At 38.0% G+C, this 261,048-nt stretch overlaps 5 protein-coding genes across 9 annotated transcripts in view; 2 read left to right on the plus strand and 3 right to left on the minus strand.

Moving 5' to 3' along the window:
• LOC127653945 (electrogenic aspartate/glutamate antiporter SLC25A12, mitochondrial-like) overlaps nt 1-35,271 on the minus strand; it is a 46,609-nt gene extending 11,338 nt beyond the window's left edge. Inside the window, exons 1-17 of the mRNA XM_052140819.1 lie at nt 35,252-35,271; nt 34,391-34,444; nt 27,081-27,226; nt 25,706-25,821; nt 25,198-25,337; nt 23,277-23,423; nt 17,599-17,737; nt 9,800-9,893; nt 9,624-9,708; nt 8,153-8,237; nt 6,959-7,117; nt 6,813-6,865; nt 2,967-3,047; nt 2,733-2,873; nt 2,349-2,487; nt 726-884; nt 528-618 (exon numbers count right to left, since the gene is read on the minus strand). Coding sequence (XP_051996779.1) covers nt 528-618; nt 726-884; nt 2,349-2,487; nt 2,733-2,873; nt 2,967-3,047; nt 6,813-6,865; nt 6,959-7,117; nt 8,153-8,237; nt 9,624-9,708; nt 9,800-9,893; nt 17,599-17,737; nt 23,277-23,423; nt 25,198-25,337; nt 25,706-25,821; nt 27,081-27,226; nt 34,391-34,444; nt 35,252-35,263 — 1,841 coding nt within the window. The 5' untranslated portion in view covers nt 35,264-35,271. The remainder of the gene's footprint in view (nt 1-527; nt 619-725; nt 885-2,348; nt 2,488-2,732; nt 2,874-2,966; nt 3,048-6,812; nt 6,866-6,958; nt 7,118-8,152; nt 8,238-9,623; nt 9,709-9,799; nt 9,894-17,598; nt 17,738-23,276; nt 23,424-25,197; nt 25,338-25,705; nt 25,822-27,080; nt 27,227-34,390; nt 34,445-35,251) is intronic.
• An 8,652-nt stretch (nt 35,272-43,923) lies between these two features.
• LOC127653563 (protein unc-50 homolog) lies at nt 43,924-54,227 on the minus strand. Its single transcript, XM_052140266.1, has 6 exons — nt 54,090-54,227; nt 51,874-52,148; nt 50,879-50,999; nt 47,305-47,444; nt 47,109-47,216; nt 43,924-44,367 (listed from the first exon to the last, which is right to left on the minus strand). The coding sequence occupies exons 2-6, from the start codon at nt 52,145-52,147 to the stop codon at nt 44,231-44,233; spliced, it is 780 nt and encodes a 259-aa protein (XP_051996226.1). The 5' UTR covers nt 52,148; nt 54,090-54,227; the 3' UTR covers nt 43,924-44,230.
• A 25,264-nt stretch (nt 54,228-79,491) lies between these two features.
• LOC127654477 (semaphorin-5B-like) lies at nt 79,492-170,835 on the plus strand. Its single transcript, XM_052141698.1, is given in 23 exon segments — nt 79,492-79,606; nt 106,514-106,592; nt 123,619-123,842; nt 124,386-124,485; nt 130,469-130,514; nt 140,623-140,685; nt 141,862-142,174; nt 143,559-143,844; nt 144,217-144,352; nt 145,756-145,963; nt 146,987-147,194; nt 155,616-155,733; nt 159,101-159,145; nt 159,147-159,286; nt 161,190-161,333; nt 161,414-161,561; nt 161,678-161,906; nt 164,087-164,305; nt 164,484-164,654; nt 164,847-164,978; nt 165,742-165,780; nt 165,984-166,192; nt 168,672-170,835. Coding segments are annotated over 22 exon segments (3,384 nt in total). The 5' UTR covers nt 79,492-79,606; nt 106,514-106,548; the 3' UTR covers nt 168,834-170,835.
• A 12,765-nt stretch (nt 170,836-183,600) lies between these two features.
• On the plus strand, nt 183,601-197,288 carry trim25l (tripartite motif containing 25, like). Its single transcript, XM_052140748.1, has 21 exons — nt 183,601-184,392; nt 185,987-186,082; nt 186,730-186,963; nt 187,261-187,420; nt 187,933-187,998; nt 189,159-189,197; nt 189,294-189,332; nt 189,420-189,464; nt 189,544-189,606; nt 189,691-189,744; nt 189,818-189,880; nt 189,978-190,040; nt 190,131-190,199; nt 190,933-190,986; nt 191,076-191,147; nt 193,000-193,059; nt 193,389-193,460; nt 193,631-193,648; nt 193,898-193,963; nt 194,699-194,764; nt 194,854-197,288. Exons 1-21 carry the CDS (start codon nt 183,739-183,741, stop codon nt 195,426-195,428), a joined length of 2,628 nt encoding a protein of 875 aa, XP_051996708.1. The 5' UTR covers nt 183,601-183,738; the 3' UTR covers nt 195,429-197,288.
• Nucleotides 197,289-197,460: 172 nt separating this feature from the next.
• Nucleotides 197,461-238,231, minus strand: LOC127653900 (trafficking kinesin-binding protein 2-like). 5 transcript variants are annotated; one of them, XM_052140744.1, is made up of 17 exons: nt 238,163-238,228; nt 225,957-226,147; nt 225,516-225,674; nt 215,418-215,456; nt 214,359-214,435; nt 214,149-214,265; nt 212,901-213,110; nt 212,610-212,688; nt 209,696-209,826; nt 208,875-208,949; nt 208,221-208,358; nt 204,714-204,793; nt 204,429-204,608; nt 202,642-202,946; nt 201,492-201,968; nt 201,308-201,407; nt 197,462-200,745 (listed from the first exon to the last, which is right to left on the minus strand). In XM_052140744.1, the coding sequence occupies exons 2-17, from the start codon at nt 226,006-226,008 to the stop codon at nt 199,971-199,973; spliced, it is 2,994 nt and encodes a 997-aa protein (XP_051996704.1). In that variant the 5' UTR covers nt 226,009-226,147; nt 238,163-238,228; the 3' UTR covers nt 197,462-199,970. The 5 variants fall into 5 exon arrangements, with proteins under 5 accessions (XP_051996703.1, XP_051996704.1, XP_051996706.1 ...); XM_052140743.1 differs by having other exon boundaries at nt 197,461-200,745; nt 201,308-201,968; XM_052140746.1 differs by lacking the exon at nt 225,957-226,147 and having other exon boundaries at nt 197,463-200,745; nt 238,163-238,231.
• Nucleotides 238,232-261,048: the final 22,817 nt, after the last annotated feature.

Here is a 261,048-nt window from a genome sequence, read left to right on the forward strand (position 1 = left end):
AGAAAGAATAATCTGCTGATCAATTTCCATCAACTAGCACCAAAAATCATTTTGTTAAGTTTTTATTATTGTAACTTTCAGGAGGGTGTAACCATTTTTGCAACATGGCCGTTTATCACTTTGATAAAGTAATTTTTCTTGTTTAATATTGACATGTTTCATTAGTATCTGATAAACCAGAGTTGCTTAAACATTACATTATACATGAACTCCAAATATGTCTTATATGTAAAGAGAGTGTAACTGAGGAGGTTTCAGAGGGGGTGTAGTCATTTATGCTGTGTGCTGTAGCTAGGCGTTGCTAGCCAACATAATTAAATTTAACGTGCATTAATATAGAATTGAATTGATGTGGGATCAGAGTATATTGACTTTATAACAACTACATTATAATGTTGCTAATCCAATCAGATTTTACAACAGGATGTATTGGATTTATAAAGTATGTTCTTTGAGTATGACATCTTCATGCTGACGGAATCCTCTAAGGGGGTCATAACAGTGTCTTTAACATGATCAACACTTACTGTCCTCCAAAGTCGACGTAGAACCATCGCTGAAGGAGCTCATAGGTCACCAAGGTCACACCAAACTGAGGAGATGACCTGAATACACGAGCTACAGAGAATACAGAGAGAGGACTGTGAGCAAATATGAACGAGACTGAAATAAAGTACGTGTGTGAGAATTAATTTGTGATTGAATGCCTGTGTGTTTGCGTGTACCTCCAGCTCCCTTCCATAACGCTTTAAAGCCCTCCTCCTTCATGATCTTCCTGAAACAGTCGATCACTCCAGAGTAAGTTGTCTGACCAGCACGGGCGGCCACCTGCAATCGTGTTTTGATGACATCAGCAGGAGTAACAAGGGAGGCAGCTGGGACACCTGTGGATCAAAGAAAATCCAGATGTCATTGTGTTAGCAGACATATTATCACATTAAATATCTGTAAATAAAATAAAAAACTTTCACTTTTATGCAGTGTCCTAACTTAGCTCAACAGGACAAAACTATTTAAAAGCATGAAATAGAATTAGTGCATCAGTTTCTCTGCATGAACATTGTGTGTGAAATTACGGAAAAGTAACTAATGATGCATAAAACAATATAATTGATCAAATATGATTATTTGTAGTATAACCTCTGATTGGAATGCACATTCTGAACCATGCAACAGCGGCAAAACTTGACACGTCAATACTTAAGTGACCTTCTGACATGCTATATTCCATCACGTTCATACATTTCTGGCTTGTTAATAGTTCCTAGAATATCAAAATCCACAAAAGGAGGAAGATCCTTTTCCTATTTGGCTCCTAAACTATGGAAAATTCTCCCTAACACTTTTCGGGACACACACAACACACAGTTTCAGTTTAAGTCTAGACTAAAGACAAAATCTATTTAGACAGAAATACACATAATTTATACATCAACTTACAATTAGGCTGCTTTAGTTAGGTCTGCCAGAACCAGAAACATCCATCATGATCTATAACTGCATAAAATGTAATGACATCTACGCTAATATTATTCTATTTGTTTCCATGTCGGGATTCATATCACAAGGTTACCAGAGCCGCCCAGATCCAGCTCCATTCCTGCTTGGTCTCGGACTCCACTGCTATGTGTCTGAGTAATGATGACTAAATGCAGCCGGTGCATGCAAGACATCACTTCAGTCTTTTACAATGGACTTCAGAGGATGAACTGTTGCAAACTCCAACTGTCAGACATCGGATATTTCATGAGCCACTGCCTGAACCTTGGTCTTAGGATGGGCCCCACTGAACCTCACCGAAATGACCTGCCGATTGAACTGTGATGCACCTCATTGATCTCTGCCTGCATCACCTTTGTCTTTTGATGGACTACAGCAGCCAACTAACAAAGAACATCGCATCTCTGTGAACGTCTGCAGTTAATCCAGGATGGACTTCAATGACATTAATCATTAATTTTACAGTTTAATCTTACATAAGGTTTTTTTCTCCATTAACCAACATCTTATGGAGTTTTGTGTTCCTTGTCACAGTCGCCTTCAGCTGGCTCACAGGGGTTCTAAATACAATTATTAATTATAAAAACGTTTATACACAATTTACAATCATAATTAATCAAACTACACAATGATCACTCTAAGACTTAATAGATATTTCAGTTTGATTTTCTGTTAATGCTTGATTTTCTGTAAAGCTGCGTGTTGTGAAAAGCGCTATACAAATAAAAATGACGACATAAAATGAACCAGTGTGTTCCCCACCCCATATCAAACCTTTTTCGATTGGCTGTTATTTTGTCGCTATGTGACACATTTTCGATTTCAGTGTGGATAGAAAAATGTCTGACCTGCAATGGCACCAGCTGTGAGGAGCTGAAGAGGCCCCAGTCGCCCATCTTCATCTGCTAGCTGTGCCTTCGTATGAGCATATACTGGGAAATAGATGGCAGAGAAGGGGATATCGCGCAGGAAACAAGCCTTGGCACCCTTTGGTGGGAAAATAACATTACAATTCATATTAAACGCTACGGCTGAGAATCAGCACAGACTTCCAACTTAAATTCTGATTATAAAGAATATATATTTTTGATCTAGTAAATTCAGATTTGGTAAACTGAGTATACCAAGTTAGCTCAGCTGAAACTTGGTGCAAGGTGGCATCAGCAGGATATGAGGTGAGCTGTACATAAATGGCTTTTTGGAGAAAAATGGAAGACAAAAGGTTTCCAAACCTTGTAGAGGCCAAAGAAGCCGAGGTCTCTAACCACACTGAGCGCGCTCACTCTGGGACCTGTAGTGATCTCCCCGGCAACCTGCAGACGAATCTTAACAATTTCCAAAGGGTTGGTGAAAATAACCTGCGAGCCACCAGCCTGGAAAGAGACAAATAGACAGACAGAGAGAGACTTTACTAATGAAGTACAAAAAAAAACGTTTAAAAGCTCTGCTTAGATAATGACACTCACACAACCGCCAGCGAGAATCTCAGCAGCCAATGGTATCGTGTCGTTTTTAGTAGTAAATTTGTCTCTCACAAAGTCATTCACCTGCAAATGAGAGACAGAGTTTCAAGTAATCAGTTTTACCTACATTAAAACTTCTGCAATCAGTTTATAGGGATAGTTCACCAAAACATAAAAATTCTGTCATCATTTACTCACCCTCCTATTGTTCCAAACACTTTCAGGTGAAGTCAGAAGTTTACATACACCTTAGCCAAATACATTGAAACTAAATTTTTCACAATTCCTGATATTTAATTGTGGAAAACATTCCCTGTCTTAGGACAGTTAGGATCACGATTTTAAGAATGTGAAAATGTCAGAATTATAGTAGAAAGAATTATTTATTTCAGCTTTTATTTCTTTCATCACATTTCCAGTGGGTCAGAAGTTTACATACACTTTGTAAGTATTTGGTAGCATTGCCTTTAAATGGTTTACCTTGGGTCAAACATTTTGGGTAGCCTTCCACAAGCTTCTCGCAATAAGTTGCTGGAAATTTGGCCCATTCCTCCAGACAGAACTGCAGTAACTGAGTCAGGTTTGCAGACCTCCTTTGTCGCACATGCTTTTTCAGTTCTGCTCACAAAGTTTCTGTCGGATTGAGGTCAGAACTTTGTGATGGCCATTCCAATACCAGACTTTGATGACCTTAAGCCATTTAGCCACAACTTTGGAGGTATGCTTGGGGTCATTGACCATTTGGTAGACCAATTTTTGTCTGAGCTTTAAATTCCTGGCTGATGTCTTGAGATGTTGCTTCGGTATATCCACATAATTTTCCTTCCTCATGATGCCAGCTATTTTGTGCACCAGTCGCTCCTGCAGCAAAGCACCCCCACAACATGATGCTGCCACTCCCATGCTTCACTGTTGGGATGGTGTTCTTCGGCTTGCAATCCTCATCCTTTTTCCTAAAACAAAATGGTCATTATGGCCAAACTGTTACATTTCTGTTTTATCAGACCAAGATATTTGTCCCCATGTGCACTTGTAAACTGTAGTCTGGCTTTTTTATGGTGGTTTTGGAGCAGTGGCTTCTTTCGTGCTGAGCAACATTTCAGTTTATGTTGATATAGGACTTGTTTTACTCTGGATATAGATACTCCTCTACCTGTTTTCTCCAGCATCTTCACGAGGTCCTTTGCTGTTGTTCTGGGATTGATTTGCACTTTTCGCACTAAACTACGTTCATCTCTAGCAGACAGAATGAGTCTCCTTCCTGAGCGGTATGATGGCTGCGTGGTCCCATGGTGTTTATACTTGCATACTATTGTTTGTTCAGATGAACGTCGTACCTTCAGGCATGTGGCAGCGGGGGCGTGGTCAAGCGCCCGTCCGGGAGAGGAAAGCGGTAAGGGCGCTTACACCTGAGCTAAATTATGCCTAACACCTGTCTCTAATTCCAGTGAGCACGAGGAGAGCGGCATAAAAGCAGACACCGAGCCTCCAGTCGGGGAGAGATGACAAGCCAACTCAGTGTGCTTGGTTACTATTGTGTAGTATAAAAAGAGAATTAAAAGCTTACCTGTTGCTGAACACCTGTTCCCTGTCCTCCTTCTTGTGGGAAGTGTTACAAGGCGTTTGAAAAATGCTTCTTGCATGGAGGTCCACAATTGTTTTCTGAGGTCTTGGCTGATTTCTTTTGATTTTCCCATGATGTCAATTAAAGATACACTGAGTTTGAAGGGAGAGCTTAAAATATATACACAGGTACACCTCCAATTCAGTACAACTCCTATCAGAAGCTAATTGGCTAAAGGATTGAAATAATTTTCTGGAATTTTACAAGCTGCTTAAAGGCACAGTTAACATGGTTTATGTAAACTTCTGCCCCACTGGAATTGTGATATAGTCAATTACAAGTGAAACAATCTGTCTGTAAACAATTGTTGGAAAAATTACTTGTGTCATGCACAAAGTAGATGTCCTAAACAACATGCCAAAACTTTACTTATAAATCTGTGGAGTGGTTAAAAAATAAGGTTTAATGACTTCAACCTACAGTGGGGCAAAAAAGTATTTAGTCAGCCACCAATTGTGCAAGTTCTCCCACTTAAAAAGAGGAGAGAGGCCTGTAATTTTCACCATAAGGAACACTTCAACTATGAGAGACAAAATGAGAAGAAAAAAAATCCAGAAAATCACATTGTAAGATTTTTAATGAATTTATTGGCAAATTATGGGGGAAAATAAGTATTTGGTCCCCTACAAACAAGCAAGATTTCTGGCTCTCACAGACCTGTAACTTCTTTAAGAGGCTCCTCTGTCCTCCACTCGTTACCTGTATTAATGGCACCTGTTTGAATTAGTTATCAGTATAAAAGACACCTGTCCACAACCTCAAACAGTCACACACCAAACTCAACTATGGCCAAGACCAAAGAGCTGTCAAAGGACACCAGAAACAAAATTGTAGACCTGCACCAGGCTGGGAAGACTGAATCTGCAATAGGTAAGCAGCTTGGTGTGAAGAAATCAACTGTGGGAGCAATTATTAGGAAATGGAAGACATACAAGACCACTGATAATCTCCCTCGATCTGGGGTTCCATGCAAGATCTCACCCCGTGGGGTCAAAATGATCACAAGAAAATCCCAGAACCACACGGGGATACCTAGTGAATGACCTGCAGAGAACTGGGACCAAAGTAACAAAGGCTACCATCAGTAACACACTACGCCGCCAGGGACGCAAATCCTGCAGTGCCAGACGTGTCCCCCTGCTTAAACCAGTATATGTCCAGGCCCGTCTGAAGCTTGCTAGAGAGCATTTGGATGATCCAGAAGAGGATTGGGAGAATGTCATATGGTCAGATGAAACCAAAATAGAACTTTTTGGTAAAAACTCAACTCGTCGTGTTTGGAGGAGAAAGAATGCTGAGTTGCATCCAAAGAACACCATACCTACTGTGAAGCATGGGGGTGGAAACATCATGCTTTGGGGCTGTTTTTCTGCAAAGGGACCAGGACGACTGATCCGTGTAAAGGAAAGAATGAATGGGGCCATGTATCGTGAGATTTTGAGTGAAAACCTCCTTCCATCAGCAAGGGCATTGAAGATGAAACGTGGCTGGGTCTTTCAGCATGACAATGATCCCAAACACACCGCACGGGCAACGAAGGAGTGGCTTCGTAAGAAGCATTTCAAGATCCTGGAGTGGCCTAGCCAGTCTCCAGATCTCAACCCCATAGAAAATCTTTGGAGGGAGCTGAAAGGTCATGTTGCCCAGCGACAGCCCCGAAATATCACTGCTCGAGAGGAGATCTGCATGGAGGAATGGGCCAAAATACCAGCAACAGTGTGAAAACCTTGTGAAGACTTAAAGAAAACGTTTGACCTCTGTGATTGCCAACAAAGGGTATATAACAAAGTATTGAGATAAACTTTTGTTATCGACCAAATACTTATTTTCCCCCATAATTTGACAATAAATTCATTAAAAATCCTACAATGTGATTTTTTGGATTTTATTTCTCATTTTGTCTCTCATAGTTGAAGTGTACCTATGATGAAAATTACAGGCCTCTCTCATCTTTTTAAGTGGGAGAACTTGCACAATTGGTGGCTGACTAAATACTTTTTTGCCCCACTGTAAGTGTATGTAAACTTATGACTTCAACTGTATGACTTTTTCTTCCATGGAACGCAAAAGGAAATGTCAGGCAGAATATTATCCTCAGTAACCCTTCACATACATAGCATCTTTCCATAGATCTCCTTTTGTGTTCCACGATAGAAGGAATTACAACATGAGTGTGTGTAAATAATTTTTATTTTTCAACGAACTATTCCTTTAACGATACTCACAGTGAGTTTGATGGCTTTCTCTGGAGCCACTCCGATGAGCTGGGGCAACAAGCCTAAAGGGAAAACACAGAAAATGAGATCAAGGGAACACAAGTATGAAATGATTTTGTAGCAAACGCTTAATTTGACACAAATACATTCTCTACCTCTATAAAAGCCGAAGAATCCCTCGTATCGCAGGACTTTCTTGGCACAGTCAAAGCTGTTTTTGTACATGAGCTCCCCCACAAAGGAGCCGGTGGATCGCTGGTTCTGCATACGTGTCTTTACCAGATCTATGGGGTACACAGCTGTTGCACCCGTAGCTGTAAACACACAAACACCACACACAGGGTAAAATGTATACACTCGTGCAAAAACTACACATTGTCTACAATCAGAACTTAAGTGCGACACTGTGGATATTGTTGGCTTTGTGTGACAAATTGCTTAAGATGATTATGATAAAATCCTCTGCTTAATGAATGTACAGTTTGGAAAAAACATATAAACATTATTTCTTGCATTTTTGAAATGAAACAGTTCGATGTACTATGTACAGATGGTCTAACAATCAGAACGTAAATCATCCTAATTAGTACTCAATCATAACAGAGTTAATTTACATACAGAAGTCTTAAAACTACAGTAGCAAAAACAGTCTAAATTCTAATATCAGAGAGAAGTTGGAGAACTGTCATGTGAATTAAATTACAACTTTATCTTTATTTGCAAGAAATAGGGCTTGGTATTGATACAGATTTCCAAATTCGATTCAACCTGATTCTGTTTTCAATTATAAAGTTTATAGTTTAACCTATTTATTTTGTTGAATATTCATTAGTTAACCTGTTAAAGGGCTGAGTTTAGCATCCATAAATCCCAATAAAACTCGTCTGATTGGGGTAACATAGACATAATGAAGCCTAATTATGCATGGGTTCCTTACATTGACTATTCGACCAATTGATCAGACAGCGCACCAACAAGTCAATTATGAAAATTGGTGGTTTGCACATTCCTAAATTTTACCTGCAAATTCTGAACTACAAAGTGAATCAAATGAGTTAACAGATAAATATATCAAAACTCAATAATTAAAAAAAACAATAGCTATAGATAATGAATCAACATCTAAATACGGTTTTAATATTGAATCTGGAGGTCTGTGGCTATTCCCACACCTAATATGCAAGTGATTCAATTAGATTCAATATTGTGATTAAATGTAAAATCCATATTTTAAACCAGCCTTAGCAGGAAACCTTGACGAACATTATAAGGAAAAACACAAAGCTTCAAAAATTATAATATAGCCACTATAAAATAATGAAACGTGAGAAGTGAGTGTAAAGTCGAACCTCCAGCGATGGCGCCCAGGGCAAACCTGTACCCTGACTCAGCTGCCTGCAGCCACACAGGCCGAGAAACATCCCCATGTGAATGCTAAAAAGAGAGAGAAAATGAAATAAGCATATGATGTATTAAAAAAAAAGTATTATGTATTAAATGCACATAATTTTTAGGGGGCAGTCAATATTAGACATTTATGACAACATTGTGAATATTATGGGTGGTTGCCAGAGTGTTGACCCTGGTCTGGTCTCTAGATATGGCATGGGTCCCTCATTCAATGTAAGTAGGGATATGGCGATGAGTCTGCTGGCAGTATTTATCAGCCAATTATTGACCAAATTAAAACCATCGGCAAATCGATTTAAAATATTTAAATGCTGATATGAAAAACCAATAGTTTACTTATAATTAATTGGATCACACTTTGAAAAAACTATAGAGAAATAATAATAGCCACAGAATGTAGAACAGTTGGCACTCCAAAAACATGACATTTAATTTTAAATAATTCTTGTTCTCACGTTAATGACAAAAAGCCGGTGATAGAGACGTGAGTTGTTAAAGTGGCCCTTAACTATACATGAGGTAAGACAATACAAAACGCTTTGAAACCAGCAAACTTTGACTTGAGACATTGGTATGATATCCATTAAGACTGCACAAAATCACAACATGATCTTACGTGATCACAAAACCTCGAAATCTAAAGCTAATAAATAGACTGCATTCAGCGATTCAGTCAACATTGTGCAAGCAAGTGGCGGTGTGTATGGCATAATCCAATATAATACAATAGAATTAAAAAGGGTGTTTAGTTTTTGAATAGTCTAACATTTTCTATTATATTTTCTGTTGTTTTGAACTGCAAAAAAGAACTAAATAATTAAATTCAAATAATTTTGTTTTTTTTACATCAATCATCATGCTTGGATATTTATTTTTCTATACTTTTTATCTTCCATTTATCTTACATTATGGCTCTTTAACATTTTGGCCTGTCAAGTTCAATGGTAATTTTTCATTTTTAGAACTATAAAAAGCTTTTGTACCTCTTTGAACATTTAAAAAAACTTAATTTGAGCAAAACAATGATCTGATGTCAAAATCGGCCAATAGGTTTTTTTGTGTGTTAAAATCTGTATTTTGCCCGTTTTATCATTCCCCAAATAAAAATTGTAAGTCTGTTGAATAATAAAAATAAAAACACACCTCTACTCAATAAGTTTCACAATTTGAGGTATCAATGTCCATAGCACAAACGTGCAGGACAAACTACACGCTGACGTTTAATACTTAGGATAGATGGGTTTGTTTAAATCCCTAACCCTAAGTATTAGCATAATAGTGATGTCTGTCTTATTACTGCACACAAGTCAGTAATAACACTGATAACACTATATGGTTATCTGACAGTAATATGTATTCAAATGACCCATAAAAGGACTCTTATCTCACAGTATGGATTGATAAACTCACCTGTCTCTGCACCTCAGCCAGATTATATGGCAGAGCTCCTTCCTCCAGCGGTGCTATCCTCTCGATATCAGCCAGGTTTAACCGTCTACGCATAATAATACACAGAAACACCTAATCAAGCTGATAACGCTGCTTATTGTATAAGGTGAAGTTCAGATTTTAATCAAGGAAATTACCCCGTTTGGGAGTGCAGCCCTGACAGCTGAAACAGGATGTCAATTTCCATAGGAGTGATCTGACCAAACTTATTTGCAGCATGAACAAACTCCTCTACAGATGGGGAGAAAAAGGGAAAATATATTAGAAAATACTGCAAAATTAAAACAGTTCTCCTTTAATTAAGAGTTGTACTTATTCCAGTTCCATTAATGGTTCTTGAATATCTGCATGCAAAATACTCTGTGTACTCAAAAATGACTGTTCCACGATCCACAACTGAGCTGTAATGCTACTTCATCTACAAGAACACAGCAAAATATATAGTTGAGTTGTGAGCTTAGTCAGAGTTCAATCTGATGAAAGACTGGTGACAGTTAATACATTAAAACACAATACATATTCCACACATCTTTCTGTTGTGTCATCCTTTTTGGTTGCACACACCACCAAATAATGTGGGACAAATGAGTTTGATTCTAGAAAGAATGAACCGGTTCATGTCTCAAATGAACAGAGAACAGTGTTGTGTGGGTTTAAAACATTTAGTTCATTGCAATTACACTTGTTTCATAACTGTTTTAGGAGGACAATATGTCAAAGAATTAAAACATTTTGGGATCTGGAGACATAAAAAGACACTTACATGGTCAAGCTGACACCCCCGAGCAGGGCCCAAGCCTGCGAGTCGATTTAGTCGGAGAGGTACGGCAAGAGATGTTGAACATGTCGGCAATGCTGACAAAGGTCGTTGCTGACTTGAAGAAGCTTTCTTTGATACGTCGATCGATCACTGCCATGGAGGCGAAGTTCAACGATGTGGTTACAAGAGTGGGGGATGTGGAGAAATGGATTGATTACCTGGAGTCATCGGAGAGGGAATTATCTGCTAATCCGCTAGCGACCAAGGTGGATTTGGAGCGTGTCTGGGAGAGGTTGGAGGACATGGGAGGACCGTAGCCAGCGGAATAACCTTTGTATCATTGGAATCCCTTAGGAAGCATAGGGACAGGATACGGTAAAATTCCTGGATGGGCTCTTTTCGAATCTGCTCCACATAGCAGGCCATACATTGGAAATCAAGAGAGCTCACAGGGTCCCTGCTCATCAATGAGCAGAGGGAGACAGGCCCCGATCAATTCTGGCCAAATTTCATCCGACAAAGATCTTGTGTTACGCGAGGAGTAAAGGAAGGCTTTCTTGGAAGAACCACAGCATTTTCTTGTTCCCAGACTTTGCGAATTTGACAACAGAGAAAAATTATCGATTCAAAGAATGCAAGAAACTTTTACACCAACGGAAGGTCGATTTTGCAATGATATTCCCGATGAAATTGAGAATAGATGCTAAGGATGGCCGGAAAACATTCACATGCCCACAGCAAGCGATGTCCATCATAAAGTCAATGGAGTGAGCAAGTCATCTCGTTGTTCTCACGTTGCAGCAGAGTGGGCCGGCTAACTGAACCTTTGCTTGACTGCATAAAGTTTCTGCATACTTTTTCTTGTGCTGGTTCCGCCTAACTGCTTGAGTTTATTTTGTAGATGGCACACCTTTGGGAGGGTTTTGAGAATTAATCTACATGCTCTTTGTGCTTAATTCTCCAATTGGCTTAGGTTTGTTTTGTGAGTATTTCTTGCTAAGACATTGGAGTGATCAAGTAATTTGCCTGCACTCATGTTGCAGCCGAGTGGAACGGCTAACTGAACATTTGCTTGACAGTTTGAAGAATCTGTGCGCTTTCATGTGCTAGTTCCACCTAGTGGCTGGAGTTTATTTTGTAGAGTAATACAACTTCAGGACAATTTTATGGATGAACTTACATGCTCTTTGTGTTTACTCCGCCTATTGGCTGGAGTTTGTTTTATAGATTATCTTTTTCTGTGTAATTCTGTCTCACAAAATCTGTATAGAAACACCAGACTTAAGTAATCCGACGGCAAAGTTGTCACGGGGGCTCTCGTAGTCGTGCATGGACTGTTTGAGTTTGGAGGTATGGACGCCAGTTGCTGCCGTGTACGGGGTTAATGTTCACTCTTATTTTTCTGTTTGTTTTGTTCTGGGGGAAGTTCGGGTTTTGATGGTCGGACCAATGTTGGAAATTGGTCTTTATAATCTTGTTTTTAACACAATAAATTTTTTTCTATATGTAAAAATGTTAATATGAGTGGATTGTAAATGGGTTGGGGCACCCATAAAAAGAAGGTTATTTCTCTTCTTAAGCAAAAGAAATATGATAGTGTTTCTTCAAGAAAAAAAAGAGGCATTTTTTTTATAGTGCTGGCTCGAGTAAGAGCAGGGGAGTCATTACGCTGATAAGTAAACATCTACAATTCAAATGTCTCAAATGGATTAAAGATAAATTAGGAAGAGTCATTATTGGTTTAGCAGAAATTCAGGGAAAAAGTCTTAGTTTGGCTAATTTTCATGCACTTAACTTTGAAGATCAGGGCTTTTTTATAGATCTTGAAGGGATGTTGCATGCAGCTGCCACCCTTCATAATATAACATAATATTGGGAGGAGACTTTAATCTATTGATGGAACCAGTCCTTGATCCTAGTGAAGCAAAAGGTGTGCAAGACCCCTAGAGATATCTTACAGACATCTGAAGACTTTTGAACCCATCTGGTAGGGACTATACATTCTTTTCATCAGTCCATAAGATTTAATATAGAATATTATTTTTTTTATATACAAGTCCCTCATTTTATCTGTTGTTGATTGCTCAGTTGGAAACATTATAGTCTCAGATCAAACACTAGTGTGTTTAGAGGTGTTGCCACATACGAAGAAAGAGAAATCATATAGTTGGCGCTTTAATGTATCCCTTTTGCAAAATCCTGAATTCCAACAAACGCAAAAGACTGAAATCAATGTCTATATGGAGACCAACTGGTCCTTAATATCCTCTGTGGGCGTGGCTTGGGAAGCACTTAAGATAGTTCTTAGGTGTCATATCATACAGTATGCCTCTAAATAATCCAAAGCACAATCCAATTTTAAAAGTGCCTAGGCAGAGCTGAAGTGCCGAATGTCGTCTAATGGCCTCAGGGAATTAGAAATACAGATATAATACTATTTTGTCGTGGAAGGTGGATTTTTGGCTATTCAGGGCAAGAGAGTCATACTTTGAGTCTGGGGACAAAGCAGGTAAGCTTCTGGCTAGATATATAAAACAGAGTGTTTTTTCTACCATTCCCTCAGTGAAATCTGTTGGTGGTGAAATATTTACCTCAGCCATTGATATTAATAATGCTTTTACAGAATTCTATCTTGGTCTTTATAGTACCACATCTTTGTCTACTGAAAAGAATATTAGAAACTGTGTAACCATTAGAACTTCCTAAACTGTCGGGCTTGGCGAGGTAATTAAGGCCTTGCTCCGGGAGCAGACGGCTTTGCCGCTGAATTTTATGGTACCAGTATATGGTAACATTTGATATTGTAGAATGGGATAATCTTTTTAAGATTTTGGAAATGTATGGGTTCGGGAATACTTTTGTTGGATGGATTAGGTTACTTTATAGACACTCTGTAGCGGTGGTAAAAACAAATTTATTAATTTCAGAATAATTTTTCTCTGGATAGGTGCACCGGCAGGGTTGCCCTCATTGATGAAACAGCCTACAGAGAGCAGGTGCGCATTCTGACACGCTGGTATCAGGAGCACAATCTCTCCCTCAATGCCAGTAAGACCCAAGGAGCTTGTAGTGGTCTTCAGGAAGACAGAGAACACAGCCCCATCACCATTAATGGAGCACCAGTGGAGAGAGTCAGCAGTTTCAAGTTCCTCGGTGTCCACATGGTCCGTCCACACTGAGGCCGTTATGAAGAAGGCTCACCAGCGCCTCTTCTTCCTGAGACAGCTGAGGAAGTTTGGAATGAACCACCACATCCTCACACGGTTTTACACCAGTACTGTAGAGAGCATCCTGACTGGCTGCATCACCGCCTGGTACGGCAATAGCACCGCCCACAACCGCAAAGACCTGTAAAGAGTGGTGCGAACTGCCAGACACATCATCGGAGGTGAGCTTCCCTCCCTCCAGGACATATATATAACAGGCGGTGTGTGAAAAAAGCTTGGAGGATCATCAGAGACTCCAGCCACCCGAGTCATGGGCTGCTCTCACTGCAACCATCAGGCAGGCAGGTGGTATCGCAGCATCAGGACCCGCACCAGCCGACTACATGACAGCTTCTTCCCCCAAGCAATCCTACTTTTGAACACTTGATCTCTCACGATCAATAATCAGCACTGCACTTTTTTAATCTATTATCTCACACTGGACTGTCATAATTATATTCTCCTCAATACAACTACTGCATATATATTTTTTATATACTCTATTTTTTATTTTTACTGTATGTGTATTCTATATTGTGTGTATTGTTTACTGTACATTTACATTTACATTTATGCATTTGGCAGACGCTTTTATCCAAAGCGACTTACAGTGCACTTATTTCAGGGACAATCCCCCCCAGAGCAACCTGGAGTTAAGGGCCTTGCTCAAGGGCCCAACAGTGGCATCTTGGTGGTGCTGGGGCTTGAACCCCTGACCTTCTGGTCAGTAACCCTGAGCCTCAACCACTGAGCCACCATACATTGTATATTATATTGTGCTGTGTATGTGTACATTTGATATGTAAATTGTGTTGTGTAAATATGTTGTTTATTGTAATTGGTATATGTCTCGTCTATGTTGCTCGGAACTGCACACAAGACTTTCACTCTCTGACAGCGTAATGCTTTTCAGCAGGGTGCCTTCCAGTGGCCCAAACAGGGCATTAAGTATTTGGGTATTTTATTCCCAGCAAATTTGGGTGATTTAGTTAGTTAATTTTTACCCTTTAATTAAAAGGATTTCAAGCGATGTGGGCAGGTGGGTTTCATTACATTTATCTATGATTGGGAAGGTTAATGTTATTAAAATGTAATTGTATTCCAAAATTCAACTACCTGCTACAATCTCTCCCTATAGCTGTCCCCCTCTCTTATTTCAAGCAATTTGATAGCATAGCGGAATCCTGCATTTGGAATGGTTAACGTCCCAGATTATATTTCAGTAATTTGCATAGGCCGCTTGACAAAGGTGGGCTAGGCCTACCCAAGATCTTGTTTTATTATTATGCATTTGGCTCATTGGTCGCTTCCACCTGAGAGAGCCCCTCCATGGTTTTGTATTGAACAGGAAGTTCTTTCCCCTATTTTGCCATTGTAAAGCCTTTCTATCAAACTAACCGGAGAAGATAAATTACACCCTGTTATCTCGCATTTGCACTCGGTATGGACAAAGTGTCCAGAGTGTTTATTTCGGACATTTATTTAAATGTTGCCTCGAGCAAATGGCTGAACACAAAATTATGTATTAATAAAGTCACCTTTCTGCTGGACAGAGTGGATTGTGAGGGAGGTTATTATGCTCAGTGACCTATATGAGAGTGGAGTGATGAGATCCTTTGAAAATATGGTTCAAAACTTTGGGATTTCCAGGTCTCAATTCTTCAGCTGCACCACCTGCTCTGTACTATATTTGGGAGTAGCATACACCCCCATCAAGCGGCAGATACTTGCGAGTGGTGATTATTGCTTTTGGAAAATGTCATGAGGCATCAGTGTATTGAGCTACAACTTCTCTAAAGAGATTATGGAAGAAAGATTTAAATTTGGTATTGGAGGGGGGAGTGTGGGCTAGGATTCTAAAAAATTTAAAGTCTGTATCTAGAGATGCAAGGGTTTGCCTTATGCAGTCCAAGATTTTGCATAGATTCTATTGGACCCAATGTCAATTGTATAGGCTTGGTCTTAAAGACACACCCACCTGCTGGTGATGCCAATTGGAGGATGGAGACACAACCCATGTTTTTTGGTGGTTAAGATCAAAGAATTTTGGTTGAGGGTTCAGAGTTTTATGTGTGATGTTTTGGGCACTCAAATTTCATTTTTCAAACTCTGTATTTTAGGCGATAGGGTGGTCATTAATATATATAAGGGGATAAATGCATAAAATATTGGGTCCTAGCCAGTTTTATGATCGGCAGACAGATTATTCTTAGGGGACAGAAGTCGGCTGGAGCCGCCTCATTTCAAGAGTGGTGCACAGAGATGGGGAGGGTAGCGGCAAGGTTAGGCAAAAAAATGGGGCAGCTATTTGGCCTTTTTGGAGGGCTCTTGGGGAGAGGCAGTGGAGAGAGAAGTGTAGTTTTATATGTGTGAGAATATTTTATTTATATATATATATATATATATATATATATATTTTTTTTTTTGTGTACAGCTATGGTCAAAAGTATTGGCAGTGACATCAATTTTGTGTTTTGCAAAGTTTTCTGTTTCTGTAGTTGTGGTGTTGATTCACATTGTTTCTAGATTATAGTGCAGAGTGATCAGATGCATTTTAAATAATTGCAAAAAGCTTCATTGGCAAAAAAAATGAACTATCACAAAAACCCAAATTTCACTGTTTTTTGGCCTTGGCACAAAATGACCAGCTAACATCATTTCACTAATCATATCAGCATCACATGGGAAAGTGTGTACGAGTCAGGTGAAATCACTCCATTCTGATTGGATTATAAGAACAGACTGATTGCTATAAAAGGGGGGAAGAACTGCTTCCAATCATTGTGTTCTTGTTAGCAATGGTTAAAGAAAGACGTGTAGCCATCATTGCGTTGCATCAAAATGGCCTGACATGCAAGGAATCTGCTGCAAAGAATATTGCACCTGAAAGAACCATTTACCGAATCATCAAGAATTTCAAGGAGAGAGGTTTCTGAGACCATCCGTGTGGGGTTGATTTCATCCGAGGGAGTGGGTTCTCTCACAATTCTGCCCAAAAACACTGCAAGAATAAAGCATGGTATCAAAATGTCCTGCAAGAGCAACTTCTCCCAACGATCCAGGAGCAATTTGGTGATGATTTGTGCATTTTCCAGCATGATGAGCACTATGTCACAAAGCAAGAGTGATAATGAAGTGGCTCTGGGATCATTACATTGAAAGTTTTGATCCATGGCCAGGCAACTCCCCGGATATTAATCCCATTGAGTGTGATTCAATCCTCAAAAGGCGAGGGGACAAGCAGAAGCCCACAAATTGTGATCATCTCCGATCACTAATAAGACAAGAATGGATTGCCATCAGTCAGGATTTGGCCCAGAAGCTGATATCCAGCATGCCAGAGCGAATTGCAGAGGTTATGAAGAACAAGGGTCAAAACTGTAAATATTGCATATATTGAATGTTTTTGTCAATAAAAGCCTTTCAAACTTGTGAAATGCTTATCATTGTTTTCCAGTATACCATAGAAACAGGCTAAAAATTATCTACAAATACTGAAGCAGCAAACTTTACAAAACACAAAATTTATGTCACTGCCAATACTTTTGGCCACGGCTGTATACTCAAGTGTGACCAGAGGGATTTTTGTTAAGGGTCAGAGTAGGGTTGGGGATTGGGAGGAGGAAAGGGAATAATGGGGGTTTAAATGTTAATTCTGTGAATATATATTTAGCTTTTCTGTGTCAATCGTGTGAATCAATAAAAAGTGAAAATTGGAAAAATAAATGGTAAATAAAAACAAATATATTGTATTACATACAAATTGTATTGCGTAAAATAAAATAAATTACATTGTTTAACCTTGACCATTTACTGGTGGTACGTGTCCTAAAAGATAGTACAAAAAACAAGGAATCGTTGAGTGGATTCAGAACCAGAATTGTTAAAAATTCCATTAGATTCCCATCCCTAGTTTTATTCTGACGTGCACACAAATGGAAACTCCGAGATTATTGTGTACAGTACACACCTTTAGTAACGAGTGTATCCTTGCGAGTTCCAGCAAGTGTGCTGTAGATTTTTCGGATCAGCTCCATGTTGTTCAGGAGAGAGTTGAAGGCATTGAAGTAGGAGAAGCTCACCACGTGAGAGGTACCACCCCCTGCTGCCTAGGAAGTTATAACACACAAACACCATTAACACTAATAGTAGGACTGAACGCTTTGGACAAACACAAAATGTAATTGCAATTATTTTGCAAAATAATAGCGATTGCAATTTGAACTGGTGTATGATAAACAAAAATAAAGCCTGCAAAAATGCAATATAGGACACAGTTCTGCATCCACTGGACCCGACGCAAAAGAGGGCGGCGTGGGACAAATTTGATTGCTGAATGCGGGAGCAGGCAGGAAGATACCGATGTGTGCGTGGTGAGCAGGAGAAAGAAATTACTCGCAGAACTCCCACAAAATATAAATATCTAAAATAAAATAAAAGAATACTGCGGGATAGGGACAAAACAAATTCCATTTCATGCGGAAGCGGGACAGAATCTCACGGGAGCATGTATGGAAAATCCATACCACAAACACCTCTAGAATTGATCGAATGACAACAAATATGTCACAGATTTCCAATGTCTCCATTTGTCCAATCCACACTACAATGGGTAGACAGTATTTTCAAATTCATCCACTTGAGAGTGCACTTACGAAAAGCTCAGTTTTCACCAGACAAAATTCAGTCTCAGTACAGATGTTACGTTAGGCAAGGGGAGACCAACTCTGCTCCTGGAGAGCTACCTTCCTGCAGAGTTTAGATCCAACCCTAATCAAACACACCTAAACCAGCTTATCAAGGTCTTTAGGATTATTTGAAAATGACAGGCATGTGTGTTGGAGCTAAACTCTGTAGGAAGGTAGCTCTCCAGGAGCAGGGTTGGTCACCCCTGCGTTAGGCCAAAATGTAAAGAAAAGAATGCATTTTTAAATGAAAATGTTTTTAAAGCCTTAAAAGGAAACACATTTTCCCTATTTTATTATTTGATTTGTACATTTGAAGTTAAATACGTAAAAAATGACTTCTTAAGGTGTATGAAGCACAATTTATGTGAAAATTAATAATGAAAGCCCTAAGAGACAATTAATCGTCATAGCCCTAAAAGAGACAATTAATAGTCATAGTCCCAAAAGAGACGATTAATCGCCATAGCCCCAAAAGAGACAATTAACTGTCATAGCCATAAAACAGACAATTAATCGCTATAATCACATTTATCTGTTTGACAATTAATCATCAGCCAAATTCCATAATCGTGAAAGCCCTAACTGTGCACACAAGTGCTGCACAGCAGGCAGAATATTTATTCGTGGTTTGATAGTTGCACTGGTCAAATAAATGTTTTTATTTTATTTCAATTAATCGCTCATCACAACAAGACTTGTGTTGTCACAGTACCAAAATTTCAGTAGTTGGTACTGATACCAGTGGAATTTAACGGTTCTCGATACCAATTTCGATACCACAGCAAAACTATGCTAAAATGATAATGTGCTATTCACACCAGTTCACATCATTTTAATTATTTCATCATCAAAATGGTGTCCGATACATTCTAAAAACTTTTAACAAGTGAAAATAGAACTTTATAAGATGTCATTGCATTTTTTTGCCAAACTTTTATTCAACAGCTGTCTTGCTTGTGATATTTTGATGAGTTATTATTACAGTGAATATTACGTTTTAATATATTTGTACTCAATTCTTTATTAAATTTTTTCAATTTAAAGCATCTAGTTTTTACAGTGCATCCGTAAAGAATTCACAGCGCTTCACTTTTTCCACATTTTGTTATGTTACAGCCTTATTCCAAAATGGATTAAATTCATTACTTTCCTCAAAATTCTACAAACAATACCACATAATGACAACATGAAAGAAGTTTGTTTGAAATCTTTGAACATTTATTACAAATAAAAAAACTAAGAAAAAAATAAATCAAAAACAATTTCAAAAAAAACAAAAAAACAAAATCACATGTACATAAGTATTCACAGCCTTTGCTCAATACTTTATTGAAGCACCTTTGGCACCAATTACACCCTCAAGTCTTTTTGTGTATGATGCTACATGCATGGCACACCTATTTTTGGGCATTCTTCTTTGCGGGAAATCTCAAGCTCCATGAGGTTGGATGGGGAGTATCAGTGCAAAGCCATTTTCAGATCTCTCCAGAGATGTTTAATCGGGTTCAAGTCTGGGCTCTGGCTGGGCCACAAAAGGACATTCACAGAGTTGTCCCATAGCCACTCCTTTGTTATCTTGGCTCTTTGCTTGGGGTCGTTGTTCTGTTGGAAGATGATCCTTCACCCCAGTCTGAGGTCCAGAGTGCTCTGAAGCAGGTTTTCATCAAGGATGTCTCTGTATATTGCTGCATTCATCTTTCCCTCGATCCTGACTAGTCTCCCAGTTCCTGCCGCTGAAAAACATCCCCACAGCATGATGCTGCCACCACCATGCTTCACTGTAGTGATGGTATTGGCCAGGTGATGAGCGGTGCCTGGTTTCCTCCAGACATGACGCTTGCCATTCAGGACAAAGAGTTCAATCTTTTGTTTCTCGTGGTCTGAAAGTCCTTCAGGTGCCTTTTGGCAAACTCCAGGCAGGCTGTCATGTGTCTTTTACTGAGGAGTGGCTTCTGTCTGGCCGCTCTACCATACAGGCCTTGGTTGGTGGAGTGCTGCAGAGATGGTTGTTCTTCTGGAAGGTTCTCCTCTCTCCAAAGAGAAACGCTGGAGCTCTGTCAGAGTGACCATCGGATTCTTGTTCACCTCCGTGACTAAGGCCCGTCTTCCCGGATCGCTCAGTTTGGTCGGGCGGCCAGCTCTAGAAAGAGTCCTGATGGTTCCAATCTTCTTTCATTTACTGATGATGGAGGCCACTGTGCTCATTGGGACCTTCAATGCTGCAGAAATTTATCTGTACCCTTCCCCAGATCTGTGCCGCAATATAATCCCGTCTCGGAGGTCTACAGACAATTCCTTGGACTTGATGGTTTGTGCTCTGATATGCACTGACAACTGTGGGACCTTATATAGACAGGTGTGTACCTTTCCAAATCATGTCCAATCAACTGAATTTACCACAGATGGACTCCAATCAAGTTGTAGAAACATCTCAAGGATGATCAGTGGACACAGGATGCACCTGAGCTCAATTTTGAGCGTCATTGCAAAGGCTGTGAATACTTATGTACATGTGATTTTTTTTATTTATAAATTTGCAAAAATTTCAAACAAACTTCTTTCAAGTTGTCATTAAGGGGTTTTGTTTGTAGAATTTTGAGGAAAATAATTAATTTAATAAATTTTGGTAATTTAATCAAAAAAGGCTGTAACATAACAAAATGTGGAAAAAGTGAAGGGCTATGAATACTTTCCGGATGCACTGTGTTTTGAATCGTGCTGTTATTATGACGTGTTTTTTGCCAGAAGCTTCACTTTACCGGATAAACAGTTTGATACATGGTCCAGTGTGATCATTGAAGACTTTTAAGTCACGTCTGAAATCTCATCCATTTACACTGTCCTTTGAGTCTAACAAATGAAATGTAGGAGACCGTTTTGAATTGTTTGTATTTTAGATTACTGGTGTTTGTAAATGTGGTAATTTTAAAATGTAATGTTTTAAACTGTACTGTGAAGCACTTTGGTCAACTCTGTTGTTTTAAATGCAATGTAAATAAAGCTGAGCTGAAATTAATGCTGTGATTTTAATTATAGAAATATATATTTTACATGTGCTGCGTGGTTCAGAATGGATAAGTGTTCTGTATTGTAAGGCTGAAAGATTAATTGCATTTGCGATATCGCGATATGATAAAACTAGATTTTTGAACCGCAAATGCTCAAACTTTCAAAAGCTTACATACTGGTCACGTGACAAGCGAGAGTAAACCAGTCTGCAGAGGAAGCATCATCTTGGCAAGCTAAGCTGTACCTTGACCTGTTGTATAATGGCTTCAGGCTTGATAGAACCTGACACTGTTGAAACTTTAGTGTCAAAGAGAAACAGTATGTCAGTTGTGTGGGACTAATTTGGCTTTAAAAAGAAGATGCTGCGCCGCGTCAGGTATTGTGCAAAACCTGCCTTGCTAACGTTGCTACCTCACGAAGCAACACTACTAACCTGTATCAGCATTAAAAAACACCACAAACTATGTACGATAGTTGCATGGCTAAAAAGCATACCCCAGTTTGTCAAGTAAGCCAAATACCACCCGACAGAGATCACTGACCCCTGTCCACTGATTACTGCTTTTAAGCGTAACTCCACATGAAAGTACTTCAAAACAGCATGTGGAAATGACTCAAGCAGTAACAAAGTTCATCGCGAAAGATATGATGCCCCTCAGTACGGTGACCAAGCCTGGGTTCACGGCTTTGATAAATACACTGGATACACAGTACAAAATCCCATCCCGCACAAATTTTAGCCAGGTCGCCATACACAAAAAATGCAAACAGAGAGTCGCAGGGGAGCTGAAAACAAATTAGTTTTTTGCTGCTACAACTGACATGTGGTCAAGCCGTACAGCGGAGCCCTATCAGAGTCTTACGGTGCATTTCAGTACTGAGGACTACAACCTCAAAGATCACTGCCTTAAAACTACCTACTTCCCAGATGACCAGACAAGGGAAAATATTGCATCCGGCCTGAGAGAGGGGCTTGTCAGCTGGGATCTCCGTTTATTAGTGACTTTGAATTATCTGAATAATACAGAGTGTGGTAAAGATTTGTTTTTATATTTCTACAATCTGCACTTTAGTTTGTGTAATTTGTCACTGACTTTCATATTAATGTTTACAACAGGCTTATTTGTCAGTGCTTTATGTTGTCATGATAATTAATACATGTTTACAAGGCTGGAAGTTCAACAAATCAGTCAATTGACATTGACAATTGATACGGTGATTGACATTTTTATTTAACTACTTCATATCAATTCATGCATCACCTAATTTCATAATAAAATATAGGCCTGGCCTACAGGAAAGAACAGTTTATGTTTAATCTAATCTTAATCTAATATTGTTTTGTTCATAATATACAATGATTTATTGCTTGTCTTTGTTGAATAATACAGATGGTAGCGCTTCAAAAATAATCGAATATTAAATCGCATTCGCAATATTGGTAAAAAAAATATATATATATATAAATAAAAAAAATCGCTATTACATTATTTTCCAAAATCGTTCAGCCCTACAGTTTTGCCATCTGATACAATGCAAATGATTTTCAATGACTGTGGAAGTTTGTAGTGGATGAGCGGTCAGATTTATTTAAAGTATGCAGCTCATCCACCGTAAGATTGCAGCCGTTAGAAGTTTAATAAATCACAATAAAACATGTCATGATTTTAATTTTATTAATTGTCCATTTCAGTGTACAAGTAACAGCACACTTTCAAAATGCACTGTGAGCATTTTAAAGCAGTCGTGTGTCAGTCATACTGCGCACTGGTACCGGATTGAGACGGTGCTCGGTACTACTGGTACTGCAGAAACATTGGTATAATTACATCTTTTTTTATTTTAGTACCGACTTGGTACCGAAGTACTGGTACTCTTGACAACACTACAACAGACTATATCCAAATAACTATAAAAATTAAAAAAAAGGAAAAAAGTGTTGCACACTTACAGAGACCAGGTTTTCCTCCACAAAAGGTGTGAGCATGTGGTGTCTGATGGTGGACATGATGTCACTAAAGTCCAGGCCTGAAATGGCACCAATCTTGACCTTGTCTTTCTGTGCGAAGGCCTGTCGAGCATGTTCCAACTGCAGCTCCTGTGACAACAAAGCAAGAGAAAAAAACATAGAAATCAGAGTTTTTTTTTATAAGAGACAAGAGAGCACAGATATATACATGTTGCCTGAAACAGATAATTATTTTTGCGTTGCGGCTAATAACCAACACCAGAAATGGTTAGCAATCACATTAACTGCCTGAGCTAGAATATTACACACTGAAATGCTGCATCAAAATGTCAAGTAGAATAAATGTATAACTGTTTAATATTTTTTAAACATGGAAAAGACAAAAATAATTGGCTGTTTGAATTGGACCAAATACACTGTATGTGAAGATTTTTTTTTAAATTTTCTGCAATACTATGTTTCCAATATAGGCCAATGCTGAATGCAAAAAGCTCCACTAATATTTGCAAATACTGACATTGTCAGTGATATATTGTGCATTTAAAATGTTGTTTTTTCCTCATTCAGAAGTTTTACAAATAAAGAAATAAATTGTACTTTAAATTTTTAAGGATGTTTAAAATGATGTACCATTTGAGATAAAGAAACATATCAGTGGTCCAGTAAAAGTCGTTAATAAAATAAATCCCAGTAATGACACTACCATCACATTTTTGCTAGTGGAATACATTTACTGTCAGTATACTGTAGGTTAGGGATGGGCAATAAAACAATATAAATATTTATCGCGATAAAAAAACTCTATGATATCATGGAGACATGCGTGTTGCTAAAAACGCCAGCAGTTTGGCTTTCTTGTCATATGTTTCCACTGGAAGCACGCAGGTCACCGCTTTCCAGATCCGGACCCCAGATTGATTTGACGACGGTTACGCCCGCTCATCGTCTCTAGTGAGCAGCGCGAAAAAACAACAGTGCCGGTTATATCGTATCTGATCTTTCTGCGCTGTATTCTTGAATATTTTTCTCTAGCACTGAAACACACTTCACTGATGCCCTGTCCCGGTCCGCACTCGCTTCCTCTTTTCCCACATGCGAGTAAACATGAGGTGCATGTTTCCAGAGCACCTTTAGACCATAAAGTTTTTACTTTCAAAATGTAGTTGTATTAATCAGCATGTTCCAAGCCTTTAATAATAAACAAATAGATTTCTGTTCTAATTTTGTGAAATTATTCAGATTTCATCATCTCTGACAAGGATGAAAGACAAAGCAATATCTAGTTTGTAGCCTAGTCTTTCCACTTTAATGAAAATAGAAAAATGGTCCATTCAGACTTTTACATTTTCAAAGGTTTCTCTTTGGAGATACCCCTGAACCGCCATACAGTATCATTCCTCAGTCACAAGGGCTTATATGCCCCCATACTTGGATATCTGTATGTAAAGAAATATTAAGGATAAAAATAGATTTTAATGTAAAAAAATTCAAAATAAACTTATATATATATATATACCTTCATTATGATTCAAAATGAACAGATCATCTTATACATTCATATCCATCTGCACTCAATTGATAAACTCTATAAAATATTGTAATATTTTCACAGAAGATCCCTCAGACACCACTACATTGGCTGTGTCTGGTCCCCAAAGCAGTTTTGTAAAGACTATTTAGGATTTAGCTTTCTCTTCTTTTTCTGGAAATGAAAAAACAAGGTGCAATGTGCAAATGTGATTGAATATCGTGATAAATATCGATTTAGAATGATATGAAAAAGAATATTGTGATAATATTTTTTGCCATATCACCCAGCCCTACTGTACGTCCTAGACCACTCTGGTATTGGCCAGTATAACATAACAAATTGAGTGCCCCCTTAAAAGTGTGTGTGTGTTACCTGCAGGAACTGACTGAACTCTAGGTAGCTGAGGCGTTTGTTTCTGCCATTGCCGAAATGCAAGCGGATGAACTCACAGTCCCAGTTAAAAGGGATGTGATGGTGCACAGTCGTCTGACTGAAAATATCACGCACGTTCTCTGTAAATACACACAAACATACAGATTTACACTCCAGCATCGCATAACAGGCACCGCAGCAATGATGAGTGTTTTAAAGCTCTACTGAATACATGAACGTGTGTGTGTGAATGAATGACATTGTGTGCTTGTTTGTTTCACATAACTACATTATGATCAGCTAACTCTGTACAGGAAAATAAGTCGAGTGTAGCATGTATTTGTGTATCATTTGTCCATATATGTAAATGTGCAGTAGAAGTGCTGAAAGAATGTGAGTGTAGCTCATTATATAAGTAAAAATCTTTTAAACTCTATAACAATGAAGGCATTCTATTCTGTCCAGAAAGCACAGCAGCACAAGCAACACAAACACACATCTCTCTTACCAAAGGACACGTCACCAGTGCCAGTCTTGTCAAACAGCTGGAAGGCCACAATGAAGAGAGCATCTGGCACACATAGAATGGACTCAAAGGCCAGAAACTCCTGGAACGAGATCAGTCTGAATGCAAAGAGAGAAAGAAGAAATTAAAAACATCACTATGGCTGAACAGGCATTTCTATTTCTCCTTCTCTCATTGACACACAGTCAGACAAGTACAACCTTAACTTCTAACAATATTTTCTTATTTACAGTTACCTTTAATACATTATTAAAGGGTTAGTTCCACCAAAATAAAAATTGGGCCAGATAAAAATATTGATTTTCAGATTAAATCATCATTTGAACAATTTCTATATCAATTCGTAAAATCCTACGATCGATCTTTTACTTTAAAGTTTATTTGTGTTATATACGTGCTAATTATCATATTGGTTTAATAAATATAAATTGAATTTCATAGTTTGGGCACGCTTGTCAATTTTGAAAATTAGAAGGTTCCCGGTTTAATCAACGGCATTGGCTGAGAGATAATTTCTTTGAAATGGAAGCAAAATGGACATTATAACTAATCGAAAGCTTGTAATCGAATCAAATCAGGAAATCTGTATTGATACCCTACCCTAAATGTTACTGACATTAACTAGACTAGTAACTTCAGAGCTTTAGCAAAGGTGACCAATGATATAATTTTGGTCTGTTTCCTTGGCTTCAGAAGACATCGAATATAGCACACGTAGGGTTGGGTGATATGATGATACATATTATACTTATCAATCGATCGAGAGTTTGCTATATTGTGTATATTGTGATATGTAAATGTCCATGTGCACAACGTGGGCTTCTCTATCTGTGGGCAGGGCTTCACGCATTACTGAGAGAATTTAAGAAATATGGACAGGGTTTTTCCCACATAGATAATTTTTCTGCAGCCGCCCAATCAAATGTAGTACCCTTCATAGTGCTTTTTCTGTTGGAATTTTTTTAACTAATGTTTTATTTTCATTGTCACATTGTTTTGAGAAGATCATAAGTTTCTTGAGGAAAGTTTATAATAATAATAGTCAACAATATTTCAAACTGATATGTGGCATACTAATTTGGATTTGTTTTATTTATTATTTATTTAATAACATTGACATTGTTTGTCTTGTTCCAAATAAAGAGGAAGTAGTTTTCATTTATAAAATAGGCATTATAATAAGGTTACTATATTGTTATATATATTGTTATCGTGATATAAAAATCACTCATATCTTGATGTAAGATTTTCGTCATATTGCCCACCCCTAAGCACATGAGTCACATTTACATGGTACCTGCAGTCTCGTAAGGAGCTTTCAATGACACAGTGACAGGGAAAGAATACACCATCTCACCCATCTTTTGTGGTGTCAGCGACACCAGCGAGCAGTTGGACAGTTTTAGGGTTGAAATGGAGCTGCGTGTGGAGACCCAAATACCTCTGCACGAAATCATTGGGTGTCATGTACCGCTCTCCATCCTTATCCGCAACACTGGCATACTGAGGGAAAACAATAAACACAACTGCAAAGTTTACTAGGGTTGGGTAAAAAACAAAAAGACTTTAAGATTAATCACCATCTTCATTTAAATGTTGATCTAATCGTTGCAGGAATGCTGGGGAAAGCTAAAAAGAGAACAGCAGAGGTGGGGAGAGGGAGACTGGCAAGCATTTCCTGTGTGTTTCGGCATGTTAATGTGTTTGGGAAGACTATGTTGAAAAGAAGTATTTATCTATTGAGTGTGAAAATACAACCCAAAGTTTCCTTTTTTCCGCTTCCTTCTTGGCAATATATAAAGAACCTTGTTACACTGGTGTCGAAACCCGGGATTTTTGGAGGAAGTGTACGCCAATATGGAGTCCTCACCTTTGGTCAGAGTCACCAATCCCTCACCAACATGCAGCACACCCAAAATCAAGCCCTGCTTGAGCTTTGTAAGCTTCATCTCCTGGGGTCTGCCCAACTACCACTAACCCCTCTCTCTCTATGCTCTTTGGAAACTTTAGTCCAGGTTCCTGACTTGTGTGGATAGGTCCTGTAACAAAGTGTCTCAGTGTGTGGTTTGCGATTCAATGGCTGGGGAGGCGTAGCCAGGGCAACCTACGTCAGCTCCACGTCAGGATGACGTAAGGGAGGGGGAAGTGCCGGCTTTCCCAGTCCTTAGAGGATTCCCTGCAGGGGATTTCACTCTGGAGCAGATGCAAGACGTGACCCGTAGGCAAGAATTTGATCAGGTTAAAGTGATTGATGGTCAATACCTTCAGCCAGACATTGCACTCGCATATCTGTATTTTGCAATAATTAAGGATCGGTTGTAGAGTGACAGAGGACACTCAGACAAAACAAAATGCAACCCAGTTGTTAGAACCAAAGAGCAGTTGGGGAATGTTATTCCAGGCAGCTCTATCTAATGGCAGGACACTTGGGACAGGGAAAAATATTGAACCATATAATGGCCCGTTTATATTGGCTGGGCATTCACGGGGATGTACGCAAGGTGTGTGCGGCATGCCGTGAATGTCAGCTGAAGAATCTATCGGCCACCCTCAAAAGCACCATTGCGCCCTCTACTGCTAATCAAAGTCCCTTTTGAAACATTTGGCATAGACCTCGTCAGGCCATTAGAACAGACAGCATGTGGGCATCACTATGTATTAGTTCTGGTGGACTATGCAACGCGATATCTGGAAGCAGTTCCTCTGAGCAACATCTCAGCACATAGTGTTGAGGAGGCACTCTTCAGAATAATCTCACGAGTGGGGATTCTGAAAGAAATCCTCACTGATTATGGCACTACATTTGTCACATACACTAAGTAAACTGTATGAATTATTGGGTATTAAATCAATTCGTACCAGTGTTTATCATCCTCAAACAGATGGGTTGGTGGAACGATTTAATAAAACCTTGAAAAATGATTTGTAAGTTCATGCACAAGGATGCTAGGAATTGGAATAAGTGGCTCGAACCCCTGTTATTCGCAGTTCGAGAGGTTCCCCAAGCCTCCACAGGGTTTTCCCCATTCGAGCTGCTGTATAGGCATCAGTCGTGCAGTGTGCTTGACATCATGAGGGAAGCTTGGGAGGAGGGACCTTAACCCTCTGGGGTCGACGGACGCGCCGACACGTCCTGCAGGATATTTTCGTCATTACAGCAGAAACAATTTAAAATACTCCATTTTTGGGTATACAGATAAGTGTAAGACATCATTAGAGACTATAAAGGGTCTACTTTTATTTGTGTACACTCACAATAACAACAAAATCTTGTGCTTTTTTAAAATAAAGAAAATAAAAAGGGTGAGCTTTCAGCAGTCTCTGTGTTCACGAGCATATTTCAGAAACCCGTCACGAAACTGAAACAACACGAATACTTATCACACAAACATGAAACGTATGTCTAAAGAAAGCTTAAAATGTCTACTTTTAAATAAAACAATTTAAATTTAAAACAAATATTCTCCTGCAATGCAATCTGTTTGAAACAAAGCGATGTGCTGAGACGATCAATGCAAATGTACAGGCCCCCGACTGTGAATGAACACATTTCATTCATTTTTCTGCGCGTTTGCAACGATACACAGACGAGAAAGCTCCAGGATATTATGGAAGATTTAACATTTTCCTCAGAAGAAGAGTGGGACACCGATGAACGTTTGTATTTTGAAGAGAGATTTGATCCAGCTAAAAATACAATTTCAGACGAGTAAGTCAATTAGTTTTCATTAGTTAACATGCTATTTTATGTATACATCTACATGTAAATTGTATGCTGTATGATATAAATATGATATGTAATATGATATAAAAATAATATGAATGTTTAGATTATATTTTATCTAGTGTTTAAAATGCCTCATTATCATCAACAAAGCTTGTGCTTGCAAATATGTGTTCAGGTTAAATGAGCAAAATGCACTTTAAATATGCCCATATTAGAAAATCACCATCTTATGATTTCTGAAGGATCATGTGACATTGAAGACTGCAGTAATGATACTGAAAATTCAGCTTTGATCACAAATTGCATTTTACAATATATTCAAATAGAAAACCGTTCTTTTAAATTGTAAAAAGAGTTCAGAATAGCAATGTTGTTTCTGTATTTTGGATCAAATAAATCCAGTCTTGGTGAGCAGAAGAGAGTTCTTTTAAATGGTAGTGTAGGTCTAAAATTAAGTCAAGTCTTTATGTAAAGAAAATATATAGTCAGATTACTTCTTTTAACTTAAAACTTGATTTTGATCATTAAGTCTCCTCACATTCATTCTCTATCCCTGATTGATAGGCCCAGGGGAGGGTCTTTGTATACTCAGGTGTGAAATACATCCATATTCATGATAGTTCACGCCTCCTCACATATTACCTATCAGCACTAAAATTGTCTTACAAAAGTTAAATTACTATATTGTTTTGCATGAATGAGTGATCAGGATGGTTTTCACATAATTTTGTAGCAAAAACTCTATATATGACCTTATTTCAGTGACTTAAAATTTTAGTTTTTTCAAAAACCATGCATAAACATTATTTTCTCAAAACTACAAACCTGTACATGCATGTTGCTCACATATTATTGTTGCCCAGTTTGTGCTAAATACAGAGTAATTAGACTTTAGCCATTAATATGTTTTTAAGCAACTGAAAAAAGCACAAATGTCAAGGCATGTCAAAACTTCTCCAGGTCCCAAAATACCCACAGACCCCAGAGGGTTAAAACAGTCAAAACAAAATTCAGAACATTCTTGATCTTAGAACAAAACTCCACACTTTGGGTCAACTAACTCGGGAGAATTTACTCCAAGCTCAAGAACGTCAAAGCCGACTCTATGACGGGGCACTCGGCTAAGGGAATTTTCACCAGTAGACAAAAAGCTTGTATTACTCCCAACATCGAGCTCCAAATTACACAACAAGTGGCAAGGACTCTGCCTGGTCATACAAACGTCATAGAGCACCACATTGAGACTAAGCCCAGGGTAGAGGTACGTAGCATCCCTGCCGACTTCCCAAGCACAAGAAAAAAGTAATTCGGGAAGAATTAGCTGCATTGCTCGGTATGGGAGTAATAGAAGAATCCCACAGTGATTTGTCCAGCCCAGTCGTTCTGGTCCCTAAGAGTGACGGGTCAGTGCAGTTGTGTGTGGATTTTAGGAAAGTAATGCGGTGTCTAAATATGATGCATTCCCAATGCCTGGTGAGACAAAACCGTGACTCGTCAGTGAAGAGATCTTTTTACCAGTCTTGTCTGGTCCAGCGAAGGTGGGTTTGTGCCCATAGGCAACGTTGTTGCCGGTGATGTCTGGTAAGGACCTGCCTTACAACAGGCCTACAAGTCCTCAGTCCAGCCTCTCTCAGCCTATTGCGGACAGTCTGAGCACTGATGGAGGGATTGTGCGTTCCTGGTGTAACTCAGGCAGTTGTTGTTGTCATCCTGTACCTGTCCCGCAGGTGTGATAATCAGGTATTGTTACACGTGGCCTGCCACTGCGAGGACAATCAGCCGTCTTTCCTGTCTCCCTGCAGAGCTGTCTCACCACGCCTCCATGCAACATGCTAGGGCTGCAACTAACGATTATTTTGGCTGATTATTGCAACGACTAACCATTAGCTATTAACCGACAATTCAGCTTGTGCCTAGACTTACCATTAGCTATTAACCGATAAAGGTTGTATTAAACGTGCTTACTAACACTAAAGAGGACAAAATCATCTTTTAAAAATATCTCTAAATGAAGTTCACTGAATTCCAAGGAAATGTTTTTTTACGTTTAATTCAGTAAAAATTCACTGCAAAAAAACCTATTGAAAGAGTTTTTGTTTTGTTTTCCACATATTGTCTAAATATCTTATATGTTGCTTCTCAGGTAAATGTATCTTTTTAAATGTTAAAATATTAAATATTGTATTCAACATACTCCAATAAAATATTTTTCTTCTGCAGTATAGCTACAAATGTAAATGTACGTTGTTTTAAAGGAGTTTTAGATATTATTTTTGGAAAACAAGCCTAGGGCTAAGACTACACTCACTGACATTTATTTTCACTTCGATCCACAAAAACAAACTAGCTGCGTATCGCTGATTTACTTCACAATAAGACACACACGTGACACATAGGCTACAGTATATTATGATTCAATACGTCGCAATCTATCACATTATTAACCTAGCTACAAAAACATGCACGAGGGACAGGTGTCCCTGCGCCAGAGGGTGCAGTTTCAATATCTCCCCTACACGCGACTAATAACCGTGGCGCTGACCACAGAGAGAAATGCCATTTTTGTATTTTGTTTATGATACACTTCCTTATTATTTGAACTATAATAAAGGATGAATTAAAGATATAATGCCAGGTTGTTTGCTTTTTAGATGCTCTGACATGAAGGTTTTGCTTAAGTGGAATGCCAGATCCGGCTCTGCTTTATTTCACGATTACAGTGCATCTGTATTTCCTTATTTTGCATTTTTCCATTATAATTCTGTTATATTTTGAGATCTACATCACCTGAAGCTGTTTGGAACGTTTAGAGTAAAGTTTAGACTCCTTAGTTAGGCGCGAGCTGCTGTGCTCCTCTCGCGTCATCATTAGAGTTTCATATGATCTCATGTTACGTTAAATGAGATCAAACGACTATTCGACAATTACATATTTTTTTGTTTGTTGACGTTGTCGATAACGTAGACTAATCCTTTCAGCCCTACAGCATGCCATCTGCATGAAATACTGTTCATGCAGATGAGCAGGGACCCTGGGCATCTTTCTTTTGTCAGAGTCAGTAGAAAGGTCTCTTTAGTGTCCTAAGTTTTTATAACTGTGACCTTAAATGCTTACAATCTGTAAGCTGTTAGTCTTAATGACTGTTCCACAGGTGCATGTTCATTAATTGTTTATGGTTCATTGAACAAGCATGGAAAACATTGTTTAAACCCTTTACAATAAAGATCTGTAAAGTTATTTGGATTTTTACAAAATTATCTTTAATATACAGTGTCAAGAATAAGGGATATTCTTTTTTTTCAGTCTTGTAAACAATAATTTAAAGGGATAGTTCACCCAAAAGTTCTCATTATTTACTCACTCTCATGCCATCCCAGATGTGTACAAATTACTTTCTTCTGCAGAACACGAATAAAGGTTTTTAGAACAATATCTCAGCTCTCAATGCAAATGAATTTTGACCGAAGCGTCAAAGCTCCAAAAAGCACATAAATGCAGCATAAAAGTAATCCATACGACTCCAGTGGTTTAATCTGTGTTCTGAAGTGATCCAATCGGTTTTGGGAGAAAACAGTCCAAAGCGTAACACCTTTTTGCACTATCCACAGTTTTCCTGAGCAACCACTGGGTGGCGGCCTGATGATTCTGATTGCCTGTTTTTTGTTTCTTGTCTCAAGATACAATATAAAAATTACCAAATCGTGTGATCCAGATGGAGAACAACAACCATTTATGTTTTCTTAAGTAATACTTTATTTCAGGGTTAACTTGTGTTATTGTTGGATGTCATAACTTAAAGTAGTTAATGATATCAACGTAACTAGGCACAACCGACCGCATATCCGCTAATCTTCAACATGTTTTACACTAAACAATCCTTTTGGAATGAATTATGTGTGGAGTTTACTACAATAAAATTGCTGTGTTATCAGAGATAACAGACAATTTTGCGACAGGTAGGTGTCAGTTTATGGCTTTCCCAATTCATTTTGTATGGTATCTACAAACGGTGACTTACTGTTGAAACACTCTAGTTGACGTTATTCAGTAATTAAAAGAATCTCTGATCTAGCACCCTACGCAAGCACTACAAAGTGTAATCTAGCTTGATATCATGATTGTGCCTAAAAATCGTGCCTCTGTTCTCACCCAAAATCAATTAGATCACTTCAGCAGACATGGATTAAACCACTGGAGTCATATTGATTAATTTTATGCTGCCTTTATTTGCTTTTTTGATCTTAAAATTTCTGGTCACCATTCACTTGCACTGAATGGACCTACAGAGCTGAAAAATTCAAAAAATCTTCATTTATGTTCTGTAGACATTTATTTACATTTACATTTATGCATTTGGCAGACGTTTTTATCCAAAGCGACTTACAGTGCAATTATTACAGGGACAATCCCCCCGGAACAACCTGGAGTTAAGTGCCTTGCTCAAGGGCACAATGGTGGTGGCCGTGGGGTTCGAACCAACAACCTTCTGATTAACAGCCCTGTGCTTTAGCCACTACGCCACCACCACTCATCTATGATATCACTTCTGATATGGTATGATACCACTCATCTATGATATCACTTCTGTAGAAGATAGTTATTCACATCTGAGTTGGCCTGAGGGAGAGTAAATGATGAGAATTGTCATTTTTGGGAGTACTATACCTTTAAGTGTGCTTGGCGTTCTTTAGTAAATGTCCTAACTTCACAGACAACAGCAACAAAGAAACCAGTGTGACTAAGGAACTAAAGATTTAATGACAGACCAAACAATGTCATGCTGATCCACTTTTACTTCTAAGGTTACACGAGGAACTCCTTGTTCAAGATCAGAGCTGCTTAATGACATTCACTTTAGTTATAAAAACATAAACCACTGTAAACTTATATTATGCCAAAATGAAGCTATACAATTATATATTTTTGACAATTGGTCTTACCTTTTGAAAGATGACCTTTAGTTCAATGGGGTCAGCCCTTTTGGTTGACTGCACCTGTAAAACGACAACAGCACTGAATAAAAATACGGAGAGCTTGATTATGAATACAAACATTCAAATCACCAATAATTAGGTTAAATAAAATCAGCACAATAATATCTACTGCAATGTCTTGTGTGGGTCAACCTCACTTATTAACCTGCATCTATGACATCACTTGTCCTTAAGAGCAACAATGACAACAAGAGAACCTCAATATCAATTAGTCAGGAACAAGACCTTTTCTAGCAGTCTAAACTATATTAATTCTCAAACCTTCGCTTAAATATTTAGGGCACATTCAACATTAAGAGCATTTCTGGAAACAAATATCAAAGTGAATATTTGCCAAACAAACAGAACCACAGTTTACAGAATGCAGCTTGCACTAAAAAGCCAAAATAAGCCCTAAAATTGAATCATCACAAACATGAATACATAGGGTCGCATCATAACGTAAAATAAAATGAACTAGCTCACTACACTTTTCGCTGACTACACTTTCTAAACAAAGGCATATCTCTAACAACAGAAGAGACGGTTAAAGAGCTAATATGCACTCATTAGCACATTTTAATGGCATTTGTGGTCTTCACACACACTGAATTCAGTCACAGTCTCGGCGCGAGATCTGCACGAGCGTGCCAAGCTCAGTGATGCTCGCGCCGGTTCGTTAAAACATACCTCACGTTCTTTATACATCTAAATAAATCGTCTTTCCACCTCTACGCCACAAATAATCACCCACTGCAATTGAAAGCCGACAGCTAAAAACATAACAGAAAACATGTTTTAAGTGAAATTGAGTGTAGCGGGAGTCACCTTGGCCGCCATGCTGCTGTCTGACGTCACGTGTGGCGGTGGGGAGCGCGCAGGCGCGTGACCGTGGAGATGGGGCGTTCCGTGCAGGGGCCAGTCAGTCACGGTCAGTGATGGTGGTCCTGACGAAAATGAGAGTAGATCATGCCATTACACTTTAACGAGGAACAGTAAGCCTATTTTCTCTGTATTCTAAAAAGAGATGAAACATTGTTTAAATATTGCATCACTCACTGTTAAAGGGACAGTTCACCCTAAAATGGAAATTTTGGTCCATTTTGGTTCAATAGTTGGTCCATTCCAAGCAAGTCAATGGTGACCAGATCATTGAAGCTTCAAAATCACATAAAGCCATCATACAGATAATCCATAACTCTCCAGTTGTTAAATCCATATCTTCTGAAGTGATTTGATAGGTGGGGGTGAGAAACAGATAAAGTTCTGTTTTACTATAAATCTCCACCTTTGACCAGTAGGTGGCAATATGCACGAAGAGTGTGTCGCCAACAAACAAAAGAAGAAGAATGTGGAAGTCAAAGTAAAAGTGGAGATTTATAGTAAAAAAGGAATTAAATATGTATCTCTTTCTCACCAAACCTATCATATCTCTCCTGAAGACATGGATTCCCCTAACCACTAGAGTGATTTTATGCTGCCTTTAAGTGCTTTTGGAGCTTCAATGTTTTGTTCACCATTCAATTGCATTGTATGGACCAACAGAGCTAAGGTATTCTTCTAAAAATTTTAATTTGTGTTCTGCAGAAGAAACAAAGTTGTACACATCTGGGATGACATGAGGGTGAGTAAATTATTTTTGGGTGAAATATATATTTTAACAAAAAAAAAAAGAAGCATTTAGAACAATTAAAATTTGGACTGGTTTTAAACTTAACTTTTTACCTTAAATGATGTGTAAATTATTATTTTCTTTCAATCACCTCTTTATTTTTTTATTTCATATATTTGTTTTCTTTTCTTTTTGTCTTTAATTTATTTAGTCTTTTCTGGCTTACTTTGTTCTTCCTTGTTCTTTGTTCAATTTGATATGTTATTCCTTCACTCACCCATCAACTAATTGTATGGTAATCTTTTCTCTGTACTGTGTTGAAGGAACAATAAAAAATAATAGAACATGAGAATCTAAATAAACCACTTTCTATACTAATTCCTGAAACAATACTACCAAAAATATGGTACTGTTAAAATGCACTACAGTCAGGTCCATAAATATTGGGACATCAACACAATTCTAATCTTTTTGGCTCTATACACCACCACAATGGATTTGAAATGAAACTAACAGGATGTGCTTTAACTGCAGACTTTCAGCTTTAATTTGAGGGTATTTACATCCAAATCAGGTGAACGGTGTAGGAATTACAACAGTTTGTATATGTGCCTCCCACTTTTTAAGGGACCAAAAGTAATGGGACAATTGGCTGCTCAGCTTTTCCATGGCCAGTTGTGTGTTATTCCCTCATTTTCCCATTTACAAGGAGCAGATAAAAGGTCCAGAGTTAATTTCAAGTGTGCTATTTGCATTTGGAATCTGTTGCTGTCAACTCTCAATATGAGATCCAAAGACCTGTCACTATCAGTGAAGCAAGCCATCATTAGGCTGAAAAATCAAAACAAACCCATCAGAGAGATAGCAAAAATATTAGGTGTGGCCAAATCAACTGTTTGGAACATTCTTAAAAAGAAAGAACGCTTCTTTCTGTTGCTGAGCTCAGCAACACCAAAAGACCATGGAAAACAACTGTGGTGAATGACCGAAGTATTCTTTCCCTGGTGAAGAAAACACCCTTCACAACAGTTGGCCAGATCAAGAACACTCTCCAGGAGGTAGGTGTATGTGTGTCAAAGTCAACAATCAAGAGAAGACTTCACCAGAGTGAATACAGAGGGTTCACCACAAGATGTAAACCATTGGTGAGCCTCAAAAACAGGAAGGCCAGATTAGAGTTTGCCAAACAACATCTAAAAAAGCCTTCACAGTTCTGGAACAACATCCTATGGACAGATGAGACAAAGATCAACTTGTACCAGAGTGATGGGAAGAGAAGAGTATGGAGAAGGAAAGGAACTGCTCATGATCCAAAGCATACCACCTCATCAGTGAAGCATGGTGGTGGTAGTGTCATGGCGTGGGCATGTATGGCTGCCAATGGAACTGGTTCTCTTGTATTTATTGATGATGAGACTGCTGACAAAAGCAGCAGGATGAATTCTGAAGTGTTTCGGGCAATATTATCTGCTCATACTCAGCCAAATGCTTCAGAACTCATTGGACGGCGCTTCACAGTACAGATGCACAATGACCCGAAGCATACTGCGAAAGCAACCAAACAGTTTTTCAAGGGAAAGAAGTGGAATGTTATGCAATGGCCAAGTCAATCACCTGACCTGAATCCGATTGAGCATGCATTTCACTTGCTGAAGACAAAACTGAAGGGAAAATGCCCCAAGAACAAGCAGGAACTGAAGACAGTTGCAGTAGAAGCCTGGCAGAGCATCTCCAGGGATGAAACCCAGCGTCTGGTGATGTCTATGCGTTCCAGACTTCAGGCTGTAATTGACTGCAAAGGATTTGCAACCAAGTATTAAAAAGTGAAAGTTTGATTTATGATTGTTAATCTGTCCCATTACTTTTGGTCCCTTAAAAAGTGGGAGGCACATATACAAACTGTTGTAATTCCTACACCGGTCACCTGATTTGGATGTAAATAACTGTTAAAGCACATCTTGTTTGTTTCATTTCAAATCAATTGTGGTTGTGTATAGAGCCAAAAAGATTACAATTGTGTCGATGTCCCAATATTTATGGACCTGACTGTATATGGAAGTACCATATTTTGTGTCTTGCAGTACCATCTAAATGCCATTAATGAATATGTTAGTGTAATATAAGAAAATACAATGGTATTATTACAATATTACACATGCTCTGCTAAAATAAAATAAATAATAATAAAAAAAACTATTTAAAGGTGCACTCACTTTTTCCTCATTAAAAAAAGTCTAATTCCTAAAGAAATTAATAGTAAATTTGAAACATGTATAAATCATGACAACTTACATGAGATGAAGACTCCAGTTATATCAGTTACCATATACATATGTTTTTATTCTACATGGAGAGGGTCCCCTCATGGGGGCCACCATGTTTGGATCACATGACTAGCTGAATACCACTTAATCTCAGTAACCGCCCTGTTATTGGAGACTGTGACGAGGAGAAGGGCATGGCCGGGCAGTGAGGATACACGTCCGGTGCGGAGTTGCCTAATCCATTGGAGGGAGATAAGGGAAGAGCCAGGGATGCCAGAGAGAGGGAGAATATATATATAAAAATTTACATTTATTCATTTGGCAGACGCTTTTATCCAAAGCAACTTACAAAAGAGAAAAACATAAGTGAATCATCTTAAGGAGACAGTGGTATGAAAAGTGCCATACTACAAAGTTTTACTATCATCAGAATAGTACACAAAACAGATTTAAATGCAACAAGAATTGTAAATAATTCTTTTTTTTTTTTTTTTCTTTTTTTTTAGTGACTGGTTAAGTGCTTTTGGAAAAGATGTGTTTTTAGCAGTTTTTTTTAAGATAGAGAGAGTGAGTCAGCTTCACGGATTGAGTTGGGAAGGTCATTCCATCAACGTGGTATGATGAAACTGTAAGTCCAGGAAAGTGTTTTGGTGCCTCTTTGTTTTGGTACGACAAGGCAACGTTCCTTAGCCGACCGCAGGCTTCTGGTGGGAACGTAGCTCTGCATAAATGTTTTTAGGTATGCTGGAGCAGACCCAGTGACTGTTTTATATGCCAGCATCAGGGCCTTGAATTTAGTACGTGCATGAATCGGCAGCCAGTGGAGAGAGACAAAGAGTGGTGTAATATGTGCTCTCTTAGGTTCATTAAAGACCAGACGTGCTGCTGCATTCTGGATCATTTGAAGAGGTCTAATAGCACATGCAGGAAGGCCTGCAATGAGAGCGTTACAGTAGTCCAGTCTAGTTATGACAAGTGACTGAACGAGCAGTTGTGTGGCATGTACAGAGAGGAAAGGTCTTATCTTCCTGATATTGTAGAGTGTAAATCTACATGATCTTGCAGTCTTTGAGATGTAGTCTGTGAAATTTAGCTCATCATCAATGGTTACCCCTAGATTTATGACCATTTTGGAAGGCGAAACTGTAGTTGGACCCAGCTGCACGGTGATGTTGTGTTCAACAGCCGGGTTGGCTGGAAAGACAAGGAGTTCGGTCTTGGCAGGGTTGAGTTGAAGGTGGTGTTCCTTCATCCAGGCTGAGATGTCTGCCAGACAGGCAGCGATTTGAGCGGTCACTGTGGTGTCATTGGACTGGAAAGACAAGTAGAGTTGCGTGTCATCAGCGTAGCAGTGGTAAGAGAAACCATGTGACTGGATGATGGGTCCTAATGACGTTGTGTATATGGAGAAGAGAAGTGGCCCAAGCACTGATCCCTGAGGTACCCCAGTAAGTAACTGATGTGGCTTGGATACCTCCCCTCTCCAGGCTACCTCAAAGGACCTTTCTGAGATATAGGAGTTGAACCAGCCAAGCACAGTATGTTGATGCCCAGTTTAGAGAGGGTGGAGAGTAGGATCTGATGGTTGACTGTGTCAAATGCAGCAGAAAGGTCCAGCAGAATCAGAACGGATGATCTGGATTCAGCCTTTGCCTGTCTCAGCGGCTCCATGACAGAGAGCAGGGCAGTCTCAGTGGAGTGTCCACTTTTGAAGCCTCACTGATTGTCATCCAGCAGCTTGTTCTGTGAGAGATAGGCAGAGATCTGATTGAAAACTGCCCTTTCAAGTGTTTTTGCCATGAATGGGATGAGAGAGACTGGTCTGTAGTGTTCTATCTGTGTGGGGTTAAGTGCAGGTTTTTTCAGCAGTGGGGTTACTCAAGGTCACTCAGAGACATGTAAAGGTGTAACAAGAATATTTGAGGTGGTACAGTTACATGTAAAAATGAGGTCCAGCTGTTTGCCCGATCTGTGAGTTGCTGTGGTGTGTAGTCTTTCCAAGTCAAATGAGACCAAAATAGTATTCAGTTCAATGGCCTGGGGCTTGTCTTGGTGTATGTTGAAATCGCCAAGAACCACAAGTGGCCTGCCATCCTCTGGCAAGGAGGACAGCAGGACATCCAACTCCTCACAACAGATAACAGGGATGTGCTTGATATATATATATATATATATATATATATATATATATATATATATATATATATATATATATATATGTATATATACCTGTATATATATATATTAGTTAATAATAACAATATATATATATATATTGTTAAAACTGTTCAATCTGGTTCTGCAAACTGACTATTTTCCTGATACCTGGAGTATGAGCTTAATATGGAGTGGCCGTGGCATAGTGGGCTAAAGCACACAACTGGTAATCAGAAGGTTGCTGGTTTGATCCCCACAGCCAACAAAATTGTGTCCTCGAGCAAGGCACTTAACTCCAGGTTGCTCCGGGGGGATTGTCCCTGTAATAAATGCACTGTAAGTCGGTTTGGATAAAAGGTTCTGCCAAATGCATAAATGTAAATGTAAATACACCCATTATATAAGAGTGGAGACAAATTCGACCCCAATAACTACTGAGGCATTTGTGTGAACAGTGGGGAAGGCTTTCTGTTGTATCCTGAATGCCTGGACAGGGGCCTTCCTTTCTAAGCACAACGTCTTAAGTAAAAGTCAGATTGGATTCCTATCAAACCACTGCACCACCGACCACATTCACATGCTACACACGATAGTCAACCAAAAAAAAAGTTAATCAAAAAAGCAAAGCCAAAATGTATGCATGATTTGTTGATTTAAAAAAAGCACTTGATTCCATTTGGTATGATGGGCTATATTATAAAATTCTACATTCTGGCATAGGGGGTAAAATGTACAACACTATGAAATCTATGTATTCAGACAACATGTGCAGATTTAAAATTGGCAATAAAAGAACAGAATTCTTCACTCAAGGGCGTGGAGTGAGTCAGGGCTGCAGTTTGAGTCCAAATTTGTTCAACTTTTACATTAATGAGTTAGCAGTGCTAGTGGAACTATCTGCAACACCCGTCAAACTCTAAATAATTCTGATGTTAAATTTCTTCTCTATGCAGATGATCTGGTGCTGCTGTCAGCTACTGCACAATGGCTACATCAGCAACTGGACCTGCTGGAGAACTGCTGTCAGAACTGGGCCCTGACAGTCAATTTGAAAAAATACTAAAATGATGATCTTCCAGAAAAAACCTATTACAGGAAACCAGATACACATTCACTCTGGGAAACGCTGCAATAGAACACACCCTACACTACGAATACCTCAGTCTAAAAGTCAGTGCTTCGGGGGGTTTTGGTCTGGCAGTGAATGCACTAAAAGAGAAAAATAGAAGAGCATTCTATGCTATTAAGGGCAAATTTGTCCAAACAGACATTCCTGTAACAATTTGGTGTAAAATCTTTGATAGTATTATTATGCCTATTGCTCGGTATGGATGTTAGGTTTGGGGTCCACTATGTCTGCAGATTACTCTAGATGGGACAAACACCCCATAGAATCCCTGCACGCAGAATTCTGTAGAAACATTCTAAGAGTTCAGAGAAGAACACCTACTAATTCATGCCGGGCCGAACTAGGCAGATACCCCCTAATTATACATGTTTAAAAAAAACGATCCCTCAAATTTTGGACACACCTACATTTAAGTTCCCCTAACACACTGCAACATGAAGCCCTTCAAACCCAAGAGTTGAAGTCTAAAACCAGTCCCTTTTGTCAGCTGGCTCTGAAACTCACAAACCCACTAACAACTAACAAACACTAGCACTGCTGAACAAAACCAAATCCGAATAAACCAAATCATAAAAGAAAGCAAAAATTCATATTTGGACCATTGAGAAAATAAAAGTAAAAACCAAAACTATTTGGAATTTTATCAGGCCCTAAATAGAAAGTATAATCTAGCAGAATATCTCCACACTGTAAAAGATCCAAAACTGAGACAGATCCTCAACAAATACAGGCTCAGTGATGGCCACAGTCTGGCCATAGAAAAAGGGAGACAGACAAACATGGCTTCCAAAGGAAGAACGAGTCTGTGCTTACTGTGACAGGTGAGGTCGAGACAGAGAGACAATTTCTCCTTCAATCTGAGGTGAGCGAGAAATACTTTTACTAACTCTCAAACCTCATGCCACAGTTTTCCAGTTTCATTTTTGAAGTGCACACCTACTGAAACCAATTACTGCCTTAATGTAATTCAATCATAGTATTTTTATTTAATGTCATAATTTCTTGTTAAATGCATATTTATTTTATATTGTATAGTGTATATTGTTATTTTTTTGTATTGTATTTATTAATTACCTTGCACCATATTTTAATAATATTTTTATTGTTATTTGTTACTGTTTATTATTGTTTGCCTTGTCATTATCTGTTTTGTGTATTAATGCTTTGGTAATATTGAATGTAAACACAATCATGCTAATAAAGTACTTTCAAATTGAGAGAGAGAGAGAGAGAGAGAGAGAGAGAGACTGCCGCTCTGTGTTTGTTTATGTTGCTGTGTTTTCAGTTTGATGTTATGTTTGATAATATTTTTGTAGTTTGTTACTCCGGTTCCCGCATCCTCCTTTCATAAACTGTTATAGACAATTTCACTCATGCATATTATTAATCATGACTGACTGTGAACTTCTACAATGGCATTACAACTGAAAACTATTGTGTTTAAAGGATGCTGTCTTTATTCCCTCTAGGTGTCCGTGTAAGTGCAAGATGACATAATAATATGTTGCTGTCTGCACCTTCAAAAGTGTGGTATTGGATTGCTGGTGTTACATTGCCATCAAACTGGTTTGGCTGGTCTGGTCTGATGATCAGGGTGACTGACTGGCAGACCAGCTAAACCAGCTAAACACCAGCTTGGCCAGGCTAGATCAACTAAATGCAGTTATAGTACCACTACATTTATTTTTGTAGTCATAGTAACTACTTGAATAAATTATGACTTTATATTTGCTATACTGTTTCCACTTGCATCTCTGTGTGTGTGTACATGCTATACCATACAGGCCAATTTTTTTTTTTTTTTTTTTTTTAATTTCAGTACTTCTAATGTTTTTGATCTTTTTCAATTAAATCTAATACTACTACTCACTTGTTAGTTGCTGTGGATAAACTAATGTGCTAAATGAAACACAATCACATATATGTTCCTCTTGCCCAAGTCTCCTTTTATGCATGAAGTTTGCCAATATTGTTACAATTTTGAGCATCCGATTTTTAACTAAGTTCACAAGTAAAGTATTTTCTCACATGCTTAGTATAATGTTTATTTCTGTTTTTATTTATATGAGAGTAAACAGTTAATCTGACACCTAATTTATGTTTGAAATGCACCTACTAGTGCTGAAAAATGATTAAATATTCACATTTATACTATCCTCAAACATCCCACAGGAATGTTTGAGTTTAGTGAAGTATCGTTCCATTATTTGCTTGCAATATGCAGTATGTTAAGATAATATTTTAGTCAAATGTAAACATCAGTCTTTTATTAGATGTCCACAACACATCACTTCATACTCTAAATGACAAGATCTGATACTGAATGAAATACAAATTATTTTCTTTAAAAATACTTTTATTGTACATGTTCTGACAAATAAAATGAGCAATTCTCATAGCAGATATTATGCACTTCAACCCATGTTTGATTTTTCAAGAAAAACTTCACAATTTTAAATTAGGTTTGAATATCAAACTATGAAAAAGAACATCTGTTTGACACCATAAACAATTCAAAGTCCTTTCCTCTTGTTTTTATCTACAACTAAAATGTTATTTATAGATGATACAAAAAGTCAGATAGTCCAAAAAGTGACTTAACAATGTTTTGCCAATGTCCCTTCAGCAATGTGCTTAAGCGCCCTCTATTGGACTCTGTGCTTATAGAACCAGCAGAGGCCTTTAGTGAAGTTCCAGCCAAGCGTGATAGACAGAACATACAGGAGTCCAAGCAAAGCGAAGGGGTACAGAAGCACCACTGTGTTCTTTAAGAAGGGAAGCGCTAAAAAGAGAAATAGAGAAAATGAGGTTTAGATAAAAGAAGTGATATGGGAGACCAAGGGGATGTGTAACCTTTTCATATTTTCCTTGAACTCACAGAAAAATGCAAAACTACATGTGATCATAACAGTATTAGTACTGTTAATAAATTTACATGGCAAAAGACTAGATAATTCATTATGGTCAATAGGGGCAATTGTAACACATGAAAAACTGTATCAATATTAACCCAGGGTTTTTAAATCCTTTTGATTCCAAGGACCCAAAAACATGACAATGCCCTAGCGAGGGACCCTTATTTCGTCATTTTACTAAAGCCAAAACATATTTTTTCACAAAATTTAAAGGGTTAGTTCACCCAAAAATGAAAATTCTCATGATTTGTTTTTACATTTAATCCATTGCAGATGTGTATGGTTTTATTTGACAGTCCAAAAGGCATATTTAAGCAGCATAAAAGTAATCCACATGACTCAATGTCTTCAGAAGCAAATCGATAGGTTTGTGTAAGAAGCCAATTGATGATTAAAACATTTTAAATTTTTAAACATTTCGTTGCTTATGCCTAAAGCTGTACTGCTGTTTGAAATTACCTAACTCGCATGTGATGTTCGTTCCTCTGTTGTAAACAAAGCACGTGCTTCCGAATTCTCACATGCACACGTCACATCAAATTTTAACGGCGGTTACCGTCGTATGTACAGAGATCCTCAAATTAAAAGTACTGACCTCAAAACCCGCTTCGCTGTCTCCTGACTCCTCCATCCCGGGTTTCGACACCACTGTAAACTGGTTGGTTTGAGCAATGGAGGAGTCAGGAGACAGCGAAGCAGGTTTTGAGGTCAGTACTTTTAATTTGAGGGTCTCTGTACATACGACGGTAACCACCGTTAAAATGAAACATTCACACCAAAAGTAGTACATTCGGGCTGTCGTGCTTTCTGGACACTCTCTCTCTCGACACTTGGCATTCCTTAAATGTCTCTCTCCATATCACTATAACAAGACGCATGTGTTAGAGATAATTACAAACCAGGTGACAAGCCCTACCGCGCTCTCTCTCTCCCGCAGACCGACACAAGACCACGCCCCCCATGCCACAGTCCCCCTCCTTTATTTCAAGCAATTTGATAGCATAGTGAAGTCCTTTATTTGGAATGGTACGCATCATAGATTACATTTTATTAAGTTGCATAGGCCAAGTGACAAAGATGGGCTTGGCCTACCCACATTTTTTTGTTTATTATCATGCATTCGCTCTCAGACATTTGGCACATTGGTCGCTTCCACCTGATAGAGCCCCTCCCTGGTTTTGTATTGAACGGGAAGTTCTTGCCCCAATTTCACCATTGCAAAGCCTTTCTATCAAACTAATTGGAGAAGTTACACCGTTATCTCGCATTTGCACCTAGTAAGGACAAAAGTGTCCAGTGTGTATAATTCAGGCATTTATTTAAATGTTGCCTTGAGTATATAGCTGAGCACAAAATTATGTATTGATAAGTCCCTTTTCTGCTGGTCAGAGTGGATTGTGAGGGGGGTTACTACACTCTGTGACCTATTTGAGAGAGGAGAGTTGAAAATTTTGAAGATTTGGTTCAACATTTTGAGATTCCTAGATCACTGTTTTTTTTTTTAGGTATTTACAGCTGCGCAACCTGCTCTGTACTGTTTTTGGGAGTAGCATACACCCCCAAAGTGGCAGATACTCTGGGAGTGGTGATTACTGCTTTTGGAAAAGATCATGAGGCATCTGTGTATTACTCCCTGCTAATTAAGAGTCTGGGGGACGGAGCTTTAAATTCTCTCAAGAGATTATGGGACAACGATTTCAACTTGGTAATGGAGGAAGGAGTGTGGGTAGGATTTAAAAAACATCAAGTCTGCATCTAGAGATGCAAGGGTGCACCTTAAGCAATTCAAGATTATACATCGATTCTATTGGACCACCTCTAGATTGTATAGGTTCGGTCTTGCAGACACACCCACCAGCTGGTGATGCCAATTGGAGGATGGAGATAAGGCCCATGTTTTTTTGGTGGTGCGTTGAGATCCAGGGGTTTTGGATGAAGGTTCAGAGTGTTGTGTGTAACGTGTTGGACACTTGGATTTGGTTTTGCGAGAATGAAAGTCAGCTGGAATGCCCCATTTCAGGAGTAGAGTGCAGAGATTGGAAGGGTGGCTGCATATGAGGAGATTATATTTAGTAGACTGGGTAATTTTGATTTGTTTGCTGGGAAGTGGGGCAAGTGGTTGGCGTTCTTGGAGGGTTCTCGGGGAGAGGATTAGCTGTGGATGTGTGTGATTATTATATTTTTTTGCAATTTTGTATTTATTTATATATGAATATGTTCATGTAACCACAGAAGTGTTTGTTGGGGGTCGGGGTGTGGTTGGAGATTGGGTGGGGATTGTTGATTCCATAAATATATATAGGTTTTGTTTTTTGTGTCTTCTGTGGAATCAGTAAAAATGTTAATCACAAAAAAAAGAAAATGTTGCACAATTCTAGTCGTAATCTAATAAGTAATCTGTTACAATTGCCCACCTAAAATCTTGTATGGTAGCTACATTAACTTTAGACAGAAGAAAAATCGTGAAGTTCCAGAATAGGCATTTTTATACCTCAAAAACTGTTTTAATACATTTTTAATAAATGTTTTATTTAATACATTTTAAGTGTTACAAGATGGGCCCTACTAGTTACAACAAATTGTCATAACTACTGATCATATCACTTACCACTGTAGCCCAGGAATGTGATGTAGATATAGTAACCGATGGCAATAAGCCACAATGTGTTCCCCACGAAATAACCCAGGAACCAGTCTGCACTTATAACCACAACATCTGTTGAGAAAGCAAGACGTGTTAAACTAAATAATTAAAATGAATTCAGATCACAGTACATTATATGTTAAGCCTGTACTTTACTCACGGTTGATGAAAAAGAGCTGTAAAAAGTGCAGAATGACCAGAAGGGGGTAGAAAGCATTTAGATGAACATCAAAAGCATAGCCCCACTCCACATCATGGTCTCTGCTGGGTTGTTTCATAAGGTATTTATTTGTGACAAACCTGGAGGAAAACAATGAACCTGATTTCAACAATTAACTATTCATAGAAAAAACACATCAACACATTATGAGTTTGAATAAAAAGAAACTGTATTTTATTTTCATATATATATATATATATATATATATATACATATATATACACATATATATACATATATATATATATATATATATATATATATATACACACACTCACCTAAAGGATTATTAGGAACACCATACTAATACTGTGTTTGACCCCTTTCAGCCTTCAGAACTGCCTTAATTCTACGTGGCATTGATTCAACAAGGTGCTGAAAGCATTCTTTAGAAATGTTGGCCCATATTGATAGGATAGCATCTTGCAGTTGATGGAGATTTGTGGGATGCACATCCAGGGCAGAAGCTCCTGTTCCACCACATCCCAAAGATGCTCTATTGGGTTGAGATCTGGTGACTGTGGGGGCCATTTTAGTACAGTGAACTCATTGTCATGTTCAAGAAACCAGTTTGAAATGATTCGAGCTTTGTGACATGGTGCATTATCCTGCTGGAAGTAGCCATCAGAGGATGGGTACATGGTGGCCATAAAGGGATGGACATGGTCAGAAACAATGCTCAGGTAGGCCGTGGCATTTAAACGATGCCCAATTGGCACTAAGGGGCCTAAAGTGTGCCAAGAAAACATCCCCCACACCATTACACCACCACCACCAGCCTGCACAGTGGTAACAAGGCATGATGGATCCATGTTCTCATTCTGTTTACGCCAAATTCTGACTCTACCATCTGAATGTCTCAACAGAAATCGAGACTCATCAGACCAGGCAACATTTTTCCAGTCTTCAACTGTCCAATTTTGGTGAGCTCTTGCAAATTGTAGCCTCTTTTTCCTATTTGTAGTGGAGATGAGTGGTACCCGGTGGGGTCTTCTGCTGTTGTAGCCCATCCGCCTCAAGGTTGTGGCTTCACAAATGCTTTGCTGCATACCTTGGTTGTAACGAGTGGTTATTTCAGGCAAAGTTGCTCTTCTATCAGCTTGAATCAGTCAACCCATTCTCCTCTGACCTCTAGCATAAACAAGGCATTTTCGCCCACAGGACTGCCGCATACTGGATGTTTTTCCCTTTTCACACCATTCTTTGTAAACCCTAGAAATGGTTGTGCGTGAAGATTGTGAAATACTCAGACCGGCCTGTCTGGCACCAACAACCATGCCACGCTCAAAATTGCTTAAATCACCTTTCTTTCCCATTCTGACATGCAGTTTGGAGTTCAGGAGATTGTCTTGACCAGGACCACACCCCTAAATGCATTGAAGCAACTGCCATGTGATTGGTTGATTAGACAATTGCATTAATGAGAAATTGAACAGGTGTTCCTAATAATCCTTTAGGTGAGCGTATATGTATCATCTAGGGCTGGGCGTTAGGACCATGTTATCGGACATCGACAATATCTAACAAAGATCCCGATTACGACACTCAATTGATATTGAATATTGGGAAATGTCAAAACCATGGATCTGGGAAGTAGCCAAATATATTAAACGGTGGCCAGGGTGTGAAACTAGCACCTGCTATCCACCAAATGCGATGAGGCTGAATAAAGTTTGCAAGCTCCTCGTCCAAATGCAGGAATTGAATGCGCAAGTAATTTTGCTCATCTACCTGCAACAGGCAGGTGACCTGTAAGACGTCTCGGAGTGACACATGACAAGAAATGCAGTTAGTCACAAAGACACGTGCTTGAAGAAACACACTTTATTATATTTTTAAGAACAGACAAAAAAAAAAGGTTGGTTCACCAGCGTGAAACACGAGCCGGTCTTGTTGAACAAGCACATGTAAAGAGTTTTCACTCTTTTTTTCTGTTTCATTTGTCTGAAAACTGTTTGAAAGAAAAATGCCATCCAGGAGATGCTGCAAATGATCTCTGAAGCTCTCAGGAGGTGCTGTGAGTTTAGTTCACGTTAACATGCATTGTGAATGAAACTCTGCTGGTTCAGTAAAATACAGTTGGAGTCAGAAGTTTACATACACTTAGGTTGAAGGCATTAAACCAAATTTTTTAACCACTCCACAGATTTCATATTAGCAAACTATAGTTTTGGTAAATCGTTTAGTACATCTGCTTTGGGCATAACACAAGTAATTTTTAAAACAGTTGTTTACAGACAGTTTGCTTCACTTTTAATTTACTATAATAATAAATAAATTGATCAATTGTCACACATTATACATACATTTCTGCATATACATGGTGAAATTATTTATTTTTCACATATCCCAGCTAAGCAGAGTCAGCCATGATACGGCGCCCCTGGAGCAGATAGGTTCAAGGCCCTTGCTCAAGGGCCCAACAGTGGTGTCTTGGTGGTGTTGGGGCTTGAACCCCTGACCTTCTGGTCAGTAACCCAGAGCCTTAACCGCTGAGCCACCACTGCCCTAAATGGTCTGCACTTGTATAGTGCTTTTTTTTAACCTTAGAGGTTACCAAAGCGCTTTACACTGTGTCCCAATCACCCATTCACACTCACACACCAATGACGGCAGAGCTGCCATGCAAGGCGCTAGCCTGCCATTGGGAGCAACTTGGGGTTCAGTGTCTTGCCCAAGGACACTTCGGCATGTGGAGTCATGTGGGCCGGGAATCGACCCGCAAACGATTAATCGAACCTGCGATTAGCGGCTGATCAGCTCTACCACCTGAGCCACAGCCGCCCCATAAATTCCATACCACAATTCCAGTGGGTCAGAAGTTTACATACAAGTTAACTGTGCCTTTAAGCAGCTTGGAAAATTCCAGTAAATGTATTATTAATAAATTAGTAATTTTCCACCTGTTGTCGTTGACAAATGTGTGCATGATGGCAAATGGAGCCATTGGAGACGGTAAATGTTTGGATTTGGGGAGGTGGTTAAATAAGATTTTTTATCACTGCGTTACTCTAATTGCTTTTTTCCAGTTTAGTTTGAAGTGCAATTTAAATTTAGAAAATGTCTTTTGTTTTTTGTGTTTAAATAAATAAATAGAATTTTTAAAGCATAATCAATCAATCAAAAATATTCAATGACCCTCGGCAGGGGGGTTGATTATATAATCGTATATCACGATGTTTAAGGTGATTATCGATAAAGAAAATTTTAAATAATCCCCCAGCCCTAATAACACTCATGCCCAAAAATCCTATAAATACACTACATAAAATCTAAACATAATCTGAGACACTTGACACCTCTGCATCTATTTTCTTCAAAGTTAAAAACAAATCTTTTTTCAATTGACTTCACAGACCTAGTCCTCCAACTAACAAAAAAGACATCTCCAAAACCAAGATATAGAAACTGTATTAAAACAGAATCAAGGTCAACATTTAGGGCATTCACAAACTTTTCGCAACCTTCAAACCCGTGTATGTGTAAGTGTATGTGTATGTGTGTGGCATCTTACCAAATGAGTGTGGATATAAGCAGCCCGACTCCGATGCAGTCGATGAAAATGACCCAGAGCAAAAGCTTCAAAGTCTCCACAAAACCCATTTCTAGAACCAGACCAAAGCCCACCGTCGACACTGCAGAGGTAACAAGAAATTTGCCCGAATCACATCCAATAGAAAGACATGTGATATGCAAGCATAGCGGTTTATTTTTTCTCATGCCTTTTCAGCAAAAAGTTTGGTTCCTTAGTGATGTTCAATATATCAACCAGGCTGATAAATTTACAGAAATTTTGCCAATGTAAATGTATTGCCATCAGCTATTCCCACTTCTCTGATTACCGGAAGTGTCTGCCAAAATATACCAACTGCCTTATCTTTTGAATAATGCAACATTTCTTTGTTTCAGATTTGAAGTAAATTTTAAGTTCATATTGTGTAAAAATAAATAATGAAATATTGTGTAATGAAAATAATATTATGGGTTCAATACAAGTTAAGCTCAATCAACAACATAAGTGGCATAAAGTTGATTTACCACAAATTAATTTCGACTCATCCCTCCTTTTCTTTAAAAAAAAGCAAAAATTGAGGTAACAGTAAGGCACTTAAAATGGAAGTGAATAGAGCCGATTTTTTAAGGGGTTAAAGGCCGAATTTTGAAGCTTATAATTTTATAAAAGCACTTACATTCATTATCTTGTTAAAAACTGTGTTTTATTTGAGCAGTAAAGTTGTTTGTGTTTACGTTTTTTTATTGTAAAATTGGACATCATTTTTCACAGAAATGTTGAAGTGATTTTAATACACTTAAATCCTGTTAACACGAATATTGTTAACATCTTGTGGCTATACTTTTGAAACAGTGAGTATTTTAACGTTTTCAAATAGCCCCATTCACTTCCATTGTAAGTGTCTTTCTGTAACAAGTCTAAATTAATTTTTGTGGTAAACAACATTATGCCACAAATGCTGTCGAATGCTTGATTTTCCTTAGCAAAGTACTGACCACACAGCCAAATGCTGAGCAGCACCAGGAAAGCAGGATCATCTCGGGCCCACTGGTCTTTAGTCTGTTTGCGGTAGTGGAAGTTGCGGTACACTTTTTGTGGTGATGTGAACAGATACAGCATCTGCCATAAAGCAAACTCAAAATCCATCTGTCTGAAATGCAAGAGTCGCCGCAAGTACTTGTAGCGTTTGGCACCAGCGGTGTGACGTGCTGCATCCCTCTCACTCAAGCTGCCATTGTGATGGAACGCCGGGGAGATCGTCGGTAACATACTGTAGTTGGACCAGAGAGAAATTCTGATATTAGAGCAACAGGCTACTAATAAACATACGAACATAGAAACATCTGCTTCACAGTATTTTTTTATTGGTGATTCACTCACTTATTTTTGTATTCTTAGTAAAAACAGAAACTCAAATATACATTGATCAGCCACAACATTAAAAACACCTGCCTAATATCATGTAGGTCCCCCTCGTGCCAACAAAGCAGCTCTGACCCCTCGAGGCATGGACTCCACAAGACCTCTGAAGGTGTCCTGTGGTATCTGGCACCAAGACATTAGCATCCTTTAAGTCCTGTAAGTTGTGAGTTGGGGCCTCCATGGATAGGACTTGTTGGTCCAGCACATCCCATAGATGCTCAATCGGATAGAGATCTGGAGAATTTGGAGGCCAAGTCAACACCTTGAACTCTTTGTCATGCTCCTCAAACCATTCCTGAACACTTTTTGCAGTGTGGCAGGGCACATCAACCTGCTAAAAGAGGCCACTGCCATCAGGGAATACCGCTGCCATGAAGGGGTGTACGTGGTGGTCTGCAACAATCTTTAGGTAGGTGGTACGTGTCACAGTTACAATCACATGAATGCCAGGACCCAAGTTTTCCCAGCAGAACATTGCCCAGGGCATCACACTGCCTCCGCAGGCCTGCCTTCTTCCCATGATGCATCCTACTCCCATCTCATCAGGTAAACAATGCCCACACACCCGGCCGTCCACATGATCTAAAAGAAAATGTGTTTCATCAGACTAGGCCACCTTCTTCCATTGCTCCATGGTCCAGGTCTAACATGCATGTGCCCATTGTAGGCACTTTCGGCAGTGGACAGGGTTCAGCTGTGATGCACTTTGTGTTCTGACACCTTTGTATTTTTCAGCAATTTTTGTGGAACTGCACCAGACGGGCTAGCCTTCACTCCCCATGTGCATTAATGAGCCTTGGTCGCACATGACCCTGTCGCCGATTCACTGGTTGTCTTTCCTTGGACCACATTTGGTAGGTACTTATCACTGCAGACTGGGAACACGGGAACATCCCACAAAACCTGCCGTTTTGGAGATGCTCTGTCCAAGTCGTCCAGCCATCCCAATTTGGCCCTTGTCAAAGTCGCTCAGATCCTTATGCTTGCTCAATTTTCCTGCTTCCAACACATGCAATTCAAGAACTGACTGTTCACTTGCTGCCTAATATATAGGTGCCACTGTAATGAGATAATCAATGTTATTCATTTCACCTGTCAGTGGCTTTAATGTTGTGGCTGATCAGTGTACTGTAAACGTTTATCCTACATCTTGTACTAAATTAGATTATCTTTTATATATATATTTTTGGACTCAAATGTTATTATTCATTGTTGATATTGTTATTTACATAATAATTACAAAAAATGCTGTGACAAAAATCAACGTTTTGGTTGGCTGAGTCATTATTGACAATGATAAACCCAATTTCAATATGTTTTGGAATTTGACAAAAAGCACAACAGGCCCTTAAACTTTCATTATATTACTTTCTTACATCGTTATTCATTACAGGATGTATATTAAGAGACATGAGCTAAAATATAAGAACACAAATGAACAGCCCTGACATGTTCTTGCCTGTTATGATCTATATAAATAACAGGCTGGGCTGATTCTAGACCAGTTCTTTCATTGTAATTTGCTTTATACAGTCAAACAGGCCTTGCAGAAGAAGCAGCTCTATTTATACATCTAACTAAAATCACAGTTTAAATACAGAACTTTTAGCTAGTCTTCAAATAACTGTGAGTAGTCATGCTTTATTGAGAATAAACAATATCATGCAAAATGCAAAACATTTCAGTGCGAATGTGTTATATTATGTGGGCCTTGGTTCAAGATTAAGCTGGTGAAACAGTTATATACACGGTGTTTTCTGCTTTAAATATGTATATATAAAACACTCACCTGCTCTCCCAGCAGTATTCGTGAATTCACGACGCCAATATGTGTTTATTCAGTGTGTTAAAAAACAATGCTGCAGCCGTGACATGTCAACTTCCTGTTTCATCTGAACACGTAGTAGAATATCCGTGTCCGACGCGGTGATGACCCTCTCTGACCCAAAGCTTTCTGGGAACTGTAGTTTGATCGCCATGCGCTGTTGTGGCGAGTTTGTAGTTTACGTCTCTTGCATGAAAACAACCTTGTTATGTTTCTAAAGTTGCAGTAATACATTTTCAAATAAATAGTTTTTATTTTGAATTATAACATTATTTAATCAATTATACATTATTAAAACGTTTATTGTTTGACATTCCTGGTACAATAATGTTCAGAAACAGCAGGTCCCTTACAACTCAGTACACTTGATATTGCGTTCTAATGCATATGGGGAGTTGTCCTTCCACACAACCTAGTTGAAACTTCTCTACAATAATATCGATATTCTAATATTGGCTATGGTTGTTGAGCCCCACCCTTTTAGGCACGAAGCTGTCTGCTATAAAAGCAGGTGCACAACCACTATTCCTCAAAATTTTGTTCCTTCAAGACTGTGAATCATCTCTTGTCTAGAAGCCCTCTACTGCTTCGCTATACGAGTCAGCAGGCAGAAGCTTCACGGCAACGAGAGGATCCTCCGCTCCCCTGCAGTGCTCCGCTTTTCCTGCTTCCAACACATGCAATTCAAGAACTGACTGTTCACTTGCTGCCTAATATATAGGTGCCACTGTAATGAGATAATCAATGTTATTCACTTCACCTGTCAGTGGTTTTAATGTTGTGGCTGATCAGTGTACTGTAAAGTTGTAAACGTTTATCCTACATCTTGTACTAAATTAGATTATCTTTTATATATATATATTTTTGGTGCTGTGCAAGGTCAGGGAGGACGAGGAGCAAGTCACACTAGTGGCTCCATATTGGCCCACCCGGGCCTGGTTCTCGGACCTCGTACTCCTCGCGACAGCCCCTCCCTGGCGAATTCCCCTGAGGAAGGACCTTCTTTCTCAGCACACTCTGGCATCCGCATCCAGACCTCTAGAAACTCCACGTCTGGTCCCGGGATGGGACGCGGAAGATCTAGCTGGCCTACCACCTACTGTCGTAGACATGATCAACCAAGCCAGAGCCACTTCCACCAGTCAGCTCTACGCCCTGAAGTGGCGCTTGTTTGCAGATTGGTGTTCTTCCCGGGCTGAAGACCCACAGAGGTGCGCAGTTAGGTCAGTGCTCCTATTCCTGCAGGAGAGGTTGGAGGGGAGGCTGTCCCCATCCACCTTGAAGGTGTATGTTGCTGCTATCGGGGCCCACCACGACGCAGTAGACGGCAAGTCCCTTGGTAAGCACGACTTAATCAGAGGGCGCCCGGAGGTTAAATCCCTCCCTGCCAAGCCTGTTCCCCTCCTGGGACCTCTCGGTAGTCCTCGCGGGCCTCCAGAGACCTCCCTTCAAGCCGCTAGAATCAGTTGGACTCAGGGCCCTCTCTCTTAAGACTGCCATGCTAATCGCGCTCGCTTCCATCAAGATAGTCGGGGACCTGCAAGCGTTCTCTGTCAGCGACACTTGCCTGGAGTTCGGTCCGGCAGACACTCATGTGATCCTAAGACCGCGACCGGGCTACGTGCCCAAGGTTCCTACCACTCCCTTTAGAGACCAGGTAGTGAACCTGCAAGCGCTGCCCCGGGAGTAGGTAGACCCAGCCCCATCGTTGCTGTGTCTGGTACGTGCTTTGCGTACCTATCTGGACTGCACGCAGAGCTTTAGACATTCTGAGCAGCTCTTTGTATGCTTTGGGGGACAGCGGAAAGGAAAGCTGTCTCCAAACAGAGGCTTTCCCACTGGGTAGTAGATGCCGCACACTCAGGCCGTGCCCCCCTTGCGGGGCGAGCTCACTCGACAAGGAGTGTTGCGTCCTCGTGGGCACTGGCCAGGGGTACCTCCCTGGCAGACATTTGTAGAGCAGTGGGTTGGGCAACACCCAACACCTTTACGAGATATTACAATCTCAGGATTGAGTCAGTTTCATCCCGTGTTTTCTCAGGTCCGAGCCAGTAGAACTCGGTATCACGCTGATGGCCTGGCCGGGTGAATCGCTTGCATATAGCACCCTTTCCCTCGCTTGAGGTAAAACTGTGCGTCTTTTTTCCCAGGAGATTCCACTCAACTCGAATCCCTGGTCGATTCCTCCCTAGCCCTCATGGGTCCGCAGTTCGGCGGAGGAACTTGCCGACCCAATCCACTGTGGGCACTCAAATCTACCCTGTACTGGAATAGGTGCTCCACAGGGTGAGGACTCCTACACGGACTCCCCCTGTGTGTATTCTCCGCGATACGGTCCCCTTAGGAGCGGACACGCGTTTTCCTTAGGCAGTTCTGGCTCTCCTCCGGTCGCCGTGTTGTAGCAACTCCCCCTCACTGAGGCTGGATCTACCACTGTGCCACTCCCACGTGTCGCCTAAAAACACATGTGATGTATTCACCACCGTACCTTCCCAGCTGGGTAGGGGAGGTCTCCGCAGGGTCTTTTCCCCCTGAAAGAATAGGAAATTGGGTAAGACCCCCTTCCCTCAGTGCGTGTAAGGGCCCCAGCTGTCTATTGCTCTATGCGAGAAACATAGAGAGAAAAGAGGCCCAGCCAGGCTTGGCCCGTTCCCAGGTTGGCAAGCATCGCCTTGTTTCCCTGTCAGGGTAACCAAAAGGATTCCGACGACTTTGGTGGGGCATTGGGGAAAGGTTCATGTAGTCTGATACAGCCGGTCGTCTGGCATGTAAAACACCTGTATGCTCCTGTGTCAGACCATGTACACGGTTCAGCGCATGGCGTGATTTAAATTGGACCCATAGTGACGCTTCTCCGACACAACGTGGATAGAGCGACAGAAGGGGAACGTCTGGGTTACGAATGTAACCTTCGTTCCCCGATGAAGGGAACGAGACGTTGTGTCCTTCCCGGCCACATCGCTGAGCCGAGCGGAAAAAACCTCAGAAAAATCCTGAATGAACTCTAGTATTTGCCTTGCCTTTGTACCCGCATGTCCGGGGGCGGGGCATGCAAATACTAGCTGCCAACTTCTCATTGGCCTTTTTTCATAGATCAGAGGTATATTCGGTGCTCAAGAGAGACCCCTCGTGTCGCTTCTCCGACACAACGTCTCGTTCCCTCCATCGGGGAACGGAGGTTACATTCGTAACCTAGAAGTTACTTGACGCCATGAAACGAATTCAAAGAATTCAAAATCCTCTGGCTCTGGAGACATTAAAAGACACCTATGTGCTCACGCTGATTCCCCACAGTGGCAGGTCAAAATGCCAGACTTAATTCGGAAGGTGAATTGAAAGAAATCCGGCATGAATTGATGAATGTGTCGATGCTGACGATTAGAGGCTTTGAGGATCTTGCTGTAATACGTTGATTGATCACTTCCATGGAGACGAAATTCTCTGAGTTGGTTACAAGATTGTCGGACCTTGACAAACGGATAGATTATCTTGAGTCATCGGATAGGGAATTAGCTGCTAATCCGGTAGTGACCAAGGGAGTTTTGAGAATCATGGCCAGCGAAACAACATCAGAAATGTTGGAATTCCTGAGCATGAAGAAGGCCGAAATATGGTGAAATTCATAGAAGGGCTCTTCCCGAGTCTGCTCGACATAACAGGCAATAAGCTTCAGCTGAGCTCATCATCTCATGTTACACGAGGCAAGGAGTAAAGAAAAGCTCTCTTGGAAGAACCACAGCATTTTCTTTTTCCCAAACTTTACGAATTCTACAAGAGAGAAATGTGAACAATTTAGGGAATGCAAGAATCTCTTGCATCAACAGAAGATCAATTTTGCTCTGATGTTTCCGGCCAAACTGAGAATAGATACTCATATATAGCCATAAAATATTTACATGCCCACAGCAAGAATTGTCCTACATAAAGATATTAGTGTGAGTAAGCCATTTGGTGATTTTCATGTTGCTGCAAAGTGGACCGACTCACTGAGCATACACTCAACTGTCCGAGGAAACTGAGCGCCTTTTTTGTTTCATTTTGTGCTGGTTCCGCCTAGCGACTGGAGTTTGTTTTGTCTAGTATCATTTGGTGATTTTCATGTTGCTGCCAAGTGGACCGACTCACTGAGCACACACTCGACTGTCCAAGGAAACTTAGCGCCTTTTTCGTTTCGTTTTATGCTGGTTCCACTTAGTGGCTGGAGTTTGTTTTGTATACTATAATTTCTTTGTGACAGCTTGTGGATGAATTTACTCGTTTTGGATGCTTATGCTTCCTCTTGGCTGGAGTTGGTTTTGTGCTAAATTTCTTGCAGGACATTGGGGTGAGTTTGACTGCTCGAAGAACTGAATGGCCCTTTTTTTGTGCTGGTTCCATTAGCGGCTGGAGATTGTTTTATAGATTATCTTCTGTTGTGTAATTCTGAATTACAAATTTTTGTATAGAAGCAATCCGGTGACAAAGTTGAGCAATGCGGTGGCAAAGTTGTTGGGGTGCTCTCGTAGGTTTATATGGACTGTCTGAATTTAGAGGGATGGACGTCAGTTGGCACTGTCATGCGCGGGGTTGATGCGCACATTTTTATTTTTTCTGTTCTGGGGAAAGTTTGGGGGTTGATTGTTGCACCAATGTGGAATGTGGTCTTTATAATTTTATTTTTGTCACACAATCTAACTTCTCTAATATTGTATGTCAAAATGTCAAATGTTAATATGAGAGGATTGTCTCTCTCCATATGGAATGTGAATGGGTTGTGGCACACCACAAAGGTTATTTATTTTCTTAACCATAAGAAATATGATATAGTGTTTCTTCAAGAAACGCATCTTTCCCCGCAGGAAGCTGAAAAATTTGGGAAGAAATTGGGTGGACATGTTTTCTTTAATGCTGCCTCAAGTAAGAGGAGGGGAGTCATCACACTGATAAGTAAACATCTACAATTCAAATGTCTCAAACAGATTAAAGATAAATTAGGAAGAGTCGTTATTGTTTTAGCAGTCGTTACAGTTCCGACTTGGGACCTAACTTTGGTCCTAAAAGCCATCGCAGGGTCGCTCTTCGAGTCTTTGGACTCTGTTGATTTGCGCATGCTCTCGATTAAGTCTGCATTACTGCTGGCTCTGGCCTCAGTAATATGGGTCGTGACTTACATGCACTATCAATTGACAATGTCTGGAGTTTGGCCCTGATCTTTCAAAAGCCACTGTCAAACCCAAAAATGTCTATGTGCCTTTGATTCTAACCACGCCCTTCAGAACACAGGTGGTTCACCTTCAAGCTTTCTTCCCTCCTCCATTTAATTAGGATGAGGAACAATGCTTGCATTTGTTATGCCCTGTGAAGGTGCTACATGCATACGTTGAGCGCACCTGCCACTTCAGACTGTCTGATCAGCTCTTTGTATGCTATGGAGGATGCACAAAATTAATGTCCATCTCCAAGCAAAGACTATCTCACTGGATGGTTAATGCGATTTCCCTGGTTTATGAGTTGCAGTGTAAGATTTGACCAATTGGTGTTAAAGCAAACTCAAGTTGAGGCATGGCCTACTCGTGGGCATGGACGAAGTATGTGTCTTGCAGCAGGATGGAAGTCTTCTCAGAACACATTCACAAGGTTTTACAACCTAGACATAACGTCTCTCTCTTTACAAGTCCTCTCTGTTTAAAGCAATTGCTATTTTGTTTGGCAAACATATACTTATGCTCCTCCCCTTAAGTACGGGCTTCCCTTCATTTTACACATCCACCTGCATTCAGGCCCTTGTAATTCACCATAAAGTCACAAGCACTTTCATTATGAATAAACTCCCCTCCTGACTGGGTTCGTGAAGGGGTTGATTCATACTATATGACTATAGTTCATATATTCATACTGAGTGCTCCCCTCCTGGCCCAACATAAGGGTCACTCACTTGAGGCATACTCATGTCGATTACTGTCCCGCGGGACTGCTGCGTCATGTTTCCTATCGCTCGCCCATCTCGGATGGGATTTCGGAGTAAGGACCACGTGAGGCTGATTACTGATGCTGTTCCCTCGGTGCACTCGATGGAATCAAGTCCACCGTCAAAGTGTACACCGGATTTTGGCGCGGGCTGGACTGGAGGACAAAGTGCTAACGTTAGCAGACATTCTGTGCAACGAAAACGAGGACTTAGCAGAGTAAGTCTTACTTTTAATTATTTTAACTCTTAATTTGCTCATAATTATAGGCCTGTGGGCCATCATAGGCATGTTCGTCCACACCGGAGAACTCTGTTTCTTCATTCGCATCCATTGTAACCGGAGCTTGAACTTGACCAGACTCCCTTGCCCATCGTCACTTCCGGTTAGTGCTTTATAGACGCGGAAGTTATTTTATCACAATTTATCTCAAAATATCGTTAATGGCTAAATATATATTACTCCAGTTCAGAAAATCTAGTTGTTTTATCATCAACATACACTATGCTATATAGGGGTGTCCAACCTGCATGTTGCTCCCCCAAAAAAAAACATGGGTTGTGTCTCCTTCCTCCATGGCATCGCTACCAGGTGGGTGTGTCTTTAAGATCAAGCCTATATAATCTAGATGGGGTCCAATGGAATCTATGTAAAAACTTGAATTGCATATGGCGAACCCTTGCATCTCTAGATACAGAAGTTGGAGCTCCATTTCCCAGACTCTGAATTAACAGGGAGTAAGACACCGAATCCTCATGACCTTTTACAAAAGCAGTAATCACCTCTCCCAGAGTATCTGCTGCTTTAGGGGGGTGTATGCTACTCCCAAAAACAATACAGAGCTGGTGACACAGCTGCAAATACCTATAGAACTGAGATCTGGGAATCCCAAAATTTTGAACCAAATTTTCACAAGACATCAACACTCCACTCTCATATAGCTCACAGAGTGTAGTAACCCCCTCACAATCCACTCTTACCAGCAGAAAGGGGACTTATCAGTACATCATTTTGGGTTCAGCCATATGCTTGAGGCAACATTAAAATAAATGTCCAAATTAAACACTGGACACTTTTGTCCATACCGAGTGTAAATGCGAGGTTACGGGGTGTAACTTAACTTCTTGATAGAAAGGCTTGGTGGAAGCGACCAATGAGCCAAATGTTTAAGACCAAATGCATAATAATAAAAAAAATCTTGGGAAGGCCTAGCCCACATTTGTCAATCGGCCTGTGTAACTTATTTAAATGTAATCTAGGATGCTTACCATCTCAAATGAATGTCTTTGCTATGCGGACATCTACAGGGAGAGATTGCAGCAGGTAGTTAAATTTTGGAATACAATTAATTTTAATAACTTTAACCTTCCTAATTATAGATAAATATAATGAAGCCCACCTTCCCACATTACTCAAAAACCTTTTTATTAAGGAATCCAAATTAATTATCTAAATCAGACAAATTTGCTGGGAATAAAATGCCCAAATATTAATGCCCTTTTTGGGCCAATGCAAGGTGCTCGGCTAGAGTACGCTGTCAGAGCCAAGACCAATTATGTCTGTATCCTGAGAATTTAGAAAAGGATTTATTAATTCCATGAAGGCAAGGCATAGATCTAGTGGGGCCGGAGACGAATTATAAAATATAATCTGTGTAAAGCAAAAGCTTATGAGCCACAGCTCCTGCCACCACCAAAACGCCTATCAAACACCTTTTCGTCATCAAGTGAGATGGCCGCGACCGGAGTCTAATCATTCGCAACTGACCACAATATTGATGAGACACCTAATGTTATCAGAAGAGCTGCAGACCGAATAAATCCCACCTGATTTATATGTATAAGAGATGTCTTAACTTAGGTTAGCCAAATTTTTTGACAATATTTTAATATCTAGCTGGATCAGGGAAATTGGACGATAACTCTTACACTTGCTTGGATCTTTGTCTTTTATAAGAATCAGACTGATCCGGGCTTGTGTCATGCTTGGCAGAAGCTTTCCATTCTTTAATGATTCTGTATAAACTTCTAACAAAATTGGAGCCAGTTCTGTAGCATAAGATCTAAAACAAACTCAGCGGCAAAGATGCTGCAGAAACGTCACATATGAAATTTTAAAACCCTTTCGCTTTCAGAACTGCCTCATGAACTCATTGTCATGTTCAAGAAACCAATTTGAAATGATTTGAGCTTTGTGACATGGTGCATTATCCTGCTGGAAGTAGCCATCAGAGGATGGGTACATGGTGGCCATAAAGGGATGGACATGGTCAGAAACAATGCTCAGGTAGGCCGTGGCATTTAAACGATGCCCAATAGGCACTAAGGGGCCTAAAGTGTGCCAAGAAAACATCCCCCACACCATTACACCACCACCACCAGCCTGCACAGTGGTAACAAGGCATGATGGATCCATGTTCTCATTCTGTTTACGCCAAATTCTGACTCTACCATCTGAATGTCTCAACAGAAATCAAGACTCATCAGACCAGGCAACATTTTTCCAGTCTTCAACTGTCCAATTTTGGTGAGCTCTTGCAAATTGTAGCCTCTTTTTCCTATTTGTAGTGGAGATGAGTGGTACCCGGTGGGGTCTTCTGCTGTTGTAGCCCATCCGCCTCAAGGTTGTGCGTGTTGTGGCTTCACAAATGCTTTGCTGCATACCTCGGTTGTAACGAGTGGTTATTTCAGGCAAAGTTGCTCTTCTATCAGCTTGAATCAGTCGGCCCATTCTCCTCTGACCTCTAGCATCAACAAGGCATTTTCGTCCACAGGACTGCCGCATACTGGATGTTTTTCCCTTTTCACACCATTCTTTGTAAACCCTAGAAATGGTTGTGCGTGAAAATCCTAGTAACTGAGCAGATTGTGAAATACTCAGACCGGAACCACACCCCTAAATGCATTGAAGCAACTGCCATGTGATTGGTTGATTAGATAATTGCATTAATGAGAAATTGAACAGGTGTTCCTAATAATCCTTTAGGTGAGTGTATACTTTGTGTTAATATTAAGAGTAAACACATTTGATCAAATAAAGAGTACATTTTCAAATGTATCTGTATGTTTTGTCTCTCTATATGTTATTATGTTATTTTAATCAAGTAATGATTTATCAAAAAGTAATTTACTACATTCAGAATAAACTAAAACATTGCAGGAGTGAAGGAAGCAGTAAACTGCTAGCTTGTACATCTTCCCCGTGGTGGATTGTGGAAAATTAACTGTATTGTTAACTCATTTCACACATGGATTAAACCACTGAGTCTTATAGATTATAGATATGCTTTTTGGAGCATCAAAATTTTGGCCTACAGAGCTAAAATATTCTTTTAAAAATCTGAATTTGTGTTCTGCAGAAGAAAGGAAGTCATACACATCTGGGGTGCATGAGGGTGAGAGAATTTTCATTTTTGGGTAAACGATCTCTTTTAAGTGATAGCTCAGCCAGAATTGAATATTCTGTCATCATTTCTCTACCCTCATGTTGTTCCAAACCAGTGTGAGGCTTTGTATTATGTGGAACACAAAATATGTTAGACAGAATGTTAGGGACTGACAGTCTCGCTCACCATTCACTTTCAATATATATATGGATTTGGAACAACATGATGGTGAATGATGACAGAATTTCCATTAATGATAATAATAATTCTGTAATACATGTTCAGTGTGTATTATGTAATGGAATATAGGGGAGTAAATGTCTATTATGTCATTTGTAAAAGTAATGAGTTACTCACTACTTGAGTACTCTTTTAAATGGATACTTTCTTACTCTTACTCAAGTAATTATTTATGTTAGTACTTTTACTTCTACTTGAGTAATTATGTTTTTGAAGTAATTGTACTTTTACTTGAGTACAGTTTTTGACTACTCTACCCACCTCTGCATATTTCTTACATTTAGGTAAATAAATACATTTACATTTACATTTATTCATTTGGCAGACGCTTTTATCCAAAGCGACTTTCAAAAGAGGAAAACATAAGCGAATCATCTTAAGGAGACAGTGGTACGAAAAGTGCCATACTACAAAGTTTCACTATCATCAGAATAGTATACAAAACAGAATTAAGTGCAACAAGAATTGTAAATAATTTTTTAGTAACTGGTTAAGTGCTTTTGGAAAAGATGTGTTTTTAGCCGTTTTTTGAAGATAGAGAGTGAGTCAGCTTCACAGATTGAGTTGGGAAGGTCATTCCACCAACGTGGTATGATGAAACTGAAAGTCCGGGAAAGTGTTTTGGTGCCTCTTTGTTTTGGTACGACAAACTGAAAGTCCGGGAAAGTGTTTTGGTGCCTCTTTGTTTTGGTACGACAAACTGAAAGTCCGGGAAAGTGTTTTGGTGCCTCTTTGTTTTGGTGCCTCTTTGTTTTTGGTATGCTGGAGCATACCCAATGACTGTTTCGTATGCCAGCATCAGGGCCTTGTATTTAGTATGTGCATGAACCGGCAGCCAGTGGAGAGAGACAAAGAGTCTTCTTCCTTCTTTTTATGGGGTGGACCAACCCATTCACATTCCACATGGAGAGAGAGACAATCCACTCATATTAACATTTTACTTTTTGATTTATGAGAAAAAATAGATTGTGTGTCAAAAATACAATTATAAAGACCACATTCCAACATTAGTGCAACAGTTAAACCCCTAATTTCCCCTCGAACCAAACAAACAAACAAACAAACAGAAAAAGAAAACGTGCGCATTAACCCCCCACACAACTGCACCAACTGGCATCCATCCATCCCAACTCAAACAGTCCATGAAAGCCTACGAGAGCTCCCACGACAACTTTGCCGTCCAGTGTGTCTATACAAATTCCAGCCAAAACAAACTCCAGCCAATAGGCAGAATAAACACAATGAACATGTAGATTAATTCACAAAACTAACCCGAAGTTGTGTTCCTCCACAAAATAAGCTTAAACCGCTAGCGGAACCAGCACTAAATAAGAAAATTATCCGTTCAGTTTCCTCGGACAGTCAAATGAATGGTCAGTGAGCTGGCTTTTGAGTACAGCAGATGACCTAATCCTTCCAATGTCCTGCAAAAAATACTACACAAAACCAACTCAAGCCAATAGGAAACATAAACACAAGGAACATGCAGATTCATACGTAACTGTCCCGAAGGAGTGTTATTCCACAAAACAAACTTCAGCCACTAGGTGGAACCAGCACAAAAATAAACAAAACAGGTGCCCAGTTTCCTCGGACGGTCAAGTGAATGTTCAGTAAGTCAGGACCACTAGGCTGTAAAGCGAGCACCACACAATGACTCACTCATTCCATAGACTCTATGAAGGATATTGCATGTTGGGGACAAGTTAACACTCTATAGCCAACTTCAGTGCAAAGCAACCCTCCATCTATGCAAAAGTTTCTTGAAGGAGTGTTATTTCACAAAACAGACTCCAGCCGCTAGGCAGAACCAGCACAAAAAGAAATAAGAAAGGAGCCTAGCTTCCTCGGACGGACAAGTAAATGTTCAGTGAGTCAAGCTCACTTGGCTGTATCGTGAGAAATACACCATGACTTCTTCAGTCCATTGATTTTATGAAAGACATCGCTTGTTGTGGGCATGTAAATATTTTGTTGCCATCCTTAGTATCTATTCTCAATTTGGCCAGAAACAACAGTGCAAATGCGACCTTCCGTTGATGTAACAGTTTCTAGCATTCCTTGAATCGATTGCGTTTCTCTCTTGTCGAATTCGCAAAGTCTGAGAACAAGAAAATGCTGTGGTTTTTCCAAGAAAGCCTTCCTTTACTCCTCGCCTCACGTAACATGAGATCTTTATCAATATATAATTTACAATATTGACGATGAATTTCATCTTCATCGCATTGATGGATCGAAGTATTACCGCAATGATCCTCCAAATCCGCCATGACCTCCGTCAGCATTACTGACATGCTGGACAGTTGACTTTGAATCTCTCCTGCTGCACCATCCAAACTGTGTCCCTGGTCTGCAGCTCTGTCTGGGGTATCAGCTTGAGCACGGAAGTCTCGTTTAATATCTCCAGAGCCCAAGGATTTTGAATTTTTTGACATGTTGAGTTCATAGAACAGTTATGTAGCAGGGTATATCCAATCTCACCAGTTTAAGACACAAAAAGTATGAAAAACTAGCAAGTTTATTCATCTTTTTTTTATGTATTCATTCCAAATATTGTGAATACGTATTGTGAGATAAATTAAAAATCGTTCACCACCACTGACTTACATGAAAGCTTCTACATTTTTTAGTGAGCAATGTGTTTACTTTTCAAATGGAATGGTTCCTTCCACAAAAGCTCAGAGTAAATTGTCCAGGCTCTCTATTTTAAGTCTAAGTTACACTAAAAAAAAAAATTTAAACTAGCAAGCCTTGTTTTTATTTTTACCTCAACATTCATTCCGTGTCAGTGGAGCAGAGCTCACCTGAGAGATGTTCACATCACAGGTGCTTCTGTGCCATTTGCTTCTGTTCCTGTTTTATAACCGTTTAAAAGCACAGTTGGAGGTTTTGGCTCATCTTTATTTAATACTCACCTTCCACATCATCTTTCTTTAATATCTACATTCTGTTATGCCTTCTGTTGACCCTCAGACTATGCTTGTTGTGCATTGTAAACCACTTTGCAACTTGCACACCACCTCATTGAAGAATTGTGGTGCACAGACATAGTGTTTCTGGAGGTCATCATGGTATATAAAAGATTAGATAAATAGATTCATTCATTCATTGCAGAGGGAACACCTTTAAGTCATTTAAAGCCAGAATATTGATGGCTGATGTAAAGACATTTTATTATACAGTGAGGAAAATAAGTATTTGAACACCCTGCTATTTTGCAAGTTCTCCCACTTAGAAATTATGGAGGGGTCTGAAATTGTCATCGTAGGTGCATGTCCACTGTGAGAGACATAATCTAAAAAAGAAAATCCAGAAATCACAATGTATGATTTTTTTAAATATTTATTTGTATGATACAGCTGCAAATAAGTATTTGAACACCTGAGAAAATCAATGTTAATATTGCAATTACAGAGGTCAAACGTTTCCTGTAGTTTTTCACCAGGTTTGCACACACTGCAGGAGGGATTTTGGCCCACTCCTCCACACAGATCTTCTCTAGATCAGTCAGGTTTCTGGGCTGTCGCTGAGAAACACGGAGTTTGAGCTCCCTCCAAAGATTCTCTATTGGGTTTAGGTCTGGAGACTGGCTAGGCCACGCCAGAACCTTGATATGCCTCTTACAGAGCCACTCCTTGGTTATCCTGGCTGTGTGCTTCGGGTCATTGTCATGTTGGAAGACCCAGCCTCGACCCATCTTTAATGCTCTAACTGAGGGAAGGAGGTTGTTCCCCAAAATCTCGCAATACATGGCCCCGGTCATCCTCTCCTTAATACAGTGCAGTCAGCCCTGTCCCATGTGCAGAAAAACACCCCCAAAGCATGATGCTACCACCCCCATGCTTCACAGTAGGGATGGTGTTCTTGGGATGGTACTCATCATTCTTGTTCCTCCAAACACGGTTAGTGGAATTATGACCAAAAAGTTATATTTTGGTCTCATCTGACCACATGACTTTCTCCCATGACTCCTCTGGATCATCCAAATGGTCATTGGCAAACTTAAGACGGGCCTTGACATGTGCTGGTTTACGCAGGGGAACCTTCCGTGCCATGCATGATTTCAAACCATGACGTCTTAGTGTATTACCAACAGTAACCTTGGAAACGGTGGTCCCAGCTCTTTTCAGGTCATTGACCAGCTCCTCCCGTGTAGTTCTGGGCTGATTTCTCACCTTTCTTAGGATCATTGAGACCCCACGAGGTGAGATCTTGCATGGAGCCCCAGTCCGAGGGAGATTGACAGTCATGTTTAGCTCCTTCCATTTTCTAATGATTGCTCCAACAGTGGAACTTTTTTCACCAAGCTGCTTGGCAATTTCCCCGTAGCCCTTTCCAGCCTTGTGGAGGTGTACAATTTTGTCTCTAGTGTCTTTGGACAGCTCTTTGGTCTTGGCCATGTTAGTAGTTGGATTCTTACTGATTGTATGGGGTGGACAGGTGTCTTTATGCAGCTAACGACCTCAAACAGGTGCATCTAATTTAGGATAATATATGGAGTGGAGGTGGACATTTTAAAGGCAGACTAACAGGTCTTTGAGGGTCAGAATTCTAGCTGATAGACAGGTGTTCAAATACTTATTTGCAGCTGTATCATACAAATAAATAGTTAAAAAATCATACATTGTGATTTCTGGATTTTTTTTTTTTAGATTATGTCTCTCACAGTGGACATGCACCTATGATGACAATTTCAGACCCCTCCATGATTTCCAAGTGGGAGAACTTGCAAAATAGCAGGGTGTTCAAATACTTATTTTCCTCACTGTATGCCTTCTATGGGAATTATACTATTACATTAAATACAAAATGCATTAAATTGACTATGATTATGTTCATGAGCTCAGTCATTAGGAGATTAAGTCATTTGCTTTATTAGGCATATATGCTTTAAAAATAATAAAGAGAGAAGCAGCTCTGTGAAATGAAAAATTATGAATGGCAAATAAAAAGGATTTTCTCAGAGGGCAATGAAAGTAAGAGAGGCTAAAATGCAGAATGTTGTAGTGAATGGGTTCTTCCAATGATGTTGTCCTTGCTAAGAGCAAATGTCTTAAATTAATTGAGGTGTTTTAACATATTCAAATTCAGTTTTTAAATGTCTGACTATGGCATTCACTTTTATCAGAAAACAAGTTGCTGCTCACTTGTGTAACCCGCACACACAAACACAAGACGAGACAGTCACAATGTCGGAGAAAACTGCTTTTTTCCAACAAAGCAGGCAACAGTACAAAAACAGGGCAAATCCAGTGAAGAATGGTCAGGGTGAGCGTTAAGTCGAAGCCGGGGAATCAAGATAGGGTAAAGGGGCAAATCCGGGAGAGAGTGGTCAACGAGAGCGTAGGGGGTCAAAGCCGGGGTAATCAGAATAAGAATAACAAGACGGGACTAGTGGGGAGCAGAAGACAGGGGAACAAGGGGAGCTGGCAAGCTAAGAGGAGGACAAGAGGAGTTCAAAACTAGACGAGACTAGCGGGGGGCAAAGACACGGGAAACTAAATACAATAACCAACGGGCGTGAAACGAATGTGCTGTGATATAAATAGGGGAACTAACGAGTGGTGCAGGTGTAACGAATAAAGGGGTGATAAGACGAGTACAGGTGAAACTAATGATCTAGTGATTGGGACAAGTGCGGGTGAAACTAATACTGGTGATAGGAGAGCGGGCATGCGAGCCCGAGGAGGGAGACCTGCTAATGAGCATGAGAGCTCGTAGGAGCAAAACGAGCGTGGAAGCTCGAGGGAGCAAAACGAGCGTGCGAGCTCGAGGGAGCAAAACGAGCGTGCGAGCTCGAGGGAGCAAAACGAGCGTGCGAGCTTGAGGGGGCGGAACGAGCGTGGAAGCTCGAGGGGGCGGAGCGAGGGAGCGGGGTTCGTGACAACTTGTATGAGAGCTGGCCTTTGATGGGTTAGATTAAACAACTTCTGTGCATTTTTTCATTGTCACCTGCAGTTTTCCCACACCCAAAGTCTCATTTTACAGAAACCAACTGCAAATTACAAAAAATACTGTATATGTTTACAATCTTATAATGAACAATTTTTTTTAATTCTCTCTTTTTTTCTCTCTCTCTTGCAACTTTCTTGCAGCCCTAATAATTCTGGTTCTGTTCATTCTATCTTCTTGCAAAAATTCTTAATTAATTCCAACAGATGGCAGCAACTACTAGTAAAAATAAGTAATCTTTCATCGCATCATATGGATCACATGCATGTTCCCCACTGTTTCATCAAAATATCTCGCCTCTGAATGGACTAGAAGTGAAAAGCTGAAATGAAAATGTCATCATCAATAGGTGATCAATTATTTTGCAGATGATTTGTTTATCATGCTTTTTCAGATTAGTAAAAAAAAAGGGCTCGTTTTTAAGAAAACTGATATAGAGTTTGTTACTACTTAAGGCTTATAGAAGCCGTGATCTGAGCAGACATGAGTCATTTATCTTTGTTGTCTTATAGAGGACAACAAAATAAACTGCACATTCACATTTCTGAGAACGAGAGTTTTCATTTGATTTATGACATGTCTATTTAAGTGCTGTGAAAGAATTTTATCTTCATTAGCATATTCGTACATCATCACCTCTAGGTGGTTCTCATTTGAGATGCGTTTTCTGGCTTATTTATATCTAAATTAATAAGTGATGGTATATTCTATGAAAAGTTGATACAAAGTGAAGCGAAGTGGAGAAATATCATTTAATTTAACTTAAGTCATATATTAGACGTGGCCCCTTTAAGTTAAGTTTTGTGACACCAGAGTTTTGTGTCACCCGCTTTGAGGCACACGCATTTGTTGGAGAAGTGAGAACATGCATTGTGCAAGAGAGCCCCCGGTTTTGTTCATCAGTTAATAATTCTTTGGGTAAATCTAGAATTCTACACAAAATGTTGTTAAATTGCATTAATATGCGTTCACAAGAGTCATAAATTAAATTGAGTGTTTGTTATGGGTTATTTTTGAAAGATGCATATGGATTGCATGTGTTGAGTTTGACTGTGTTTTTTGCACACATGTAGGAATGGGTATGTAAATTTAGAATTAATCATATCTCTTTTAATGATTTATATCCTAGAGTGTTTTTTTTTTTTTTTTTTTAATTAAGTGAACATGTGTATTGAGAATTCTATTGTTTTTAACTGCAATACATGTCCTTAAAGGCTGGTCAAAAATGCATATGATGCTTTTGATGATTTAAGCATGTTAAATTCATACATTTCTTTGAGTAAATATACAGTTTTATATTTTATTTATTTTTTATTCTCTTTTTCTATACAGCCCCATCGACAGCTGCTTTTTTTTTATTTATGTTTTTTATTTTTTTTCATCAGAATAAAACCCCAAAATATATTTTTGTATCCTGTGGTGATTATTTTCAACTCATTGGCTACATAAGCTTTCAAATGGTACCATATATGACTTATGTATCAGGGTACTTACAATTTAAGCATAAACTTATCGCACACTTCTAGCCCTGCCTGGAGCTATCTTGAGTTTGGATAATATAATTTCCTTGGTGACTACACTAGAAGAACTGTGAAGATTCATTCTCAGGAAAAGGTCATTTGTGTTCCGATGACTTACTACCAAAACAATAAATAGGATACTTGACTTAGTCACATTATTTAGAATATTTGACAGTATTTAGTGAGTATTGAAAAAACTAATTTGCTGCCATCTATTTAATTACTGATATTTGTAAATGTTTGTTCACATTTTAATGGGCAATGTAAGATAACAAAAAATAAATTCTACCTAAATGTAGTTTTATTTAAATTTAAATGCCATACAATATTGGTTTGATCTTTCTGATGTCATAATTAAGTGAGTTACACTACATATACATTTTTGACCACATGATTTCAACAGATTAAAGTTTCTCTTACAGTTTTTTTAATTAGTTTTTCAGTATATGTTCACTTCTATTGGCCTTGTCAAGCTCAGTAATTCAACTCTGTTATGTGAAAATCACGAAATAATACAGTATATATACATATATATATACTGTATATTTGTTTATTATTTTTATTTTTTATTTTTTTTCTTGACACAATCTTGTCAGTAAAAATTGCAAGTTAGGTCCATTATAGGCCATTTCTACACATTTGAATGTAACAGGATTGCCACAAAACATGTATTGAAAGAGAAATGTCATGGGTTATTAATATTTATGTATATACTAAATATCTATATTTTAAAATATAATTTATGGTTTCTTACAAGGCACATAACTAAGTGATACTGAGTGAGAATTTCCTCATTTATCTATTTGATAACAAAAAGTGCAAAGCATATTAACCTACTACCAAACTTATTGTACCAAGTTTGAAATCATCAGTGCTGTAGGTTTAGGCTCAGAATTAGTCATGTTAAATAATTATTGGTACTTTGCAATGCTCTGACCACATCTTTAAGATTGGGAGTAATATTAAAAAAATTACCATTGAAAAGCCTTATCTCTTTGCTAAACTTTTTAATATTTGGAGGAATGCTACAGTCATCCCCAATACCAGTGGTGGTTATGCCTGAGAATTATTGGCCTGAGGAGGGAAAATATGTTTATTTGTTTTGTGATAGTTTGCCTTTTCAAATGAAATGATGAAAAAAAAATCCTAAATTGTTCCTCAGATTGACCCAGAAACCTTTTTAGAATTGCAGTTCATCTGCTAAACAGCTGGTAAAGTTTTACAAAACATGTCTTATAAATGTAATCCTTTTTAATAAAGTATCTTGAAATGAAAGTTGTGGAAGTGCCCTTAATTTGACACAGGTTTGTAAAACAGTTAAGAATGACTTCATTGTCACAGAGATGCAAGTACATATAACAGTCAACAAGACGGTAGAGCAAAATTTTGCTGTGGAAATCCAGCTTTTTGAAGTCATTTGTAGACTGCAATCACAATTTACAGTTTAGCAAAATGCAACACAATGAAGGCATTAGGAATGCAATAATTACCACAAAAAAAGATAATTCTGAAGAAACAGAATCTCACTGCAAGTGGTTTAATGAGTCTGTCTGATCATGATATTTGAAGTTGAAATGGTTCTTGACCTTCTAATGTTTTACATGTTAAGGGGCAGTTTGATCACACAAATCCATTTTGAATGGGCGCCTTACATATTATTAGTGACTAAAGAAAGATGCTGTGTCCCTTTATAACTGAGACTAACCAGATTTGCATTATATAAATTCAGCTCTCTTTTGATTAAACAGCTTTATGTATCAAAAGACACCAAGGCCATACAGACCTATAAGACTTTTACTTGAGTAAATACAAATGTTACTTGCTCCTCGCATGAGACAGACTATACTTTCATTCTCTTCCCCTGAACTGTCTTCGTTCCATCCAACAACACAAAGACCAGGTGACAGAGACTCAGAACATTGACATTAGTCATGAATATTCAGTAAAATGGCTAACTAATAATTTCTTCACCCACATCACCACAGAGAAATTTTGATGAATAGTTAGCGAATACTGTTTGACTGACAAAAATAAAATCTTAAGAAGGATCAATATGTAAACAATGAGAGAAGGCTCAGCATTGCCAAAATTGTTAAATGGAGTAGTGCTGTACCGTCAACCTGGCCCGAAATCACAGTGAAGACAACATACATTGTAAAATAGAACACAAAAAGGTCTTTACTGAACAACAGCTTTCATGGAGACCATAGGCTATCAAGCTCCAAAATACAAAACAAAACACCATAACAATTATCTACTGTATATGACTTGTGTCACGATATTCCAAACCAAACCAAAATTACTTAAATATTGAACCCACACATATTAAATCACTTCAGAAGACATGGATTAAACCACTGGAGTCATATGTATTACTTTTATGCTGCCTTGATGTGTTTTCTGGAGCTTCAAAGTTCTTGGGCACAATTCACTTACAGAGCTGAAATATTCTTCTATAAATCTTAATTTCTGTTCTGCAGAAGAAAGAAAGTCATACACATCTGATGGCATGAGGGTGATTAATTAATGAGATTGAAAATTTTTTGGGTGAAGTATCCCTTTAACATTGAAAACAAATAGGAAAATGCATAGGAACACATGCGTGATCTTTCACACTCATCTAATATATATGACTCTAAGTGCAGAAGAGGAGAGAATGTTGAAAGTGTCTTGACTTTTGGCGACCCATTGGACCCTCCCTGCCCTACTTCTGCATGCTGTCAGAGCTAACAACACACACACATTTAAGCTCAGCACATTCAGTCTTGTAGATGGATCGAAAGCCAATTACAATCACATCTGAGTGAGCTGGAATCCAAAAAATAAAGAAAGGGGGAGGAAAAAGGAATGACATCATTTGTCTTGAGCTACAAAGAGTTAGGTCATGATTTTCACACTGCCTGATGTAATTGATTGTTTTTCTTTTCTTTTCGAGAGACTGTAAGTGACACACCCAGATACTCACACGCACTCCTACGTGCCTCTGTCACTCATAAACATACACGATTCAATCTATCCATGCAGTATTCCAATGCGCCTGCAATTTGGACATTTCACATTGGCTCATACAGTCAGATTTGATTAAAGAGGCTAATTACTGAGACTCTGAAAATAGAATTACATCAGTGCTGTGCGTGAGTACAAAGATGGACATCCTATAATAATCATACATCATAATTTCTTAGCCATTGCAAGTTCAGTTATTATAAGTCAAAATATGTGTGTGTGTGTGTGTGTGGGTTAATGAATGAGAGATCAATCTCCATCTTCATTTCCTGGTTAAATGAACACTAGAGGGGCTATCACAACAATGACTTTGTTGGCGCAATATATATAAAAAGGATATCAGCACTTATGCAAACTTATGACATCAAAACACTTTTATTATACAGGCGACACATATGTACTAGGGCTGTCAAACAATTAACATTTTTAATTGATTGAATTACATGACATGCTGATTAATTAATCAAATAAATTAATCACATACATCATTATTTGCTAAAAGGCCCCCAAATAAAGATAATTCTTACAAATAATCCATATAATTCCAATATTTATAAATATAATATTTAGGGCCTAAAATGAATGTATAAAACGGATTGAAATTCAGTTTGAAATAAATTGTATTAATATGGCTAAAAATACAACAAAACAATCCTACGGCACACCTCTATCCATCATAAGCTAACCATCATCAATATTTTTCCTTTTCAAGAACTTGTCCATGTTTTCTGTCCATCTTAGTAGCATGTTTACTTGTAATGTTTGAACTTCGGCTATGCAAAAAACAAACAAAAAAAAAAACATGTCACATGCTTTGGACTTTCTCATCATCCGTCATTTTGACTGACAGGGTCATAAAAATTCCGTCATAATCTATTATTAATCGTCATTTTAATTTTCATATTTTAATGAAAATAAGACATTTAATAGCTTTTATTTTCATTCACATTTTCATTTTTAATCATGGACTTACAGGACGAGCTATAGCAGATTATGCATTTATTTATTTATGAAGAGAACAGATGAACAATAGAGACACCAAAGCAGGTGAATGTTTTTTCTCCCAAGTGACAATGGAGGCCACTAAAACACGACATATGAACAACGCAATATTACAAAATACAAATACGATTAAAATATGAACAAAACACAAAAAAAAAACCTTCAATGACAACTCAAACCTTCCTCCTGGTCCGCATCGACTTAAACTGGGTGCTTGCCTGTGCGTAATCAAACACATCAAGGAAGACTGATGCTGAGACAATTGTCATTAGATTTCGCGTCTTTGAAATTGGTTTTGGAGGCTGAACCCAGCATCAAACGCTGCATTGCCCTCCACATGACAAGAGTTGCAGAAAGCGTCACAGAAGGGCGATTTTAGGAGTTTTTTTTTGCAAATTTCTCAAAACAAAGTTTGGATCCCTGAAATGTATGAACATTATTTTGTGGAAATTTGATAAATTTCCATGGCACACCTGAGAATCTTGGGAAGCACTAACTCAGATGGATGCATTCTGATCATCTCAATGGTATTCAGCGTCATAAGTTAAAAGTAATGGAAACTTTGAAAATCGCATCTCAAGATTACTGTATTCTGTTGTGCTTCGCCCCTCTGTTGTGCTTCCTCTTCAGTGAGTGTTCAGTGGCTGCACTGCTTGTGAATTTTGTTGAGGCGTGCTGCCACCTATTGACGTGACTTGTAAAAACAGATGTGCTTCAAGCTTGAATTGGTAGCAAAATGCACACTTTTATTACAGAATTTGTGTATGCGTCAGGGGCATGATTACTTGTTATTTTTTACTTATTTTTGAAAATATTATTAATAGCACTAAATTAACATTTTAAATCAACAGTCCTAATTTTGACATTTTACATTTTTGCATCAATGACATTTACAAGCTCCATTGTCAGGCGAAAAATCAACCTAGTCTCTTAGAATGACTGTTACTACAGTATAACTATATTTTTGCAAAATTACTTTAACTTGGTGAATTCTATGTTTCGTTGCAGTTTCCTGGTGAAATGAACACTAGAGGCACAACAACAACTGTGCGTTTTATTCATTTTCGCACAAATCAGGACTACTGTGGCTTTTTTGCACTATTACTCACAAACTGCTATGTTATGATATCGAAACACTTTTACTTTAAAGCATCATTTGAAAAATTATACATTTTAATGCTTGTATGTATTTCAGACCCACCTACATTTACACACTTATTTTAACATGTTTGGCTTGTCTGGTAACTCACCTGATCAAGTGTTGAACTTTGAACTCAAGAGACTGCGGTTTGAGCCCAGCCAAACATGCAAGCTGACAAGTGTGACGAGAGTGTCATTAACTGTGTTCTAGTTTGTCTGTTTATGAATGAATTATTCAGTCACATGATGTTTTTTGATGCACATCTTGTACAGTATTTCTAATAGATTAAATAGGGGTTTATTCAGTAAATGTGTTTCCATCATAATTTATGTTAATTTCTTCTTATTGAATAAAAAGCTGGTACACCTCAAGCATGTGATGTGCTTACAGTGCATTTTGGAGATATTATTCATACGGTGTTTTGATGCAATATCTCAAAATGCTCATGAAATTACATGGTTGCTTAAGAATATGTGCTTTTCATTTTGCATTTTGTTTTTGGACACTAACAGTTAGGTTTATGTATTGGTTTAAGGTAAGGATGACTGTTTTGTGTCTACCTCTCATTTGATTTGGTCAATATTGGTTAGGTTTAGGTAAACTTTTTAGGTTCGATGTTTATGTTTTACTCATTTAAACCTGCATCTAATATTCACCTTAAAAACCTTGTCTAATTACTACACCATGTCATTCACTGTTGGTGCCCCCTAGTGGACATTTCTTAGGGAAACAGCAGCGAAATGTGTACTGAGGCATGTCATTTTGCAAAAATGTTGCCACAGTCATAGTTAAGATGACTATTAAGATAGTGATAGTTCTGAAAGGCTGCACTATTTCAGGTATCATTCATGCCAGCACAAATGATGCAGGGGGAGTTACACAAGTTACACGCCTTTGAAAGCACCATTCATTCTGAAAACATATTTTCTTTCTACGGCTGGTTTACGTGTGAGAATACTGTAGTGAATGTCTTTGCTGATCTCTTTTTATACATTCTCTTTCTTTTAAATGCAAATACATCCTGAGTTTTATACAAGCTCACAAAACCAAAAGAGATTATTAAGACATTAAAAATGAGCTTCCAGAATGTTCAGATCTGTTATGAATTGTAGCTAAAACCGTGTAAAAATAAGCTCTGGTTGACAATGTTGTTTTGATCAACTGTCTTCTGGAGATCTGCTTTTAATTTGGAGAGCTTATAGAGGGTGTTTTTGTACCAGCATGTGCTGGCCAGGCATTGAAGTAAACTTAACAATTCAAGGATTTACTGCAGAAATGAAAAAGGGGAACTTTGATACTTATCTGCGGGCTGTGATATATGATTGACAGCTCATTCAGCAACATCATGTTAGCTCTCTTCGGATCTAATAGTTCATCCAAAAGTTGAATAAATTAGCTTTTAGAGGCTTTATATGGAGTTAGGATGATAATTAGGTGAATTTCAAACTGTTCTGAGACCAGTACAGACTGACAGCACAGCGGAGGTTAAGTCATCCACTAAATAGCGAGCAAAGGAGCATCCTATAGCTTTCTATGCAGCCAAGTGCATTCACACCTACGTCCAACCAAAAGTTACGTTTTTGGTTGCAGATGATGTTTGCACCATTCAACGTGGTTGGCAGACATGGGACATTGGTTATCAGTACTTGGATTCTGAATATTTTAACATTGTCGGCAGTGATTGTATGATGCTGGCCATTACTTTGAATTAGAATTAATAATGCTCATTTTTGTTTGGTAAAATGCTTCAGCACTGGCTATCATTTGTTTGACAGTGCAAAGAGAGAACATTTTGTTGCCAAAGTATAAAAAACATTGTAATGTAAAAGTCAAATCAAGTCAAATCATTTTTATTTGTAGTTTTTTATTTGTGTTTTTCCCAATACACATTGTTCCAAAGCAGCTTTACTGAAAATCAGCTGTATTGTACGGTGGCCTCTCAAAAATATGAATAACCAACACTCCTGGAAACATAATAAAGATTTTGATTAAAAAAAAATCTCACTTCCTATAGCTTGGTATTTCTGTACATTTCACAACTTAATTCCACTGTCCCCATATGAGGACATTTTTTTATTTTTTATTTTTTATTGCACGTTAATATGGGTCTTCTAGATACAAATCAAAAAAGGGAAATGGGAAATGCACACAGCAGTTGTGCTCGGGTTTAAGGAGCGCATACAAGAAGATTTTATACGTCGTAATGGTAATAATCATCATTTCTTTTAAGGTCTATTAGTCACTTAATAGATCCTGGAGTGTGACGAATAAATGTTTAAAGGTACAAATTTTCCATGTATTCAATTTATATCATAGGTTATAAAAAACTGCATGATAATTATAAAATAATTATAAAAGTGCTGTTTAAAACAGGTAGCATGTCACACTGTTGTCATTGCTTGACATGTCATGCCAGCTACCCCAATACAATCATAATAATATGAAAATATGGTATGTAGACTCACATAAATATAATTACAATCAGTTACAATGTGAATTCCCATAGTATTCTTATTTAATGAAATGTATTACTAAACATTTCCTACAGGTGACTTTTAGGTACTCTACCAGGTACCCTACCAGATGAAAAAAAAAGGGGTGAATTATTGAATTACTTGTCACTTGAAACAAAAGTCATTTTCGGATTTCAGACAGTCACGTGGAAGTCTTTGTCAGTTATTTAGGTGTATTTGGTATAAAATCTGTGTCGCATAAGTGTTGTCCTATCAAAGAAGCGAATATATGAGGATTAATAAATGAACTAAAAATAGTAATTAATATAAATATAAATTAGAAATATAAAAATATACATCAATAAACATAATTAATAAGTCAGATTTTTAGCTGTCAGTTCTTGAGATGTATGATAAAGATCTGTTTAATAAATGTTTTCCTTTCACAGAAGCCAATATATGTGTGGTACTAAATTAACTGAAAATATACATTATTAATATAGATATAAAAATATTAATTAATTAAATATAAACTTGTTACTAATTTATTCATGAACTAAACCATAGCCATTGGAAGGTTTTAAATCGACGTCAGAACAATCTACTTCATATTTACAAGAAAACCTTCCTTATAGGCTTGTCACGGAGCAATAGCTGCACGACCTGTTTAATATTCATGAACTAAACAGTGGCTGTAGTAGAATTGGTAAACTGGCGTCCCGGTGTGAGGCAGATTGCAGAACTGTCGGCGAAAGCGCAGATGCCTTCACAGAGCTGGACGGACTGTTCTAAACATCTGTTATACCATATAAAAACGGGAACGACTGGATTGGAGAGGTATGATAATTCTTGGCAGTTTGCTTTCAGTCAGTGAGCAAAATGTGATTATCTCTGCTCTCGAAACTGTGCGCGTACACCTCTGTGCTCGTGATCTGTTTTTGGTTGAAAGAAAAAGTTGTTGTAGGAGAATCTCGATGTTTTCAGACTTTAACAGAATTAATTTATCCTTATCATCGTGACAATAAAAATTATTAACGCTAAAAGCATTATTAATGCTGCCCTGTGCCCCGGAGAATCATCTGAAATGTATTTATTTATTTTAGTTGGGTTTAGTTGAATTGTAGTGTAACTTTACAATGTTCCAAACTAATATATTTGATTTGTTTTACAAGCATGTCTTTCTGTCAGTATGGCCATGTCTATTTAATATCTGTTTACTCACTTGAAAATGAATAAAATGAAATAATCGTTCACTAAATCTAACTGTTGCGGCAGATAACAGTATTGTTTTGTTTATTATGGAGCTAGAACAATGACTAAATCTGAAAATGAAATTTGTAATTTATCCTTGGTAAAAAAAAAGAAAACCCGATCTTAATAAATTTTTGTTTGTTTCAGGTATTTCAATCAAAATCTTAACAAATGAGTGAATTGTTGAAATACTGTCTGTTACTGAGCTGTAATATTAAAGTGGACTGCAAACTCAGATAATGTGTAAATATTTGTGTTTACATTGAAATCTCATACTTTATGTCAGGCTTTTGTATCTTGGCAAATCTAAGCACAGTTTGAGACATTGTTAAGATCTCTTTTGCAACTCTAGAGAAGACACACAAGAGATTTTTCTCAGTGAAACATAATGAGAAGCAGGAGACTTCAGCAAAAGTGTCAGTTTGCTTTCTATTAATTGCTTTACTGTCTTGGAGATACAATTGAGATATTAAAGGAATCTCACTTGTGATTTATCTTTCCTTTGGAATGCACCATTATAATTATAGCTTAATATTCAAAAGGACAAAACGCATTATCTCTTCAAGAGTATAGTGTTGCAGACTATACTATTCATATGCTAATTCGCAGTCATAGCTCTTGTTTAAAATGAATGATCAGTATGTCTGGACCCATTAACACCAATTGGCTGTAATCTTAGGTACAGGGGTTACTGGATAAAGAAGCATCCCAGTTATTTTTTTCCCCAGTGGCCACCAGCACCGTTTCGTGCGTTATTAAACATTTAAAGGTGCGTTTTAAAAGACTGTTACATTAATTATTGCTGTGGCCAGAACCAAACAATTTAATGTACGGTTGACTGAACGGAACTGACCCAATAGTCACGATATCATGTGAGTACAACAAACCTCAATTCACCCCCTTTAAATATCAGCTGACAGTTTTTGACATGAGAGTTGCATCTACTAAATGTAGCATGTATGAAGTGCAAGATTAGTCATTAATTTTGTCTGGTTTTTGCCAGACTTTAATTGTTTTAATTTTTGTTTCAGTACGATTCTATGGGATTTGTTCGCCGGTTTTACAGTCTGATCATTTAAAAATCGACAGGTAGCTTCCCAAAGTTCATGTTTCCTGAACTCCTTACTGCTTAATTACTAACCAGCGACATCCTCCAACAGACTTTTCTTTGTAAATTTTCATCTTGCGCTACTGATAGCTGTGCGAGTAACTCTCCGACACTTGGTATCTGATCCCATGGGAACCAGGAAGTAATCGGGTTAAAAAAAACAATGGTGTGTGTGATTCGGATTGCATTTTCCCTCTAAAATGTACTTTTTACTGTACTGACAGTTAGGTTTGGTGTTTGGGCTAGGGGGTAGAGTTAAAGAAATATTCCAGGTTCAATACAAGCTAAGCTCAATCAACAGCATTTGTGCATGCATAATGTTGATTACCACAAAAATTTATTTTGACATTTCAAAATCTGGATGACAGTGAGGCTCTTATAATGGATGTGAATGGGGCCAATCCCTAAACATTAAAATAATTTCTGTTTAAAAAGTATAGCCAAAAGGCGTAATCAATATGCACGTTAACATGATATTAGTGTGATAAAATCGCTTACTGACCTATCTGTGTAAAGTTATATCCAATTTTACAACTTCGTTGCCTCGATGTAACACTGTAAGCCCTAAAACGACTGCAAAACAACAATTTAAACAACTCTACAGCTTAAATAATACACAAGTTTTAATAGAAGAATTAATGTAAATTAAATGCTTCACATTTCTGCCTTTAAACCCTCCAAAAATGTGCCCAATTCACTTCCACTGCAGCACCTTAATGTAACCTAATGTTTTACTTTTTTTTTTTAAACAAGGACGAGTCAAAATTATTTTTGTAGTAATCAACATTATGCCACAAATGCTGTCGATTGTGCTTAACTTTTATTTAGCCCGGAATATTACTTAAATAAAATATGGAGTTCAAATGTATGGGCATTTCTCCAGTAAACTGGAGCTTTCAACAGCACTTCCAGTTTCAGCCACCTGGGGGCAGTGATAAGAATTTTTTCAATTTCAGCAGCAGATCTTTCATCCTACTGTCGCCAAATTCATAGTGAGATCAGTCATGACACTAAAAGTTTTGGCCCACTTATCGCTTAACTGTTTCTTCTGTAATTTTCCTGAAATACTCAAAAATATTTAGTACTGTCAGTAAGTGACACTGTGGCCCTTGTAAAGTCTCGACAATTCTGATGGATTGCCATTTGAAATGTGATACCAAAGTAGCGACTTCAGTCTGTCAGCGCAATTAGTCTCCTGGACATGACCCTTCAACCCCATTCTGTCAGCTCTCTGTCTCTCTCTCTCTCTCTCTCTCTCTCTCTCTCTCTCTCTGTTTCTCTCAACTCTAACATCAGTCTGTCACTAGAGAGACATTATGCAATTTGAGAAACACAAACTTAGCAGAGTTGGACAAGGACATTTGTAGAAAACTTGACATGCTCTCTAAAAGTGTGTGTAACCTCAAGGTTATTTCTGGTAGTTATTTCAAATTTGATTTAACAATCTTGATTCAAATCAACATTCAACAGCGAGTGGTCCATTAGCTATCATAGATGTCCTTATATTATTTAGTATCAGCCATATCCTGAGTTGGGTTCTGAAGACACAAGACTTTTTTGGAGGAAGTGGATGTTGCTGTGATGCTAAATAGTAAAGCAAGAAACACCGTCAGTATTTTAGCACTGTATTCTGTCCACATTGGCGGAAAAGTGCAAGTTTGAGAACTGTTAACAGAACAAAAGTCATGAAAGGCGTATATTTCCAGTATTTTTTAAAAATTCCAATCCTTTACAAGTGCGTAGAGTATTAATATGATTACAAACAAAAGTTGATTAAAATTAGTAGGCCAAAATCATTTTATTTTAAATGGACAGGACAGGAGAGAGTCTAATATGATACTGTTTACTAAATGTATTGAAAGAGCAACAGAGCAGATATTTTTTTTAATTCTGGAAATACATATCCTTATAGTGCTATAGTTCACTTTTAGTATACATTTATTTTTATTTTCTTTTTTTTTTTTTATCCTACAGCCATACATTTCCAGGTGTGAATGAAAAATGTCTTAAATACTGAAGTGTTGAAAGGCTCTCCTGAGGGTATGTCAAGGGAAGCAATTTTATTAGAATCAGAGGACAAAAGGTACATGTACAGTATATCCCCCCCAACTTGCTTGTTTTGTAAATGAACAAATGATCAGTAGTCAAAGCTTGGGCCACCCAACACATTTCTTTGGTCATTGTTTTGCAATACACTGAAAACTTCTAAAGATAATGAATATGCCTCCTACAGTATATGCAAAATTATGCACGAGTGTCCTGGTGAAGATTAATTTGGAACAATGTAGGGGGGATTATGCATGGATTTAATATAAGATAAAAGATGTAATCAGGACAATCAGCTATTATTAAGCTGTTCAGCTAGATGTACAATTATCAAGAAACTTGAATATACGAAAATAGATACGTTTTAGAGTGATTGATTACTGGAGGATGTATAATTTCCCCTTTTTCACTAAAGTTGCATCCTTGCCTGCCCATCCTCATTCGAAAGCATATAGCAAACAAACCTTCTTCCATAATTTAAGGCACATAGATTTTGTTATCAGCCCGCCTGGAGACAAAGTCATGTTTGGAAGGTACAGGGTTGATACAATGAGCAATTTTGAGGACTAAATAATCACTGGCATTTGCCACAGTTTCCTAGGTTAGTAACATAAAATCTTTGAAAGATATGCAGAGTATGTCTTGAGGCACTTAGAAGCTTTGTAATTTCTGTGCCACTAGCGCTTCAGAATGGAATTGCAAAAATAAATGTTAGTTTCCAAAGTATGCAGTTATAGAGAGGGTTTTGAAAGTTTTTGGAGGAAAATGCTCTTCCAGTATGGATGACAGGAGTACATTTAGAAAAATGTATGCATTTTCGAACAGTTAACCAGCTTTCAAAGAAATCAAAGACTGATTTTTTTTCTCTGCATCGAAAGACATTGCATTCTCACTTGTTGGGAAAGTTTGCAAACTGACCAACAAACTGTTGTAGAGTATTTGGGCTCTATTTTGGACTTGGATAAGTGTGCACATACTTTACTGAAGAGCATAGCTGGTGAGGTTAACCGACTTGTAACCTCAGTGTTAACCTCGGTGTCCTTTTACCGTAAAACCACTGGCTGAGCTCTAAACCTCAGCTTATACTGAAAAGATATAACTCTATTCTACCGCCAATGCTCTTCACTTCAGCTTACATCACTTGTTGTCAGGAAGAAGGCAAAGGGGTTAAGAGCTGGAAAATGATGGATGAGGAAAAACTGTAATGAGGAATTGCAGGTTTTCCATATCGGTTGCCATATCGTTGTGATAGTAAATGCATGAATGGATGGAATGAAGTGGGGGTGTTGTGTTAGGGGTCGTAGAGAACGACTTTGTGGAAGCTGATTGTGATTAAGTATTCGCCCCAGTAAACCACAGGAGCTCTGCAGCGAGATCCGAAGGGCTGGTGACAACACTACCGTGCTTGTGTGAAATGGGTCAAGCTAAATGTTTTAAATATTAAAGCAAATATTGCTGTTCCCAAGGCCCAGGGTAACACAGTGATGCACTCTGTCAAGCACAAGAGGGTCATTGATGTCTTTCGTTGAGTTGGGGTATGTTGTGTTTTAAGGGGGTCTCACCCTTTGTGGGTTTGTGCACCGTGAAATTGGGTTAGTTAAACAAGCAGGTCTTTTTTAAGGGCAAAGTACTTTCATAAGACATGATAATAGTGTAAACCCTAATTTTCTCTATTTTCTCTTGCTATGTCTCTCCACCTGTCTGGTTGGCGAAATTTACACTTCAGTTTGGAAAAGCTATTCTAATGGAAACTTAAACAAGCTTTTATTGAATTTGGGGGTACAAGCAGGGCCGGTACTAGGATGTGATCTTTGGGGGGCATTTTGACCTCTAGGGTGGGCACGGTTCTCTCTTTGTCTAAACAGGGGGGTTAGGGGGCGGTTCTTTTCAGCCACCCTTAGACCAGCCACAGGAACCAGCCTGCTGTTTAAGGGAAGTTTGAGGTTTTTAAGTCATTTTCCGCCTTGGAGTGACTAATGAGTATCAAAACTTTGAGATTGGGATTTGAACAAACCCCTAAACATAGGTTTTACGCTTCAGACTGATTTCACAGTTTTTTTAGTTTTTTTTTTTTTGCTGAAATTGGTATGTGCTTACCGAAATGCAAAACACTGCCCCCAGAGGCCGAAACGTAAACTGTTGTTGAGGTGAGGTCCATTTTCCAAGAGAAATGTCCATGGAGGAGCACCAAAAACAAGTTGTTTTCAGCTGTTCTGGCTATACAGTGACGAGTATTGCATATTTTTAAACTGTACCGCCCTAACCCAAAAACCTAAACCTAACAATCAGTGGAGTAAAAATGTAATGTTAGAGGGAAAATGCATTCGTTACTGATTATGCGAAGCGTGATAACTTCCTGGTTTCAAATTGGTATCTGAACCCAGGACTCCCATGTTGCTGAGGGAACATGATACGCTCCATGGTGGAAGGATTATACTCCGATGCAAAAATGTGTGATAGGAGATGGTGTTTGGCAGTGAGTTGGTATAATGTGGCTGATCTTAGGTTACTTAGGTACTCTCGGAAAGAACTCTGCCGACTTCCCGTGTGATCATGTTGCACGATTTGAAGTTTAAAGGAATAGTGCACTCAAAATATTTTATTCTGTAAAAATGTACTCTCCCTCATGTATTTCAGACCTGTATGACTTCTTATGCAGAACACAAAAAAGGATATTTTATTGAATAACATAGTCTGTTTTTTCAATAAAATGGCAGTTTATAGAGAACCACTTTAAAGGAAAAGTTCACCCAAAAATGAACTTTCTCTCATCATTTACTCACCCTCATGCCATCCATAATGTGCATGACTTTATTTCTTCAGCAGATTTTTAGAAGAATATCTCTGCTATGTAGGTCCATATAATGCAAATGAATGTTGACCAGAACTTTGAGGGCCCAAAAGGGATGTAAGGGCAGTATAAAAGGAATCCATAAAACTGTTAAGATGGTTAAATTAATCTCTTCGGAAACAATATGATGTGTGGGAAAGAAACAGATCAATATTTAAGTACTTTTTACTGAAAATCTACACTTTCACTTCCACATTCTGGTGTGGAAGGGACTTTCACTTTCACATTTAGCCATCTACTGGTTGGGGCTGGTCAAATGTGGACATTGATAGTAAAAAATAATTTAAATATTGATCTGTTTCTCACCCACACCTATCATATCACTTCAAAAGACATGGATTTAACAACTGGAGTCATATGGATTACTTTTATGCTGCCTTTATGTACCTTTTCGGACCTTCTGAGTTCTGGTCATCATTCACTTGCATTTTGAGGGCCAACAGAGCTGAGATATTCTTCTAAAAATCTTAATTTGTGTTCTGCAGAAGAAAGTCATCAACATCTGGGATGGCATGAGAGTGTGTAAATGATGAGAGAATTTTCCATTTTGGGTGATCTAACCCTTTAAAGCTTAAAGAACTCAAATGCACATTAAAAGTAGTCAATGAGACTTGTGTGTCATATGTCAAGTCTTGTGAAATCATGCGAAATGACACAAAATCACATTTTTCAGCAAAAATATGAGAGCTTGTTCAAAGTGGATGGCATGTTCACTCAAGAACTTGCACTGTTTAGCGCTAAAAACAACTTGCGTTGTTCTCACGTGAGCATACATTTGCAAGTTGCAAGACATTGTGGTGTGAAAGTTAAAATTGATTAAAATAATGTTCTGGGTTCAGTACAAGTTAAGCTTTTGTGGCATAAATTTGATTAACAATGAATATTTTATATACTTTAAAAAATTATAACAATTGCAAATCCCTAAAAATGAAAAAATCTCACTGTTTCTAAAGTATAGCTACAAGATGTAAACATTATACATGTTAATACTATTTAAGTGTGATAAAATTGCTTATAGAATTTACCGCCGTTGCATGGTCATGGCAACTACTGTATGTCATAATATTTGATATTTTTACACAGATAAGGTATGTAAGTGATTTTATCTCTCTAAAATCATGTTAACATGTATGTTGTTTACGTCTTGTGGCTATACTTTTAAAAAAAATTATTTGATCCCCTTTTCTCCCCAATTTGGAATGCCCAATTCCCACTACTTTGTAGGTCCTCGTCATTACTCACCTCAATCCATGTGGCGGAGGACAAGTCTCAGTTGCCTCCGCTGCTGAGACAGTCAATCCCCACATCTTAACACGTGGCTCGTTGTGCAAGACACCAAGGAGACTCCCTGCATGTAGAGGCTCATGCTACTCTCCGCGATCTATGGACAACTTACCACACACACCATTGAGAGCAAGAACCACTAATCGCGACCACATGGTGGTTACCCCAGTTATTTGGTTGCTTAGGAGACCTGTCTGGAGTTACTCAGCACACCCTGGATTCGAACTCACGACTCCAGGTGTGGTAGTCAGTGTTAATACTCGTTGAGCTACCCAGGCCCCCTCTTGTGGCTATACTTAAAAACATAAAAGTGGGATTTTTAATGTTTGTGGACTGGCCCTTATTCACTTCCATTGAAATAGCCTTTTATCTACTTTTTATTTATTTTTTATAAATAAATGAAGGATGATTTGAAATTATTTTGTTGTGATAATCAACATTATGCCACTAATGCTGGTGACTTGTATTGAACTTCGAACATTCCTTTAAGGTATTTTACTGGCTATTTTATATTGGTTTACAACAGCTTTCAAGGCAATTCATCCAATCGGAGTTTATAAATGGAACTATTTGTTTTATAATGTGACTTGAATCACACTTCCAGTGACTTGTCAAAAGTTTTGGAAGATGTAATTGTTTTTCTTCACAAATGTGCAGCTGGAACAGTACATTAAGTGTTAGTGAATGATCTCATGAGTTTGGGCATAAAAACTCTCCATCTGTTTTCACAGGGGAGGAAAATCAGTGCTGAATTCATTACTTTAAAATAGCCAGTCCCAAAAGTCATAAGTCCACAGCTCACCCCAGGAGGACTGACCCTTCTGTTAGTATACTACAATTCACTTTGTTTGGATAAAAAGTATAGACCATCTTTACTCATTTTGGTTTCTTTACAGTGTTGTACATGTCACCGCACATTTACCTACCCTATTTCAACCCTTGTTACTAAAATTACATAACTCTTTCGGGTGGGTATCCTACTGTTTTGTCTGTTTGAGGAGCGGTGTTAAGGAAGATGAATGGCGCTCCAGCCGATGGCTTTAAAGGTTAAGAAAATGTCAGAATAGCAGAGCCATTTTTCTCCTGTGCTTTGACGGGCCCGTGAAGGAGCCATTGACTTCTGAAATCAGGATATATGATGTACAGTGCATCCGGAATGTATTCACAGCGCTTCAATTTTTCCACATTTTGTTATGTTACAGCCTTATTCCAAAATTGATTAAATTCATTATTTTCCTCAAAATTCTACAAACAATACCCCTTAATGAAAACGTGACAGAAGTTTGTTTGAAATCTTTGCACATTTATAATTTATTTTTATTTTATTATTTCTTTTAATATCACTTGTACATAAGTATTCACAGCCTTTGCCATGACACTCAAAATTGAGCTCAGGTGCATCCTGTTTCCACTGATCATCCTTGAGATGTTTCTACAACTTGATTGGAGTCCACCTGTGGTAAATTCTGTTGATTGGACATAATTTGGAAAGGTACACACCTGTCTATATAAGGTCCCACAGTTGTCAGTGCATATCAGAGCACAAACCAAGCCATGAAGTCCAAGGAATTGTCTGTAGACCTCTGAGACAGGATTATATCGAGGCACAGATCTGGGGAAGGGTACAGAAACATTTCTGCAGCACAGTGGCCTCCATCATTAGTAAATGAAAGAAGTTTGGAACCATCATGACTCTTCCTAGAGCTGGCCGCCTGGCCAAACTGAGCAAGGGCCTTAGTCAGGGATGTGACCAAGAACCCGATGGTCACTCTGAAAGAGCTCCAGCATTTCTCTTTGTAGAGAGGAGAACCTTCCAGAAGACCAACCATCTCTGCAGCACTCCACCAATCAGGCCCGTATGGTAGAGCGGGCAGAGAGAAGCCACTCCTCAGTAAAAGGCACATGACAGCCTGCCTGGAGTTTACCAAAAGGCACCTAAAGGACTTTCAGACCATGAGAAACAAAAGATTGAACTCTTTGTCTTGAATGGCAAGCGTCATGTCTGGAGGAAACAAGGCACCACTCATCACCTGGCCAATACCATCCCTACAGTGAATCATGGTGGTGGCAGCATCATGCTGTGGGGATGTTTTTCAGCGGCAGGAACTGGGAGACTAGTCCGGATCGAGGGAAAGCTGAATGCAGCAATATACAGAGACATCTTTGATGAAAACCTGCTTCAGAGCACTCTGGACCTCAGACTGGGTGAAGGTTCATCTTCCAACAGGACAATGACCCTAAGCAGACAGACAAGATAACAAAGGAGTGGCTTCGGGACAACTTTGTGAATGTCCTTGACATGGCCCAGCCAGAGCCCAGACTTGAACCCGATTAAACATCTCTGGAAAGATTTGAAAATGGCTGTGCACCAACGCTCCCCATCCAACCTCATGGAGCTTGAGAGGTCCTGCAAAGAATAATGGGAGAAACTGCCCAAAAATAGGTGTGCCAAGCTTGTAGCATCATACACAAAAAGACTTAATTGGTGCCAAAGGTGCTTCAACAAAATATAGAACAAAGGCTGTGAATACTTATGTACATGTGATTTTTTTTTACATTTTTTTAATAAATGTTCAAAGATTTCAATCAAACTTCTTTCACATTGTCATTATGGGGTATTGTTTGTAAAATTTTAAAGAAAATAATTAATTTAATACATTTTGGAATAAGGCTGTAACATAACAAAATGTGGAAAAAGTGAAGCGCTGTGAATACTTTCCGGATGCACTGTATGTGCATAGGTTTATTGCTGTCATGTTTGTTGTGTCGGACAGGTCAGTCTTGCCTCTGTGCTCTTTTCTCCCATAAGTCATCTGGTTTCAGGACTGACATTTCACTCTTGTCACTTAGTTGGTTTAAGTTATGCAGGAACAAGGTGGCGAGGCAGATTAATGGGCATAAAGATTGTCATCTACAATCTGAAATCGATCTGGTAATTTATGCCATTAGAAAATGTTTGAGAATGCTTGGCTGCCTAACATGAAGGTAATCACTTTGGATCTTATGTGCAGTGGTAGCTATACAAAAGGTGTAATTTTTTTATGTGCTTTATAGGCACTCTTGGGAAGAAATAAACTGCTTTCCACCCACTGTGATGTTTGTCTGATTTTATTATTTTCTCTCCTTCTTTCTCTCTCTCTCTCTCTCTCTCTCTCTCTCTCTCTCTCTCTCTCTCTCCTCTTGCTCTCTCTCTCTGTTTCTGTGGTATCGTAGACGATATTGTTACTGTATGAACATTTCTGTGTGTCTCACGAGAGATCTTTCTTGTAGCACGCCTGAGGATTCTACAATTCTCTCAGTCGCACCATCATTCATTCACTCTCACGTTCTCTTTTCTTTTGGGTTGCTCCCCTGAGGAAGATTTTATAGCTCTGGAGTCTAAATGGGGTTCTCAGATCACTGCAAAAAATGATCTTGATGAGCATTAAAGTGCTATCAAAATTAACGTGTTAATGCATGTCATTATTTAAAAATGTTTAATGCATTAACTTGTGGGTAAAACTAGAATTCTCTGCAGCACCTTTCTTGTGGAGTTCAAAGTGTTTCCTTGAAGAGTTTCTCAATAAGGTGAATATTACTCGTTTTTTTAAATAGGGCCCAATGAAATCAGTTTTATTAGTTTTTTCTAAACCCAAATAAATTAATTAATAAAACATTAATCAAATGAAATTAGAAAAATTACTTTCCAACATACCATTGCATTAAACAAAAATTAAGTGCTTGAGTAAAGATCCTCACAGCATAATCTAAAATACAAAATTGGTCTTTTTTGTCAAATAATGTCCTGCACAACAAAGCATCACATTATAAATGAAAACATTAATGAAAACATATATTCATTACAACGGCACTCTTGCTTGTGAGATATTGTAATAATAATAATGTTATTATTACAGTAAATTCTACATTATACTATGCAGGTAGTTTTATATTTCTGTTGTGATTTCTTCAATTCTTCTGTCAAGCTTTTATTTTGAATCAAACCTTTATTTTGACATGAAGGCTTTTCCATTCTGTGTTTTTGTCGGTAGTTACACACCTCCGGTTAAGACGTTGGTTATATGGCCTAGTGTGATTATTAAAGCACAAAATGCTACAATTTAATTATATAAAATTGAAAAGTCTCTAGGTGCTCTCTTCTGTCATCTACTACAATTAGCACAGCGTGATGATGCTCATAAAATGTGTTTGTTTCAGTCTATGTATTCAGCTTATAAGCGGCATCACACATTCATGTTTCTGAAGCGTGTAACACATGCAGACTATTTACTTAATCAGATCGGCAGTTTACCAGTACTGCAGAAACACTGGTAGTATTACGTTTTTTAGGCAAGCTTCTCACCATCTCTCTCATACACCTTCACTTCAAAATAAGACAAAAGAGAAAAACATGGTGAACGCCATACATATGTTTATAAAGAAAGATTTTTAAGAATGAAGACAAATCTGTGGAAAGAAGTGTGATTGGGCAGCATAAAGAAATCTGTGCTGAATTAAGGTGATTACAGCACAAGTCATGTATTTCATAGTGAGATCATTTTGGTCAAATCTGTTCTGTTTCTTTTCATCCTATTCATTCTGTGCTGTAACATGTCTTATAGTATTGGCATCTGTTCAGTTATGACATGTCATAGTAAACCCCCTGAGAGGGAACACACCCTCGAGGGTCGAAGCCAAGACTAATTAGCACCAGACGACTTCTGCTTTGAGTGCTATCATATTGTGATGGTCGTGGCCAAGGAATAGGGCAATGACACAAATATTTGTATTGCTCCTCAGCAAAAGCAGCATTCAAGTCTTCAGAAAAACTATCAAGAAAAAATTAATAAATCAGGCTTCCAGATTATAACTATATTCCTGTTTAATAAAGTAATAACCAAATAAATACATAAAAAAAACACAAAATCAAACAATATCAACCAATAAGTCAGTAGCCCATAATGGTAAAGGACTAACAGACGATTGAGCTGACAGACAAAATGACTCTCTCACCATGCTTTCACCACACTTATATACAGTATACACATTGTGGACTTTACCAAACACAAATTAAAGGCAAGTATCAAATGGTACACATGGTATTCATGTTTTAAAATATACTTTGATTACAAAAAGACAACCACATTAAACTCCAAAATAAACAAACAATTAACTTAGAGACCAGGGCTCTACCAATGTTTAGATTAATTGTTTGTTTATTTTGGGGTTTATTTTGGTGCTGTTTCAAGTTGGTTTGGGGCTAGTTAGTAATGGTTTTTGTTGGTTTGATTTTCGTTTTTTGGGGATACTGCTGTTCTGTTGCTGGTTCAAACTTGTTTGGGGCTTGTTAGTGATGGTTTTATGCTAGTTTTGGTTGGTTAGGGCTGACCTGGTGCTGGAACATTTTTTTAACTTAGGCTCCGTTAGAGTCGATACGGCATCCGTTGTCACACCGAGGAGGCCAAGGGCAGGGTATCTCGGATTATTACACACCATTGATCGCGATTTAGGGCGGCGTTCTGTGCATCGGCTATTGAAAAATGAAGGGCTGTAGATCTTGGGCAACCTGGTTCATCCACATGCTGAAACAGGCTTGTTCAGGGCTTGTTGATACTGTTTGGTGCTAGCTTTGGCTGGTTGGTGTTTGTTCAAACTGGTTTGGTGGTGGGTAGTGGTGATGATTCTGGCTGGTATGGGGATTATTAGTGATGTTTTAGCTGGTTATATTTCTTTGGCGCTAGTTTCTTATTTGGTGATGGTTTTGACTGTTTAGTGTTGTTCTGGAGCTTTATCGAGATTTACATTGGTATTTGCATATCACAAATTTTTGGAATTTCCAAGTTGGTTAAAAATGTAATTCTAAACAGTCAAAATAGTCTCTACAAAACTACACTGAGGTCCAGAGACAGATCTTAGGTCCTGATGGATCTTCTACCAAAATATAAAAATATGTTTTAAATAGTTTATCAATCGAGTGCAGTTGGATATAAATGGATAAATGATCATCTGTTCATTTTGAAGCATGATGACAGCAGTCCAGTATTTGTTTGAATATTTTTTGCTTTCAAATGATATGTTTTTATATATAATTTTATAAGTAAAGGGGCACAGAAGCCCTTGTTACTGAGGAATGATACTGGATGGGGGCTCAGAGGTATCACCTGAGAGAAATTTAAATAAATGTAAAAGGCAGTTGCTGATATCCAGAGAGCAGGGTGGCCGACAGGCTGATACAATGCTGATATATCACACAATTTAATATAGTAAATAACATAAACATAAAATAGCTAAAAAAATTTATTTATCTTATTTAGCTCTATATTTACTCAATTTCAAACAAAACATACATTAAGTTGTATTAATTAACTTTTATTATATTTAATTCTTTAAAAAATGTGATTGCATTTCAAATGGTAGATAGTAGTTTCTTCTGATTTCTGTTTAGTCATACAATTTTAGCAATTTATTTCTGCATGTAGAAATTGTTAAAGGGGTCATGACATGGTTTTTTTTATTGTATTATTAAGTTCCCTTAGGTGCAATTATAGTATTAATATATTTTTTTTTAAGAAAAACTTTTAAAATCTAGTGATTTATGACCTTTTCCCACCCTGTTTCTCATCCTCTGATTCAAACAGTCTGTTTTGGGGCGTTTTCCATTTAAGACTTCAGTGTTAACGCCCACTGTTATGATTGGCTAACGTCAGTGCCTATGTATCAATTATTGACGCCCCCAGCCAGAACAATATGCAAGTAAACTAAATAAAAACACTGTGATTATTCATAATGAATGAAATTGCGCTTTAAAAAGTAGTTTAAAGTTTAAAATAGATTACTTACAGTTTGCGTCGTCGTTGCTCCCAGAATAGTCGAGCACGGACTTATCTTTGAGCAACAGTTTTCTGGCAAAGCCAGCATCATATTGAGATTTGTTCTCAAAACAGTCATCCTTAAAATGTACAGAACAAACGCTTAAGTTAACACTGCCGTGACTGGAACGTCCGCAAAAAATAAACTGCATCCATTTTTCCCTGACGTCTGGATCTTTCGGCAGCTTATTCAGAGGTTTTGTTTGACCACAGCCAGGAACAGCACATCTGTGTGGCATCGTAATTTTCCTGTGCACAAGTAGTCTCTGTCAGAGCTCGCTGTCCATCGACTGAACACTTGTGAGGCGACGGCGATCTGAAATGAGCGTAGTTATCTTGTGCTGGAGGCGGTCATATGCAAACGCTGTTACGTCACTTCTAACCGACACGTCACTTCTAACCATGAATCCAGAACGAGCTGTATTTTGAGCTTGATTAAATAAATGATTCGTTTAGAATGGGGAGGACGTCTTAAAATATTAATCTTGCAGGACGTTTTAATGATACAAAGACCTCTTATATACCAAAAGATCAAGGCAAATTTGGTTTCTCATGTCATGACCCCTTTAAAATATTAGAAGGAATTGACAGTGCACACAGTAGTCCAGCAACAATGGATGGCATTTGCACATTACCAATACCATTTTCTCATAAAATACATACAGTTAGGCCTGGGCGAAAAATCGATTCAATGAATTAATTCGAATTTTTTGTTGCGGGCGATTTAAAAAATAAGTAAATCGAGTTTTTGTGTAATGGCGCATTTTTGGCTCCCCAGAGCATCCGTAGCGTTAGTTTCACATAGCAGTATGGCAGCGTACAACAACAACATCATAGCACACACGCAAACGGCAACAGCATACAGCAAGCGTACAACATGGCTACGGTGAGAGTGGGAAGTTTGTTCCCAAGAAACTTCATCCCAGAAATGGGGGTTACATTTGTCTTGCTTTTGATTAAATAAAAGCAAAATTTGCTTTAAGTTGTCTGCCGTTTGTCGTATTGATTTCCTTAATAAGTAGATGGGAAAATCGGGAAAAAATCGTAAATCGAATTAAAAAAAATAAAATCGGAGATTTTATTTTTAGGCCATATCGCCCAGCCCTACATACAGTACACAGTGAATATGGCATTTACTCATAGTGCATATGAGGTGCTTTTACTTATAAGTTGCAATTACGCACTCGTGCAGTTAAACATTGTGGATCGCCTGCTTGGATTTTCACGGACTGACCATCATGATTTGTGAATTATTAGAGGAACATTTAATCCTTATCCTGAAGTTTTTGATTCTGGCTGATGGAATATGTGGAAGATATTAGATGAGTGCTGGACGGGAAGAAAACGCTGGAGGTTCGTGAATTACATTGATTTAAACTAGATTTCTATATGTAGACAGTATATGATAGAAGTTGTATTTATATTTGCCTTTTTATCATTAGACAAGACAGTTGAGAGGTCCAGGGAACTGTTGAGGAGAGATATGGAGAAGGAAACAGGTGAGCACTTCAACGCACTGTTGCTCTGATATTCAGATCGTTTAAATCAGACAGTGTTAGCACACCGGTCTATTATTGTAATAACACGATGGCACGTAACAAAATTAACAGTGATTGGTCATTTACATGTCTCGGATGCTCCTTCACATGCAAGAAGGAAATTCTCGGCACCCTCGTGGCCTTTAGAAACCAATCGGCCAAACGGGAAAATTGATCGGCCGATGCAATAATTACAAAATTGGAATATCGACTGATTTATTGTCCTCTGCGATAAATTGGTTGACCACTAATTTAGTGGTGGTCTAGTTCAGGATGATTTAAGGGTAGTTATTTATGTTTCAATGCTGTTTTTTGCTGGTTAATATTAGTCTGGTGCTAGTCCAGGTTTGTTTGGTGCTGTTTAGCTCTGGTATGGTTTTAGTTAAGTCTGGATATGGGCTGGTATTTGATGTTTTGGGGTTATTTAGTGCTGGTATGGTTTTGGTTATGACTGATTTAAGGGTGGTTATTGATGTTTTGATGCTTTTTTTGCTGGTGAATATTATTGTGGTGCTAGTCCAGGGTACATGTATGGATCAAGCTAGTTTGGTGCTGTTTAGTGCTGGTCTCAGTTGTCTGCTTTTATTTAAGGATGGATTATGGCTAGTTACTACTTGGTGCTGGTTTGGGGTTGTTAAGTGCTGGTCTGGAAGATGTTTTTTGCTGGTTTATATTAGTCTGGTGCTGATCCAAGCTAGTTAGGTGCTGTTAAGTCTAGTTTGGTATTGGTTCAGGCTGGATTAGTGCTAGTTATCACTATTTTTGGGTTGTTAAATGCTGGTTTGGGGTAGTTAATTGCTGGTCTGGCTTTGTGCTGGTCTGGAAGCTCTTTTTTTTGCTGGTTTACATGAGTCTGGTGCTGGTCCAGGCTAGTTATGTGTTATGTTCATGTCTGGTTTTAGTTCAGACTGGATTAAGGCTAGTTATTGATGGTTTGGGGCTATAAATGCTGGCTGTTGATGTTTTTATGCAGTATTTTTTTGCTGTTGAAAATTAGTCTGGTGCTGGTCTACGCTTGCTTGTGCTACACTGATAAAAATGATCAGTTAGATTAACTTAAAATGATATACAAAGCATTTTTGCATCACACTTTTTAAGCAAATTCAACTTAAGGTTATTTCAACTTCGATGGAAAACATCTCTGTTATGTACTTATCCTCGGTTCCCTGAGACGAAGGGAATGAGACATTGTGTTCTAACGCACATGGGGAGTTGTCCTACCACACCACCTAGTTGAAACCTCTTTACAATGATGGCATTATTCTAATATTAGCTATGGTGTTTGAGCCCCGCCCTTTTAGGTGTGAAGCTGTCCGTTATAAAAGCAGGTGCACAAACACCATTCCTCAGTATTTTCTGTCTGAGGGACAAGGAACCAGAGGTGGGGTACTCGAGTTACGTGACTTGACTCGAGTCTGACTTGAGTCGCAAATTTAACGACTTGTGACTTCCTTGACTAAATGAAGAAAATGACTTGACTTTAACTTGAGAACCAGTGACTCGAGACTTGACTTGAACTGCATGCCTCGACAATGACTTGAATGTTTATTATTATTGTTATTTTCAATAGCTTATTATAAACCGTAATGAAATGTGTTTAAAAATATTGCGACATCAATTAATTAATATGCAATAATGTAGGCCCGCCAGCACCACTGATCTGCATCTGCGCAGTTAACGCTATGCTCACAATGTGCCAAAATGACAGATGATTGTCAAGTTCCCAAAATAATCTCCTTTGGACATAAAGATTTCTATTTGGACCATGTGAATAAAAATAGTATGCAACTTGTGCAAAATATGCAACGCAAAAATATCCAATACAAAAACCACAACCTCGAATTTCAGCAGACATTTAAAAAACTACAAGGAAAGGAAAGTAAATCATTTTGTTATTTCATTATCCAGAAATATTAATATGTAAAATTACTTTTCAAAAGTTTGAGGGTTGTCAGTAAATTAAAATGATTCACGATTAATCTCTTGTTTTGTAGCGCGACAAGTTTGAAATTACCCGACATTGCCTCTAAATGTGTGTGTGGCTTTTCTAAACATTCTCAACAGTCAACAATATACCATAACCATTTGTTGGCAATATAAAAACAAAACAGGCAGATTTGCAGTCGCAACACTATATTTAAAACGTGACAGGTAGTATAAAATATACAGAATGACTCGTGACAAAATCCAAGTGCTCTCGTAGTAATTATGACGTCTAAAGATTTTGACTAAAGCTCTTGAATGCAATACTTTTATGAATATTTTATATAAATGTATCACTGAAGGGAACTGACTGTCTTCAGAAAAGTTTCGATGGCATTTTATTTTCATCTTACCTCTGTATAATGTCTAATAAAGTATTGTTTATAAGCGCAGGACTGCTTTGTGTACAGGTGTTACCAGGGTAACAGCTATATTTCAGCTGCATGAGCACCACTTATAGTCAGAGAGCGAATTTGCATTTCAACACATTACTGATATACAATTCATATAAAAACATTTATGTAAAGATATGTTTATAAGTTCATCTTTTCAGAACAAAAATAAATATTTAATTAAAAAATGAACCTCTATTTATTTTTGTACTGTGGCTTGACTCGGCTTGACTTGAAACTCATCAGAACTTGACCTAACTTGCTTGAGGTGAGTCACTGACTTGTCTTGCTTGATTTGTCTGCATTGCACATGAGACTTGACTCGAGACTTGAAGGTTAAGACTTACTTTGCTTACTTTTTACTTTCACTTTGCTTGTGACTTGAACATGTGTGACTTGCTCCCACCTCTGCAAGGACTCGCTTGAGTCTTGTAGTGCGGCCAGCGTTCGCAATGTCTTGTGCCCTTTGTCTCAGGGAACCAAGGTTACTAACTTAACTAAGACATTCCTTTATGACTCAGTACACTTGACATTGCATGCTAACGTATATGTGGAACAGAATCCCATCATGCCGCACTACACAACATAACCTTCCAGAGAGGAAAAAGGATGCCGCAGTCCAACAGGACAGCAACCGATATGAGTATGCCGCAAGTGAGTGACCCTCATGTTGGGCCAGGAAGGGAGCACTCAGAATGAATATGAACTATAGTCATACGAACCCAGTCAGTAAGGGAGTTTAATTATAATGAAAGTGTTTGTGACTTTAAGGTAAATTACAACACACAGTTATGTGGAGCCCATACTTAAGGGGGGCATAAGTATATAAGTAAACGAAATAGCAAGCACTCTAAACAGAGAGGAGTTGTGAAGACAGAGACATTACGCCTAGGTTGTAAAACGTTGCGAATGTGTTTTGAGAAGACCATTCTTCTGCAAAACATATGTCTTGTAAAGACACACCATTCGTCCATGCTTATGAGGAGGCCATGCTTCTAGTTGAGTGTGCTTTAACACCAATTGGGCAGCTCTTACCCGGCGACTCATAAGCCATGGCAATCGCAGCAATGATCCAGTGAGAAAGTCTTTGCTTGGAGACGGACATTCCTTTCGTGCATCCTCTATAGCACACAAAGAGCTGATCAGACAGTCTGAACTGTCAGGTGCGCTCAACTTATGTGTGTAGCACCCACACAGGGGATAACAAATGCAAGGAAGGTTCCTCATCCAAAATAAATGGACGAAGAACGCTTGAAGGTGAACCACCTGTGCTCTGAAAGGTGTGGTTAGAACCTTAGACACATAGACTTTTCTGCGTTTGACAGTGGCTTTTGAAAGGCCGGGGCCAAACTTCAGACATGAATTGTCAATTGATAGTGCATGTTAGTCACCGACCCTTTTTACTGAGGCCAGAGCCAGCAGTAGTGTGGTCCTAATGGAGTGCATGTGCAAATCAACAGAGTCCAATGGCTCGAAGGGGGGCCCTGCGATTGCTTTTAGGACCAAAGTTAGGTCCCAAGTCGGGACTGTAGCCGGCCGAGTTGGATTTGCACCATACATGGGCCTGCGTGTCATGGCAACATATATACTCCACTACTGTTGTGTTGTCCAAACGAATCAGAATGTGGTGATTCACAATATCGTAATGAATACATCTCAAAGCTAGAAGAGAGCCAGTAGCTCTAGGTGGTTGATATGTCATGGCCGTTTCACACGTGTTTCCAGGTGTCAAAAGTCGGGTGTCCGTTTCACACCTTGCCCCAACCTGTTTTGGATGCATTTGTTGTCAGCACTTTCTTTCTGAAAACTTGACCCAGCATAATACCTTGTTGGTAGGAGGTTGGAGCTGTCCATGGTGCTTGAGCAGCCAGACAGTGGCGAGTTACCACAATGTACAGGAAAATGAAATGACTTCAGTGGTAATGTTTTTTCAGTTTGAACTGAAACACACACCGAAGAATGGTCTGTACATGCTCGTTCATGAGGTGTGCACACATGAACTCCTAAAATTTAGATTTTCTGGCCGGGGAAAAGTGTGATTTTCACCAGTTGACATTATACCATTTTTTCCATATGCAAAGCAGCAAGTCTCTGTGTTTGCTCAGTAGTGCCTCTGATTGGCTAGTAATGACCAATCACTGAGGTAATTCAAAACACACCCACAGTTCGTTTTCAATGGGGCAAGACCCACATCGATACATTTCGTGAATTTGCGGGGAGCCAGAGATGGACTGAAATTAAGGACTTTAAATTGATACGCAGTTCCCTCTAATGCAAATCTAAAAAGCCGCCTGTAATGCAGTGTAATTGGTACATGATGAACGTGTCCTTCAAATCTATTGATGCAAATAAGTTCTGAGGACAGATGTGCAATAAAATCTGTTTGAGTTCTGAATGGGCGCATCGCGAGAGCACGATTCACACGTCTCAGAACTAGAATGGGGCAAAGCCCCACTGTCCTTCTACAGAATTAGGACTTAACGTCTGTAAAACCCACTGTGTGTGTTGCAGTCTGTGCACACAACACAGGCATATTGTGTGGTCAGACCACAGATTGTGCTTAATCATTGTAAACACAAGCTCTGACACTTCCATGATGATTTGCCACGCATTCCCGAAGTGGGACAGCAGTCTTATTAAACCATATAAAACAACCTCTATCGTGTTCTTTGCGAGAAGATTGTGTATTTCGACTCATAACACTGGCACGGCTTCACACGTAATTGTGGAAGACAGAACACTGTTGAAATGGGGTGGCTGATGAGAAAATTGTATCGTATAACAATGTTCGATAGTTATTTTTAGCACCCAGTTGAAATGCCAGTAAGAGCTTGCCACAAGTCCGTGTAATGGGACAGTGGGCAATTTGGCATGTTCATAACATGATATTGGCGCTCACTATTGGGAAGCAGTTGTGCATAATGTGAGGCTTTGAAGTGGGAAAGCCCTTTATTGAAAAGTAGGGCTGCAAATAATTATTATTTTGAAAATCGACTAATCTAACGATTATTAGAACAATTATTCGACTATTTGGGCAATTATTGCATTGATTAATCATTAGCTATTAACCAACTATTTAGCTTGTGCCTAGACTTAAAAAGTTGTATTTAACGTGCTTGCTTACAATAAAGAGGATAAAATCATCTTTTAAAAATACCTCTAAATGGCATTCATTGAATTACAAGGAAAAAAATACTTGGATTTTTTATTGTTTAATATGTTGTTGTTGTTGAGCCAACTAATAATTGTTTTCAGTGTAGTAAGTGCTCTTTGCTGCTGGTCTGGTTTTGTTTCTGGCTGGATTAAGACTAGTTAATGATGTTTTAGTGCTGTTTTCTGTTGGATAATCTTGGTCTGGTACTGCCAGTTGATGCTGGTTAGTGTTGGCCTGGTTCTGTTCTAGTGGGTAAAGCAGTATCATCAGGCTGTTCACCAGCACAGTTACCTTGTTGTTTTTTTAGAGCTCTTTTGGTCAGAATTATATTGTGAATTTTCCCCTGTGTTGGCGGGAGACCTTTGACTCTCAGAAAACCTGATATGCCATGAATCCAACATAAATCTTGCATAAAGTATCATCTGTTCCCTTAGTCACCTCTGTGAAAAAATGAGTGAGTAACTAATTTCAGTTCGCTAAATTAAGTGACCCAACTGAATGTAGACGTAGACACCAATGAATGGATGAATAGCTGGATGAATGAATGAATGAGTGAGTGAATAGATTTATCTCCAGAGAAAGGCGTACAAAAGTTGAACTCGAGATAAGCCACCCCGTTGTGTATTGTGTTTTTTTTGTCTGGTGTGTGTGTGTGTGAGGGTGCCTGGAAATGTAGGGAAACAGGGTAATGACGGTGGAGTGGATTGAAGGTTTCTTGATCTCTTTTCAGTCCAACTGTGAAATGTCAGATTTGAATTTGACTGAAAAGAAAATTGGAGCTTATGGGATGTCGTGGTAGGGGGTGGTGGGGGGGGTTTGTTGCCAAAGAAACAAGACTACTGCTTCCCAAAGGGCTTTTCTTAGATAATGAGCTGACAAAGGTCTCATGGAGATATAGACTGCAAAAAAGTATGAAACAAGTTCCTGTAAAATTATTTAAAATCATTAAAACTACTAGATACATTTACTTTAGGGGCTAATCACATTAGATAATAATTCTAATTTTCATAGAAATCTTATAACATTTTGTGAGGTTTATTCTTAACACATTGGCATTTTTATTTCTTGTTTTTTAAAAATATATATATTTTTTTCTTGTTGTAAACAGCCTAAATCACATAAAATGTTGTTATAATTCTTAGAAAATAAGACTGGAAAGAAATTTCCAGGTTCAATCATTGTTTAATACTAAATTAACAGTATTGGTGGCATAATGTTGGTTACCACAAAAAAATAATTCCCTCCTTTGTTTTTAAAGCAAAATAAAGGTTACAGTTGGGCACTTACAATTGGAAGTGAATGGTGCCAATTTTTGGATGGTTTAATGGCAGAAATGTGAAGCTTATGATTTAAAAAAAATATTTTAAACTGTTAAAACTTGTGTATTATTTGAGCTGTAATGTTGTTAAAACAAGCGTTTTTTTTTAGTAATTGTCATTTTAGGATTTATGGCATTATGTAATCAATGCAATGAAGTTGTAAAATTGGATATAACTTTAGGTTAGCAAGCAGTTTTATCACACTAAAATTATCTTAACATTTAGTGGCTAATCTTTAGAAACGGGGAGAATTTTAACATATATACGGATTGACCCCATTCACTTCCTTTGTAAGCTATTCAGACATTTTATTTTATTATTAAATTTTTTTAAGAAAAGGAGGGACTAGTTGGAATAAATTTTTTTGTGGTAAATCAACAGTCTGCCAGAAATGCTGTCGATTAAGATCAAGTTGTATTGAACCCGAAATATTCCTTTAATACATTTGCTTCTCAAGTAAATAGTATGTCGTCTTGTTTTCCCATAAAAATATCAAAACATCTACAACATATAGGCTGAGTATGCTTGTTGTATCGTGCCAGGTTAGGACAAGGTGTCACCTAGCTAACAAAATGAAGACATACCATAGACTTCATGTATGTTTACTATAGACATATGGATACCAATCAGGTGAGTACCTGAATGTACTGGCGGGGGTCAATAGAGAACAGGGTATGCAATTAGCACCCACCATCCGCTAAATGTGGGTGTTTCATGCAGTGGCAGGTAATTTTGTAATATATATATATATATATATATATACACATACAGTACTGTGCAAAAGTCTTAGGCACATAAGATGTTTCACAAACACATTTTTCTTAAGATGTTTTATATATATATGTTTTATAACTATAAAGTGGATAGGGGGCAGTTTCAGACACAGCGAGTGTTCCACGATCAGGGTTTGTGCCCTACGTAGGCTGCGTACTCTGCATTTAGAGAGCGGCAGTACTGCTGTACAGAACAAACAATCTAAATACTTACGACACTGAAAATTGTAAATACACTGACATAAGAATCCACACAGGACTTTAAAAACTATGATATAGCAAAAGGAGGCATTATATTTCAGCATTACATATAATGTCCTTGTGGGACATTTTCATGTTTTCACTGTAATAATTACTAGAAATGTTTCCAAACCTCTCTTCTTATAGACAAATTCATCCAGATCTGACAAGAGACCTAAAAGGGATAGTTCACCCAAAAATGACACTTCTCATTATTTACTCGCCCTCATGCAACCCCAGATGTGTATGACTTTCTTTCATCTGCTGAACTCAAATGAAGATTTTTAGAAATATTTCTCAGCTCTGTAGGTCCATACAATGCAAGTGAATGGGTGGCAACATTTTAAAGCTAAACAAACAAACATCAGTCAGCATAAAAGTAATCCATAACACACCAGTGGTTAAATCAGTATTGTCAGAAGCGGTGTGATAGGTGTGTATGAGAAACAGATCACTTTCACTTTCTTCTTGTGTTTTTGGTGATTCACATAGATTCACACAGTCTTATGGATTACTTTTATACTGCTTTTATGTGCTTTTTGGAGCATCAACATTTTGGCCTACAAAGCTCAAATATTCATTTTTGGGTAAACTATCTCTTTAAAGTAGGGCTGTCGATTTAACGTGTTAATTCAGTGCGATTAATTTGACTAAAAATAACGTGATAAAAACATGAACGCCATTAATCGCAATGCCCCCGGACCGTAATATGGAAGATTCCTGAGAAATGCAAGCTTGTAGTACTACATGTTTACTCCAGAGGGCAGTAAGTAAAACTTCAGCTGTGTGGCAATGCGCAGTTTATACAGTGAAGAAAACACACACACACACACACACACACACACACACACACACACACACACACACACACACACACACACACACACACACACACACACACATATATGTATATCTTCTGTATTGAATTGTCATACCAAATATTGATTTAGCTTTTTTCTGTTTACTGGACTTTGTATGACATTAATTGATAAATGAAAAATACTAATGGATTAACTTTTTTAAGACATCCTCACTCTGCAACATCAAGTGCATAAAACTTTTTTTCACACTGCACTTTGTGTATGTATATGTGCATTTGTACATACCCTGATAGAGAAGATGTATAAAATTTACTTAATTTTGTTTTACATTATTAATTTCTTATTGCATTTTTAACTGGTGTCAATTGATTCAATGAAATTAATGACATAATATACTGATTAACTTGAATTAATTACAATTTAATCACATATATGTTTTTTGAAAAAAAAAAACCACAAAAAAAAAAACACCCAATAAGTAATTAAGTAAGTAAAATTTATTTATATAGCACTTTTCACAGATAAACATCACAAAGTGCTTCACAGTAAAATGTAATACAAAAACAATTTAAATACATTCCCCAAAATACAAACAACAAACACTACAAACAACCATAAAAAAAACCCTCGACTAACCAAAAGCCTGCTTGAAGAGCAAAGTCTTCAGTTGTTTTTTAAAAGAATCAACTGAGTTCGCGCAACGTAAAACAAGAGGCAAAGCATTCCACAGCCTGGGAGCGACTGCCTGGAATGACTGGTCCTCTCTAGTTTTAAAATGGGTACGGGGAACAACTAATAGCATCTGATCTAAAGACCTGAGACTCCGGGTAAGAGTGTGCGGCTGTATCAGGTCAGTGATGTAGGTAGGGACTTGGCCATGCAAGGCTCTAAAAGTAAGAACTAGAATTTTAAAATGAATTCTATACTGGACTGGTAACCAGTGAAGTGAAGCTAAAACAGGTGTGATGTGTTCTCTTCTCTTAACGCGGGTTAAAAGCCTTGCAGCAGAGTTCTGAACAACCTGGAGGCGATGAAGCTCCTTCTTACTCAAACACGTAAAAAGACTGTTACAATAGTCTAAACGAATGCATGAATAATCATCTCTAACTCGCCTTTAGTCACAGATGATCTTAATTTTGAAATGTTCCTCAATTGAAAGAAGCAGTTTGTAACTAATTGTTTCGAATGAAGCTCCAAGGACATAGCTGACTCAAAGACAACACCTAAGCTCCTGAGGCTCGGATTACAATATACAGGTAATTTAAAGACACTACATGATTGTGACTGACGTGCAAAGCATTGAATGTGCATAATAAAAAGTGGCTTTAGAATTTAATGTATTGATGGTTTTCTTTCCATTTGATTGAATATAAGCCCAATCATTGGCCTAGTCCACAACAATCCATTTGCATTTGAATTTGTCAATCTGTCTGAGGGGCAGTTCACACAGAATGTGTTCTTATATTCTGTCTGCACTATTTTTTGATTGTAGGAATATGTGCATGTGCGTCCTGTGAAAGCATCTAATTTTGTTTGTGGTGCATCTCACTGGTTTCAGCGCCTCGTGCCGAAAAGTCACATTTTTAAGATGCTGTGTCAATTTAAAAGTGTTACCTAGCAAATCGAGCTATTTTATATTGGTGTCCCTGGATCTTTTGAATTCTTGATATAGATTTACCATAAACTAATCCCTAACCCTACATCTAAAAAGTAACTTTTGGCCTGTTTAGAATAATATAAATATACTTCAATTATTTTATATTAGTGGGGTATAGGGAGGTTTTGTCAAATTTAGCTGAGAATGAATCTTCTGGTGAGAATTTTGTCTCCAAATTATATTGGTAAACACACACTGACATTTGAGGTGCACCAGTCGCAGTCTTTGAGGACTTTTAACCCTTGCAGTTTCTGATACTCTAACCAAGTGCCCCTCAATCCACACATACATGCATCCCCCATGCACAGCCGTCGTGCCCCCGGCATCCTCCCTCCATTGAGAAAGTTAACAGTTTGTTTTTCACAGGGCTGAATGGCTCACTGCACACATTACTGAAGCCCCTTCATCCCCCCTTCTTATACTCTGGATACAGTCCGTCCGTGAGAGGCTCACTAAAATGATTTCTCCCTCTCTGTCAGCAAGGACTCTATAATACCAGTCTGAAGTCTGTCAGATGCTGTCCTTTAGAGATGAGTCCCTAGTGACACCTCACTCCTGGTAAGTGCACACTTTTTTTTTTCTTCTCATTTGTCCATACATGGACAAAACTATCCACTTCATGTGAACGATTTTGTCCACTTGCAATGTTATTTCCCTGTTTCTTTTCAGTTTTGTCCACATGCCTTCCCTTTCCTCGTGTCCCACCGTATCTTTTCCAATTTCGTCCTCTCTCCACACTCCATCCTGTCTTCCTTTACTCCCTCCTCTCTCTGTCCGTCTCTTTTGTTGAGGTATTCTGATAAACAGCTTGACTGTCATCTCTAGAACCCCCTCCCCATTGTGTGTCCAATTCTCTTTGTTCTCTCCTCCTGTGGTGCTGCCTTAAAGTGTGTGTGTGTGTGAGACTGACCACCTCAAGAATGTCTGTCTGAGTCTGAATAAAAGGATCTACTAAGCAAGAATTTAGCAATATTGTTTATGGTGTAACATTGTTTGAATTCTCGATGTGTCTGTCTGATTGTTTGTCTGTCTACTCCATCATCTTTTTTCTCATTTAAATTTGGTTCAATTCAGTTCAACTCAAATGAGTTCTGATTTAATTCAGTTCAATTTAGGTTTAATTCAGTTGAATTGAAAACTTCTGTTTGTGCGGTCATGTCAGTTTATTTTGTCTGTTGACACATTCTATTTTTCTTTTTGCCAAGTAAATTCAATTCAGTTGTATTTTTATTTTAGGAATCTAGGCATGCTTTTTCTTACTCTCAATATAATGTCACATTCAATTCATTTCCTCTTGATTTCAATTTCATTTCAATTTGATTTAATTCAGTTCAGTTTCAATTTAATTTAACATAATGCAATGTAATGCAATGTAATGTAATTTAAGTTGATTTATTTTGGTTGTAATCATAATTGTTTTATTTATTTCTATTTACTTGGTACAGAAGCAGAGATAAAGAAAAGAAAAAAAAAAGAAACAAGAATATAACAATATTTGTGCTGGGAAAGTAAAATCAATAGCCCAAAAAGGCTTATACAAAGTACTGAAATAATTAAGTTCTTATTTTATAAAGAAGGCCAAAAATAAATAAATAAAACTCAAGGAAAGAGTTTCTGTGACCCCTTTCTATGTTTCTTGTCTTAATTCAGTTCATTGTACTTCAGTTTAATTTTGTATCCCCTAATCCTACCCTTAAACCTAACCCTCACACAAACCATTTGACATTTTCATCAAGATATTTTGTAATAAGTTTGTAGGTAAGTTTCCTCATTTTTTGAGGGTTGGCTGGTCCCCTTCAAGTTTTTAAATTATCTTGTTTTAAAAAAGTCTGAACTGTATGAAATGCTGTAAATATAACTAAGTGGCCTTTAGGGCTTCACAATTAATCACAATATCACTTTATGAGCATGTGCAGTTTCTACATTGCAGCAGATTTCAATTTTATTTTATTTGCAACTTATAAACAATGTAAGCTTTAGTTTTCAATGTAAGGAAAACATTTGATTAAATCTCGATTAAAATCGCAGTTGCAAAAAAATTGATATTTTTGGTCCGTATTGTGTTCTTTGTGGTCATAGCATTTATTCCATGCAAATATGAATTGCTTTAAGAAAACCGTGATAATCAAGATTCAAGAGTCTGCAAATTTGAATCTAAGTGCATGTTGTCCATTTTTCAGAGTCAACCATTGATGTGCAACAATTCATGTACAAAACTGTATGCAAATATTATACAGCTGTGATTTTTGTTTCACGCTTTCAAAGTTATTTTAAACTTTATGTATTAACTTTATATCTGCTTTAGCTCCACTAAAACACAGAATTCTTAAAATGATCATCACACTGTTAAAGCAGATGTTCCTGTAAGAAACCTGATTTTGTCAATGGCACAGAGAGAACGAGAGATGGACAGATACAAAAGAATGAGTGAAACGTGGATGGCTTGAGGATGGGTGTAATAAAGGACCGGTCTTGTTGCCATGCTGTTTAAGATTCTGTCCGGTGTCCGGGTCCGTGGTCAGACCTGAGCGAGAGCGCTCGGGTATTGCGAATGAACACGTGCTCCCTCAGAGCGTCTGTAAAGCTCAATGGACTTCATTCACGTGCAAAAGAGTCCGCCAGTCACACAGAGAATGCTTTCACTCAGAGACAGTGAAGGAGGGAGTTTAAGGAAAAAAGAACACATCCAAACATCTGAAAAAGAAAACACTAGCAGAGAAATAACAAAAAGCAATGGTACTAGTGGTTAAATTTAACAGTTAATTTATAGCTTGGATCTCTCTCTGTCTGTCACTCTCTCTCTGGGCAACATGGTCACACAGGAAGTTGGCATGTTGTTTCCAAGAGTTCCAGTACCCTAGGATCGGCCACATAATTCCTGTTTACCTTGCCGTGTGACTGGAAGCACATTGTTTAAAATTAAAATTCTAAATTCGTTTATTTGTCAAATTTAAAATAGAAATGCGCATTTTAATTTTAGATATGTGCCAAGCACTGAAGAGGACTTAGTGTAGGTCTTTTGTTGTTGCCTCTTGCTCTCTTATACAGTACGTCTTGTAGCACAAGGGGCTGTTCACGTACAGTTGAAGTCAGAAGTTTACATTCACCGAAGCCAAATACATTTAAACTCAGTTTTTCACAACTCCTGACATTTAATTGTAGAAAACATTTTTTGTCTTAGGTCCATTAGGATCACTACTTTATTTTAAGAATGTGAAATGTCAGAATAATAGTTGAGAGAATGATTTATTTTAACTTTTATTTCTTTCATCACGTTCCCAGTGGGTCAGAAATTTACATACTATTTGTTAATATTTGGTAGCATTGCCTTAACATTTTTTAACTTGGGTCAAACATTTTGGGTAGCCTTCCACAAGCTTCTCACAATAAGTTGCTGGAATTTTTTCCCATTTCTCCAGACAGAACTGCTATAACCGAGTCAGCTTTGTAGGCCTCCTTGGTCACATGCTTTTTTAGATTTCGGATTGAGGTCAGGGCTTTGTGATGGCCAAACCAGTACCATGACTTTGCTGTCCTTAAGCCATTTTGCCACAACTTTGGAGGTATGCTTGGGGTCAAAAATGGAAGACCTACTTGTGACCAAGCTTTAACTTCATGGTTGATGTCTTGAGATGTTGCTTCAATATATCAACATAATTTCCCCTATAACAATACCATTTATTTTGTGAAGTGCACCAGTCCCTCCTGCAGCAAAACACCCCCACAACATGATGCTGCCACCGCCACGCTTCACGGTTGGGATGGTGTTCTTCCGTTTGCAAGCCTCACCCTTTCTCCTCCAAACATAACGATGGTCATTATGGCCAAACAGTTAAATTTTTGTTTCATTAGACCAGAGGACATTTCTCCAGAAAGTAAGATCTTTGTCCCCACGTGCACTTGCAAACTGCAGTCTGGCTTTTTTATGGCAGTTTGGAGCAGTGGCTTCTTCCTTGCTGAGCAGAATTTAATGCTAAGCTGATATAGGAGTCATTTTACTGTGGATATAGATACTTGTCTACCTGTTTTCTCCAGCATTTTCACAAGGTCCTTTGCTGTTGTTCTGGGATTGATTTGCACTTTTCACACCAAACTACGTTCATCTCTAGGAGACAGAATGAGTCTCATTCCTGAGCGGTATGTTGGCTGCGTGGTCCCAGGGTGTTTATACTTCTGTACTATTGTTTGTACAGATGAACGTGGTACCTTCAGGCATTTGGAAATTGCTCCCAAGGATGAACAAGACATGTGGAGGTCCACAATTGTTTTTCTGAGGGCTGATTTCTTTTGATTTTCCATGATGTCAAGTAAAGAGGTACTGAGTTTGAAGGTAGGACTTATCCACAGGTTATCCACAGGTACTCCTCCAATTCAGTACACCACCTATCAGAAGCTAATTGGCTAATTGGCTAAAGGCTTGACTTAATTTACCAAGCTGCTTAAAGGCACAGTTAAAGGGGACCTATTATGCAAAATGTTTGTACATAAATGTGAATCGGCAGTGTGTGTACACAACCACCCTACAATGTTAAAAGTCAATCCACTCCTCTTTCTTATATTTCTATTAATCACAAACAGTGTGTTAAAATGAATGGTTTTCGTTTCTGCTCTAACGTGAAGTCACATAGGCGCAGGCCTCGCCCACGACTGGTGACGGACTCCACCTTATTAACATAGATCCTCCCCTGAGTCCGCCATTTTTTTCAGAGCTGGAGCAGCTATAGTGAGAAGAATAATGTCTCAGCTTCGTAAGCGTCAATAAGTGTTCTGTTGTTGGCTGTAAAAGTGAACATAAGAGTCTTCGTGTACTCCTGGCATCAGAGCCACTGAAGTTTTGAAGACAAGTTTTGTTTTTGAAGGAAATGTGCCCAAAAACATACAAAAATGTGCGTATGTTTGTGCAAATTATTTTATACCGGACTGCTTTGTGAATGAGTGTCAATATAAAGTAGGATTTTCAAAAAAAATGATTCTCAAGCATGGGTCAGTACCAACTGTTTGTGTCCCAGCTTTATATCCTGAAGATGTAAGTATCGCACTTATCGAATGTGCTTGTTAGCTGATTCCATGGCTAATGCAGCTACAGTTACTATTGTTCCTGATTGTTTTCACAGAGACCAGAGCTATGTCGGGGGTGGGGAGCAGCAGCTCATTTGCATTTAAAGAGACACATGAAAACAGCGTTGTAAAGCAGTCAATGGAAAGGAGGAGGCGAGAACCGACTTGACGATACAAATAATAGTTTAATTTCAAACTCAAACAAAAGACAAACACACACGACGGACATGTCTCATCATGGACACATCTCTCTCTCCCGCACAATCCTCCGCAGTCTGCCTTTATCCCTCTCGGAGGCTTGATTAGCCTGATAAGGGACCGGGGTGTGTATGATCACGACCCGGCCCCGCCCTCTGCCCTGCCACAAGCGTGTTTTAGATTCCACCCTACAATTTACAAGACTCGATTAGAAGTGAAACAATCTGTCTGTAAACAATTGTTGGAAAAACTACTCAAAACTACTTTCAGCTCTTTTTTCAACGTCTCGCACAGAAGTGCAGCGCTTTAGGATGCTGTATAAGGTAAAAAAGTATGTCAACTTTTAAAAGTGTGTCACAAGACCCCTGCTTTCTGGTATATGCATTGCGTTGCATCTAGGTTTTTTAGCGCAAGAATATGGTTAGCATTTTCAAGCGCTTTGTCAAGTCCATAAAATTGCAATATTGAAAAGCACGTCTCAAGATTCACTAATTCTGTTTCTGTTGCACTCCATCTAGCATCCTGTCTTTATTGCAGAACTAGGCTATACGGCAGTGAACAGATGTGGGTAGAGTAGCCAAAAACTGTACTCAAGTAAAAGTACAATTACTTCAAAACATAACTACTCAAGTAGAAGTAAAAGTACTAACATAAATAATTACTTGAGTAAGAGTAAGAAAGTATCCAATTAAAAGAGTACTCAAGTAGTGAGTAACTCGTTACTTTCACAAATGACATAATAGACGTTTACTCCCCTATATTCCATTACATAATACACATTGAACATGCATTAAAGAATTATTTTTATTATTAATGTAATTCTGTAATCATTCACCATCATGTTGTTCCAAACCCGTATGACTTTCTTTCTTCCATGCAACACAATAAGGAGATATTAGACAGCATGTTTGCCTGATTCACTATTTACTTTCAATGAATGTTATTTATATATACAGTATATATATATATATATATATATATATATATATATATATATATATATATATATATATATATACTGTATATATATATATACTGTATATATAAATAACATTCATTGAAAGTAAATAGTGAATCAGGCAAACATATGTATATATATTGAAAGTGAATGGTGAGAAAGACTGTCATTCCCTAATATTCTGTCTAACATATTTTGTGTTCAACATAAACAAAGCCTCACAATGGTTTGGAACAACATGAGGTTAGAGAAATGATGACAGAATATTAAATTCTGGCTGAGCTATCACTTTAATTTAGGGCTGTCAATCAATAAAAAACTTTAATCGAATTAATTGCATGGTGTCCCGATTAATTAATTTTAATCGCATATACAAATTTTTGCTGATATAAAATGCTCATTCTAGATATCAAGAATTGTATTTCAACTAGTAAAAACTATAATTCTTGATATCTGTAATTGTATTTTCACTAGTGAAATGTCACCATAGGCTGCCATTCAAAATCAATTGTTGATATCAAGAATTGATTTCTTACTTGTTGAAATTCCAATTTCACATATCAGAAATGGAATTCGTACTAGTAAAAACCTTTATTTTTGATATCAAGAATTCAATTGTCACTAGTTGAAATGTCTATTCTTGATATCAACAATTGAATTGCTACTAGTAACAATGTTCATTTTTTATATCAATAATTCCATTTTCACTAGTGACAATGTTCATTTCTGCTATCATGAATGTGATCGTTACTAGTAAGAAAGCCATTTTAGATATCTGAAATTATGTTGATATCATAAATACATTTTCAGATATCAAAAAATTTTTTTTACTAGTAGCAATTCAATTGTTGATATCTAGAATAGACATTTTTACTAGTAACCATGTAATTTTTTATATCAAGAATAGACATCTTAACCTGTGAAAATTTAATTGTTGATATCAAGAATTCATATCCTGGAAATGAATAAAAGTTAAAACGGCTTGCCATAGAGTCTCTCTCTCAGCCGGGTGCAGTTTCAATCTCTCCCCATTAGATTGGGACATTCGTGCAACTCATTGAAGAGGCACCGACCACACAGAGAAATGCCAGTTTCTGAGTTTATAGTTATGAACATTACCTGCTTCTGTATTATTTGAACTTTAATAAAGCAATTTTACTGCATTTAAGATGTTACGCCGGGATGTGTCCTTTAAAGAGCTCCGCCTCCGCTTATTCCACAATGGTACATGCTTCTGAATGTACTTTTTTTTTTTTTAATCATTCCCTAATACTTTGGGATCTACTTAAAATAAACTGTGAAAGTTTCGAGTGCATCTGGACTGATCTGTGTAATTCTTCCTCCAGCAGGTGTGAACTGCTGCTCTCACGCGTCATTGTTACAGTGATTTCATGTTACGTTAAATGAGTTCAAACGGCTATTCGACAGTGAAGTTTTCTCATCAATTTTGTATTTTCGACGATGTCGATAATGTCGACTAAACGTTTCAGCCCTAATGTAAATGATAATATGCTTTTAAACTCACCTGCTTTATTTGCTTGAATAAATCCGTGTGTCTGTCTTTATTAAGTTTGTGTTTCCTCCTTTCGTCAGAAAATTGTGAAAGCAGCGTTTACAAATAGGTTTTTGCTGATCTATGATGTTTCCCTTTTCATCAGCCTCAAATGCAAAGAATTTCCAAACCTGCTTTTTCCACTTTTCATTTCGACATGATTCAGTTGAGACTCCGCAGCAGCAGCTACTTTGCTTGCCGCATTCTTTTGCTTGTTGTGAGCATTCCCGCCTCTGCGTGAACTCGGTACCTTCAGAAATTCTGGTATCGTAAAAAAAATTTTGTTTGAGTACCGACTTGGTACCGGGGTACCAGTATTTTTGACAACACTAATGGGTCTATGTTTTGGGCGTAAAAGTTTTGGTAGTGTGACCCCTTTTAGGGCTTAGAAGAATTGTGGGGATCCCATGGACAACAACTGGATGTTCTCAGTGGGCACTGTCAAAGGGCATGTGTAACATTCACCCCTGATTTAGTTTGATTGTTTGAGAGTTGTTTTATTTTTTCAGTGAGTCAAGCTGTGTATATTAAATCTGCATGCTCTCAACGTGTAATTCTGTTTACCATTGTACTTCTTGTACGTCAGCTTCATTAACTTCACTAGGAAGGTCGTGTTACCAAGCAATTCTGTAAGATCTGGACTAAATTGAAGGCTCCAGCTGCCTGGATTTTTTTATCATTAATCTTGAAATGCTTCCTGCATGTTCATCTGCTTGTTTTCACTTTCCTTGTCATATTTTTACAATTCCATCCCTCCTTCTCTCCATCCTTCCCTGTCATGGAATGTTCCCTGTTCCTGTGTCTGTATTTTGACACTCCAGAGCTTTTAAAACATTAAGTGTTTATCTGTGACCAGACATTTATTATGGATTAACATTCACTTTGTGTTTTGTGCTCGGGCAAACGCCTCAGAGATCAAGAATTGACTTCTGGTGGAATTGTATTGCTACACCCATCATATGTTTTCTCTCATTCATTATCCCCGCTATGTGCGTACAACATGAGATCTAAGGAATTTGGTTGTTTATGCATTGCATAATCTAAGAGCGTTAAAGGAATATTCCAGATAAAATACAACTTCAGATCTATCAACAGCATCTGTGGTCTGCTGTCGATTATCACAAACCATAATTTCAACTCATCCCTTATATTGTAAAAAATAAATAATTGTGACTACAACAATGCACTTGTAAAATGTAAAATGCAAAGCTTATATTGTTTTGTAAGTTGTCTAAACCACCCATTTGTTAGTGAAACTACTGTTTAAACTAACAGTGTGTAACGTTATATCACATCCCTTTATAGTTGCATGTATCCTGTGAAAATTATAATTTTTACTGGCTTTACAGTCATCGCACGAGTTAAAAGATTGGAAATAACTTTGCACAGACAAGATTAGTAAGCAATTTTATAACCCTAGTTTCATAGTAACATGTACTGTATACTTAATGCAAGTATGCATACGCAGATGCAAGCGTGGCCTGATAGAACATGCTTAACGTGCGTTCTTGCGTTACTGTGGTGATAACAAACCTTAGTTCTCAAAGGGGCAACAGAGGTTCCTTGAAAAGCATGCGCCATTAAACTGGTTGTGCTATTATTCAAATAATTTGCTATAATTATATTGACTTTACCTTACTTACTTGGCAATATACTCTTTAAACTGTTGCTCAGCCAAGACAGTAGTTGAAAGAGAAAACTCATTGTAGAAGCGTACAGTTCATGCCAGTTTTGTCTATAGCTCCCCTTGCTGCAACATTGAGAATGCAATGCGGACTTGCATTGTATCATGAATCAGTCTGGCACATTTTGGAACACAACAATGCACAAATTCAAACTTACATGTCTAGAAGTGTCTGTGTTTGCTTACTTGTGTAGAGTATGCTAAAACTTCAGTGTGTAATTTCTGCACTACTACCAAACAGTTTTAACAATCTGAGCAACGAGTTTTTAATCATACTAAGCCACGCGGGCTGTCAATCGTTCTTATTGTAATTTGTATTGAATTTAGCGAAACATTCTTTTTAAAATAATTTTGGTTTTCTAACATACAAATCCTATTTAGGCCACATGTGCATAAGCATGTAACATTCCAAAATACCACAACAGACATGTTAAGCTCACATTGTGATCTTTGAATGCAGCAGTGCTTTCGGGGAAGTGTGGGAACGGCAAACATCACCTGCCCTTAGGGTCACAGTGCATCTACAGGCATGGTGTAGGGGTTAACGTTGTACTTAATTTGGAGAAAAAGGGAAAGTAGTTAAGTCATTTTGGGTTTTGGATTGTGTTACCGTGCGTTCAGACCAGAGGCGGCGAGAGCGTCAAAATTCGCTCTGGCTGCCCTGCCAAAAACGCTATTGAAGATTCGTGTTGTAGTTGAAATAGGTGGCAACGTTCGTTCAGAATGCTTGGTTTTGTGAACTATATTTAAAGGGGGCCACAAAACATCCAGACATGTCGACCGATTTTTGCCGACATACCACAAGTAGCGTGTATCCTCATGAAATCTTTTAATATGTTATTATATAAACCATAATATCCACTTCATCAACTCACCTGGCACACCAACACCTTTGTCCACGCATAATTTTTTTAAATAATTGATATCTTTGTCCATGCATAATTTTTTATTTTGTTTATATTTAAGCAAACAGGGACAGATCATATATTACGGGAAAACATGCTACAGCAATAATCAGTTTCTCCTCCATTTTGTCTTCGGAACTAATGTTTGGTGGGAACCAAAGTTTACACTGTTGTGTTCTCTAGACTTCGCTTGAGCAGAGCACTTCTATACTCCAATAGGTTGCCGCCGAACCACGTCAAAGCTCATTACCATAATGTTGCCCGCACTTGAACATTCCTCTTACACCCACACCTCGCAAGACGCGTCACCCACGGCCGCGCCACTTCCCGTCGCCGAGAGATGCTGGCTGCCATAGAACACCTCTGGTCTGAACGCACCATAACAGTATGAGGATGGGCAAGGAGGAGGTGGAAACCGGCTGAACAGTAAACAAACTTTAATGGTAAACATAAAACCAACATAAACTAATGTGCAGCGTGGCCGCGTGCGTCTCTCTCTCTTGAACCAGCGTCTCCAGCTGCCCCTTATCTCGCTATCCTGCTGATCAGCTGATTCAGCACCGGCCGTGCTCTATCACGGCCCGGCCACACCCTCCTCCTCGTCACATATTGGTTATTAAGGAGATTCTTTGAAAGTGCTCAACCTACATTTAATTTGGGAGAACAGAATTGAAAGGAGAGCAGTAATGAAGGTATTAAGCATCTGCAAGGACAGTAACTAAAAAGTATAGCTTATAAGACAGAAGGTGATGTAAAGCAATATGAAGGACAACATTAAAGTGGATTTTGGTACACTCACAGAGCCAGAATTTTTATTATCAGCATAAAGTCTCGTCCACTTTGTAGCTTTTTCTGGCCAGTAGACCTCCTACTTAGACAGGAATTGATTGACCGGCATGTAAAATATAGAGATGAGAAAAACCCCCAGTTGCATAAAGCCATCCAGTTTGATTAACATTTTTGTTTTGTCATATTTAAAAGGGGCTTTTTTTATTTTTTTATTACATTGTGCACATTTCATAATTTGTTTTTATTAAAATTTTTGGTGAAGCAATACGATTCAGAGTCATATTAACATTGAATATTTAATCTGAACTTGTAGCTATTGTTACTAGGGATGTGCACAGTAACTTTTTTTATTATTGGTTAACCACGAGGGTTCATGAATGGTTATTTATTTGTTTTTTCCCGGAATTAAAGAACGTTTATTTCAATGGATATGCGTCAAACACTAATCAAAAGAGCAGGGAATAAAGTCCACAGTGAGTTTTGAACATAAATAATGCAATATCTTGATCTTTAAATTACAAAATTACTCACATTAAAGTCAAACAAAACTAGTCAAACTGTCACTGCCTGTTGCATAGTATTCTTAGCCAATGGAAAATATGTACTGTAATTTAAGTGCCAATTCTGTTATATGAACTGAGCCAGGGCAGGTTCACATTTCCATGTGGCAGCAAACGCTATTATTGCCATGTGGATAGAGTTACACTGCTGCTGTTTATGAGCCTCTTCAGGACTCTTTAATTTTTAAATGGTTTAGTATTTAACTTGTGTAATTATTGTCTGCACACCAGTGCAAAAGGGAAAATATTGCCTTAACGTTTATCAAGCTCTGAAATTTTGTCAGGGAAAAACAATCTGGAATCAAGTGTAACAGTGTACTTACTAGTCATGTGAAGTCATGCAATGCAGTGAATGAAAGAGAATTCAGGTGGCTCGAGATGCATTTATAAATATTGAAGTTCTTTAAATTGGACTCTGTGTCTAAAAAATGCAGCGGTACTGCTCGAGATGCTGAAAAAATATGAGAGGCCACACAACAGTCAAAAACATCCATCCATCTCGTGTTTAGATAAAACAGACCAGAAGCATGCAAAAACATGCGTGAACAGCCTCTAACTCTCCCTATACTTGACCCAAACTGACCCAATCTTGGCCCAAAACCTGATTGTTTCTCAGCTCCCATCGGGCTCGGGTAGGGTCGCAGAATAGTGATTTTGGTATTCAAATACAGGTGTGTCAAATGGTTAACTAAATGATGACTATCCCTAAATGTTACATGGAGGTCTAGGAGTGCCATATAATGACTGTTGTAACATACAGTATGTTGTCAATTTGAACAAAACTGATGGTATCTTATTGCATGTATATCTACATTTGCTCAAAACATGTTACTAATTAAACTTGACGGCATTTAAAATGCTCAAAAAAGTCTATATAATGCAAGAAATATTACACAGATCCCACCCAACAAAACCCATCTTCAGTCTGACCCATTATTAGTTTACTTTAATACTTGCCAATGACAGCTGTTAACAACTATTAACAATTGCACAGAAAATAATGATTTTGTGGAGACACCACCACATTTTTGGTTTACAAAGGCATTTTGATTAAATGCAAGTCACAGCAACAGTATTAATATGATTCATAGTTTGCGAAGAAAAACACTCAAGATCCAGAAGGTGATACAAAGGCAAATATGCTGCGATGTATGTTATATTAGAGATATAAAGGAACTCACGTTAGATTAAATGCAAAGGCAAAACATTTAGCAATATTATGGTGTACATTATGAAGACAATCCACATAGGATTAGAGATTTTTTTAAGGGGATGCAAGGCGGTGATGGATAAGAGAATATATGTTAAGAGAACCCATATGATATATATGTTTTTCAGTTTTTAATTGTTGGTTCAGGATTTCGTTTATGTCGGTGGTGAAAACAGCTTTCTTTCTTTATCGCCGCCTGTTGTGCTGGTTTTGGTAACTGCAGCAGCTTCTGACACAAAATCCAAAGCTCAAATTTGATTGGTCAGGGCGTTTTTTTTTTTTAAGAAAGAAAATTGACACACCATTAAAAAAAAGCTTTGCTTTGTGCGCGATTCGGTGCAAATGTTTGTTCTAGGTGTGAAGGGCTCATTGGGAATCCACTGTTCCGATTCAAAATGTTTATTATGGCGAAGATTTGTGTTTGGTGTGAAAAGGCATTTACACTATCTAACTAAAGCAAGAAAGAGATACAATTTTCTAGGTGTTATGAAATATAAAGGTGGAGATGGGAAAGTGGTGTAAGGGATGCAGCCACTTGTATCCTTGGAATATGACTGTCAGGCCTAGATGAGCAAGCTCCTCCCAAACTTATGTTTGGAACTTCATTTAATATGGCCTCTATTTGAATGTTTCAATGGCACCACATTATTAAATTAATTTTGACTTTCACTGCTTGCTTCCATGTGCTTCCATGTGACATCTGCTTACTGTATGTCCATTTTAATTTTCCCTTAAATTAATACTAATTGATAATTAGATCACTTTTAAATATAACATGAAAGAATTATATAAAATTAGCACAAACTTTTTTTGTGTGAACTGACCACAATGTCATAATCTCCCAATACTTTCAAGATCAATATCATTATGTAATCCAGCAGACTACTGTGCATTTATCTGTGCATTTTTTGAACCTTAGAAGAGCCATATACACAGACAGAAGTAGAGTACTGAATGTAGATCACATTTGACACATTTCTATAGTCTAGAATGTTTTCTATAAACCTGAGTAAAAGCTAAACCACATTTACGATTTACTTTTTAATTGGTTTTACTGCAAGAGCACAGACTGTTTAATCCTTCTAATTTCATAATCACATATTGTTTTTATACATTCCTGTGCTGAATGTTATGACGGGGAAAATGTACACATTGAAAAGTCTCTATTATGTAATAACTTTAAATCGAAATCTCACATTCTGAGAAATGAGCGATATGTTTGGGTTGGTTTTGTACTATATTTGCAATGGAGGCAAGCAGCTTTGTAACTCAACCTCTGGTGATGTGGCATCTGGTGATGTGGCAAAATTGTGCACAAACAACACTTGGGCAATTGACAGGAGTAATCCAAAAATCTTCTGTACTTAAATATTTCTGAATAGGTGGTTTGGTGTTAGTGATGTCTGATTCTTTCCAATGAATTAATCAAACCCATGGCAATACAGGTTCATGCCAATAAGGGTTTTGAATGCTTCACGAATCACAAATCAGAATCAAAATCAGGAGTGCCCTGGACAATGCGCAATGTGTTGACAACCATTTTTGACCTCAGATATTCCCACATTTCTTTCATGTCTCTTTTAACCCACAAGGAATCGCTTCAGACAGGCCATCAGTGGCCCACCTAGTCGGTCCATTGTCTGACCCTGGACACCCCCCAGTGCATTTGTCATTGCCATCATTGGCTTTCATGGTTCTTTCTCTCTCTCTCGCACTCTCTCTCTCTGTGTCATCTCTCCATCCCCTTTGCCCCTGATGAGTCTGAGGAGGTGGGCATGAATAGGGTATTAAGAGGGATTTGGGGGATTTGAGGCTATTGGGGTATTGAGCTGCATTAGACATGGTTGGCGCTAAACTATCTGTCGCTCCCGGAGCCAAGAAATAGATTAACAGCAGTGTCCGCCTGCAGAATTCTCTAGATTTTTGATGAATTTAAATGTCCTACATTCACATAATTCTACATATCCCCACCCCATACTTATTTTGAAAGCATTTTGAATAAAAGTATTTTAAATAAACTTTAAAGAAATAACAGTTTAAGAATGATGCTAAATGTAATAATGCTTTAAGAGGAAAGTGTAGTTTTCACAGCTTAGTTTATTGTACATATCAATGCTATATACAACTTTATAGATTTACATTTATAGATTGAAATCAATGCAAAAAGTTCACAGATTCTGTGTTGCCCTGGAGCAACAGTTATAAGACCTCAGGCCACATCTCTACAGAGCGGGTGATGTTTGGTGTGTGAGTGTGTGTGTGTTTGAGTAAAGCCAAGACAGATGCAACAGTGGTTACTCTGAGAGCTGTCAGGAAGTGTACGTTTAAGGATGATTAATTGTGTGTTTGTGTATGCCTGACTGGTTGTGTTTACTAGAGAACTATGAGGGAAGTTTGTGTCAGCGTGAAACACTGTGTGTGCGTGTGTCCGTGTGTGTGTGTGTGTGTGTGTGTGTGTGTGCAATGTGCATGTACTCTAAGCTTATGTAATGTATCTCAGAGGAGTGTTTACACGTCGAGTTTACCTGGGCCTCAAGCGCTGTCAAACATCTAATGGAAAGATTTACTGGGTGAACTGTTTGTAAGCTCCAGGGAGAGCACCACAGAAATGTATTGATTACTGCAACGGGCTGAAAATACATCTCAGCCCTACACCTTCCTCAACTTATAATTAAAGTCGCCATGAAACGGAAGTTGCAACCGCCTTCCGTATTGTGAAGTATTTCTGAGTGAAATAGCTTATTGTACAAGAAAAACGTATAAAAGTCAAGAGGCATCCGAAGCATTGTATTCATTAGTAATCAGCTCAGCAATTCAGGTGTGAATTTGCCGTTATTACATTCAAAATGTAAGCCAGCTGACCCGTAACATGGAAGTTTGGGTTAAGGAATGATAGTTTTGAAGGAAAACAGATGAAAATATGCCATCTTGCCATCTTCACTCTTTTTTAATACCTTTGTAGCACACCTAGTTTTTTCTCTTTTTTTATTTTTACATTTTAAAATTCCTTCTCTCAGATGATGATTACAGCAAAATCAGTGTTATGTTTTAGAATTACATTCATTATGTTAAAACAGCTGCAGGTCTTGGAAGATGTCCAGGTGTTTACTCTGAAGAAATTAAGGTTAATTAGATGTTGTTTTTATTTTATTGCAATATTAACAGCATCTAACCTGTTAGGAAAAAATTAAGCCATCTCTTGGCTTCTGTCCATATGTCCGTCTGCTCTCCTGGCAGCCTGGTTGTCGTGCTTGTTTTTTTCTTGGATGTCCATCTGTACTTGGATATTCTTCAACTTTTTTGTTCATTTTATTGATTAATCATTCTGTTCAGTATGTTGTACTTTAGGAAAAGCTACTTTGAAACTGTAGCTGGTGAAACTATAAGTAAATTATAATTTAGTAAAGTAGTTCAAGTAGCAGAATGCTACTTTTTTGGACTACATAAAAGCTAATTGATAGGGCAATATCTTCTAGGTCTTATACAGTATAACTGTGTGAGTTGTTGACAGAAAAGGCAATGAAATGATTCTTGAAAAATCTAGTTTATAGTTTTTAGTTTATTACAAGAAATGTAATCTTTGTGCCCATGTTGGTTTCATACAGTTGTGATGTATAACAAACAACGCTGCACCAAACACCAGTCCTAACTCCAATTGTTCAGGTGCGGAGACTCAAATTTAGAATAATCCAAAGGTTAAAAAAAATTAGTTCACACTCTCACATCAAAAAACCTCACATCAAATAATTTATACAGAGGCCCCAACAGAGCAAAAGATGTGAAAAAAGTGCTAATTGCTGAAGCCAAACGTTATTGGGATCCCCACTTCATCAGTATTTATTTTTATATTATTAAATTTACTGTCTCTGGACAACCACACCACTTTGACAATTTTTACGTTAAGCCCTAATCATTTTTTAGAAGTATATCTCAGCTCTGTTGGACCATACAATGCAAGTGGATGGTGATTAGCACTTATAAAGCTCCAAAAAGCAAAGACAGTCATTGTAAAAGCAACCCATTTGACTCCAGTGGTTAAATGGTGTTTTCTAAAGTGATACGATTTCTTTGGGTGAGAAACAGATCAATAGTTAAGTCCTTTAGGATTAACGCTGTTCACAAGCTTAATTGGTTTTGCTTTCATTTGAACATACCGGTGCGCTTATGTCACACGAGAGGCAGTGTGAACCAATTCCCCTCATGGACGCACACTGGAGAACGACCAGAAGTGAACAATTATAGTGAAATGGTTTCTCATCCAAAGCAATCGTATCACTTTAGAAAACATTAATTTAACCACGGGAGTCATATGGATTCCTTTTATTATGACTGTCTGTGCTTTTTGGAGCTTTAAAGTGCTGATCACCATCCACAATAAAAATCTTCTTTTGTGTTCTGCTGAAGACAGAAAGTCATAGACATCTGGGATGACATGTAAATGATGAGAGAATTTTCATTTTTGGGATAACTAACACTTTAATAGATACAGACAAAAAAAAAAAAGAGCATCACATAATTTTTATAACTAAGTATACTGTACAGCATATATACAAATCTAACAGTATTTCATATTTTGTTCCGATCAGTTTTTACTTGATATAAAACATGCTGTATTCCTCAATTTTTTTGTGTATGTATTATTATAATTATTTTATTAATCCTATTTACAGGACCCTCTCTATGATCCTAAGTACGGGAGTGGTTGTTGCAGTGACCATGACGGCGTCAACGCTACAGACCAAGTCTTTTGCTGGACTTGTCATCTTCCACCTCCTCTCTCTGCCTCTGGTCACATCAGAGACCTCATCATTCTCAACGAATTTTGACCCCAAGTCTGTGCCCTCTCTGCCTGAAGAGTGTCAGAGAAAAGTGCACCCTGTTACTTCCTACACAGGTGGGTGTAAAATACCTCCCTCACTCCATTTTATGGCAAAGGTGGGCTTGTGGAACATTTTGGGGAAAATACCACTAGACGTTGAAATGTTTTAGAAAGTCCATGTACTGTAGAGAAATATGCAGTTTCGGTGTGGAAGAGAGACGTAAACGTAGCAAAATCAATGCATTTTCAACCGAAAATGTGTTCAGTTGTCACTTATGTATATAACTGAACTGTGTGTGTACAGAACAGGATTAAGAACACAGATGATTAGTGAAAACTCTATTCAGCTGCTGTGTGTAGGTGGATTTTAAGTTTACCTGCGATGGTTTAGAACACATCTGTTTAAATATTAGAAAGCAACAGTGTAACAGATAAAGGATGGGCAAGGAGGAGGAGGGAACCGGCTGAACAGTAAACGTAAGGTTTAATGTCAAACTGAACATAAAACAAACACACTTGTAGCACGTCCTCATCACAAACCGCTAAACAACAGATGAAACATGCTGTCTCACAGCTAACCATTGAAATGCCACATGTGCTATCTCTTTTCTGCTATAGCTTTGAGTCCGTGGCTGTTGTCTTTCTCTTTGCCTGGAGTGAATGATTACTCACCGCTAACTCTCGACCTCACCAGAAACCAGCTGATAGTGGGAGCCAGGTAAACCACACACACACACACACACACACACACACACACACACACACACACACACACACACACACACACACACACACACACACACACACATGTTGTGTTTCCATGTTTTATGGGGACTTTCCATAGACATAATGGTTTTTATACTGTACAAACTTTATATTCTATCCCCTAAACCTAACCCTATCCCTAAACCTAACCCTCACAGAAAACTTTCTGCATTTTTACATTTTCAAAAAACATAATTTAGTATGATTTATAAGCTGTTTTCCTCATGGGGACCGACAAAATGTCCCCACAAGGTCAAACATTTCGGGTTTTACTATCCTTATGGGGACATTTGGTCCCCACAAAGTGATAAATACACGCTCACACACACACACACACACACACACACACACACACATACATTTTCTTAATAGTCTAAATGTGAGTGAACCAATAATTCATGATGTTGTTATATGGGGGAAAAAAACTGTTTAAAAAACAGGATGTCACTGGATGTCCTCGAAAAAGGAAGGTTTTGTCAGACTTAACTTACTGCTGAGGACTAAATTAGTGACACCTACAGCAGTCTAGTGAGGACATACCGTATACTGTACGTAAATACTACAGACTTCCTATAACCCACACACAATAACTTTAACCCTGAAAGAAATCTTTATGCATTTTTAGAATACAAAAATATATATATATGAATGTTTTTAGTCCCACATTACATTAGTTGTCTTTAACTACTATTTACTAACATTGAAATACATACAATACAATGCATTTATTGTAACTACATGTTGTTCTACAAAATTCTCACAAGATTCACATTTGCTGCAACTGAGGTTGAGGTACAGGTAGGTTTGGAGTAAGGTTAACAACCTGCAACAACCTGTTCAGTGTTGGGAGTAACACATTATGTATTCAAATTACTTTTTTCAAGTAACCAGTAAAGTAATGCGATATTTATTATTATTTTGTTTAAATAAGTAATGCATTGCTTTTGTACACCTCTTCTGTCCCTGTATTGCGATAAATCAGGAGTAAAAGTGTGTAAACTTCGGGGAGGGGACGTAGTGCATAATGGGCATTGTAGTTCTAGAGAGTGGGAGGGTTGCTTATCAGCGATGCACAATTAAGTTGTAGTATGTGTGCGCATGATGGACATTGTAGTGTGCGTATGAGCCATGCTTATCAGCGATGGGCAGAGCACAAGTATTCTTTTAGCCCACCCTGAGATTTATGTTTTAAAAACGGCAAAATATTGCTGGTAAAGGACTGTAAATCTGAACGCTTCGGTTCGATCCAGTTGTACTCATCATTTGCAACGGTGGATTTGTTGTGCGCTGGAGCTTACATGAGCAGCCGTCATAAACTTTGCTGTTGTCATGACAATCACAGAAAGAGTTATGAAATATGTCCTCATAAGGCAACATTTTGTAAAGAATTTAACATTCGGGTAAGTGATACTTTGATTCTTGCAATTGATTCATGTAGGTTGCATTTAAAAGTGTGTAAACACACGTTTTCGTGGTATAATATAGCACAGGCATAAGCCGGGAGAAGTCTTCCCGTGGCCACGCCATGATTATACATTGAAATACAATGTGGAATGATCGCTGACTTTTTGTGCATCTGAATTGCTTTGTTTTAAAGCTGCCTGTAACTACTTTTCTAGAATCAGCTTGCATCAACTCCTCTGTGTTAAAGCATACAACTTTCAGTTGAGTGACATGCGATTGAATCAGGTGTATTTACACTGCATTAAAAATCAGTAAACGCGTTTAGGCAGAGGGATTATTAGACTAGCCTTCCACTGGCCACGACATGATATAAAGGGTGAAATACTCGCTCAATTAACTGTCTTATGCAGCCGAACTGCTACATGTTAGAGCTCCCCATAACTGGGCAAATGGGATGAGAAAAGCTGTCTCTGGATCAGCAGTTGCGAGCAATGCACTACATGGTTTGTGTACGCAGAGAAAAGTCTTGGTTTCTAAAAATATTCTAAATTTTTGCTTTATAATAAGCAAGTACATTGATTCCTGAAACTTATCATTTGTATGACATTTTTGTAGCATTAAAAATGATTCCATTCAAGTTGTATCATCATGTGCGTTTGCAGTAGCCTTTCCAGAGTAAGCACCGTGGATAAACTCAAAACAAGCATGCTCTGAGATGACTTAATTTTCAATTAATTTTTTAATTCATCAGACTTATTCCTTGAACATATTAGGCTGGTGTTCCCCACTGAATTTTATCCTGACTTCTGAAAAACATCTTAAGTTGACTCTGACATTGTCGAGGGGCACCGCATATAATGACATACAGTTGAAGTCAGAAGTTTACATACACTTAGGTTGAAATCATAAAAAATAAAAAATAAAAAAAATGTAACCACTCCACAGATTTCTTATTAACAAACTATCATTTTGGAAAGTCGTTTAGGACATCTACTTTGTACATGACACAAGTCATTTTTCCAATAATTGTTTACAGACCGATTGTTTCACTTTTAATTGACTATCACAATTCCACTGGGTCAGAAGTTTACATACACCAAGTTAACTGTCCCTATAATTGGGAGCAATGTCCAGATGCCTGAAGATACCACGTTCATCTGCATAAACAATAGTCCACAAGTATAAACACCATGGGACCACGCATCCATCATACCGCTCAGGAAGGAAATGCATTCTGTCTCCTAGTGATTAACGTAGTTTGGTGTGAAAAGTTCAAATCAATCCAAGAACAACAGAAAATGCCTTGTGAAGATGCTGGAAGAAAACAGGTAGACAAGTATCTATATCTTCAGTTAAACTAATTCTAGATCGAAAAAACCTGAAAGGCTGCTCAGCAAGGAAGAAGCCACTGCTCCAAAACCGCCATAAAAAAGGCAGACTACAGTTTGCAACTTCACATGGGGTCAAAGATATTACATTTTGGAGAAATTTCCTCTGGTCTGTTGAAACTAAAATTTTATTTTTTGCCATAATGACCATCATTATATTTGGAAGAAAATGGGTGAAGCTTGCAAGCCGAAGAACACCATTCCAACCGTGAAGCATGTGGGTGGCATCATCGTGTTGCCCTGAGCTCAGTCTGATATAACATTTGTGGGCAGAACTGAAAAAGCATGTGTGAGCAAGGAGGCCTACAATCCTGACTCAGTTACAGCAGTTCTGTCGGGAGAAATAGGCCAAAATTCCAACAACTTATTGTGAGAAGCTTGTAGAAGGCTACCCAATATGTTTGACTCATGTTAAACAATTTAAAGGCAATGCTACCAAATACTTAAAAATGTTATTTACATTTCTGACCCACTGGGAATGTGATGAAAGAAATAAAAGCTGAAATAAATCATTCTCTCGACTATTATTCTGTAATTTCACATTCTTAAAATAAATTAGTGATCCTAACTGACCTAAGACAGGGAATGATTTCTAAAATTAAATGTCAGGAATTGTGAACAACTGAGTTTAAATGTATTTGCCTAAAGTGTATGTAAACATCTGACTTCAACTGTATATCATACAGGTTCAAGGGTTGGACTTTGCTGCTTTAGGTAAGACAGTGGTTATTCTTCATTATTCATATTGGCTGCATGCCATGTAGATAGAAAAACAAATCATGCATATTCCTGTTATTGAGTCTTTATTATAAATATGAAAAACGTAATGCAAAAGTAACATTACCCAACACTGAACCTGTTTGTACATTAGTACATAGAAGTTACAGTGGGTCCAATTTTCCAAATGATTTGATCAGATTTAGCTCACTTCTGGTGACTCATTTTAAGGCCACTTCCACACTAATCCATTTAAGTTTGAAACCTCCGTTTTCAGTCACCTAATGTTATTGTCAGCCGCTGGCCATGCGTTTTAAGTCTAGGCCTTTGGTGTGATTCATGCCATTAAGAAAACGCAGTTTTAAGACGTAATGCATCAGAGTTTTAATTATACCAACTGACATTTTAAAAACACGTCCACGCACGAAAGCCAGAACTTGAAAATCATAATTTTTCATATGAATCTACCAAGGAGGTCTGTAATACCTGAAAACATCTATCTAATAATATTTGCAATATTTTAAATGTTGCTTGCAATAAATTTCATATCTTCAAGGTACACGGTTATGCTGCGTTCCATTCAAGTTGGATGTGGGATATTCCTACTTGGTATCTATGACCATAAATGCATTCTATTCCCCGATATTCCGAAGATGACGTTTATGTTAACAAAACTGCAACGCTCCCGTTAGCTTAGCAGGGGTTTGTCTCTCATTAGAGATGTCTCCTAGCAACCCAACTGATAAACAATGCTGCAGCGCTAGTATTTGTGCTTCAGGTGAACGATAATCAAAAGAGAGTATAATGTTTTATACACCTGTTTCTGCAGGCGTTTGTTAAACAAGCTTTAATATCATGTAATGTGGAAACAAACTCATTTATTGATGTTACTTAATAAAGTGAATGTTTATCACTTACTTTGTATATCTCCCTGAGTGTCTATATATTTGTGTGGCATCATGCACCTGCATCTCGACGAAATCGGAGTTGGAGAATTTTTGCACGAGTCTACAAGTTGTAATTCTGACTTAAATTATTCCGACTTTCTGAGTTGAATGAAACGCAGCACTTTTCAAAACTTGGTCAGACACTGAATGCTCAAGAAGCTTAATTTACATTTAGAAAACTCCTGATGTTCCTATAACAATGCAAAAAGCACTTACCAATTTATTTGAAGTGAAAATCAGTCCTCCTTTCCCATTTAATAAATCAAGCAATGGCACGGTCCTGCAGAACATCTTGTGTTTTAAAATCCATAAGTATCAATTTCTCAATGGCGGTAGTTATGACGAACTCGTGCTTTTTGCTTTCAAATTATGCACATTACTTAATGCGTGATTGCATCACTCAAGGCCAGCTAGAAGGAGTCGACCTGGACCTATCCTAAAGATCACACCCACCAAGAACAAATAAATCAATCATTTGCACTGTTTTTCTTTCTGTGAGGGATTCTGTGGAAATTCTGAAGGCATGAGGGGGTGGAGCTCAAACTCACACGCTGCTTTGGGCATGTGATGTGTGAAACCGTTGTCACACTTTGCTTGTAAGCATTAAGGAATACATTTTGACTGGATAAACTTTTAGTTTTTCTCTATTTGTTTGTAGATTAATTAAGAGTGGAAAGTGGTTAAAAATACATAGGCAAAAAGGTGATTGAGAATGAAAGGATGAAAAATATAAATGTATTTGGTATGTTAGGCCAGTAGAGAAGGCTTTGCTGGGCCTGAGAATTCACCACTGGTTATTGTATTAAGTATATGGTAATGAAGAGCATTTTTATTTTTGTGGCGGAAAATGGCATTCCAGTGTGGATGGAAGGCGTAAACGTAGCAAAATTAATTAAATTTTCAAAATAAGGGGGGCTCGGTGTAAAAATGCCATCAAAGGTGACAAATGCCCTGAAATTCAAAATGTGACTTTTATTTGTAACATCTGATATACATAGTTCTTAATATTCCATTATAATCCCAGTTATACATATTATGGCATAAAATATGAGTTGTTTATTTCATTTTAAAGGTAATAAATTAAGAGGTAAAAAATTCTCAACCTTGAGAGTGTATTGATTAAATTGAAGTCAACAGATGGGACACAGTTTGTGTTATATGATTAGAAAAGAAAAATCCATGGTATTAGTGCATATGTGGCCTAAATTGTATCACCGGAAAATTGTGACCGATGGCGTAGTGCTAATCATATCAATGCTTTAGCATCGGCTCTAAATGAGAACCATGGATATCATCAGTTTAATAGCTGTTTGGTGCTAACTGTTTTTGATGAAACAGTGTGCATCATTTGCAAGTAAACCTCTGTTGGCAGAAGTGTTTGGTTTTAAGCTCAGTTTTTTTAAGCCAAGTAATCACTCACTCACACACACATACAAAATCTAGAATGTGTGACAAACCTAAAACATCTCTTTGTGTGTAGAAACCATCTCTTCAGGCTGAGTCTGAGCAACATCTCTCTCCTGCAGGTAAGATCTCTCTCTCTTTTCTTTTTCCTTTCCCCATATGTCCATCCAATCACCCTGAAAGCTCTACGAATGCAAAGCTAGTACTGTCCATTTAAGTTATCACACACACACACACACACACACACACACACACACACACACACACACACACACACACACACACACAATCTTATAATTTGATTACCCACATGTTCAAAGTGCTGACTTGCATGCATACACTGTTCAATCTTAAATACACACACGCATACACAAACTGTGATTGTTTAGATGCTTTCTAAGCATTGAGCTTAGCAAGAGCTGTATCCGTGCTTGTCCTGATTCAACCTCTTCCATCTGTTTCTCTTCAAAAGAAAGACCAGCAGCCAAAAAATATTTATTAAAATTGGTTCTACAGGGTTTGTGTCATGAAAAAGAATGCTAATTTGAAATACAATTTGCTTGATGTACTATGAAGACATACAGGTTAAAACTGTCAAAGTAGTATTCTAATATTCATATAATATAATCTGACATATAGTTTTTAATGTTTGTTGTAATATGTCATGAACCATGTTTAATCATGATTAATCACAAAAAACTGTGCAATTTAATTAATTTGTGAAACATTTTTAATCGATTCACAGCCTTAATGTGTATGTGTATGTGTGTATATATGTGTATATATATATATATATATATATATATATATATATATATATATATATATATATATATATACACTCACCTAAAGGATTATTAGGAACACCTGTTCAATTTCTCATTAATGCAATTATCTAATCAACCAATCACATGGCAGTTGCTTCAATGCATTTAGGGGTGTGATCCTGGTCAAGACAATCTCCTGATTCAATATGGGCCAACATTTCTAAAGAATGCTTTCAGCACCTTGTTGAATCAATGCCACGTAAAATTAAGGCAGTTCTGAAGGCGAAAGGGGGTCAAACACAGTATTAGTATGGTGTTCCTAATAATCCTTTAGGTGAGTGTGTGTATATATATATATATATATATATATATATATATATATATATATATATATATACATATACATACACACACACACACACACACTGGCAACAAAAAGTGTGGAATAATGTAAAGATTCTGCTCATATGGAAAGAAATTGGTACTTTTAATCACCAAAGTGGCATTCAACTGATCACAATCAAAAACTACTTTTTTAAACTACTTAAGAGAATTCTTATCCAAAAATACTCCACATGCAGCAATGACAGCTTTGCAGATCCTTGACATTCTAGCTGTCAGTTTGTCCAGATACTCATTTAACATTTCACCCCACGCATCCTGCAGCGCTTGCCATAGATGTGGCTGTCTTCCTGGGTTAGAGCTGTTGATCGAGTAAATGGGACTTCATCTTGTGCAAGACTCAATCTGATTCAAATGAAAGTTCTCTACCGTATTCATTATAGTAAAACAAAATTGGCTAAAATGTACCCAAATATAGGTGAAACGTGTGACCGCTGCAAGGCATCAAAGGGAGATCTAACCCATATGTTTTGGTCATGTCCTAAACTGAGACAATTTTGGATTTCAGTCTTTGAGATTTTAAACTCAGCTTTTAAATTAAAAATTCACCCTAACCCAATAATGGCTTTGTTTGGAGTTAGAGGCGATGACTTCCAAATAGCTAAAAATAAAGAGAATGCCCTGGCTTTTGCCACATTAATAGCTAGAAGAAGAATTCTCCTAGAGTGGAAATCACACAGTCCACCTACTATGTCAGCATGGCTTAGTGATCTAATGATGTTTCTAAAAACTGAAAAAATTAAATATTTTCTCAGGGGATCAACCAGAACATTTTACAAAACATGGGACCCTTTAATAAACTATTTTGAGAAGAATATACTCCTCCCTCTTTAAAATAATTTGATTATTAAACCCCCTTTATTGATATTTTTTTTTTTTTTTTTTTTTTTTTTTGGGGGGGGGGAAAGTTGTGTTGGGATGGGAATTTGTGGGTGAAAAATTTGAAAAAGCAAGGCCTTCAATAGTGTTTATGTCACTGTATACTTTCAGTGTACCTTGTTCTGATAAAAATAATAAAAAAAAATAAATTAAAAAAAACCGATGTGGCTGTCTTGTCGGGCACTTCTCACGCACCTTACAGACTAGCTGTTCCCACAAAGCTCAATAGGGTTCAGATCCACAACACTGTTTTCCAATTATTTGTTTTCCAATGTCTGTGTTTCTTTGCCCACTCTAACCTTTTCTTTTTGTTTTTCTGTTTCAAAAGTATTTTTTTCTTTGCAATTGTTCCCATAAGGCCTGCACCCCTGAGCCTTCTTTACTGTTGTACATGAATCTGGTGTTGAGTGGTTAGAATTCAATGAAGCTGTCAGCAGAGGACATGTGAGGAGTCTATTTCTCAAACTAGAGACTCTGATGTACTCTTATCCTATTGTTTAGTCCTACATCTGTCCTTCCACATCTCTTTATGTCCTTGTTAGAGCCAGTTGTCCTTTTTCTTTGAAGACTCTAGTGTACACCTTTGTATGAAATCCTCAGTTTTTTGGCAATTTCAAACATTGTATAGCCTTCATTCCTCAAAACAATAATTGACTGATGAGTTTCTAGAGAAAGCTTTTTTCTTTTTTGCTATTTTTGACCTAATATTGACATTTTAGGCATGCCAGTCTATTGCGTACTGTGGCAACTCAAAAACAAACACAAAGATTATGTTAAGCTTGATTTAATGAAACAAATAGCTTTCAACTCTGGTGTAATGGCAAGTGATTTTCTAGTAACAAATTAGCAATTTAGCATGATTACTTAAGGATAAGGTGTTGGAGTGATGGATGCTGGAAATGGGGCCTGTCTAGATTTTATCAAAATTTACTTTTTCAAATAGTGATGGTGCTGTTTTTTTTACATCAGTAATGTCCTGACTATACTTTGTGATCAGCTGAATGCCACTGTATTGAATTAAAGTGCCAATTTCTTTCCATAAGCGTAAAATCTGTACATTATTCCAAAAGTGTGGCCACCATTGTATATACAGTATACACTTCCGGTCAAAAGTTTTGAAACACTTGACTGAAATGTTTCTCATGATCTTAAATATATTTTGATCTGAAGGCATATGCTTAAATGTTTGAAATTAGTTTTGTATACAATAATATAATTGTGCCACCATATTAATTTATTTAATTCTGTAACAAAAATTTTATAATAAAAAATGTTTTTAAAAAATTGATGACTTTGACCAAATAATAAAGAAAAGCAGCAAATAAGTGCCCAACATAGATGGGAACTCCTTCAATACTGTTTAAAAAGCATCTCAGGGTGATACCTCAAGAAGTTGGTTGAGAAAATATCAAGAGTACATGTCTGCAAATTCTAGGTAAAGGGTGACGACTTTGAAGATGCTAAAATATAACACAGTTTTGATTTATTTTGGATTTTGTTTAGATGATTTTGCTCCAAAACCACCATAAAAAGCCACACTACAGTTTGCACATGGGGACAAAGATGGAGAAATGTCCTCTGGTCTGATGAAACAAAAATGTAACTGTTTGGCCATAATGACCATCGTTATATTTGGAGGAAAAAGGGTGAGGCTTTCAAGCCGAAGAACACCATCCCCAACTGTAAAGCATGGGGGTGGCAGCATCATGTTGTGGGGGTGCTTTGCTGCAGGAGGGACTGGTGCACAAAATAGATGGCATCATGAGGAAGGAAATGTATATGGATATATTGAAGCAAAATCTCAAAACATCAGCCTGGAAGTTGAAGCTTGTGTCAAAAGGGTCTACCAAATGGACATTTACCCCAAGCATACACCCAAAGTTGAGGCAAAATGCTTAAGGACAAATATGTTAAGGTAATAGAGTGGCCATCACAAAACCCTGACATCAATCTGATAGAAAATTTGTGGGCAGAACTGAAAAAGCATGTGCGTGCAAGGAGACCTACAATCCTGACTCAGTTACACATGTTTTGTCTGTAGGAATGGGCCAAAATTCCAACAACTTAGTGAGAAGATTCTGGGAGGGTACCCAAAACGTTTGACTCAAGTTAAACAATTTAAAGGCAATGCTACTAAGTGTATGCAACCTTCTGACCCACTGGGAATGAGATGAAAGAAATAAAAGCTGAAATAAATCATTCTCTCTACTATTATTCTGACATGTCACATTCTTAAAATATAGAAGTGATCCTAACTGACCAACGACAGGGAATGTTATCTACGATGTTAGGAATGTTGAACTGAGTTTAAATGTATTTGGCTCTGTTGTGTGAACTGACTTCAACTGTGTGTGTGTGTGTGTGTATGTGTGTGTGTGTGTGTGTGTGTGTGTGTGTGTATATTAGGTCTGTAAGATGGAAGTGCTGTAAGATATAGATATACATGTGTGTATATAAATATACAATACATTGCACTAAGGATTCGGACATACTGTCATTTGATGTATTGCTTTTAGCATACTGTCAATAGTAAGGAAGTATGCATATTCGGACATGTAAGCTTTATTTAACCAAGAATATTCCTTTTAACTTATGCATGCAATTTGAAGACATACTATACTTATTTGTGTCTCTACAGATGTGTTTGGCTGTTTAGTGGCCAAAAGAGAGTGATCACATCTGTTAGTGGTTTTAAATAGCATATTTTTCAGTTATATGATCATTTGAGAGCAATAATCAACATTGTTTGTAGTCCTCTGATTGTGTTTTGCTTGTGTGGCATGCCTGTTGAAAGCTTTGCGCTGCTGTGTGATATTTAAGAGTGATATCACTGGGGTTTGTAGAAGACTCCCTGAGAGTGGGCAGATCTCACAAGAATCTGTCAGAATCCAGTGATTTAGGGTGACCTCATGACCCTGTGTCCACAAGAGTGACCCACAGTCACTCCCTTGAGCATACACATACTCAAACACACACATATGACAAGTCCTTTAAACTGAAGTCCTGTACATATCTTCGCTTAAGATTTCATTCAACATTCAAACATTTCCTATGCGTTTGAGCAACATTGAATTCAGAAAAGTAAAATGGTTTCTAATAACTCTGAAACTGTTTGGGCTAGAATTGAGGATGCACACCATTCTCAATGCACTTCTGAAGTCAACATAAAGCTGTATTTGATATCTATTTTTATCTCTGTAATGATACGCTTTTCTGGGTGAAACTGGATATTCAGTTAGATTTAATTTAGCATTTCCTGTGCATTTGAGGAACACTGCATACAAAAATGTACCATGGTTTTTGTTAATCATTCCAAAACCATATGGCCTTAAGTCAATTTTAAAGATTGTGCCTGCTAGAGAAGACAAGGAGGAGAAGATCTTGAGTGTGTTAGAGAGAAAACACAACCCCCTGAACATCCAGAGGTGACTCAACTCTGACCCCTCAAGATCTTTTCAGGGTGAATTCTGCTCTTCAAATGAAAGTGTCTTACACATGTTTTTTTAGTAAATGTCTGCAAAGACATGGTTAGATTGATAATCACTTTCTGAACTCATGCTTTATGTATGTCTCTCTTTGTTTTTTCAAAATAACAAGAAAGCAGTTTAGTTTGGAAAAGAGGAAAGTGAACGGATTTATGTCTGAATCATTTTAATTATTTATGCGTAACACTTTACAATAAGGTTGCATTTGTTAACATTAGTTAACAACATTAGTTAACGTGAAATATCAATGAACAGTACTTTCACAGCATTTATTAATCTTGGTCAATGTTAATTTCAACATATACTAATACATTTTAAAAATGTAAAGTTGTATATGTTAACATTAGTTAATGCAACTAACAATGAACAATTGTATTTTTATAAATTAACATGATCTAAGATTAATAAAAGCAGTAAAACCTATATTGTTCATTGGTTATTCATGGAACCTTATGCATGAACCAATGTTAATGGTTTTCTCTTGTTTGAGAATTTTGAAATGGTGATTCATGCTTTCATTTCCACTAGGCTTGATTACTGCAGCTCTCTATGCCTGGGAATTAGCCATTCTTCTTTAGGTCGCCTTCAGATGGTTCAAAACGCGGCTGCTAGAGTTTCAACAGGGGCTCGAAAGCAGGAACATATTACCCCTATTTTACAGTCTTTGCATTGGTTACCTGTTCACTGTATAATTGATTTTAAAGTGCTCATATTGGTTTTTAAGTCTAGAAATGGTTTAACACCCTCATATCTCTCTGACCTGTTGATAGATCACCACCCAGTGAGAGCTCTCAGGTCCACCGATCAAAGCCTTTTTTGGTGGTTCCAAAATCAAAGTTAAAGTCTAGGGGCGATCGGCATTTGCAGTAGCAGCTCCCAAACTTTGGAACAGCCTACCAAATCAAATTAGAACTGCCCCCACACTGCCTATTTTTAAATCTAAACTAAAAATCTTTAGATTTTGATTTGGCCTATAATTTATGACGTGATGCTTCACTGTATTTGCTCTGATTTTGTATTATGTGTGACATTGTGCTGATTGTATCTGATGGTAATTTTTGTTTTATTGTACAGCACATTGGTCAAAGGTAGTTGTTTTTAATTGTGCTCTATAAATAATAAATTGATAGATTGATTGATTGATTGATTGATTGGAACCTTATTGTAAAGTGTTACCCTTTTGCACATGGTAAGCAGTAGGTAAATGGAATTTTGTTTAAATGAGACATTAAATAATTTTGAGAACTGTTTGCTAATATGCCAGTTCTTTAATTATTATACAACGCCGAGAAACTACATGGAATAATTTAAATTCATGTTTCACTCTCAGAAGACTTCAGCTCTAATATATATATATATAAATTAGTATGATGTAACAGAAATGATTGTCAGTGTACATTAATCAGCTTACAGTTTTTATGTTGTTGAAAAGTAATTATGTATAGGGGTAGGGTTAAGGGATCTAAAATATCAATAAATCAGTAAATATATACATATTGTCCTCCTTTTGAGATACAATGTTCAATATTGATTTAGTTCTTGTATCTTTTAAGCCCAGAAATAGTTGTGTTCTCATTCTAATGCATGATGCACAATTTTCTGAAATTTGTGACTGGTGGAATGTTCTGTCTGAAGTATTGCTCTTCAAATGTTGATCTTTATAAAGCATAATTAAGCATATATATATATATATATATATATATATATATATATATATATATATATATATATATAAGCATAATTATAAATTATTTTATCTTTCCTGGTAATTGATTATACCAATTAACACACACTCTACATCAGGGGTCATTATTATTATAAAATTAACAATATTTAAACACATCAGTGTTTTATTCTATTACATTAATACTATTAAAGCTACTCAAGTTATTCGGCCAAAAGTAATGAGAGGTTTTTAGTTTCCTTGTTAATGTTGTTTGATTAATAGCCTTTTTATGACATAGCCTATTGCTCAAATGCACACTTCAAGTCCAAAATTTTGATGCATATACGCTTGTTGTCCCACTGTTTATATTCACTTTAGACATAAACGACTGCATTTACATTAAATCCTCACCAAGACAGGCATTGCCGGAATAATAAAGTGTATTTGATAATTTAGGTGCGAACCGCAATAGCGCTCAAACATTAGCTGCCTGTCAATCAAACAACAAGCAGCTACAGTAAATCTTATAAATAAAAAGTAAATCTTTTATATTTCATCTAGATCAACCAACCAGTGGTGCTCTTGCTATCGTGATTGATGTAATGAACACCCCTGTTGTAGATGTTTAACATAGGTTAAATATAGAAAATTACATTTACCTCAATATGTTTCTTCAAATTAGAGGCAGGATTAATGCTGATATCTGGCTTGAGCAAGTTAAACTCACATGACACGATCAAACAATTGGCCTTTTTAACTGCGAAAAGCCCTTTCAGGTGCGGGCGGTTCTGTTCAGCTGTAAACTGTGCTTGAGGCATTCTCCACATCCATAAAATTTTGCACCAGATCTGCAGCTGCCATTCAAGTTTTTTATGTATGATTTGATTGGATGGGAGTCACGAGTCCCTAGCCAATCATGTTGATAGATAAAAATAAAATCAGGACAGGGAAGTAGCGAACACAGGCTGTGGGAAAATAGCACAGTAAAAGTACAGTTACAGCATTTAATTAATTAATTAATAAAGTATACAATTTTTAAACTACTTAATTTTATTTTGGAAAAAGTAGTTAATTACAGTTATGTGAGTATTTGTAATTAATTACTTTACACCCATGCAAATATATAATATAAATGTACAAATATGCGTGTTTAAATATTACAAATAAAACGTTCAAATATAATTATGAGATCAGGCTGGAAAATCCATTATAAAAATACAAATTGTTGCATTTTTAAAACTATGATAATCTAAACAATGAGTAAACAAACCATTTCGATATTTATTTTGGGAAAATAATTCTATAAATATTTCAAAAATTGCGACTGCCCCACATTTGTGGCCTCATTTCCACCATTTTTTCAAAATGTTGTGTACTTGTTAAAGAAGTGGACAAAAGTGTTAGGGAAGAGCAAGTGATGTTTAAAGACAACAAAGATGAAATCAAGGTAAATATAACTTGTGAGCAGAATATTTAATTGGCCGTCATTTCCAATCATGCTGTAAATTTGCTAAATTATGCAAAAAGTGTGAAAATATTATTTCATTGTGTGTTGAAGATACATAGCGTTAGCTATAAAATTATTCTCTGCAGGACAAAATATTTGGTCATTCTGTTTTAAAAATATAAAAAATACACAATTTATAATTTGAGATGTGCTGGAAATGACACTATGGTTGGAAAAAAAATATAAAAATCCTGTGATACATGTACATTGTTGGACATTGTTAGTACACAAATACAAAAAAATAACGAGACTTTCTGGAAGTCCACAGTGCAAAAGGAAACCCTATTTTGCCTCAACTACTTGTCTGCGACTTGCGTAGAGTTTGTCTTCGCTCTAAATCACTTCTTGTGTAATAGTGTGAGTCTAGTGAGCTGGTTCTGGCTATGTTTGTTATCTTTGTCATAAAACTTCCCCCATCACAGATGTTAATGTGTGAAGAGTTGTTTTATCTGTGAACTCTTCACTCCTGTCACTCCATTGAGTGTCTGCTGGGATCTGCACATTTCTTCAGATGATGCCTTCAATAAAGGTCACACCCAAAACAAAATCATGCTTTATTCTTAGTTTCGTGTGTGTGTGTGTGTGTGTGTGCTCGCCTGGTCTAGCTCATTATTTTTGAGGCAATAACAACAGATAAACATGACAAAGAAGCCTAAGAAAGGAGAGGGAGGAACAAGGATCAAAAGAGAGGAAGAACTTTTAAATTGATCGGAAAAATATATTTGAGGAGTTTTCGTTTCACATAAGTAAATGAAAGCGATCATGACAAACCATCCAGTGTTTGCTCATTAAAAATCACACAATTGCTTTTTCGCCTGTCTGCCTCACCATAGAGTCATGTTGTGGAATTCAACAAATCTTTCTGCCCTCCATTATTGTATTTATTTATTGTCATTGTTGTATTATCTGCACACTTATTTAAGCTGAGGAGTAAATGAAAGCAATTCCTATAACTATTAATCTTTTGCAGTTTTACTTTAAAACTGATTTTAAGTTGTGCTCTTTAAAAGTTTTGGAAGTCGATTCATTGTAGTGAATTATTTCGTTTTGATGGTTTATATCAAAACTTGTTCACAGATTTGTATGAATAATAAGTCACTAGTGTTCCAAGAAGGATCTGTATGACTTTAGAATGTCTTAACGTAGTGAAATAAATATTGATTTAAATTTCTCATTCTGTTTAGAATTCCTGCATGTCACCCACTTTACAGTTTTTCTTCCTTGTATTTTTCTAACTACGGTTAGTCTTTGACCTGTAGTTTTGCTCCAAAATCATATGTGATCATTGATTTAAGATTGAGCCGTTTTTGCAGCTTGACGCTTTTTTTGTTTTGGGACTTGGGAGGAAGTTTTGAGGCATGAAGTTTAAAGTGAGTTTTGATAATACTCAAAAGATCTCAAAAAATAATTTAAAGTTAATTGGTTATAAAAGATGCATGTGAATTAGAGACCATGCTGAACTTGTTACAGTATCTCTCAGTAGCTTCATTTCCAACCATGATCTCAGTTGTCTGTTCATCGCAGGCATCGGAATGGGGTGTAGACGAGACCACCAGGAGATCCTGCCAGAGCAAAGGAAAAACAAAGGTGAGGAGGGTGATGGAGAGGTGGTATGTTTGGGTGAGGAGTATTTGGTTTTACTTTGAGCTCTTTGAATGAATGGGTGTTATAAAGTGAGTTCCAGAAGTAAAAAATCCCATTCAAAATCTTCATTGAGAAACTGACTTATTTTGATAACATATACACCTTTTAAGACGACCAGCTCTCAAGTGCTCCAAACCTCTCTAAATCCTTCAAACCAGACCAGCCTGGCCAGTGGAAACAAGCCTGGTGGCCAGAAAACCAAATTGGGCTGATTTAAGCTGTTTTTAGCTGAATTCCTGGTGAAGCACTACATAACCCATAATCCTAAAAGTAAATCCACCAATCAGAGAATTTACTATAACAGTGGAAATGGGAATCACATCAATTGCCACTGCAGCGATTTTATTTGGTGGTTAGAAGATGCTATCTAGGTAACATGAAATGACCAAAGTTCAGCCATGCAACTCAATGTGGTGCAAGCTGATAGGTTCTTTGACTTGTTATCTGTTAGCCAATCGGCTCGCATGGTGTAAGCTGATTGGTCCTCTGACTTATCAAGTAGCCAATCAACTTGAGTCTCTCTCTTTGTCTAACATTGAAATGGCTCAGTTTTGCTGATAAGCATAAGCAAATAAGCAAAATAAATTTTTCTCTGAAACCCATCTCCACCCCAGCTTCACATGTCTAGATCTGCTACATGTCTAGATCTGCAAACTCAGTATTTATGAGTATTTTCTAGCAGTAATAGGTCTATGCACTTGCTCTGCAGCAGCATATTTAGCAGATCTAGTCTGCCAAGGCCAGTATCCTATCAAAATATCATACCCACATTAACTTGCTAAATCTTTCCGAGAGTTTTCACGACTGAACTTATTTTAGCTACCTACCGAGCTAGCTGCCAACTTAATGTTTGTTATAACTGGATGTTATTTTGTTAGAGCAGAAAGACAGATTGTGTACTGACAACCTAACATTCATTATAACTGGATGTTATTTTTTTAGAGCAGAAAGACTATAATTTGGTTGAAGTCTTAAAACTCTTAAAAAGCTTTTGAATTCCTATGGAGAAAATGAATGGGAAAGAACTAAGATGATGCAAAAATTGGCAGTCACTGTTGCAGTCTATTGTGCTTGAGTTGAATTATATGCAGTGTCTCTTCGCTTTTCTTGTCTTTTTAGGATGAGTGTCAGAACTACATCCGTGTCCTCCTGTTGAATGGCAGCCGTTTGTTCACCTGCGGCACTAATGCTTTCATGCCCATTTGTACGACGCGCCCCGTCACTGACATCGCAAATATTCTGGATACTGTCAGCGGAGTGGCCCGCTGTCCCTATGACCCATGGCACAACTCTACAGCTATGATAACTGAGAGTGGAGAAGTTTATGCAGCCACAGTGACCGATTTCTCAAGCCGGGACCCCATTGTCTACCGCAGTCTGGGGAACATGCCACCACTGCGCACCGCCCAGTACAACTCCAAATGGCTCAATGGTACAAAGATGACAACATACAACTTATGAGTCAATCTCACAAAATTCGTCAAGAATGTGTTCGGGTCATATTTCACTTCAAAATCAAAAGAAAACAATTTGACATTATTAAATGAAAAATGAATGAAAAAACACGACACGTGACAATTTAAAAAAATGTCTCCCAAATTTTCATTACTGTAATGCTAAATAATAATAATGGTACAATTACAATATTTACATATGAGAAGTATTATTAAATATGTGCGTAGCTAACAGATAACAAGATATTCATGTTTTTCAGACATAATAGACATTACAGCTGATTTTCTATAAAGCTGAATAAATAATTATTATTCAAAATAATGGCCAGCATCATCCAATAACTGCCAACCATGTTAAAATGGCATTTAGCATTATACAATTCTGCATCTACTGTATGTACTGATTTCCATTGTCCCATGTCTGCCAAACATGTTGAGTGGTCCAAATATCATCTGCAGCCTGAAACTGAACTTTTGGTTGATTGTAGGAGTGAATGCACTTAGCTGCATAGAAAGCTATAAGATGTCCCCTTGCTCCCTTTTAACTGAACGACTTAACCTTCACTGGTCTCAGAACAGTTTGAAATGCAGCTAAATTTAATCAAAACCCCATATAAAGCAGCTGAAAGCAAGATTTTTCATCTTTTGGATGAACCCATTGATTCTCAGTGTGAAACTGCACAGTAAATATATTCCTATATTTACTAATGTTAATGAATAGAACCATATTGTACAGTGATAACAAAATAAAACACACTTTTTATTAAAATAAAGCGAAATGACCCACATATGTGTTAATGTTGTAAGTTATTCAAAATACTTAACATGTTTTTTCAACTTTTAAGGGAATAAGGTCCCAATTTCCACATATGGTTAACAGCGTGCTAGTTTCAAGGGAAACTAGAGATGCTACTCTTTACACCCAAACAGGTTGCAATGAAAAAACTTAAGAGGTTTCTTACCAGAAGCACTTTTGTTGGTGCTGCACTCATGCAAGCACTTCACGGAAATCAACACCATGCCGTTGTGTTGATTGTTGTAAACAGTTTTCAGTTGTTTTAAACTCATTTAAATTATGTATTGCATATAGCAAAGCCAAAATACAACGTCCACATGTGGACGCAGGTTTGCACAAGGTTAAATTATTTGTATTTTGTCAATGCATATCCAAACTGCATGATAAGAAGCAGGAATAACTTTAGAGATCGTATTAATAGTAAAAAAAAAGAAAAGTTGTTAAATGCTTGAAAAACGTAAATGTTAGCTGACTGCACTGTCAACAAAGTGTGTAGACAAACATATTGATTTTGTTAGGTCAAACCACACCATTGTGAGATACCAACCTGACCTTTCTCTCTTCAGAGCCTCATTTTGTCTCGGCATATGAGGTGGGTCGCTTCACCTTCTTCTTCCTGAGGGAGAATGCAGTAGAGCAGGATTGTGGGAAGACAGTGTTCTCTCGTGTGGCCCGTGTGTGTCAGAATGATGTCGGAGGTCGTTTCCTGCTGGAAGACACCTGGACCACCTTCATGAAGGCTCGACTGAACTGCTCTCACTCTGGAGATGTTCCATTCTACTACCATGAGCTGCAGAGCACCTTCTACCTGCCTGAACAGGATCTTATCTATGGAGTCTTCACCACCAATGTGTGAGTGGATTTTTTATGTATGCATTTTCTGTCTGCTTTATTTAGCTTGTAATCATTTGTCATCATCGTGGCTTTGGTGTTTGTTTTTTTTAGGAGTAATTTTTTTTTATAATCATATTTCTATTATTCTATATAATATTTAAGAATTCATATATCTTCAGTTGTACATCAACTTTGAGCATGGATAATTCAATCAAATTTTAGAGCATAATCTTCCTGTTTATTAATTTAGAATTTGTCCTTTTAATATATTAATTGTTGTCATATTATATTTAGAAGGTCTGCAATCAATATTTCTTCAATATTTTTAAAATGAAAATGTGGAATTTATGTCAGAGCATCATCCTTCCATTCTCTCATTTCTGTCCACAGGAACAGTATTGCTGCTTCAGCAGTTTGTGCATTTAACCTCAGTGCCATCACGCAGGCCTTTAACGGACCCTTCCGTTATCAGGAAAACCCTCGAACCAGTTGGTTATCAACTCCAAACCCCATCCTAAACTTTCAGGTAAGAAAATAGTGCTGCAGCTTCCCTTATAATGTTAGTCAAGATTTCTTGCACTAACAAAATGTCAGAATTTAGAAGAAAAACTATAATTATCTCTGAACCTCTCAGGGCCCCTTAGACTTCGACTAAACAGTTCTTTATAAATTGACCCGGCATCTAAAAAACATGCCGTCCATATAAGAGACCCTGAGAACACATCAAGGTGCGGCACAACAGTCAAAGATGTCTGTGTAGCACTGTGTACGTTGTGGCGGAATGTCCCACCCATCCCTCTCGTCATTGTCGCCCCACCTCTTAGGGGCGTCATTCAGCCAGGCCCACTAGGAGAGTTGTGCAGGAGAATAGAAGAGGCGCATAATTAATAAGCCTCATTTGGGGCAGTTTTATAAAACTTGATAAAATCACAGAGTGGTCTCTGCGCAAAACTTAGTTTACCAACTGTCAGCAGCGCATGCAACTTCATGCAGTGGTGCTCAGTTAACGCAAAGATCCTGACTGGAGCACGCATGTTAAAGTTTCTGTTATATTCCTCCTGACAGCCAATTGAATGGAGCTTTTTTGGTGCTGCCATTAAATCAGAGAGTGCGCCTCTTCTTTTTTAAGCCGGCTTCAATCTCCTTGTGCACACTGGCATCCTCGCAGATCCAGGAGCAGAGCTGGGAGTGTCCAGCCGATTTCCCACACCCCCGGACCCCTGGCAGGAATTAAATGTGATGCTGGGGGGATTGGAGCATGCATGGTGGCTGACGGGCATGGATGCCGGGCTGCCATTCCCTCACACTCACCGCGGCTCCAGGGAAGACAGGCCGCCAACGGAATCATGGAGGGGAGCGTGTGCGGCCGGCGGACCCCGCCCATGTCCTGGATCCTCCCGGACACTCCCTATTCTAGACGATGCTCCCTTTCATGACAAAGACACCAGATTCCCCATTTTTGATACTTTGTCCTTGGACATTATTTACCCCATTCTTTTTTTTTTTAAATTTACATTATTTTTTAATTTTCTCCCCAATTTGTCATGCCCAATTCCCAATGTGCTCTAATTAGCCAATTAGGTTGCTTAGGAGACCTGGCTGGAGTCACTCAGCACGCCCTGGATTCAAACTCACAACTCCAGGTGTGGTTGTCAGTGTGAATACTCCCCATCCCCCAATAATAATAAAAAAAACTTGATCAAGTTTTCTTGACCTCTTTATGTAAAAGACCTTTATGATTGGCTAACCTCCACATACCTGCGTAGTTCACACCATTTAATTGCTGAAAATTGAATGAATGGTCATGGCATGAAATAATGGTTGTGACGTCACAATTTCTAAATGACATTTTTGCAGCTTAGTTGCAGTTATCTCTGGCTCTAACATAATCTCTCTCTCTCTCTCTCTCTCTCTCTCTCTCTTTGTCAGTGTGGGACGGTGAATGATTCAGGTCCGGTTGGTAATCTAACTGAACGCAGTCTACAGGACGCCCAGCGGCTCTTCCTCATGAGTGACGTGGTCCAGCCCATCTCCACAGATCCTCTGGTCATGCAGGACAACATCCGCTTCTCCAGACTGGCTGTGGACATCGTGCAGGGTAGAGACACGCTCTACCATGTCATGTACATCGGCACAGGTTAGGGAGAGAAACTCCAGAGAGAGATGAACAAAAAGGGCTTAATTCAGCCTAAGGTGGTTTCCTGGTTGTAAAGCAGTTAATGGAAAGGAGGAGGCGAGAACCGGCTTTTCAATATAAATAATAGTTTAATATAAAACTTAAACAGAGGACACAAACACACATGACGGACATGTCCGTAAACTATCTCTCTCTCTCGCACAATCCTCCGCATTCTGCCTTTATCCCTCTCGGAGGCTTGATTAGCCTGATAAGGGGCCGGGTGTGTATAATCACGACCCGGCCCGCCCTACGCCCTGCCACATTACTCCCTCGTTCTCTCAGACAAGGGAGGGGAGCCCCTGCCTTGACGTACACCCCCCTTTCCCTGGGAGGGGACGTCCCTTTTTCCCTGTCTGCCGGCAGGTCATCCCCGTCTACCTGGATGAGGGAGGGGACAAGGGGAGGGAAACAGAAATAATTAAATGGGGAGTACTTCCTGTAACAGTGTAGTACCCCCCAAAAAAAAAACACTGTAAAACTGTACACTGTAAAGTGTGGACGGTAGTGGCAAGAACTCTACTACGTCATATCCCTCCTCCTTCCCAGATTTCAGCACCAGTGTAAAGCAGTTAATGGAAAGGAGGAGGCGAGAACCGGCTTTTCAATATAAATAATAGTTTAATATAAAACTTAAACTGGAGACACAAACACACATGACGGACATGTCTGTAAATTATCTCTCTCTCTCGCACAATACTCCGCAGTCGGCCTTTATCCCTCTCGGAGGCTTTATTAGCCTGATAAGGGACCGGGTGTGTATAATTACATTGGTCTTGGCTGGTTTAAGCTTAAACTGGACTATTACTGGTCTCCCAGTACCCCCCCCCCACAAAAAATAATAATACTAAAACATGTAAAATAGCCAAACCTGCTAAGCCAAACATGCTTAGCCAGGCTTGCGAACCAGGTAACCACCTTAGGCTGTTTTTGCAGGGTTAATGTAGGAGACACATTGGTTCAATCATGTTTTTCACTTACCAGAGTATGGTACCATCATCAAGGCCTTGTCCACGGCCAATAAGAGTCTGCGTGGATGTTACCTAGAGGAGATGAGAATTCTCCCAGACAACGTGCAGGAACCAATCCTGAGCCTGCAGATCCTGCACAGTGATAGGTCACTTTTCGTGGGGCTTCACAGCAGAGTACTGAAAATTCCACTGGAGCGATGCTCCAACCACTACACTGAACAGTGAGTCAATGCATGCTCAGAAATACACACACACACGCAATGTTAAATTGCCTTAAAATTGGCAGATTCACTTTTCAGGTAGAGGGAATACATCTGCTACACGAGCAATGACTTTCCGTGTTTTTTCACATACTGCTATACATGACATCTAAACGAAAAATGCTATTAAATTGATGACAAAGTCTGAATGTGTGACAGCACCTGTGTACTCTTTTGACATGTCCTTATGAGTTGCTCATGCCCTTGGACTCAGACAGGACGTGCAGCTGAAGGAGATAAAGTCAATGGCAGTATTTATGAGCTGTCAGAAATATTTCCTCTCATAAATTTCCTGCAACTGGCCGAGAGACCGACGAATGATGAACTAGGTCATTAAAAAAAGTCACTGCATCGTATTCTCTGCCACAGCTATGAATAGAACACCTATAAATTGTCGAACGTTATTAAAAATATATAATGCATGCTTCACTCTTCCCAGGAAATGACCACATTACATTGCAAATGAAATTAGATAACAGATCCATACAGTAATCGCTTAACAGACCTTCCCTTTAACTCCAAATAGATGAATTTGAACTGGATCTGTCCAGGCATAGTACAATTTCTCACCCTAATAAGTGGTAGACTGAATAAAAAAATCAAGAACAGCATTTTTTTTCAGATCTTCTGAGCACCTCTAAGCTCAGATCTAGTCTGTCACCATATTTTTCGGAATACTACCATAGAGAAAGCCTTTCATGTCATCGGCTGTTCCAAAACCTTGTGAGCTGCCTACATAGGCAGTATTTTAAGGGATCATAGGTAGGGATGCCATGATTATATGGATTCACTATTAACCACGATTAAAAATCTCATGGTTATTTCAACTGCAAGAATTTAGTCTACGGTTAAAAACAATGAAATGTTTTATTTACACGTGGCAAAAGTTTGATGTATGCAATATATAAGAGTTTTTGGTTTAAGCTTCTCTTTTGTGCCTGAGAGATAGAGCAGCTGTTACTAAGGTTACGGACGGGGCCACATAATGCTTGACCAAGTGTAGCGGACTGAGCCTGAACTTCCAGTTCATGTGAAACTGGGGCTTACACACAAACTCCAAAACATGACAGAGGAATTCAATCTACCAGACTCGTGTCCACCGAAAAAGCGCCTTAAAATCGGCTGTGTGGGAGCATTTGAATGACTGTCTAACGACGAAAACATGCTGACTGAAGTCATATAAAGTTACACATCCTACAAATGCAACAGGGTGTTCAACTTAGCCATCCAACAACCAACTAGTGTGTTTAATATTTTTAGGTGTGGTGCTCTTAAAAGGATGAATTGATAGATGTAACTTTTTGTAATGTTTAAGTGTACTGACAGCACACAATACATTAACGTGTACTATTCTTAAAACATCCTCATTATTTAAAGCATTGCTTGAGTACAGATTCACCACATTCAACAATAAATGTAAATTTAAGTGATTATTGGACTTTAAATAGCCTGCTTTAAGCGATGTCCCCATTATTATGCATGGCTGAAAAGTTTATTTGTGAGATTTTGTGGACAGATTCTGTTGCCAATTCTTTATAGTGGGGTGTCTGACAGACAACGGATCACTTTAAAAAGCTGTTGCAGAAGAAAAAAAATTTGTATTCCATAAACTACATGTTTAAACTTACATAAGCCTGTCACTTACTCTCCCATGGGGGCCTGTGGACCACCTCGAACCTAAACAGCTGGAGAGCTAGATATCATCGGGTGATCCACTTGCGACTAATATACAGCAAAAGGGTGCTCCTCCCCTCCAACATCTGGGACACTACTGCTCCCAGCCCCCTGTCCGATACGTCCGTCTGCTAGATGAAAGGGAGAGAGAAGTCAGGAGATTGCAATAACACCACAAAGTGCAGCTTTCACTTGTGTGAACGACTGTTGACCTGGCTCCGTCCACTGGACCAGATCTGGTGCCCCTTTTTAGTAAGATCAGTCAGCAGGCTGGTGATGGTCAAATAATTAGGCAGAAACATATGATAATAGCCAGCCAGCCCCAGTTGCTGTCTCACCTCCTTTTTGTCTTAGGTCAAGCGGTCCCTGCAGTCTTATCAGTTTATCTGCACCTGTCCATGACCCAAGTGGAAGACCAGATACCGTATTCCTCCCGTCCAATTGCACACTTCTTAGGGTTTGCCGTGAGTCCTGCCCATCTCAATAGCTTCAGGTCAGCCCTCAGATGCTGCAGGTGCTGCTGCCAAACGTTACTGTAAATAATTCTGTCATCCAGAAAGGCAGCGGCTTAAGTGGTGTGCGGTCTGAAGATTCTGTCCATGAGCCACTGAAACGTAGCCGGGCCTCGAACAAACCTTAATGAAGGGTGTCAAATTTGTGTAAGCCAAACGGTGTGAAAAATGATTTTTTTTTCAAGGTACATGGGAGTTAAAGGGATCTGCCAAAATCCATTTGTTAAATCCAGTGTCAAATAAATGCAAGCCGCGCCTATCTGATCAAATTTAGACACCACATTGACTTTTCTATAATCCACACAGAACTGGACCGAGCCGTCACACTTCGAAACCAAAACCCAGTCACTGCGGGATTCTACTATTACCCCCGTATCTAGCATGGCCTTTGATTCTTCCAGAACTACTTTTTTTGTGCTCGGGTAACCGGTAGGGAAGACTGCGTACCACTACCTCTGGAGTCGTTTCGATATGGTGCTTTATGAGATTCGTACAACCGGGAAGAGGCGAGAACACGTCAGAGAATTCGCCTTGCAACCTGGCAACCTCCCTGACATGTGTCGGTGAGAGGTGGTCTTCGCAAGTGACCGGGTTGACACAATCAGTGACTTTTAAGTTCACCTCTGGTCCGAGCTCCTCCCTCTCCGGAACCACCATCGCCAAAGTCACATAGACCACCTCTCTCTATGGTTTTAGGAGGTTGAAGTGGTGAATCTGACATGCTCCACCTCTATCTGTTCGCTTAACCTCATTATCGATTTCCCAGATTCACCGTGTGAGCTCAAAGGGCCCTTGCCACTTGGAGATTATATAGCCGGCTTTGACGTTCTTGAGCCTAGAGCAAATTCTCCTTTGTTAATTGCCCCAGTGTGTGGAGTATACAGTACCTGGCCAATATAAATGGGCCATTAGACAGTTCAGTGTATTCTCATGCCCTAATTGACCTTCCATCGGATTATAATGAGCCATCTGGAATAACATTTGCCGACGGCTCTTTGGAACTAACAGTTGGGTTGGATCTTCCTTTGTCTGAGTGTCATGTGTCACTCAATGCAACCGATCCTTGATAATTGTAAAATATGGAAATGAGAGCATGGTGTATGGCTGGAGACGCTGACCATGAATCACTTTCACTTGATCAAAAGCGTGCCTACGGGTCTCGTCTCACGTCTGCTCAAGAGAAAATCCCCAGCAGGGAATCCTCTAAGGGATGGGGAAGCCGGAACTTCCCCCTCCCTTACGTCATTCTGAAACATAGCTGACATAGACAGCCCAGACTCCGCCTCCACCAGCCAGTGAATCACAAACCACACACCTAGACACTTTGTTACAGGACCCATCCATGCAAATTTGAGTTGGGCTTCCCCGGACAGCAGCGGTAGCAGATGGACCACCCACTGTGAGTGCAGCCACTTCAGGGCTCTGGCCATGTGCTCAGAGAGCTCCAGGATGGCCTCCGGGTTGTTTTAGCGAGTATCACATGGGGTCCTGCTGCTTGGCTTATGGCTGAAGCCCCCACCTGGGGCAGCCAGCTCCGTAACACCCACCAGTCCTCCACTTGGGCCTGAAGGAGCACTTCGAAACATTTCTTCTGCTCCATCCACGGCTCCATGAGGGCCTTGTGTTGAGGGACTTGAAGACTTATTCCAGTGGCGAGGACGTCATGGCAGCGTATCCATCCTCTTTCCCAGGTTTCGGCACCACTGTGACAAGGTTCTTTCAACTTTCTCAAGGAGGAAGCGGGAGATGGGTAACAATCGTGTAATTTTATTTCACACACAATTTTCAAAATGCTTCCCAGCGTCAACACACTATCCTTTCATGAACACACTGCTCCGTCTGGCAATCCAGACTGCCGGAGGGGAGAGAGAGTTGCCTCTCCCCTCCGGTAGTCTGGATTGCCATTTTAAATCCCCCTACGCTCTCACTGCAAACACAAAACAGCGGTTAGAGGTGATTTTCATCACTCGGCCTTGCCCCCATCACCACCGAATCTTTTTCCATGTTATTAAGTGTTTTTTTTTTTCAACTAAAAATAATGTGTCAATAATAAATATGATAAGTTTGTCAATCGCTTGATTTCTTTTTTCATTGGCATCACTCTAAGCCAAAATCCTGCTCCTTATAACCATAATAAACTGCAAATATATTCAGATTGGCTTTGATTGTGCTGCACAACTATTTCACATTCAGTGTGGACAGACAAATTACTTGTTGCTGGAATCTGATCTATATAGTGTTAGAAGGCATTTACTTAAAATGCAGTAGACAGCAAGGCAACTCACTCAGTTTTGGAATAGAGAAATTCTGTTTGTATTTAATAATTTTTTCCTTCAGCTAGAATGTCACATGTCAGAAGAGGTTTTCTATGTCAACTGTCACGTTAATAGCGTAAGTGATTTGTATTTGTGTGCTGACGGTACAAGATTGCTTGTAATTACTTAAATGTTAGTAGAGAGACTTTATATGAGGAACTTGCACTACTAGCCACAAATTATGTTGCACAAACACACACAGTACGCAAGATGGACATGTTTGACTATTGTGATGTAAGAGGCTGTAATTGGACGTGACTTTTTGATGGAACTGTGTTTGTGAAAGCAGCTCAGTGTTTGGCATAACAATGTGACGGAAGGAAGCTAATTTTGTTACAACAGTTCGTTCTGAAGCTGAATGACAGCAGTCCAGTTTTTGTGTTGAAATATTTTTACATTCAAAATCTATCCTTAAAAATGTAAAAGTCTGAATGGACAATTTTTATATTTTCTTAAAGTGAGAATCTAATAACTACAAACAAACAATTTACATAACAACATTTAATCATTAAATAGCTGTTTGCTTAATTTAAGTATAAATAGGCTTTCCTAGCCACCATTCCATGATGACATCTCTGATTAATTGAATTAGTTTATTTATTATGAAAGGCTCGTAACATGCTGATTTGTAAAGCTAAATCTAGAAGGAAAAAACATTATAGTCTAAAGGGGCCAAGTTAACTTGTCCTGACACAAACCTGTATTTGTATTTGTTACTATGACAAAATTATTTGTGTCTGTTTCTGTATTCGGATAGAACTGGATGTAGGTGTGGTATAAACCAGGCGTGCCTCAAAACTAATTTTAAAATATAACTCTTACATTTATAGTTTCTGTATAGAAAATATGCCTTATATAGGCCTATTTATACACTACCAGGCAAACGTTTTGAAACACTTGACTGAAATGTTTCTCATGATCTTAAAAATCTTTTTATCTGAAGGCGTATGATTAAATGTTTGAAATTAGTTTTGTAGACAAAAATATAATTGTGACAACATATTAATATATTTCATAAAAAAAAGTTTTTGAAATTCATGACTTGGACCAAATAATAAAGAAAAGCAGCCAATAAGTGCCCAACATAGATGGGAACTCTTTCAATACTGTTTAAAAAGCATCCCAGGGTGATTCCTCAAGAAAATGTCAAGAGTACATGTCTGCAAATTCTAGGCGAAGGGTGACGACTTTGAAGATGCCAAAATATAACACCGTTTTGATTTATTTTGTATTTTGTTTATTCACAACATAATTTCCATTGTTCCATTTATGTTATTCCATAGTTTTGATGACCTTACTATTATTCTAAAATGTGAAAAAAAATTATAATGAAGAATGAGTGAGTGTTTCGAAGCTTTTCACCGGTAGTGTATATTATTATTATTATTATTATTATTATTAATAATAATAATAATAATAATATGAATAAGAATGATGATTATTATTATAGCCTAATAATAATTATTACTATTTAATTATATTATTGATATATTCTATATTTTTCTCACCATATGAAGTTTGATATATAGGCTACATTAACTGTGTAATGTGTTTTTAACTTTGGTTTCTCCTCTTATTTTTGACATTAATATCTGCTGAAACAGATTTATCATTTAGCATATGTCTGTGCAGTATGCAAGCATAACAATGTTATTCTGGAGGCACAAGTTGTCAAGCAATTGTGAAATGTCAAGTACACATTTTGCAGTGAATATGAAATAAAAAAAACATTAAAAGAAATTAGAAAAAATTTATTAAGCCTATAAACAGGTGAAAGCACCGTAAATCTAATTCAGAAAGTTTTATGGTAGGCTACACTCTAGGCTTGTTTTGCGTGCACATATTTTAACATAATGTGGAGGACATAAATATTTAGTTAAATTACATCTGCAGAATTAGCGAAATGCAATGTAATAAATTGCAAGAGCAAGCCTCTAAATTTCTTGAAGAGAAAAAAGGAAAAATGTGCCATGTGCAGGAATATTCTGAATAGATTTACAAGTATTTAAACATCTTTGGGTCATTTAAAATGTTTGGGGAAAAAGGCTAAACCATGCAATTACCTTCATTGGCGATATGGATGTAAATGTTGTCAGCTTAAATAGACGGGCAGATGAGCTCCGGTATAAAATCATCACTTCAGGTCAGGAATTCAACATCGTGCGCAGGTTGGTTATGAATCCTTACGTGTGAATTGTGTGATACATTTGGTGTTTATGTATTAACAGGCATTTTAAAAAGTGGAAAAAGTGTTAACAGAGACTGAAACAGAGTTGAGAGTGTGGCCATCCGATGAACTTGAAATAACACTGTGCGCATAATCATTCATAAGGTTTGCACTGTAGGAATATTGGCTTCACAGACTCATCATTGTTTTGTCATTTTCTATGTTTATTTAAATTATTGCTTAATTCCTATGCTCGCTGGATGACCAGTCTTTCATGATCATCAAATTTATTTTTTATATTATTCAGATTAATTCATTATTTGTTTTGAAGTCATTATTTGTGCTTTTCCGAATACGGTATTTGGCTTTGGGTACATTCCTAGTGTTTAAGCGAAATATGGCAGTATTTGTAGTGGTGTCTATGCTTCTTAAGTTAAAATAACTGCACCTCAGAGAATAAAGTGTTTTGCCTACTTTGTGGGTACCAAATCTCTGGCTCTAATATATCACTGAAGATTGTGTCAGATAGTGTTTTTCTCCAAGAGCTGGATATGATACTTAATGTGCCTTCTTTATAGTTCCTGTAATAATCTTCATCTTTAATCTTTAATCAAATAAATAATCTTTATTTGTCTTTGGGAGACCACCAGCATACACTGCCAGACTAATCAATAGTTCCAGATGAAATGGGTCTTTGATGGTGTGATGTTTAGATTATAGACATAATTTGTAAGGCACCTAAAAACAGATGCCAAACTCACTTTAAATTCAGCGTTCGTCATTGTGGAGTTATCCTACCTTAGTGAGAAGGACAATTTAAATTTTCATGCATCTCCTTAGAGAGTGATGACAAGAGGGAGTGAAAGACATAGAGGAGGGCCACACGAACTGCTCAAATACGTAATAACTCCTTCAGTCGTGTATGTTGAGATTTCACTATAGCAGCAGGACACACTGATGCATTTACTTTACTTTATTGTCCTGTCCTGCATTTTTCCTTTCCTGTCCTGCATTTTTCCTTTCCTTTCTTATCCTGCATTTTTCCTTTCCTTTCCTGTCCTGCATTTTCCTTTCCTTTCTCTGCATTTTTCCTTTCTGTCCTGTATTTTTTCTTTCCTGTCCTGCATTTTTCCTTTCCTTTCTTGTCCTGTATTTTTCCTTTCCTGTCCTGCATTTTCCTTTCCTTTCTTGTCCTGTATTTTTCCTTTCCTCTCCATTCCATTCCTATCATTTCCTTTCCTTTCCTGTCCTGTATTTTTCCCTTTCCTATATTTTTTTCCTTTCATTTCCTCTCCTCTATTTTTCCTTTCATTTATTTTCCGCTCCTCTCCTGTCCATTACTGCATTTTTCCTTTCTTTTCCTTTCCTTTACTGTCCTGTCCTGAATTTTTCTTTTACTTTATACTCTCCTCTGCCAAATGCTTTTTTGATAATTGTTTATGCAGTATCATGGTTGATTTACCCTGACATTTATTCCATAGTTAATAAATTGTGCAGCATCCCATAGAATTGGATATTTCTTGAAGGATAAAAGAACCATAATCTTACCATAATCTTACACTCTCTCTTAATCTTAAATAATTCTTTAATTTATTGACATTTACAAGTTTTCATGAACAGATTTGTATACTCTTCTTAGTTTATAGTGGTGTTTATGAAGACAATGTAATTGATGTATGATCTAGTGTTTGAATTTGTGTGTGTGTTTGTGTAGGGACTGTCTGGGTGCCAGGGACCCGTACTGCGGTTGGGACAGGAAACAGAAACGCTGCACAACCATCGAGGACAGTTCCAACATGAGCCAGTGGAGCCAAGATATCACAAAGTGTCCAGTAAGAGACAGATTAATTAATCTAACAATTTCAGCCAATATTTCATCCCATAGGAAAGAAAAATCACAAATGAAATGCCTCGAATACCTCAATCGTTTCTCCTACACAGCAATGAGATTAAATGGAGAGCAAATAAATGCTTTTAAGTCTGCTGCTGTGAGAATCACATATCTGATGAACAGCCCTTAATGGAGACTGACGGCTGACCCATCTGATCTGGACACTGTATACGACAATGTCAGTTAAACACTGCTGTTCTTCATGATGGCCAATATCACTCCTGTTCTCTTTTAACACTTCATTAACTTCATAATTAGACATCACAAATTTCCCATTATCTCTGATGTTTAATTTCCCCACAGGAGCAATAATATAAACAAACCGAATTTTCAAACTTTGTTGAAACTTTGACTTTTTTCCAATTGTCTATAAGAGGTATTGTTTACTATGGAATGATATTCCGGACATTATTCAAAAGGAATTGCAAATTGTATTTGCAATTGCGTTTTCAATTTGTGGACGCATAAAATGTGACATAATCCAAACGCAATTGCAAATCGCGCATTACGGTTTGCATTTTCGTTTAAGCGAACGCACAGTGACTGCCAAATTTCAAATGGAAAAGCAAAGTCCGTTTGCAACTGTGTTTCCCATATCTTACCAGTTTTGGCCCTGTCATATTTAAATAGCAATTTCAATTACCACGTCTGCTTTTTCACTTTCTCAGCGTCGCGTATGTAGCCAGCCAAAACTCAAATGGAATACTAATTCCCTTAGTATTTCCATTTCCGATGCCTTACAGGGAAACCTGTCAATCAGGGTCAAGGGTGGGATTATGCTGGGCGTGTTTGTCTTGGGAAGTGACATCACTCACAGTCTATCACGATCAATAATTAGCACTGCACTTTATTCATCTATAATCTCACACTGGACTGTCAACATATTCTCCTCAATATACTACTTCATAGATATATATATATATATTTCATATACTCCTACTTATTGTATTCTATATTGTGTGTATTGTTTACTGTACATTGTATATAATTATTGTGTTGTGTAAGTATGTGTACATTTGATTTGTAAATTGTTTTGTAAGTATGTTGTTTACTGTAATTGGTATATGTCTCGTCACTGTCATGACTGCTATGTTGCTCGGAACTGCACACAAGAATTTCACCTACTGTTGCACTTGTGTACATGGTAGTGTGACAATAAAGTGACTTGATTTGATTTGATAAACCGGCGTCTGTTCAGGGCATCACCTCTTGACCGTCGACTGTGAGTGACGTCACTTCCCAAGACAAACACGCCCCATAGCACAATCCCACCCTTGACCCTGATTGACAGGTTTCTGTGTAAGGCATCGGAAATGGAAATACTAAGGGAATTAGTATTCCATTTGAGTATTAGAAAATCAGTTATTTTGAATTCTTATAATAAAGGTGGCTTAAATTTCATTGATTTTGATTCTCTTAACAATACCTTAAAAATTAATTGGCTTAAACGTTTCCTTCACAATCAATCTTCTATTTGGAGTATAATCCCAAGATATATTTTTTCTCAATTAGGAGGTATACATTTTCTTTTAATGTGCAATTATTCAATTAGTAAACTTCCTGTCAAACTTTCCAATTATCATCAGCAGATGCTTATGGCTTGGAAACTTATTTACAAGCATAATTTCTCGCCACACAATTTTTTAATTTGGAACAACTGTAATATTCTTCATAAGAGGAAATCTTTATTTCTTGAAAACTGGTTCAATAATGGGGTGATATTAGTAAACCAGCTATTTGATAGTGAAGGTAATTTATTTAATTATTCCGATTTTGTTTCAGGATACCAATTCCCAGTATCTAGTAAAGAATTTAATATAGTTTTCAAGGCCATCTCTTTGGAAATGTGTATGCTGTTTAGAAACAATAATAGTGCTACAGTGACTTCTGTTTCTCCCCTAGCCCTGAATCTACTGTGGTTGGTTCTATTTGTTTTTCAATACATAAATCCAATTATAAAATTAGGTCATTATTTTTGGACCCTGTTACTTCAGTTCCTTCCTCCATTTCTTATTGGAATAACCTTTTGATGATATTAAATGGTCATATGTTTGGTCACTTCCTCAGAAATTCTTTCTAACTAATAAAGTTAAAGAAATATCCTATCAAATTATTCATAGATTTTATCCAGTTAAATACTTTTTAAAGAAATTTAGAAATGATATTGATACTTCCTGCTCTTTTTGTGAAGCCTCCTCTGAAACTGTTGATCATTTGTTTTGGGAATGTCTTTTTACTCGGTCTTTCTGGAACAATATTGATGCTGTGATTGTCCAAAAGGTTTTATGTAACTTTTCTTTTTACTCGGTCTTTCTGGAACAATATTGATGCTGTGATTGTCCAAAAGGTTTTATGTAACTTTTCTTTATCATATAGACACAGTCTTTTTGGATTTTATGTTAAAGACAAGAATCTAATTAATGCATGTTTTTGTATAAACCTTCTTTTATATATTGGAAAGTTTCATATCCATAAATGTAAATATATGAAAAGTAAACCCCACTTTAGCTTTTTCAAAGAAGAATTGAAGATGTATTTAAATACAATTTCAACTTCTGTTAACAAGAAAGCAATGAAAACATCCAGAATTAGTGCCATGTTTAATATTCTCTCTTAATGTTTTTTTCTTTTGTGCCCTCTTCTTCTTTTTTTTTCTCTTACTCTCTTTTCTTTTTTGACTATTGTTGAATATATTTAAATTTCTTTCACATTTCCTCTCTTAATGTATTCTGAACCATAATTTCTCTTTTGTTTTGAAAGATTGTTTATATTTCTTGTATGTATCGTCTTGTTCTGTTTGTTAATATTGCAATAAAAAAATAAAAAAATAGTATTCCATTTGAGTTTTGGCTGGCTACATACGCGACGCTGAGAAAGTGAAAAAGCAGACGTGGTAATTGAAATTGCTATTTAAATATGACAGGGCCAAAACTGGTAAGATATGGGAAACACAGTTGCAAACGGACTTTGCTTTTCCATTTGAAATTTGGCAGTCACTGTGCGTTCGCTTAAACGAAAATGCAAACCGTAATGCGCGATTTGCAATTGCGTTTGGATTATGTTACATTTTATGCGTCCACAAATTGAAAACGCAATTGCAAATACAATTTGCAATTCCTTTTGAATAATGTCCGGAATATCATTCCATAGTTTACATTTCCTTTTTCTTTAAAGTTTATAACAACCAAATAAAGGTAGCATGTCTAAGACTGAAACAAGAGTGAAAAAAAACCTCCTGACCCTGCAAACACTGTAAAAACAGTACTTAAAATTGTCCCTATTTATAGCATTTGCTTTTAATTTTGTAGGAACGGAACCTCACCCAAGATGGTGGATTTGGCAGTTGGTCACCTATGGCAGCCTTGTAACCATGATGATGGTGGTGAAGGCAACAGTACATGTCAGTGTCGATCGCGACTCTGTGATAACCCACAACCCCAGTGTGGAGGAATGAAATGTGTAGGGGCCAACATAGAGGTGTCTAACTGCTCCAGGTACACTACTGTACTAAGATGAACCTAATTTGCTTTATTATCCACACGTGCACGTCTAATGCAGTTATGGACCTGTCTGCTCTATTTAGGAACCTGAGCAATTTGCAGTTATAATTAATTACATTTTACATTTTGAAGGATGGTTCACCCCCCCAAAAACCCTTCATGTTGTTCCAAACCCATTTTACTTTCCGTTGTATGGATCCAATGAAAGTTCCTAACATTCTGCCCAACATTTACCGGGTACTTTTTTGTTCCACAGAGGGAAGAAAGTCACACTGGTCCATCAATCACAAATGTTTTTACAGATGTTCTGTGTGTAAATCACAGTGTTATTTGTTAAAACAAACCTGCTGATGCAGGACTTCTCGAGAAAACAACTTCTCTTTAGTTTGTCCCATTATCTTGCAGTCACTTTGTGACTCTGAATGAATGTTCTAATTATTTCTTTACCTGAAAAGCTTGTATTAACACCCATCACTGGGTGTCAGTGCAAGAAACTATTGTGATATAATATTTAATCGTAATAGAAACAGCCGTAATGGGGGCTTTCTGCTGTGTTAGATCTATAGCTAATACTAAATGGGTTGAGTGATAAGCTGCTCACCAAAACATGTCCAGGTCATTTTTCACAACAAAAACCAAAATCAATATCAAATTGAAGATTTCTTAAAACAATAATGACATAAATAGTTTTCATTAATCAATTAACGTCATGCAAAGTCCAGTAAACAGAAAAAGAGCTAAATCAATATTTTGTATGAACACTTTTGCCTTCAAAACAGCACCAATCCTCCTAGGGAGACCTGGTCACGGTTTTTCTTGGTTGTTGGCAGATAGGATGTTCCAAGCTTCTTGGAGTATTCTCCACAGTTTTTTCAATTATTTTGGCTGTCTCAAATACTTCTGTCTCTTTGTGTAATCCCAGACTGACCCGATGTTCAGTGGGGGGTTCTGTGATGGCCATGCCATCTGTTGCAGGGCTCTCTGTTCTTCTATTCTATTTATTTTGCAAAAGGGATGTTTGGGAGTATTGAATGTATATTTCCTATTAACAGACTAAAGTAGCAGATATAAATAACCATCTTAAAACAAATGTTTTTTAAACATGTAAAAGACTTTTGCACAGGATTGTATATTTAAAAAAGTATAATTAATTTAGCACAATTTCCTCTTAAATACTGATTGCTGTAATGCAATGGATTGTTTTTTTTTATCATTCTCATTATTGCCATTATAATTTTAATAATGAAAACTACCATACTGTAATAGAATGTTTTTAAATATGTGTTAAATAACCATAATGGCAGTACAACAAAACCACAATTATGCATACATGCATGCTTTTAATTAATTCAAGTTTTTTTTTTCACATTACAATACTGATAATGAGATTTGTTTTGCTTTACATTTAAATATTAAATCATTATAAATAATTAAAAGCATTATATTAAACAAAGTCACAGTGCAAAAAAAAAAAAAAGAATCTTATTTCTTTCTCATGATTTGGTGTGAAATATTGACCTTTTACATCTCTAAAGTTACTTTGATACAGTCTTGCAAAGTCATTATTGGGCCCTTTGAGGCCCAATAATGGCCTTGGCCCTTGACCAAGGTAGCTCTAGTGGGACAAATCCTGCAAATAAAGGGGACATAACAGCATTTTCTTCTACGTCTGAAATAAAAGGGTTTAATCAGTCTTTTTCACAACAAAAATCTCCCAGTCAACCTAGACCATTTATTAGGGGTGTTTTGTGAAGATAGGCATCACTATTGTTATTGTTTAGGTTCAGGTTTGAACAAACCCCTGAACCTAAGTAAAAAATAAATAAATGGCAAGCCTTTAAATTTTATGTGGATTTAGCATCTGTTAATGAAATAACAAAACATTGGATTTGTCCAGGAATGGAGTCTGGACTCCCTGGTCCTCCTGGGCAGATTGTAGCACCAGTTGTGGCATCGGATTCGAGGTCCGTCAGCGTTCCTGTAACAACCCAGCTCCCAGACACGGAGGGCGCGTGTGTGTGGGTCAGGCACGAGAGGAGAGGTGACACAGGATAACATATATCTGTGTGTAAGTGTTTGTTAGAGGAGAGGATAATTGTGCTAATTAATTGTGTGATTCAGATTGTGTAACGAAAACAATCCATGTCCGCTTCCGATATCCTGGGTTTCATGGAGTGCTTGGTCCACGTGTAGTGTTGCGTGTGGTGGTGGAGTGCAGTCTCGTGTTCGCTCCTGCGAGAACGGCAATACGTGTCCTGGTTGCCCGTTGGTAAGGCTTGTAATACCAACATACAGTAAATCCTAATATCACCAAAAAAAATCATATGAGAGAAGGACACTACTCTGCAATGCTCAGACATTTTTGTTGTGTCTGACTGTATCCAGGAGTATAAGGCGTGTAATTTGGATGCGTGTGCAGAGGTGAGGCAGAACACTCCCTGGACGCCTTGGTACCCTGTTAATGTGACCCAAACGGGGGCAAGACAGGAGCAGAGGGTGAGGTACACCTGTCGGGCTCTCCTCGCTGACCCTCATGACCTGCAGCTCGGCAAACGCAAGATAGAGACGCGAATCTGCCCCACCACTGACGGAGCTACTGTCTGTGAGACTGATGGTACATACACACAATCACAAGTAAATTCGGGCACTTTAAGCTTTTTAGAGAGTAAAATCTTGTTAAAATGTTTCATTTTTCTACTAACTATGTCCAACTGTGTATGTACATGCACGACAGGACATTTATATAATTTTGGTCTTGAAAATTCCCACCACTGTGTCATTTCCAGCACATCTCAAATTCTGTACTGTGTTTAATAGGATTCTGCGGTAGATAAGACTGCGATGGAAATAAAATGTGTAATATTTTTTAAATATAAAATGGTCAACTCCTTGCTAAGGAAAATTTAATAGATAACAGTGTGTGTATCCTAAATACAAACAATTCAACTATATTTTTACACTTTTTGCTTTATTTGACAAAATTACATCTTGATTGGAAATGATGGCCAATAAAAATATTCTGCTCACAAGTGATATTTTTAGTACATTTTTTCTCACTTGTCTCATATTTCAACTCTAGCCTGCTTTTCACTGACACTTTTGTTCACTTGGTTAACAAGTACACTAACTTTTGAAAAAAATAAAAAATAAAATTATAGGGGCAAAGTTGTTTGGTGTGGTGGAAATGAACATTGGTAATTGTTGATAAATATTTTGAAATTATTTTCATATTGAAATGGTATACATTTATTTCACTCGTCATTTAGATGATCATTGTTTTAATCGTGTAATAATTTGTGTTTTAATTAAGGATTTCCATACAGTAAAATCAAACGCCTGGGTCTGAGACACAGCTAAAACAGTAAAATCGATCCAAAAATGCCATTTGAAAATTGCCAAAAATAAATGACAAAGCCTGGAAAAAATTATCATTTCATCTTTAATGAGGCCTTCATATAACAAAGAGAAAAAAAGTTGGTCGTAATAGAAATCAACCCCTGGGATATTAAATGCCCTGAGTGCCAAAGTCTTTCTAGCAAGTCAGTCCACTGTTGGCCATCTTTGGAATGCTTTCAGGAGGCTATTTCCAGTAATGCCTATGCAGCTCCTATCTACTTGATATTGATGGACCGAAATCTCAAAAATGGTTGGTCAAGCTTACGATCAATGAACAGATTTCAAATCAGCAATAAAATTTGATAATATTGGAATCATAAACTGTGCTACTTTACCTCATATTATTCTAAAACACACAATTTTCCTGGCTTGTAAAGCTAATGCGCATACACATTAGCGAGTTGATTGACAGGCGATGTCTGTATCTAAAAGGTGATTGGCACTTTTACCTTTCTGCATCCGCTGACCGTTGGGCTCTAGAGCTTCTTGGTTGAGCGTTCCAATACCTCCCATTAATTTTAATAGAAGTGGTCATCTCTGCTATGCCTCTGTAAATGTTCTTTTCCACTGCACGTTACGGTTCGACTCGACTCTACTCGCTTTACTTTTCTGAGCTTGCTTTTCCACTGCTGTTTAGTGCCACCTCAACGTGGGTGGGATTATCGTCATAGTTGCGCCGCCTCTACTGCCGTGACATCATCTTGCTGGCCGGCCTAGATAGTGTCCATTTGGTCGAACCACTTCCACTTTTCCTTGATGGTTCTGTAGTAACTTTTACGTTTGATTTTTTACTTTTCCCTACACTGTTTGTAGGTCCGGTGGTAGCCGTGTGCAGCCAACAGCTGAGACACTTCCTGAAAGACTTTTTCATTTCACGTTGTTTCATTCATCGCTAACAAGAGGAAAGTCTGCACCTTGTTTATTGACCACGGTGTGGTTCGAAAGTCGCGTGAACAAATGATACTGCTATCGATGTAACTAACTTTAAAACTAGTGGGTTGATGTCCTGTGTCACAAATCCAGTGACGCTGGTAGTGACGATTCTCTCTGACCAATCAGTGATATGCAAGATTTTGACATCACATTTATTATCGGCTCGGCTCACTTGGAACCTCGACCAAGGTGGTACTAGTACCAGGTACAATCCACAGTGGAAAACTCCCAAAAAGTCCAGTTGAGTTGTACCGTGCAGTTGAAAAGCCCCATAAGTGCCGAATTTTGTGTTGCATTATTGCGTTAGACCCAATGAAAGTAACGAATTGCATGATAATTGCCACTTTTTATGGAAAGTTACCATGAGTTCTTTTGCTTTAAAATGTGTTTATTAAAAAGTTCCTCTGACAGTTTTCACAACTCTAATGCAAGTAGGCGATGCTATGACAACCTCTCTGTCTTTAGGTCTGGTTGAGGACTTGTTGAGAATGGGTCGACCCATTACACGAGTGCAAGGTGCTGCCTGGTCATCATGGGAAACATGGTCTTCATGTTCTAAGGAGTGTTCTAAGGGCTTCCGAACACGCAAGCGCTACTGTGGCACGCCGGATGGAAAGAGCATTCCGTTTGCTTGCAGCGGGATGCCAGTCGAGTATCAAGACTGCAACATTGAGCCATGCCCAGGTATGAGAATTTGACCATTGCAGATATAGTCTTATAAAACAAATGTCAAGCTCTATAACACTACATTCAGTGCTTTTATAATTACACTGACAGATGTATGTTTGCCTTCGAAAATCTCAACCATGTCTGTAAAAGTCCTGCTTTGGGGAATCATGTAATAACTGGTGCTGTTTCTCAGTGAAGGGAGCATGGTCGTGCTGGTCTACCTGGTCTCAGTGTTCGACTTCCTGTGGGGGCGGGCACTACCAGCGCTCGCGTACCTGCTCTAGCCCCACCCCTGCTCATTCTGGAGATATCTGCATCGGCTTACACACGGAAGAAGCTCTCTGCAATACACACGAGTGTGAAGGTGAGATGGCACTATCTCAGTCATATCCTCAGCAAACAACGGCATAACTCCTGTCCCAGTTTAAAGTCCAAATTAAACCAAACTTGACCGTTTACCTTCTTAATGCATGCTCCTGGTTTTACTGAACGTAATTAATAAGTGCATGTTATCTTTTATGAAAATGTAATACATTTTTCTGCCTCTGTGTATCAGGTGGATGGGGGGCGTGGTCAGAATGTAACGAGGAGGGGCTTCAGATTCGTAGTCGCGCATGTGAAATAAGCCCCGCCACTTGCCAAGGAAATACTACAGACCAGAGAGAGTGTCCGCCCAATGAGAGCGCAGGTCAGTTCCCTTTACTATTCCTACATTTATTTTTATAAGTTATTTTTATGTGAATCTTTGTACACATCGCTGGAGTTTACTGGTGAAATGATCACTAGAGGAACTACAACAACAATGAATTATATTCACTTTCACACAAATCATGAGTAAAATAACAGATTATCAGTTCATAAACCCTTTTTCCCCCCTGTTCCTCACACAATGCTATCTTATGAAATCTAAACACTTTTAGTAAGGTGATACATTTTAACATTTGTCTTATATAACCAACTACATTTACAAGCTTGTGCTTGCATGATCAAAGCATGCAATATCTCAACTGATAAAGTGTGCACTTTCGATGCAAAGGACCGGGGAATGTGTCCTGAAGAGCACATGAGTTGACACGTGGACTGAAAGTGTCACAGAAGCACCTCTGTGAATTATGTTGTTGCTTTGGCAATCGCTTTTTTTCATGTCACATTTGCTTTTCTAACACTATCGGTTAGGTTTAGGTTTAGACCAGGGTAGGGACGACAATTTTGTTGATTTAAAACTCGATGTAGCATGAACAGTTACAGCCTCATCTGTTTGGGGGGAAATTTGACTCGCTTTTAGCACCACACAGTGGACATTTCACCTCAGAACTGCCTCGATACTTGTAAGGAACCACGAATTGTCATTTTGCAAAGATGTCGCCACAGTCACAGAATTTTCACATGAATAGACTGCTGACTACAGTTGTGAACGTTTCACATAAATGTCCTCTTTTCCTCAATTTTAGTGATCTCGACAGGACAGAAGAGGAGCACAAACTGCAAAGGTAAATCTAACCTACCTGTACATAAACCAGCATCCATTTGTTTACACTTTAGCACAAGGGCCTTTGCCATAAATTGAACAGCATTTTTCAGTTTAGTGGTCAGAACCTGTTGTCGAAATGCTAGAAGCTGATTTACAGATATTTTCTCAGAGTGAGATTGCTGTGTTTGAGGAAATGACTGAAATTGCTTTTGTCTCATGAAGGGTTCTCTCTGTTTCACTTGGTGCTGACTGGCGTTTGCTGTTTTCTGGGAGCCATTCTTGTGTCTCTCCTGGTGTACGTGTACTGTCAGAGACTCCGTAAACCCCCCCAAGAGTCTGCAGTGATTCATCCCAGCACCCCCAATCACCTGCAATATAAGGACAACAGCTGCGTGCCCAAGAACGACTTATACACACCCATGGAGTTCAAGGTATCACATCATATCTCAGTGCTCTTTTGAGGTGACTTTTTGTATTTGGGGGGGGTCAATCATTGTTTAGTATCAGATCATAGCCCTTTCATTTGAAATCTAAGTAGGGCCCTCTGTCATAAAATTGGAATTAACTGTAAAATGTGCAATTACACTGAATTTGAAATAGTTGTGATAAAATGAATGTATGGATAAACAATTAATAAAATCGTGATATGTCTTAGTGTGACTTTTGTGGTTTAAAAATCACACTGGCCCATGTAGCAAACTGCTTATGCGGAGGTGAGAAACTACTGTCCAAAACATACAAAAACTGAAAGGGCTTCTCTCAGTTTTCAAGCAAAATACAACTTGATTTAAATTGACATATGAAGTTAAAGAAATTACATTAGAAATATACAGTATTACTACCGTATAGTAAAATGTAATTATCAATGTTAATAATAATAATAATAATAGTACAAATAATAACATATTATATTTCAAGCAATATCTGAAAATAAATAGGTGTTGTTGTTGTTTCTGAATATACATTTTCATCATTGTTTATATTTATACTGTCATGCTCAGTTGTGCAAAACTTCATTTGACCAGCTGAAAGGATGTGTTAGAAGCACTTTATTTGATAAAATGTATGCAATTTAATGTTAAATATCTTCTTTTTTTTTAATAAGTTTTATCAATTTGATTAGACTCCCCTCTGATGATAAAATTGAATTAAAAAACAAAAATAAAAAACATGGAATTCAGTAAAAAATTTAATGGAATTTAGAAAAACAAATTGATTTAATAGGGCCCTAGTTACCTCTTAAACTGGTCTATGAGTGGGTTTAGAAGTGTGCGATAAGTTTACACTTAAATTGTAAAAGTCCCCAGGTACACAAGTCGCTCAAGTGTTGTACCATTTGAAGCTTAGTATCAGAGCTTTTCATAGAATACCATCACTTTAGAATTTATGTTAGGTAAAATAACAAATGAAAACCTCAAACCCTCCTTGCCAAAAAAGAGTGGCACCTAGAGAAGGTGTAGAAATATGCATATGAATATAAACGTTTTTCATATAGAACTTAAATAGACATGTTATACATCAAATGAAAGCTCTCCTACTCACATGACTTAACATTTCATTTTCTTGTCTTAATACCACAGCTCGAATGATCATCAAAAGAGTCATGAACTGAAATATGATCTCTGTTAAATAATAAAGACAAACGTCTCATATCTGCTCCGATCGCTAATCACTGCTTCTGTAAGCCACCAAGTAGCCACAAACTCTATATCAGCTCTTACCTTAGGTTGTTTTCTTCAAAATGAGTCATTGTTTACTTATCTGCGAGCTTGCTTGGATAAATAATCCAATGTTATGTCTCAGATGTCCAAAACAAAAGTTGAAATCATCTGCAGAATATGTTATGAACTATAGATGATAAAATGTTAGCTGAGTGTTTATTCATATTAATACTGTATACTGTCGTATTTTATTTTACATTTTAGGGCAACTGTTTTTCCTCAGGTATAAATGAGGATAACATTTAACTTAAACTTTTAATATTTAACTTTATTTGATGATCAGGGTTTCAGTGTTGACAGCTGTACTCTCTGTAGAACCAAACATTGTATGTTCTCATTCACTAACTGGATATACACACAGGTTTGTGCAGAAAACCAGTGTGCTATCGTTTTCACGCAGAAATCATGCTTCATCAATACGTTTGTGCTTAAATTTATTGTTAAGTTGCAATAAAATTTAGAACCAACTGAAACCACAAACTTGTCTTAGAACAAATTTACAGTATGAGTGTATGCACCTATTGTGAATCCGGCAGAAATCCGCTGTTCGCTGTACTTTTCTGCATATCATGGCACCGTTTTGTGGTCCGTTTTGCATAACACGACCGGCCCGCATGGTTCCGCCCCTGATCGGCCCCAAAGTGCGTCGGCCCACCGAGAAAATACCCGGTATGCAAGATTACCAGTCCAGCCCTGACGCTAGTTATTAGCGAACGAGACCCATGATGTACCGCTATATTGACTGATGTCTAATTTTTGTCTGAGGTTTGTCCGTAGCCAAATAATTTGCATAAATCTAATTGCACAACACACAATCAAATGCGTGTGACTAAGCTGTGCCACTTTGTGTTTTGAAAAGTTTAACAATGGCCAACAAATGCTTAAATGCACGCTCTGGTCCAAAAATGAACGCCAGACTGCTCTCATGTATCAAACTGTGCAGCAAGTTTCAAATGAAAGCCAGCTTAAAAATGATTGATAGTTGGCGAGCCCTACTCTACATAATCAATCCACAAATCCGTCTCATCTAGCAGTCGTCATTTTCTGGTACCCTTTATTTCCTCCAAATGTCGACATCACAGGACCGCCGCAGTATGATGCAAAACACGCTGTGGCCTTTGAAATGTCGAAAAGTGTTTCTGACAATCCATGTGCACTCACTTTTGTGTGCCTTTTTTCTTCCCTGCAGACTCTGAATAAGAATAACCTGCTTCCGCCAGATGAAAGCTGCAACTTCTTTCATTCACCTTTGCCACAGACCAACGTCTACGCCACCACATACTACCCCTCTCCTCTTGGCAAATATGAATTTCCTTCCCTGGATTCACCCTGTAGCTACATGCACGGTTGATTTACACACACTCACACACATTTTATATTTGTTTGTGTGTGTGAGACCATGGTAACACACCCTTATCTGTCCATGCAGATGCAGGTCAAGTGTGTAACCAGAATCTCAAATTAAAAGATGTAGGGAAATGCGTCAGTGACGTGCAGATACGAGGGACCCAATGTAGTTTTCCAGTAGCATTTTCTTTTGAATTGGAAGTCACGGGTTCATTTTATCACATATGTCACAATAATCACATTCCTGACATTCACGGTGCATGCAGCACACTTGTTAAAGTTTTACATTTATGCATTTGCTATACATTTTTATTCATGTAGCGACTTTGTATAAATGTGTGTTTTGTGCACTCTGTGGGATTCGAACCAACGGCTTTGGCATTCCTAGTGTGACCCTCTACCAGTTGAGCTACAGGAACAAGCAAAAGGGAGTTTTGAGGATCTCAGTTTGGATGAATAAAGTTGTTTTTCCTGACTTTAGTTGTGTGAGAGAGAACCCATGAAACGCAGAACTCATTTGAGTTTGTCAAGGATAAAGGATTCCAGACATTTGTGACATCACACAATATGCTTGAACATCTGTTTCTCCTTTTTTTTGTCCTTTTTATTGCACCAGAACTTGAACTTTCAGTGCTTGGATGTGAGAAACCTGGAATCAGGATTACTGATTATAGCAATTAACGTCATGGCAGATGAGACAGGAAAAGTATGAAACTGAACAGGGGGCTATATCATATATGATGGATTTATAAAACAGGTTGTCTAATAAAAGGCTTTCTTCTATGAGCTTTGATCACGTGGATATATATGGCTTTCCACTTTTTTCACTCCATGACAAATCTGTCAGCCACTGGCTTTCAAAATACACACATTTTGAAGGAATCGTTCATCCAAAAATGATGGGTGTGAACATTCTGCTAAACATTTATTTTTGTGTTTCACCGAAGAAAGGAAGGTATACATATTTGGACAGTAGGGCGAATAAAAAACAATTCTTTAAAATTGACTATTTCTTTAAATGAATTATTGGTGGAGCATGTCAGTATGAAAGAGCACTGTGTGAGTGTTATTGAACCTAAAGGGAAGTATGTTTGTATATTTGTAGCCGGCATTATATATTTATAAGGAAATTCTTTTTATTATAATTTTGTTTTATGGAATCTCCAGGTACCCCTTTTTTGGGTAATAACTTCCTAATATTTGTGTATACAATGCAGTAAGTAAATATTTTTCTTGAATATTGATAGAGCAACATAATTTGTGTGAAACAAAATAATAACGGTTTTCAATTAAAATTCAGTTTTTAAATAAAGGTGGTGAGGGAGCATTGACCCCACACTTGGAGTAAACGGCTCCCTGACTTGGGGTAATGCAAATCATTTTTAGAGAGCAAGAAGCTTTTTTGAGTTAAAAATTAAGATGATGCTTACTTAAAATAATTATTCAACCATTTCCTGTTCATTTCAAACATGTTTGGCATTTTATTACATCTCAAGTATTCTATTAACAAACAAATCTCTATTATGATTTGATAAGTCAACGGGAGCCCAATATGAAACATTTTCATATCAAATCTATTCGCCCCACTAAGAAAATCAATGTGATTAAAAATTGTATGTACATGTTTTGTAAAAATTTTACTTTATGAAATATTTTGTCCATTTTCTACCAGGCAAGATTCCATACACGTCTTAAAGTACAAGTCTAAAAATGGAGTCATGATGTCTCCCTTGATGATGTTATTTTGTGTTTTTGATTATGAGATGGGATGGCCCAGACTGGTCAGCAGAATTGGATGATGTCAATTTGTTTATCAGGACTGGATGCTGATTTGGTTTTACGCTGATGTTGCATGGATGCTGCATTATCTGAAATGCAGACGGTTCTCTATGTAATACAAAAAGAAAAATTCACAACACATGATCACTATCTTTATGCACTGTGACATTTTTACTATGTTTTTGTATGTTGTACATTGTAAAAATAAATATCCAGCTAGGTGTCAGAACACCACAATTTACTTTTTGCTCTCTGACATTTCTTTTTACTTTCTCAGTTCATCTTTGAAGACATCATGAAATGCCATATGCAACACATTTAACAATGTGAAGAATTCATTAGGATTTGATTGGATTGTGAAAATGGGCTATCATATTACTGGGTTCTCTATACTGTATCTGTTTAAATCTATTTATTCAAAGCTGGAGTGTTCTCTAGAGCATTTTCTGTCCTACATGGCCAAGCGTGCTGAAGTGTATTTTGTGAGTCTTCATGAGTCAAGAGAACGGTGTGGATGGCGATTTGTGTAATGAATAATGTTTTTGGTTCTAACAGGTGAGTGATGTTGCTTTTTAATGATCTGTTTGGTGGTTTTCCTCACTATAATGGGAGCATACTAACCATTTCCCTGCCACTGGTGAGAGTTATAAGAGCATATGAGTGTTTAACTGAAACTTGTTAAGGCCTGCAGATACACTTCAATATTATAAACTGCTCAGACACCTCCACAACAAACACTGCAGAGAGGGAAGAAAACATCCATTTCACCCTAAAATCAAAAGAATGTATATATACACTCACCTAAAGGATTATTAGGAACACCTGTTCAATTTCTCATTAATGCAATTATCTAATCAACCAATCACATGGCAGTTGCTTCAATGCATTTAGGGGTGTGATCCTGGTCAAGACAATCTCCTGAACTCCAAACTGAATGTCAGAATGGGAAAGAAAGGTGATTTAAGCAATTCTGAGTGTGGCATGGTTGTTGGTGCCAGACGGGCCGGTCTGAGTATTTCACAATCTGCTCAGTTACTGGGATTTTCACGCACAACCATTTCTAGGGTTTACAAAGAATGGTGTGAAAAGGGAAAAACATCCAGTATGCGGCAGTCCTGTGGGCGAAAATGCCTTGTTGATGCTAGAGGTCAGAGGAGAATGGGCCGACTGATTCAAGCTGAAAGAAGAGCAACTTTGCCTGAAATAACCACTCGTTACAACCGAGGTATGCAGCAAAGCATTTGTGAAGCCACAACACGCACAACCTTGAGGCGGATGGGCTACAACAGCAGAAGACCCCACCGGGTACCACTCATCTCCACTACAAATAGGAAAAAGACGCTACAATTTGCAAGAGCTTACCAAAATTGGACAGTTGAAGACTGGAAAAATGTTGCCTGGTCTGATGAGTCTCGATTTCTGTTGAGACATTCAGATGGTAGAGTCAGAATTTGGCGTAAACAGAATGAGAACATGGATCCATCATGCCTTGTTACCACTGTGCAGGCTGGTGGTGGTGGTGTAATGGTGTGGGGGATGTTTTCTTGGCACACTTTAGGCCCCTTAGTGCCAATTGGGCATCGTTTAAATGCCACGGCCTACCTGAGCATTGTTTCTGACCATGTCCATCCCTTTATGGCCACCATGTACCCATCCTCTGATGGCTACTTCCAGCAGGATAATGCACCATGTCACAAAGCTGGAATCATTTCAAATTGGTTTCTTGAACATGACAATGAGTTCACTGTACTAAAATGGCCCCCACAGTCACCAGATCTAAACCCAATAGAGCATCTTTGGGATGTGGTGGAACGGGAGCTTCGTGCCCTGGATGTGCATCCCACAAATCTCCATCAACTGCAAGATGCTATCCTATCAATATGGGCCAACATTTCTAAAGAATGCTTAGAAACCTTGTTGAATCAATGCCACGTAAAATTAAGGCAGTTCTGAAGGCGAAAGGGGGTCAAACACAGTATTTGTATGGTATTCCTAATAATCCTTTAGGTGAGTGTATATATATATATATATATATATATATATATATATATATATATAGACACATATATACATGCATACACGTGTATACTGTATACATATACACACATGCATACACACACACACACACACACACATATATATATATATATATATATATATATATATATATATATATATAGTTACACTTGTGATTTCTGCCCCCAACACTGGACCCATATCACTTCGCCTACAAACCCAACAGGTCAACTGAGGATGCTATCGCCTCAGCTCTTCACCCCGCCCTGACTCACTTGAACAAAAATAGCACGTATGTCAAGATGCTATTCATTGATTTCAGTTCTGCCTTCAATACTGTGATCCCATCCAAGCTGATCTCCAAGCTCACTGATCTTGGCATCAGCCCCTCCCTCTGCAACTGGACATTGGACTTTCTCACTAACAGACCACAGTCTGTTAGGATCAGCAAACACAAATCCTCCACCCTCACTTTGATCACTGGTGCACCACAGGGCTGTGTGCTGAGTCCAATCCTCTACTTCCTCTTCACCCTCGACTGCATACCTGAGCATGTCTCCAACTCCTTAATCAAGTTTTCAGATGACACCACGGTGGTAGGCCTGATCAGCGGCGATGATGAGACGGCCCACAGGGAAGAGGTATAGCACCTGGCAGTGTGGTGTGCCAACAACAATCTCACACTCAACACCCAGAAGACCAAGGAACTGATTGTGGACTACCGGCAGACTAGGAAAGGACACACACACACTCCCATCTACATTGATTGGGACGAAGTGGAGCGTGTGACAAGCTTCAAGTTCCTGGGTGTCCATATCTCTGAGGATCTTTCCTGGACCTACAACACCTCCACTCTGATCAAAAAGGCGCAACAGCGCCTTTACTTCCTTAGGAAGCTAAGGAAAGCTCAACTGTCTCCCCATATCCTGCTGAACTTTTAACGCTGCACTATTGAAAGTGTCTTAACAAACTGCATCACAGTGTGGTATGGTAACTGTACTGTCTCAGACCAGAAGGCACTCCAGCGGGTGGTGAAAACTGCCCGATACATCACTGGTGTCCAGCTACCCTCCATCAAAGACATTCAAAATAAACGCTGCCTAAGGAGGGTGAGAAGCATTATCAAAGACACCTCTCACCCCAACCACCATCTGTTTACTCCTCTCCCATCTGGAAGACACATGCTGTCGCACCAGCAGACTCAGGAACAGTTTCTTTCCCTCAGCTGTCAACCTACTGAACTCTAACTCTGAACACCCAACCAAAATACATATTTGTATTTTTTGTATTAATTTATATATATATATTTTTTTTTTCGCACATTCCCTTGCACATTTCTTGCACATAACTTCTACCTCCTGATGCCGCTTGCACTGTTATGGTCACTGGCCATATAAATATATTTCCACGTTTACATATTTATACCTCATTCTGTACAATTCACCTTCAGTTTTATGCTTCTTCATTTGCACCTTGTACTGTATTCATAGACATTTGCATTGAGCTGGTCTCTGCTTCTGTGCATCATAACGTTGCACTCAAAAAACCCATATTGTATATACTTATATATATATATCCATATTGTCAATATATATATATATATATATTGCTATTTGCACTTCTGGTTAGATGCTAACTGCATTTCATTGGCTTTGTACTTGGATTTTGCACAATGACAATAAAGTTGAATCTAATCTAATAAATACATCTATACATGCATACACAACACACACATATATGTATATATAAATATATATGTATGTGTGTGTAACAAGAGTTAATCATAGAGTACCTCCATTAAAATGGTAAAAGATAATTGGCTGACAATATGGAAATATAACAGCAGAGGGCAGTGTTGATTATTTCTTCAAAGAATACATTTAACAAGTATACTGATTATAGATCATAGTAGTATTTGTTTCTCAACTAACCAAATATATTGCAATACACACACACACACATACATATATATTTATATATATATATGTGTGTGTGTGTATTGCAATATTTATATATATATATATATGTGTGTGTGTGTATTGCAATATTTATATATATATATATATATGTGTGTGTGTGTATTGCAATATATTTGGTTAGTTGAGAAACAAATACTACTATGATCTATAATCAGTATACTTGTTAAATGTATTCTTTGAAGAAATAATCAACACTGCCCTCTGCTGTTATATTTCCATATTGTCAGCCAATTATCTTTTACCATTTTAATGGAGGTACTCTATGATTAACTCTTGTGCGACCTTCAGGACATTTTTGTATTTTTCATTGTTGTTTTTTCGATCACTTTGGTTGTGTTAATGCCAACGGCATACATTTAGTCAAAGGTGTGTATTTTGGGGGAATTTTGATATATCAACCTCAGTTCCTATAATACATCTATAATACACTGGGTACACAAAATCGTTACTTTAAGGACAACAATGACCCCATTTAAACCCATTAAAACTGCAATATTTGATCCCAGATCCATTAAAGCATAAAGTCATGCATTCTATGATATTATGCTTTCATTACGGAGCCCTGGCTTAAAAATTTTAATTTTTAATCTTTGGTGCCATTTTTCATGTTTAGCCTATGGAGCAAATACATGCTTTTTCTGAATAAATGATGCAGCAAGAATTGTTTGGGTGTGTTGTTATGGATGTCAGAGAGTGTTTTGTGTGTGTGTGTGTGTGTATGTGTGAGCGTGTATTTATCACTTTGTGGGGACCAAATGTCCCCATAAGGATAGTAAAACCCGAAATGTTTTACCTTGTGGGGACATTTTGTCGGTCCCCATGAGGAAAACAGCTTATAAATCATACTAAATTATGTTTTTTGAAAATGTAAAAATGCAGAAAGTTTTCTGTGAGGGTTAGGTTTAGGGGTAGGGTTAGGTTTAGGGGATAGAATATAAAGTTTGTACAGTATAATAACCATTATGTCTATGGAAAGTCCCCATAAAACATGGAAACCAAACATGTGTGTGTGTGTGTGTGTGTGTGTGTGTGTTTGTGTGTGTGTGAAAAAACAATGTAAACAAACTGGCATTTAAAGGGTTAAAATCCTGAAAATGAATTAATACCTGGTAGTTGTGATCAGGACTGATGTTGGTTATAAAAATCTAAGTGAAAGTGGGAAATATTAATATACACTGGTGGTCAAAATTTTGGAATAATGTACAGATTTTGCTGTTTTGGAAGGAAATTGGTACTTTATTTCACCAAAGTGTCATTCAACTGATCACAAAGAATAGTCAGGACATTACTGATGTAAAAAACAGCACCATCACTATTTGAAAAAGTCATTTTTGATCAAATCTAGACAGGCCCCATTTCCAGCAGCCATCACTCAAGCAAGCAAGCAAGTTTATTTATATAGCAAAATTCATACATAGAAGCAATTCATTGTGCTTTACAGTGGATACAACTTGGATTAACTTGTCAGTCCTTTTGTGAGAAAATACCCTACATCAATATCTAAACAGCAGCACAAGAACTTGCATTATCTGTCATCTGCAAACTGTTACATTTACAAAGAGGTTATTCCTCTGATAGCACCAGAACTTACATTATGATTAGTAAAAGATAGCAAAATATACATTTAATAACAAATAAACCAAGTAATATAAAATATAGCATAATAATAAAACATAGAATAAGAAAATGGAAATAGAATAAAACAAAATAAAATGTGATAAAAACATAGGAAGCTATAAAAGCTGTAAGACTAAACAGTGCGATTAAGTTTAAGTGAGTTTAAGAGCTCAGTCATAGGCACGTGAAAAGAGAAGTGTTTTTAAACTGGATTTAAAAATGGATACGTTTGGTGCACGTCTAAGATCTTCTGGCAATTTATTCCAGAATGCTGAATGCTGTTTTGGTGACCGATTTGATATGACTGTTAAACGTGAGGTCTGAGTCTATCAGAACACCAAGATTACGTTGATCCCTGGTTTTAAGGGCCCGCAAATCCAGCTATTTACTAATACTTGTTCTTTTATTTTTGTTGCCAAACACAATAATCTCAGTTTTATCTTGGTTTAATTGTAGACAAATATGGTTCATCCAGATATTTATGTGCTCTATACAGTGACACAGAGAGTCTATTGAGCTGTTGTCATACGGGTCGAGAGTCATATATATTTGAGTATCATCGACATAGCTGTGGTAGTTAATGTTGTTGTTCTGTAGAATTTGGCCTAGAGGTAGCATATAGAGATTGAACAGAAGCGGTCCGAGGACTGATCCCTGTGGAACTCCACGTCATAGCCACCCTATCCGATTCATGATTACCAATGGTGACAAAATAACTCTGGCCATCTAGATAAGATCTGAACCAATCAAGGATTGTCCCATTGTGTCCTACCCAATTTTCCAGCCTATCTATAAGTGGTCTATGATCTACAGTGTCAAATGCTGCACTGAGATCTAATAGAACTAGAACTGTTATTTTATCTGAATCAGTATTCAGCCGTATATCATTTAAAACTTTAATCAGGGCCGTTTCAGTACTGTGATGAGGTCGGAAGCCTGACTGAAATTTTTCTAAGAGACCGCTTGATGTCACCAAATTGCTGAGTTGATTGAAGACAACCTTCTCAATGATCTTGGCTATAAAAGGGAGATTTGATACTGGTCTATAGTTGTTCATTATAGATGCATCCAGTGTTCTCTTTTTAATAGGGGCTTAATGGCAGCTGTTTTTAGAGATGTTGGGAAAATGCTTGATTGCAGAGAGCTATTAACTAATTGCTGCAGGTCCATTGTTATAGAGATCAAATTAAAAAAAAAAGTCTGATGGCAGTGTGTCAAGACAACATGTAGAAGCTTTAAGTTTCTTCTAGAGATTTATTATCAATGGTATTAAATTGCAACATAATAACCAAGTTATGTCTTGGTGATCGTAGTGATGGTACACTGTCCTTGTTAGACTGTGTAGTTCTAATGGTCCGTCTAATACTTGTAATATTTTCACTAAAGAAACAAGCAAATTCATTACATTTCACAGTGGACATAAATGCTGATGCTATTGCTTTATTGGGTTTGTAAGCTTGTCGACCATGACAAATAGAGTGCGGGTATTATTGATGTTCTTGTTGATCATTCCCGATAAATGTTGCTGTCTGGCCCTGCGTAATTCATTGTTAAAGCTACCAAGGCTTTGTTTATAGATGTCATAATGAATTTGAAGTTTAGTTTTCCTCCACGTACGTTCCGCTTTCCTATATTCTCTTTTCAGGGCCCTTACCATCCTGGTGGTTCTCCATGGTGTTTTCTGTTTCCTCATAGTTTTCTTTATCTTTACCAGTGCAACACGATCCATGACATTCAATATTTTGGTATTAAAATGATCAAGGAGTACATCAACTGACTCAGCACTTATTGTCAGAGAGATGATCCATAAACTGAGCATTGGTACTCTCATTAAGTTACCTTTTCTTAACAGAAACAGAGTTTACTGCAACATTCAGGGGTGATAAGTGATTAAAAAAAGACACAGAAATGATCAGACAGGGCCATGTCTTTAACCATGACAGAAGAAATATCGAGACCTTTTGAAATAACCAGATCTAGAATGTGGCCTTGAGTGTGTGTACGTTCTTTCACATGTTGAGTGAGATAAAAAGTGTCAAATAGTGCAAAATGTTCTTTGGCATTATTGTCCATACTATTATCTATGTGGATGTTAAAATCCCCTTTAATAATAAACAAGTTATAATCAACTGATATAACAGAGAGTAGTTCAGCAAAATCATCAATAACATTTGCAGAATATCTTGGAGGTCTGTAAATTTTGGGGGTACTCTTCAATGTAAAACAGAGGTATTCAAAAGAAATAAAATGACCTAGTGTATTTTCTTTGCACTGGAATGTATCTTTGAATAGGGCAGCCACTCCTCCTCCTTTCCTACCCTTTCGACACGTATTCAAATAGCTACATATTTCAGGTGCTGTCTCGTTAAGAATAGTAGCACTACAATCTTCAGTTAGCCACGTTTCAGTGAGAAACATCAAATCTAGGTTATAGGATATTATAATGTCATTTACCAAGAATTCTTTTTTGGCGAGAGATCTGATATTAAGTAAAGCCAGCTTAATAGATATAATAGGGGTTCCTGGACTGGTAGGTTGACGTGTTACAGTTAACAGATTAGACAAGTTTACTTTATAAGTATGCTGTCTCCCCATCCAGCTTGAAGCACTGCACTGATCAGCTGTCTCCAGTGTTCACAGACATTTTCAACACCTCACTGGAGACATGTCACGTGCCAGCCTGCTTCAAGTCTTCAACTATCATCCCTGTTCCCAAGAAGTCAAGGACCACAGGACTTAACGACTTCAGACCCATCGCCCTGAACTCTGTGGTGATGAAGTCCTTTGAGCGCCTTGTGCTTTCTCACCTCAAAGTCATCACCGACCCCCTCCTGGACCCCCTGCAGTTTGCATACAGAGCCAACAGGTCTGTAGACGATGCAGTCAACTTGGCCCTCCACTACATCCTCCAGCACCTGGACTCCGCAGGAACCTACGCCAGAATTCTGTTTGTTGATTTCAGCTCTGCCTTTAACACCATCATCCGGCTCTGCTCCACGAGAAGCTCTCCCAGCTAAGTGTGCCTGACTCCACCTGCAGGTGGATCACTGACTTCCTGTCTGACAGGAAGCAGCACGTGAGGCTGGGGAAACACGTCTCCGACTCATAGTCCATTAGCACTGGATCCCCCCAGGGCTGCGTTCTTTCTCCTCTGCTCTTCTCCCTGTACACTAACAGTTGCACCTCCAGTCACCAGTCCGTCAAGCTTCTGAAGTTTGCGGACGACACCTCCCTCATCAGACTCATCTCTGATGGTGACGAGTCCACTTACAGGTGGGAGGTCGACCCCCTGGTGACCTGGTGCAACCAAAACAACCTAGAGCTCAACGCTCTAAAGACAGTGGAGATGGTTGTGGACTTCAGGAAGAACTCAGCCTCACCTGCACCTGCCCCCATCACCCTCTGCGACTCCACAATTGACACTGAGACACAATTGAGTCTTTCCGCTTCCTGGGAACTATCATCTCCCAGGACCTCAAGTGGGAGCTGAACATCAGCGCCCTCATCAAGAAAGCACAACAGAGGATGTACTTCCTGCGGCAGCTGAAGAAATTCAACCTGCCAAAGTCAATGATGGTGTACTTCTACACAGCCATCATCGAGTCCATCCTCACTTCCTCCATCACTATCTGGTATGCTGCTACTACTGCCATGGACAAGGGAAGACTGCAGCGTGTCATCCGGTCTGCAGAGATGGTGATTGGCTGCAATCTGCCGCCGCTCCAGGACCTGTACGACTCCAGGACCCTGAAGCGTGCTGGAAAGATTGTGGCTGATCTCTCCCACCCTGGCCACAATGTCTTTGAATCACTCCCCTCCGGCAGAAGGCTGAGGTCCATCAGGACAAAAACCTCATGCTACAAGAACAGTTTCTTCCCATCCGCCACTTGCCTTATCAACAATGACCGGTACCCACCCTGACCCACCCTGACACTCTCCACACTCCACCTCTGGCTCTACATCTCACTGCACTACTCTGCTCTCTTTTATTTTATACTTACTTTTAATTGCCCCCGTTTGGGACAAAGACAACTCAAAACATTGGGTGATTTTAGTAAGAGTATCAGGAGGGGGACTCTGCCTATGAGTACTGTCCTTCATGCTTATGTTGTTTGGACATGGCATTCCAAGAGTGTGACGTATGTTGGCACCAAGCAGCCGACATCCCATGATGTTTGGATGAACCCCATCAGGTCTAAAGCGGTCTTTACAGTTCCAAATATTACTGAAATTGTCAGTAAACCTTATCCCATAGTTGAGGTATGCCGATTTCAGCCACGTATTCAGCCCAATGAGTTTGCTAAAAGATTCAATTCCTTTCCCCAAGGTTGGAATGGGGCCTGAGATGAAAACATGCTATTGAAAGTTGTTTATTTTATCCAGTAGCGTAGAAAAATCATTTTTTTAGGATCTCAGAGCCAATTTTCCTTTGTAGAATGTCAAAAGACCCAGTGTGGATAATAATCTGCATGTTGCTTGGATGTGAGAGAATAACTGGCAACATTTCTGTTAGCTCTCTGACTGATGTGTCAGCCATGGTTAGGATTTCAGTCTTTACCATTCTGATATGCTTAGTTATGTCGACCCCAATCAAGGACAGGACCCACAGTCCGACCGGAGGAGCACTCGGGTGACTACATTTTCTAAGCGGTGATCCGTTCCTCAGCTGTCTCAGCTCCTCCATCTCTCAGGTAAGAGTAATCATGCTAAATTGCTAATTTGGAACTAGAAAATCACTTGCCATTATATCAGACACAGTTGAAAGCTATTTGTTTCATTAAATGAAACTTAACTTTGTCTTTGTGTTTATTTTTGAGTTGCCACAGTATGCAATAGAATGGCATGTCAGAAGGTCAATATTAGGTCCAAAATGGCAAAAAAGAAACAGCTTTCTCTAGAAACTCATCAGTCAATCATTGTTTTGAGGAATGAAGGCTATACAATGCTTGAAACTGACAAAAAAACTGAAGATTTCATACAAAGGTGTACACTACAGTCCTCAAAGACGAAGGACAACTGGTTCTAACAAGGACATAAAGAGATGTGGAATGCCAGATGTACAACTAAACAAGAGGATAAGAGTACATCAGAGTCTCTAGTTTGAGAAATAGATGCCTCACATGTCCTCTGCTGACAGCTTCATTGAATTCTAACCACTCAACAACAGTTTCATGTACAACAGTAAAGAGAAGGCTCAGGGGTGCAGGCCTTATGGGAAGAATTGCAAAGAAAAAGTCACTTTTGAAGCAGAAAATCTAAAATAAAAGGTTAGAGAGGGCAAAGAAACAGACATTGGACAACAGATAATTGGAAAAGAGTGTTATGGATCTGAACCCCATTGAGCTTTTGTTGGATCAGCTAGACTGTAAGGTGCGTGAGAAGTGCCCGACAAGACAGTGGGGGTGAAATGTTAAATGAGTATCTGGACAAACTGAGAGCTAGAATGGCAAGAATCTGCAAAGCTGTCATTGCTGCACATGGAGGATATTTTGATGAGAACTGAACATGTTTTTTTTCAAATTGTAATAGTAATGGTTCATGTTATTAATGTCCTGACTATATATTGTGATCAGATGAATGCCACTTTGGTGAATAAAAGTACCAATTTCTTTCTATAAGAGCAAAATCTGTACATTATTCCAAATGATGGCTGCCAGTATATAATATTTTTATTAGAATTTTTTGTCCACTAAGGTCCAAATACTAATGCATCAAAATCAATGTTGCTGATATATTTCCCCCCTTTGCATTTAATAGAAGGAAAATGATTCATTTTCCATATAAAACATTATTGGCTTTATGTAAACAAACTGCCATTTAAAGGGCTAAAATCCAGAAAATGAATACTTGTTGAAATTGGAAAATAATATTTAGTATAGTATAATATATAGTAATATAGTTTTTTGACACTGACATTTTTGTCCCCTAAGGACTTCTGAGTAAGTCGTTTTATTGATGCACAAGGGTTAAATGGGTCATTTCTAGAATTTGGTGCCTTTCATGTACCCATTACAAGTGATTGAATTTAAAATATGTAATATAAACCGATTACAATTTTAATAGACTTGTTAAAAAGAATAAAGTATAAAATGATACACACAACTGTGGGGCAAAAAAATAAATAAATCAGATATTGAAATCCTTTTAATTTATTGCAGTAGTGGAATTTTAATGTCCCAAGCACTGCAAGTTAAAGAAATGTGACATAAATAACTGATAAAAAACAGGATTTCTAATTTTGTCCCAGTACAATTAAGTGGTTAGTACTCATTCTCTCACTAACATATATTTATTTGTGGTAAACACAAAAAAATTCTATTTTTTTGTGTGTTACTTGAATTATTATCCACCTATGATACTCTTATGAATTTTAATTGAAGATCCATTTCATGAAATGACATCACACTGTAAATGATTAAATAAAATCAGAACAATAATGCTGGAGTTATTGAACATAACTAAAGTATGTTCACCATTATTTTGCGTTTCCACTTTATTTAGCAGCGTAAATCTCAGTTTTTTTTATATTATAAATTTTTTAAACAATGAGTGTAATTGTATTTGTATAACATTACACTTTGTGCTATATTACCCAGGAATTAGTTTTAAAGAGTGAATTATCACAGCTGAGAGGAGGTTTCAATTAAAGCTGCTGAGAGAGTGACAGTAAATTTGGCATTTTCTCCCGTCTTAATCCACATATTTTTTTTTATTATTTCTGGAAAGTCATTAAAACATAACAGTGGATTTTTTTCTTTTGGTGTTGGTGCAAATGGGTAAATGTGATCTCCCATTCACCGCTGTCGAACTTTACCCTGTAAACCTTTACTTCCACATTCCAAAATCCGGAGTGTGAAAAAGGCCTATGATTCTTTAACATGTCCCTTAAATTATAAACCATAAAGATACTTAAAGCAGGGCCATAGCTAGTGGGGTGAAAAATGGAAACAATAATAGGGGCGGTCCAGGGGGCCCCATAACTACTAAACAAACAATTTTAATAGCAAATGTGCCCAGAGCAATATAGAGTCAAGGGCCCCAAAATACCTTGCTACGGCCCTGACTTAAAGTATGTGTTTCAAATCTAAAAAAAGCACCAAATTGTTGGAATGGCCCATTAGTTAAACCATTAAACAAATATAAGACAGTTATTAATGCGTGTTTACTTGTTAGATATATATATATATATATATATATTTTTTACTACACCTTATTTGACTTTAACTTTCATTTACTTCCTAGACATTTACTGGTAGTGAAGATGTAGAAGGAATTCACACATGGGCCTGATATTCTCCCCAAACCTGCTCAGCGAGTGTGTCTCTCACCCACAACCAGTAAAACCAGAGTGATAGACACACTCACACCTGGACCATTTACACTGTCTCTAGACTCCCAGGTGTCTGGAGTTTGTGTGGAGTAGATTACAGGAGAACAAACTTTGTTTAATTGTAGGTGTGGGACCTCATCAAATACACAAAAGCATCAAAATAATCAATTGGCTGAATTTCTGAGAAAATGAGTGGTCTTTTGTGGACAGAGGAGCAGTTTAACTGCCCTGTGTGTTTGGATTTGCCTACTGACCCGGTGACCATTCCGTGTGGGCACAGTTATTGCATGGCCTGCATCGCAGATTACTGGGATAACGAGGGCAGGAAGAGCGGAACCTATAGTTGCCCGGAATGCAGACAGACATTCAACCCTCGCCCGACGCTTTGCCGGAACACCATGCTGGCCGAAGCAGTTGAGCAGCTCCGCCGGGGGAATCTCAGCACCTCTGGACGGGAATCCATCAAGAGTGCCCGACAGGCGGCGTCCTCTGCCTCTGATCGGGCGCGCACCCGGAGTGGCGGGGCCCCGAAACAGCTGCCGGGATCTGCCGTTCCCTGCGACCGCTGCCCGGAGCCCAAAGCGGCCGTGAAGACGTGCCTGGTATGCATGGCGTCGTTCTGCGAGGCGCATCTGAAGCCCCATAATATGCAACCTAATCTGCAGAGCCACGAGCTGATCCCGCCCACCAGCGACCTCAGTCAGAAGATTTGCCCCGAACACAAGTACCTGCAGGAGTTTTACTGCCAATCGTGTCAGATGTACGTGTGCTGGCTGTGCACAAGTAACCAGCACAAGGGCCACGAGAGTGTTTCCACTCAGGCAGAGCGCAATGAGAAACAGGTGTGAGTTTGTGTGTGCTTGTTTTACTATACTTGTGCGAACCAACAGCTATGACCTCTTCACCTTAGCCTGACCATTAAAAAGTGTAAAGGTTTACACAGACCGCCATAAATTACACAAATTTAGGAGGCGACATTGTAGTACGTGGATTACGGTTAATTGTCAAGGACTTTATCTGCTAGCAGAAGGATGTTATTTAATTACATACCTTCGAAATACAACATTTTAGTTATCATTTGTGTCATTAATATTGAATGTTTTGCAGTGACCGTTTTATAATAGCAATAATGCATTGGATGCTGTGCCAAATTGAGAATTTAGTCAGGCACAACAACATCTTTTAAAGGTACACTCAGTATTTTTCCCCCTTTAAAAAAGTTTTACTACGAAAGAATTATAATTTTGAAACATATGTAAATCATGACCACCTGAGTCCACATGACAGTGGATGTCATATCAGTAACCTTATAAAAGCTGTGTTATTCTACATGGGGTCTGCCATTTTAGAATCACATGACCAGCTGACCAACTCGCTTAATGTCAGTAACCGTCTTGTTATTGGACTCTTTCACTCTTGGATTAAATTAATCATGGCTTCTTGTGAATAGTGAAATTCTGCAATGGCATTTGTAACTGAAAACTATTGCATTTGAATGATGCAGTATCCACACCACTAGGTGTCAATGTAAGTCAAAGATGACACAAGCAAAAAGTTACTAAGTGCACCTTTAACTGTGACTGTTCATAATATCATAAAGCACGTCATCTCGTACCTTATTAAAATCTTTTAGAAATATACTTGTGGTGACAACAGCAAAAATAGGTTTGTGGCCCTTTAAGGAATCCTTCATCCAAAAATGACATTTGTCATAATTTCAACCTCATGACTTTCTTCCTTTTGTGGTGTACATTAGAATAGTATCAGTTTGTTGGGTTTTAGGAAAATTACGCCCATATTAAACAAGTTTCACAATGTAATTTTGGGAGGGCCATGGTAAAAATGTGTGGGGATGCAGCCAATAAGATCACATTGTTATTTGTTTATTTATTTCCTTTAATCAGTTTCACAAATTTGTTGTGATTTTTTTGAGAACAGACTTTCAAAAAATTGTAACTTTCATTTTTATCAGAGAGTAATCTCTAAAATTGCCCACGCGTGGCCATACCCTTTCCACTGACTATGTTTGTGTGTGTGGGGGGGTCGTGTAGTTAGTACCAAGGTTTTGTTTTTATAAAAATGTTAACCATTGAGCACCACAGTTTATATCAAAGTACTATGGTATAGTTTCAGTCCTGGATGCTGATTTGTCAGTAAAACCATCCATTTTCATGACAACTACTATAAGTGCATTTTATGTTTTGTCAGTGAGCACTGACATGTATCTCATCTTATAGCCCATGCAAGGCAGTGGCATAATTCACAATTTAGGTTCATTCACTGCCACTGTATTGAAAACTTATGTATGGCTGTGTATTTGTGTGTGGTATTGATGGATTGGTCTTGTTTCACTCTACACTCATTCCAGACTACATTCCAGTCTATTCTAAACACTTGATTGTGTGTTTTGTGTGTTAATCTTTGTTCTTGAATCAGAAAGAGCTGGGCGCAGTCGTTTCTGAGAATCAACAGAGACTCCAGGAGAGAGAAAGAGAGCTCAAAGACATGAAGAAAGTCTTAGAGACACTCACGGTAATTATTATTTATGACTTTTGGAACAAAAGGCACATTTATATACATTCTACTGGTTTTAAAGCACAAAGGCACAATCTTTAACCTATTTAAAACAAGTGAACATTTTTCCTAGTTCACAACCATTTTTAAAGTCAACACACAAGAAAATCTTTCATTTGTATCTCATAATTATGACATCTCATAATTTAGATTTAATTTTCATAGTTATGACTTTCTATCTCAAAAATGTTTCTTTTTGTCTCAAAATAATAAAGTTTTATCAGAACATTATGAAATTGTATCTAATAATTAAGACTTACCAAATCAGGATTTATTTTTATTTTGTATGTGGTGGAAATTAACTTCTATAAACTAGTGTGTGTGTGTGTGTGTGTGAGCGTGTATTTATCACTTTGTGGGGACATAAGGATAGTAAAACCCGAAATTTTTGAAGTTGTGGGGACAATTTGTCTGTCAACATGAGGAAAACAGCTTATAAATCATACTAAATAATGTTTTTTGAAAATGTTAAAATGCAGACGGTTAGGTTTAGGGTTAGGGTTGGGGGATAGAATATAAGTTTGTACAGTATAAAAAACATTATGTCTATGGAAAGTCCCCATAAAACATGGAAACCCAACGTGTGTGTGTGTGCGTGCGCGCAGCGTTCCTCAGGCATGGTGAGGGATGAGGCAGATGTGGTCCTGTCTGAGCTCCAAGAGTCAATGCAGCGGATGTTGGAGTTACTCCAGGAGGTGATGCTCTCCACCGGACAGGAAAAGGTCAGCGAGGCTCAGGACGTGGTGACCAAACTGGAAGCCGAAGTCAAACAGCTGAAGAGAAAAGATACTGAGATGAAAGATCTCATCAACTGCCAGGACCATATCTACTTCCTAAAGGTCAGATGGGGTTTTACAGAGATCTGTGAGGTCTTTCAAAATTAAAAAGAGCAATAAAACAGAGCCACAGGGAGATGAGCAAGAAAATGATGACCACATTTTTTCTTTTTTTCTATAATTCTTTTAATTTATGAAAGAAATAAGGGGTGTTATGAAGAATAAGAACTTCTTCCTCTGCTTGGACTGCTAAAAATATTTGAATACATTATTGAGGCATCCAAAATGTCATAAAGGAAAAAATAACAGTGAGTGAACTTGCATGAATGGCACGATTCCCTTGTTGTCCCCTTTCAACAGACGTATCAGTCTCTGTGTTCTCCACTGGAGGGGGGCGAGTTGGGGCCTGTGACTGTGAACCCCGAAGCCACATTTGATCCTGTGAGGAATGTCATTCTCCAGCTCAGAGAGAAGGTTGAGGAGATGTGTGACCAGGAGTTGGACAAGATCAACAAGACAGGTACAAACTCACAATCACACACACTCAAATATGAAGTCTTTATATATACTTAATTGAATTCTAGAATGTTTTTTTAAGGTCTTTCATTCAGATTAAGTCTGTTTCATTGAGCTAACATAATTTAGTTGGATTAGTTTAAATGAATGTACTATAGTAGTTCGTAACTTCATTAGGTTCGTCAAGCTTTATTTAATATGTTTTCTTATGTTGGTCCAAAATGTATTTTATTAACCATTAGTATCAGGTGAGTAGGTGTAAGGACAGTGAAACAGTGTTGCTCTGTCAGTTTAAGAGATAAGCTGCTCTCACCTCAAGTACCACTTCATGGTAAAAGACTTTCCTCAACCTGAGCACAATATAACAGACAATTAAACACAAACAAATCTCCTATTTTCATCTTGCTCAAAAAGGTATAATAACAGCACATCACTGTAACACTTTGTTCTCCCAATCCAGTTCCATATATAAATGTAATATTCATTCATTCATTATCTAATTCTTTCTCTTGACAGTGTACAACACCACAGCGTTCACAGTGGCTGACCGCAACAGCCAAAAAATGGGAGGCATTATGAAACGTGAGTGAATTTCAGTGAACATTTGGTAACAGTTAGTTAAATCAAAATTCACTTAAATTATTTGTCTATATCAGTCAGCCATATCAATTTCAAAGCTTCATTGGCATGACTGTTTTAAATGTGCTGTAAGCGATTTTAGTGTTCTGAAGCTTTCACGTGGTTGAGCTGTTGAATTAGCCACACCCCTCATTCCAAAACCCTCAAAACCTTCAAAGAAAATTTTGCGACCAAAACCGAGCAAAAGAGCAGAATTGTTCGTTCCTGTGCCTGTCAAATTCAACAGTGGCACAATAGCGCCCTCAACTGCCAAACAGCAATCATATCCTCAATGATCCGCTTCAAATACAACACTATGAGAAAGAGCAAAATGATTGACAGGTGAAAAGCGTCAAACATTATTGTTTGCTGTTTACAAAGCCTACAGCTGTTAATATCTTTAAGGGAGTAGGAACATTTTTTGCATACTTTTCCCTGAAAAAAATCACTTGCATCACGTTTAAACACAATGGGCCTCATTTATGAAAGAAGCAGAACAAATTTCTTTATGAAATGATTTTAACGTAATTTGTCATATTCAATTAACAATTTGTATAAGAACAGTTTTATGAATTTACACAGAAATTCGTTGCTCTGCTTGATTCTGCCTGATTTGTTGGGCTGATATTGCCAAAGCATCAATACAAAAACATAAAGCAGAGAAATAAAAAATGCATGGGGTGTTAAAAAATATATATACTGTAAATATTGTCTCAATTTGTATATTTAAAAACTATATAGATATATATTTAAGCATTATCACACGAGCCCTACATCATGCACTGTTGTGATTCAGCCACTGGCTGAGTGCCATAGGTAATCATACCAGTGCTGATGTAGGGCCATATAGCACGATTGCGAGTGTGATATTGCTTATATACAACAATTCAATGAACAAGCATTATTTTATATATATATATATATATATATATATATATATATATATATTATAAACATTCAACAAGACATTAATATACATTAAGAAGTTTTTTATTGTATTGAGATACCAGGATATGTGGTGATGGAAGCAGGGTCTTAGTTTGGCTACAGGTTTTGTCATAGTTTCATCTACTAACTATATATAAGCCTGCTCTTCTCAACTCTGTATTTTATTTTTGTAACAGTGTTTTCTGGAAAGGGATCCAAAACTGCTCGTGTACAAGGTATAAAACATATAAATTAAAATGGTACATTTTTGTTTGTTTGTTTGTTTTGTTCTAAAACTGAAATGGTTTCTGATGTATGTGAATATATTTCAGGGCCTCCACAGCTGCCATCAGTGAGCACGCGGGGATCTGGTAAAATATTCAAGTTCATCATGAGTAGATAAGTTTCAACGTGAAATATCAGTTGTGAAGTTTTTACGTTGTATTTCCTTTCTTCAGGTGTAACTACACGTACACAAGCCGTCAGAAACAGTGAATCACGTGGTGAGACGAAATTAGTTTTTCATGAATGTATGCAAATGTGATTTTAAAAAAGTTTTTATTTAAATTCTGTATTTATCAGTTAACAGAGCTGCTACAAGCTCTCCAAGACCCACAAGATCACCAAGAGAAGAAAGAGATGACAGTAAGACATAAGCACTCATACTCATGTACATTTTTAATATATAGTTTGTCAAATAGTTTGATTAATTTTTTTTTCACTTCTCAGCTGACAGGAGTAGAAAGAGACCAATAGAGACACAAAGAAGAGAAGACAATGACGGTGAGAGACAGAGAAAAACATTAACACAGATAATGGCCGATATAATTTGCTTATTGTTTGTTTGTCTCAGCAGACACCAGGAGTTTAAGTTCAGTCAGATCAAGAGGGAGACAGAGACGAAATGAGAGAGAGCAAGGTGAGATTAATTGCTGTTATTTCATTTGTTTGTTCTGTATTTCAGTGTTCTGATGGATGTGCACATTTTCAAACATGATTTGATTATCTATGTACAGAAAAAGAGACCTCGCAAAGGCGTCAGAGTACACAAAGCAGAGACACACGTAATGAAGAACAAGGTGAGGTGACATATGCAAACACACTCTTACCTGCACACTGTTATAAACATAGTATTCTTATTGTTTTTATTTACCTTTGTGTCTCCTCAGCTGACACCTGGAGTGTTACTTCATTCAGACCCAGACAGACACAGCAGAGTGGAGAAGAGAGAGATCAGGGTGAGAAATGTGCCATACATAAACACTTGCATTCTTAAAGGGATAGTTCACCCCAAAATGAACATTCTCTCATCATTTACTCACCCTCATACCATCCCAGATGTGTATGACTTTCTTTCTTCAGCAGAACACAAACAAAGATTTTTAGAAGAATATTTCAGGTCTGAAGGTCCATACAATGCAAGTGAATGGTGACCAGACCTTTGTAGCTCCAAAAATCATATAAAGGAGAAAACAAAAATTATCCATATGGCTCCAGTGTTTAAATCAATATCTTCAGAAGTGATATGATATGTGTGGGTGGGTGGGAAACAGATCAACATTTACTGTAAGTCCTTTTTTACTATAAATCTCCTCTTTAACTTTCAGATGTAAAAATGAAAGTGAACATTTGGAGTAAAACGGATTTAAAATTGTATCTGTTTCTCACCCACACCTATTACATTACTTCTGAAGATATGATTTAAACACTGGAGCCATATGGATTTCCTTTGTGATTTTTGGAGCTAAAAGTTCTGATCACCATTCACTTGCATTGTATGGACCAACAGAGCTGAAATATTCTTCTAAAATCTTTCAGAAGAAAGAAAGTCATACACATCTGGGATGGTATGAGGGTGAGTATATTATAAGATAATTACAATTTTGGGGTGAACTGTCTTTTTAAATATACATAAACACACACAAATACACATACAATTTTTTCAAAGCTGTTGTTTTTCACAAATCTCAGCAGATCGGTGGAGTTTAAGTTCGCTCAGACCGAGACAGAAGGACAGAGAACAAGGTGATGTTTGATTCATGTCTGATTAGTGAAATTTAACAGATTGTTTTAGTTAAGAATGATCATGTTTATGTCTGTTGTCCTTCTAACAGCCAATGGAGAGACACATAGCTCCAATCAGCAAAAACCAAATACCACAGACAGACAGCAACCTGCCAGACAATGTGAGTGATGCACTGTAAATCAAATTATGTCAGTTTAAAACAGCACAAACAGACAAGTGCTCTGCCACGGAACGTGTTGGAAGGTGCTGGATGCCTATTGTATTTGTACTGATGTTCTTATTATTAGGGGCCAACATCCTACGGTGTAAATCCCCTGTTGGATCTTTTAGTGACCATTTTTCTTCTTCCTCCTCCTCTAACTATGGCAGCACATTGATCCTGTAGTAAAAAGTTATGAAATTTGGCACTTCGATCTGAACATTCTTCATGGCAAATTTGGAGTCTCTAACTCAAACACCAGCACCATCAACAGTTCAAAGTTGCACTTATGCTTATGCTAATAATTTTGTCCAGTCGAATGGACACCATTATTATAATTTGAAAAAGTATTTTTTTTCTGAAAACTCAAAATGATGGATGGAAATGAAGATATGCGTTTTAATTTCAGCTAATCCTTTAAGTCTGTGAACCAAATACCTACGAAGTAACAGTTGTACTCAGTAATGAAATTACTTTGCCCCTAACAGTTCTGTTCTTTAAAATTTGGTTATTTCTGTAATTTTCTAAACCCCGATAATTGCCGCTTGCGTCTGTATTTTTTATTTTTATTTTATATATACACTGTCTGGCAAACGTTTGTTATAATGTACAGATTTGGCTGTTTCTGAAGGAAATCGGTACTTTAATTAATCAAAGTTGCATTCAGCTGATCACAAAGTATAGTCAGGACATTACTGATGTAAAAAACAGCACCATCACTATTTGAAAAAAGTCATTTTTGATCAAATCTAGACAGGCCGCATTTCAACAGCCATCACTCCAAAACTTATCCTTGAGTAATCATGCTAAATTGCAAATTTGGTACTAGAAAATCACTTGCCATTACATCAAACACAGTTGAAAGCTATTTGGGTCATTAAATGAAGCTTAACATAATCTTTGTGTTTGTTTTTGAGTTGCCACAGTATGCAATAGTCTTAAGGTCAATATTAGGTCACAAATGGCAAAAAAGAAACAGCTTTCTCTAGAAACTCATCAGTCAATCATTGTTTTGAGGAATGAAGGCTATACAATGCTTGAAGTTTCCAAAACACTAAAGCTTTCATACAAAGGTGTACACTAGAGTCTTCAAAGAGAAAGGACAACTGGTTCTAACAAGGACATAAAGAGATGTGGAAGGCCAGATGTACAACTAAACATGAGGATAAGAGTACATCAGAGTCTATAGTTTGAGAAATAGACTCCTCACATGTCCTCTGCTGACAGCTTCATTGAATTCTAACCACTCAACACCAGATTCATGTACAACAGTAAAGAGAAGGCTCAGGGGTGCAGGCCTTATGGGAAGAATTGCAAAGAAAAAGTCACTTTTGAAGCAGAAAAACAAAAAGAAAAGGTTAGAGAGGGCAAAGAAACAGACATTGGACAACAGATAATTGGAAAAGAGTGTTATGGATCTGAACCCCATTGAGCTTTTGTGAGATCAGCTAGACTGTAAGGTGTGTGAGAAGTGCCCGACAAGACAGCCACATCTATGGCAAGTGCTACAGGAAGTGTGGGGTGAAATGTCACCTGAGTATCTGGACAAACTGACAAGGATCTGCAAAGCTGTCATTGTTGCACGAGGAGGATTTTTTTTATGAGAGCTCTTTGAAGTAGTTCAAGTTTATTTTATTTTTTTAAATTGTAATAGTAATTTTTCATGTTATTAATGTCTTTACTATATATTGTGATCAGCTGAATGCCACTTTGGTGAATAAAAGTATACATTTCTTTCCATAAGAGCAAAATCTGTACATTATTAACAAACTTTTTACCACCAATGTACGTTTTCTCATTCTGTTCTCCTCAGCGGACAGATGGAGTCTGAGCTCTCTCATACCCAGAAACAGGAAGAAAAGACAAGACACAGGTGCGCTCAGAAACACACACACACACACACATACAGAAACTAAGCTTGGGTTTATTAAGAACTCTGCACTGGTCATTCTGGTTTTTTACTATGCAGATAAACTGCTGTATTCCTGTTCATGCCGTTCTGTCTGTCATACAAATGCACACTTTGGTATAATAATATTCAGAGCTCAAGATGGCCCAGATTGACCTCTTATTTTTGTCTGCTATGGTTATTAAATATTTCTGACCACTGAACCTGTCAGCTACACTTTCATTTTACAGACCACATTACTAATGACATGATAAATTTACATGACATCATGTCATATTTTTCACCATTTGCAGTGAAAGATGCCACACCCACTATAACAGAGGCAGAGCCAGTGAGACCTCGTAGCCCCTCCTCTCTCAGTGCCTGTAAGTCACTCACTGTTCACAGACAGTTAAAGAATGTGATTCACTGCTGCTAGATTTCCTTTAAATAAATTGCCATCATCTAGTTATTTAAAAGAGCTAAAACCACGTGTAATGTTAAATTGCCTAATGTAAATTTGTATTGACCTTATCTCTATCTATTTTCTCTATAGGGGGGGAGCCAAAAGAAGGTAACAGATGAAGATTTTTTTTTTTTTTTGCTGTAGATTTAAATTAACAAAAAAATTTGCTATTCCATAATGGTGGGCTCAATTAAATTGAAAGCATGGAGTGGCACTTACATTGAAGAACTTTGGGTTACTCACGTAACCTCGGTTCTCTGATAACAGTAGTGAGGTATCTCAGAACAGCAACAAAGATTGAGATGTAACTTCTTCACCGTCTCCCTATGATTTTGACTTTTTTGTTTCTCTGTGCAGTGAATCCCGGCATGTTCCTGGACTCACCTACTGACAATCCCATGATGAATCCTGCTTTCTCCTCATGTAAACATCTCAAATATAGATTAATATTGACATAGATAGACAGACAGTCAGATAAATAGATAGATAGACAAACAGATATATGCAGTTCTGTGCAAAAGTTTTAGGTACTTGTTGCATAGTGAAGATTTTTTCAAAATAATGCCATAAATAGTTTTCATTTATCAATTAAACTCATGCAAAGTCCAGTAAACATAAAAAAAAGCTAAATCAATATTTGGTGTGACCACCTTTACCTTCAAAACAGCACCAATTCTCCTGGATACAGTTGTTCTTGGTTGTTGGCAGATAGATAGACAGACAGACAGACACCTGACGGAAGAAAGGACAGACAGTTAGATAGATAGACAGACAGACAGATAAATAGATAGACAAACAGACATATAGGCAGCCAGGCAGATAGACATTTAGACAGACAGACAGACAGACCTTTTGACGGACGAAAGGACAGACAGACAGACACAGGCAGATAGATAGATAGATAGATAGATAGACCTTTTGACAGACACCTGGCAGATGAAAGGACAGACAGACAGACACAGGCAGATAGACAGATAGATAGATAGACAGACAGACCTTTTGACAGACACCTGATAGACGGTCGGACAGATAAATAGATAGACAAGCAGACATATAATCAGACACATATAGACAGACAGACTGTCTGTCTGTCTGATAGATATTGCATATGGAAATGTGTCCAGTTCAGATTTCAACACAGTTTCTCTTTCTTTACAGTGAGAGAAATTAACATTGCCAGCATTCAGGCTCCTGAGCCCAGAACTAGAGATGAGTTCCTGCAATGTGAGTCTGTTCCTCATAGATCATGACTACATTTTTCGTTTTATCATGCTCACTTATCTTATCCTTTTCACTCACTCGCGATCCATTAGATGCTTGTGATTTCACCCTGGATCCAAACACAGCTCATCGGCGTCTAGTTCTGTCTGATGGAGACACTGTAGCCACCCTACACCAGACGTCAAAGTCCTACACTGACCACCCTCTACGCTTTGATGTCTGGACACAAGTGCTCTGCCTGCAGCCCCTTTCCTGCGACCGCTGCTACTGGGAGGTGGAGTGGAGGGGGCGTGGCTCCTCTCTGGGTGTGGCCAGTGGCTCCATGCCCCACAAAGGGGCTGATTCAGGGGCGGGGCTTGGTTACAACAACCAGTCATGGAGCTTGGAGTTGTCAGACATGTGCTGTGCGGCCATGCACTCCAACAAGAAGGTGGAGATTCCTGTGATCTACAGCCCTCGTGTGGGGGTGTTTCTGGACAGAACTGCAGGGTCTCTATCTTTCTACAGTGTTGATGATGGATTGGTTCTTTTACACAGGTTTCATGGATCATTTCCATCACAGCTGTATGCTGCATTTGGTGTAGGCTGTGGGGTAGGTGTGGGGCTTGATTTTGCCATGGGCCAGTTTAATTCCACATCAGACAGCATTAAAATCTGTCCATTGTGATTTGTTGGGGAAATTGCACAAAGAACATTTCCAGGTCATACCCCGCCCCCCAGTATACATTAATTATAAAAATAAATTATAATATGATATATTTATAATGTAATTTTGAAGATAATTCAGATTTTTGTGCATCTGGAATTTTGCAATGCAGTTTTCCAGTCATGGAAAAGTCATGGAAAAGTTAGGAAAATACCTAAATGTCCTGGAAAATAATTATTTGTTCTGGAAAATATTTTAGGTTAAAAAAACATTTAACTGTGTTGCAAACAAGGTTTTTGTTACATGTACAAAATGGTATTGATCGGGACTCGGAATAGGAGTCAAATGCACAAATTCGAATTGTTTTGTCACTGACGGGGCCTGCGTATTGTAAAATAACGTCAACGGTTAACTGTCATGAACAAATCCCTGTCACATATATTTTGTGCTCATCTGCTGTCATCTCTGCTTTGCTCCGACAAAAATAGTTTAAGTAATGGTATAGTACAAAATAAGTTTTTTTCATTCCAACATTGCTGTTGTGTTAACCACAAAAACATTGAAATTATATATTTTAGGCAACGATGATGGTCAGACCATGGATTTTTTTTTTTTGACAACTAATTTGACAACTCAGTAGTTGGTAGTGTGGTGATTCGGCCTTCATACCTCGGGATGTGAATTAATTTGTAATAATTTAACAATGGGAGTCTGCTTATACCAGGGTTTCCACATATAGTATGCGGAAAACATGGACAGAATCACGGAATCTAGTAAAAAAACAACAACATTTGTTTAAATGCAAAATGAATCACATAAAAATTGCGATATGTCCCAATGTGATAATTAAGATGCAAATTCTGTGATTTAATTGAATAAATATATAATCTGCAAGTGATACACACTTCAAATTGAATGTGTGAAGCCGGCCGCTGATATCACCATCACGCTCGCTCTTGTGTGTGTGAGATGACAGAGCGCAGAACACTTTGAAGTGTGCAGCACATACAGACTATGTATTTATTTAAATAAATAATATCTTTATGGGGATTAATAATCCCACTGGGCCATGTAGCGAACTACTTATCTGGAAGTGAGAAACTACAGTAAAAAAAAAACTGAAACGGCAAAATAAAAACTCGATTTAAATTGACGCAAGTGTTTTTGCTTGTTGGTCACGTTAAAATGTCCTGGAAAATTGTGCCTTGAAAAGAGCGGGAACCCTGATTATGACATTCTCATGACAATTAATTAAATAACTCATTACTGCAAATTAAAATCATTCTGTCCAGACACAATAACTTTATTAAAATCAATAAAAAATTATTACAGAACAACTACAACCAAGATATATATATATATAGGTAAATAAACACTTGCAGTAATAAGAATGAGATTTTTACACATTACCATAATGATAACAAGGTGTGAAATTGTGTTAATTTTCATGAAAATAATGACACCAATGCAATTATATTTTCTTTATGATTTAAAATATTTATTTGCATAACAGAAAAGGAATGACATTTTTACACATTATGGTAATAACTGGGGGTGAAAATGTGCTTAATTATCCTGAAAAAAACGACACCAATGTAAATGTATATACACTTTACAATTTAACATTTATTTGCATTATAAAGAGAATGAAATTTGTACACATTGTTAGCCTAATGATAATTGGGGATGCGCTTGATTATCCTGAAAATAATGACTGCAATGCACAATGGTATCAAATATAGGGTTTCATATTCATATTTCCTTTTGATTTTTGTGCAGAAATATAACCCAGACATGTTCTTGACAGGTTTCATGAGATTCACACTGTTAGGGTTCAGGGTTAAAATGGATGGTTAATGGTTGAATGGTTATGGCAAATAACGGACACAAATACCTAATTTACATAATTAGGTTTAATTTAATGAGGGGAATGAGTGCAATATACAGTACTGTTAAATTGTTTCATACTTCAATAAAAAGCCTTGGAATTAAAGTTATTGTTTGATTGTCTGTGAAGTTATCAAACTACCAAGTACAGAATGGAAGGGACACAGAGATTGATTTTTGTTTGTTTTATTAAATAAAAAGAACAATGCAAAAGAACAATGCTGACACAGGATTCTAACAGCATCCAAATATATAGGAAAACACATCGGGCATGATTACTGCTGTATTTCATCTGACTAGAACTCTCTTTATTAACAGTATCATTAGCACAAAAGTAAAAACTTGGTGCTTGATGTCATAATGTGTGACATCATCTTCAAGCATTAACCTTTGACCTGAATGGCAGCAGGATGGAAGGACACTTTGATACTTAAACTTAATTTGTGCATTAAGTAGTACCATAAAGCAGTTAATGTATACAGTATATGCAGCAGGCGTGCTGGTATAATTCTAAAAAGTGTGTATGATTTGATCCGAAATGGTTACGGATAGCCCTAAATTATGCAATAAACATGGTTTAAGTCACAATTAGCTTAGTTTGTATTCTTGTTTGTCAGCATCTAACAAAGCCCACACATTTCTCACCTGGAACACAAGTTTCTAAAGCAGACTTATTTATTTTCCCTGTGCTGTCATTAGGTTTACTACAAAACACAAAAAGTTCAGTTTACCACACAGACACACAATTTTAGCTTATAAAATTACAATTCAGACATAATGGACAAATAATTTTGGTTTTAATGCATATACAAGGTCTTTGAGAGTTGAGTCCCTTCTCAAACTCCACCTAAAAAACATGATATATATTAAACTCTCATTCCTAAATTAAATGGGTTAGTAAATAATATAATTAACTCTCAAGTTAAGCGTCTAGTTTTACTGTATTGAGAGATAACATGGGTAATGTCTATTTACAAAAACAACAACAAGAGTTGAAAATTAAAAGTGCATAAAATTAGAAAATAGTGGAAAGTATAAGTGAAAATGACGAGGAAGCACATATGGGGCCAATGAACAATTCACTCAGGGTTCAAAGGTCAAAGTCAAGACCATGTACTGTAATAAAAGGGGTTATCTTGGCCTGTCAGATAAGAGAAAGGTTGTGTGTATTTTATCACTAAAACTTAATTGTATTTTGGATTATTGAGGGATGTAATAGCAATCAAGAATTACCTTAAATTGACACGTATCCTACTCTAGTAAAGATAAAAAAAAAAAAAAACGATTATAGGAATCAAAGAGCAATTGCATTCCGGTTCAGATATGGAATCATGTTAAACCAAAACGTGTTAAATCTGTGTGCATCACTTTGAACCTTTTCACACATCTAGTGTACATATGAACCAATCACTTCATTCCCTTAAATACACAGTCCCTGAATATTATAACAAGGTTACAAGTAGTTTAAATATCTGTACAAACCCAAAGTAAATAAAATCCTGAGCGTTGCAGATCTGTTCTTTTCTTCACCAACTTTACCGAAAACCAATTAATTCTGTGCAAATGAATAAATACATGATTTGGATAACTGATTAATAGCTAGTTCAGATACACTAGCATGCTGGCAGTATGTATGACGTAAACATTTTATAGCACAATTATGGACATAACGGCTCAGTTGGACAGCTACACATTTATCTGCCACCTACAACTGGATATAATGTTGCAAAACAGATAGGGTTTTGTTCTACTAAACATCTGAAAGGTATTATCCATCTGTTGTGTGTGACAGATGGCTTAACTACTTGGAGAACCTCTGAATGAATCAAGACCCCTAAAATGAGGCTGTGGAGATGCAACCTTCTATTTGTACTTCTTAAATTCCATTCAGTTTCATTTCTGTGTTCATTACGCCAATCTTCTTTATACACTTCACCTTTGACGCTCTACATGCAAACCACCAGGAGACTAAATCAAGGTGACACTATATTCAAAATAAACTTACAGAAACCATCATAGTTCCAGTCTTATAACATTCCTTTAGACTTCCTTCCTACCTTCATGATTTTTCTTTTCTTGCCTCCTTCCTTCCTGCTTTTTTAACTTTCTACCTTCTGGCTTCCTATCTTTCCTTCCTGTTTTCTAACTTCTGTCTGTCCTGCTTTCTTTCCTGCTTAACATCCATCATTCTTTGTTTCCTTCCTGCTTTCCTACCTTCTTTCAACCATCTCCACGTACTTGCTCCTTCCTGAAGCATCTAAAACACGCCTCCACAGCCCCATGAGTTAACTGGCAGAAAATAAGGTTTAACAATATGTTAATCAGACAAAATAAAGGACAAAAGGCTTGAAAATAAAGAGAGGAAATACATGTAGCAAAGATGCAAAAATGGTGTTTAAGGGGAAAAATGGGATTAGAGGTCTGTATTTCCTCTCGAGTGCTATGATAAGGCCTTTAAAATCTTCATTTCAACAATAACATGGCAACAAGACACATCTACTTCATTATTGTGCTTTTAAAAACAACCCAGTATCATCTTCAAATTTCTTTCAGCCTCTTTCCCTCTCAATTTATGGAAAGCAGGAGGGGAAATAAAAATGTGTAGGATATGAAGTCAGTCACCAAAACAATGCCACTGATTTATAATTTGTACAGTTTGAGGCCACTCCCGCTGCCTTATGAATTATGCACAAAGGGTGGGGGCTGAGAAAGGGAGGCGTGTCTACGTGAGGGGCGTGGTTCATTCAGGTTCCCCCATGGTGGAGTGGGAAGGGCCAGGGAAGTAGGGTGTGGGGGCAGGACAGGAAAGGATGGACTGGAGACGGATGCACTACGGCAACCAACCATGGCAGGGAGACTTTGATTACGTCGAAGTCCATCCAATAAGCTACCTCCTCCTGTTGCAAGGAATGTGGCAGATTCTAGTGCATGGGCACCGTCAGCATCTGCCCTCTGGCGCACTTTTTTATCCAAGCCTAGCTTACGAAGATGCTCAACAAGGTTGACCCCATGACGGTCAGGTTTGGTTGACTGCTCTTGAGGGGAACGTTCTGGCCTTAAGAGATCCGTTCTTGAGGCACGGCCGAGTTTAAGCCCGTAAACATCTTGCAGGAAGAGCTCGGCAGGACGGGACGCCAGGAAGTTTTCAGACGAGGCGGATCGTGAATCGAAAGGCACGGGAGAGGAGCATGGGGAGTGGGAAGGTGAGTTAGGGGGGGTGCTTGGGAGAAGACGTAGAGAAAGAGGCTTTTTAGGCGGCGCCACAAAAGTGGGACCTTGAGCAGAAATGCCTTTCTCTAGCAGGAGTTTGGCAAGGCCACCAGGGGGAGCTGCAGGGCGGCGAATGGGGAAGGAGTCACCCAAACTCAGTCTACAGGGTGTGACGGGTGTACTAGGACCAGTCCGAAGAGAACTCGGTGTGTTGTCACTCACAGACAGACTGCAGACAGTGCTAAGAGCCAGAGAGAGAAAATGCATGAATTAAATTAAACATGTCTTGTTCCAAGAATTGGATGTACTATAATTAAGCAAAAAGCTACAGGCCATTGAGCACAAGCTTGAGTACCTCATTGCTTTTTATATGATGATTACTATTGTCACATTTCACCACAAAATCAAAAGAAGAAAAAAAAAGATATATATATATATATATATATATATATAAGAAAATAATAATATATATATAAGAAAATAATAATATATACATATATACACACACACACACACAATTGGGGAATTGTCATGAAAATGTTAATTCAAAAAATCTCAAATAAATTTGCTTAATTTTAAAGCAAATACAGTTTAATTTTTAATTTCTTTCTTTTGATTTTGGAGATAAATATGGCCCCAACAAGTCAGGATTGTGAGAATCACCGTACAACGCAATGAAAATCTTAAGGATACACATTTCATTAAACAATTTTCTTTTCTTAATTTATTCAGTGTCTACCAATTAATGTCCTAGACCAGAGCAAAAATGATAAAAATAAATCTTATTTTGATAACAAAATTACCTGGGCGTAACCTGTGTGCTGTCACTAGGATGTAGGATCCGACAGGTAGTAAAAGTGTATGTGGAAAAGGTGGAGCTCTGATATTTTCCAGGATTTACACCTAAACACAAAGAAAAACACATTAATAAACTAGTCACACAATCTCTAAAATAACTCAATGGTGGCTGCAGAGACAGTTGTGTACCTGTAGAGGGCACCTTAGAACCGAGATTTAGATTAAAATGGGGAGCTGCTGCGCCTGATACTGCAGGTGCTGAGCTGACTGTCTGATTAACTGCTGTTGCTAAGGAAACGGCTGTTGCTATGGGCAGTGGGGAGCTCCTGAGGGATACTGGAAGAGGCAGGACATTAGTTGAGGTTAGGACATGCCTCTTCTCCTTCCTCTCATCTGGAGTGGACGATGACTGCACATGAAATGTGATTCCTTCTTCCTCGTCCTCATCTTCCTCTTTCTGCTTTGCGTCCTGTGCCTCCTCTCCCTTTCTCTTCTGTTCCCATGGTGGCCTCTCCTTGTCTTCATCTTCTTCAAGGTCTGTCAGGTGGTAAACATCATCCTGAGGAAGAGGGTGGAAACCTTTGGTAACTATGCCTGGGTGGGGGTCGAGAATAGTGGCCAGGTGGGGTTTAGCAAGTTGCTGCCAGTGATGAAGAGTCAGAGAACCTGCAGGTGAGGGAAAAAGGTGAATAAGATTCACATTAATCATCTGAAAAGGAAAGTTCTAGGATCAGTACAAGTTGAAGGGATGGATTCACCCAAAATTGCATTAAACTTGTGATTATTCACAACTGAAAATAATTAAATAAATAATTTCATTTACTCACCCTCATGCCATCCCAGATGTTTATGACTTTCTTTCTTCTGAAGAACACAAATCAAGACTTTTAGAAGAATATCTCAGCTCTGTAGGTCCATACAATGCAAATCCTTTTTTGTGATAAATCCTCATATGCATGAAGAATGCAAAATGACAAAAACAATAGAAGAAAGTGAAAGTAAAAATAATTAAATATTTAACCGTTTCTCACCCACAACTATCATATCACTTCTGAAGACATTGATTAAACCACTGGAGTCTAATGGATTACTTTTATGCTGTCTTTATCTACTTTTTGGCACTTCATAGTTCTGGTCACCATTCACTTTTGCATTGTATGGATCTAAAGAGCTGAAATATTCTTCTAAAAGTCTTCATTTGTATTCTGCAGAAGGAAGAAAGTCATACACCTCTGGCTCTGGCATGAGTAAATGATGAGAGAATTTTCATTTTTGGGTGAACTATTCCTTTAAACTTAATCAACAGTATTTGTGAATTTTAGTTTTCTTCTCCAATCACCTTCCATTGGTTTAACAATCTGCAGTTTTTCAGGCAGAAAGGTCTTGAAACAGCTCGAGGAGATAGAAAATTCTGATAGGTTGGTGAAAGACGAGACAGTGCTTCCCATTGGTGAACTGCAGCCGCTCGCGCTCCCACCCCCTTCCGACTCTGCTGCAACCAGTTCCTGAAGCTTCCGATCTCTCTCGGCCTGGAAGAACTGTCGTTCGCACAGGAAGTTCTGCCTCCGCAGAGAGAGGCGATGTAGGGCAGACGTAAGGTCATTTCCTCCCGGAGTGCCAGGCTCACCCAGGCGTGAGTTCTCTCTGTAACACACACAGTCTTGTGTTAAAGTGGTATATCAGTCATGTCGTAAATCATGCCTTCAATTACTGACCAAATATGTTAGTATATTACTGTTTTAAGTCTGAATGAACTGGGACAGGTCGTTCAGGGAAGAAAATATATACACACACACACGCCGTCAAAATTTTAATCGAATTAATTACACGGTGTCCCGATTAATTAATCGCGATTAATCGCATATACAAATATTTGCTGAGAAAGCCCTTCATATAACAATAACTCAATATATAATGATTATACATATTTATATCAATATATAATTATACATTATCTTTAAATATTTAAAAACTACACACACACACACACACACACACACACACACACACACATATATAAAAAAGTCAATCATTGGCATACAGTTCACAGCAATCCATTTCACAAGTGAATTTGTCGATCAGTTGGAGATTTATTATGAGGGCATGTTTAAGGGCCCGTTAATTTACACCTGGGTCAAACATCTCCGGTCTGTTGAGTCATAAACTAAATGTTTAGGTCACTGTGTCAAGTTAAATATAGTTTAATACTCAATCTTTAAACATATCTTGAGATCCCTTAGATCGCATTTGCGCTCCGAGTGTTTTGAACGCAAGAACCGTAACGCATGTTTGAGATGTTCTGCCTACCGAAGTGTTTTCTTCACTGTATAAATTGCTCATACAGCTGAAATTTCACTTACTGCCCTCTTGAGTAAACAGGTGGTACTACAAGCTTGCATTTCTCAGGAAACTTCCTTATTATGGTCTGTGGGCATGCGATTAATTGCATTAAGTTCTGTAAAATTAAATCACACTGAATTCACGTGTTAAATCGACAGCCCAATATACACACACATACATACAGATATATACACACACACATACATACAGATATATACACACACACACACATACATACAGATATATACACACACATACAGATATATATATATATATATATATATATATATATATATATATATATATATATATATATATATATATATATATATATATATATATATATATATATATATATATATATATATATACATACAGCATCTGTGCTATGTGTGATTGAAATTAATGTTTCTAATTTTGTCATTTAGGTCAACAACTGACTTTAAAGAACAGAAAGTGTATTGAAATAAATATTATTCAATGACAAATGGATTGCGTGGATCTTGTCTTTAGACACATAACACGAAACGAGTGAAACCAAACTTTTACTCGTAACACGCAGTGAAAGGATCTTGGTGCTGAACTTCTTCACCACTATACTATTCAATTATTGGTGAGTGAAATAAAAAAATGTACCAGCCGGTGGCTTATCTCAGACATTTTTAGTAGCATACCACAAATTTAATTAATATAGATCTTGGGATTTTAAGAATCGCTATCGGGATCGTTCAAATGAAGATGCTGATTTTTTGGGAAAAAATGTAAATGGTCTTCAATCCCACTCACTTGGTGGTGTCCAGATCTGCAGCTCCCTCCTCTGTATTTGGAGTGTGTGATTGAGAGGGCACTGTGGACATGATAACGCCACTGCGGGCTGATCCAGGGATCAGAAGCACTGCGGCTGCTGCTCTCATCACGGATTCATTCACAGACCGGACCGTCTGGAACACACGCTTATGGGATGACCTCCAATCCGACAGCAGACAGAGGTCAAAAGTCAATTAAGGTCAAGGAGTAAGTTGGGTATGGATTCATGACAGTGTGTGCATGTGTGTGAATGGCAAGTCTCACCTCTGATCCTGAAATGCGATTTCCTCCTCGACACTAATATCTCTCCTCATTGTGCCCTCAATCTCAGCTGCCAAAGAATCCTAAAGCACATCAAAACAAAGATTGTGATTTTTGTAGCTTAGTAAACCCAAAACAACATGCATTCATAATGCCTTGTTCTAAACCTTATGATAAGTTGTATGTTCTTTAATTAATAATTGTAACTACAGTTATAATTTTTTATTTTAATATGTTAATATCTATGGTTATAATTAAGTTCAACACAAAATTAAATTTGTTATATCATATTATAATGCATCACACTGTGGTTACAATTATTTATAAAATATATAAATCACAATGTATAAGGTATTGTGAATACCTTTACAAAACATTAAGTGTAAAGGTTTTGAGTAGTGTTACCAAATTTGCATATATTTAGAACAGAACAGCTTAGATGTGACTAGAGGTAGACCGATTTATATGCTTTACCAAATAAAAGGTGCAGATAGTTGCTTTATGAATACCTCTCTAATGCTTTGTGTACAGGTTTCAAGTAATGTGTTACAAAATTCACTAATATTAATAATAGTAGATGTGAATGGAAACTAGAGGTAGACCGATATATCGGTTTTACCGATTAATTTGTGCCGATAGTTGCTTTATGAATGTCTTTCTAATGCTCTGTGTGTACAGGTTTCAAGTGTTAACAAATTCACTTCTATTAAAGGTGCACTGAGCAGATTCTTGTGCCCGTTTTCTTGGTCTTGCGTTGACACCTAGGGGTGTGGATGCGACATCAAACAACAGTTTTCAGATGCTGATGCCACTGTAGAAATTCACTATTCAGAGTCAGCCATGATAAATTGAACACATGAGTGAGAGAGTCTAATAATAGATTAAGCAAGTATATTCGGCTGGCCATGTGATCTTAGCATAGACACCCCCCCATGAGCAGACCCTCTCCATGTAGGTTACCGATATGATCAGGGTCTTCTTCTCATGTGCGTGCTCATGATTTTATATATGCGTTTCAAAATTACAATTAATTTAAGGAACAAAAGTTTAATTAGAAAAAAAATTTGCAACTTTAAAAGCAGTAGATGTTAAATGGGAACTAGCAGAAGACTGACATACTGCTTTTCAAAATGTATCAGTTATTGGCAAAAATCAAGGCAATTTTTTTTTTCTTTATTACTTTGTTCCTATGTGGCTGGCGCTAGAGCAGGGGTGGGGAACCTTTTTTCCGTTAAGGGCCATTTGAGTAATTACGAAATTATTCGCGGGCCATACACTTGCTTGCAATTTCTGATTGTGGGTTGAAATGAATGTACGCATTCCGTTATGAGCTTACACACCAAAAACACTAAAAGGTCTGTCTATTATACAATATTTTGTGTTATCAATAAAAATCTATATATTTATTTTTCAGGTGAATTGAATAACGGCCATTTTTTGTTTTCAAATTATTTCTCAAATTTCTTCGCGGGCCGGGTAAAATGGTCTCACGGGCCTTATAAGGCCCTGAGGCCTGACGTTCCCCACCCCTGCGCTAGAGGATCCATATTTCATCCTCAATTAAATTTGGTTATTTTGATTAGAAAATTAAGTATTCTAAATTGAACCGAGACCATGCAATGTACCTTGCAGCACATACATTGGATCTCCAACATAATATCTTGTAAAAATAATGCACAATATTCCTCATAATACAGACACGCACACATATACAGCCATGGCCAAAATGATTGGCAGTGACAAAGTTTGTGTTTCGCAAAGTTTTCTGCTTCAGTTGTTGTAATGTTGATTCACATTGATGAACTGTCACAAAAACCCTGGCACAAAATGACCAGCTAACATAATTTCACTAATCATATCAGCAGCACCTGGGAAAGTGTGAATATGTACTAGTCAGGTGAAATCACTCTATCATTCTGATTGGATTATAAGAGCAGACCATTTGCTATAAAAGGAGGGAAGAAGTGCTTCCAATCATTGTGTTCTTGTTAGCAATGGTTACCTCTAAAGAAAGACGTGCAGCCATCATCGCTTTGCATCAAAATGGCCTCACATGCAAGGAAATTGCGGCAAAGAATATTGCACCTGAAAGAACCATTTACCGGATCATCAAGAACTTCAAGGAGAGAGGTTCAACTGCAGTGAAGAAGGCTTCAGGACGTCCAGCAAGTGCCAGGACCATCTCCTCCTGAGGAGTCAGCTATGGAATCGTGTCACCACCAGTGCAGAACTTGCACTGGTGGTGTATTGTGGGCTCCCTCACAATTCTGCCCAAAAACACTGCCATGAATAAAGAATGGTATCAAAACTGTCTGCAAGAGCAACTTCTCCCAACAATCCAGGAGCAATTTGGTGATGATTCGTGCATTTTTCAGCATGATGGAGCACGAGGTCTCAAGGCAAGAGTAATAATTAAGTTGCTCGGAGATCATTACTTCTTCAGAGCAAAAAGTTTTTAAGATCATGAGAAACATTTCAGTCAAGTGTTTCAAAACTTTTGAACGGTAGTGTATATAGTAATAAATATTGTGGTAAAAGGACCAGCCTCTCCCTCTCGTTTTCATCGCCCCGCCTCAGAGGGCCATCCTTTAGCCAGGCTCACAATGGGAGTCGGTAGGAGCAAAAAGAGATACAATTGAATAAGCCTCGTTTGGGCAGCGGATAAGGCACACCTGATGTGAATATTGCCTCATCCAGTGTTTCCCCACAGTATTTTGTGAGACTGTGGTGTGTGGACCTCAGACCCTCTAGGAGGGTCAGAGGGCATACTGCCCCAGAAAACAATTTTGTAAATTTTAAAGTTAAATGCATCAATAATACATAAGAAGTGTAAAAATATTTTTGGTTCATTACAAAACTGTGGTGGGACACGATCTACCTAATTAATGGGAAACACTGCCTCATCACCTCCTCTCCTTGGGAGGCCGGCTTCTATCTCCTCGCTTTCACACACTGGTGTAGGTCCAGGAACCGCGAATTACATGCGATGCAGGGATTGGCCAGGATATACTATTTTATATATATATATAACATATATATATGTTGTGAATATATAGGCTATAAAAAGCATAATTTCATAAATAGCCTAATAAACTTTTAAGCTTTATAACAGAGCCACGTTCTTCAAAATAAGAGTCACTGGTGGGTTTCAGGCTCGTTTGTAGTTAAAAGTTCCGCGTTATGCAACAAATCTCCATTTGTTTTGGTTATATTGTGATTTCAGTGGAACAATAAACTGCACCTGGGAATTTATTAACTTATGGACTCTTGGGTGTGTGCCCATCATAGTTAGGAAAGACCAAGAATTGTTTTTTTGATTCTATAAATAGTTAAAAAAAAAAAAAAAAAAAAAACACTATCAGCTGATTAATAGTTAAATGGTTTTGCCACTACTTTAGTTATCAGAATAGGCAAAATCCACTATCGGTCGACCTCTAATGGAAAAGTAAGAAAACAAAAGTGTGTATATGAGGGAGAAAGTAGGTTTGGAGAAAGTAAACTGTTTCTCACCATTGGGTACAGTCCATAAGACATGTGTCTGCGCAGGCCTGCAGATGGTGTGTTCTTACTTTGTAGGTCCTTGATCTCCTCCTGAGACTCATGTAACATTCCCACACACTCAGCATTCCTGTCTGCCAGCTCCTTCAACTAACACAAACATGTATATATTGTACAGGGTGCTGCACTTTGTTATAATAAACCAGAGAGCATAATAATACAGCAGGAGATAAAAGATGTTATCATTTTCCTGTGAAATGTTCACGGCATTGTTCATTAACTAAAATTCTGTCCTGTGACCGTAGCCTCGGTTATATCACTCCAGCCTTTAAGTGCAATGATAATATAGTGTCAACCGCAGATAAGAAAACCACAACAATACCACACATGAATGAAGTTACATGACCTTATGGCTTTTCCTAGTCACAGTGACTAAGTTGCTTTGTCTTAACACTTGCAAACATCACTTTAAAGGGTTAAAACTTTAAATCAAGTGGATAAATACAAACAAAGTCTTTAACACAGTCTTTAAAAACCTGAGTGGGTTTTTAACTCAGCAGTCAGAATTAGCATTCTTAACCCAGATTTTTAGACAGTTTTGTTTAAGCTAACTGTATGTTACTGACGCAGTGCATACTCCAAACATGTGTGTTTGTAGATGTTTACCTCAGCAGTGAGTTGTCGCTGGGCTTCCTTTGAGGCTTGAAGGTGAATTCTCAACTCCTCTTTCTCAAGCGCCAACTGACAAACCAACAACACACAGATGTACTCAAACATGTACATACATGACTGTATATTTATACAAAATATACTTTGTCTTAAGAATATTTTCCTGAAATATACTCAAAAGAACAGGAATCTTATCAAGTCGTATCGAGGTAGACTGATATATTGGTTTTACCCAATTAATCGTCGCAGATAGGCAAAAAGGACATTATAACTGAAACATACCCAAATTAATCCGAATCGAATCAAATGGTATCGAGGTAGACCGATATACCGATTCTACCGATTCATTGTTGCCAATAGACAAAAATGGACTTTCTCAGCAAAAAGTATTGGCAAAATGAAAATTCAAACTGAAATATACTTGTGTTAGACCGATATATCGGTTTTACAGATTAATCGTTGCCGATAGGCAAAATGGACTTATCAAAATATTTGCAAAAAAGGACATTATAACAGAAATATAACCAAATTAATCAAAACCTAAATCAAACTGTATAGGGGTAGACTGATATATTACTTACACCGATAAATTGTTGCCCATAGGCAAAAATTGACTTTATTAGCAAAACAAATTGGCTAAAAAGGACATAACTGAAATATACCCAAATGAATCATAATCTAATCAAATCGTGAACCAGTGAAAGAGCTTGTGAACCAGAATCGAATACATTTGTGTAATCTGTATTGATGCCCAGCCCTAACTGTGTCTACAGTGGCAGTAACTGTTGTATAATGTGTTATGTATTGTGCCTTCTGACCTCTTTGACTCTGTGTTGGAGCTCTACGATCTGTGAGAGGAGTTGCGTGATCTCCTCCTGATGTCTCAGTACATCCTCATTCTTCTTAGACAGTTCATCTGCAAGACTTACTATCTGACTGTTGGACTCACCTGAAACACACACACACACACACACACACACACACACACACACACACACACACACACACACACACACACACACACACACACACACACACACACACACACACACACACACACACACACACACACACACACACACACACACACACACACACACACACACACACACATTTATATTACTAACAGGGGACTATTGCTCTACACTGGCCAAGTGGGGACTACTGATTCTGGTCATTATGAAGAAACAAAAATGACATACAAAATTTTCTTTTAAGGTCTTTTTTCATGATATAACTTTAAATATAAATTTTTTTGTTTTTTAAAAAACATGCCAAGAGGGGACCTGACCGACTTCTACCTTACTAACAGGGGACTCCAATAGCCTGCAATGGATCTCTGTGTGTATGAAGTGAAGTGAACTGGCAGTGAAGGGTGTCTTCATTGTTTAATATATATAGGTCCCACAAGACCTCAAATATGCATTGTCTTTTTTTTTTAAACATGTCAAGATGGGACCTGTGACTCTGAACGATGTTTACCTTACTAACAGGGGACTCCAATAGCCTGCAATGGATCTCTGTGTGTATGAAGTGAAGTGGCAGTGAAGGGTGTCTTCATTGTTTAATGTTTAATATATATATATATATATACACACACACACACACACGCACACAGTATAGATATACAAGTTAGTGACAGTGAAGTGAACTGGCAGTGAAGTATGTCCTCATTGTTTAATATATATATATATATATATATATATATATATATATATATATATATATATATATATATATATATATATATATAGGTCCCACAAGACCTCAAATATTCATTGTCTTTTTTTTTTTAAACATGTCAAGATGGGACCTGTGACTCTGAACGATGTTTACCTTACTAAAAGGGGACTCCTATAGCCTGCAATGGAACTGTGTGTGTGTGAAGTGAAGTGAGTTGGCAGTGAAATCTGTCCTCATTGTTTAATATTTTCACTTTTAAAACGTGTGTACTTACAGAAAATTTTAAGCAAACCACACCGGTTCACGCTCATGTATAAACAAAAATATGCTATGAAGAATTCTTTTGCAAGTTTGTCAAAACTTAAAAGGAATATTCTGGGTTCAATACAAGCTAACCTCAAATCGACAGCATTTGTGGCATAATTTTGTTTACAACAAAAAAAAAAACTTGTCCCTCCTTTTCATAAAAAAGAAATACAAATTAAATATCTGGGTTGCAGTGAGGCATATACTAGTGGATGAGGGTCAATCCGTAAATGTTTAAATACTCACTGTTAAAAGTATACAAGGCGTAAAGACGTAAAATTATACATATTAACATGATTTTACTGTGATAAATCTCTTACTAACCCTTTCTTTGTAAAGTTATATGCAACTTTTACAACTTCATTGCCATGACGATTTGACGCCATAAACCCTAATAAAAAAACCCGACAATTTAAACAACTTTACAGCTCAAATAAGAACACATGAGTTTTAAAATAATTAAAGTGCTTTTATAAAATTATAAGCTTCATATTTCTGCCTTTAAACTCTCCAAAAATTGGCCTCAAGCAATTCCATTGTAAGTGCCTTACTGTAACAAGAAAATTAAGGATGAGTCAAAATAAATTTTTTTGCTTTATTTATTCATTTATTTTTCTTATTTGAATAATTTTTTTTAGTGGTTGTATTGAACCAGTAATATTACTTTAAATCTTTTGTTACGCAAATGACATTGTGCCATTGTAATCAAACAAGAGCATTTTTTGTCAAAGGCCAATCCGTAACTGGCTGGTAAATGCAAAAAACATCCGCAAATGTGAAAAAGACGCAAGCTGGTGGCGGGTAATAATTTCCCACCCTAACTGAAATGAACAGTTAGTCAAGTCTCTCTCATGTGCTTAATGCACTGTTTGTGTGGAATGCATGATCATTAGTTGAGTGGGCATTTTAAATCAGTAACTGTGAGGTTCCATTTTCAGTTATGATGCCGCCTTAGGGGGCGTTCACACGGTATGCATTCTAACATTAAAAAAAACTGACAGTGCAACCAATGGAACAGAATGCAGGTTGCACATGGCACATTTTTTAAAAGCTGAAGCTCTTTCTTTTTTCCCCTTTTCTCCCAATTTGGAATGCCCAATTCCCACTACTTAATAGGTCCTCGTGGTGGCGTTGGTTACTCACCTAAATCAGGGTGGTGGAGGACAAGTCTCAGTTTCCTCCGCTTCGGAGACCACCAATCCACGCATCTTATTAAGTGGCTCCTTTTGCATAACACCGCACAGAGACTCTGCATGTGCAGGCTCATGCTACTCTCCGCGATCCATGCACAACTTACAATGCGCCCCATTGAGAGCGAGAACCACCAATCACGACCACAAGGAGGTTACCCATGTGACTCTACCCACCCTAACAACCGGGCCAATTTGTTTGCTTAGGAGATCTGGCTGGAGTCACTCAGCACATCCTGAATTCGAACTTGTGACTCCAGGGGTTTTAGTCAGCATCAATCCTCACTTAGCTACCCAGGCCCCCCAATCCGGAGTTCTTTTAAATTGACACATTGTCATAAACGTGTGAGATGCTTAAAAAAAACAGCAAGATGTTGTGCAACAGTCAAAGATGTCTGTTCAGTGCATGCTTACACAGAAAAGGGGAAAAAAACTGTGTAGCTGAAAGAAAATATGCTTTATTTTGTGTGAATGGCCCCTTAGAACCAAGACGGTAGACAGCAAGACAGAAATTTGTTACAAAAGCAGAATGTCTAAATATTCAGATACTCACGTATCTCTTTAACACAGTCGTTCACCAATTTTTGTTCCTTCTCTTCGTATGTGACTGTCTCTTTCTTCAGCTGAAAGGCCTGCAGATCATCAGAGCTCACAGTCATGTCCATTCTTTTATAAAAATGATCTAACACTCCTAAAATAACTGTTGAAACATGGCCGAGTCTAAGGCACCCCTCCAGGTCCAATAAAGAGACAACCATTTGCCCACCCAAAAGATCAAAAAGTCCCCTGAAAGATTGCATCTTATTACCAAACCTGATTTGAAAGACATTAAATGCACACATACCTCTGATCTCAGTGAGAAATTTTCTTCCTCCAGCTCTTGTAGTTTGGCGTGTAGCGCCTCCAGCTGGCTGAGTGCGAGAGCGGCTCCTGCAGTTGGCGGGTGGCGTAGTGGCGTGGAGCAACTGGAGTCGGTCTCACTCTCTTCGCTGGCGCTCGCAACCATGCGCAGGAGTCCATTCTTCTTTCCCAATTCATGTTGAAGTTGATGAACCTGAGAGAAAGATTATGGGTATCAGTGTTAATCTAATGTAATGCAAATGTAACTTGCCGAACAGCAAGCTACTCATAATGTTAAGTAGTTAAACTACAGTCATGCTACCCTGTTGAAAATGTAGTTCATACTAAATTGAAGCAATTTAACGGGCATTATATTTGTAATTATGTAACTATGTGTAATAAATATATTACGTGTAAAAAAATATGTATTAATTAGTTTTCTCCCAAATTTTCCTCTCCAATTCCCAACGCGCTCTAGGTCCTCGTGGAGGTGTAATCACTCACCTCAATCTGGGTGGCGGAGGACGAATCTCAGTTGTCTTCAAATCTGAGAGAGTCAATCCACGCATCTTATCACGTGGTTTGTTGAGCGCATTACCGTGGAGACCTAGAGCATGTGAAGGATTCACGCTACTCTCTGTAGCATCCTCGCACAACTCACCACGCGCCCCACCGAGAGTGAGAACCACATTATAACGACCACGAGGAGGTTAACCCGATGTGACTCTACCCACCCTAGCAACCGGGTCAATTGGTTCCTTAGGAAGCCTGACCGGAGGCACTCAGCACGCCCTGGATTCAAACTTGCGACTCCAGGTGTGATTGTCAGCGTCTTTACTTGCTGTGCAACCCAGGCCCCCAAACTTTTTTCTTTTTTAAATTAGCAGCATTTGTGTGGAATAAAAGAAATGAGGATCTCTTTCAGGGGACATTCATTGTCCGAACGAACAGGTTTTTGCTTTCAAAAAAGCCAGACACAGCGTAATGAAATGGAACAAAATTTATGTATCTTGAAACAGCATTTTTAAAAGTTAAATTTCTTTTAAACTGATACGGCATCTTTGACTACTTGTTCCAGAAAATAACTGTAAAAATTACACAATTATTTTAATTAGTTATGCCACTGAAAAATGTATGAAGTTAGTAGCATCGCAGTAACTCACTAACATACACTGGATGTGCAGATTACAAGTTTATTCACAATTTGTTTACATGTACTGCATGTGCCTTTCCACCTTGGTGCATGTTGTACCTGGTCTACGGTCTGCGCTAGCTGCTCTTCCAACGAGTCATTCCTTTCCTGAAGTATGTGATTCCTCTGCAAGAGGGACTGACCAATCCGAGCGGCCAATTCCAGATCCCGATCCCTCTGTGAAATCATAAAACACCAGATAGCCAATCAGGGACCATTTTAATCAAAGCACTTTCTCCTCACAGTTAGCTGACCAAACACATGACTCACTTCGTCCAGTAAGTGAGTGACCACGTCGATGTCATTGTAGGTCTTGGTCATCTGCTCCACCCGATCAGCACTCAGAACTTCAGCAAGAAAGACAGACAACAAGTCAGATAAAATATACAGGAACACAAGCATGCAAGCAAAGAAATTAGAGGTCAACGGATAGTGGATATTGCTGATACCGATAATAAAGGTGGTAGAAAAGGAAGATAACCGATTAATCTGCCGAAAGTTTTGTTCAATCAAAAATCCCAATAATAACCAGAAAACAATTAAGATATGTTTCATAAAGTGGGACTTTTGACAATAAACAAGCCCAAAACACATGCTACTCTCCGTGATCCATGCACAACTTACCACCCGCCCTATTGAAAGCGAGAACCCCTAATCACGACCATGAGGAGGTTACCCCATGTGACTCTACCCTCCCTAGCAACCAGGCAAGTTTGGTTGCTTAGGAGACCTGACTGGAGTCACTCAGCACACCTTGGAATCAAACTCGCGTCTCCAGGGGTGGTAGTCAGTGTCAAAACTCGCTGAGCTACCCAGGCCCCCCCTCTACTCTAGACTATTAGGTCAAGTCATTTTTATTTGTATAGCGCCTTTCACTACACACATCGTATCAAAGCACCTTTACAGAAGATCATGCATTAACAGAAGATAAAACTGTGATATCTATAAAGTCTACCAATGTTTACATTATTGTGATATCTATATATGTTTACATTATTCAGACAATGGAACGGTGTAGGGCCATATTTAACAGTAAATGTTATCATATAATGTCCTGCACCAAAAGTAGTTATTTAAAATCAGTTTATTAATATTAACAGTAATGGATGGTGGAGGACATTTTTGTTGTGTCTACATAGTACTCCTATTTAAAAAGAAATAAAAAGAAAACAATTCCATTATGTGACCACTTTCAAATGAGTTTTATTAAAAACTGCTCTGCTACAACCTAGATAACACGCATAAAACCAGACATGTGGAGGACATGCGGCCAACTACTTGCTTAAAAAAAAATAGAGGCAAGCAGTAGGAAAGACAGTGGCATGTTACCTTTAGAGGAGGTGTAGGAGGGACCCACAGCTAGAAATGCTGCAGAATGAATCAAAGAAAGATAGATGGGAAGAGTTTGGGCAAGGACAGAAAAACAGAGGGAGAAGACGCGTAAAGAAATACAGTATTAGATGCTGAGGAACTGTAGCTACACAACCATTTAGAAGTCATAGAACTCATAAGATATTTTTGTTTTTGAAATAAATTGACTGTTTTATAAGGATGTATTAAATAGATTAAAAATACTTCCAAAAACATTAGTCATGATGCAAATTATTACTATTATAATTTTTTTAAACTAAGGCTGTCAATTGATTATAAATTACATAATATGATGATTAATTAATCGAATTACTCGCAATTAATCGCATACATAAATCTTTCTGAGAAAGACCCTTAAATATAATTCAATATATCATTACATAATTATAAATGGTTATATTTAAATAATTATAATATATATTATAATAATTCAGATCATTAAAATGCATTACATTGTGGCAGATGATTTAAGGATTTATAAGACAAAACAAAAATTGGCTTTAGAAGGCAATATAATGTTATACAGCATTTCCATATTGTTGAACATAAGTCTATCATTAGCCTACACTCTAAAGAAGTGTCAGAATTCAAGGGGTACTCAGAGCAAAAATGCCAACAAAATTCAAAAAAGTTATTTTTTATACAGTTCTTAATTTTCTATTACATTTCTAATTATAGATATTATTGCATAAAATATGATTTGACATTGATGTAATTTGAATGGTAAGAGATAATAATTCTCAATCTTGAGAACAAGTTGATCAAATTGAAGTATTTGACATAAACAGAACAGACGCAATTTAGGACGCAATTTGCCCACAGACGTAAAAAAAATTTTTTTTCCTGGAAATCAAATCCAAGGGGCAAATTTTGCCACTTACTGTACAATTTCTGACACTGGTCCACAGCAATCAATTTTGCAATTGAATTGGTCAAATTATATGAGATAGATTTATTATCAGGGCTTTTCAAAGGACACGTCAACGTACATGTGCGTTAGAAGGACTCTTTTGAAGCATCTCACTTTGGTTGTCGCATCATAAACACAAGTGTTTTTGGGTTGCTGTGTCAAGTTAAACATATTTAAAACACTTCACAAGATCCCTGCATTCACAATTATGCTCCGTCCAGCGGTGTTTAAACGCAAGAGCGCATTCTCATCTTGTGCTGTCGCTAGAGGGTTTGTTCTCTATGCAGCTGTGTGTTGCCCATCCAGCTGGAGCTTGCTTACTGCCCCCTGCTGAAAACAAGTGGTATTTAAAGCTCCGATGGTAGGAAAATTCCTTATTACGGTCCAGGGACATATTGAATTGCACAAATATTTTTAAACACATTCTTTTTTTATATAATTAAATTTCTCGGAATTAAAGCTTTAAATCGACAACCCTAAAAATAAAGAGTTATAGCATGTTAAAGTGTATGCAATGAATCATTTCCTGACCAGTAAGTCAATTCGGTTATAAAAAAATACATATTTTCCTACCATCTGAGCAATTAGAAGCATGAAGTACATGTAACATGTTTTTTGTTTTTAAAAACACGTCAGCAGGTGGCAGTCAGCGCAACAACACAACAAACAACTCGGAAGGACATGTTATATTAAATGTCTAAAGGCTAGGGTGTACTTAGTTTTTTCGCATGCCATTACATCTTGGGCATGGTCGAGTGCTCTAGCCTTACAAAGTTTACTCCTTTAATCACAAACCCGTACAGATGCTTTCACAGCATGTGCACTATGACTGCTGTGATACTCTTCCGAGTATAGTTAATGGCAGGCGCATCTGCAAACGACACACAAAGATGTGTGCCTAGAAAAACTGTCATGCTTACTGTATATCTCAAAATTTGCATCATGCACCGAGTTCGAGACGTAGTGGCACTTGGGAAAATAATTTGTGTTATAGCAGCCTAATATTTTTAGATAAAAAAAATTAAAACCTTAATAAAATGGACACTTGCCTTAGCAAGCCAAATTTCCATACCTGAGGTCATAAGATGGGCTGGGAGATCATCACAAAACTGAAGCATCCTGGCAATCAATCACAACACTACGTCTACGACTTAAAAACATGAATCTTTCCTGACATAAACACACACACAGCAAACACACGGAGAACCACAGATCCGTAAATACTAAAGATACACTGTAGTTCTGCCACAGCTGATCGAATCTGCCCTAGATATGATCTAGATGTTCATATAATATAAACTAACAGTGTCACAGAGAGGTCTGGCAAACCACAGCAATAAGTGACACATTAGTCATCACATACACACTGAGACCTTTGCCCCCTAATAAAACATCAGATGTTGACAGTCCAAAACAGCCCTCTGGCAAAAACTTTTTTTTTGTGTGTCAACGTTACAGTAACTATAGTAACACTAACTGCAGCAGCTATGGCATTACGGTGGAAATGTTGATTGAACAGTCTGGTTCAGGAAGTAAAAAAATCTCAGTAATTTTTTCCATAGGGGAATTGATAATTAACGATAACTAATAAAACTTTCAAGACAGACCTACCGTAAGTTCCAAGACTGATAAGCGTGGTATATGCTTCTGTTTAAGTAACCAGTCTGCGATATTTCAACTCGCATATATTTGTGGAATTTGTGTTGAATAACTACACTACCCATGATCCTTAGAAAGATCAACCAATCAAAAAAAAATCACAGCAAACAAACTGCGGCAAAAGATCTCTCCAGCGACCGCCCAATATCATGACACAGTCAGTCTGCCCACATTCGCAAACTACTTAAAAATTTGAATATTTCAATATTTTGCAATAAACTTAAAATAAAAACTCTATTACTTTCTTTTGTTCTTATATCTTTGTTGACTTCCTTCATTCTGCTGAACACAAACAAAATTGTTTAGAAGAATATTTCAGCTCTGTAGCTCCTCACAATGCAAGTTAATGGGTACCAAAATATTGAAGTACAAAATTAAAGGCAACATAAAAGTAATCCAGACATCTCCAGTTATTTAATCCATCTCTTCAGAAGCAATATGATCAGTGCAGGTGAGAAACAGATAAATATTTAAGTCCTTTGCAATAAATTGTCCTCCCTGCACAGTTGGTGAAGATATGCATGAAACATGCGTACCACCGAAAAACAAAAGAAAAATGTGAAAGTAGAGATTTGTAGTAAAAGAAGGACTTAAATATTGATCCGTTTCTCACTCACACCTATTATATTGCTTCAGAAGACATGGATTAAACCACTGGAGTTGTATGGATTATTTTTATGATGCCTTTGTACTTTTTGGAGCTTCAAAGTTTTGGTCACCATTCACTTGCACTGAATGGACCTACAAAGCTGAAATATTCTTCTAAAAATCTTTGAGTTCAGCATAGGAAAGTTATACACATCAGGGATGGCATAAGGTGTGAGTAAATGATGAGAGAATTTTAGTTTTTGGTCGAACTATTCCTTTAACCCTTGTATTCTGTTCATTAAGTGTTTACATGCTGTGTGTTAGGGGTCAATTTTGGCCACCACACACAGTGTAATTTGAACCAAAATCATATATATGACAAATAAAAAATATAAAATCATGATTTTATCATCTCACCCATCCATTTCCAATAGGGGGTCAAATTTGACCCCAAACAACGTTAGTGTTACTTTTTTCACACCACTACACTATCACAATCCAGTTTTTTTGCTTGTGTATAGATAGTAAATGTAGGAAAAGTCACCAAAGCTCAACCCACTTGAGATGAAGGGAACCATGTTTTTTTTAAAGAAGCAAAGTTGAAGAAAAAAGAAAAAACCCCAACAGAAGATTAGGGTTAAGAGTGTAAGGAATCTGCTGTTTATGTATTGGCCAATGAATTTCCATGATTTACCAAAGTTTTTAACCAGTCACTGAGATTACATGATTAAGATTTACAAATACTGCACATACAAACAGCAATTTCTAGCAAGTGATACATTTTACAGCAGAACATAACACAAACTAAAAACATTTGATTCACTATAGAAATGTCCATGAATTTTTCATACCCAGTTTTAAAATTCCTTTCAATTTCCAGGTTTTTTTTTTATGGCACCCTAAATATAGTTTTTTTTTTAATACTTTCTAAAATGTATTAACTATACTTTCTATAGAAACGATTATATAAAAAAAAATTCTCTAACTTGTTGAAAGATCACTGTAACGCACAGCCTATAATGGCTTATTGCTTTAGAAGACAACGGCAAATTAAACGTTTCGTAGCACTGCACGATTAAAACAAAAATAAATAAATTGTCGATGATTTCCCTTGATCTCGATTAGTGCGATAAACTTCAAATAACAGAATTTACATTAAAACATGTATTTTGTGTGGCATATTCCCTTTCTACATCCAAAAGAGAACTGCGTTCCTGAAATACGTTATTGCCATTTTAGTGAATTAAAACACAACCTGGGCCTTATGGCAGCATGAAAAACAAAACTATAATTCAAATTTTAAATAAATGACCGCAGAAAGTAAGCAACCGATTTGGTGACTACTTTCAATGCTCAGCTGCTTAAACTGAAACTAAATGGGACTAGATTAAAATAGATTGCAGCTGTAATTATTATCTCAATTATTTAATTAGTTGTGCATCCCTACACTTCTGATGTGGTGTATCGGAATCTTTGCTATCAGACTTGTGTATTTCTCTTCCTCTATAAATATGGCATTCCACTCTCATTCATGGCCTCTAATGTTCAGCTCTCCAATTATTCACCTGAAGTAGCCTCCATCTCTGGTTATTATTAGTATCAGACTCATCATCCAAATGTGTGAAACTAGGGCAAATAGTCTTGGCAGGACTCTGGCCATGCTACCATCTTTTCAGAGCAACCCTAAATACCCCCAATCCCTCCTCACTGATTAGTCACCTCATTAGTGTCCTGTGTCCACTGGGACCCCTGCCAACAGACTGCTGGCCCCATATTCCCCTCTGATAATAGGCCAGCCGCAGTGTGCCCAAATTCACCTCCGGATATATATTACTGATCAGTACAGCAATACTAACTCAATATAAACTCCTGTTCTGGGATAATATGCTGACAGTGTTCCTGGCAATATAAATTTGGTACTGTGCTGGGAAGCCACTTGATGCCTAGTGTAAATTCTGGGTCCTGAAATAAATCCAATACATTTCAGAACCATTGGTATTATATGATAAACATACCCAAAAGAGTTACGTTGTAAATAGGGCTGTCAATTGATGAACATTTTTATTCGAAATGATTACATGGTATGCCGATTAATTAACCAAATTAATTGCATATCAATATTTTCTGATAAATGCCCACAAATAAATATAATTCAATATAAATTATACATATTAATTCAAATAATTGTTTGTTTATCTATCTATCTATATCTCATATTCATATATATATCTCATATTCATATATTCATAATATATATATATATATATATATATATATATATATATATATATATATATTGTAATAGTTCAGATAGAAATGAATTGCATTATTGTGGCAGAGTAAAACATTGACTAGACAATATAACAAGTGGCTTTAGCATTCAATATATTGTTTGTTTTATTCCCATATAATTGAGCCCTTCCACTGGTCTACAGTCCACAGCAATCCAACTGACAACTAAGTGTATCAATTTGTCCTTTTCTCATTAGAAATATTCTTGTTTCGTCTGTGCTATTTTTTTTTTAATCTACGTAGATACGTTTGAAGCATCATTTTAGGATGCTTTGTCAAGTTAAAATGAGTTTCAACTTTGAAAATCACATCTCAAGATCTCTGCATTCTGTTGTGCTTCATCAGCTATTAAGAACACGACCTGTGGCTAGCTTTCTGTTGCTGCGTTGCTAGTGAGGTTTTTTGAGGTGTGTGGACTGCCCCCTGCTGCTCCTTGCTATAGGAGCTTGATTTGCATACTTTTAGTGTTGTCAAAAGTAACGGTAAATCGGCACCAAGTCGATACTAAATTAAAAATGATGTAACGACACCAATGTTTCTGTAGTACTGGTAGTACGGAGCACCGACTCAGTCCGATACCAGCGTGCAGTATGACTGACACACGACTGCTTTAAAATGCTCACAGGCTTATTTTGAATGTGTGCTCTGTTACTTCTTGTTCACTGAAATTGACAATTAATCAAAATAAAATCGTGACATGTCCTAGAGTGATTTATTAAACTGCTAAAGGCTGTAATCTTGCTTTGAAAGAGCTGCATACTTTAATAAATCCAACCACCCATCCACTAGAAACTCCACAGACAGAGAAACGTTCACGTTGTATCAGATGACACACAGAGCACTTATCCATTGTGAACCACGCAGCACATGTGAAATATATATTTATATAATTAAAATCACAGCATCTTAGCTCAGCTTTGCTTAAAACAACAGAGTTGACCAAAGTGCTTCACAGTAATACATATTAAAACGTAACATTTCAAAATTACCACATATACAAACACCAGAAATCTAAAATACAAACAATTCAAAACTGTGTCCTATATTTCATTTGTCAGACTCAAAGGACAATGTAAACGGATGAGATTTCAGAAATGACTTAAGTCTTCAAAGATCACACTGGGACGTGCCGCAAACGGTTTATCGGAAAAGTGAAGCATCCGGCAAAAAACACGTCATAATAAAAGCACGATTCAAAATAAAATATTGATGCCTCAATTGAAGAAATTTTATAAAAATATATTACAACTGTATAGTAAAATGTAATATTCACTGTAATAATAATAATCAAACTATCACAAGACAGCTGTTGAAAAATTTGGACAAATAAATGCAATGACATGTTGAAAAGTTCTATTTTCACTTGTTACATTTTAAGAATTTATTGATTAGATACCATTTTGATGATGAAATGAAATTAAACTTTAAAAGATGTTCTGGAAAGTTCTGGAAAATAATAATAATTAAAATATATATTAATTAAAAATAATTAAACTAGTGTGCTTATTTTTGCTGTGTCGGAAGTGGTATCAAGAACTGTGAAATTTCACTGGTATCGGTACCGACTACTGAAATTTTGGTACCATGACAACCCTACATACTTATATTATGGAATTTAAATAAGGGTTAGGTGGCATGATTAATTTCATAAATTTTATTAACAATTAATTCTAAAAGTAACTAAATGCACTAAATTAACATGTTAAATCGACATACCATGTTGTCATAAATGGTAATTTTTAAAACATTATCTGCGGGTGGGAGTTTGAAAGAACCCCCCCATGGCTACAGCAAAAAACATATTCTGAATGAAACACTGTGTTGAACATGTCATTTAGGACATGCCATGATCATTCAGTAATATCAGCACAACATGGGCGGTCACATATGACATCAGCACGAGTGTTTGGTCTCAGACGCTGAGAAACACGAGCCCTCACTTCCTGTACACACTGCTGGAAAAAAGCACACACTCCAACCAAAACTGGCACAAGTCAAAGAAAATGTTTAGCAATGCCATATTGCCACTAATACACATTCATAAGCACACAGAAATGCACGCGCGCACGCAGCACACACACACACACACACACACACACACACTCAGCACAAGTGTTCATCCAGCATGCTCAGTTTGTTGTAGATGACCTTCCATTTCCAGAAGTCCTGTACGCTCTGTAGCAACACCTCAGACAGTCACACAACGTCTATATCCTCGTTGCATGAACGAAACTTGCTATCGACTCACCTTCTGTAGCAAATTGATCATATAGCTCCTCACTGTGCATGTTTAACACTGGCATGATTGCTTCTATCTTCTCTCTTTTCTCTATTGATCCATCTGTCCCTATCGACTGTACTGTGAGCTGTACACAAGAGACCTGACCAGAGAATTCTTGTGCCCTTCCCAGGGTTGGGCATGGGCAAGCAAACACACACACACACACACGCACGCACGCTCTCTGTCTAGCATATGCAAGTCAGTGTTGGGGGAGTAAGTAGCAAGTAAGTATTCTAATGGATATTACATTTTAGAAGGTTTGGTCCAGGCTGGACTAGATTTGCTTACGCCTCTGCTGCAGAGCAAGTAAGAGACTTGCTCCTGCTAAAGGGTTACACAGACATGCTGAGAAACCAAAAAAATGGCTGGTCAAACCGAACACGTTCATGCATATAAAAAAAGCTAGACGCAGAGCAACGAATAGAACAAAACACAGGTGTATCGCGACACGTTTTTTTAACTGACATGGCATCTAACGAGATATGGTGCAAAAGTCAAAGACGTCTGGACATAAAAACATGGGTGTGAACAACCCCAAGACAGGACGCAGAGTCTAGACAAGTTGTGCTGAGGAGGAGGGTTTCTGTGAGAAAACTCTTGTAGCACTGTGCAGCGAGACCTGCTTACCAGCAAACGGGACAAGATATGCTTCTGCAGTGCCACGGGGCGCAACTGACATAGTTTTTCATTAAATTAGACCCAAATAATTATCAAAGAACATCGATTATTTACTCTAACCATCATTGGATGATATATTGTGTATCTTTCAAATAGCCTACACCAGGGTTTCCCATACAGGGTTTGTGAGAGAATATAGAGGTTACGTACGAAAATATTTCCATAATTTACTGATTTTTAAAAACATTGACAGATAATTCCAAATGTTGTCCTTCATTTGACAAATAAAAACAAAAACAAGAAAGAACAACTTAAGTCAACCTTATGATAATGGCTTTACATTAAAAAGTGGCATTATCTTTCCGTCAATCAGCTGCATAAGGGCACATACTCTCGCTCACTTTCTCACACAAACATACGCAGAGTTTACATCATTGATGTGTCGACTGCTGCAGGAAGCAATTTTTGTAATATTAATAACATTTTAATTATCGTGTCTAAATGTGTTTCTTATACCAACCTATCGATTTGCTTCAAATGACATCAATTGATCGACTGGAGTCGTGTGGATTACTTTTATGCTGCCTAAAAATGCCTTTTGGATGTCAAATAGCCAGCAGCCTGATGGCACCTGTTTACTTGCATTATAAGGACCTACAAAGCTTCAGCATTTTTCTAAAAATCTTCATTTGTGTTTTGCTAAAGAAAGACAGTCATACACATCTGGAAAGTTATCAGGGTAAGTGAATAATGAGAGAATTTTAATTTTTGATATAGCGCATGTGGAGGCTTCACGCCACCCACCGCGGCCTCCATACTCAACCAACACACCCCACCAAGAACGAACCACATTATAGCGACCACGAGGAGGTTACCCCATGTGACTCTACCCTCCCTAGCAACCAGGCCAATTTGGTTGCTTAGGAGACCTGGCTGGAATGACTCAGCACACCCTGGGATTCGAACTAGCAATCTCCAGGGGTGGTAGTCAGCGTCGTTACCACTGAGCTATGTGAGCTTTTGTGGGCAAGTTTACGCTGTTGCCTGATCTCCATAATTCCTTTGGTGAATGGGGCGCTAAACCAGCACAGAGAGCACATGCTAATAAATAGAGCATTTACGGGCGCAATCAATCCTTTGTGAATTCCACCATGTGTTCTGTCCACACCAGCGGAAGATTGCCCAATTGAGAACCGCTAACGGAACCGAAAGTCATGAAATTCCTCTGGTATTTTTTGGAATCGGTTCTGAATAAGAAGCATAAAACACACAACTAAGAGGTATGCCATAACATATTTATCAAATAAATTCTTTATTGTCTATGATTCTTGACATAAACTGTGTCTGTGAGAGCGGGATAAGGGGGATGTGGTGTTTGGCTGTAGCAGTGGGGGTACGTCTATCTGTAACAGGATTATATCTGTGGTTTTTCGAAAAACAAAGAAATAGCCTAGATTTAAGTTATTTAATGATTTCCACAATGTATTAATTTTTTTTTACAATTAAAGCACTTTTTAAGCACCACTTAGTAAAAAATAGCCCTAATGAATGACTGTACTTTGAAACAGAAGCTACAAGCTCTACTCAGAATTTAAAGCAACACGGACACACACTAAGTTTGAGAACTTGACACTGTGTTATCCTGACACTAATAGCAACCATACAGTTACGCACACATGTTTGGCTACACACACACAGGGTGACTCACTCATGTAGCGGAATGTTTCCTCTGCCAGCATGGGTGAGATGGCGCTGGTTTCCTCTGGAGAGCAGGAGGGTGAGATGACCCAGTCCTGACCCTCGTACAGATACAACGAATCTCCTCCACATGCATTTAAACTGCTGTCACACACCTTACTGCCCTCATCTACAGGAGAGACACACATACAGACAAAAGAAGAAAATGTAACTTCAATGAGAGGTTTAGTGGGTCAGAAAAGATAAATTACCAATTTTGTTCAACAACCACAGGCTGGTAATATGTGGTTGCAAGCTTTAATTATGCAGCCAAGCAACGCCATCTGCTGTCCATTTAAGTTATAATAATTTTAAATTTGGCTCAAATTGCTCTGTAACATTATTTCTAGTTGGGTGAATATCTAACTATGATTTGACTTTCTCTTTCTGAGACTCTCTCTCAGACACACACCTATTCCCGCAGCAGTTTCCTTCACCACGCTCATGGGCTTCACCTCGAACATTCTGATTGGTCAGCTGGGCGAATGAGGATGGGGCTCCTCACTCATACCCAAACTGCACGAGCAGAAGACATAAGACTGATGATGTCACATCCTGTTTTGCATCAAAACACCACAGAGATGTATGGACTCCAGATTCTACCTTTAATACACAAAATACACTGTTATTTTGACAAAAAGTTGTGCAAGTGTCATCCAAGGCCAGCAGAAAAGCATGCTTTTAGCATACCCATCCCCCAAAAATCTCTCTCTCACAAAGTCTCTGACATTTCAGCTCTGCCGGTCAGTTTTTCCTCCAGCTGTTTGGCAGATTAACCCTGAACTGCACACGGCACTGAATGTTCATTTGAGTATGCTTAAGCGAGTGTGTGTGTGTATGTATGTATGTGAGTGATAGAGAACATTTAATCCTTAATGTAATGTTTGTGATTTTCGCTTAGAAGAGTGAAATAAATTCTGAAGTGTTTTTTATATATATATATATATATATATATATATATATATATATATATAATGTATATTATAGACAGCACTTGTGGTATAATGTTGATTACCACAAAAAAATGTATTCTTAAAAATAAAAAGCAAAAGTCGAGATTACATGGAGGCACTTACAATGGATGTGAATGGGGCCAATCCGTAACGTTAAAATACTCACGGTTTCAAAATTATAGTCACAAGACATAAAACAAAATGTGTGTTCAAATCACTTACTAACCTTTAATGTGTAAAGTTATATCCAATTTTACAACTTCGTTGCCATGACGACGTAACACTGTTAACCCAGTAATCCTACAAATATTTCGATTAACAAAAAATTTCACTTCAGTTCAAATAATAGAACATTTCTACCTTTAAACCTTCCAAAAACTGTCCCCATTCACTTCTATTGTAAAAGCCTTGCTGTAAACTTGAGGGATCAGTCGAATCTAATACTTGTGGTAATCCAACATTACGCCACAAAGGCTGTCGATTTAATTTAACTTGTGTAAAGCTGTTCAATGGAAAGGAGGAGGTGAGAACCGTCTTGGCGATATAAATAATAGTTTTAATGATTAACTTAAACAATTGAAAACAACACACACGACGGACATATCCGTAAACAATCTCTCTCTCCCACACCATCCTCCGCAGTCAGCCTTTATCCCTCTTGGAGGCTTGATTAGCCTGATAAGGGACCGGGTGTGTAGAATCACGACCCGGCCCTGCCCTCCGCCCTGCCACATTTGTGTTGAACCCGGAATACTCCTTTAAGATGCTTAGAATTTTCCTGTAATATTAATAATGACAGAAAATTGCTAATACCAAGTTACCACAGATTTATTTATATTTTATCCCCTTTTCTCCCAATTTGGAATGCCCAATCCCCACTACTTAGTAGGTCCTCGTGGTCACTCACCTCAATCAAAAAATTGACAAGTCTCACGCCCGTTTCACACATACTCCGTTTGCAGTGCGTATGCGGTGCGTATAGGGTACAGGAGCAGCACGCGCTATAGTGCTTACACATATGCTGCATTTGCAGTGCGCTACTGATCCGCAGTTTCTGTGTGCCACAAAATCAAAAATGTGTAAGTAATTTTGATTTTAAACCCAAACGTTAACTTTGAGATTGTTAAGGCATTGAAACAGAATGAAAATTCATTTTAATCATTGTGATTCTTTGTTTTACATGTAGTTCGAGTTGTTGACAGAAGAAAAGCTATCGTGCTATATCTGTTGCTAATAAGGAGAAGAATGAGTCGCATTTGGGTTCACTGTTCACTTAGGGTACAAAAATCATACATGATGGCATTTTGCAACTTTTGGGACTATAATCATACTTTTTTGTTTTTCTTGACCCTGTAATTTAGTAACTGTAGAACACATTAACTGTAATTATGCGTTATATGATGAAACTGTTACAGTTTCTTGTCAATCTATGTCTATTTTAATGTGAACAATGCGCTGTCACTTTAATTCAGTGCAGTGCAGCACAGCAAAAATAGACTCGGTCCGTAAACTATCGCTGCACTGCTGTATACGCACCGCAACTGGAACGGATCGACGGACTGCATCCGCGTGCAGTGTAAAAGCTCTAACCTGTTAACATGGGTACGGAAAAAAATATGCACCGCATACGCACTGCAAACGGAGTATGTGCGAAACGGGCGTCAGTTGACAGTCAATCCGCGCATCGTCACAGCATGTGGAGGCTCATGCTATTCTCTGCGAACTATGCACAATTTAACACGAACCCCATTGGGAGCGAGAAGCCCTAATCGCGACCACGAGGAGGTTACCCCATGTGACTCCATCCTCCCTAGCAACCAGGCCAATTTGGTTGCTTAATGGACCTGGCTGGAGTCACTCAGCACACCCTGGATTTGAACTTGTGACTTCAGGGTTGGTGGTAAGCATCAATACACGCTGAGATACCCAGGCCACAGAATTATAGTAACAGTTGATGTAATAACAGTATTATTGTGGCGGAAACTGATGTTACCATGGTAGAACTTTTGTAAGGGGCTGCAGACGTATGTATAATGAAACATAATGCAGATGATTTAACCTTGGCATGCATTTGTGAAATGTTCTAACTGTACCGCTAACAAAAGTAAAAGTGAATTTAGTCTGCATAGCTTGCGTTTTTGACGATAAGTTATGATATGTGATGTTTACCAAAGTATACTGTAAACCTTTATGTTGTCAATACTGGAAAAATCAAGTTGCCTTAATCAAATATTACTTGAAATGTACATTTTTGGGCTTACAACTCAAATATCTAAGTTGAACTTAGTTTTCTTAAAAACCCATAGACTTCAGATGTTAAGTGTTAATAACTCAAACTATTGTGTACAAAACTGAGGCTATGAGAAAAACCCACAATGCCTCGTGCTTGAATTATTTAATTATGTTTCCTAAGTTTTTAGCTCTTTTGCAGTATTATTAAATTGTTTTGTTACAAATGCTTGGTTTGTGGGATGTCATCATTAGGGTGATATGTGTCCCATATGGTCAAGTTGGACCCCGTTAACTCTATTGCAGTTCTCCTTGTCCATGTGCAACTGAAGTACAGGCATATGCATTTCTGTGGAGAAATAGGTTTTAAGGAAAATTATTAATCTAGAATAAGTTATAATCTTCTTTATTTAAGAGGTGTTATTGTATGACCTAAATTTTTGTCAATTTAATAAAAATTATTGTATAAGTCTTAACTTAAATAGTTAAGTTAATTATAAATGATCACCAACAAAATTGAAATAAATTACACGTTTTGGAGACTCAATTCAATTGAGGCTGCATGTTTACTCAATCAATTGAAGAGTCAACTTGTTAGGGTTTTATGTGCAAGCACTTATTACTACACAGAGTATTCTGATCTTATCCATTATTTCCATGCACATTTTCCAACTCCAAACCATAAACTTGAATGCTTATTGGATTCAATCATTTCCAGGTGGTATGTATGTGTGTAAAGAGGGAGGGTGTGGCAAAAGTGACTAACACATATCAAGGTGTGCCTAATTATTAGGCAACCTCATTACCACAGGTAAAATGGGACAAAAATTAATTTAACTGACACTGAAAAGTCAAATTTTTTTTAATGCGTTTTAGACAGATGCAACACTCTTGAACTAGCTAAACTATTGAGGTGTGACCACTGGACATGCGAATTGTAACCCGGGGTGCAAATTAAATGCAAAAGACTTGAGAAGAATTAAATCAGAAGCTAACTGGAACCCATTATCCTCCAGTGCCACCATATTCCAGAACGGCAACCTACTTGGGAGTGTCCACAAGTACAAGGTGTCAAGTGCTCAGAGACATGGCCAAGGTCAAGAAGGCTGAAACACAACCACCACTGAATAAGATTCACAAGTTGAAGCATCAAGATTGGGTAAAGAAATACCCGAAGACAGATTTTTCAAAGGTTTTAAGGACAGATGAAATGAAAGTGACTCTTGATGTACCAGATGGATGGATCACTAATGGACACAGGGCAACACTTCCAAGTCAGGCACCAGCAAAGTGGAGGGGTACTGGTATGGGCTGATATCATTAAGAATGAGGTAGTTGGACCTTTTCGAGTTGAATGGACTGAATCTCAAAACCCAAACCTACTCCCAGTTTCTTGAAAGTATTTTCTTCAAGCAGTGGTACAGGAAGAAGTCCTCAGCATTCAAGAAGTCCATGATCTTTATGCAGGACAATGATCCATCAACTGCATCCAAGTACTCCACTGCTTGGCTAGCTCAAAGATGCCAAAATAATGTTTTGGGCCCTTCCTTACCTGACTTAAATCTTACTGAAAACTTGTGAACCCTTCTCAACTATGAGATTTACAGTGAGGAAAGACAATACACCCCTTTGAACAGAATTTGGGAGGCTGTGGTTGCTGTTTCAGCGGAAGTTGATTGTGAACAGATCAAGGAACCGAGACTCCATAGATGGAAGGCTCTTGGCCATTATTGAAAAGGGTGGCTATACTGGTCACTGAATATTTTTGAAAGGCCAAAAATTGTACTTAATTGTCATTTTGTGTTACTTGTCTGTTGCACCTACTCTAACAATTAAGAATAAACAATTGAGTTGGGAGAAATAATTTTTGTGCACACTAATAGTAGCCTAATATTTGTGCACGAAGTGTATAATTATTATTGTTTGTTACTAAACTTTGGCACATATCTTGTGCATAGTTTATGCTTGTATTAATGTTCTTGTCAAATTATATGAAACATTAAAAGAATGTTCTATCTGTCACGTAATTCAAAACAACCGGCCATGAACAACCAATAGAGCTATTTACAATCTTCCTCTTTTTGTCTTTCTTCAGGAAGTTATTATTTTAGGGAAATGCAAAGACTGTATTGACCAAATCTGACCAGACTATGATACAAAATCCTGTGTGCAAAAGTCACCAGTACACAATGACAATTCCATCTATCCATGACTCTAAACACATTGAAAAATTCCAAAATTAAAGCACCACAAAAAGACAATTGAATATATGAATCAGTCATTTTGTCATGGACACTTGAAGACGTGACCCAAAAGTAAACTTGTCAGGGTGTGGTTGTGTATTTAGTTTAAACGTTTCTCTGCCTCTAAATTGGCATGAATCCAAACAGTTAAAGCAATATTTGTTCAAGTGTCAGATAATTTCTGTTCCGGACATTAATGCAGAACTTATGACAGATGGCACTGAGATTAAACCAAAGTGACTTTCAGCAAATTCAACATGCTCCATCTAAATGCCACCAGTTATAAATGGTAAAACTTATTTCATATATTCGAAGTCTGTTGCTTTCTGTTTGCACTGATGAACGAGTAGAAATGTCTGTATACCTACATTTGCAAGATGTCAATTTTCATATATATATATATATATATATACCAGAGGTGTAGTGGTAAAAAAACAGGTGGGTAAACTATAAATTCTGGTGGACCACGACGCGGTCACCCGGTAAGGTGGGCCACTGCCTACCGGTGTATGTGTATCCTGATGACATCGCTATAGGCTATCATTTGATGGTACTACCAAGGGTATCACTGGTTGTTCCCTCATCATAGGTCACACAATCACCATTCAATTCATACATTAATCTAAGTTCTTGTTAAAGAGACCCAAGAAGGAATAATATGGTTGAAATCTATAAAGTTTACTAAATGACAAAACAGAGAGAACAAAAATATTTAAGAGAGATAGAGAGGGAGGCTTATATCCAGGGCTTCCAATGCAATACACTTGTACATAATGATTAGGGATTTGGGATTATTTTCATAGTCGATTAATCTGTTGAATATTTTCTCAATTAATCAATTATTTGTTTGGTCTATAATATGTTAGAACAATGTGGATCAGTGTTTCCCAAAAGCCCAGGAGGATGACGTCCTCAAATGTCTCGTTTTGTCCACAACTCAAAGATATTCAGTTTACTGTCACAGAGGAGAGAAGACACTAGAACATATTCACATTTAACAAGCTGGAATCAAAGAATTTTTTACTTTTGTCTTAAAAAATGACTCAACCCGACTAATTGATTATCAAAATAGTTTAGATAGTAAAATAGTGCAGATTAACGACAGAAGAATGAATCTGGTGCCACATATTTAAATCCTGCTGATTGGTCAACACTGACAGTAATGCAGCCAGGGTTCCCCATACGTTCATTTATTTGTGGCGGCCGGCCACAATATCAACGCTGACCGCCACACATTGATTTTCGATTTATTTTTTACTAAGCCTATTTAAAATCGTATTTGATTGCAGAGAACCGTAGCGCATTCGCGCAGCACTAGGCTACCTCTCTCTCTCTCTCTCTCTCTCTCTCTCTCTCTCTCTCAACACCGCTGCATAAATCTGTCCAACACAGCACTGTCAGTTATTACTTATTAGCCAGCATGCAAGGAGCCTAGCTAATAAGGAGAGCTAAGTTATTGTTAGAATACAGCTGGATTTTTGAGGTCAGCACGCTGTATATAGCTGGTAGTAGTCAATATCGATGCACGCGCATGGGAAACACTGGCAGCAGCGCATTATGAAAGACTTCGTCTTAGGTTTAACAACCTATGAAACTAATAATGAACAATATGAAACTAAAACGACATAAGCTTAATTTAAAATGGCTTAAGAACTATCTATTTAGAGGTGGATAAACGCAATTTAGAGGTGGATAAACCCACCTTGGAGGTGGCTAAACGCTATTTCCGAATTTTGGGAGGTGCGTAAACGGCGTTTACGTGCGTTTAGCCTCCACTACATCCCTGATATACACTCACCTAAAGGATTATTAGGAACACCATACTAATACTGTGTTTGACCCCCTTTCGCCTTCAGAACTGCCTTAATTCTACGTGGCATTGATTCAACAAGGTGCTGAAAGCATTCTTTAGAAATGTTGGCCCATATTGATAGGATAGCATCTTGCAGTTGATGGAGATTTGTGGGATGCACATCCAGGGCACGAAGCTCCCGTTCCACCACATCCCAAAGATGCTCTATTGGGTTGAGATCTGGTGACTGTGGGGGCCATTTTAGTACAGTGAACTCATTGTCATGTTCAAGAAACCAATTTGAAATGATTCGAGCTTTGTGACATGGTGCATTATCCTGCTGGAAGTAGCCATCAGAGGATGGGTACATGGTGGTCATAAAGGGATGGACATGGTCAGAAACAATGCTCAGGTAGGCCGTGGCATTTAAACGATGCCCAATTGGCACTAAGGGGCCTAAAGTGTGCCAAGAAAACATCCCCACATCATTACACCACCACCACCAGCCTGCACAGCGGTAACAAGGCATGATGGATCCATGTTCTCATTCTGTTTACGCCAAATTCTGACTCTACCATCTGAATGTCTCAACAGAAATCGAGACTCATCAGACCAGGCAACATTTTTCCAGTCTTCAACTGTCCAATTTTGGTGAGCTCTTGCAAATTGTAGCCTCTTTTTCCTATTTGTAGTGGAGATGAGTGGTACCCGGTGGGGTCTTCTGCTGTTGTAGCCCATCCGCCTCAAGGTTGTGCGTGTTGTGGCTTCACAAATGCTTGCTGCATACCTCGGTTGTAACGAGTGGTTATTTCAGGCAAAGTTGCTCTTCTATCAGCTTGAATCAGTCGGCCCATTCTCCTCTGACCTCTAGCATCAACAAGGCATTTTCACCCACAGGACTGCCGCATACTGGATGTTTTTCCCTTTTCACACAATTCTTTGTAAACCCTAGAAATGGTTGTGCATGAAAATCCCAGTAACTGAGCAGATTGTGAAATACTCAGACTGACCCGTCTGGCACCAACAACCATGCCACACTCAGAATTGCTTAAATCACCTTTCTTTCCCATTCTGACATTCAGTTTGGCATTCAGGAGATTGTCTTGACCAGGACCACACCCCTAAATGCATTGAAGCAACTGCCATGTGATTGGTTGATTAGATAATTGCATTAATGAGAAATTGAACAGGTGTTCCTAATAATCCTTTAGGTGAGTGTATATATACATATACATACACACAAACACTGGTGGCTAAAAGTTTGCAATAATGTACAGATTTTGCTGTTTCGGAAGGAAACTGGTCCTTTAATTCACCAAAGTGCCACTCAACTGATCACAAAGTATAGTCGGGACATTACTGATGTAAAAAAACAGCACCATCACTATTTGAAAAAAAGTGATTTTTGATCAAATCTAGACAGGCCCCAACCTTATCCTTGAGTAATCATGCTAAATTGCTAATTTGGTACTAATAAAATCACTTGCCATTATAACAAACTCAATTGAACGCTATTTGGTTCGTTAAATAAAGCTTAACATTGTCTTTGTGTTTGTTTTTGAGTTGCCACATGCAGTATGCAATAGACTGGCATGTCTTAAGGCCAATATTAGGACAAAAATGGCAAGTGGTTTTTGCATTATTATAGCAACAACAGGAGTTTTCTAAGTTTAAATTAGGCTGCTGGAGCATTCAGTGTTGGATCAAGTTTTGAAAAGTATTGCTGCTTTCCATTCAACTCGGAAAGTTGGATTTGACAACTTCCTACTAGGGTAAGTCCAATGGCATGCATCTTGAAGTCAGAATTACAACTTGTAGGCTCGTGCAGAAATTCTCAACTCCGATTTCGCCGAGATGCAGGTGCATGATGTCACACAAACATGTTGACACTCAGGGACAGGGCCGGCCCGTGGCATAGGCGGAATAGGCAAATGCTAGGGGCGCCGCCCACCCCTTGGGGCGCCTGAGCGTCCAAAGGAGTGTAACTTTAATACTACAGATAATAAAAAAAATAAACAAATAAAAAAATAATTATATATATATATATATATATATATAAAAAAGCGATCATCCCACAAAAACATAACTACATTGCTTTCCCGATCCACCCCGGTCCGAGTGACGTATCAATCTCCCCCCCGCACAGCTGCACTTAAAGACATCCATTACGTGTTTGATATTGTGACGGATGGCCGAATTCACAGATAAATTATCATTATGTCAAAAAGACCGAAGCCCTCTGGTGCCCAGGGAAGAAAAAAAAAGAAGAGGAAGAAAAACAGGATAAAGATAGAGGTAATGAATGTGATGTATCTGTTTATCTATGTTGCATTATGCATAAGTTAGCAGTTAGTTCGACGATCGATGCTAGTAACGTTTGCTAATTTGAAATAGCTTATCATGACAGTTAGTTGAACTTGTGCACTATTTTATGGTATTTTTATTTGAATTGGCTAAATTAGTAATGTGTAGTTAGTAGGACATTGCTACCATCTAACTGTTACTGGAAAACAAACACTTTCAAAATAAATTTTTGAAAATGTAACTACTGTATGTATGCTAGAGAAGTGCACAATACAGTTTTGTGCATGAATACCAGATGTAATTATTCTTGCTGTTTGTGTGTTTAATTGTAGTATTTAGTATTTGATTTGAATTCAACCTCTAATAAATGCATAAAAAGAGCACACATGCGTTATAGCTCGCAACCACATCACAAATCGAGAATCCATAATATCTTTCTTTATATTTAAAACATTTTCAGACCTTTTTTTCCTAATAAAATTGAATTGGTGTTATCTTTTGAACTCTTGGCATGAAAACAAACATGAGGTTTCAAATGATATATAGTTTGTCAATATTACTTTAGGTTTTTATTAAGATATTATTGTTGTTAAATTTGGAGTGCTCCTCAACTTTCCCAACATGTCCAAAGAAGAGTTGGTAGAGCACTGTCAGACCCTGAGCACAGCTTTAAGTCATGATGGACAGCCAGATATTGATGGCAGGGAACTTGTATTGGAAATGCAAAACTTTCCACATCTGCCATCAAAAAACATGACAAACATTGAGCTCCTGACTTTCCTGCACAAGAAGCTGCTAACGGAAATTTACCCCAATATGTGGGTTGCTCTGAGAATCTCTGCCACTCTACCCGTTACCGTCGCTGCTGCTGAAAGGAGCTTCTCTAAGCTCAAACTGATTAAAAACTACCTGAGATCTACACTGGCTCAAGAACGTCTCAGTGGAGTTTCAGTCATTAGCATAAATCATGTGGTCTCCCAACAGCTGTCTTATGATGATATCATAGATGACTTTGCTGCTAGAAAGGCAAGGAGAGTAAGGCTGTAGAACATTTGCTAAATTTTGCATTCCAGTTTGAGTATAGTTATTTTTTTGTGTATCTTTTTGTTTCTGTATTTTTTTCCCCGCAATAATCTTATAATATAAATGTATTTATATTATATTTATAATTTAGTTGTGTGTGTGTGTGTTTGTTTCCAAAATATTTTCAAAATAAAGAAAAAACAAGACAAAGCTGTGCAGTTTGTTTCTGTGTGAGTGTATGAACACAATGATCAGTGGTGGAATTGTCTGTGATTCCAGGTGCACCAGGTGAAATCTTGCCTAGGGCAGCAAATTGGCCAGGGCCGGCCCTGCTCAGGGAGATATACAAAGTAAGTGATAAACATTCACTTTAATAAGTAATATCGATAAATTAATTTGTTTCCACATGACATGATATTAAAGCTTGTTTAACAAACGCCTGCAGAAACAGGTGTATAAAACATAATTTTTTTGATAATCGTACACCTGAAGCACAAATGCTAGCGCTGCAGCATTGTTTATCAGTTGGGTTGCTAGGAGACATCTCTAATGACTCAAGCCCCTGCTAAGCTAACGGGAGCGTTGCAGTTTTGTTTCGTTAAACATCATCTTCCGAATATCAGGGAAGGGAATGCATTTATTGTCATAGATATGAAGTAGGAATATCCAATATCCAACTCGAATGGAACGAAGGATAACCATGTACCCTTAACGAAACAAAACTTTTTGCAAGCAACATTAAAATCACAAAAATTATTAGCTGGATTTTTCCAGGTTGGTAGATTCATATGAAAAATTATGATTTTTTAATGTCTGTTCGGGAGACGTTAATTTCACAAAACAGTCACGTGCAGTTAAAATTAGGCTTGCTTGAGCCTTAAGTGTCATTTCAAGTTCTGTCTTTCGTGCGTAGATGTGTTTTTAAAATGTCAATTGGTATTATTAGTTAGCTGCGAAATAATGTATGATGCCCAAAGGCATAGGGTGTCTTATTCATAGAGAAACTGTGTTTTCTTAATGCATCAATCACACGGAAGGCCTAGACTTTAAATGCATGGCCTGCCACTGATATACTGTATATTACAACTAGAGATCTACTGATATTGGTTTTTAATAGCCGATATGATGCTGATTATTTTGGTGTTTAAGTGTCGGATAACGATGTGCAAAACTGCTTTTTAATTCTTGTTTTATTTCTGCTTTCAAGCACAGTAATGACTACTATTTATCATTAACCTCTGGTGAACCGTTCAAAGAAGTATACAAATAAATTATTTGACAAGTTTTAGTTGCAATATACACTTGTTCAAAGCACCTCAATTATTATTAAAAAATTTAATTATTTTGTGTCCAACTTATGGGTAAACCCATATTAAAGAATCGATGATCAATTTAGTGGGAAAGTGTAAATAACTACAACACGTTTTCCATTTGGACAAAAAAAATCACGCCTAGTACTGGGACAGTAAAAGATTATTGTCTTGAGTTTTAAGTGTAAATTAATACTGTTCATAAAACAAATCGAAATTTATAAATCAATCTCATGTCCTTGGTGCTGATGAGCAGATTAATTATTTATGAACCGAGAACAAATAATCCCAGAGTTGTATCACAGATGATCATTACTGTTTAAGACTTATATGATGAGAATAAATAACATTTATCGACAACAGAACAAAAATACAAAACCAAACGCCGCACAGAGATGGCCTGTATGATGCACTGATGAGAAACAATCAGTTTGACAGCAGATTATGGCAGTTTTCATAAAACCTGCTGCCTCAAACCTTAAATCAGATGACCCAGCTCTTTAAACGATCATATAGGATTATAACACAATCAAAACATACACCTAAACCTCCCATCAGAAGCATGTACATAAAAATTAATTTGTTGTATATGTGTACTGAAACCCAATGAACAAGAGCTAATCACCAAACGATTGACCAAACAGTCAATCGCGCATATCGGTAATTTTTAACCGCTGTGACCTGTCAGATTTACCCATTCGACCACAATACACACATAGTAAAGCATGAGTTCTAATACAGGTTGAAATCGCTCTCTTTTTTACCTTCAGTTCACTTTAAATCCGTTTTCTGAGCGCAACTGGCACATGCGGCTGCTGTCACTTCGAGCGTATGAGACAATAGAGAGAAGCGCGAGGAGGAGGGAGGGGCATTTAGGGCAGCGTTTGGGGCAGCAATGGCGTCAGAGATACTGAATGACGTCATTTATAACGCGACATTTCACTAATAAAAGTTGGTTTAAAAAATGTAGATGTTGTGCAGTAAAATTAATGTATTTTTTGTTGTTGCGATTAACATTTTTATTGATTAATCTATTAAATAAAGAACAGCAAAACATATACATACAGAATCAATATTTAACCCTCACTAAAAGTTAAACCAAACTTTGAAAGGATCTCAACACTCTGCACTCATATAGGTCACCAAGCGTAGTAACCCCCCTCCCAATCCACTCTGACCAGCAAAAAGCGGACTTGTTGATACATAATTTGGGGTTCAGCCATATGCTCAAGGCAACGTTTAAAAAACTGTCCAAATTAAATACTCTGTCCACTCTTGTCCAAATCACATGCAAATGTGAAAATGGGTGTGACTTAACTTCTCTGGTTAGTTTGATAGAAAGGCTTTGCAATGGCAAAATTCCTGTTCAATAGAAAACCAGGGATGGGCTTTCTCAGGTGGAAGCGACCAATGAGCCAAATGCCTGAGACCGAAGTAATAAAAATAAAACAAAATCTTGTGTAGGCCTAGCCTAAATTTGTCAATCGGCCTATGTAATTTGTTGAAATGTAGTCTGGGACGTTTACATTCCAAATGAAGGACTTCACTGTGCTATCAAATTGCTTGAAATAAGAGAGGGGGACATCTATAGGGAGTGACTGTAGCAGGTAGTTGGAATACAGTTCATTTAAATAACAATTAATTCCCAATCATAGCTAAATGTAATGAAGCCCACCTGTTCACATCGCTCGAAAACCTTTTTAATCAAAGGGTCAAAATTAACTCTAACTAAACCAGACAAATTAGCTTGGAATAAAATTCCTAAATACCTAATGCCCTGTTTGGGCCACTGGAAGGCACCTGGCTGGAAGGCCGTTACTGGACAGTACGTTGTCAGAGCCAAAGCTTCGGATTTAGACCAACTGATTTTGTATCCTGAAAACGGAATTTAAAATTCTGTGGAGGCAAGGCATAGATCTAGTAGGGTCAGAGACCAATAATAAAATATCATCTGCGTTAAGCAGAAGCTTATGCACCACACCACCCGACATAACCCCTGGAAAATCATCCTCCTTTCTTATCACGGCTGCTAATGGTTCCAGAGCCTTGCCTGTAGACAAGGCCTCAATCACCTCATCAAGCTCCTCCAAGATTATTTGAGAATCAAGAGAATATTTTTGCTCAGGCCTCAATTTAGGGAGTTCTAATGGTTCCACAAATTTTCTAATATCTTCATCAGTAGATGAAGAAGTGGAACTATAAAGATCAAGGTACTCTTTAAAGGTATTATTAATATCAATGGCCAAGTAAAAAATTTCACCACCAGCAGGTGTCACTGAGGAAATGGCATAAAAATAAATCTAGTAGGGCTGTCGATTTAAAGCGTTAATTCAGTGCGATTAATTTTACAAAAAATAACGTGCTAAAAAATGTAACGCAATTAATCGCATGCCTACGGACCATAATAAGGAAGCTTCCTGAGAAATGCAAGCTTGTAGTACCACCTGTTTACTCCAGAGGGCAGTAAGTGGAATTTCAGCTGTATGAGCAATGCACAGTTTATACAGTGAAGAAAACACTTACGTTCTTGCATTGAAAACACTCGAAGGAGCGCAAATGCGATCTAAGGGATCTCAAGATGTGTTTAAAGATTGAGTATTAAACTATATTTAACTTAACACAGTGACCTAAACATTTTATGTTTATGACGCCACACACCCGAGACGTCTGACGTAGATGTAAACTGACGAGCCCTTAAACAATCCCTCATAATAAATCTCCAACTGATTGACAAATTCACTTGTGAAATGGATTGCTGTGAACTGTATGCCAATGATTGACTTATGATCAATAATATGGTAGTAAACAATACATTGTATTCTAAAGCCGATTTTATTTTGTTTTCAATGATGAACTCTTCTGCTACAAGAATGTAATGCATTTTAATTATCTGAATATTTTTATATATATATATATATATATATATATATATATATATATATATATATATATATTATATTTAAAGATAACTATGTATAATTATTTCATCATTATGTACTGAATTATTGTTATATGAGGGGCTTTCTCAGCAAATATTTGTATATGCGATTAATCGCGATTAATTAATCGGGACACCATGTATCAATGCATTCTGCATGCAGTGCTTTCTGTGTTCATTTCTGGTGCCAGGTGTATCAGCTGTACTATATAAGAAATGATTTTGCTTGGGGATTTAGATTCTGGAGTGCATTTAGTGTTCAGTACAGTAGTAGTTTTTGCATAAGGGATGTTTTCATGGGCTGTACAGGGCTCTAAACTGCGACTAAATGGTCTAACTGAGTCTAGTTAAATGGTCTAGCCGACCCTGCTATAGACACACACACGCACACACGCACACACGCACACCGACAGCTCATTTTGACTTTCCACTTCCCAATCACATGGAGATCAAAGAAATAACAACAGAGTACTGTATGAGTGAACATAAAAAATGGTAATGCACTGAATTTTGATGTGATTCATAATGTAACTTTGCCCAGGGTATGTGTGTGATCATGTACTACCCTCTTGAAATTTGTCATAGAAAGTGTCCATACGCAGTGAGAAAATGAGGTACATTCAATAAACAGACTGTTTCATCTGACACAACCCCCCGGTGTCCTGGCCAAAATTCCCCCATTGGCCCTTATCTATCATAACCTCCTAATAATCTCCATCCCTGAATTGGCTACATCACTCTGCTATCCTCTCCACCAATAGCTAGTGTGCGGTGGCCATTCTGACGCACTATGGCTGCCGTTGCATCATTCAGGTGGATGCTGCACACTGGAGGTGGTTGAGGAGATTCCCCCAAATTATGTAAAGAGCTTTGAGTGCCTAGAAAAGCACTATATAAATGTAAGGAATTATATTATTATTATATATTCTATATATGTATATTCTATAAAATATATATCCTTACTTTGTCCTCATCCTATCCTTGCATATTTATATTTCCTCTCCATATTCATATTAGAGGTGGGGGCATGTCTCACCACTCCTCCCCTCTTCCCCTCTCAGGACTGCACCTGTATATCCACCCACTCACAAGTCCAGTCAATCAGCATAGAGGAGCAGTATGAAGACATCAACCAACAGTTCTCAGTCAGTATAGTCTCATAACAGACTATGGCTTCAGTTTCAGTTCAGTTCAATCGCTGTATCTTTGGTTGTTGGCAGGGTTGGGCAAATATCAGAAAGTAAAAATTAGCTCCCTTTTAATTCATGTGTTGTAATTTGAACTGAATGGGCCACACCCCACAGGATGTTGAATTAGAATTAGAATGACAGAGAGAGAAAATTTACTGAATTGCAATTCAGAGATATTCTACAGTCACTCAACAAAGAAATATCATTGACAAGTGACAAAATAATTCAAATAAAATAACATATTGTGAATAATAATGGCTGTTTATACCCTGGGATGTTGAATACATTTTTGTAAAATACAGATACGTCACCACAAATTGTAAAAAGAGTAAAACATTTATGAAAAGTGCTTTAATTCGTTTATTTATAATTATGTAACTATTTTATTTACTTAAAATATTAGAATAATATATATTTTAAATAATATCTAGTTATTATTTAAATTGAATTACAATTTCCAACGTAAATCCAATGAGTTCAATTATTAATAATATTTAATCTGTCTGGAAATACCTCATGTCTTATGTGTATGACACATGTTTATGGGGAATTTATACTAGATCAAATCTACAGTATTATCAAAAATGAGAGGAAGACTGATATACTGGTGCACCGATTGTTGCTTTTTGGAACCATCAGTTATCGGCAACTATTGACAGTTTTTTTCCTTCATGTGGTGAATATATAGGCTATAGGCTACACATATGAATTTGGAAAATAGGCTACATAACTGTGAAGCATTGTAATAGAGCCTCCATCATTTCAAGAGTCACCAATGCGCATCTGGCTTGTTTATAGTTAAAAGTCTCGTGGTATGCACAAGTTCGGAATTTTTTTCTGGTTTTATTGGGATTTTGGTTGAACGATAAACTGCATCTTGTATTTTATTCACTGCATCAGCAACTCAATTCAAATGTATGAACCAATTGTATCAGACAGTGGATCAAGGGAGCTGCACTGTCTGCTCTCCTATTGCTAGTCCCCACATGGTGTTCCTCATTTACCTTAATTAAACTTTTATCAACTTTGTCTCAACTTTATTGAATCACCAACGGTTGCTGTCGCACTTGTCACCTCAAATTACCAACTCTCACTGGAATGAAGGACTACTGGTCTTACTCTGTTTTGCTTGGGACGTCACAGATAGAGAGAACCTAGATTTGGATTGTTCTTCTGTGTGTGGATTTGAGTTGTTCTGCTCAAGTTAGACTTTAAGTGGGTCCATTGTTTTGGTCATCACAAAGCAGTTTTTCTATTCCATCTTTCTGAATGAAAGGTCACTTGTTCCATTGTTAACTGTCTTTGGTTAAATTATACATTCGTGGGCTGCCTGTAGATGCTCATAGATATTTGAGACATAAAAAGACAACAGTGCATGGCCACTTCTTTGTGACCTGGGCTCTGGAAGTAAAATGTTGTACTTATGAGGGATTAAAGAACGAGGGTGTGTCTCAATCAGCTCCCTATTTCAGTAGTCAGGGCACTGTCTCAATCACAAAATCCTTCCAGTACACTGAAACTTTCGCTCCCTAAAGAATCCCACAATGGACCGTAAAAACTAGGGAGCATTGTTACTCACTATGTTCACTTACTGGATATGTTATCATGTCTTCTGGAATCTCACAAGTTATTAGATGTCGATCACAAGTGTAAAAATATTGAAGACCAAGCCTTTTAAACTCCGGCCGAGTTACCGGCCGAGTTTGATGCGCAACGGACCACTGGCTTAATATGAGATATGTCGCCGGGGGTGACAGCAAAGTTTGCGGCCAATGGGCCAAGAGGCTGGGCTGCCCTTTGCCCTCACTAACTGTGGTCAGAGAAGCCACTTTTTTTTATTGTATTTTTAAACATCCCATATAAACTAATGATTAATAGGTAGTATATAAACACAGTAAATGCTGATGCCAAAATTTTAAATGCCATGAATCAATTGGTGTGTCCCAAATTCCCCCACAATTTTGCACTATTCTACTAAGGATTGCGAGTAGTATGTTAATACTGAAAATGCAAAAAAAAGAAGTCTAGACTACTATAAGTTCTCGAATGATGCAATTCTTAAACCGGCAAAATAGTGTGGAATGTTGGACACTTCAAGCGCTTGCGGCTTGCCGTACATAGCGGAATTGGCGTAGTTACCAGCTGCTATGCTGGTCTGACAAAACAATTGAAAATAATTGAGAGGGAAGCAACTAGCGACACTTCATTGGAGACAGCACCTTACAAAAGTTGAATGCTTTACCATCACCCCACGCTGTGTGATGTGTACGTTGTTTGAGATACAAGTGTTGAACAGTTGTTGGCTAGCACGCTAAAGCTAGCGTCATCAGATCACATACGAACGTCATTTCCATCAGTGTGAAAAAAACTGTTAAGTGTTCTATTTGGGATGATGCTACACTTCATATATATGGGATGATGCTTCACTACATATACTATGCACTCAGCCATGTAGTGAAAATGCATTCACTACATGGCTGAGTGCATAGTATATGTTGTTAGTGCTTAGTGTGTCATTTGGGACACAGCTAATATTTACTGAGTAATTCATTATTTTGTAGAGGGGGGTGTCAATATGACCATTTTCACTTATGTTTTTTAAACGAAACTACGGGGTGGTGATAACTATAAAAATGTGGCAGCATCATTATTAAACAAACATTATTTTAAACAAAGGTAGGTCTATTACTTAATTAAGTTGACCTTAGCACCCCTTGTTGCATTATATGTTAATGGTCCAAAAATGGGGAAAAACACTGGTTTGTGTTGTTTTTCCAAGATGCAGTTGTAACGGTGTTGACAAAACAGGCAGAAACAATGATGATAAAGTAAAGATGAACCCAAGTGCAGTTTATTCTGAGAACGTGAAACCAGGATCCCGAACTGTAAAAGGAAACAAAACAAGAAACCAAGCAGCAAACTAATAATGACAAAACTAGACACAACATGAAATAACTAAGGCTAGGGCTAAGGATAGACAGGACTGGAACAAAACTAGGCTAGACAACAACAGTGGTGGCTCAGTGGTTGAGGCTCAGGGTTACTGACCAGAAGGTTGGGGGTTCAAGCCCCAGCACCACCAAGATGCCACTGTTGGGCCCTTGAGCAAGGCCCTTAACCCTATCTGCTCCAGGGGCACCGTATCATGGCTGACCCTGCACTCTGACCCCAGCATAGCTGGGATATGTGAAAACTAATAAATTTCACTGTATATATGCAAAAAAACTGTGTGTATAATGTGTGACCAAAATAAAGGACTCTAAGGACTCTACATGTACACAGGCGAGACTAAACTATGGAAGAACAACAGGGTTACACAAACACAAAGACTAGACTAGACTAGACTAGACTAGACTATGGCAGAACGACAAGGTTACAAGTGCAATACCTGACAAGTTACAAAGGCAAACATGAGGGTTTAAATACAAAAGACATGGGTGACAAAGGCCAATAAACAAACAGAACTCTAAAACAAGATAACAAGACAATTAACTAAAACCAATGACAAACTAGAACTGAATCAAAGTAATCAAACAATGAACAAGGGAAAACAGGAATAGACAAGACTAGGAAACAGGAACTAAACAGGAAATGTCAAAATAAAAGTACACAAACTAAAAGTCAACTGAGAATGTCACAGGAGCTTCCCCTTTAAGGAGCGGATTCCAGACGCTCCATAAATAAAAATAAATAAAAAAAGGCAAAATGTCCACAGAGTGTAGGGGAACAGAAGTGGTTCCGGAAGGCACAGGGGGCAAACAGGCAGTTCAAGGGGGCACCAAGGGCAAACAGGCAGTTCAAGGCAAGGTCAGGAGGAACATAGCAGAAAGGCGGGTGGCCGGGAGACCAAGGGAACCGGAGCAGACCAGTTGGGAAGCCAGGAAACCAAGGGAATGACTTCAAGGTTGGGACTGGGTCGGGAGGCAGCCATAGGGCAGAGACTGGGTCAGGGGGCCTGGAAGGTGACCACAGGACAGGGACTAGTTCTGGAGGCAGCCATAGGGCAGAGACTGGGTCAGGCGGCTTGGGAGGTGGTCGCAGGACAGTGACTGGGTTAGGTGGCTTGGGAGGTGGAGCCGTAGGAGACTCGAGGGGCGGAGCCCTAGAAGGCTCGAGAGGCGGAGCCCTGGGAGGTGGAACCATGGAAAGCTCTGGAGACTCAGGGAGTGGGGCCATGGGAGGCTCAGGAGGTGGAGCCGTGGAAGGCTCGGGAGGCGGAGCCGAGGGAGGTGGCGCCGTAGGATGCTCTAGAGGCGGAGCCCTGGGAGGCGGAGCAGAGGCAGGCAGAGCCGTGGGAGACTCTGAGGGCGGAGCAGAGGCAGGCAGAGCCGTGGGAGACTCTGAGGGCGGAGCAGAGGCAGGCAGAGCCGTGGGAGACTCTGAGGTGACCTCTGCGGTCTTGAGCACAAAAGAGACTGGGGAGAAGGTGCCCTCTTCCTTCTTTCTCTTTCGGCCAACAGGGTGCGTGGTTATGGGGACGGTCGAGGCTACAGACGCTGGGACGGTCGAGGCTACAGGCGCTGGCTCGCTGACCGTGGCAGGCATGGGCTCTGGCTCGCTGGCCGTGGCAGGCTTCGAAACTGGGGCCGTGGCAGGCTTCGAGACTGGGGGGTCTGGTTTTGCGGCTATGTTGTGGAACTCTGGTTCAGTGTCTGCCTCCCCCACAGTGAATGTGGAACCAGCGAACAGTAGGGCGAGGTCAATATATTGAGCCAGGCTGAGGGAACACCGACCACTAGGCATACATGAAGAGGTTGGCTCATTTAGCCCAAAATGAAAAATATCTTTAAGGGCTACCTAATCAAAGTTAACCTGGTTTGCTAAGGCACAAAAGTCCACAACATGCGCCTCCAGGGGTTGATTCCCCTGACGGAGAACCAAGAGCCGAACTGCTGGGTCCATAATGGTTGGGTCAGGTATTCTGTAACGGTGTTGACAAAACAGGCAGAAACAATGATAAAGTAAAGATGAACCCAAGTGCAGTTTATTCTGAGAACGTGAAACCAGGATCCCGAACTATAAATTTAAAAGGAACCAAAACAAGAAACCAAGGACCAAACTAATAATGACAAAACTAGACACGACATGAAATAACCAAGGCTAGGGCTAAGGATGGACAGGACTGTAGCACTTGCCATAGATTGGGCTGTCATGTCGGGCACTTCTCACACACCTTACAGTCTAGCTGATCCCACAAAAGCTCAATGGGGTTAAGATCCTTAACACTCTTTTCCAATTATCTGTTGTCCAATGTCTGTGTTTCTTTGCCCACTCTAACCTTTTCTTTTTGTTTTTCTGTTTCAAAAGTGGCTTTTTCTTTGCAATTCTTATCACAAGACATGCACCCCTGAGTCTTCTCTTTACTGTTGTACATGAATCTGGTGTTGAGTGGTTAGATTTCAATGACGCTGACAGCTGAGGACATGTGAGGCATCTATTTCTCAAACTAGAGACTGATGTACTTATATTTGTTTAGTTGTGCATCTGGCCTTCCACATCTCATTCTGTCCTTGTTAGAGCCAGTTGTCTTTTGTCTTTGAAGACTGTAGTGTACACCTTTGTATGAAATCTTCAGTTTTTTGGCAGTTTCAAGCATTGTATAGCCTTCGTTCCTCAAAACAATGATTGACTGATGAGTTTCTAGAGAAAGCTGTTTCTTTTTTGCCATTTTTTACCTAATATTGACCTTAAGACATGCTAAGGCAAGGCAAGGCAAGGCAAGGCAAGTTTATTTATATAGCACATTTCATACACAATGGTAATTCAAAGTGCTTTACATAGAAGAGATTAAAATAAGAATAAAAAAAAATAAGAATAATTGAAACAGTTTAGAATAAAATACAGTACAAACAGTCAGACACACAGTGGCACAGTGCTCATTCAGTAAATGCACAGCTAAACAGATGTGTTTTTAGTCTGGATTTGAATGTGACTACTGTAGGAGCACATCTGATCTCTTCTGGAAGCTGGTTCCAGCTGCGGCTGGCATAAAAGCTAAAAGCAGACTCTCCTTGCTTAGAGTGAACCCTTGGTATTTCTAGCTGATGTGACCCTAATGATCTGAGTGATCTGTTGGGTTTATATTCAGTGAGCATATCTGCAATATATTGAGGTCCTAGCCCATTGAGTGATTTATATACCAGTAATAATACTTTAAAATCAATCCTAAATGTAACTGGGAGCCAGTGTATAGACCTGAGGACTGGTGTGATATGTTCATATTTTCTGGTTCTGCTCAGAATCCTGGCTGCAGCGTTCTGTATGAGCTGCAACTGTCTTATGGTCTTTTTGGGAAGGCCAGTGAGGAGCCCATTACAATAATCCACCCTGCTGGTGATGAAAGCATGCACAAGTTTCTCTAGGTCTTGACTGGAAACAAAGCATCTAATTCTTGCAATATTTTTCAGATGATAGTATGCTGATTTAGTTATTGCTTTGACATGACTACTGAAACTAAGGTCTGACTCTAGAGACACACCAAGATTCCTGACTTGATTTTTAGTTGTTTGACCCCTAGCGTCAAGGTATGCATTCACCTTGAGAACTTCATCTTTTTTCCAAACACAATGACTTCAGTTTTGTCTTTGTTTAACTGAAGAAAGTTTCGGCACATCCAACTGTTAACTTCATCAATGCACTGGCACAGGGAGTCAATGGGGCTGTAATCGTTAGGTGATAGGGCTAAGTAGATCTGTGTGTCGTCTGCATAGCTGTGGTAAGCAATTTGGTTCTTTCTCATTATTTGGCTCATTGGGAGCATATACAGGTTGAACAGGAGTGGCGCAAGAATTGAGCCTTGAGGGACTCCGCATGTCATGGACGTCCACTCAGACTTATGGTCTCCTATACTCACATAATAACCTCTCCCTTCTAAGTATGACCTGAACCATTTTAGGACCATCCCAGAAAGCCCCACCCAGTTTTCCAGCCTGTCAAGAAGTATGTTGTGATCAACAGTGTCAAATGCAGCACTGAGGTCGAGTAGTACCAGTACTGATAATTTGCCTGTATCAGTATTTAAGCGAATATCGTTTATTATCTTTATGAGCGCTGTCTCTGTGCTGTGATGCGATCGGAAACCAGATTGAAAATTGTCAAAGTATCCATTTGAGTTCAAGAATTTGTTCAGCTGATTGAAGACAACTTTTTCAATGATCTTGCCTATGAAAGGAAGATTTGAGATCGGTCTATATTTGCTTAATATGGTCTTATCCAGATTGCTCAAGAGGGGCTTGACAACTGCAGTTTTCAGGGAGTTTGGAAAATTCCCAGAGAGAAGTGAAGAGTTTATCACTTCTTGGAGATCTGCTTCTAAACAGTTGAACACACTTTTGAAAAAAGATGTGGGAAGTGCATCAAGGGCGCAGGTTGATGTTTTAAGGTGCTGTACGGTTTCTTCCAAAATTTTGCCATCAATTTCTTTGAAATCAGACATAGTAACTACTTTCTCAGGTTGTGGTTTGATTTGTCTGACCCCAGCACAACTCAAGGATGTGCTGATCACCTTTCTGATATTATTGATTTTTTCAGAGAAGAAAGAAGCAAACTCATTGCACTTGCTGTCTGAGAGCATTTCACTGGGAATCTGGCTTGGGGGGTTTGTCAGTCTCTCTACAGTTGCAAAAAGAGTGCGTGTGTTGTTTAAGTTGCTGTTTATAATATTCGAGAAGAAAGTCTGTCTAGCTTTGCCTAGTTCCATATTAAAAGCATGGATGCTGTCTTTGTAGATGTTATAATGGACTACAAGTTTTGTCTTCCGCCACATGCACTCTGCTTTTCTGCATTGTCTTTTCATATTTTGCACTGCTGTTGAGTTTCTCCAAGGTGCTTTTTGTCTGCCACTCTTCTTCCTGACTTTCACAGGAGCAATATCATCAATTACACTTTTAACTTTTGAGTTAAAAGAATCAAGGAGAAAATCAACAGAGTCAGCAGATATACTTGGTGTTAAAGATATAGCCTTCATAAATAGTACACTAGTGTTCTCATTTAAGCATCTCTTCTTGACAGACACAGATCTAGCTTCAATGGCAGGAGAGATCAATATATCAAAGAAAACACAGAAATGATCAGACAGTGCTACATCCTTAATAACAATTGATGAAATGTTTAGACCCTTACTGATAAGTAAATCTAGAGTGTGTCCATGATTGTGTGTGGGTCCATGTACATGCTGAGTCAGATCAAAAGTTTTTAAAACAGTTATGATTTCTTTTGTCATATTGTTTTCTGCATTATCTATGTGAATGTTAAAGTCTCCAGCAATGGCAAAACAGTCAAACTCTGAGGTAATTGTTGATAACAGTTCTGTAAAGTCCTCAGCGAAGGCTGGAGAGTATTTTGGAGGCCTGTAAATAATGATAAGTAAAATGCGTGGAGCACCTTTTAACACACTACACAGATATTCGAAAGACGGGTAATTCCCAAATGATATTTGCTTACATTGATAGACATCTTTAAAAAGAGCAGCTAAACCCCCACCTTGTCTACCTTCTCTGCAGACACTCAAATAAGTAAAGTTAGGAGGGGATGTTTCATTAAGGACTGTTGCACTACAGCTGTCTTCTAGCCAAGTTTCATTTAGAAAAATAAAATCCAGGTTGTATGTGCTTATTACGTCATTGACTAGAAGTGAATTATTTTTAAGTGAGCGGATGTTTAAAAGTGTTAACTTAACAGTTTTTGTCCCCACAGCAATCTTAGTTTAGCGTGTAATAGGCACCAGATTAGATGGGTTTGCTGTACGGCTTTTGAAGGCCTTAGACTTTCTATGATGTAATCGAACAGCAATAGAGATTGATACAGGCACACTGGGTTCCTGCTTGTTTTGTAAACATTTGAGAAAGTTACTTTTATCATAGCGGGGACCCAACACATATCACTGAGAGCTGGTTAATTGCATACTGTGGCAACTCAAAAACAAACATAAAGACAATGTTAAGCTTAATTGAATGAACCAAATAGCTTTCAACTGTGTTTGATATAATGGCAAGTAATTATCTAGTACCAAATTATTAATTTAGCATGATTACTCAAGAATAAGATGTTGGAGTGATGGCTGCTGGAAATGGGACCTTTCTAGATTTGATCAAAACATATTTTTTTCCATTAGTAATGTCCTGACAAAATTTTGTGATTAATTGAATGCCACTTTGGTGAATTAAAGTACCACTTTCCTGGAAATTTCATTTCAACATCAAAATCTGTACATTATTCCGAACTTTTGACTGCCAGTGTACATATAACTATTGTTCACACCGATGAGCCACATGTGTCACATATTCTTAATAATAGTGTATTTTTGGGCTCTCCAAAATTTAGATTTTGACATTATCGTTTTATGTGATGTTTTATGTTATGTTATGTTTTATGGGAAAGTTGATTCTGAACCATAATCTAAAAGGATCATTTTAAATACTTTTGTAGTTTTAAGCACTGCTGTGACATTCTCAGTTGACTTTTAGTTTGTGTACTTTTATTTTGACATTTCCTGTTTAGTTCCTGTTTCCTAGTCTTGTCTCTTCCTGTTTTCCCTTGTTCATGTGTCCGGTTTTCATTGGTTTATTGTTTGATTACTTTGATTCAGTTCTAGTTTGTCATTGGTTTTAGTTAATTGTTTTGTTATCTTGTTTTAGAGTTCTGTTTGTTTATTGGCCTTTGTCACCCATGTCTTTTGTATTCAAACCCTCATGTTTGCCTTTGTAACTTATCAGGTATTGCACTTGTAACCTTGTCGTTCTGCCATAGTCTAGTCTAGTCTAGTCTAGTCTAGTCTAGTCTAGTCTAGTCTAGTCTTTGTGTAACCCTGTTGTTCTTCCATAGTTTAGTCCAGCCTGTATTTGTGTAACCTTGTTCACCCATAGTTTAGTCTCGCCTGTGTACATGTAACCTTGTTGTCTAGCCTAAGTTTAGTCCAGTCTGTATCCATGTACCTTGTAGTTTTGTAGTGAAAAAGGTGCACAAGCAGCAGGGATGACCGTTGCCTGGAGAGGATTGTCAGGAAAAGGCCATTCAAATGTGTGGGGGAGCTTCACAAGGAGTGGACTGAGGCTGCAGTTACTGCATCAAGAGCCACCACACACAGACGGGTCCTGGACATGGGCTTCAAATGTCAAACGTCTTACCTGGGCTAAAGAAAAAAAGAACTGGTCTGTTGCTCAGTGGTCCAAAGTCCTCTTTTCTGATGAGAGCAAATTTTGCATCTCATTTGGAAACCAAGGTCCCAGAGTCTGGAGGAAGAATGGAGAGGCACACAATCCAAGATGCTTGAAGTCCAGTGTGAAGTTTCCACAGTCTGTGTTGGTTTGGGGAGCCATGTCATCGGCTGGTGTTGGTCCACTGTGCTTTATTAAGTCCAGAGTCAACGCAGCCGTCTACCGGGACATTTTAGAGCACTTCATGCTTCCTTCAGCAGACAAGCTTTATGGAGATGCTGACTTCATTTTCCAGCAGGACTTGGCACCTGCCCACACTGCCAAAAGTACCAAAACCTGGTTCAATGACCATGGTATTACTGTGCTTGATTGGCCAGGAAACTCGCCTGACCTGAACCCCATAGAGAATCTATGGGGCATTGCCAAGAGAAAGATGAGAGACATGAGACCAAACAATGCAGAAGAGCTGAAGGCCGCTATTGAAGCATCTTGGACTTCCATAACACCTCAGCAGTGCCGCAGGCTGATAGCATCCATGCCACGCCGCATTGAGGCAGTAATTAATGCAAAAGGGGCCCAAACCAAGTACTGAGTACATATGCATGATTATACTTTTCAGAGGGCCGACATTTCTGTATTTAAAATCCTTTTTTTTATTGATTTCATGTAATATTCTAATTTTCTGAGATTCTGAATTTGGGGTTTTCATAAGCTGTAAGCCATAATCATCAAAATTAGATCAAATAAAGGCTTGAAATATCTTACTTTGCTTGTAATGAGTGTATATAATATATTAGTTTCACGTTTTAAGTTGAATTACTGAAATTAATGAACTTTTGCACGATATTCTAATTTTTCGAGTTTCACCTGTATATCATAAACACACCACACACTCTAAACATCCTGTGAAGTTTTGGGGTTCTTTTAGACACTTTTAGAAAAAAAAAAAAAAAAAGAAAATCAGACCAAATACACCAAAGTTTGAGCTCCTTTAATGTTTGAACTCCCACTGATGCTTTCTAGAGCTTAGCAGATGTACATTTCCAAAATGAAATAAAAAATACACTGGCAGCCAAAAGTTTGGAATATTGTACAGATATTTCTCTTATGTTGAATGCCACCTTATGTTGAATGTCACAATGTATAGTTAATGTTCAGTGCCATCTCTCCCTCACTTATATTTTCCCCTCTCTTCTCATCCTTCTCTCACTATGTTGCTGTCTCTGTACTTTATGTGTCTCTTTACAGGTTCTGCAGACTCTCTGCTCAGGTCATATATTTCTGATGGAGTGAGTGAGTCTCTGATTACGTATCTGCTGTATGGAGTGCTGAGAGCCATCAAGTACCTGCATCACTTGGGTTATGTGCACAGGTGAACAACTGACAGCTTCATTACTGTGATAAATCACTGCAGACAAACATGAATTCTCGTCTCTTCTCATCTCATCTCTCTTCTCTTCTCTTCTCGTCTCTCTCTTCTCCTCTTGCATCTTCTTGTCTCATCTCTCGTCTCTTCTCGTTTCATCTCTTCTCGTCTCTTCACTTTTCTCTTCTATTTTCGTCTTATCTCTCTTCTCTTCTTGCCTCTTCTTGTCTCATCTCTCGTCTCATATCTCATCTTGTCTCTTCTCGTTTCATCTCTTCTCGTCTCGTCACTTTTCTCTTCTCATCTCTTTTCTCTTCTCTTCTCGTCTCATCTCTCTTCTCTTCTAGCCTCTTCTTGTCTCATCTCTCGTCTCGTCTCATCTCTCGTCTTGTCTCTTCTCGTCTCATCACTTTTCTCTTCTCATCTCTTTTCTCTTCTCTTCTCATCTCATCTCTCTTCTCTTCTTGCCTCTTCTTGTCTCATCTCTCATCTCATATCTCATCTTGTCTCTTCTCTTTCAACTCTTCTCGTCTCTTCTCATCTTGTCACTTTTATCTTCTCTTCTCATCTCTCATCTCTTCTTGCCTCTTCTTGTCTCATCTCTCATCTCACATCTCGTCTTGTCTCTTCTCGTTTCATCTCTTCTCGTCTCGTCACTTTTCTTTTCTCATCTTTTTTCTCTTCTCTTCTTGCCTCTTCTTGTCTCATCTCTCGTCTCTTCTCGTTTCATCTCTTCTCGTCTCTTCACTTTTCTCTTCTATTTTCGTCTTATCTCTCTTCTCTTCTTGTCTCATCTCTCGTCTCATATCTCATCTTGTCTCTTCTCGTTTCATCTCTTCTCGTCTCGTCACTTTTCTCTTCTCATCTCTTTTCTCTTCTCTTCTCGTCTCATCTCTCTTCTCTTCTAGCCTCTTCTTGTCTCATCTCTCGTCTCGGCTCATCTCTCGTCTTGTCTCTTCTCATCTCATCACTTTTCTCTTCTCTTCTCATCTCTTTTCTCTTCTCTTCTCGTCTCATCTCTCTTCTCTTCTTGCCTCTTCTTGTCTCATCTCTCATCTCATATCTCATCTTGTCTCTTCTCTTTCAACTCTTCTCGTCTCTTTTATTGTCTTGTCTCTTCACTTCTTTACTCTTCTCTTTTGCCTTGTCTCTCCTTTTTATTTCATCTTGTCTCTTTTTCTTTCTTTTTCCTTGTCTCTTCTCATATCAACTCGTCTCATCTTTTTTCTTGTCTCTATTTTTTCTTTTAATTTTCTATTCGTCTCTTCATATCTTATGGTCTCTTCTCATCTCGTCTTGTTCTCTTTTCTCTTGTCTCTTTTCATGTCTCATCTCTTCTCTCATCTGATCTCTTCTCATCTTGTCTCAATTTGTCTCGTCTTCTTGTCTAATTTCATATTGTCTCGTGTTCTCTTGTCACCTTGTCTCATTTCATCTCTTTTACCCCTCACATGTTCTTGCCTCTTGTTGTCTATTGTATTCACCTTTTGTCATCTCATCTTATCTTATCTTGCCTACTGATTTAATTTTATGTCTTGTCTCTTGCCCTCTCATCTTTTTTTGTCTAGTTTCCTGTTGTCTTGTCTGCTGTGCTGCAGGGGTGTGAAGGTGAGTCATGTGTTGTTTTCAGCAGAGGGTCGTGTGTGTTTATCTGGTCTTCAGAGTGTGTACAGTTTGATGAAGGATGGCAAGAGGATGAGAGCTGTGTTTGACATGCCTCAGCACAGTGGCAGGTGACACACATATAGACACGCAAGACTCCCAACACCAAGGCTTTTTCTGACACAAGATGGCTCTAAATTGAACTAAATGTAAAATTGTATTTTGCACTGAATAGTCCAGATGTAAAATAGTTTAATCTAATTATAAATGTGAATCTATATGACATTTATTGGACATTATAAGGACTGAGCAAGGTCAGGACCAGGGGTTGCTTTAACCAAAAAATAGTTTTCATTTAAGTTGTCTTTTTTTAAAACAATGATGCTGTCCGTCAATTTGACAGATTAAAAAAATTTGAAAAACATTTCAACCTAGTGTATCAGTTTTGACTTCACTGTCTTTCTTACACACACTCCCATTGTGTGTGTCCTGTTTATTGTCTGGTAGTATTAGGAAGTGTACAGGCACCTTCACCATTAACACCTGGTAATAGGTGTTTCTATTGATCAATTGTGTTCTGATTTCAAGGAGAGGGTCTCTGCATGCATCAGCCATTATGGTATTGTTTTACTGCATGATAAGTGTGTTACTTTCTTATAATAAATCACAAAAAATTATAATAACAAAATGAAAGCATGAAAAAAAGCATTGTATCAAGTTTTGAGCAGAATTGACAGTTTTTTTTGTGGATTGCCTATATTAGAGCTTCAGAGACGGCTGTGCTTCTCATCTGTGACACTTTATTGTGATATCAGGCACACTGAAAAAGTTCTGTGAAATTGTGTATGTATGTATATACATTTTTAAATATTCTGATTGGAATTTTTATTTCCTTTAAAAGCTGTGCATAACCGGCAATGTTTAAAAATTTTGTTTCAGCCCGCAGTTGATTGACTGGTAGAACTTTCACCCAAGAACTTCTTGGTTTCACTTGTCAAAAACAGTAACAAAATAGATATAATTTAAGCACTGTCCTATATATGGCATTATAATGGATGCTATCCCTGAATGACCAAAATTGTACAAATCCGTCTGTCAGAGTGACGGAAATGTTTTTTTTTTCTAGCACAACCTCTGGTCTGGACATACAGGAAATTTTAAATTTGACTTGGATTAGACAAAAATAAAATATCTTCAGTACTGTGCAAAAGTTTTAGGTAGTTGTATAATGAGGAATGTTTTTTAACCATAATGCCATGAATATTTTCTATCTATCAGTTAACTTCCTACAAAGTGCAGTAAACATTAAAAAAAACTTAAGCAATATTTGGTCTGATCATCCAATTCCTTTAAAAAAAAAAAAGCTCCAATTCTCTTAGGTACACATGGACACAGTCTTTCAAGGTTGTTAGCGGGTAGGTTGTTCCAAGAATGTTGAAAATCTAAACTGTATATTTCATATTAACACATTAGAATAGAATATATAAATAACCATCTTAAAGGGATAATTCACCCAAAATGAACATTCTGTCATAATTTACTCATCTTCATGCCATGCACAATGTGTATGACTTTTTTTTCTTCTGAAGAACACAAATTAAGATTTTAGAAAAATATCTCAGCTCTGTAGGTCCATAGTAAATGGTGACTGAATCTTTGAAGTTCCAAAAATCACAATAAGTCAGCATAAAAGTAATCCATACAACTACATTGGTTTAATCATTGTCTTCAGAACAATATGATATGTGTGAGTGAGAAACAGATCAATATTTAAGTCCTTTTTAACTATAAATCTCCACTTTGGACAAGCCCCAACCAGTAGGTGGTGATAGGCATGTAGAATGTGAATCACCTAAAACAAGAAAAGAATGAAAGTGAAAGATTAGATTAGAGAGATTTATTGTTAAAGTGATTTACTGATCTGTTTCTCCCACACACCTATCATATATCTTATGAAAACATAATAAAGATCATTAAAACATAATAAAGAATAAAGCACTGGATGTCATATGGATGAACTTTATGATACATTCATGGGATTTTTGATATTCAAAGCTCTGGTCACAATTCACTTGCAATGCATGGACCTAAAGAGCTGAGATATTCTTCTAAAAATATTAATTTGTGTTTAGCAGAAGAAAGAAATTCATACACATCTTGGATGTTATGAGGGTGAGTAAATAAGATAATTTTTGGGTGAACTATCCCTTTAAGACAAACAACTAATGTTTAAGACTTTTGCACAGTACTGAATATGTATTATATGCACACACACACACACACACACACACACACACACACACACACATATATATATATATATATATATATAAACTCAGCAAATAAAACTGTATTTTAAAGATAATTTTGAAAAAATCCAAATAACCTTACAGATCTTTATTGTAAAGAGTTTAAACAATGTTTTCCATGCTTGTTCAATGAACCATAAACAATTAAATAACATGCATTGTTAACACACTAACAGATTACAGACAGTAGGCAATTAATGTCACAGTTATAAAAACTTAGGACACTAAAGAGACTTTTATACTGACTCTGAAAAACAACAAAAGAAAGATTCCCAGGGCACCTGCTCATCTGCGTGAACATGACTTAGACATGCTGCATGGAGGCATGAGAACTGCAGATGTGGCCAGGGCAATAAATTGCAATATCCGTACTGTGAGACGCCTAAGACAGCACTACAGGGAGACAGGAAGGAAAACTGATCATCCTCGCAGTGGCAGACCACATTTAACAGCACCTGCACAGGATCGGTGCATCCAAATATCCCACCTGCGGGGCAGGTACATGATGGCAACAACACCTTCCCAGGAACGCACAATCCCTCCATCAGTGCTCAGACTTTCCGCAATAGACTGAGAGAGGCTGACTGAGGGCTTGTAGGCCTGTTGTAATGCAGGTCCTTACCAGACATCACCGGAGACAATGTCGCCTATGGGCACAAACCCACCATCGCTGGACCAGACAGGACTGGCAAAAAGTCCTCTTCACTGATGAATCGCGATTTTGTCTCTCTAGGGGTGATGGTCGGACTCACGTTTATCGTCGAAGGAATGAGCGTTACACCGAGGCCTGTACTTTGGAGCGGGATCGATTTGGAGGTGGAGGGTCTGTCGTGGTCTAGGGCGGTGGTCACAGCATCATCAGACTGAGCTTGTTGTTATTGCTGGCAATCTCAATGCTGTGTGTTACAAAGAAGTCATCCTCCTCCCTCATGTGGTACCCTTCCTGCAGGCTCATCCTGACATGACCATTCAGCCACTAACCATACTGCTCGTTCTGTGCATGATTTCCTGCAAGACAGGAATGTCAGTGTTTTGCCATGGCCAGCAAAACTACCTGTTTTACATATGTGTGATTCAAATTATATACATTCATTCATTTAGCAGACAATTTAATCCAAAGCTAATTATCTTTCACTGCAAACAGCATACTGAAGATGTTCTGTGATATCTGTGTATTTATGATTGGATTTTTAATTTCTTTTAAACTGCATTTGGGCAAAGTTTAAAACCCTTGTTTTAGCGCAGTGGTTGATTGACTGGTGAGTAGGCAGTCCTCCACTGTTTTATTGGGCAGCATTAGGACATAGTAATGTTTACACTACACATATAATATGGTCACATGCATTTTTTACTAACTATGCAAATGGTTACAGTCACCTGATCACAAAAGGTATTAGACCCTGTATTTTAATATTAAGCACTGTCTGCTTGTGATCAGATCACCTGAAATGCATCTTAATACCTGGTCTAAAAGGAGTATTTGAGTATCATTAGAGATCGTGATGTATTTTATCTCTCTCTCTGTCCATGAAGGATCTTCATGGATAGGGGGTGAAATCAGACATCTACAGTGTGGGAATTGTGGCGTGTGAGCTGGTCAGTGGCAGAGTTCCATTCCAGGACATAACACCTACTCTGGAACACCAATTCTTCACACTTGTCATCTATTGCATTTGCAAGCCTATAACCATGAATACCAAATCCTAATTTCCTGTTGTTTTGTTTTTTGCTGCAGATGCTCCTTCAGAAGTTACAGGGATATCACTTTTGTCTTCCTTATGTCTCATTACCCACTCTGTGTCCTGGGGGCACTCAAAGTGTCTCGTTCTCGCGTGGACTCAGGGATAGGTACAAGCCCCATTAACTTTGTAAGTGTGTGACTGACTGTCAGGACCCCATCATTAAAATATGTGTATTGTATATAATATAATGATATATTCTTAAAATAAATGTTTAAGAACTAAAATAATACAAATGCAAATGGGGCAACAACAAAAAACCGTTTTAAACATTTTGCTCTTGAGAATTGTTATGTTTATTGTCCCCCCCCCCCCAACGTTTTGATTAAATTTTCACCCCTGGCGCCAGTTGTAAGTACAATAAACTGAAACTTTACACTTAAAACTCCTGCCCTTTAAAAGTCACCTACCATTTTATGAAAATGCTGGCAGTATTATTTGTTCTACAGTATTTATTGTAGTTATATACTTACTATATAGAGTTAAAATATTCATAATCACAAATTTTACTTAGAAATGTGCAAATTAATATATCTTTGAATTTATAATTGTCTTATTAAGTGAATTATTGATTTTGTGATGTCATTTGATTTGGATTGTGATAAGTAAATTTGTACCTGTGCTCTTTGACCAGCATGGGGCAGTCTTATAATGTCTAAATATTGCTTTGGATGTTTTAAAAATATCTTGCACTTATTTAATAGGAAAGGGGTGAAAAAAGAAAGAAATACATTTTATGTCGAAATGACATTGCAACATTGCAATAATTACAAGAGAAAAACATTGTTATAATAATATTACTGGGTCGTGCAAGAATTTTAAGAATATTCAAATCCTATTTTTTTAACAAGATCGTGTGGATCATTCATTCCTTCTCTTGAGCGAACAATTTGTAGAAATTGTATAATTGTATTCTTCTCGCACTAATTACATTTACGAAACCCAATGAAGTCTCAGTTTATGATTATTAATCACGCAACGTGGTTTAATCCAGTGAGCATAACTGATTGGCTGAGGGGAGACATTAGTAAGTAGGCACTAGTTATGAATATTAATTAGGTTACGTGATTGAACGCTCGTGTAAGACATGACACAACCACGTAAAAAAGCAGTAGAAAAAGCGAAAAACGTTGTTTAACTTCATTTTTGGCCACACATCGACGTTAAGCTTTCTTTTGTCAAATTGTTTTTATTTTAAAGAAACCAAATTTAGATGTATTTTTACAGAAGTGCAAAATTGCTTTAGACAATAGAATTGTTTAAAACAGTGAGAACTGTTAACAGTTTTGAACAGTTTTTGCACAGTTTTTGACTATTCTTTTAATGTATTTTCTTTTTGTATTTTATTGTACACATAAATGTTTTACTCCTAAATCACAATTACTACAAAAGGCCTCCAAAAAAACTGAGCGCACACAAAACAAAATTACAAAAATAAATAAATAAATAAGTAATAATAATAATAATAATAATAAAACAAATTATATGTATATATATATATATAATAGAAAGTCTCCTCTTCAATTAACAGTTTTAAATAATTTAAGGGTTAAGGTACTTAGATTTATGATTATAAAATTAACACTAAAGTAAAAAATTATCTTAAATAAAAACTGAAAGGGATCATCTTGATGAAAAAAGTTATATAACTTTTGGTAAACTGAGTTTAGGAAATTATTGACATCCAAAGCCAATTATGAACATCATACCAAAAAGTGTTTTATAAACAATAGTTTGCAAATCTTTAAACATATAAACAATAGAAAACAAACTATCTGTTGATTTGATTTCGAAATAACTATGTTTCGTTTAGAGTAGTGGTGCTGATGTTTCAGGAGAGCTCTATGCTGGTATGAATGTCGCAGCACATCCTGGATTGTTGTTAAACTCTCTGCAAACGTTTCCCTCCATATTCAAAATCTGTGCGAGTCAAAGGGTGCTAAGGTGGGACGTCCATCTGCTTCCGATAAGTACTATTGAGCTCTCATCCAATGATGCACTGGAGCTCCGCAAGGACCGCCTCCCTCATTTCCATGTTGCACACAGAAAAGTAAAAATAAATACATGTATAAATAAATAAATATATATGGGAATATAAAAATATGGAAATAAATATATGTGGGAATAAGTAAATATAAAAGATAAATTAACACATAAATAAAAAAATATGCAAAATAAATGAATAAATAATTAAAAGCTAAAAAGAATAAAAATATAGTTAAAAATAAATATAGAAAATAATAAAGGAATAAAGTCATACAATAATAAATTCAGGAATAAATTTAATTAAAAACTAATTATATTGGTTTTATCAAGACATTCATTCCTTTTTTATTTTTTATTATTACATTT

This window comes from Xyrauchen texanus, chromosome 13 (assembly GCF_025860055.1).
Source record: "Xyrauchen texanus isolate HMW12.3.18 chromosome 13, RBS_HiC_50CHRs, whole genome shotgun sequence".
NCBI lineage: Eukaryota > Metazoa > Chordata > Actinopteri > Cypriniformes > Catostomidae > Xyrauchen > Xyrauchen texanus.

What these genes read in the sequence shown, in the direction of transcription:
- LOC127653563 (XM_052140266.1), bottom strand. Translation starts at nt 52,147, where the DNA reads ATGTTACCGACGATCTCCCCGGCGTTCCATCACAATGGCAGCTTGAGT. An exon ending in ACAGCTCTTTTTCATCAACC is followed by an intron (nt 47,217 to 47,304) that starts GTGAGTAAAGTA and finishes CTTTCTCAACAG; the next exon opens with ATGTTGTGGTTATAAGTGCA. An exon ending in CACATTCCTGGGCTACAGTG is followed by an intron (nt 44,368 to 47,108) that starts GTAAGTGATATG and finishes TTCTCTTTTTAG; the next exon opens with CGCTTCCCTTCTTAAAGAAC.
- trim25l (XM_052140748.1), top strand. Translation starts at nt 183,739, where the DNA reads ATGAGTGGTCTTTTGTGGACAGAGGAGCAGTTTAACTGCCCTGTGTGT. An exon ending in CAGAGCGCAATGAGAAACAG is followed by an intron (nt 184,393 to 185,986) that starts GTGTGAGTTTGT and finishes TTCTTGAATCAG; the next exon opens with AAAGAGCTGGGCGCAGTCGT. An exon ending in ACAGCAACCTGCCAGACAAT is followed by an intron (nt 191,148 to 192,999) that starts GTGAGTGATGCA and finishes TGTTCTCCTCAG; the next exon opens with CGGACAGATGGAGTCTGAGC.
- LOC127653900 (XM_052140743.1), bottom strand. Translation starts at nt 226,008, where the DNA reads ATGTTCGAGGTGAAGCCCATGAGCGTGGTGAAGGAAACTGCTGCGGGA. An exon ending in TCCAACACAGAGTCAAAGAG is followed by an intron (nt 208,950 to 209,695) that starts GTCAGAAGGCAC and finishes TTGGTTTGTCAG; the next exon opens with TTGGCGCTTGAGAAAGAGGA. An exon ending in GCAGATCTGGACACCACCAA is followed by an intron (nt 202,947 to 204,428) that starts GTGAGTGGGATT and finishes TGTGTGTTACAG; the next exon opens with AGAGAACTCACGCCTGGGTG.